Source organism: Dysidea avara, chromosome 1 (assembly GCF_963678975.1).
Source record: "Dysidea avara chromosome 1, odDysAvar1.4, whole genome shotgun sequence".
Taxonomy (NCBI): Eukaryota; Metazoa; Porifera; class Demospongiae; order Dictyoceratida; family Dysideidae; genus Dysidea; species Dysidea avara.
This window is the reverse complement of record NC_089272.1, coordinates 22,918,515-23,195,199: the sequence shown is the minus strand read 5'-3', so window position 1 is coordinate 23,195,199 and position 276,685 is coordinate 22,918,515. Positions and strand designations below refer to the sequence as shown.

At 36.9% G+C, this 276,685-nt stretch overlaps 9 protein-coding genes across 23 annotated transcripts; 1 reads left to right on the top strand and 8 right to left on the bottom strand.

Moving 5' to 3' along the window:
* Positions 1-7,883: 7,883 nt before the first annotated feature.
* LOC136249095 (uncharacterized) lies at positions 7,884-9,089 on the bottom strand. Of its 2 annotated transcripts, XR_010698047.1 has the most exons (5): positions 9,044-9,089; positions 8,875-8,976; positions 8,244-8,818; positions 8,084-8,135; positions 7,884-8,029 (listed from the first exon to the last, which is right to left on the bottom strand). XR_010698047.1 is itself a non-coding variant. In XM_066041023.1 (4 exons), exons 2-4 carry the CDS (start codon positions 8,487-8,489, stop codon positions 8,001-8,003), a joined length of 327 nt encoding a protein of 108 aa, XP_065897095.1. In that variant the 5' UTR covers positions 8,490-8,818; positions 8,875-9,027; the 3' UTR covers positions 7,884-8,000. The 2 variants fall into 2 exon arrangements, 1 of the variants encoding a protein (XP_065897095.1); XM_066041023.1 differs by lacking the exon at positions 9,044-9,089 and having other exon boundaries at positions 8,875-9,027.
* A 5,328-nt stretch (positions 9,090-14,417) lies between these two features.
* LOC136259719 (uncharacterized) lies at positions 14,418-36,072 on the bottom strand. 2 transcript variants are annotated; one of them, XM_066053234.1, is made up of 19 exons: positions 35,932-36,066; positions 35,637-35,885; positions 33,202-34,320; positions 32,244-32,634; positions 30,483-30,729; positions 29,203-29,451; positions 28,451-28,512; positions 27,594-27,791; positions 27,096-27,237; positions 26,905-27,050; positions 25,858-25,972; positions 23,081-23,252; positions 22,450-22,577; positions 19,784-19,905; positions 19,597-19,722; positions 19,236-19,438; positions 18,317-18,497; positions 16,399-16,508; positions 14,418-16,150 (listed from the first exon to the last, which is right to left on the bottom strand). In XM_066053234.1, the coding sequence occupies exons 2-19, from the start codon at positions 35,861-35,863 to the stop codon at positions 14,536-14,538; spliced, it is 5,553 nt and encodes a 1,850-aa protein (XP_065909306.1). In that variant the 5' UTR covers positions 35,864-35,885; positions 35,932-36,066; the 3' UTR covers positions 14,418-14,535. The 2 variants fall into 2 exon arrangements, 1 of the variants encoding a protein (XP_065909306.1); XR_010703345.1 differs by having other exon boundaries at positions 16,093-16,150; positions 16,399-16,471; positions 35,637-36,072.
* A 3,312-nt stretch (positions 36,073-39,384) lies between these two features.
* Positions 39,385-61,869, bottom strand: LOC136259840 (uncharacterized). 3 transcript variants are annotated; one of them, XM_066053394.1, is made up of 9 exons: positions 61,614-61,869; positions 54,871-55,604; positions 50,047-50,335; positions 45,463-47,588; positions 44,153-44,180; positions 41,843-42,160; positions 41,523-41,557; positions 41,355-41,433; positions 39,385-39,610 (listed from the first exon to the last, which is right to left on the bottom strand). In XM_066053394.1, the coding sequence occupies exons 2-9, from the start codon at positions 55,588-55,590 to the stop codon at positions 39,567-39,569; spliced, it is 3,639 nt and encodes a 1,212-aa protein (XP_065909466.1). In that variant the 5' UTR covers positions 55,591-55,604; positions 61,614-61,869; the 3' UTR covers positions 39,385-39,566. The 3 variants fall into 3 exon arrangements, 2 of the variants coding, with proteins under 2 accessions (XP_065909466.1, XP_065909476.1); XM_066053404.1 differs by lacking the exon at positions 61,614-61,869 and having other exon boundaries at positions 54,871-55,048; positions 55,300-55,532; XR_010703377.1 differs by lacking the exons at positions 39,385-39,610; positions 41,355-41,433; positions 41,523-41,557 and adding an exon at positions 43,908-44,096 and having other exon boundaries at positions 42,029-42,160.
* Positions 61,870-65,374: 3,505 nt separating this feature from the next.
* On the bottom strand, positions 65,375-113,672 carry LOC136259786 (uncharacterized). 4 transcript variants are annotated; one of them, XM_066053335.1, is made up of 12 exons: positions 113,420-113,672; positions 104,933-105,666; positions 99,356-99,641; positions 85,977-86,117; positions 85,375-85,697; positions 80,997-81,285; positions 76,168-78,287; positions 75,096-75,129; positions 74,633-74,944; positions 74,545-74,579; positions 72,757-72,835; positions 65,375-65,598 (listed from the first exon to the last, which is right to left on the bottom strand). In XM_066053335.1, the coding sequence occupies exons 2-12, from the start codon at positions 105,659-105,661 to the stop codon at positions 65,579-65,581; spliced, it is 4,368 nt and encodes a 1,455-aa protein (XP_065909407.1). In that variant the 5' UTR covers positions 105,662-105,666; positions 113,420-113,672; the 3' UTR covers positions 65,375-65,578. The 4 variants fall into 4 exon arrangements, with proteins under 4 accessions (XP_065909407.1, XP_065909398.1, XP_065909423.1 ...); XM_066053326.1 differs by having other exon boundaries at positions 85,375-86,117; XM_066053351.1 differs by lacking the exons at positions 99,356-99,641; positions 104,933-105,666; positions 113,420-113,672 and adding exons at positions 86,632-86,686; positions 90,978-91,122 and having other exon boundaries at positions 85,375-86,117.
* On the top strand, positions 106,931-107,713 carry LOC136269205 (uncharacterized). The gene has a single exon (XM_066064742.1). It carries the CDS (start codon positions 106,931-106,933, stop codon positions 107,711-107,713), a length of 783 nt encoding a protein of 260 aa, XP_065920814.1.
* A 4,352-nt stretch (positions 113,673-118,024) lies between the features above and the next one.
* On the bottom strand, positions 118,025-150,806 carry LOC136259856 (uncharacterized). The gene is made up of 9 exons (XM_066053415.1): positions 150,564-150,806; positions 133,946-134,686; positions 129,826-130,111; positions 125,189-127,308; positions 124,653-124,689; positions 124,199-124,507; positions 124,111-124,145; positions 121,531-121,609; positions 118,025-118,225 (listed from the first exon to the last, which is right to left on the bottom strand). Exons 2-9 carry the CDS (start codon positions 134,627-134,629, stop codon positions 118,206-118,208), a joined length of 3,570 nt encoding a protein of 1,189 aa, XP_065909487.1. The 5' UTR covers positions 134,630-134,686; positions 150,564-150,806; the 3' UTR covers positions 118,025-118,205.
* A 3,047-nt stretch (positions 150,807-153,853) lies between these two features.
* Positions 153,854-196,981, bottom strand: LOC136259811 (uncharacterized). Of its 4 annotated transcripts, XM_066053372.1 has the most exons (12): positions 196,843-196,981; positions 196,377-196,448; positions 189,248-189,984; positions 182,311-182,596; positions 166,713-167,449; positions 162,573-162,858; positions 158,551-160,670; positions 158,018-158,054; positions 157,561-157,872; positions 157,473-157,507; positions 156,132-156,210; positions 153,854-154,152 (listed from the first exon to the last, which is right to left on the bottom strand). In XM_066053372.1, exons 3-12 carry the CDS (start codon positions 189,971-189,973, stop codon positions 154,133-154,135), a joined length of 4,638 nt encoding a protein of 1,545 aa, XP_065909444.1. In that variant the 5' UTR covers positions 189,974-189,984; positions 196,377-196,448; positions 196,843-196,981; the 3' UTR covers positions 153,854-154,132. The 4 variants fall into 4 exon arrangements, with proteins under 4 accessions (XP_065909444.1, XP_065909436.1, XP_065909452.1 ...); XM_066053364.1 differs by lacking the exon at positions 196,377-196,448; XM_066053380.1 differs by lacking the exons at positions 182,311-182,596; positions 189,248-189,984; positions 196,377-196,448; positions 196,843-196,981 and adding an exon at positions 170,751-170,984.
* An 11,482-nt stretch (positions 196,982-208,463) lies between these two features.
* On the bottom strand, positions 208,464-246,366 carry LOC136259694 (uncharacterized). Of its 5 annotated transcripts, XM_066053203.1 has the most exons (9): positions 246,229-246,366; positions 241,497-242,206; positions 236,839-237,127; positions 216,983-219,078; positions 215,392-215,425; positions 213,512-213,823; positions 211,344-211,384; positions 210,070-210,148; positions 208,464-208,710 (listed from the first exon to the last, which is right to left on the bottom strand). In XM_066053203.1, exons 2-9 carry the CDS (start codon positions 242,196-242,198, stop codon positions 208,667-208,669), a joined length of 3,597 nt encoding a protein of 1,198 aa, XP_065909275.1. In that variant the 5' UTR covers positions 242,199-242,206; positions 246,229-246,366; the 3' UTR covers positions 208,464-208,666. The 5 variants fall into 5 exon arrangements, 3 of the variants coding, with proteins under 3 accessions (XP_065909275.1, XP_065909288.1, XP_065909283.1); XM_066053216.1 differs by lacking the exon at positions 213,512-213,823; XM_066053211.1 differs by lacking the exon at positions 246,229-246,366 and having other exon boundaries at positions 241,497-242,239.
* A 3,998-nt stretch (positions 246,367-250,364) lies between these two features.
* On the bottom strand, positions 250,365-258,491 carry LOC136249090 (uncharacterized). The gene is made up of 5 exons (XM_066041010.1): positions 258,234-258,491; positions 256,304-256,366; positions 254,074-254,285; positions 252,121-252,270; positions 250,365-250,761 (listed from the first exon to the last, which is right to left on the bottom strand). The coding sequence occupies exons 1-5, from the start codon at positions 258,238-258,240 to the stop codon at positions 250,612-250,614; spliced, it is 582 nt and encodes a 193-aa protein (XP_065897082.1). The 5' UTR covers positions 258,241-258,491; the 3' UTR covers positions 250,365-250,611.
* Positions 258,492-276,685: the final 18,194 nt, after the last annotated feature.

Sequence of the window (276,685 nt, the reverse complement as noted above, 5' to 3'; positions counted from 1 at the left end):
GCAATGGCAGATTGACGTAGAATATTAAATGTAAAGTTTGGCAATACTGTGTTTACACTACAATCAGTTAATAATAGGGGAGTATTAACTATTGCTACAATAGTACATATCCCAAACTGTCAAAAAACCTCAAAACATTGGTGATAATGCTTGTGCAATAAACGTACTGTGTACTGTATAGTAGGAAGGAGTAGGTGTGGCCCACGAAAAACATCACCCAAAAACCAGCCTCAACTTTCTCTTATGACGGTGAGGCAGTATTGGTTAGGTAAAACTAAATCCAAACAAGCTTTCAGATTGACCCGAAACACTTTCAACAAGTTGCTATGGAATTTAAAAATAAATATTAAATGGATTTTCCACTGGCTAACTGACTGACTGACTGAGTAACTGACCGATGCCTTCAGACAACTGTAACTCAATAACGACTGAGGCTATGGGCTTGATTTTTTCACTGTTTGACATCACTTCAGCTTGAGAGGTGCCTTTTGGCATACCACAGTACATGTATGCACAACGTATTCTTCATGGATTTACCAATGTCGGACAATTTCTGTTACAAAGGGAAGCCATCACATGCTACTGCCAAATCTACACTTTTCACTGCCATCAAAGATGAATGGGGCACAAGGGAGGACAGTATTTTTTCGTTGATTGCAGAGGGCTTTTCAAACCATTCTTGATTCGTAATGCTGTGCAACAGGTTGAACATAGCTGACAATGTAACGTAATAGATGCTTCACTTTTCAGATGATAATTGGTAGCAGGGGTGTACAACGCCTTTTCTTTTGATGTGGTAAGCATGGGTTCACCAGTCACAATAATTCTATTTTTTTACAAAAAAAACGTTAACAAACAAGTACACAAAAATTAGGAATTTTCAACTAAAGTAGGGACCATAGTACATCGATAAAAAGTACTGAAAAAAGCTTTAGTACACAATACTAAATCGTAGGAATATAACACTTCTTATTGTTTTACTATGATTTAATATTGTGCACTACTCCAGCTTGTTTCAGTACTTTTTTATCAATGTTCTATGGTCCCTGAAAATTCCTCCTTTTGTGTACATACTAACAAGAGCAAATAACTAAGAGTAAATAAACATACCCACTGGTGTTCGTTGTAGCTCTCTAGTTGGCAGGAAGCCGTCTATTATGATAAATACAAATATAATAATCAGTGCATATGTAATTGTAATTGTACTTGCATAGGTCAAACAATACTTGTAAAATTACTAAATTACCACGTCCCAGACCTACACAGAAGTCTTACGTGGTTATACAGGCCATCTGCAAAAACCATCTACCAAAAGCAAACCAGACAAGTTTGGTATGTAAATTGTTAACCCACAGCTATAGCCTTGCTTCTTTGGCGGAAACACTTCAAATTTTGTGCAGAAAAACCTTTCACAATATTAAATACCTACAATGTGTGCGCTACTGTTTTATCTTTGATCCTTCTTTATCGTGGCCATCTCTCATGGGTACAGCTTCCATCAAAACACGCACACCACAGTGCCCCAACATATTGGAATAAACGTGTAGTATAATGTAGCAAGCATGTGATTTAATGTTGGGATACACCTCGGGATATGCTGCTGCCTGTTCAACATTGCCACTACACACGTAAGGATTAGAGTGTTTGCTTTGGCTTGAAGGTGGTTTCTTTTCTGAGTTTAAAAACAGGTTGTATATGGTGCCTCTCTACAGACTCTATGGGTAGCTTTCCCAGAGCACTTTTCAGGCGTACAACTGAAAAACACCGTAGTATTGTGTATCTCGTCATCTAGAAAGTGGGCGAGACCCGTACTTATGCGAACTAAAAGTAAGAACAGCCCTGAGGCTTTGTTGAGAGAATTAGTGGAAAATAATACTGTAGACACACTATAAAACAGTTGAAAAGATACTTCTGTGGGTAATGTGTTGTTTAAAGCGGTTTGTTAAAAATCCGCATCCTTAGGAATGTTTAGCTGTGTATTTCGAGAATTGCAGAGGGGGGGGGGGGAGGGAGGGGGGGAATTACTAAATACGGTTATTCAATAAAAATTTACAAAAAGTACACAAACAAGTACAAGAAAAAAATAGGAATTTTCCATATGAGTAGGGACTGCAGCAATAAAAAGCACTGAAACAAGCCGCTGAGACAAAACACAACTGAATGATTACATTTTAATCCCTACTTTAATCCCAAATTTTTTCTTGCACTTGTATAATTGCACATCTTCAACCTAATGTTTTCATTAGAAATTGAAGTCTATACTAAGCTAAGTGTCTAACAAGTTTATCCATTAATGCAAACAAAATAGACATATGTGACTGGATTTGTGAAAAGGGGTCTTCCACACACACATCCAATATGCCAACTTTGACAACTCAAACCTTCAGACTGAAAGCTGCTATTAACTTAAAATATGATCAGTGGTAAGCTCCAACATTGCTTTGTGAATGGGATAATTTCAGGTTTATATGTTTATTAAACACTAAGTTATGACTTTTGAAGCTCATAGAAATGTATGTGTGTGGAAGACTCCTTTTCACAAATCTGGTCATGTATATTAGAAAATATGAACCGCTGAGCAAAAACTGCCGTTTTTGCAAAATTCTATTTTGCTATTAAAAAGCATTGAAATAAACTACGTATGCTACATAAAATTTTACTCACGTTTCAATAGCTTCGTTATATGCACTGAAACAAAGCTCAAATGAATAAAACCTACATGCCACCAGAATCCCCTGTTTGTTGGGAGTAAGAAAATCTTTATTTTTAATTCTTGCTCATACACAGTGCACAGTGTGTGAGTTATGGGTGCTTGTTTATGATGTGGTAGTAAAAAGTTTACCATCATTATTTACTTGTTGAAACAGCCTTCTTCTTTGTCTCCACGTAAATGTACAGGAAAAACACTATACCTTGATCGATGTGCTAGTTCATGGGGAACATACCAAGCCAAACCACATTTTTGTAGCTTGTTTCAGTCTTGAGTTAATTATGATCAATTAAATAAGTTCCTGCAATTTATTTGCCATACTGTGTTGTACAAATTGAGCCTATTCCTATTCCAACTGTCTAGCACTATAACTCGCAAAACTATTCATCACTAAAAGCTGAAACTTTGGTTGTCCACTCTTTTGTTACTATAGCTAACAGAGAAGCAATAAAAGAAAACGGCTGGTTTTGCTCAGCAGGTAACAATTATGAAACTGAAAAATTCATAAACCAACAAGGATCATGTGTCATCAAAAGTACCAAAGTACATACGCTGGCAAAGTTAAATATTGGGTTTATTTGATATAACCACAATACTTGTTGATCTTTCCAGCCATCTCTTTTTGATTTGTAGATTTATTCAGCAATCCCTATTCCTAAACTTTGGACATGTCTATAACCCAAAGTGTAATAATAGCACACTTTGACACTTTCCCATTCAAAGTACAACATAGTAAAGCAACACATTATAAATAAACATCCACATATAAGGAAGGACACACACATGCATACACAAACACATGTACATGTACACACAACAAATACAGGACAGAGAAAACATTTAAACATACCATGGATCCCACTGCCTGATGACGACGTCATCGATCCTATGATGGTGAAATTATATCCTTACAGTACATTATAGGTAAAGCTTATCAACTTACCACTGGTGGCACTACGTGTCACGGTGGGGGCTACATAGTAAAACAGTACATACGTATATTACCAAAAATGACAATTAATATTATAAGAAATTTGAACACAACTTAACTTTGAGCACAACTTTAAAAGCCATATTCTGTCTGTATTAACATGTAGAGATTAATCCCACTTAGTTGCTTCTGATTGAAATGTGGTTCAAAAAATTACATATAAAGAAGTTTGCTATATGGCACGGACACTATTTTGCTTAATCACAAAACACTGTAATTTTCACAAACTAACCTGCAGAACTAATTCACAGTGCTTTTGTTTCATTGTAATACTATGTAGTGAAGGCTGCAAGCTATTTCAATGGCTTTCAAGACATTGAAATAGCTCAGAACATTCCCTTCCAAATATCTGCCATACAATTTGCCATAGAAAAAGTGAGTTCTTTTCAATTAACCTTAACATGACACGCTTAAATTTCCTCTGAATTCCTTTTGCTATAGCTCATCTTAATCACTGTTCACTGCTCTTTCTAAATCTGGTTTAGAATCTGAGGTATCTATCATGTGTCGCAGGTTATTAAGCCCTTTATTGCATGCTCCCAAAACGCCCAACACAAAATTTATGGGGAAATTTGCTACACCGGGTCAGTTTAGACCATTTTTACGTGCCAAATTTCTGTGAAACGGACTTCTTTGGCATTATTGTACTTGCAGTGAGTTGCTCTACACGTATTAAGCTAGGAAAGTTACTAACAGACTTGAGGTAGGTGGTACACGATAATAAATTTAATTCTTAACGGTTCTTCAATCGAAATGCATTGGGCATGCCTGTTCCAGCTGGCATTTTTGCCATCAACAAAAGTGTAGCAAATGTCCGCAAACTTCTTGATATGCTTGTACCACAATACAATTAACTATCACACACACACACATTAGATTTAACTCACCAGTGGGATCAGGTGCACGGCTACTGCCGTCTGCACCAGTTCCTGTGGGCGATGGGGATCTGGACATTCCTATAAACAATATAATCACATTATAATATGTACGTAGTACTGTAGTAACCTCTAGATAGTCATGATGGTTCACAAAAGACTGACGAGTTGATGTGGGGTACCCTAAGGCCACTCCAAATAAATTCTCTGTTTCCCGTCCTGGAGTCAAGCATATTTGCATGTGGGCGGGTGGTCCATTTCCATTATTTCATTATAAGTTTGGCAGCTTTTAAAGCCATTATTTACCTGGCACAACCATGAAAGCTACACAAGAGCATGCTTAAGCTTGTTCCTTCCTTTTCAAGTTGCAAAAATAGTACAAACGTGAAGTTTGTGTCAACTCGATAGCACTGCTGACACGTGAGCTGACACTGTTTCAAGATGGCTTTTCTGAGCCTGTCAGTATGCAAGAATAACCAGAAAATAATGGAAGAATACGGAATAATGGGCTGACAGTAACCAGATGCGGGCGGTGGACGGGAAACAGAGAATTTATTTGGAGTCGCCTAAAGTATTCTTAATGTCTAAGGATTGTTGTTGATAACCAACACGTTCCAATTGTCACAACAAACAACAGTGACCTTTCACGTTTTCATAAACAACATGCATACATCAGCTAATTTTTCACTGATAGCTACAGTGCAGTCCGCTTAAGCTAATACAACATTCTTCTGAGCTTATAGTAGCCGAATGACACCGGCTGTGAGCTGCTATAAATGGCACTGAAGACACCTTGAATCATGCATTGACTACTATTTTATCTAGCCGTGAACTGAACATGCATGCACCTTCTAGCATGGTTCTACGCCGACCTTAACGATTGTGACATGAAGTGCGGCTAGTCCAGCGTTTGAGCCATGTCATATCGACAGTAGACTGACTACAAGACATAGAAGCCGGGTTTTGTTAAGCCATTCTGACCTTAAGGACTCCACATGCCGCGTACATACAACAGTAAAGATAGATACTCACCCACTGGCCACAGACTAGTCTAATACTTGGAAACGTCGCACTCAGCCGGATGAATTCACTCAACGTCAAACCTGGCGCGGTCCTTTCCAATACGCGTACGGTTGCTACCAATTACACTCAAAGTGGAATCAGCGACCTTACCGTGTTCTGGTGGCGGGTCGAGTCAAGGTGGCCAATTTATAGGGCTCAGATCAGCACGTGAGGTGCAAGATTACGCAATAAGGCTGCGCATGCGCAATTATATACGATGATCACGAAAACAGGGTTTAATGTAGCACCATGTAGTTGATTGTTATGTCATAGTGAGCATGCATGCTTTAATATGTGAATTAATGGTCAGGGTTCAATGCCTGATTCACTCATGACTTTTATTCTCATGCACGTTCGCTTTTGGTACTATAGCTAGAGTGGTGAGGGCAGTGGCTTCCATACAGTGACACTTACACACGAGTGAGACCGGCATGCATACTAGAATGTGCTTAAAAATATAATTATATTTACCCTTTCACCATAATTATAATAGCTAGCTATCTACATGCTTTCAACACTTAGCTAGGTACTCGTGGACACAGAGTTATGCTAGATTTACTCTATGCTATTAAATAAATTGTGTAGCTATGTAGATTCATTAGTTGCCAATTTATCTCACCTCTTCTTTACAGACTAAATTAATTAACTGTGTTTGTACTGTTTCTATGAGTTCTAGCTACACAAATAAAAAATCATGCAGACTATAGCTAGCAGTGCTATTTAGGATTGGCAAAACAAAAATCTTGCCAATTAATTTTATATATATTCGCTCAAAAATGGACACTATTGTACTTATTCACAGAAACAAGTCATACCATACTGATCTTCTCACTCCAGAAAACTAGGAAAATACAAATAAAGTTCAATTCATTTAAATGAATCCATCTAGCTAGGTAATTACCTCAGTTTATCAAACATCAAGTGGAAGAGATTAACCAGTCAATTCCAAACATCACCTGGCAGCATGGTTCATCCGATGACAATCCAGCGGACCTCCTCACTAAAGGACTCACTTTTGAGCAGTTTCATACCTCTTCATTGTGGTGGCATTGACAAAACTGGTTACTTGATGAAAGGAAGTGGCAAGAAAAAAGACCTATACATAAAGCATTGTTATCAAGTCTAGTCAGTAAATAGTTACAACATACAAATTGGCTAAATACCTGTGGGTAGTGATAGACGAACATTTAACTTGGAAGAAACATGCCAACAATAATAGCAAAACTGTCAAAGGTGAAGCAAAAGCCTTTCTACAATGAAATTTTTTCCACGTGGTGTTACATTAGTGCCACCTCTTATAACTTGCACATTTGCTGCAAAATGCTTGAACTAAATAATATATAGTTGCAATGCTGGCACTCTTAGCAGTTGAGACCAATCTTAGCAGTTGCAATGCTAACACTTGCAACTGTGAGAACCTTTCTTATAAACTGACACCACAAAACCATTTTCCAGTCTGTTGGAAGCTTCCCCTGACAAAGAGATGCACTAAATATTGAAGTTAAAGTTAATTTATGGTTGTGCCAGGTAAATAGTAGTTTGAAAGCTACCAATAAAGGAAATGCTGGAACAACTGCATGCATATCTGAGTCCACCTAACTACACCAACTGTTACGTATATACTGAACTAGCCTATGTAATTACAAGAACCATCCTACAGATGGAGATGTTCCTCATGTAGGTATAGCTGGGAACAACCTCAGTACACAGGTTTCACTGTATAACAGAAACAGCCTGAACACAAAACCATCGCAGAAATGTCAAATTAATCTACACTAGAGATGCAGCGATATGACCCATATCATATCATTTTAAAACAATATCACTGTATCGATACAAAGTCAAACTGTATCGATATAATCTATCGCATATTGTGGCTTAACATGTTTGACAATCAAATTATTGTACATTGTGGTTAAACTGCGTAATATGTAGTGCTTCTAAAAGAAAAATTACCTCACTTGTTTCTCTTTAAAAAAAAACAAAACAATAACATAGACCATTAGACTCCGCTTTGTATCGCGCAATATACTGCTGTATCGTGATACACCAGAGGCAATACATCGATACATCTACACACTGTATTGTTGCATCTCTAATCTACACACAGATCTACAGCATTCAATTATAATATTTCACCTGTCTAGGCTAAAAGTAAAAAAAAAAATTGTTTAAAAGCTTTTTCTCATTCCATATCTCCAATTTTGACTACCACCCTAACTTTATACCAGAAAATGTGTATAGCTATAGACAGAAATGAAATAACAGATGTTGTTGTTTTCACACAATGTAAGTAAAAATATTCACAAGCAATAGCACAATGAAAGTCATCCGTACGGAGGCTTGTTCTTGAAAATCTTTTTCACAAGTTTGGAGAGAAGATGAATGCATCTACAGTACACATACTCTTGACATACTAGTTAAAACTAAAAAACACTTACATACCTCTATTAGAACAGTTGTCAGCTGGTACCTGATCACTTTCGTGTACAGTCTTCTAAAAGGTAAACAAACATGCTAACACCAGCATTACAGAATTCACATAAACAATGGCTTGAATGAACATACTAACTCTGTAAACTGTCTATGCACAGTACAAGCATACCTGTCGTGTACCATAACACCCAAAAAGGGATACAACATTGGAATTTCCTGCTGTCTGTCTCATAATCCCTGGCAGACTACTACTAGAATATTCCTTGTATTGATCATGGCTCTCATAATCACTGACAGTTTTAGGGTTTCTAACCATAGTCCTGTCATTAGTCTGCAAGGAATAACTTGTATTGTTTATGTCAACATCTACAGCTTTCAATGGAGTCTTGGCTCTTGATGCACGTCTAGATACCATGTTTCCTCTAATAACATTTTGATGATGATCAAATGACCAGCATCATTATGCCATCTGTTTTGGCTGCTTGTTGGTTTAGTATGGCCCGTTCTGTTGTCTGCATCACCAAGTACTGGGGACATTCCCGTTGTACTTGTAAATGTATACTGAAGAAGTGGTGATTGTTGATGGTGATTAGGTGAAGAGTACACTTCAGCTTTGCTAAGAGAATCACGGACTAAATCATCAACATCTATACCAGTAGTAACAGCTACTCCTGGTTCTGCATTACTACATTCTGTGAAACAGTTATCAGCAGTTTTATAGAAATGAGCAACACTATGGAAGTTCTAATGGAAAAGGCAAATGCAATAAAAATGCATTCTAACAAAATGAACTCACTGACTTTCAAAACTTTGGCTGGTACCCATGGGATGGTAGCAGTTAATTGAGAGAGTGACATCATCAGTATTGTTGTAAGGAACACACAGCTAGCATTACTTGAGCACTGTTACAAAAAGACATGCATAGCATGAACACAATTACTGGAGAGATTACACAGACCATTGTGGTACCTGAAGGAGTTGACACTAGAGAAGTTTAGTAGAAATGCTTCATGCTAGAGTAAGACAAATTCTATGTTATTGTTCTCAAAAGAATAATCTGAATGAAGTTATCTAAAAATATACCACTTTAGCATGGGCGTTCAAAGGCGCCACTCGGTGTTTAACTCGCATATTGCCAGGGAAATATCATAGGAAAGTGGTTTGCCAATGACTTTGATGCCCAGCCAGTTCAAAGAAACGATACGCTTTGACTCGTTATATTGAGCGACATAGAGCTTTGCATTGTGGGATTCGTTTTTGTAGTAGTTGCTAAGCTTAGTACTAGTGTTGTTCTGGTATACTTTTACTAATACTTACTTAGGGAAAGTATAGCCTTTTTTCTGTTAGTAATTGCTTACTAATACTATACCACATGTTGGATGATTTACTAAAGAGATACTCAATACTTTAGTAAAGGGATGGTTAGATACTAAATACTTACTCTTTACTTATAATTGCTTCATCAAGACTTAGTAAGTATTTAGTGATTTGCTGACTCATTGACAAGTTTTCATTTATCAGTAATCAGCATGTTTTTTAAACTTATGAAAAAGTCTTTTCAAAGCCATTAGGCCCTTTATATCCTCTGGTATTACTTAACCCAATAGTCACTTTGCCCATGTTATTTGATCTATCAGCATTTAAGGACTAAGGAGAGCACAAAAATTGCTTAGTTCACTTTGCTAACTGGAACTGTTGGAGTTTATTGTAGGTGGAAGCTGTTAGTGAAATGGCAAAGCAGAGGTTACCTAGTAGCCTAGTTGTGACAAAGCTCTGGATATAAGTTTGTGTCAAGTTTTGGTGGATAAGGAGGAAGGGAAAGAACCTTGCAATCACAGGATTAAAGGAAAGTACCCTACAAATCTAAAGTCACATCTAAAATCCCATCACAAAAATGAGTTCTCAAAACTTGCTGAGCAAGAGGACAAAGAAAATCTCCAGAAACAACAAAATCAAGCACCTTCCTAGGAAATCCTAGTATGTCTTGCATGCAGCATTTCTACACTGACAGCAAGTTGAGTCCATAATTCCAAAAGTCTCCACAACCAAAAGGCAGAATAGTCCTCCATGGTAGCTACAACGTTCTAGTGACATTTATCTTTCAGAGCCTTGACTGAGCAGCAGCAAACTGCAGCAGTAACAGCAAGCAGCAAGTAGCTTTTATAATAAAATACAAGGAATTATATGATAGAAATAGCTATACTACACATCTACATATATTGAGAGCTACACTTACGATCTCTATAATTCTGCATGGTAGAACCAGGCAAAAATCTATGGATGAGTTGCCAATCTAATGCATATGTATTTACATAAGAAGTAAAGCCACACTGTCCTGTATAATATTGATATGCTGGAAGTTCAAACCAATTCTATAATAGCTAAGTATAGTTACTGAACTTTCTGTTTAACTACATCAGCAATCCATGCAAAGAATAGGAGGCATTATCTTGCACGAAGATTGTGGGAGAGGAATTGTTAAACTCCATAATAGTTATCTGTGAACCTGTTTTGAAGTCTGCATAGTGGGCTGCATAAACATTGAATACAAACTTTCCCTCCACCATGCAGGGAGTATAAGGAACAGGAAAATTACAATATACGTAGATGAGATGATTATAACGTTTATCAACTGTCTAAATGTATTGTTCCTGCTGCATTCATCAGGAGGTAGGTTGTTGTTTTTCCATTACTTCAATAACTTTATTGCTGATGAGTCAATTTTTGATAGGGTCTCATATAGCGAGTGGTAAGGATACATGGCCTTTAGTTGTGGTATGGATGGAGGGATTAATTCGTTGATGGATATCTGAAATAGTTAGTTGACAATTTTATAAAAGGTTACAAGTTCCATGTTATCTCTTCCTTGTGATAAAGACGGGAGATTAACTAACTTAACATTGCATGCAGTAACCCTTGCATTGTTTGTAATAAAACGGTCAGCTTAATGTTACACCATATCAAGCTGATGTACATGGCCAGCTTCCATTATAAAATAGCTCAGCACAGTACACTGGTACATAGCTTTAAAAACTGAAGTGCAGACTTTCTTGTGGGAATTACATGCAAAAGGAAAAGAGCAGCCTGCAGGGGTATGAGAGCTAGTTGGGTACAAAAGTGTTTAACATTAGTATGGCAGTCAAGATTTTAGTTTAGTGTTAATAGTATGGTAATTGAAATGATCTTAAAATGAAATTATTTCTAAATAAAAATTTATATATATATTATACACTTGTACATGTAGCTAGCTAGCAATGGGAAAAATATATGTTTCACACAAAGGGAAAAATAGTTTCACATCTACAATTTAGTTTCACATCTATCAGTTTCACACAAAGGGAAAAATATATGTGTCACATCTACAATTTTTCATTTACGAAATGAAACTGATAGCCAACATACATAGCAACAATGGCTAATAAATGGGAAACAACTGCAGCAACTCCACCTGTTCTCTACAATCAAGCACTTATAAAAACACTGTAAGGAATAATAAATCACTTACAGAATTTCCAACACTTTGGTACTTTTTAACATTTAGAACAGTGTACGTTGGTTGTGAAGTGGGTGAATTTGAAGCTACAACAGATGCCATCCACAGCATCTGGTTATGAGTATCAACTGGATATTTCTTAGAGAAACATTCAGCACTATTTCTTTCACAAGTTGTAGACAAGGCAACCTCTAACCAAGGTTCATATTTGATTCAATTAACAATCTATACATATAAAGATCTTGTTACCGTAGGGTAAGAAATTTTTGTGGGATACAAATTTTCATGGATTTTGCAGGTGTCTTATCTGCGAAAATTAAACATTAGCTCCTGTACTAGTTGTATGGAGATTGATGTTTAAACCACGAAAATTTATTCCATGAAAATTACATATTTTAGCAATCCACGAAAATTTAATACCATGAAAATTTCTTGCCCTATACAGTATGCATTTTACTGTGACAAACAATACCTGTTGTGTTTCACTGAATACACTAACCACCACCATTTTATATACGAACATCAATCAGGAACTTGCTAGCAAAACATTCAGGACTGTTTCTATCACAAGATGTAGACAATCTTCCAGAGTATTCTACCTACCTGTCCTTGGGATTCAAGGTGATGGCTACACTGATCATTTTTCTAATGGCTAGTTTGGTCTTAGTCACCATCAATACTACAAGAAGGTTACACAGGCCTCATAACATCTTTGTGGCTAATTTGATGATAACTGATATGATATTAGCAGTGCTGTTTTGTGTGATGTCTGCTATTATGACTATTGGCTATGCTATTGGGGTAGGAGATTTTATCAGTTGTAATGTGTACTATTTTCTCTTTCATCCGATAGTTGTGCTTCATTTTACAATGTTGATGATATCAGTTGACAAAGTAATTGCTATCAGATTTCCTTTCAAACACAAAAGAATTATGACAACCTCTGTCACTCGAAGCATATGTGTCATTTTATGGCCTTTATCAATGGCACTTACAGTTCATCTGCTTTTTAACAGTGATGATTATGTTGAAGTGTCTGAGTATGGTACCTGCACTTATGGCAATGCTTTCGTTGAAACTATAACAACTTATGCAACACCAGTCTTTATGGAAACAATTATAACAATGTCCCTCAATGTCTACTTAGCCATTAAAACTTATCAAGTTAACAAACAAATCCAAAAGGAAACCAGATTATCAGGTTCTACCAGTCAAGTTGAAGCTTTAAAACGAAAGCAGCACAAACTCAAGCACCACATTAAACCTACTGAGACATTACTGGTTATTTTATTTGGGAATTATTCTATTGGTGTGCTCTTCCTGACATTGTATATTCCAGGAGAAGTACTGATAAACTCCACAGCTTATCACAACATTATGGACTACATCATTGTTCCCAATGTCACTTATACGACATTTCTTCTTGACCCATTTGTGTATGGCTTGTATTTCAAACAAGTCCGTGGACCAATGATCAGGGTATCAAAGAGGCTATTGTGCATGTACTGTAGCTAGAGCTTTATGAAATAAAGCCTTTGCAACATACATATAAGCAGATAAAGTATAACAATTAAACACAAAGTTATATATCAGGCATGTAAAAGTTGTATATATTTTTATGTAATGTAAATGTGTTGTATTAATCTTAAATTAATTACCAGTATTATACTGTACATTATCCTTTTGCACAATGTACCACATGTTGATCTACTTGAATATGGGTTTTAATTATACTATAGCTATGTTTGAGTCGTAGGCCCTTACTTGTCTGAATTCCATCATTTTGTGTTGCGGTAATTGAATCATTTTAAATGTTGCAAAAATTTGTCAATAGCCATTTTGTAGTAAAAATAAATTCTAGCACTATTATATACATGATGTATAGGTCTCTATCTTTGCAGTTAGAAAGCTAAACTAAGTCATAAAGAGTTGCTTTAGTACTGTTGTAGATATATTATAATCCGGATTACCTCCTTAATCCAGAACTCAGTACCAGTACCTGCAAGGATACTGAAAAAGAGAATCGGAAATTTAACACTAAGAATGCATCCTCAAGTGTCAGATATCTAACAATGCTCTTATGTAACATCACAGATGCATTTGTGTGTGGTGAATAATTATTGACCGTAATGTATTACCTTGTGAGATCATCTACATCAATTATCTTGAAACTGGTGACAAGTTGGGGTACTTTCAATTCGAATTGATGACCAGTAATGGAGGTATTGTATGTGAAACAATTGTTTGCTTAGGATGCAGAAGAAAATTGTCAACATCAATGTCACTGCAAGAGATGGTTGTCCCAGTGGATGGTATATAGAGCTACTCACTTAGCTTCAGTTATCAAGGCAATGATTTAAGTATTAGTGTTTGTTCCTCTACCTTAAGCTTCTTCTCCATTAATGTAACTATATAGCGTGTGGGATATTAGCTAGCTCAGGCATTTCAAAAAATTTATGCCATGTTTACTACTAACAGGTATAGCTACAACATTACTCAGTAAAATAATTAAGTCAATTTGTAGGTAACTTATCACACACATTTGAGTGCAGGGAATAATTCTACTCATTACGTACCAGCATTTTGTACTCCAATTAGCAATTGCCTACTAATCACATATAGAGACCACCTTGTAGTGCACATCTATCCAACTGTGTCTGACCATAATAATTGACCACTCTAGTTGATGTACATAAAAGGCTTCATGTCAACAATTTTAATTTGCTACTCCCAAAATAAACACTTGTTAGTAACACTTCGAGGTTTCTATTGTCAGTTTATTTGATTAGCTATTTATTATTTCATTTAACTATATCATGAAATTTTATGAACACACACACACACACACACACACACACACACACACACACACACACACACACACACACACACACACACATATTAAAAATTATAGCTATAGTATTGAGCAACTCAATAATATGTTTGATCACTTTAGTCACAAAGCCAGTCATTGAAATACTCTTGCTGTAGCCAGTGCTGGTTTATGTACTGCAGCAAATTTTTTATCAGCTTCTGATACATCCTCGCAATCATTATCATCAGGTGATGCTGCAGAAGAGCCATCTGTTACTTCCAGTATATTGGTGGAATTCTTATTCTCAACAGATGAATTAGCTGCAGTGGAAAATTTAGCTGTTGTTTCAAAGCAATCATTTTCCAGTTCAGTAGCGTCTTCTAGTACGGGTTTAGTGTTCATTAACGTGCAACTAGCACAAGTTTTTAGTACACTTTTCTTTGTGCTTGAATAATCCTTTGACTTTGATGACAAAGTATAATCTGACTGTGACATTGGAAATTCACTGTGATATGGGTTTTTGCTCATCCTGCTCATTCTTTGACCAATTGTATGGATACTGATGGGCTGTATTTCTGAGTAACTACTACTTAATGAAGTTTCTGATGGATTTTTCATTACTTTTGTTTTGTTGGCTGATAATAAAATAGCCCTTTGCCACTTTTGTTTTGGATTTAGTGGTTGATCAGAGTTGGCAAGAAGTGATTGTTTTTGGGCTTGCAATACTACATCAGCCATATTTTGAGGTTTCTTACTAATTCGGAAAGAAACATATCTTGAAGCAAGTCGGAGAGCACGTTGCTTGACATTTTGAGAAACTTCTGGCTGTATCAGTTTAATGTTCTGATCTTTAGACACTTCACGAGCTACATTGACACGTTCTAGTAATTGTTTTTGTCTAAAGCGCAAATCTGCTGGTGTACTTGGTGTGGATGTAGTGCTAATAACTGCTGGAGAAACAGTTTCACATTGTTGGCTCCAAGAAGTTGACTTAGGTAAACTAGGATCAATTTTTGGCACCGTAGTAGAAGTACTAAGATTCTTTTGCATTGAATCACTCAGTCTGGTAGTTGTGACATTTGGTGTGTCAGGTTTCCAGATTACATGAAATTCATCATCATTGAGAAACTTACTCTGGAAACGTGATGTACGATGTTGAAGATGCAAATCTTTAGGTTTTCGAGAAAATCGCTGTCTTGTACTTCTTCTTTGTAGTTTATGATGTGTTTTGCTTCCAGCTTCAGTTCTATCTGTAGATGGTTTTCCTCTCACAAGTAATTCAAGATTAGAAGAATTCCCTGTTTCTGGTAAACTGAATGAGCTGGCTTGTTTCTTGAATAACTCATGATTGGTGTCTTGTCTACCTTGGGATCCAATAGAGTAGTCTTGTAACTTCTCAAGTTGCAAGTCTGAGCCATTATTATATGTAGTGGTAGGATATGGTTCTTCTTCTTCAACAGTAGGCAAAGATAGCTTACTATGTTGTTGTTTGGAGAAAATGATGCTAGTTGAGGTATTTGTCTTATTGTTACCATTAAATTGTTGACCTTGTGCTACAAGAGGAGCTGTGTTTTCTAATTCTATATCATCAAAGTATATTTCATCATCTTCATCAATGTCACTGTAATATTCATCTTGATCGCTATTAGTTGCACTACCAATTTCTGTCATTTGAATGTCAGACACCATCTGTTCACTCTCATTTTCTGTTTCTGTTGGAGATTCAAGTTTCAACCACTGGTCAAAACTAGATATTCTACTGTAAGACCTGGAAAGAGGCAACAGCATCAATGTATTTGTCTATTGTCTTTTATATTAATATGCAATTAAAATAGACACAGCATTATTTAACATATTAATTTACACATTACTCAGAAAAGTTTGCTTTGTATTTTCGGGACCTACAAGGAGGTTGAAAACTTGTATAGCAGGGAGTAACTTAGTGAACACCATTTCTATACAAACTCATTATAGTGACCAACTCAAACATATATTACTGACATGGCAATATCTTACTTAAAGAATATAGCCTGAAGTCGCCGAAGTGCAGGACCAAAGTCGGCATGTCTGATCCACATTGCTATCACTGCTAGTATGAGATAACCAACTGTCATCAACAGCAAAATCTGTTGACAAATTATACAACATCTACTATAGTAGTAGTACATTTACAACTATAAAATATACTTTATCTATTACAAATGCACATTAATTATACAAACTCATGAATTTGTAGTACACTTTATAAGATATACATATTACATGTATATGTGTATACTAGGGACATGTACAAAGGATCAAAGCCTATATAGTCAGAATCAGCGTTGAAACCGGGTCGGGTCATCCGGGTCACATTTTCTCCGGGTCATCCGGGTCTGACCCGGTTTACAATTTATCCGGGTCTGACCCGGATTGGATCACGTGAGAAACGAAATTGTTCGTTTGACGACGTGGAACTTATAAACGCTATCGCGTAGCTCTTTCGTGAGCCACGCCTATTTGTTAGTAAGTGCAGTATGTAGCATGAAACTGAGGGTATCTATGGTGAGGGGGGTAGCTATTGTCAGTAGGTGAAGACTTTTTTTTTTTTTGGTCTTTAACCTACAGCCTAGGCTGAAGTTGCAATATTTACTCAACACGAATCGAACGCTCAAAATGTAGACTCGTTCGCTCGCCCGAGACTAGCCGAAACACGTCTCGGCTTTAATTAATCCGGGTCAAATTCGGGTCAGTGGGTCATCCGAGTCAGCAGTAGTGACCCGGTTTCAACGTTGGTCAGAATCTTGACAACAAAACTGTTAGCAGAAAATTCTACACCAGGACAACTGACATTCTAGGCAAGCACCTAAATGAACCACACAACTTGGGATTTGGAATTGTCTCCGCATTCAACCTAACATGACTTTAATAAAAATAACCTTAAACGCAAACAGCTACAAAGATGTGATACAATGTGTCAAGGGTGACAAATGTGGGCTGTTCAATTCCTGTGTTATATGGATTCTCATGTGGGCACTCATAAACATTAGTTCAACATGCAACCACTCTCAATGAATGTATTTCTACACTATTCCAAGTTCACTTGATTTTTTGTACTTCAACTGCAGACAGATACTAAAACTCAGCAGCTAAGTCATCAGGAAATTACTGAAATTTACAGTGACTGCACTAATGCTTGTTGAGGAAGTTGGAGCAAGAGCAATAATCTGCATCTTGACTAGTACTGTTATCAGGCATAAGACTGTAAGCACACAACTACTACAAGCTGCTGTGTTTGTGAGCTTACTATATACTGCACTTCAATCCACTGGCAAAGTTACATAAAATTTGAACATTGCCTTTTTCATTTTTTTAAAAATCAATACACATGGTAGTGAGTAGTGCAGCCGCCAAGAAAGCTGGCACACCATACCATGTTGTGCATAGGCTCCATGGTCCCTTCTCAAAATTACACAATTTTTGTAATTGCCTTCCACTTTTGGTACCCCACACACCAAATCTAAACAAAATCATCTGATACAAAGATAGGATTAATTTCTTCATTTTTACATTTTTTTTGCTGGGGCTTCAGTAAGTTTTTCTTCATTTTTTGCATACTTTACAAAACCAGTATAAACACAAATTTGTACCTCAACTGCTGTGAAATTTGGCATACATTTAGAGGTGAATTCATGGATTGTTTTAATGGTCACAGAGTTGTGGATGATAATTTGCATCAGAAAGACAGATTTTTTTGTCACGCCTACATGGGAATGATTGATAAACTAATGCATCTACAAAGTTTAACGGCAAAAAATCATACATGCCTACTACACTTCAATTTACAATAGCTTGGACCATCTGCGAAATTCAAAAGTACTGATATGTGTAGCTTTTCCTAAACAGTTACAATGTCCTAGACTATATGCAAGTCTTTAGTTTACTGAACACTCACTGTTACATGCAGAGCGGGGTTGGTTTCATTGAAATTGAACTGTGTCAAGGTGTAGTCCCCAGTGGAGACATAACACTCCAGCTCATTTCCTGCACAGTTTGAGTCAAACTCCTTTAACAGTAGATAAGAAGTTGAGGAGAAACCATAGTAGTTAGGATTAACAAAGAACAACCAACGATACCTGTGTACAGATAGGTATGAACAGAACTAAATAAGTTTTCCTTACAAAAAGAATGTATACAAATAGTGCACATATATGTGACCCAGTTTCAAGTATTTGGTGTATTGTAGCTTACCAATGGTTGAAGCTACGTGTACCAAATTTTCACGTATACTCAGCAATATTTTTGGCATAGTTTCATTTGTAAGTGTGATATTAATGTTTTCTTAATATTGCAAAATAATGCACAAGCTGTCATTAATTCTAAAATGATCACAATAACCTTCAGATTGAGCTACCTTAATGAATATACCAGAGAGTGACACTTCAGTCACCCTACAGGTAATAAGGATCTGATTTATATATTATACTGCATGTGATCTGCTGAATAAAAACCCAGCTAGTTGGCATTTTCTTGAATTCATATTATGGTTTCTTAGCTACATGTCTAGAAGGATAAATTGATGATCTGTTAAAGTTTCAGCTTTATTATTGAATGCAATTCTATAGCAACTATATTGAAAATAAACTAAAAGCACATCAGAAGTCATGAGTACAACAATCTATGGAATTTGGATTTGTCTCATCTTCACCATGACTCAACAAATTCATGATGGTATAGTGTTACAAGCAAGCAAGAAGGCTATTAAAGCTTGGAAATGGTGAAGCCACATTTTACTCCAATGTAAACAAGCACATGTAACTAGAGTTTTTGTGTAAGCCATACATGTCATTCTAGAGTCTACACTATCAACTCACCAAGGAGGCATGGATTCACGGGGTATAAAGAAGCCACTAGTAAATCCAGCTACTGAACTAATCACTGGTGACAGGCGGAATGCTATACTGGGGAATGCACAGAGTACAAATATTAGTAGAGCAATCCATGTCTGGTTGAGAGCCATATTGACAACTAACACTTGTAGATAAACTTCGAAACTGTATGATGACACCATTATTACCTAAAATAGGGAATATCAATTACAAAGTTTGTTCATACACGCAAGTACACATGCACACACACTCGCACACATGCATGCACACACGTACACACACAAACACATGCACGCACGCACGCACACACACACGCACACACACACGCACACACATACACACACACCAGGAGGTACAATATTCCACCACAGAGAATTACTGGTATTAATCCTAGGAACACAAATCTAGCAAAACCCTGAATGACCAGATCAACAGAGTGTCCTATACCATCACTGTGTTCTAACTGGTACAGCTACATAGAGACAGAGTATATGTATCAATTGAAGTACTATAATTGTCTGGTCATAACTTACAGTGAGAGCCTGTGAGTAGTATTTGTGCATGATGGGGAACATGAAGAGAGCACTGGCCACTGAGTACACACAAAATCCTGACACTATCAGTAGAGCTGATGTTGTCTGAATATATACTGTACCTGTGAGAGGACAATGCATTATATAATCATAAAGCACAGTAGTGCTGATCAAGGACATTAGCACCTTTTCACAAAATCATATTGACTAGAAATCAACCTCAAAATAGCTTCATTGTGCCTTGGCAGTATTGGTTAGGTAGAATCAAGCCCAAAATTGTCTCCAGAATGGCTAAACATGCCTCAGATATGTAGGTTGCTATGGAATTTTAAAATCTTTTTATTCAGTGGAAATTTCTGCCGACAGACCGACTAACTACTGCCTTCAGACAAGTGTAACTTGATAACGGCTATGGCTACAAGCTTGATTTTTTTCACTATTCAACGTCACCTCAGCCCAACAGGCGCCTTTCGGCATACCGCAGTACATACAGCTTTGTCCTTTTTGAGTCCCATTTCTTTTTGCTGACAGCCCAAAGGGTCAATTCGTGGTAGCATGATGACTTCCCTACTTTGTAAACAGGAATTGTCCATAATTTCCATGGTGACTGGATTGATTGCAGAGGCACTTCTCCTACTGTTCTTCATTTGTAGTACTGTGTAATGGGCTGAACATAGTTGAAAGCGAAGTATAATGGCCACTAAATCAGTAATTGATAGTTGGGATGCATGTTTAGACAAAATATTAACTCTGGCACCATTCTTTCTTCTGATGCGGTTTATGAGTCTGATAGTACAAAATAAGTACACAAACAAGTATAAAGAAACATTAGGAACTTAAGTTCAATTGGGGATCACAGAAAAAGTATAAGGGAACAAGGGAGGTTGTCTATACACCTGCAGATATACTAGTGAACATTTAGTCCCTAATTCAGTCATGGGTATAGGGATTAAATGTCCACTAGCAGAGTTGGGGCAATTACTTTTTAAAAGTAACTCTTTACTACTTTAACTTGCAGCTAAAACTAATTAGTTACAGTTACATATTACCCATAAAACAAAGTAACTATAATAATATTACAATACTTTTGTGTCCACAGTCTTAAGCTGTCACATGTGCAACTACCACCATATCACATGATATGATTGTGTCGTTGGAATCTTGGCTATAATTGTATTTGAGAGAAAGAAGTTAGTCAATAAGCTTCATTCATTACTTCAAGGTGGGCTTTGTTACTTATTGTGGCTATCCATTGTGGCTAGGTGTTACTCAATGGATTCATAACAAGATTAGTGAGTTTGTTACTTGCTTAACATTAGACTCATTACAGTAACTTCATTACTTAGGTAATGCATCACATTTGTAAGTAAAGTATTACTAGCATAATTTGTTATATTACTTAGTTACCACAAGAAGTAATAATATTACGTAACGACACTGCACCCTAGTATATCTGCAGGTGTAAGCAACCTCCCCTGTTTCCCTACTTTTTTCTATGATCCTTAAAGTTTCTTATACTTGTGTAATTTATGTAAAGTGACAATTTCACACATGATGTCATGGCTTGTGAAATTAATGCTGGTTATCCTGAAATTTAAAAAAAAATTGTGTGGGATTCTATTATTAATTGTGGGCAAAATCATTCCTGTTTACATTCTATCTATTGTGCACATGTAGAAGCTGGTTCAATTCTAGATGTATAAAGAAATGGATATGTGCAGATAACAACTATTATAGGCTCCTCCCCATCTACTATTCGTGGTTAATGGATGTAAGTTTCTTCATCCCTCAATCCATAGCTTGAAAGTTTGTATTTCTGTATGAGGTAGTCAACCCAAATCTCACCAAAAATAAAAATAATAAATTACTGTCATGTAAATATGAGCTTTTTCTAAGGCAAAACATCTAGTAATCATGAACAGGCACAGCATTTAAATGATAATAATATGTAACCAGATCAGGGCCGCCCAGAGAAATTAAGGGGCCCAGGGCAAAGAGCTAAAGTGGGGCCACAAGAGCAAGGAGGTTTCCATTCTCACCCAAGCTGTAAGTTGAAGACCAAAAAAAAACAAACAAAAAAACAGGGCAACTGTGGGCGGCCCTGAGCCAGATTTTACAAAGCCAATCCAAATTACATCTGATTCAGGCAAAATCACATTAACACCACCAGTGGGTAGCTACGCTATGATACTATTGGTTTTAATTTTCAACATCATTTGAGGCTGGTTCATTAAGAGCCATCCTTTCTGCATGGTGTGGTAAGCTTGAATGACAATTTCTAGTCTTGATAAGGACTTGACTTGACGAGAATCAGTGGTGCACTGGTGGATGGTTTCTGGTCAAATGTTTCTATATTAATTCTGCTTTATATTAGCTACTGAGGAGACAGCACAGTCTTGTGACCTCATGTCAGGACTTCATTTGTGGCCTACCTCCATGTCTATCTGTTGCCCATGCCACCATCCATCCACCCTTTTGTGAGCACTCATGATTTCAGATTTTCTTATATGTTGGGAAACCCTACAAGCAGCTATGAGTACTGGGAATGCTCAGAAAGGTTATGTCTCTGTTCTCAAAACTTCTAATGTGCAATTTGGTTTTCCAAAATACGGTACATAATTATCTGCTCAACATATCATATTCATGCATTAGAAAACGCCACTAACCTAGTAGAAATCCATAAGATAAGAAGATCACAGGAAGGTAGGCTAGTTGTGGAATAGTAGTCCTCAGTGATGCCCTAGCCTCCAGTGTTGCCATACGAGTAAAGGTGGTACCTTGATTTTGAAATACTCTGTAATGACATAATGAAATAAAGGATCATTACAGGTAGAAAACTACATTATAGAAATAATTGTCAAATTTCAGTTTTGCTTACACGTATATGATTAAAGTGCATTGGAATTTGCAAACACATCAAGATGCCACTTACAGCTTCTTAAGTTTGTTCTTACATTTTTGCAAACACATACAAACACACATAACTATAATGATGCATGCATTTTGAACCCTATATAGCTGGTATTCCCCCTTCATGTTACACCTATGTGAGCACCTGTGGTATAGCAATTTTGGTTTAAAAAATATCAAGATATTTTTAGGCTGTTTCTTGTATTCCAGATGCTATAAAAGAATATATAATCTTAAGTTATAGTTTTACTAGCATATCTACTAAAGTTTATTGAGTTATTACCTGTAAAGTGCATTGTGCCAAAAAGACAGTTTAACCACACTTGAAGAAATGTTATATGACGTACTCTATACAATAATATACACTGTACCATATCAATCTAATACCTCCACTTCCCAAACATGGTGTATAAGAAGCCATCATCACTATCTGTGGTCTCTTCTTCCTCTCGTGACTGCTTAATAGCTTTAAATACTGCTTGTGGATCACCAGATTCTTCATAGTATTGTAATATAGCCTCCCTCATTGTACTGTTGCTCAACATGTCCATTATGACATCTGTAACAACAAAATGTGGATAATCATCCTGTGAATGCTATCCCACTAGGGACCTGTGAGAAGGCTTAAAGCCTGTGAGTACAGGGAGTCTGAAGCATGTCACTGAAACATGACGAATGCAGAAAAAAATTCCAGACCCAGTGGTGATTTGCTGGGGATCAAGTCTGGGATTTTTTTCTGCATTCTTCATGAGTACACAACTGCATGTGCTAGGGAATATTAGGTGCTTTAAATTTCAGTAGGGATCATAGAAATTAAAAAAAGGGATGATACAAGGGTACTTAACTTATCATAGTTTGTCAATAGCCACAACAGAAACACAGATTAAATGTCCACTAGTATAACTACACATGTAGGTGATGTCCCTTGTTTCATCACTTTTTATTTCTATGAATTTAAAACTCCTTGTACATGTATGTTTTACTTGATTTGCATAATATATGATTGGTGAACCTGTATGTACTGTATCAAACAGACAAATGGTACCAGACATGGCACAAAATCATTTTTTCAACTGGATACATGACCTGGATGCATGACCTGGTTATTGTTTATGGAATAGTAGCCATGTTGTTTTGTTTTCAGCAATGTTATAAATAAAGAACAGTACAAGAAGTGCCTCTGCAATCAATCCAGTCACTAAGGAAAGTTCCTGTTTTAAATATAGTGTATTTGAGCTAAAGAAACCATAAAGGTACTATCATAAATTAATATCTATGTATGCAGTATTGGAGAAAGATATGGGACACAAAGGAGGACAAAGGCGTGTCCATAATGCAAGCATTGTAGCTACTGTGGTAGGCAAAAAGGCATGTCTCAGGCCTAATAAGTTTGAATGGTGAAGCAATCTAGTTACATAGTGTTAACCGATGCTTGACTGAAAGCATCAGTCAGTCAGTCAGTCAATCAGTCAGTCAGTCAGTCAGTCAGTCAGTCAGTCAGTCAGTCAGTCAGTCAGTCAGTCAGTCAGTCAGTCAGTCAGTCAGTCAGTCAGTCAGTCAGTCAGTCAGTCAGTCAGTCAGTCAGTCAGTCAGTCAGTCAGCCAGCCAGCCAGCCAGCCAGTCAGTCAGTCAGTCAGCCAGCCAGCCAGTCAGTCAGTCAGTCAGTCAGTCAGTCAGTCAGTCAGTCAGTCAGTCAGTCTGTCTGCCAGTCAGTTGGTCAGCCAATCAGTCGGTCAGTCAGTCAGTCAGAAGAAAATTGACTTGATATATGCATGGCCAAAAACATTCTAATAACATGTAGTATTTTGACATGTTTTAACATGTCACGATGGTGAATGACTTTGATCTAATGTACATAGAAAATGTGAATCTTGACCACTTACCAGTATTTCTTCCAGGGCGATAGATTCCTCTACCTATATAGCATAGTAGCTGGAAACAGGAGCTGAGTCCATAGTTTTAGTGGTGATTTATAGATCAAGTCGCATATACTACCATACTTTTGTATGGGGTTTGCAATAATCTTTCACCATAAAATTCTTGGACACGCCACTAACCAATGCAGCAAATTGATCATTCTTTCATTTAACAAATAGACCACGCATATAGTCTATTCTATGGTGACTTGTCAGTTGCATGTAGTATCATTCTGAAGGCATATTTGAGCTTAATTATGCCTACACAGTACTTCCAAGCTGTTGTGAAAGAAAAGTGAGGCTGGTTTTTGTGTTGGCAGAAAAGTGCAAATTTTCACGGCTGTTACACAGTGTTACCATACTGTATTATAATATGTATCTGTAAATACAGCAAGGAGGTTGCGATAAGATTTAAGACCGTAAATAAGTAACTTCTTATGTAGCAATAAAACAAAAGGGTGACTCAATGCTATGGTATGTAGCAGTCATTGTCTACCCAGTAGCATGATTGTCCAATCAAGTGAAACCTAGGGCTGCAAAGTACAAGTCTAAAACACTTTTTGTCAAAATTTAGAAAACAACTGCCCTTTTAATTCAAGGCCACACAGCTTGTTTGTACATATTTTTTTCTGATATATACAGTTGAAGAATAAAGACAAGCCAACATCATGATGGAATACCCATCCAGCTTCCATGCACACAAATTCCAAGTTTTTACCTCACCAGGATTGAGGTAATAATAGACTAGTAAAACCAACCTTCAAAACTGGCAAGTCTGGTTTCCGCAGCAGGTTCTCTTGTGAACATTCAATGGCCATGGCTTTGTAAGAATGGTATTCAGTGAGCTTGTAAAGCCATGGAGAGCCAGCTAGTCTTATTCTTCAAGCAATTTGAGGGCAAAGAAGGGAACATATAGACTCCAAATCTGACCTTGGCCTTCATGCCCCACCCACTCCCCTTATGTCTACCAAATGTAACATTACTACCGCTTCCCACAACAAGGCATATTCTGGGCATTGGAAACTCATAGTGATAGCTAATAAACAGACAAATACCTGGAATAAATTTTCTTTACAAATACATAGCTTACATTTAGACACTAGGAAGTTAAATGACTGCAATAGCCATATCTATAAACAATGTTTTGCACAGATTTTGTCACAGAACCATTGTCTCAAATTAATAACTAAACTTAGGCCAAATTAAATCACTCCAGCACTGTGCATTACACATATACAGGTACTGTACCTGCAGGATTTTGATCCTCTAGTAGTGGTAGTACAAGTCCCTTCTCTAAGTACTGAGCCTTCAATGCTGTGATGAATACTTCATAAGCCTTGAAAGGACTACCATGATAAGCCACCTATATGGTATAAAATTCTAAAACAAATACACATAGACAAAGTCTCATATGCATGCACCTATAGGCCACTTTATGCATGCTCAATCTTTATGTACAGTTATACGAATACACATCAACTGACCAGATCTGAAGTGGGGCTGAAAACTAAGAAAAAAGTTATAGACTCCAATAGAATGTTTGAATACTCTAATAGAGCAGTCAAAATGTGTTCTAATTATTGTCACCCAGACTGACAATGAACCTATTAATTCTCAGTTTATAGCTTACCACAGTACTAGCACTTCACACACTGTCTATGTGCTGTTTGCACCGTTTATAAATGCTATATACGTAGTCCGGTACAGAGATACAGTACTGTAGACACCAGTTGTTACTTGTACATGGTTAATAAATGTGTTTTTAGCGGCACGCACAGTATACGTACATTATAGACCTATTTATTAAGCACAAATAGTTAAGTCACTGCTACAATCTCATGCTATGTAGAAAGGATGCAGAAGATCATCAGAACAAACCTGATTATATACACTACAATCAAAATTTCTTCAAAGTGTGTGTTTCACTGATTGTTGGTGTCCAAATCACATGATAACACTCTCCTAGCTAGTAGTCATTTATGCATGCACATGTTTAAACAGTGTTGCAAAATTGGTAAATAATTTCTCCAAAAATGACAAGCCTAATAACCAGTGATACACATAGTAACACTACTGAAATAGCCTTTGGAGATGGTATATGGCTACATAAGTTGAACAGATATTCTTTAGTTGATTGTTTCTTACAGGTCAACTTTCAGATATATCATAAAAGATAAAACTACAGCTGCATCTCACAAGTTCCTGCATCAGAGAAATTCTATACCTACCCCTTCAGTTTGTTCTAATACTATGCACACACATACACACATAATAATTATACATTGTAACACACACCTTTCCTTCACATAACATTATTAATCTAGTGAACATGTGAAAGATCTCCATACGAGGTTGATGGATGGTCATGATAACTGTTCGTTGTGAATCAGCTAATCTGTTCAAGTAGGTCAGTAGCTCATATGAAGAGGCTGAGTCCAGACCTACAATACACACAATGATTAATGGTACTAATAGAGCATATACACCTGAGGTAGGCTCATCGAGGAAGATGACACTTGGTAGTCTTAACAATTGCAGAGCTATAGTCAACCTCTTCTTCTGTCCACCACTCAGTCCTGGACCAACTGTACCACCAACTACAGTATCAGCTAGTTCTTGCAGACCAGTCTGGAATTAAAGGGTATCAACGACAGTTTTAAAAAGAGGAATACTGAATATATAAATTTAAATGACAAGCAGTTATTGTTTGTGACAATCTGATCTAGTCATATTTGTGGGAAAAACCACTACTCAGTATAAAGAGCTCCCAAAGAGAGTAACTATCTTGGGTGTTGAACTATGTAGGCAATACATATCTAACTGCATTTAGGAATTTCCTCACTTTACTAGTTTTGAGAAAAGGTGTCTGGTTTTCTCAGACCTGTTCATATAATGTTATTAAGTGCTAAGATACGCAATTACAAAATGTATATAATTGCATGTGTTTATTGAGAAAAAACAGATATCCTAACAGGCATACCTACCTCATTCATGACTTGTTCAATTCGTTCAAACTTCTCCCTCATAGAAAATGACAATCTCATCTGGGAAGCTAGTGTCAGGTTCTCCCTCACAGTTAGTTCCTCATAATAAGGCATTGCCAGTTGTAGTACATAACCAGTATTGGCTATATACCAGTCCCTAATATTATCCAGCCCATGTCCATTAATAAATATGTTGCCCTATGGAGCAGAGAAGATGTATATGAACATGTATGCAAAACATTGTACATTTAATTATGTATCATAACCTTCTGCATAGTAACCACATCTTGTGCTGTTAGCTTTCTTACAAAACAATTTTCAGTTAGAGAAAACCTTAGGCCAACGTATTTAAGTTTCATAGTTTTCTTTCTTTTTCCTTTTTAGCTTATCACAATTTAAATACTGTTTTTCAAAATATTTATATTAAAAACTCATGAGTTGATGAATGGGCATTGCATACTTAGTGTAAGGGACCATGAGTCACACACCACAGTACGTCGTACAGTTCCCACTTCTATATGTTAAGTGCCATCAAAATATGTAAATTTATAGATGCTGGTTACTGTCTTCTGGCCCTGTTTGATGGGCCATAAGTTGTGCGAAACATGCAATCGCATAATGACAAATGGCACAGTATGAATAGAGCTTTAACTAGGCCAGGACAACTATGTGATTATTAAGATGTTCTACCATGGCAACATTATCAGCAGTGGCAAAGCAAAAGTGTGTGATTTACAGTCCCGTATACTATAGTAAATGCAATGGTTGAACCAAATTACAGTAATTGCTTATATAAATAAATAATATATGTGTATATAGCTATATATAATTTTGATGCCATACTATTTTTCTTTTACCTTTGTGTTGCCATATTTCCTGTGACCCGTGAGTAGGTCCAGAAAAGTTGTCTTGCCTGAACCTGTAGCAAATAAGTGCGCACATGCAAGCACATCATGTAGACAGCACAATGGTGGGCATATAGATTATGTATAATGTAATAGTTATACTATAGGCAAGACTGCTTTGTCTGATATATACACATGAGCTTGAGTTCAGGGTTCAACGTTCGCATTACATTTACAAAACTAAATACGTACCATAATTGATTTCATGAAGCATGGCTATTATATAGAGATTACAAAGTAGCATTCGGTACTAGATTTTTTGAAATGGAGTCAAAATCCAATTGCTTTTTAACCACCAAAAGGCTTTTCTATTACAATTAATCCACTGCATACAGTAACGTGTAGATCAAGATACTCTAATAGTACAGTCAACCTAATAAAGCAGTCAGTTTATACTATCTGTATCTGTCTGTATGGTTTCCAATAATTCTACAACTGTGATTGCAAAATTCTGACTTCCTCGGCTTTAGTCTTCTGATAGGTCCCTAATAAAAAAGCAGTTATGGTGGCAGCTAAAAACAATGGGATTAATTGTTAAGACAGCATTATTGAATGTGTCACTGTTAATGACTAATGTGTTTTCTTCTACCTGCAGATAATTTACTCAAAAGATTTGGTCCAAAATAAGCTGTGTGCATATATGTACATGTAGGTACCATTCTCTCCTACACAAACACACACAATACACTTATATATACACTCACCAGATGGACCCATAATAGCAACAAGATGTCCAGGATTAAAATATAGTGAAATTCCTTTCAGTATCACTTTCACTTTTTCCTTGGATTTGGAAGTCATATTTCTATTTCCGCTGCAGTGTTCTCCAATAAGTTTTTGCACAACATCACCAACTGCTGGTACAGTCATTGATTCTTCATCAAACAACACAGAGGACACTCTACTACTGCTGCCAGTCTCTGACTCTATGTCCTTGTGGTAATCACTGTAGGCTGGAGGGGAGGTACATAGCAGTGATACAAATGTAAAGCATTTTCTTTACTACTTATGTAAATCCTACACAGTGTTATAATGTGTTACTGCATACTGACACCTTGGCAAAATGAAATGGGACACAAAGGAGGACAAGGCAAGTCCAAGATTCATACATTGTATGTACTGCGGTATGCTAAAAGGCACCTGTTGGTCTAAAGCACTGTAGAACTGTGAAAAAATCAAGCCAGTAGCCTTAGCCATTATTGAGTTATTGTATACTTGTCCTTAGACATTAGATAGTTAGTTGGTTATCGCAGTCTGTAGAAAATTGCATGAATAAAGAAATTTAAAAAAATATTTACAGCTATCTATTGGAAGCATTTTGGGTCACAATCAAGGCACTTTTGAGCTTGACTATACCTAACCAATACTGCCAAGGTATCATGAAGGTGTAGTAATGGGTGTAACGCTGGTTTCTGGTCAAATTTATTTTTGAAAGTGCAAACCTTCATGATCCCTAATATGTAGTACTACTGTACTGCATGATATGGTTCCCAATTAAATGTATGTGGAATTTCAATGATGTAAATCTCTAAGTAAGTACACTATACCTATGCTTCATTTCGCTTGTATTTAACTAAATAGCTAGTGCACTAAATCAGGAGCACATATGTGCCAAAGGGAATTCTATTCATAAATATCAAAATATAACAGTAATTAAACAAACGTGAATAGACTAATCCGGTGCCCTACAAAACTGTTTTGGCTATGTAGATACATCACTGAATGAATCAAGATACTATCATCCTTCTGCTAGGTAACCATGTCACACTATGGTGGGTACAGTGCAGTATGTATAGTTCTCAGGATAATGAAGACAAAAACCATCATAACAATTGTATTATAGGCTAGTAGTGTCTTAACTACTACGAAATATATTTTATGTAATGATTCAGTTACTTCCTATCTACAGTACATACATTACAATTTTCTTGATATTAGCCAGTTGTATAATATAAGCAACATGTACTTGTTATAAATCACTTACTTGCAACTCCATTAGTAACTTTAGGACCAATCGTTTCTTCTTCATTAGCAACATCACCTACCATCTTTCTTTCATCACCGCAATCATCACTATCACCATCAAAATTATTATTTTCGCTGTCAGTGCTGATAGATGGCAATACCATAGGCATGACATCATAATCTGATTTGTGTTTCTTGTGGTTGAAGGGTACACAATAATGAAGGTCCAAACAGGCAATAGAAATCTTGTCTACACATTCTGGAAACTGTAACAAATTTACATATAAAACGACAAAGTAAGTGATTAGAGTATCATAATTGTCATAATTCAGCAACAATATTTGTGATCAAGTCTACAAAAATAAGGCATGTGGGTACAAACCACACATCTCGTCACATAACAGATCATAGTAGCTACTAACTGGATAGAATAACTGCTTTATGTAATATTTATTATAAAGTCATTTAATTAATGTTATCGATTATTTGAAAAAGTAGTAAAAATTTAGCTATGTGTCCACATGTCCTATCTTCTCACGGTTGCATATTTTACCTGTGTCGTTGAATAGCTATACAACATCTTTACCATCTCTACACTTTTTACTATAATCTTTTTTGTGACTGCCAAACTAGCAAGCTGGTGCTAAAAACTACTAGGCTCCGAATTTAATTAATTCTTCTATTCTAAAATATTGTTTTAAGCTAACCCCTTTTGGTAAACGCCATTGGCTAAACCTTTTAAAATATGATGAACTACTAAAGATAGATATTTTCATACAATCTTTAGCAGATCCTCCCTTTGTCACAAAATTATCCAAATTTGTTTCTCCAGTGCCTTCAAGCATGTTAATTAACTATTGCTTTAGTGATGCCAACTTCTCTAACTTCCATAGACCCCATTGCGCACTAAGGCGTGACATTTTATTACATTATCGAAATGGTGCATCCGCCATTTTTCGAGGGAAAATGTATTCGTTCCATGTTAGAAATTTTTAAAAACGTAATGCAAAGTAATTGTACTGAAAACCAGAGGAGTGCTAGTTATTAGGTAAAAGTACATACCATACTTGTTGCATGGCAAGTTATCTCACTTAGGGAAGGTTTTTGCAATAGAATGCTCGATACTTTTGCCCTCATTTCCTTCCAAAATCCCCTGTATATCATCATGAATCTGAAGCCATAGTAACTTTTCGCTTGACCACGCTTTAGTGCACATGGAGTCTATAAATTCCTTGTTAAGGTCTAAGATGGTATGGTACACCTGTGAAACTGTAAAATAATACTGTGAGGTGATTCTTGATCTCACATACCATCAGACACTCTCACATAATTTGATGGTTATATTTTCATCATACCATATACATAAAATTTTTTGAGGGACGTAATTTTCACAGATTTCGTGATTGCTTAATTGGCTTTCCGTGAAATTTTCATCCTTGAAAATTAACAATTATCAAGGTTAGCTCTATGCTTTTCAATAGATAACCTCAGTGAAAAATGACTGATCCTCAAAAATAAAACCGTGAAAATCTTGAAAATCAAAAATTACATACCTCGAAAATTTGTACATACATGGTACATGTTACTTTCCATTGAGAAGGATCTCACTCATAAAGAAATTTCACTATATCTTCAACTGCACTTTACAGGTTGAGGTCTTTGTTTACTGTAACTACAATAGCTACATAGACTAATAGCTGTAATTATCAGGCCTCAGAGTAAAGCTCAGCTGTCTTTCAATGCCAACCCATAGCATGCATAGTTAACACAGTGTACTCACCTGATGAATGGCATTACTTGTTTCAGCATCTTCAACCTTTTGTAAGAACTGACTCTGTTTATGCAACAACATCCAATGCCATAACCAGAATACTCCTTTAATTATGAAACATATCAGTGTTACCATGCCAACAAACCAATAAACAAACACTGTAACTCCATCTTCCCAGAGAAATGACTCATCTTGCTCAAATCTAAGTTCTTCAGGACACATCTCATTACAATGAGTGAGGTAGCATGCCTCTCGGAATTGAACTGGATTTGTTGAATCAGCAGTATTTAACCAAATACCAATAGCATCACGTAGGGATACATTATACTCAATATCATCAGATGTGGCAGACAATCGTGTTAGTTTAAAATTGATCCAACGATCTTGTTCAATAGTGTGCCTGCATAATTCATTATATTTAATAATACATCTTACACTAGGGTATACTTCGGGTGATCAAATTGTACACTTGTGTGTATTAAGGACACAGAATTACTTATCTTAATGTCTGTCTTAACATCATGCAGTGTTAGCATTAGCATTTGGCTATAGGTTACTTGCCAACCAATTTCATCATTTGGCTGACAAAAATCCATTTGGTAAGGCAAATTTTTGAACTGCAGCTAACGTACAACAAAATAATCACTATTTTGCAAACATGCTTAACCAAATTCTGAATCTTATACTCTAGCAGAAACTCCTTAATTTGCTTCACACATTATAATTGGAATACTGCAACCCAGATTACTAACACATCATAATTATAAGTTGAACAGAAAAAATTTTTAGGTATATGAGTCCTTAAAAGGGAGTACATTGTTTGTTATTGTTTTGCTCAAAATGAAAATGTTCAATGCATGTCTTTATAAATAATATGTAAAAGCATTCATCCTGTTGTTTTCATCCACCACAATAAACAAAAGCCATCTCCTATTCAATTAATAATGTATGAATAATAGCAGCTCACCTTATCAAAAACACATTATTACCGAACTCTAAAGAGTTAGTACCAAATAATCCATCATCACCCCAGAGTGTTGACGTAGCTAGGTAGACATGTTGTAGACAACTAGTAACATAATAACTGAGGTGTGGTGATTGGTGTGATGTGATATCTAATGTGCTGTTCATAACTCCGCCATATTCTCCAATTATCCATAGGAAATTAAAGTTCAGCCCAACTGGTTCTGTTTCACCATTGTTTTCAAAATTAACTTCAAATGATGTCTCCTGAGCATTGAATGCTACAACACCATTAAGAGATTTTGACAGTATAAATGCATCGTATATACTAATTGCTACAAACGTGAGTACATTGTTTGAGTAATAATTGGAATTTGCAATTAGACAGTGTGCTGAAAGACAACAGGGAGTTCCTAATTCAATTGAATTACAAGGAGGATGATGAAGTAACAGAGAATACAAGGATGAAACATTGTCACCATTTGCTCTCTCTTGTTCCATAACATATTCTGTGATGTTGAAGTTTGCATCTCTTGAGACTTCAGATAAGTTAGTGTAGTCTGTGAACATGCTATAAATGTTATCGTGAAAATTTATGAACCAGGAAGAGTCAGATAAGACTTTAATGTTGGCATTTGGTAAGTATTCCTTTACCCATTTAGCATGATTCAGTACTCCAATACCACCAGCACTGGATCCTGCTAATAGTACAGTACCGGTTGCATTGGTAGGAATCGTTTCACAGATAACACTCTGAAATATCATGAACCCTTTGAATATGAATTGAATGCTATCTGTGGCATTAGGAGCAAACTCAAAATTAGTGATGTCACCAAATCTTGTTACATCATCATCTCCTAACCACAGGTCACTACTACAATATGGTACAAGGATGTGGTTATAGTGGTGGAAGTCTGGATTAGTGTCTTCATTGGTGGACAAGATGTCAGTTCCTTCAATATAATGGTATTCATCATCAGTTAAGTCTTTGATTGAGGTCATTAATGGTGAAACTGTGTTCCTTCGGTTGTTGTCTTTGTTCTCATTCCAAGCTCTTGTCAGATCAAAATCCTGTGTGATCACACCACCCCCATATCTAGCACGTGTCTCACGAGTGAAGTACCTATTGTATAATCAACATTTTTCATTTAAATAAAAGTGATTGTTTATAATATGTGGTAATGTAAAATGTGTTTCTTGTTAAACACACAAAACAGGTTCAACATAAAGGTGGATAGGTAATGACAACACACTTTGTTAGCTAAACATGGTAGATAAGCAGATAGCTAACATGACTGTCGTCATTGTTAATAATATCATCACCTGTGATTTAAAATGTGTAGTAATAGCAGGTGGATCCACAGATGACATGCAGTCATGTAGGAGACCTACACAGTTAGTTTGTTGTTGACTAAGTACAGGCTATACCACCCACTGTATGCACATTAAGGAAGTGGGCGTTGAGATAGCAGAACAAAATCATATTACATTGAGCTTCCGTACAAGCTCTAGTGATCATCTCAGTTCAGTTTCAACTAAATTTGTCTGTTACATACAGAGTATAGTACACAGAATGTGTCTACTTAAGCAGGCTGTAGCATGTATAGTAGAAAAATTGTAGAATGTGTCAGTTTTTAAAGCATGGTTACTAGTAACTATGTAACTATTGTGACTAGTTGCTATCGTAACTTATAATTAGTTACTTTTGGACAAGAGATGTAACTAATTATATTACTTAGTTACTTTAATAGTTATATAACTTAGTTACTGGCTACCTCCAACTCTGCATGGATTCATGCCTACAGGCAATATCACATATTTCATTAAGTGGGCATGGCTCACAAGGAAGATGACTTGCTGCAAGACTAGACTATGACTCACACAATAACTGTGCATGTATATAATCATGTGATTTGTGCACCAAATAATACTAATTACATGACTCCATGTAAGTATGCAGACAACAACAAACATGGATTTGTGCAAATACAGATTGCAATATGCCTAATGATAAGAGAATGTGGTCACGAAAGAAGCTGGGACTAGACTATGATGTATTAATATGCCTCCCATATCCATCAGACTAATTGAATTCATTTCACGCATGATCCAATCTGGGTCAGACCCAGATGTTCTATAAGACAGGGATGACCCGGACAAAACGTGACTCAGTTGATCCAACCAAGTCTCAACACTGCTCTAGGCATATGCCAAAGAAGCGACATACACTGCTAGTGACGTTTTAAAATGGAAAATTACTTTAGTTTAGTTTTGATTAAGTGATTTTAGTTTTAGTTTACATTTACTATGTAATTAAGTAACTGCAGTTTGCCCATTAGCTAACATTTATTAATTCATAGTTTTCAAAATATTTTAGTTATGGTTACACACACACACACACACAACACACAACACACAACACACACACAAAGTAGCTACCTCCTATTACAAGTCTCAGCAGAGTAGCAAGCACCTCCACCTTCAAGAAACACGAGCCAATCTGATGAAGAATCATTCCTGCGAATATAATACCCAGCTTGAGTAAAATCGTTGCACAACGCATCTGGGTTTTTGACATCATTCCACGTTAGTGCTTGCACATGAGACGGTGACATGCCAATGCAGATTAGTATCAGTAGATGAACGACCCCTACCAGCAGAGACATCTTCAAATGATTGGATCACTAGCTGTCGAGTAACTCAGTATGAAACCATCCAACACTGCATGACTCACTGTGGCAAAATAACTCTTAACCGACCCTGCTCTTTAACTGAAATATTACAAGTCTCGCAACAAGTCTTGTCTCGCAATCGAAGCGTCTACCTTTGTTTTTCCATCCCAAATCATATGATACTCAGTATGAATATAGTTAGAGAGGATACACTCACTTATGCACACGACCTTATATGGAACAATCCCAGCCGCCAACTCAAATGCGTGGGGACTGGGAACAAATGTTTTAAAAAGATCGAGATACTCTAATAGAGCATTCAATACAATAATTCTTTTAGAGCATGCAGTCAGTTACGGGTTTCAGCCATATATGCCACATCTAACCATCTTACAACTACTTGCATTGGTACAGTAGCTAATTTCAGTCAGAATTGCTTCCCGTTGCTTCCTCGATCAATTTCAAATTTCTTAGAGAGCTAGGGGATGTATGCAACCAAAATCCAGGTCCTAGTTTGGCATCACTAATTGCTTATGAACTTTGTACATGTATATAATATATCCACTGCCTCTTCATCCATAACATAATAATGGCCTGACCAGCTTTGTGTTTCACCACATTTAGCACCAATTTTTTTCTGCATTCTTCAACGTTTCAGCATAGATAATATATCAGTAAGGTATACATTATCTATGGTTTCAGTTACATGTTTCTGACTCCCTGTATTCACAGGCTTTAGCCTTCTCACAGGTCCCTAGTGGGATAGCATTTAATAATAAATTAATGTCTAACTCCACATACTGAGTTACTTTAGCATAACATTAAATTGGCACACTTGAAACAGCATGTATATATGCTATTATATTATTGTTTCAATGTGCCAGTTTAACACATGCCGTGCTACACATGTGAAACATTGGTACTAAATGTGCTGAAACACAGAACTGGTATATGCTGTGGTCCTGTGCATGAATAGGTGGGTGTATCCATTCACTGGACTGGACTACTGGACTGGATTACTGGACTCACATACAATTTGCTCAAACGTACTTTTTTGACCACAAGCATCTCTTTCAACTACTAAAAGTGATTACATAGGGTAGTATAACATCTCATCTTGAGTATTAGAGGCACATACGTACAGCTAACCATACATAGTCTTTTATTTTGAATTTATTTAAGCACAAGTGCTGAAGGTCTGTAGGACACCTGGTCCTACAGCCTGTTTAAAGATGCGTGTTTGAAAAAGTTAGGTGCTAGTTTTGGTGGTTTTTTTAATGGTATAACTTTGGTTTGAACTCTTGTCACAGTTACCGTATTTTTTTCAAATATGTGTAACCTTACTTTCTGTTTGAAAGTGTGCACAATGAGAAGCAATTCTTTGTAACACTACCCACTTGTTGCTATTTACAAAGAATATAAACCAAAGAACTGGCAAAGCTAGAGTGAACATGCGGACCGCTGAAAGGCTATAGGTGATTTCTATGTTACATAACATAATTGCATGGTAAAGTTATTATTGTGTGCTATTTTACAAGAAGGCTATAGAGAAGGCAGACGGGTGCATTAGTAATGTTAACAGTGCACAGTACTAGTGCTTGAAACATTACTAGCAGTAAGCAAATTATTTTCAATAACGAACTGTACTTAGGTTTTAGTGCAGTTTTTGTGATCAAAGTACAAGTTTTAGTACATGTTTTATGTTGGTGAATGGTATCAAATTCTAAACACTTTTTGCGGTTAAGTCTGGTGATAAAAGGCAAAACAAAACAAAAAAAAAACTTGAGTCCAGTAGTCCAGTCCAGTGAATGGATACACCCTGAATAGGCAGTGAATATATGCTGCATCATGCAATCCCCTCTCTTCTTGAAGGGTATTCCCTTCGGCGGTGAGCAGCAAGGACTGGTTACTCAGGCCATTCTTCCAGAGACCCAACATACAAACAACACACATCAACTCAAAGCATGTGTAGTACTGTGCTAAATTTACACACCAGACCAATGTACCATTTTGAGAATAGTGTGTGTGCTCTTTTAGCACTTCACACTTGCAAAAATAATGTGTCAGCAACTCATACTGCAGTGAGCACACATGAGCAGCAAGTGTGCTAAAAGTGAAGAGATTTTGTTTGCACTAAAACATTCAATATGCACATTTGTTTATTTAGTGTGTAGTTAGAGTAACTCATGCAGCACTATCAACCACCTTGCATGTCTATTTGGACGTGTACATGATATTTCCAAAAAGAGCAATGGGACTCAACCACCACAAAATCTATGCATAAATAATGATAGAATGTGGCTGTTGTAACTTTTAAAAGTTCCTAGTATCCAAAAACACAGGGTTCTATCGTCTTTTCTACAATTTCCATACATTGCCATTGTATGTTTATAGAACTATATATCCTTTAGTTATATGTATCTCTGGATCAGTACATCAAACAGTAATGTACAAGTATTGTGTAGCCCAAAACGCCAGCACAATACTCCAAATCTCAGTAGCTAATTTGAACATGCAATGCCTCCACCTCTCATCATTGGGTGTACAGTGGAAACTTGTCTAAGCCGGTTACCTTTGGACCAAGATTTCTTGGCCTTAATAGGCAGGTGGATGTGTATAAACTTTTCATGAGGAATTTAAAGCTGGTCTTTTTAAAGAGGTGAGCTTTCTATACAGGTGGCTGCTAAGACAGGTTCCACTGCACTAACTATGTGGTAAGTTTCATGCTTTTATCACAAAGTGTACAATTCACGTGAAGTAATTAATTAAACTGCTCTACAGTCTGTTAGATTTTAACATGTTTATATAATCTCTAGCCACACCATAGATAATATACCCCTACACTCGTGGTATATTATCTATGCCTACTACACATTGCATGACAACATAGACATTACATAATATGATCTTACTACATGTACTTTTTATGCACCAATAGTCGGTGTTTGCTGGTTTGCAAAACCCAGAACAAGCCATGTTACTAGTTGCTGTTCAGTTTGCTATTACTTTAATAGAAACAGAGTTCAAGATCCATAACTTATGCAATAGGGCAAGCACTGCTGCTAGTATCAGAGAGAAAAAAATGAACTCAACAACACACACATATCTCTACAAGTTTAAAAATTTCCTCAAAATCACCAATATTATTTTAGAAAGTGTACACAGGACAGTGTACGTACATGAAAAATGTGAGAAAAGGTTAAATTTTACTTGATAAATAAATTGTGCATCCCCACACATAGAAGCTAAGAGTATAGCTGTTTATCTGTAGTTTTGACAGGAACACATGTTGCTCAGATGTTCAGTGAATATTCCACACATGCAGTATGTGTCACAGTTTAGTAACTTCTGTGCTTTCAACATTTGCACATGGTATGAATATATACAGTTATGGTAAGCATGCAGTTTTAATCTTTTTGTATAGCAGCACGTTTACAATAATTACAGTAGTCAGTTTATTATAACATTTGCTGTAACTGCAGTACAGTTGCAAGATTGTTTTGTCATACTCTATATTTAATAGTAACCGTGAAATTCATATTAATATAACAAAGTTGAACATCATTTGAAAAAGTATGTAGTATGTACAATAAATGTGCATTATTCTATCCTATACAATAATGATACCAATCCTTATAATATGCCCCGTATTAGTCATAAATTATGAAGAGAATTCATTTGTTTTCAGTCTCCTTTTCTAGTCAGTTGAACTCTTTCCCGATTGATACAAAAACACATTTCCTTTAATACAAAATAAGTAATGTATTAACAAAGTAGTATATAATCTACTACAGACTAATTGCATGCACGTACAATACTGCTCAAATGTAAAATTGCACTAACTTATACTATTTTCTCATGTCATATGAGCACTTTATGGGTGAGTGAAGTCCCCCCCCCCCCCTCCCCCCCTGTGGACATGCATTCAAACATCATTCTTTCAATAGGCACAGGTTCATATGTTACAGAAAAGGTTACAGGTATATACAAAGAAAAATTAGGGGTTTTAAGTTTGATCAGGGATCATCACACAATACAATATTAGGGATCATGAAGGTTTGGACGTTCAACCTTCATGGCACCTTGGCAGTATTGGATAGACATAACCATGCCCAAAACTGCCCTCATTATGACCTGAAATGGTTCCAATAGGTTGCTACAATTTAAAAAAAAAAAAGAATTTATTCAGTGGAATTTTCTACTGACTGTCTGACTGACTGATATTCCTTCAGACAAGTGTAACTCAATAACGGCTAAGGCTACAGGCTTGATTTTTCATTGCTAAATCTTCAGCCCGACAGGTCATACACAGTATGTACAATGCATGCTTCATGGAATTGCCTGTGTCCTCATTGTGTCCCATTTAATACCTTTGCTGACAGCTCAAGGTATTGATTCATGGTAGCACCACACGATGGCTTCCCTAAATTTGTAACAGGATTTGTCTGAGGTTTCATTGTGGCAGAATTGAGGTTCTTCTTGTAGTTTTCTTTATTTGTAATGCTGTGTAACAGACTGAATACAGCTGAAAATGAAGTGTATTGTCCACTTTGTTATTTCAGTAAGTGATAGTTGGGGCATGCATTCAGACAAAAACAATAAGTCTAATGCCTTTCTTTCTCAATGCCGTATATGTGCTGGTTTACCACTCATAATTATGTTACAAAAAGTAAACAATCAAGTACTGTACCAGGAAAATTGAAATAAAAAGTAGTGAAACAAGGAAGGTGAAGATGGGCATTTACTCCTTAATTTAGTCTATGTCCACTTGTATCTTCAGGAGTACGTAGGTGATCTCCCTTGTTTCACTACTTTTTATTTCTTTGATCTCTAATCAAACTTATAAATTCCAGAAATAAAAAGTATAGCGAAGCAAAGGAGGTCCTAGTTGCACTCTTGTAGGACAAAGTTTTATTTGAGCGGTATCATAGTCTAGTTTTACATCCATTCCTCAAGTCCTGAATAACCCATAACTCAGCCTAGCTCATTTCTGTTTGCTTGTCTTTCATTTTGAAAACAACCCTGTACTGTCCCTGTCACTCCAGCCCACCAACATCCCTATCAGTACATGCCCGATACAGTCTAACTCATGAAAAACTATCAAAAATGACAGAAACTTAAAGCTAGGATGAAATTTACAGCACAGGTAACACCATGGGGGTGTAATACCACACCCAGCTATCCCCAGGTTGGCCACAGCTCTATCAAAGCCTCAGACTGTTTTGTATGGCTCACCAAGCTTGGAAAAAGCAGCCAGTAAAAACAGATCATTTAACTCTGGTTGATCACAATTTTTATAGCAGCATTTGATGGTGCTTTGTAATTTTGTGTTTATGGTGGAAAAACAAACCTGCTGCCATGGGTAATAATACCAGTTTTTCCACACAGTGTACTACCGTACAACCACAACATTTTAGTAAACACATCTACATCCACGACATTTCATTCAACATGGGTTTATTTATTATATACACACATACTCTACCTGTAGGTTCAGAAATGCTGTGAGAATAACTCTGAGCATGACCCATGCCAGGGGATACTTCAGTTGGAAGTGAAATAGACTATACACATGTATGAAAAATAGATATAAGCACTGAATCATGTACAGAAATAAGATACACAAAACAATGTCACTACATTCAAGTATTACCTTATGAAACTGTGAAGCAATATCACCGTCAAATCCTACAGGAAAGAGAAGAATACTTATTGTACAGAACAACAGTTTGATGAATATGTAGTAGAGGAGACTGAAGAACCTCAACTGCCATATCACATCTAATTTATATAATGGTCTGATAAGTAGGGCCCTAAAGTCATGAATTTTATAATAGTTGTGGAAAATTGCATGCTACATAAGTGCAAGATGAAGATGTACTTGTGTATATACGTACATATGTAACAGATTAGTGTTGTAAACAGTACATAATACTGGGCTAAACATGCGAAGTCATGGTACAATATATGTACCTTTAGAAAGCTTAACTACAGATGACTCCATTTCAATAGCTAGCATTTCAGCTGAAATGGTACAACGTGTCTTCATTACATCAAGCAATTGATAAAAACTATTCGTGTGTCCAGCTTTCAGATGCTGTGCAATATATTCCAATAATTTCATAATCTTCTCTGATTCTCGATTATATGATTCAATAAGGGATGCATCATCAACAGTGATAACTCTTCTTGCTATGAAGTGGGGTATTAGTGTGTGGACACTAAGAACTTTAGTTAATGTGGCATAATTGTCTGTAAACACTTTTTCCTCTATATATTCCTCCAATTTCCCTGTGAGAATGTACATTTCATAACACCCAAGTAGAGTAAAAGTTAATGCTAGGAGTTAATGAGCAACTAAAGATACTATCTGTTACACGTGCACCATCTGGCAGGTACCATTACAATTTGCTAAATGATTTACACAGTATAAAGTTACACACCCTTTAATTATTATAGAACTCACTCTGTAAAAGCCACAACTAATCTTATGTGAAATGTACACATGTAGTACAAAATTAATATGGTTGTGATGAAACTTAAAGAAGACACATATGGTGTGTTGTGCAGCTAAAGGAGCTGGTACACCACACCAGTGTGCTATTAACAGGAACAATCAAAATGTAATTTTCGTGCATACAATAGCTCTATGCATACCATATTATGTAGAATACTCTTGCCCTATGTGCAGAACCATTTCAGATACTACATTAATCATAATAACAATTTAAGGCATCGGGAACCAAGCATTACACATCACATCTTAAACTCATGCATGCTAGTGATGTTTCTTTTAAAGTATATAAGCTTTATGCCATCCTGCAATCAGTGAAATGATGTGAGCATGGTAACAGTTAACTAAACAGCAGAACTGCTCAACTACATATGTATACGCTAATAAACTATGTAATACTTGTACTATCATGTTGGTAAAATATAATGTGTTTGTGGGTAAGTAGTTAATGTCAAGAAGAATTAAAGTTATGAAAGATAAGGTACTCAAATAGAACACATGGGACAAACATGACTTTCCTATATATCTATAAAATGTGCTATTATAATTATGATTTGAAGCAACTACATGAGCAAATACAAACGTTTAAACACTAAAGTAAAAATGCCGCTGGCTGGATTCAAACATGTGGCCTAACTGCAGCAACTATACGTATGCAGGAACTCTAACTGTTTATCCTATAGTTTGTAATGGAATGCAGCTGGAGTTTTTCTCTACACTGTGTCCTTCAATACACTGTAGCAAATAAAAGAAAGCACATGGAAGCTTGCAATAAAATTTGTAAGTTATACGATAAGTACTATATTTTGCATGTGAACCATGTCAATATGTTTATAAGTTGATCAGTTAGCACTGTCATTCTAACAAATGAAAAAGTATGCCATGAAAAAGTACGCCAGGCACAAAAGTGCCAGTGAGAAGAAAAAAATGTCATAAGCAGGAATTTAATCCTGGACCCTTGGGTAACAGTTCTGTGCATTAACACCAGAGCTGTTTGACTGTGTTTTGACATAAATTATCTGTCAAGTTAACAGCATGATAAAGAAATAATCCGGACAGACAGACAGACAGACAGACAGTACAATTAAGTACCCAACAGCTAAGTTTCCTGCCACTTTAGATAATTTTTTAACTTGATGTTGACTGTATCGGGCAAGCTCCAATAGGGATGAAGGGAAGTGGAGGGCAAGAGGTCGTATACAAAATTAAAAAGGAATGCACATGGATGAATTAGGTCAAATTATGGACCATTCAGTTTTCAAAACTGGCTAAAATGAAATGAAATTTACAACACATGTCTTATTCAACACTACAGAGCTGTACAGCCACATACAGCCATCCCCAGGCTGGCCACAGCTCCATTAGGGCCTCAGATTGCTCGTATGGATTGTCACTGTGCAGCCAGCAAAAGCAGACCTGAAATATTTGAGTAGTTTTGTGCTGCTGTTGGTGAAAAATCATGTCATGGACAATAAAACCAGTTTTCCCAGACCCAGCAGGGGTTAGCACTGACCGCATGTGTACCTGGTTTTTAGAAGTACAAATGTAGTTTAACATCAACTTGTTTCTCAGATGTTTCATTGATTGATTGGATTGACTGATAAAAAAACTTGACCTCACAATTCTGCTTTTCATAGGAGGAATACAAGTATACACATTCAGCAAGGCACATTCAATCATAATCTATGATACTGCATGAACTGTACTTGAACACTATAAAAGTGTAATGCATGATGCACTTGATGTTTTAGCTAGAAAAGTTAGTTTACCTGAAAATCTTGACCGTGGTGACATGGCCTGCAGCAACAAAAATAAGAACACATATAATAAATCTATTATGGAGTACTGTATAGTAGAATATTTGGACTGTCTACCCAAAATATTTAAGGCTGGCTCACTATTCCTTCAAGACAACTTTGCAGTATTGGTTAGGCACAGTCACACCTAAATACTGTAAACCTTCAGAGTGACCCCAAATTAGCTAATTCCAATAAATTTCTGCAAGTGTTTTCTTTTTCTAATTTTCTACTAACTGCCTGACCGGCTGCCTGACTGATGCCTTCAGCCTATGGATAAGGCTTCTTTACTGTTCGATGTCACTTAGGCCTGAGAGATGCCTTTTTGCCAACCACATTATAGCAGAAGTTACAATGCATGCAATATAGACTTAGCTTTGTCCTCTTTTTTGTGTTCCGTTTCTTTCTTCACTACTGCATAGGTGTTGATTTGTGGTCACACATTATGACTTCTACTGTATCATGAGAATTGTCTGTAACTTCTGCAGCAAGTAAATCGACTGCTGAGACATTTCTTGTACTGTAGTCAGAACAGTCAAAACATAGCTCTATATAACAGTCAAAACATAGCTGAAAAATGAAGTGGAATGGCCATGCCACTTTTCAGAAATTGATAGTCAAGGTGTTCACTTAGTCATGCAGTTATAGCTATTCTATAATGTGTCTAGAACAATTCTTTCCTTTGTTGTAGTATGTGCTGGTTCACCAGCAATGAAAATTTTATTATAAAAATAATGAAGCAAGGGATATTGTACAGCTGCTATAATTCCTAAGTCATACAAGCAATCTATATGTATGGAAGCTCCATTGTATACGTGCAATACTGTATGTATACAGTGGAGCTTTCATTCAGTATCATAAGAGTGCACACACTAAACATACAGTAGATGCATAGTTTTGTATAACATAAAACTACTAGTGACATGGATACATACAGTATATCCAATACGTTAATACATTTAGCTAAACAGATTCTTAACAAAACCTCAGGTTTTAAACAAAACTATTTTTCTACAATACCTGCAAAAAACTTCTTTGGTAATGACAGAAGGCCAAATGCACACAATGACTAATAGAAGGACAACTAAAAATTACAGTATAGAATGGCCATTAGCCAATGAATAAATGAAGGAAAACATTAACAAGTAGTATGGTACAGATAAGGATATAATATTAAGTATAAAACTAACTCATCTTCCATTTCACAAATTATAAACATTTGATAAGAAATATGGAACATGCATGTGCACCCTTAGTATAATTATGTGCAATTCAATTATTACCAGTGATGCTTTTGTTATATCACACCATAACTTGTGTGAACAAGATTGTAGTTCTACAAAGCCGTGGTTTTCACAAATCAATCCATTAGGAAGTGGTATTTGTCCAGTCACATGATGTGAAGATAGATATATCAAACAAGACTTACTCTTACAGTAAAACGCACACTTGAAATCAGTACCAGTACTTTGTTGCATTTGCTGTAACATGTTGACTATGGTCTGCTGAACTTCGCAATGAATAGACCCAGATTTTACATTCTTTCTTACTTGAATTTCTAAGTGGGTAATTTTATCGTGCAACAAAACATACTGTCCAGCATTAGTACAAAACATAACAAAGTCTGCGTAAACACATCTCTTCCCTTCCAGTGAAACCTGGAGTTTCCAGTTATCAACTTTTTGAACCAATTGTACAATTAAACAACAAAACACTCCTCTTGGGAAAGTGCCAGAATTGAACTGTATCACAAATTCAACACCATCAAGTGGTGGCATAACATCAAACAGAGCGGTTTCATCCTTGTACGAATCTAGTACTGTCAACATCAAATAGTCACTACTGTTTGTAGGATAAGGTGTGACAATGTTAAAATATTTGAGCAATTCAAGGAAGAATTCAAGTTTAATACCTCCCAGAGAATCAGTAATGATTTGGTCAGTTTTAATTTTGTCTATCAAAGATTTACTAAGAATGCCTTTAGATTTCAGATTATTCAATGCTTTACGATCAACAATTCTTCCATCAAATGAAAAGCAAACAAAATTTGTCAAGTTCGTAAACAACCATTGTGGGTTAGAAATGACAAAATCTTTCATGCTTGGTACATTATGAAAGTAGAGCAGAATACCAAACATATGGTGAAACCTCAATGCAGCTTTAACTTGTACCTCAGCACTCTTCTTATCACATCCTGGAATAATTTCTTGAAAAAGTTCCACAACTTCTGAAATTGCAATGAAAGATTTGTTGCCTTTTCCACATATTCGTCTTATTTCTAATTCCAATAAGATCCAGCTGATTGGTACTTCATATACAGCCTTTTCATCTAGTATAGCTTTGATTTCAGAGCAAATTTGGTTTGCTATTGAATCTTGTGAATATTCTTGCTTTCCAGAGAGAGTATTATCTACTGCAAACAAAATTTTATTACAGTTCCAGATAGATACATTATCACTGGGCTCCAATTGTGAAACTATCTCTTCTAGTTGATCACTGACTGTATCAACATCTTTTTCATTTACTTGATCAAGATGAGTACCAACAAAACAAAGTCCTGGCTTACTATCTCTGCCTTTTTGCGAAACAGCCACATCTGGAAGCGGAACGTCTGTAATTATGGAGTCTTTCAAAAGTGCAACTAGACATTTTATTAAATCTTTGTTAGTATAATTCAAAGTATATGGTTCATAAGATTTGATACCATTTTTGTAATGATGCACTAATACTCGTTCATCAAATCCTTTAGCTCCCAATACATGAAGCATATTTAAGACAACAAACATAACAGTAGCTGAAGTATTAACAGCTGGTAACATGTTTATGAACTGTGGTTGACCACCAGTGTCCAGTAATGTGAGGATGTCCCATATTGGAAGGGGTTCTTCATAATCTTTTGTAAGATTAGGAGACTTTGAGCATAATCGCTTTTCAGTAAGGACAGGTTTGAATTTTGCTGTTTTGAAAGATGGATTATCCAACGATTCTGCTTGGGGTTTTTGAGGTTTTTCACTAAATTCTCTTACATCTTGTTGACAGGAGTTGAATTGTTCTGTGTTTACAATACTTTCCTCTTTTGTACTATCCACATGTTGCTCTGAGCAAAACGGTTGTGGTTTGAACACCAGTTTGTGGTGAAGACGTAGTTTAACTTGACGAAGTTCTTCAGCAGGATAAAGATCAACCCAATTGGTCCCTTGAATAATAGCCTTTCTTGATATCACAATTTGTTGAGTGTTACCAAGTTCTGTACTGTGTTGATCAGGTTTAAATTTTTTATTCTTAAGCAAACGAACAAAGCTTGTTTTCCCAGCCCCTGATGCTCCACAAAACAAGATTTTAGCATGTCGCACCTTCATAGTATAACCACCATTTTTAGCTTCATCAATTAGTTGCACCATTTGCTTATCTGTCAGCAAAACAATTAATTGTAAAACAGGTATTGTACACCAATATACCTTGTGCCTATTACAAGACCTTTTAACTGCTAGTAAGGATACATATCTATAGCTGAAAGCAATATGGTACACAATATGTACCATGAAATCAGCACTTGTACAGCCAGTTTACCAATATTGGAATAGAGATTGGGATAAGTATAATTCTAGGGAAATGGTAATAGGATGGGAGTGGGAACAACCAATGGAAAATGTCTGATAAAGGTCGTCATGTCAACATACTGGTTGGATTTTACACTGGATCCATTTCCATTAAATGATCAAAAACACTCTATTGGAGCAGGCAAGATTTTAAATTTATAGTTATCCCACACGCAAGGAGGATATATTGAGTCTGTGAGTTTAATGGACTAATTGGCATAGATTATATACACTAACTAACTTGTCATCACTGCATACTACTCCATTGAAACCATAAAACATTTTGAAAGATTCAACTACCAAAGAAGAGATTTACAAAGTATTCTATTTAATTATAACAGTGCTTTTATATAGATTTTGAGAAGCTACCGTACAGTGTAATAATTTGATGGAGGAAAATTTTGATGAATGGCAAGCATTTTGTAAAATTCGTTAAAGTTTTCCCCCATCAAAGTTTTACGCTGTACGGTATATACTTGTAGCCACAGGATGTAAGCAGCTAATGCTTATCAGTCTCCAATAAGAACATTATTAACAGTCATACAGCCTCCTAAGGCTGCAGTTGCAGCTTCCCAAACAAGAAAGTGGAAAATACAATAAGATGTGGTATGTACACATGCCAAAACAGCTAAACTGTGAAAAAAGGATATAGCTTTCCTGGATTAAAATGTTGGGAAATTGAAGATGGCAACCAAGAAATGGCTACAACTATGTCAATCAATTCAATATGCTGTATGTCATTACTAAAATTAATGCCATTTCTTGGCAACTACATTTGATTTCAAGTCCCCACTTGTTTACTATCACTTTTGCACCTTTTTCACAGCTTGACTGTTTTAGTAACATACAACAAATAATTTTAAGAAGCCGGCATGCTGCACTGTGAGTATATTGACAAAAAGAAACAAAACAAGATTTGTATCTCCATGCTGCCTTTACAAAACAAGACCATTTTTGCTGTGGAAACAGCCAACACCATCAGTAGTCCACATACCAAATTTGAGCAAAATTACTTCAAGGTATGAAACTTCAAAAATTGGCTAAATCTTTTTCTTACACTTATAACAGCTGCCATAAAATGCAAATGAGTTATCTGATTTCCTTTAGATTTGGCACACAGAAGGGGGTTTAAAGGCGCATCTTGGTACCAAGTTTGGCTGGATACAATAAACAGTCAAGGAGGGAGTTATTAGCGATCATTCACGAAAAATAATACCAACATGTTGTCACACCTACAGGATAAATTGCTTGTTGAAAATTGGTATGTGGCTAAGTTAACCTAAAGACCATAAAGATACAAAGCAAAAACCAACAGTGTGTAACAATTATGCAATCGAGATTTGCTAATAAAAAAGATTACTTGCCAGACAAACTACTCACTTGAGGGGAATAAGTTGAAAATTGGTGTATAGATGGATTAATTGTCTTAGAAAGACTCTTCAATGGTTTAGAAGAATTGAATTTAAAGCCACAGAGTTATAACATATGAAATCCAACTGGGTGTAGCAAGTGCGAGATCAAGATACTCTAATAGAGCAGTCAGCTAAAAAGTAAATTACTCTATTAAAGCATTCAACTATATCTTGTAGAGAATTTAAGCCACCCTGTATAGAGCTCAGATACAACAAATCACCCTGTAGAGAGTTCAACTATCTACGTTTATTCAGTTTTAAATATACAAATATTTAAGCAGACACAAAGCTATACACAGAAATTACTCTCTCTCTTGTTCAAAATTCCTCTACTAAAGAAACAATCAAAAAAAGGAAGTCCCAAAGTCAGCTTATGGCTGGCTTTGTAGCTTGCAATACAAAAAGAAGTGATATCTAAAACCAAAACAGCCAAGCTGTAAAAAAAAGGGTGTAGCCTCCTAAAAGGTCAGGGTAGAAAAAGTTGTGAAATCAAAAGTGGCAGCCAAGTAATAGCTGTGATGGTACGTAGGTTAATGACAAAATTTTAATAACAATTCAGGTGAATTTTGTGCTGAATCTTAGAGGAGGCAACACAAATTCACCTGAATTGACATTATTACATTTTTGTCATTAACCTATCATCACAGTTATTTCTTGGCCACCACTTTTGAGCTCACAACTTTTTCACCCTGGGGTCACATCCTTTTTCACACCTTGGCTGTTTTGGCATAGATTATATTAACATCATTTCTTGGCCACTGCCTGATTTCCCCACTTGTTTACTATCACTTTTGCACCTTTTTTCACAGCTTGACTGTTAGAGTAATATACAACAAATAACTTCTGTGATGATTACCTTCAATATCTACGAAGTACTTTTTGTTATCTTTTGTTGAAAAATGCTCCTTTTGAATAGCATACTTGCATATTTTGTAAGTAGCTCTTGAAATATTCCTACTTCCAGCACTAAAAAATTGTCCTTTCTGTGTAGAGCTATCTAGCTTTAACCCTATCTTTGCACCCTCAAATTTTGTTGGTCGAAGATATTCAAGGATTGACAGAACGTTGTCTTCACTAGTGTCACATAAATAGATTGCAAATCGATAGAATTTTGGCTTTGTTATTTCAGGATCCTCCTTTATCACCTACATAAATGATCACATAACAACTAATACTACAGTACAACCCACTAATAAGGAATGTGCATACATACAGTGCAGTCGACATACAACAGGTGTCATACAATGGTGCATCATACAACTTTATAAATTAAATTGTAAATCATACATACATAGTTGACTGGTTTAGCCGATGGAGTGCCACTGCTGGTTGGCTACAGTTAATTAAGACTGTATTTGTAGCACAGCGAATAGCAACAACTATTATAGTATGTAACACTTTGCTTGGGCAGATCAAAGGAATATTTGGGTATACATATCTGATATTACATGGTCAGGGAATTTTCTATATAATGCGGCATTATTTGTGACCTAATTTTATAAAACCATCGATATCCGCACAATTTTCAAAATGCATTTTATTTGTTCTTTGTTTTCTACAGGGACAGAGGAATGGACTAGCCAAGTTTCAGCTTTCTAGGTTAAGCAGCGTTGGAAATACAGCACTAGACAGCCGGACGAGCAAATAATTTGATATGTACAGAAGCTACTGGGAAAAGAATCTACAGGCGCTTACATAAACCATCATAACTTACTGATACAACGATGTACAGAATTGAATCTTGGCTCATTGTGTTCGCCATGAATTTGTGCATCCACCAAGGTATAGTTTTTTCCCCCAGGTATGCTTCTTAGTTCGAGAAGGAAGGCAAATTCACTGAAAAACGATTGTCGGTAAATTCTTTCGTCACTGCAATGTAAACAAACGTCTGTAACTTTGGAATCTTTTCATGTATGGAGATGAAACAAAGATTTTTGTACTTTCTATGGACAGGCAAACACAATGATGCCCAGGATTTATCCATTGGCGGCTTAATTCGCCCACCAGTGAGGCAATAAAAACCTGCATAATTTTTTTTCTGGAACTTGCATTTTTTACCCATAGTTTTTAAATACGTTTTATTACAAAAGTACTGTTGTGCATATATCAACGGTTTTCCAAAATTCGGTCACATTTTATAATGTCCTCTAGCTCATGAGGCAGCGGTACTGCCCAGTTTGTTTATAAAAGCTCAGACTGAAATCAATTATAAGAATAAATTAATGCTCATTTGACTATTATCACGAGTTGGAGTTTGACACAAGAAGCACTCAAATAGAGGCATTTCAGTATCCTTGCCATTCTACAAGTTACTTGAAGGTGAAAACTAAGTCTTATTGTGCATACATAAATGTTTCAGCACGTTTTCAAATAAGGACCATACCCACATTACAGATAACATGAGTTAACCATGTTACAACAAAGCTTACTCCTTTAGGCCTTTAGTATATGTTGTAATTAGTCTTAAACAACTTGATAGCAGTAAAACATTTGTACATTTCCCACAATTTGCAAAAGCTCAACTTTTCCATGATATCTTTAGGACTCATCCATTCATTATAACAAACGTAGCTGCAACGTTACCTGCTGCCTAGCCACAATCAAATATTTCAGGCATGTATCATACAGTACAGTAGTACTGTACATTAGGGATCATGGAGATTTGGATTTTCCTAGCCAAAAAAATTCACCCAAAAACCAGCTTCACGACTCCATCCTGGCACCTTGGCAGTATTGGTTAGGTACAACCCAAGAGTGCTTTCAGTACAATCCTAAAGGCTTCCAATAAATTGTTATGAAATTTTAAAGAAAATTTATTCAATGGAATTTTCTACTGACTGCCTGCCTGCCTGCCTGCCTCTGCCTGCCTGCCTGCCTGCCTCTGCCTGCCTGCCTTCAGGCAAGCGTAACTCAATAACAGCTAAGGCTATGGGCTTGATTTTTTTCACTGTTCGACACCGCTTCATCCCAAGACGTGCTTTTGGCACACCGCAGTACGTACAATGTACACATCATGGACTTACCTTTGTTCTCCTTTGTGTCTTTGCTGACAGCCCAAGATGTTGATTCGTGGTAGCACAATGCATGGCTTCCCTACAGTACATTTGTAAACAGGAATTGTTTGTATTTTTTGTGGTGACTGGATTGATTGCAGAGACAATTCTAACACTGTTCTTCGTTTGTAATGCTGTGTAATAGGCTGAAAATAGCTGAAAGTGAAGCGTAATGGCAGCTGCACTTTCGAGGCAGTAATTGAAAGTTGGGGGCACGCGAATCATCATATTTCCGTAGTGACTGGATTGTTGCAGAGGTACTTTTTCTACTGTTTTTCGTCTGTAACACTGTGTAACGAGCTGAACATAGCTGAAAGCAAAGCGTGGTGCACTTTCAAAGCAGTATTGATAGCTGGAGCACGCGCCATTCAGACAAAAACATTCATTCTGGTGCCATCCTTTCTTTTATGCAGTATGCGTGGGTTCACCAGTTATAATAATGTTATAAAAAAGTAAACAAACAAGTTTAAGGAAATAATAGGAATTTTAATTTCGATTAGGGATCATAGAAAGTAGGGAAACAAGGGAGGTCACCTACACCTGCAGATATACTATTGAACACTTAATCCCTAATTCAGTCTATATCCCAAGACCAAGACTGAATTAGGGATAATGTTCACTAGTATATCTGCAGGTGTAGATGACCTCTCTTGTTTCCCTACTTTTTTTCTATGATCTCTAATCGAACTAATTTTTCTTTAAACTTGTATAAAATGAATACAGCGGTTTCACTCGTATTGGCATGGGGTTAATCACTTGGCAGGATATTAGCCTGCAATAGAAGTGTTACATAATAGTTGTAACACGGGCACTCGTGGTCTGCCTGAATGTCCATCCTCAGCCCTCAGGCCTGCGGCCCTTGTGCTTCGGGTGGACATATCAGGCAGACCACTTGTGCCCATGTTACAACTATAATATGTACAGGTTAAGCCGAGTCCTCAAAAAGTTCAGTAATTCATGGCTGGAATTACACAAGTTGGCTAATTTGTAGTACTGCTTGACCTGCTAGAAGTATTTCAAAACGTAAACATTCAATGCCTGACACTTTGTTAATGACCAATCAAAGTTTTCAACACAAGTACACATTTCTTTAGGGAACCCATACAAGTACATAGTCCTATGCAATAAAGCCAAACCACACATTGACAACTTTACTGTCAACACTAATCACCGAAATGCTATTTTACTTGAAAAAAATCCACTTTTCTTTTAGCTTTTTTCAGGATGTAGCCCAATGATGAAGACTCTGTACCTATAAAATGCATAGTCATGAACCACGATAGTGAGTTCATAATAGGGATTGCCCATGTTTTTGGCAAAAACTCTAATAGAAGCACACCTAAAAACCACCTTGGAAAGCATCCTCCAACTCAAAGCAACCCGCTGGTGGTTCTTTACAATGAGTATAGGTCCACTAGTAAGTATCAAGTGAAAAGGAAACAGTATGTGTACTTCAGACAAAACTGGAATTTTCCATTTTGTTCATATTCTTCATATTATTATTATTATTCATATTATTCATAATATTATTTTGTTTCACTCATTTACAGCAAACGTTATCCAATTTTTCAGAATAAAAAGCAGCAATGGATCATTGTGCGTGTTTTTGATTTCGTTTTTGGATGGAAACAGCCCAAATCAGGCTGTTTCTTCTTGCCATAACGCCATTACGCATGAGTAGCCATACAAAATCACACTCAGAGTTATCGGTGTGTACTGCTTGTGCTAATACAATCTGTCCTTATTAAACTCAGTATAGGCCAGGAAGTGTAATCTGTGTTGAAGACTTTGTTGCAAGGTGGTTTTTCACTCCGTGATTATTGTACATGGACGGGCTATCCAAGATTAAACACTCACTGAATTTGACAGCTAATAAAGGCACCAGTAATGTAAATTGTAGCTTATATTAAGAGACTCTCATGATCATCCTGTATACACATTGCACTTTGATCAGTTTCATGTGTGTACTGAAACGTTGATGGCACTACTATGCAGAATGCAAAATTACACTATTCACAACAGTCTTCATTATCAATAAAATTAATCCATAATCCATCACTGGATTAATAAGAAGTACATAAACTAGATGAATAAACAATTGAAAATTTTAAGAGAGAGAATAGGGATTGCTGTAAAAAGCCACCAAACAAGAAGGGATCGCTGGGGTGGCAATGTAAACCACAAATCCCTATTTTGACTTGTTTCAAAATGACAAAGCATGTAACCAAAATTTCTGACAGAGTCAAAATAGGGATTTGTGGTTTACATTACCACCCCAACGATCCCTTCTTGTTTGGTGGCTCTTTTAGCTATCCCTATTCTCTCTTTTAAAATTTTCAATTGTTTATTCATCTTTTATAACACATACACTGTAAAACAATTTGGATGTGAGCCCATCGTACATATACATTATCTTATCTATTTGTACATTTTGTCATCTTTACTGTTTAAGAGAACAAAATCATCAAAAAAGGTTTATTATTAATTTGAATTATTTAGCTAGGTATAGCTGCAAATCCCAAAGCTCCCATAGCTGGCTTTGAATTATGCGTTTATTTGCTCACTTTGTTCTTTTTAAAGCTATAATGGTCTAATAACAACTATTATACAGTATATAGACACTGTACCTCATAATCTACACTTGGAAAAGCAGTGGTTACTGAGACATGTAAAGAATACTTGTTGCCAAACTGTTCCAACTCTTCCCAGAGTGATGCAACAGGTGTACCATAGTATTTTTCTCCCAAACAAAAGAAAAGTAGCTTTCCAGAATTTTCGGTGATTGGCACACGTGGCACATCATTTCTAAGGAGAGGAAACATGGTCATTTTAGCAGGGTCATCACTTTCTCTGAAGTGGTACTTGTCTAAATAAACAAAGTTATTAAATGATTTTATCACTGTACAGTAAGTATATTCATAGCCAGTGTGTTCCATGATTTTGGATCCATCTGGAAAGTTGCTATCTAAAGACAAACAATAATAAGCTCTACGGCAATGATATTGCTGAAGAAACATCAGCATTTGTGTTACAACATGATCTTGAATAGTACCAACATTTCGAAGTGATGAAGGTAGAACTTCAAGAATTGAACAATTCTGTTGCTTGAAAGTGGGTGGAAAACTAATAACATCTGAACAATGACCAGCTTCATTGATAATTACTACATAAAAATATTTGTTCAAACAATTGCAACTCAGTACAGCATCTAGATGTTCTTGTTTCCTACTAAACCTTCCATAATCTAGTATTAGGATGTTTCGTAGATCCTCGCGTTCCTTAAGAACACACAGATCCTGAAAACATACTGCAGCACTTTCCAGAGACTTTACATCAGCATTATCCATATCACACGTGCAGCCTATATAGCAAAAATATTACACAGTTGTAAATGCTGACAATATCACGATTGGTATGAATTACAAACATTCAAATACACATACAAATCAGTACTAGTTCAATAGAGGATATACCCAGTATGGTCAATTGTATTTTGGAGGTCCAGGTACAAGGTACATTGATTAACTAATTAATTGCCTCTACATTCCTTGCATGACAGCATTTCAAAGCTAAAGTATTAATACGATGATGTCAATTCAGCATTTTTGTACACTAGCAGCAGGATGGGTAGCCGGTGTATATATTGTAAGTGGAAAAGAAACGGGAGAAGACCCTAGAGGCAATATCTCAGGTAATGACTCATTAAGAGATGCTCTTAGAGCACATTTACTAACCAGCCTGCACCAAAATTCAGGCAATAGTGAACAGCACATGACAACTGTTGACCAGCCTGCCAGAATTTGCTACGCAAATGTACCAGGTTGTGTAAATGCACTAATCTGGTAATCTCAACAACTAACAACACACTGATGCTGAAGTCCCTCTGGTCAGTCATACACGCCAGTTGGTAATCCTGTTGTTACAGCTAGGAGAACCAAGCTGAGGATGCAGACTATGATACAGATAGGCATTAATTGGAATCACACCAACAACATGGGAGGCAGCAATTACATGTAGATGGCAGTGTTCATGTGCAACAAGAGGTCAACAATCCACAGAACTTTGACCCCAACATGCTAGATGATAAGAATGACAACACGTCTATCATGCAACAAGTAATTACAAATTATCTAGAGATCACTTCTGTCATACCCTGAGCAAAGTTAACAGGTCGGCAATGCATAAGGCACATGAGATCCACAGTAGCAAAACGGCTAGTAGTTGACCAATTCATGAAGGGACTACCTCAAATCTTGCTTCTCAAACAAGGGGACAGCAAAACTAAAGACTTGTGATCTGACCTCATTAAGTAAAATCTGCTAGAAGATGTTAATGCAATGAAAAATGTTTATGGCATGCTAGACATAGTCCAGTGATCATTAGTACTCCTTGGAAATGCAAACGAGTTATTGTCACAGATTAGAAGGACCAATAAACTGCAGCTTGCAGATAAATCACTGGGAAAGTATGACCCTCTCAAGCTAGCAGGAATTCATCAAATGTCTACAGAACAAGGTAAAATCTGATGCTTCATTAGCCCAATTAGTATCAGTTTCACAATGGTACTATAGTAACATGTCATGCACCCTACCATCTATTGTCCAATTGAAGGAGCCCTGTAAAGTTGGGGGCATTGGCAGGGTAACCTTAAAAGCTTAACATGAATACAGAGGCAGGGGTGTGGCAAGGACAAGGCAGATTTACTGACCACCAGTCCCATCAAAGAAATTCTAATTCAATTGTCACCTCCTTTGACAATATTAGCACCATTACATCTGGATTTTTCATATAATGCCACACACAGACTCACTCCAGTTATTAGCAGACTATAAATTATACCTTATTTATACATAATTGAGAGATTCTTACAAGGGATCCCTGGGTTCTCACCACAGTAAAGGGATACCATTTGCCTCTATAGCTGTGGTGAATCATTATGTTTTTGGTAGACCAGTTTGATACTGATGACTCCAATACTGTACAGCCAATACTTTGTGGTCAGCATTATATCTACCACTTACCATGAAATTGAAGGAACACAAACAGGAAGTCACCCATTGGTTTCCTATATGCTGAGAGGCATGCTTAACTAACAGTAAGCCCCACATTATTCCTGTTCTTGGGACATCAGAGCAGTCGTGGAGTTCACATCTAGCCACAGGTCATCTACTTTATCAACATTACAGCTAGCCAAGAAAACAGCCACATTATTGACCCTGGTTAATGCTGATAGATGTTCTGATCTACCTTACATCATGCTGGACTCTAGATGGTGTAGAATTCATGGTAACACATCTAACCGAGACAACATCTGCTAGCTATAGAATCCCAGGCCACTAAGTAAGGTGTTTTATTCTAGCTTCCCAGATAACAGCAAGGTGCATACTGTTTCTTTTCTGTGTCTCTACATCTAAAAGACAAGAAAACAAGTAAGAAGTTTGGGTAACCCAAAACCCTAATTCTATACCTTATGAAAGGGAAGTATGCACCTGCTACTAAAGAATATGAAGCCAAAGCAATGTTTATTAATGAAAATTAATAGCAACACTAAAGTAATTACAGTAGAAGACCTTCAAGTTTGAAACTATAATAGTTTGAAAATATAAAGCATGATTAAACAATAACGGTAACAAATAACAATAGTACACAACAATAACTTATTGTTTGGCTTAATGTACAATTAATAACCAATTTCATTTTTAAAATCATACAATATTGTAACTAAAATGATAATGCCTCATAATTACAACACTATTATTAGGGACCATTCAAACAAGGGATATATCAGCACTTGATTATTAATGTATAATCCTATATAATCCCATACAAACAACATTGCCTTATACTGTACTTGTCATAATCTCACAATTACAAACGTATGTATGTAGTTACAGGTACCAAGGTATAATGTACAATATACTAATGACCTGATGGTATCTTGTCTATATATAAGCTGCATGAATTTTTAGAAACAGACATGATACCACCATTCATACAAGATTTACATTTATCTGTTGATGTGTGTAACTACTGTGCCACTATTTGAGTTCCTTTTTTAGGTAACGACAATAGCGTGTTCAGTGTTTGGTGTGGCAAATGGCGTCAAAATACCCACAGCATTCCAGATTATACATTCCTATAATTATGTTGCAACCTAGAGCATTTATTAATTGTGATCGTCATGTCATCAACTAGAGCATCACTCACAGTTTTATCCTAGTTTGTTATCACATATCTTTCTTTGTGAATCATTGTCTCGTTCATGTAATAGTCTGATTAGAGTCTACAATAGAGTTAGGGTTATAATCACTACAGGTCTATAAATGGCTTGTCACAAGGAAATTCTTATCAAACAGTACGGTAGTACAGTTTAAGTACAAGGTGCAGAGGGAACACTCTCATGGGAACTCCAAAAGGCACATCCCATTGGTGACTTTGTTATTGTGGCATGGCCTCCAGCCTTGCAACTGTAGTCAGACAGGCTAGCAGTCAGACGAAAATTCGAGTTTCAGTGATTTTTTTAAAAATTCTATATCCATACGCAGCCGCCTGTGAGTGTTTGCCTGTTTTGATGCTGCATTTGATGTCAGATGGACTAATAAAATTCCATAAAGGTGACTTTCACTGTGTAAGATATTTCTTGGATGGTTTTTAAAGGAGCCGCTGCCAGTTTAGGCAGCACATGTTATTTTTGGGAGTCTTTCCCGGCTTTTATCTTCAATCATGTTAGTCTTCTTCCTTTTCCATGTAATGAAACCATATTGAGGCAAAAATTTTCCTATCATCACTTTCCTTGAGCGGCATATTTAGACACTGTAAACTTATTGAAGTGCTTATGCTCGGTAGATACCTGTAACTTCACGATAGGTTGAATGCCACGCATATTATTACAATATTGGTTGATTAATAATGATCAAACACTAAGACCATACCCCTTAATAATCTATCATGATGACACACCCCGTTATTATTGGCCTAGCTGTATTTATAAAATAGTGACACACCCCCTAGGTGAAAGGCTGACTCGAGATACTCTAATACAGCAGTCATCCTAATAGAACAGCCACACATGTATAGCTATATACTAAAAAAAAAAAAAACTAGTATATTAAAAATAATTAATTTAAAAATAAAGTAGGGATCCAAAAGTTGTGAAACAAGAGATGAATGGTGGCACCACAGCATAGCACAGTGGGAAAATCCCTACTTTGGGATTGAACAAAATGATTGTGATAACATGCCAATGTAGGGATTTTCCCACCAAGCTATGTTGTAATACCATCACTCATCTCTTGTTTCACTACTTTTTATTGCTAGGATCCCTAATTTATATAATTTTTAATATACTAGTAGATTTGTGCAGACTGCAATGAAAAAAATATGAATAATGAGCATGCACTATTTACAATCATAATTGGTAGTACAGTAGGACCTCGATTATCCAAATCTCGATTATCCGAACCCTCGATTATCCGAACAGTGTAAGTGACTGCTCTATTAGAGTATTTCGTCATTAGGTGAACGTTCTATTAGAGTAAGTGTATGTTCTATTAGAGTAGTTGAACAGAACTCTGTATATAAATGAATGGGCTTCATTTATCCGAACAAATTCACTTATCTGAACGCTTTTGTGATTTAACTGGCACACAGGTGTTCGGATAATGGAGGTCCTACTGTAGTTATATTATCCAGTAATCAAACGGAATGTTTCTTGTGGTTTGTTCAACTTGGAGCCATTACACAACAATGGTATAAATTAGGAACAGCATAAGGGACCATACACCACCTGTAAGTCACACATGTTTTGCACATCACAAACCACATAACCATACAACTACAGTAGTGACATCATCCACACTTGGTACACGTGACTAGTGCCTCAAGGGCTATCCAGTGGTACTATTGCCCGAGGGCAAGGATTTATAGTTGCTCTGCATGTTTATAAAAACGTCAAAAGTTACTGAAAGTCGTGTGGTGACACATTAAGTCACACTTCTAAAATATGAAGTGATTTCCAGTGCTTAGAACTCTATTTCAAGTAGTAGTGCTTCCCAGCCGAGTATTCAAAGATTCAGGTAGAGATCACAATTCCTAGTGCTGATAAAGACATTTCCTTTGTGACATAATAGAACACCTTCCATCAAACAGGTCAGAAGACAGTAACCAACATCCGTATTGAAGTGGGAACTATGTGACTTATTGTGGTGCACAAATTATGATCCCTTACATTACCTGGCAAAACCAGACCAAAATTATTAAAAACCAGTGTTGGACAGTTACTTTTAAAATGTAACTCGTTACATATTACATATTATTTACAACTGAACTATTTAGTTACAGTTACATATTACCCATATAATAAAGTAACTATAATAATATTACATGTTATATTACTTTGTGTCCACAGTCTTAAACTGTCACGTGTGAAACTACCACTTTATCACGTGACATGATTGTGTTGTTGGACAATATGCAAATCTTGGTTATAAGTAAGAAGCTGGTGAATAAGCTTCATTCAGTAGGGTTCGTTACTTTGTAGTGGCAAGGCGTTACTCAGTGGATTACTAATGAGATTAGTAACTTTGATCTGTTACTTAAAGCAAGAGTTTATAATATACAATATTAAGACTCTTATTATGAACTCTTGCTTAAAGTAATAATATTATGTAATATTAGACTCGTTACAGTAACTTCATTACTTAGGTAACGCATTACATTTGCAAGTAAAGTAACTTGAGTTATATTACCTGTTTTTATAGCATATTTCGTTATACTACTTAGTTACCAAAAAGGGTAATAATATTACGTAATGCGTTACCTCCAACACTGTTAAAAACAATATATCTACTTGTACTGGAAGTAAGTAAAACTATTATGCCTCACCTTCACCCTTGCTTGAATTTATAACCGATATCACAGCAAAATTCCATGCATCTCATAATCTGTACAGAGTCTTCCCGCTACTGCACCACTGACTTTTATTTCGTTGTGATGTAGCTAATGATATTAATAAGCTTCCAAATGTATTGAGTGATGCCAGATGTTTTAATATGGTCTAGCATGCAAGAGTGTGTAGCTACCAGGATGTGTACTTGTAAAGTTGTCAACATGTTAGTTAACACAAAATACATCCAGCATAGCTAGCTGCTAACCGGCCATCTGATACTTTGAATTGTTTACCTATATTGTTGATAAAAACTATCTAATTACACTTTACGCTGCTAAAAGGATAGTTTCACACCGGTGAACTTAAAGAATGTTCGAGAGAAGGTTAAATTTCTCAGTATCGCGACAGCTGGGAAGCAGCCCCGTACAAAAACAGAACATACGGCGAGGTTACACACTAGTACAATAACGATAATACACTTACAATTCAGTGGTATGAATCCGAGTTTGATTCTAGCTTCTCAATAGCTAGAGTGATCCGGATAAGACCCGGCCTCAGGCAGTGCCAGTCGAACCAACGGCACCGAGTCGTTGCGGTTCAAACTTGAGACGCTCGAACCCAGCAGGTATTATATACACTGTCTACTAGTCTCTCCAGTCAGCAGAAGGTAAAGAACAATTCTTGATGGCAGCGAATGATAAAACCGCAGAACCAAGACAATAAACAACGCCTGAGTACCCTAATCACGTGAACGAGTAAAGCCGGGAACACCCGCCCTTAATTACCAATATCTCAGTACTTCGTTAAATTTTGACAGTATCAGCCTAGTAGGCTGTTCCTTATTCTGTAAACACAGTAAGTGAGTCCTCAGTCACACCCCAGGAGTGGGCGTGGCAATTAAGGAAATGAAGAAAAAAGTCACTATAGGCAGTAGCTAACAAAAAATAGTAGAAAAAAACGTTAACGGATTTTATAAAAAGGGGCCACCAAGTGAGTCTACAAATGTACTACTCCAACGTTTCTACTTGACATATCATATTAGGCCTGGCTTAGGCTGGCTATTGTCCACGCAGTCAGTAAGGAATTGACCTGGCAACCCAGGGGTGTGTGTAGTAGCAGTATATCCTTGTGAAGAGTTGAAAATCAGAGATGTACTAATAAGACCATTGTATTAGCTTAAGGCATATTTAGTTGACTTCTTTTTTTTGTAATAGAGGGCATGCCAGAGGAATGTGTTGTATCTGACAGTGATTTTCACCAGTCAGTCCAAACATAATATACGAAATTAATTATATATGCAGGCATTAAACCTGGTGTGGTTTTATGAGGAAGCCAGTGAGAGGGACCACAAAGTGAGTTTCACCATTCCACCAATCTGGTACACACTTCTATTTCAATGAATCCAGACATACTCCAAGCTAGGCACTAGCAGAGTTAATTACTGGCTAGTTTCATGGAGTGTTCATTGGTAAGTTTCCAGCAATGGATTTTTAATACGTGAAAATGTTCTTGGCCACCCATTGAAATTTTGACTTTTCAGAGAGTTTCAAAATTTTCAGAGGATTTCCAAAATTGTTTCCATTGGGTTTTCACGATATCTCTTCCAGCAGTGTGTACCATGCAGTAGTTACAGTTACTGTGTTTTTTTTAAGTAACTATAATAGTGACTAAATGACTTACACATGCTTGTTTGTTTACTTTTGTGACAATGATAATTTCACTTTGTTACACAGCCCAAGTCATGGTGTACGGTATTAAAATGTGTCTAGCATGGCACAATAATTGCAGCTCAGAATGTTTGGTAAGCATGAATTCATGATTTTTAACTATTGTGATTTGTTTGTTTTATGGACAATTATAACTAGTTAGCATTACTTACAGTATAGTTACTTTATAAAAGTAATATTTTATTACATTTCTAGTTACTCCCAACTCTGTACCTAATATAATTCACTTACATTGTAGACCTAATAGTTCAGTCATTGGGGCAATTGCCTAACCCAGGAGTCTGAGGTCAGAGTTGTCAATTCTTTAGCATAATAGTAGTAAATTAGTTGGCTATACTTCAATGTGAAAAAGCCCATTCTCATGCAGGATACTAGCTATACTCAAACCTCTTAAATTCTTACACGTCATATAGACATGAGTTTAAACTGCAAATTACTATTTTTTGCTGTTACAACGCAATAATATGAGGATAATTGGGTTTGCTATGCACATATATAAAACTTCTTCTACCAGCATTTGACCTATAATGCATTCATAACAAGGAAGCAAGGATATCACACTTTTCTGCATGTGTTGGTACAGTATATGCACATTTTTAAGTTTACCGCTACTGGCTACAGTATAACACTCTACTTGCAGATGTTTATGCAATAATACATGTACATCATCTTCATTTTGAGCAAGTTAATAGGTACCTATATATTTTGAAAATTGCTAGATAATTGTTGGAAATTATGCACATTGAGATAAGCCATGTGCACTTCAATTTGATTAGTTACGTTTTACGGGTGAAAATATCAAGCGCATAGGGCCAGTATTATATATAAAACTAGTAATCGAAATTGGCACAAGAGTAGTGCAGAAATAACAAACAGAGTTTAAAGAATTTAAACAAGATTAATGTTATAGCAATATGTCACGTGCTGCACATTACAATACGCTGGTGAACACTATTTAGAACTAAACACATGTGTATACTCACACTCACATTTCAGTTTAGGGGAAGGTAGTTGTTTTCTGCTGTTCTCTCCCCACCCAGCCCTCTGTCCCTGATGATTAAGGGCTTATTCTCACTGTTAGCTGTGTCAATGATTATATAATACTACAATGAACTAACTGCATCTGTGTTCAGCACTATACATGCATACAAGCTACCCCATTATACATGCATGTGATGAATTTTTTTCCTTTCGGTATTTCTCCTGGTGCATCTGTTGACATCTACTCTGGTGATCACCCAATGTATTGGATGGCTAGTTCCTTGTGTATTATTGCTTAATCTGCTTCACATATATACTGTTGATTCCCAATAGGTTATACACTGGCAATGCGTATACAAGAAATTGTTGGTGTCATCATCAGGACAGATAGTTACCATAAGCAACAGTGTGTATATGTACCGGCAATGGTTATAATACCTGCAAGTGTTATATTGTGTACCAGCAGGTGTTATTGGGTTAGCAAGACCTGCTCTGCCTGCTGGAGGTGTTATCATGCCTGCAAGTGCTATGGGTGCGAGAGTCACCTGTATCAGCATTGTTCCAGCAAGAGTTGGTGAAGAGTCTTGTGTGCCAGCAAGAGTTGTTGTGCCAGTTGCTGTTATTTCAGCAAGAGTTGGTGTGTCAAAATGAATTCTCCATTCCTATAGCATGGAATGTGATCATGGAATGTGATGGCATGGAGTCCTACTTAGGTGTCCACCATTCCTAGTAAAACTTCTACTTTTTGGCCTCATTATCACCCAAGTCAAGAATCTAACTTGTAGGGAGGTTCTTGTGTGCATGTACCAGTGGACTAAAAGATTTGTAGGGTAATTTATGGTGGCAGGACTCCATGCACCTACCAAACTCCACTACAATTGGAGGATTGAGTGGCAACAGCCTTGTTTGAATTGGAAGTTTGAGTGGCCAAGCACCAACGTTGAAGTATGATAGGAGTTTGTCAACAAGAAGGTGAGCTAATAACATTAATGTACCAGTAAGGGGGGATGAAATAATGATAGCTTGCTGGCTTGCAACCTTAGTGAGTTTTGGGAAGATATTTACACCAGTAATTTGTAGGTGAATAGTACATACAGTAGTTGGATGCAGAAGCTAATGCTTAAGATAGTGATAGCTAGCCATTTTAGCTTAATTTTCTACTTATTAAAATCTTTTCAATTTGTAAAAAAGTGGGTTGGTCAAGCCTGTGAAACAACTAATTAAGCTGATATGTTGCCTAAATCACATACAAATTCCTGTGCCTAGAATGACTTGTTCAGCTACCGACAAATGCCGAGCTCCTATTATGAATCATATACTATAAAAATATTCTCTTGCCAGTTTAATAGAATAGCATCCATTCTCATCATGGCTCTCCACAAATACCTTTTTTTAGAATATGCTGTATGACTATCACATTACAAAACAATTTCTTATTTTCCAGGGCACAGCCTATATATATATATATATATATATATATATATATATATGTAGTATATACTTGAAAACCATGCAATGATTTACAAAAGACAAATATGTATTATATACCTGTATTTTTAATTTACTAGTGCAAATCTGTGGTACATTTCTGCTGTACATCGTACTTCAATATTGGAAGCATAACTGAAACGCACAGTAATATATTATGCAACTACTATAGTTAATCCCGTACAAAGGTTATTAATGCCGTATTACTGTAGTATCTATAGTGTGTAGAAAATAATCTGAATGTCAATTTCTTTAATCAGTAGAACTCCTTCCTGATTAAGAAAAAAAAAACAAATACATTAATTTGCATATGTAGTAGCTGAGACAATTAATGTTATTTACTTATTTATTAAGACTTTACAGCACACGTGCTGAAGGTCTGTAGGACTCCTGGTCCTACAGCATGTTTAAAGTTGCTACATAAAGTATGTTTGAAAAGGAGAAAAAATCCATGACTGGACCCAAACCTACAGCCATCCGATTAATGCTCAAACGCTTACAGGAGTCTGCTAGCAGTCAAGATGTCTTCTCCTTGTTAATTTCAAGTATTTGCATCCATAGGAAACCTTAGAGAGTGACTTTATTATCTCAATATGTGACCTAATTATAATCAGGGAAAACTATCGATGTACACACATGAGTAAATATTCCTTGGGAATACCAAAGCTGCAAATTTTGGTATTTTCACTATAGGTGCAGCTAGAATATAACTAGTGTTTAACTTACTTTAGTTCATAGCTATTAAGCTAGCTACTAGTATGATCCTGATTTTAAGCAAACAGTATCTGTAACACAAGCATGCACATAACCGTGCATGGTTGGTGTATGATGGGCAGGTAAATGGTACGTATATTAAATGAAAGGTTATATGGAGTCTCAGGCCTTAATAGGGGCCACTCAAAGTGATGGGAAACTGTCCAAGGTCAGTGGAATTTCAAGGTGACAGCTAGAGCATTCCACTGGTACGTGTCTCTCGATTCCACTTGTGAAAATCAGCAGCCTTAAAAATATGTTTTATGCGTTTTTAAAAAGATTACAATGCCCAGGTGTGACCATGGAGGCTGGGGTTAGGGAAATTAATATCATTAATAGGGAGTTGAGTCCATAATTCTTTAGTAGAGGCAAAAAGAAAATTTATATTATGTGGTATAAATGTGTAGTGTAAAATTTGGTCACATCATGATTTACACATTGTACAGTACCACTGTTATACTGCATGTGCTCAGTGTGTTGGAAATTATGCTACATGATTTCATGATTTTCCAAATCATACTAGTACAATTTAATTTTAAAATGAAGTAGGATTCCAGCAATAAAAAGTAGTAATCAAGATATGGGTCATTCCGTGTCAAATCAACACGGAATTTGGGGTCACCTCTCGGATTTTGACGAAACTTGGTGTGATCATAGTACCTGTGATGCTTACCACCTGTACAAAATTTTAGCCCCATACACTGCAATAGTTTCTGAATTATGACCACAAATATTTTGAATATTTCATAAAAAATCAATCTGCTTTGAGTTACAAAATTGGCTATAACCCTTTACTACATTAATATTTTTAAGCAAATTTTTCACAAATGAAAGAATATTGACCGATCTTTAAAATTATCAAACAATTATGGGATATCTAATTAATTAAGGTTAAGTGGTGCTTTGTTTAAAACTTTAATATTCAATATTTCAAAAAATGCTGCTTAAAATTCTTTGAATTTTTTCTGAGATAACAATTAGGTCATGGTCCATGTTTGATGAAATTTTGGTTGTGGGACCATGAGGGACTCAAGAGGTATAATTAAATATGTTGGGGTATGTAGTGGAATTTTGTAGCCTATAACTGCTGTATGGAGACCTATACCACCAATACTCGGATCTAACAAGACCACAGATTTGTTTTTATGCAGTGGAGGTATCTAGGTAAAGTATGACCTTTAATAGTGACCACCTGTATAGAAAGACCATGTTGCAGTTATTTTACACTGTTTACTTGAGCAAGTTTAATGAAGCTATCTAAATACCGTGTTAAACATGGTCCGTACTCAGAGTTGGGGGTAACGCATTACAAATGTAACGTGTTATGTAATAATATTACTTTTACAGTAACGAGTAATATAACTCGTTACATGACAAAGTAGCGAGTAACATGTAACGGATATTACATCCGGATATTGTAACGAATGTACGCATTACTTCCTTTTAAGGTGCATTGTATCCAGGCACATGATTTATTGCAGTTTGGGTCCAGACAAGACTGGAGATAACGTTATAGACATGGACAAAGAATGATAGTGTATGGGGAGTGGCCTTGAGGCCAAGATACAACAACAAAGTATGCATTTGTGGCTGAACTCGCTCATGTCACTTGTAGTTGTAGGCTGGTAGCTTGTATTAAGAAGGTTGGACTTACTTTATAGTTTGTAATGAACAAATGTAATATGTAATATTATTACTAGTTACAGCCCTCAGAGTAGAGTAGCCAGTAATATGTAACTCGTTACTTTTTTCAGTAAGTAATATGTAACTGTAGCGCACTACATCGCGTAAAAGTAACGAGTAATATGTAACTAGTTACATTTTTAGTGTAATGACCCCAACTCTGTCTGCACTATGTTCTTTGTGGTATTACACATTATTCATACGTGCTTAAAATGGAAATATGGTGGAATGCTTATGGTCAATAACAAAAGCATGTGACCACTTCATCATTTCCAGGCATTTGTCAAATCCCATAGCAGGACACTTTGGTCTATTGCAACACAACATGTAGTAAGTTATAATTTCATGAGCCTTTGGTACATTACTTCAAGGGTTCATGAAAGGTATCAAATGGCAAGCACTTTGTAAACAGTACTTAAGTTTGCACCACCCAAAATACACAACAGCATAAACACTGGGATGAGTCATCTCAGTGTTTATGTTGATGTTTGTACAGCACAAACATAAGGAAACACCTTGCTGTGTCTCCAGAATCTTTTATATACTAGTGTAAAGTTTTTACAATAAAAATATTGGCTGTTGTTATCTACTTAAACAAGTCCATGTTGAGTGTTTTATCAGTTTTACTGTGTGATAGAGTAGAGTAAGTGCTTGTTTCTCAAGACTTGTCACTGAGGTAGACTTCGTGAAACTACTTGGTATACAGTAGTACCATATAGCATAGTTTAAAGTATACGCTGCTAGTGCAATTGTACCATGCCGTGGAAGAAACAGTGCTGCAATCCTTTTCAAAAAGATGATCATGGCTGGTCAACTAAAAAGATGAATCTGAGACGTGTGACAAAATGGATGTGTGACAAAATTACATCAATTTCAGTTGGATTAATGATCTGTAATAACTGTAGAAAGCAGCTTTACAAGGTACCTTATCCTAGTACACAATTAGAATATCAGGTCTCTGATTATGATTCCACTGAACCTGAATGTGACTTGCCAGAGCCACTAGAACTTTCATCCATCAATCAGTGTTTAGAAGAGATTGGAGAAACTCCCATTGTAAAGGAAAAACTTAGCCAGCAAAAATATCCAAAGCATAAGCTTCAAAAGATCAGTGCTTCTATTAAAAGAACGGTATTTAAGGACAGAGAGGTTAGATACTCTGATGATGAAAGTGAAATAATTGGTCAGTTGAAGGATGAGTTTCACTCAACCAACCAGCGAAGCAAAAAGATGCAAATTCTTACGGTACTTCCAAAGAGTTGGACTATTCAGCAGATCCACACTGAATTTGGAGCTACATATTACATGGCCAGAAAAGCAAAACACCTTGTTAAAGAATCAGGAATTCTGGCTACCCCCAATCCTAAGTTAGGCCACCACATTGACCACCAAACTGCATTACAGGTTTTCCAGTTTTACGAAAGTGATGAAATTAGTAGATTAATGCCTGGCAAAAAGGATTTTGTTTCTGTGAAGCAAGGCGAACAAAGAGTTCAAGAACAAAAGCGATTAATTTTGAGCAATCTAAAAGAATTATACCGACTCTTCAAAGACAACTTCCCTACTGAAAAAGTAGGTTTCTCTAAATTTGCAGAACTTAGGCCCAAACACTGTGTTCTGGCTGGAGCAAGTGGGACACACTCTGTTTGTGTTTGCACTATTCATCAAAATGTGAAGTTAATGATAAATGGTGCAAGTTTACGTGGTCTCTCTAAAGATAGTGAGATACTGTTGGATACATATCACAGTTGCTTGGCCCAAATCATATGTAACCCGGCATTACCTAGATGCTACTTGGGTTGCTGCCAGTATTGTCCTGGTATCAGCAAGCTTAAGAACCATCTCCAGATACTCCTAGAAGAAAACATGATTGATGAGATTGTATACAAGCAGTGGGTATCAGTTGACAGGTCTACCCTTGAATCGATTTGCAATTCATCTGATGATTTTGTGGAATCATTTTGTGAAAAGCTTAATCTATTACTCTCTCATTCATTTATTGCAACACAGCAGGCTGTATTCTATAAAGATTGTAAATCTTGTATGAAAACTGGAGAAGTGCTTGTCACCGTTGATTTTGCTGAAAACTATGCTTTTGTTCTTCAGGATGCAGCTCAAGGGTTCCATTGGAACAATGCTCAAGCTACTGTTCATCCATTTGTCGTATACTATACTAATTCAGACAAATTATGCCATCTCAGCTATGTAGTCATATCTGATTGTATGCACCATGACACTGTAGCATTCCACCTCTTTCAGAAAAGCTTTATTACATTTTTGATGGCAAAACTTCCCTCTTCTCTCAAAAAGGTGACCTACTTTTCTGACGGTGCAGCTGCTCAATACAAAAACCGCAAGAATTTTATTAATTTATGCCATCATGAAATAGACTTTGGAATACCAGCTGAGTGGCACTTCTTTGCAACATCACATGGTAAAGGTGCTTGTGATGGAGTTGGTGGAACAGTGAAAAGACTGGCAGCAAAAGCTAGTTTGCAAAGACCCTATGACCAGCAGATAATGACACCTCGTCAATTATATGACTGGGCTTCTGAAAACATAAAGGCAACTTTCTTTGGATATTGCACAACAGAGGAGTATGAAACAGAACTGGTTGCTCTACGACAAAGATTTGAGCAAACTCGAACAATTCCTGGCACACGAAAAATGCATTCATTTATTCCACAGTCCACAGACACGGTTGAAACAAGGCAATATTCCACATCAACTGAATTTAAAGTTCAGAAAGTGACTGCAGGTGATGCTGTCTTATCTTTAGATCAAATACGAGGGTTTGTTACTTGTGTCTATGATCAGAAATGGTGGTTGGCTTGTGTGCTTGAGACTGACACAGAAGACCTAGAAGTTAAAGTAAGTTTTCTTCACCCTAATGGGCCAGCACACTCTTTCAGGTATCCTTGCATACCAGACATTCTTCGGGTAACTACCAGTGATGTTCTGACTATAGTTGATCCTAGGACAACCACAGGCAGAGTTTACACAATCACACAAAAGGAAAGCAAAACTGCTTCGGAGAAGTTACAGAGAATAATTTTAACCTAAGAAAATACATTGTACGTACTTTTTGCTTAATCAGCACAATATTTTGTAAATAATATACAGTATTATGGAAGCTTTGTAATTTGACATAGCATAACAAAATGACTCATATTAATGTTGACCCTGGGACTCAAACAAGAAATATACTGCATTAGAGAATTATCCTAAAACATACGTAAGTACTCAATGTATGGTCTTTCTATACAGGTGGTCACTATTAAAGGTCATACTTTACCTAGATACCTCCACTGCATAAAAACAAATCTGTGGTCTTGTTAGATCTGAGTATTGGTGGTATAAGTCTCCATACAGCAGTTATAGGCTACAAAATTCCACTACATACCCCAACATATTTAATTATAACTCTTGAGTCCCTCATGGTCCCACAACCAAAATTTCATCAAACATGGACCATGACCTAATTGTTATCTCAGAAAAAATTCAAAGAATTTTAAGCAGCATTTTTTGAAATATTGAATATTGAAGTTTCAAACAAAGCACCACTTAACCTTAATTAATTAGATATCCCATAATTGTTTGATAATTTTAAAGATCGGTCAATATTCTTTCATTTGTGAAAAATTTGCTTAAAAATAATAATGTAGTAAAGGGTTATAGCCAATTTTGTAACTCAAAGCAGATTGATTCTTTATGAAATATTCAAAATATTTGTTGTCATAATTCAGAAACTATGCAGTGTATGGGGCTAAATTTTTTTACAGGTGGTAAGCACGACAGGTACTATGATCACACCAAGTTTCGTTGAAATCCGAGAGGTGACCCAAAATTCTGTGTTGATTTGACACGGAATGACCCATATATGAATGATGGTAGTTAATACAACATAGCTATGTGGAAAAATCCCTACATAGGCATGTTACCACCATCTGTTCAATTTCAAAGTAGGGATTTTCCCCACATAGTTATGTCATTACATGTTTCTGTATTGACAAGCTTTAAGCCTTCCCAAAGTCCCTAGTGGGATAGCATTCACTGATTAGCTACCATCACTCAAATCTCCTGTTTCACTACATTTTAGTGCTGGAATCCTTATATTAACTGTACCAGTTTGGTAACAATTTGTTGTAGCATGTGTAACTATGTTATACACATGTGGCTGTGACTGCTTTATTAGAGTATCTCAATCACTACTTGCCTTGAATGAGCTTTGCAATAGAATAAGGGGCATGGATTTCCACGTCTAGTTTTCCACTACAAAAACACAGCTGATTGCAACTAGATCATATAAGGGTATTGTACTGATCATTGATGGCATGTTTTGATCATTTAGGGATGTGGTCAGACAATGCAATCGTTATATAAGTGCAGCTACTTGTATCAAGTCCACTTACAGTAGTTTAAGCACTTTAAATAGTCTAAAGCTCCTCTAAGGAAAGTTCCAATGTGGAAAATTAATACATCAGTACGGTTTCCTTGCAGGGGCTATAGCAAGCTACATATGTAGTTATGCCCACCCACCCTCCTCCCCCGTATTTCCTTCGCTCTGTTTCCTTGCATGCAACCATGTACTTAAAAATAAAAGGAAAGGCAAAGTGCAGAAAGCAAATACTTATCAAAACCAGAAAACGCACATCTCACCCATGAGTTTGTTATTGTGGCATGAAATGGTGGCCATGCGCTGCTTCATTTGGCCTCTAACCTTGCAACTGTGGTCAGGCTGGTGAGCAGGCAGACAGGTTTTCGCTGGTTTGCAAAAGCCAATATTTGGCTGTCTGTGAGTGTTTTCTTGTTTTTAATCACTAAGGTTATTCTGTAAAAGTGATTTTTGTCATATATGATGTTCTATATATAATAGTAGAATTTGGGTTTCACCCATCATTTTAGGGGGGGGAACAGGACTAATATTCAGAACACACAGTAACAATCTCAATTATGCAAAACTATTTTGCATAAATATCACACATATACTATACCTGCTGGTTCAGAAATGCTGTGATTGTAACTCTGAGAGTTTCCCTTGCCACTAGATTCATCAGTTGGTAGTGAAATAGACTGTATAATAGACAAGTACAAGGAAAAATTAGGAATTTTAATAAAAAAAGGGATCATTGAAATAAAAAGTAGTAAAACAAAGATATACTAGTAGACATTTACTCCATCTAGAAAGACTTTAATCTCAAATTCTTTTTATGCTGAATTAGGAATTAAATGTCCACTAGTATATCTTCAAGTCTAGGCTAACTTCCTTGTTTCGTTGCTTTTATTTCTACGATCCCTAAAAATTCCCATGTTTATTGTTTGTTTACTGCTTTTGTAACCTAATTCTGGCAAAGTGCATACCACATTAAAAGAGAGAATGGCGCCATGCTTAATGTTTCATCTGAGCACCTACTCCAAATATAAATTACATGAACCAACCACTACACTTGTTTTCAGCTATGTTCAGCCTATTACATGTACAGCATTACACACAGTATGAGAAGTGCCTATGCAAAATATGGACAAAGCCATTACAAACTACCATGAATTGACACCTTGTGTTGTTATCAAAAGTAAATAGGACACAAAGGAGGACAGAGGCATACCGCATTATTAGTATAGACACCTGGAGTGTCTATTTCTTACAATCCACTTGTGAGCCAGCTGAAAAATCCTGTTGCTCCTTGTAGCAGTACTGTCGACATCCTTTGACAAGTTATGGGTTTCAATAATTATAAATTAAGCCACTGCAATCTCATACATGACCCTATATTTACCCCTGGCTTTAATTTAAGACCCAGGATTTATTTGAGCCCGGCTGTAATAGAGATATATGTATACAGTAAGTCGATGATGCTTTCATTGTACTGTGGTATTTCAGACTAAAGTGTTGACATCTAACAGTGAAAAACTTACAAAGTCCATTGCCTTTTGCTTGTGTGAAGGCGTCAGTCAGTCAGTCAGTCAGTCAGTCAGTCAGTCAGTCAGTCAGTCAGTCAGTCAGTCAGTCAGTCAGTCAGTCAGTCAGTCAGTCAGTCAGTCAGTCAGTCAGTCAGTCAGTCAGTCAGTCAGTCAGTCAGTCAGTCAGTCAGTCAGTCAGTCAGTCAGTCAGTCAGTCAGTCAGTCAGTCAGTCAGTCAGTCAGTCAGTCAGTCAGTCAGTCAGTCAGTCAGTCAGTCAGTCAGTCAGTCAGTCAGTCAGTCAGTCAGTCAGTCAGTCAGTCAGTCAGTCAGTCAGTCAGTCAGTCAGTCAGTCAGTCAGTCAGTCAGTCAGTCAGTCAGTCAGTCAGTCAGTCAGTCAGTCAGTCAGTCAGTCAGTCAGTCAGTCAGTCAGTCAGTCAGTTATTCATCCAGTGTGTCAAGCAGTAGAAAATCCCACAGATTTTAAAATTAATATATATATATTAATAAATTCATAGCCACCTATTGGAAACATTTAGGGTCATACTAAGGCACCCTTGGGCTTGGTTATACCTAAAACCAATTGTGAGAAAGTGCAAACCTCTATTAAATTACTGTCTAATGTAATTTTTGCTGCAGAGACATTATTACAGTACATTTTGCTTTATTTTATTTATTTATTTTTTGCCCAAAAACAAATATAAAACTCTTCAAAAATGCCACACTACAGTAATATTCGAGGATACACTGCTAATCACGCTACCGTTACTTTTAACAACGTATTCTATACTTATGAACACTACATGGTGCTACTAATACTAGGTGATAACATACAGTATGTCACTTTAAAACAAATACTATCACTTAATCAAATATATATTACCTTAGATAGTCGTGATGTAACATCACCTTCACATCCTACACAGGGATAAGGCTATCAGAGAGTACCTTACTGTACCACATTACCATACCTTTAGCCTGTAAAGATGACTCCATGTCTTTAGCTAATGCTTCAACTGCAATGGTACAATGTGTCTTCATTACATCAAGTATTATGTAAAAACTTTCAGTGTATCCAGCTTTCAAAGGCCGTGCAATATAATCCAGTAACTTCATAATCTTCTCAGATTCTCGATTACATGATTTGATATCAGATGCATCATCAACAGTGATAACTCTCTTTGTTATGAAGTGTGGTATTAGTGTGTGGACATTGAGAACTCCAGTTAATTTGGAGTAATTTTCTGTAAACACCATTTCTTCTGGACATTCTTTCAACTGCCCTGATAGAATATATATAAAAGTCAAATCTATGTGCATAGCAAGTAATATCAGCTGGTGATACAATACTGTATGTAACAGATGCTTAGACATTTATAATAATATACAAATACACATGCACATGTATTATAATTTTAGAAATACAGATCTTACCTGGAAATCTAATTTGCAGCTTTATATTTCGTGTCTGTACAAAAAGAAGTTTAAGGCATAATGTAATATATTGGCAGCACAAAGTGTCACTGTTACTATGCTAAATATACTTCTGTTGTTTAGGGCTTAACTTCCAACAGTTTTCCAGAGTATCATTCAATAAAATAATATGGTACCACCAAAGTACAACATGGTTAGAGCTTTCTTATAACTGCTTGAGCATGAGTACAGTGACTCAGTACACTGGCAAGTAATAAACTGTTCAAGCAACACAAGCTATTGTGTAGATTCAAGCACACCTTGTGAGTCTCATTAAGTAGGATTGTACCAACACCAATATTATGTTGGTATCAGCACATACCAGTGCCAATATTATTATGAGTATTGGTATCAGTCAATTGCAAGTCTAGAATGCAGATATTTATAGTACAAGTACTATGAAAAGTTGTGCAAGTACAATTAAAAGCACTGCAACACTCCAAGTGACTTTGTGTCCAAGTGGTAAACATTTTGCATAGATTGGTGTGGGCTTAAATCTGATTGTTTGTTTTTTTTTTCAGTTTGTTTCTGAGAGTTTTTTGCACCAACACTTATTTGTTAGTCCTTTTTCATACTATGATATTTCACTGACAAACAGCCATATAGTGATCATGCTATGTATACTCCATTAATATGTTGTATCTCAAAATAATAAATTTATCAGTCATACTTTTAAAATGAATATTGGGTATTGGCATCAGATGTAAAATGTGGTATTGGTACAGCCTTATCATAAACATCAGAGTACACAACAGTATTATATACTCACAATAAACTCTACACACTCTAAAGTTTAATACGCATAGCAGGTACTCTATGTGGCTTTAAAATTCACATGCTCACTGTGTAGTTATAGTTAAATGGGAAGGTAAAATTTATCTCTTTATTTATTTTTAAAATTTATCCCTATAGAGCAAGCACTCCATAATAATAAGCAATGGGGAAGCATAGAACTTATGCATAAAACACCACCTAAATAACATCACATGTATGCAGACAGAGTGTGTATATTAGCACTAGCTACATCAATTACCAATGATGTTTTCGGGTGCATGGGCTTATACCACAGTTTGTGCAATTTTAATTCCATCCATCCATGATATTCACATTGCAATCCACGAGGAATAGGCATATTTATGTGATCTAAAGGTAGAGAAATCACACAAGGCTTGGTGTTACAGTAAAAGCCACATTTTAGATTGACAGTATTTTGTTGTTTGTTGACGTGCTGTAATGCACTGACTACAGTCTGCTGAACCTCAAAGTGAATACACTCAGAATCCATCGTGTTTTTTCTCACTTGAATTTCTAAGTGGGAAATTTTGTCATATAGCACAACGTACTGTCCAGAATTGGTACAAAATGTAACAAGGTTTGAGTAAACGCATCTCTTGCCTTCAAATGAAACTTGTAGTTTCCAACTACTTGCTTTCTGAACTAAACAAACAATCAAACAACAAAACAGTCCTCTTGGAAAAGTTCCTGAATGGAACTGAATTACAAATTCAACACCATCAACAGGAGGCATGGATTTAAATACATCACATTCTCCATCCTTGTAGGAATCCAAAACAGCCAACATCAAATAATCATTACTACCATTTGTGGGAAATGGTGTAATAATGTTCAAATACTCAAGCAATTCAAGAAAACACTGCAAGTCAATACCTCCAAGTGAATCTGTGTTGATTTTTTCAATCAAACTCTGGCTAAGAATACCCTTGGATTTTAGATTTGCTAAGTCTTTATAATCAACAACTGTCCCATCAAATGAGCAACAAACAAAATTAGTCAAGTTTGTAAACAGCCATTGTGGGTTAGATATCACAAAGTTGTTCATTCCAGGAACATCATGAAAGTAGAGCAGAATACCAAACATATGGTGAAACCTCAATGCAGCTCTAACTTGTATTTCAGCATTTTTCTTATCGCATTCCAGAATTATTCTTTGATACAATGCTACAACCTCTGAAACTGCAATGAAAGATTTCTTTTGTGTGTTACACATTAACCTGATTTCTAGTTCCAATATGATCCAGATGATTGGCACTTCATAAACAGCCTTTTCATCTAGTTTTCGTTTGACTTCAGAGCATATTTTACTTGCTATTGAATCTTGTGAATATTCTTGCTCTCCAGCAAGAGTGTTATCTACTGCAAACAAAATTTTGTCACAGTTCCAGATAGATACGTTATCACTGGGCTCCAATTGTGAAACTATCTCTTCTAGTTGGTCACTGACTGTATCAACATCTTTTTCGTTTACTTGATCAAGATGAGTACCAACAAAACAAAGTCCTGGCTTACTATCTCTGCCTTTTTGCAAAACAGCCACATCTGGAAGAGGAACATCTGTAATTATGGAGTCTTTCAAAAGTGCAACTAGACATTTTATTAAATCTCTGTTAGTGTAATTCCATGGATATGGTTCATAAGATTTGATACCATTCTTGTAATGATGCACTAATACTCGTTCATCAAATCCTTTAGCTCTCAATACATGAAGCATATTTAAGACAACAAACGTAACAGTAGCTGAAGTATTAACAGCTGGTAACATGTTTATGAATTGTGGTTGACCACCAGTGTCCAGTAACGTGAGAATGTCCCATACTGGAAGAGGCTTGTCAAAATCTTTTGCAAGATTAGGAGACTTTGAGTACAATCTTTTTTCTGTAACAGTATGTTTAGCAAAGTTGCCTGTTTTAAAAGATGGACTTTTAAGTAACTTCAACTGTGCTTGTGATGGTATTTCATTACCTGGATGTGATACTTGCTGATAGACTGCAGAGGGTCCTGTCTCAATAACATCTTTCCCACCTGTATTAACTGCGGGCTGCTCTGAACAAGAGGGTTGTGGTTCAAACACCAGTTTGTGGTGAAAACGTAGTTTAAGTTGATGAAGTTCTTCAATTGGATTAAGATCAATCCACTTTGTTCCTTGTATTGTAGCCTTTCTCGCTATCATAACTTGTTTGGTGTTACCAAGGCCTGTACTATGGTACTGATGTCTAAACTTTTCGTTTTTAAGAAAACGCACAAAACTTGTTTTTCCAGCTCCTGATGCTCCACAAAACAAGATTTTAGCATGTCTTACCTTCATGGTATACCCACCTTTCTTTGCTTCACTTATCAAATGCATCATTTGTTCATCTATGTATTTAACAACACAAAATAGCATAAGGTAGCTACTTGCACTTGTCATATTTTTCATAAAATACCCATGGCAATGCTTTAATTACACACACATACACATGTATGTTAAATCTTTTAGCTATTATAATGATAGTCGGTTTTCCATCAAAAATTTTATTTGGTGGAGTAATACAAGCTTGGGAAACTGAAGGAATTTGGGAAAGTTATGTACTTTTGTCAACTATATAAAAATTAACTTTTTTGATATAACAGTTTTTTCAATGGTTATGTCTGTCATGTTTGGTTGCTATTGATCATTTTCAGTAGTTCGATATGACTTAGCAGTTTGCTGTCATTGCTTGTTTTTCCAGACTATGCTAAGCCACAAAAAGCAATGTTTACCTACTATCTTTGTGGTGGAGCTTATCAGTGTGCTATGCATATGATTTCCTCAGCTGTCTGTTATTTGTCCAAATTCATTCTCTTAATATTATAATCTATGTAACATAATCGCATATTAAGTTCATGTATCTAATATCATGTGCTATCTTGGTGTCACTTTTTACTATTATTATTATTATGTATTGCTATGTACACTTACTAGCTTTGTGAAAATGTTATGTGCTTAGCATTATGGCAAAGTATGCAATGATGCAGTGGAAGGGTGGTGTGTTTAGCTAGGCAAATATACTATGCTGTATATATATGAGCACATGTTTGTAATGGAGTCCTGAATAAATAGTGGTATCACCATTACTCCCTGGGGTGTGCCCCATGTCAACCAACATGTGTATATATATATATTGTACTTTGCATGGGAGAATCAAATTAGTGTACTGTATTTTCTATAAAGTACTGTATTACCACCATGAGTGCAACATGGAAAAAATAGCACAAGGGTGTGGGCAAGAGACTAATACAGCACAAGGCAAAGCTGAGTGCTGTATTCAACTCTAGACCATGCCAGAGTGCTATTTTTATCATATTGCACAAGCATGGTGGTGCTTTAACTGGTTTAAAGTGCTTTCTCGATATCTTTGTTCAAAGAGTTCATTTTGTAGACTCAAACTGCATTGGTTTTCAGCCATCAGACTATTGGTAAGTGTCTATATAGTATAACTTTGGTTATAAAACAAACAAATATCTCCATTTTGGCTACTTGTAGTAATTTAAATGTTACGCACATGATCAACAGTGCTGTATTTTCTGTACGCAGTACTGTATTTTCTTTTCAGTGCTGTATGGAAATAATAGCACCCTTATTCGTTTGATCCTCGCCCACGCAAGTGCTTCAAGTGGCCATACAGTACAGTTATGTGGATAATGGTACAAATAGTTATGCAGAAACAATCCCACTCAGACAGCACAATTGATCACATGCATGACATTGTACGTCACTAACACTAGCCAAACTAATCCTATCAGTTTTCTCTACAACTACTATTTACTCATAATCTGATTGCTAAATATTGAAGCAGCAAAATGAGTACTCATTACACATTGGCAGATAAAAGTTTGGTAAATCTACCACACAGCCTATATTATATATACTAGTACACAAAAAAAATTAGGAATTTTCAACTATAGTATGTTCACGTTGAGCTGAATCCTGAAAAATAGCTAAAAATTAAAAGTGGATTTTTTCTCAAGAGAGTTAACATTTCAGCCAACCAGATGATTATTGGTAACAGCAAAGGTGTCAACAACAGACACGTACAGTTTGGCTCCATTACAAGTTTGGGAAAGGGCTGTAATAGACACTGTGCTTATATGGCTTCCCCATAGGAAATGTATTGTGAAAATTTTGATTGGCTATAAATATTATGGCAAACATTTGAACAAAAAGATTTTGAAATAGTTTTAGCGGGTCAAGCAGTACTACAAATGAGCCAAATTTCAAGATTGTGTGCAATTGCATCCATGAGTTATTAAATGTTTTTGAGGATTCAGCTCAACGTGAACATACTATAGAGTAGGGACCATAGCACATCAATAAAGCACTGAAACAAGCTGGAGTAGTGCATGATATTAAATTACAGTAAAACAATAAGAAGTGCTATACCCCTACTATGCATTTCCATTAATAGAAATGGTAATCGAACCTATCATAAAGTTACAGGTATCTACCAAGCATAAGTGCTTAAAATGTCTAAATGTGTGTTGCTCAAGGAAAGTGTTGATTAAAATCTCAATATGGTGTTTCATTGCATTGCATAAAGAGGGATGAGACTAGCCTGATTGAAAAGACAAGGCGTAGAGGGCACGCACTCATCGTAACCCCAAAAGTCACATTCCACCAGTGAGTTATTTTATTGTGGCATAAAATGGTGGCTGTGCCCTGCTTTGTTTGGCCTCCAGTCTTGCAACTGGTCAGGCAGGCAGGCAGACAAAAAATTGTGATTTTAAAAAAAAAATTCTATATCCAGCTGCCTGTAAGTGTTTCTTGGTTTAATGCTGCATTTGATGTTAGCTGGACTAATATTATTCCGTAAAGATGATTTTTGTCATGTAAGATGTTTCTAGGATGATTTTTGAAGTCAGCATTTTAGCAAATTTCCTTCAATTCACCAAATTTGCCAAACTTTAGTCACATCAAACTTGTGTCATTTGCAGTATAAAATATATAACGTAATTACTTGGGATATGGCTGGAGAGGTATAAACCTTGAGATTGCACCTTTAATGATACTGTATATTACTACTTGTATTAGTGAATGTACATCTGTACCTTCAATATCTGTGTAGTATTTTCTATCATTATGTTCTGTTAGATGCTCTCTTTGAATGGAATACTTGCAAATTTTGTAAATAGCCTTCGGAATTTTCTTGATACCTTTGCTACCAAATCTCCCTTCCTGAGTAGAGCTATCAAGTTTTAATACTGCCCTCCCACCTTCAAGTTTTGTAGACCGAAGATATTCAAGGATTGACAGAACATTATCCTCACTAGTGTCTGATAGGTAAATTGTAAGTCGATAGTATTTTGCTTTTGTTATTTCTGGGGACGTCCTTATCACCTATAAATAGTTGTAAAGATGGTGTCATATCACACGTACCCAATCATAGCTGTACATTAAGTTCTTAAAATCTGTAACAGTATAGCATTGTTAGAGACCATGCCCTCGGATCTTTGTGTTTTAAAAAACCTTGGCTTTTTGCCTCAGTTTTTAAATCCAAGAAGATCCTCATGCTCGGTCTCTATAACCAATAGTCAGTACATGTAGAGGAGGTCATGGTTGCCCAAATTTCTAACTAAGTAGAGTTTCTGTGTATGCTTTTAAAAGTGTGGTTAGAGTTGTGTCCATTTGAAAACTTATAAATACAGTACAGTCCAGAGGTAACGTTACAATCCCTCGTGAGTGCTCAAATCCAGGCCACGACTCGACACGACACACGACTGGAATACATCACGTGCGAAGGCATACGGTTACTGGAGCAGCTACCCGAGGGAGCTCGCCTATCGTGGCTACAGGTGGTGAGTTAGTTAGCACACACATGCTAAAGAAATTGCGGGTCGAAAATTGGCTACTTGAATGTCAACTGCTCGCGAGTATAACATTACCTCTGGGCAGTACTGTATGTATGTATGTACTGTATGTGTGTGTGTGTGTGTGTGCGTGCGTGCGTGCGTGCGTGCGTGCGTGCGTGTGTGTGTATGTATGTACATATATATATCAAGAACTTTGTGTGGGAGTATCAAAGCAAAAAAGTGTTCTATATTCGCCATACAAGCACAAGTGTTCTATATTGGGCAGTTATAGAACACTTTAATAGACCACAGTTCTATAGCAGGTAGTTATAGAACTACCAGGTCTATTTGTAGGCTGATAGCCTATACTTTGAGTGGGTAATCATTACTCATTCTGGCCAGTACAACCAATCAACCAAGCCAGTGTGGGCTGATAGCCTGACTGTGCTGGCTGACCAGTCAACCCAACCAGTACGAGCAAAACCACTGGATTTAATTTATAAACACACTTGAAGATTTCGATGATGGTTGCTTGTGGTCAGCAGCAGCAAACATTCTTACTATGTTTTGTTCACATAAACGGATGAGTCCTAGGAATATCACGGAAATAAGCTTATTATAGTACTACAATCGAAAACTTTTAGTGTTGAGAAGATGGACTAGACTTGCAAAACGACTAATGAAGGCACAGCACAGTGCAACACAGGTGAAACACAGGCGCAATGCCTATTCTACCAATGATAATACTACTCCATGAGTTTCTAATTGTTTTGTGTGTCTTGTGTGTACTTCAAGTTGACAGTTTTCTATGCCAGATAAAGCACTGCCTTTCGCTAGTGCTATACGGGAAATATAGCATGAAAAGAGTGGGCGAGAGACAAATATAGCACAAGGCGAAGTCAACTTGAGGTACACACAAAACACATGAAACAATTAGAAACTCACGGAGTAGTGTTATCATCGGTAGAATAAGTATTGCGTTTGTGTTGCACTGTGCTGCGCCTTCATTAGTTGTTTTGTGAGTCTGGTCCATCTTCTCAATACTAAAAGTTTTTGATTGTGGTACTTTAATAAGCATATTTCCGTGATATTCCTAGGACTCATCCGTTTATGTGAACAAAACATAGTAAGAACGTTTGCTGCTGCTGACTACAAGTAACCATCATCAAAATCTTCAGGTATGTCTATAAATTAAATCCAGTGGCTTTGCTCATACTGGTTGAGTTGACTGGTCAGCCAGTGCAGTCAGGCTATCAGCCTACACTGGCTTGGTTGATTGGTTGTACTGTCCAGAATGAGTGATGATTACTCACTCAAAGTAGGCTATCAGCCTACAAATATACCTGACAGTTCTACTAGTGTAAAAATAATTTAAAAATTTAAAACATGGGAAAAGAAATCACAGAAAAAAGTAAAGAAACAAGAGTCAAACAAGCCAGCATGTTAAACACAGAGATTTCTATTTGGACTCAATGGATATGGTAGAAACTAAGCAAAAAACAGCAATTTCTCCATAAATTAGGGGCAGATAAGTACTGAAAATGCTTATACATATTTATTTGAGTCCAAATAGAGATCTTTATGTTTAACATGCTGGCTTGTTTGACTCTTGTTTCTTTTTTCAGCAATCTCTATTCCCATGTTTTAATTTTTTAAATTACTTTTACACTAGTTTGTTTACTTTTCATGATAATAAGAGGTGCTGGTGGTGCTTGATACTAAACATGTATATCAAAGTCAGTCATGTACAGTATAGCTGTTATAAATAGTCAGTTAACATTATCAGAGTTAGCAAACACCAGCGTATTATTTCAATCCTTACTATTGAATGTACTTTGTACTGTATAGCTCTGACATATCCAACTATAGGCAGTATACAGCATGCTGTGGTCAACAATAGTATGGCATATTGATCAAGTAAAGCCCTTCATATTTAGGCTTTACTTGATCAATATGCAGTGGTCAACAATAGTGTTCTGTATTGGTCTATAATTGTCCAATACAGAACACTTTTTGCTTTGATCCTCCCACACAAAGTTCTTTATATATATATATAAATATGTACCACTTTCACACCTCAGATCAAAGGAAAGCCTGTACATATATATCACATATTGCATTGACTCAAAATGTTAACAAGATACATGCACTGCTACCAGTGTGTATATCTTGTTAACTTGAGACATTGCACACCTAATAGGAGTACACATTATATCCAGAAATCATCAGATTTCTTTGATGTTATATCTTACCTTATATAGGGAATCAAGCAAGCTGTGATTGTGGGATTGAATTCTACCAAACAACCTGATTCAATTTTAATACATCAACAGTAGTTTGGTTTATACTTTTGCAAATGTAACAATTAAAGTAACATAATTAACACTAGTCTCTTAAAATTGCTATATTAACAATAATAAAATCAGGGGCGGATCCAGGGGGCTTTGGGGGCTGAAGCCCTTCATATTTAGGCTTTACTTGATCAATATGCTGAGTATTATAATGAAATTTTGTCTTAGCATAATTATATGATCACTAATAATACAAATACTCATAAAACCACCTTATAAACATCTTTCCAAGGTGTTATCAGTGAATTTATGCTAAAGTTTATGCAACAAGGACCCGGATCAGCATTGGAGGTGTACAAAATTGAAATACTCTAATAGAGCAGTTAGCTAATTACTCTAACAGAACATTCACTGGAAACATGTAGTTGGTTCTGTTATGGAATTTTTCCAAATATGCTGCACCTATGCATACAGTGTAAAGCGTTTCATTCATTTACTTGTGTAGCTTATATGTATGGCAATACTTAATTCAGGTACACAATTTCCATTGAAAATGCTCTCAGATTCAATATTGTATTGTTCAAATTTCAAAACTTTCCACATTATTCTAACATACACCTATTCAGTGTTGTGCAATTGTGAGAGGGGTGTATCATGTACTTGGTTGTCTGTAACCTACCCAAACTTTTCCATTAGCAAAATGTTTCAGAGAGCCATACCTACAATCTAAAGGCAGTATATAAAATATCTACAGGCAGAAAATATTATGAATTTTATGTGGAAATGTCTCCAGATTGCAGTATTTTAGCATCTATTTTTCAAAATTTTCCTGGGGGGGCATGCCCCCAGACCCCCTAGTTTCAGCATGCAAAGCATGCTGGGAAGTGTGCTTCACACATCTCCACCCAATTAGTACCTTGAGTTAGCCCCCCCCCTTATATAAATCCTAGATCCACCCCTGAAAATCAAACTACTGTTTGATGCATTAAAATTCAATCTCACAATCATAGCTTACTTGGTTCCCTATATAAGAGAAGGGTATAGCAACTAAAGATTTTGTCAATTAGGTGAGTCTACATGCTAAAGTAGAACATATTACTTATACTACGGGAACTCGTGCTTTGTCCGTATATACGCACTCGGGCCTGCAACCCTCGTGCCTGTGCGCATATATCAGGCAAAACACTCGTGCCCGTGGTGTAACTATTACATATATTATACGTAGTTAACATGTCTCTTTATACAAGTTCCTGACTGTAGTGACAAGTGCATCATCTACATTACATTGCACTGCTAACATATACACACCACTGTAACACATGTAAATACAGTACATACATTCGTACCTCATAATCTACGCTTGGAAAAGCAGTAGTTACAGAGACATGTAAAGAATATTTTTTACCAAACTGTTTTAACTCCTCCCAAACTGACCTAATTGTACTGCCAAAATAATTTTCACTACGACAAAAGAACATTAGTTTTCCAGACATTTCAGTGTAAGATTCACGTGGCACATCATTTCTAAGAAGAGGAAATACATTCATTATAGTGGGATCGTCACTTTCTTTGAAGTAATATGTATCCAAATATGTTAGGTCTTCAACAGATCGGAGTATTGCACAGTAAGTATACTCACGGCAAGTACACTCCATGATTATGGATCCCACTGGAAAGTTCATGTCAAGAGATAAACAATAAAAGGCTCTGCGGCAATGGTATTGCTCAACAAATATCATTATTCGTGTTACAATATGATCAGATATACAATGAACATTCCGCAACACTTTAGAAGGAGCCTTTAAAACAGTGCAGTTCTGCTGGTTAAAGCAGGATGGAAACATTGCATCAACAGACTCTTGCCCGTTTTCACATAAAATTATAACATGGAAGTATTTCTTCAAACATTTGCAGCTAAGTATATCAGTTAAATTGTGCTGTCGCTCACTTCTAGCTAAACTTTCATAATCCAGTATCAAGATATTTCGCAGATCTTCACGCTCCTTGAGAATACACAAATCCTTAAAATCTCCTGTACTATCAAGATGAGGTTGTATGGGATTCTCCATAATCCCTAAGCTGGAGTACCCTATGTAAAACGAACACAACTTTTTTATGGAAAGCTTACATGCATACTAAATTAAAGAATCAACATGATTATTATGCAAAAAAAGTCCACCCAACTTATACCGGTGACTTTTTAGCACTAAGTGAGTACTGCACTAGGCCTATTAATCAACATCAAAGCATGACTTCATTCAGTTAATACACAAGTACATATACCAGGACACACATACTATTTATAGTATGATAGTGCTAAAACAGCTCAGCACACAGATTGCTACAATTATCAATTTGTTTCAGAAGAACTGAATACATAATTGTACGTATATGCATAATTAGCATAAAATTCACAGTAGGCACTAGGAATGATACTTGCATTCAAGCAATTTTAGTAAAACCTCTGTATATTTCTTGCACACGGCAATGTGTATATAAAGAAACAAGTGATTAACTTCTGACTGCACCTCAGTCTGGGAGCAAAATTCGGTGTGCAGTGCATCAAAGTATAAATAAGTAGTTAGCTCAGTATTCATACTCACTGTATGTGCATGAGAAAACAAACAAAGCAGTCTTCACCAATCAGGCTTTTCAATTCTATGAAACACAAGTAGAAGAGTAGTATGCCTTGGGTAAGATGGAATCTCAAGACACACAGTAGTGTGTCGTGCAGTCCAAGAAGCCAGCTTGCCACACCGTGAGTATATTTACAGAAAGAAAATGTGATTTTCACACCTTTGTAGCTCCATGACCCCTTATCCGATTGGAGCTAGTTTCACTATGGAGGTGCCCGCCAGGTAGGCCATGCCACATATCAAATTTAAAGGAAATCTCCCTAACCGTTTCTGAGATATGAGTGGCTAAAGTTACATTTTAATTTCTTCGGGTTTTTTCTTCGCCATAGGGGGGGGCTACAGGGGCTTCGATTTCTTTTTGCACACTTCGCAAAAATTGCTATAAAACACAAACTTGTAACTCCATTGTATCGATATTTGGCACAAGTAAAGAGCGTATAAAGGTACATTCGCGTACCAAGTTTGCTATGAATCTGATAAACATCCAAAGAGTTATGAGCATTTATTCACGTAAAAAAAGATGAAGCTTTTGTCATGGCTACAGGGTAAACCAAGTAGAGGAATAACTTAAAAATCCATGTGTACATAGGCTGATCATCGTATGAGTGCCTTTTGTTGGTTAGAACAGCAATAGACTTACAGCTACAAAGTTATAAAGCAAAAACCGAGCAAGTGTAAAATCACGGGATTGAGATACTCTAACAGAGCAGTCACTGGGGGGCAAAAAAAGGTGCATAAAAAATGTTGAAAAAAATTAACTGATCATGACCAGAGTTTGAACCAAGGACCTCCATACCTAATGCCTGCATCCATAACCACTGAACCACTGCTATCTTGGCTGATCACTTCACTTAATTTCTACCTTATAAATGAAAACTCTAGTTTAATTAATAAGTAAAACCTATCTACCAATAGAAAATTTAGGTTGTCCTAGAACATTCTATGTGTGTTCTATTAGATGATTTCAGCAAAAGCAAAAACGTGCGCTCTATTAGAGCATTAGCACCATACTATTGTTGCAACACTTTGAGGCTTAATCCAGTAGCTATTTCATCAAATCAGAGCCATTTTCATATTGATCAGTGGTTAATGGTAGTATTAACTTAGTTCACCCCCAGGCAGTCTGCGAGCAGACTAGTATGACTGACTCGCACAATCATTATCATCATAATCATCATAATAAGCTAGCAAAACTTGTGATACAACAGCCTGGAAATCATATACCAGTAAAAAGGTGCAGGATTTGGTTTTTGAAAATACAAAGAGTAGTGAAATCCACTCAAAAACAACCAAGCTGTAAAAAAAGAGTGTGTCCCTTAAAGCCTGGGTGGAAAAAAGTTGTGAAATCAAAAGTGGCAGCCAAGAAATGGCTGCAATGATATTAATGCTAAAAATTTTTAATAATGACTGTGTGCATTGTTAAATTTATTAGCATTAACATCATTGCAGCCATTTCTTGGCCGTCACCTTTGATTTCACAACTTTTTCCCCCAGGCTTTTAAGGGCCGCACTCTTTTTTTTACAGCTTGGTTGGTTTTGAGTGGATATCTTTACCTTAGCAATCCCTAATATCTGCATGGATAGCTACAAGCTTTTTTTACGTGCATTATTTTGAGGCAGAACAATGCCCCAATTGTGGGACATTTGATCACGAGGTAAGCTTTGTTTCGTAGTGCATGTAAATGAAATTAACAATTAATATAGCCATGGCTATTTTTGTATGTGAGCAAGTTAAACTTTAATTATCGTCATAGTGAGAATGTCTGAATTTCATCATTGTTATTCTACTATATTCAAACGCTGCCCCTGAGTACAGGTGAGGATTTGATCATAAATGATGCTGTGAATTTGATTTTGTACAGTCAAATTCTGTCAGGGGCTTTAGACAATTACATAAGGTACAGCACTGATTAATATAATTTATGGAATTGCCCTTATAGACTCCTTGCTCTCTACAGTAACTACAGATCAGTGCTGTACCTTATGTCTTCTGCCTCCTCATACTTCATAACGGACCCTGTCCTCATGGAATTATTTAATTAATCCCTGGAAGGGGAGGTGGGGATCAATACATTGTCATGCATCACAAATAATATAATGCTCATACATGTATAGTTCCGTAATTGAGTCAAATTCCTTACTAAAAATACACCCCGAGGGTTTAATGGGAAGCCAAATTTATTTATTTTATTTAACCAAAGGGTAAGGTAATTAAAAAGGCAAATGCCTATAGGAGTAACACCTACAAAAACACAAGATACAAAAACAACAACAAACATTACAAGCACATGCAATAGTACAATACAAAACAAATAGTTAAATACTGTAGCAAGAAAAAAAACTAAAGTGTTGTAAAAATTTATGCAACTCTTGTCTAAATGAGACCGATGAGGAAGAGAGAGAACATCATGTGAGACAGAATTCCATAAAAAGATACCATTAACAAAAAAAAGAAAACCTATAGAGTTTATTGATGACTGCTTACACTGTAATGAAAGGGAGTGAGATCTTGTACAAGAATTGGTAAGTGAAAAGTAGCTTGAAAAAGGTAAGGAAATATGGCAGTGATAAATATCATAAATTGTAACTATTGTGAGATACTTCCGACGAGTAGAAAGATATGGTGAGGCACAGAGTCAAAAGCCTTAGCAAAATCAATGGAAATACAGTGGGTACAAAAGACGACTATTTAGGTTAGATGCCCAATCATTAACGGCAGACAGCAGCAATGAGGTGGTGGAGTGCTTTTATGAAACCCAAACTGAGCATCACAAAGAACCTGATGAGACTCCAACAACTCATAAAATTTGTTGAAAATAATCCTCTCCAGCACTTTAATGATAACACAAGTTAAACTGATTGGTCGATAATTGCTAACAAGATGTTTATTACCTTTTTTTTAAAAACAGGGGTGATGTTTGCACGGACCCAATCAAGGGGAAGGACACCATCGGCTAATAACTTGTTAAATAAAGCAGCAAGAAGGATAGCAAGTTCTGCAGCATCCTTTTTCAGGATACGAGGACAAATGCCATCAGACCCACAAGCTTTGCTAGTATCCAATGCAGACAATTCAGCACATACATCACAAGGAGACACTGATAAATGATCAAAAGTAAACCCAGCAACCTTCTGTAAGAGACCAGCTTCCACATATAGGCCAGAAATATTTCTCTCTCATTTGGGATTGCACGCAGACAGGATCTGGTGGTCATTTTTCATTATTCATTATATTGCCGCTGAATGAGAATGTTCCCAAATGTCACCCATGCGTAGTCTCTGCTAAAACCTTCTAACAACTAATGCCTATGTTTCACTGCCCAGTCTGTTGAGCAGCAAGAGATGCTTTGAATGAATTAAATAATTCAGCTGTGCTGTAAAACGATTACCAAGATCATAACATGCACGTGCACACGTGATTATAATAATAATAGCAGCAATTTGAAGCCACTCGTGGGGTGAAGAAGCCGTGCAGGTGGGGGATACGATGACTGAGAAACAATCGATCGCGTTTGCTAAATATACTTTAATATGTGCGGAGGAAGTTCAGTACTAGTGCGGAGGCGCAAATGACTGCTGCACTTCCCAGGCTGCCGGTTTCACCTGCCTGTGAAACCGGAGGTTAAGTTTATCCAGAGAATGGGAACACTTAGCTAGTTACTTAAGTCCCAGTCCCTATATCATTTGTCAAGAATCAAGAGGTAAGCTTATAAGCTTACCTCTTGATTCAGCTCGACAAATGAGTAGGGACCGGAACTTAAGTAACTAAGTGTTCCCATTCTCCGGTAGTATATATTATCTATGTCCGGATAAACTTAACCTCGTCCTCAAACTTACTAGTCTCGCGTGGCCAGACCGCTTTTTTCCGTATATTGGGTGGGGAAAAAAGGGTCTGGTGCAACCGAGGGTGCAACTCCAATGGCTGTTTACTTCTGAGCCGTCCCAACATTCTGGGGACGCTAATTGAATAATATTGGTCACAAAGGAGGTGCCATGACGTCAGTAAAACTATGAATTATTCCTACACTCCTGCTCCGGTTGTCAGTCTTATTACACAATGAGGATTAACTTTCAAGACGCTATAAAAGAGACATCGGAGCAAATTAAGATTCGTTTAAAGGATAAGCAGATCTCTAGTTAACTTACTGACGTCATGGCACCTCCTTTGTGACCAATGTTATTCAATTAGCGTCCCCGGAATGTGGGGACGGCTCAGAAGTAAACAGGTCTGGTATTGGAGTTGCACCAGACCCTTTTTTCCCCACCCAATATACGGAAAAAAGCGGTCTGGCCACGCGAGACTACAAACTTACCGCCTGAGAATCTGAGCAGGTCCGTGGGATACGGTTTCTCTTCCGCGTCTCGTACTGCAGGAGAAGGTACCGGTCAAGACAATCAAACACTCAAATAAGAATGACGAGTCTCAACTTGATAAACAAAACAACACTGCGGTTAGGTACATCCCCAAAGAAATTCCCTGATCAAATTATTTAGTACGATTTGGCGGCGCCCGCCTTTTCTAATATTCTAATACAGCCATTCGGTGATGAAGAACATAGAAATTCATTATAGCAGCGAGTTGGTGTTTGCCATAATCAGTCTGGCCATAATTTAAATTTCTAAAACTTTGTGACATTATAGCTAGGACTGTCAGTGTAGCTACTTATAAATCATGTGCAAGACTTGCAAGTCTTCAAGCAAGATTCTTGCATGGAAAATGTCCCTTTTCTTACACGTTTCTTGCAAGTCACTTGCAACTGATTTCTCCCTGGGTATACCCACCAGGATCTTGCAAAGCAAGAATCTTGCACTGAAAATGTCCCTTTTCTTTGCAAGAATCTTGGAAACCTTACAAGATATCTTTCCCCGGGCAGCATCTATTTGAAGTAAAATAGGCAGGAACACAGTCAGGACCCAGGGGCGGATCTAGGATTTTTTGAAAGAGGGAGGCCAAGCTGGACAGGGACATAGGTAACTAGCCAGACATTAGAAGATACCAAGCCCTCTTCACAAGGCCCTAATAGTAAGATTAGCTATTTGGAATTATGATTACAAATATGTGCGAAGAACACTAGCATGCGAGCCTAGGAGGGTCTGGGGGCATACCCCCCCCAGAAAATTTTTGAAAATTAGGCCTCTACGGGTGAATCTGAGTGTTTTTAGCAGTTTTTCAGTGGAAAATTATGGAATTCAGTTAATGAGTCAAAACGCTTTTACTTTTCCATTAAATCAAGACTGATTGCAATAGCTATGCATTGAGTAGCTATCATGCATGCATGATAATCTTTTCATTTGTAGCTACCGAGCAATTATATAATTATAGCTAGCTATATACCAGAATGCATCAGCTCCTCTTCAACAGCTATCCTACTAATAAAAATAATGTTGTTGGATCTCACTGGAAGGTTGGAGTATAGATTATTTCACACATCAGTAAGTTGGAAGAATTGTGGAAGATGCTTACCCCAGCCTCAACACATCAACAGATTCAAGGCAGACTCTCTTTATGGAACGTATAGCTAGCTACAAATGATACCAGCACCATAACCCACAGCATGGGGTCATATCAGGAGGTAACAGATACAAATTTTACATTCATAGACAAAAGTGCTATAGCTCTTTTATAATACCAAAAGACTACAGTTTGTTAAATGGCTGAGTTGGTAACTACACTTGTGCATGTTATACTGAAGCTGATAACCCTAACCAATTAAACCCACTAACACTTTTTGAATCATATAATAAATAATATAAAAACCACACTAGTCACCTCTTATAGCCATAGTGGAAAACACTGCTAATCATCTGAATAAAACAAAACCCACAATTAAAACTTTTGTAACTAAAGATGCAACCCACAATCGAAGCCTTTTCTTGAAGAACTCTTGAGGAAAGGGAAGCTATACTCTCCTGGAACAGACCTGATCAATAGGTATAGTTACATAGACATTATAGTGATGCATGGTTCCTGAATTAAGTCTGCTTTTGATACACATAGAAGGTTTAGGGTTTTATTGGCCAAATACTAAACTTGGAAAGGAAGGGGAAGCTACAGGCCCCTTAGCCCCCCCAAATCTGCCCCTGGGACCACAAGCTCAGCTTTGTCTTTCTGAAGATTTACTACTTAAATCTATTCAGGATTGTAAGAAGATTCCATTGTAAGATTCTTGCAAGAAAGGGGACATTTTCAGTGCAAGTTTCTTGTAACCTTGCAACATTTTTTCACATTTCTTGCAAGAACAGTGCAAGGATCTTGCAAGTCTTGAAAGATATTTTTTCCTGGGTGATTTTCTTGCTGCTCTACTCAGCAAATTATTTCAACTTTCCCTTTTTACTGTGTCTTTACCCATGCAGGTTACAGCCAACATTGTACCAGTTTATAAAAAGGATGACAGTCATCTTTCATCTAACTACAGCCCAATTAGTTTGACATCTGTTGTGATTAAAGTAATGGTGAGAATAATACATCATCAACTTGTCAGTGTTAGAGTCTCACAGTCTTATAAGTGACTATATCAGCATGGTTTCCATAGTTATTGTTCCACTGTCAGTCTATTACTGTCAGCAGTACTTGTTCATGGTGGGCATGCAGCTTGCCTGGAAAGGCGTCACTCAGTTCACTGTATTTTTCTTGACCTAGTGAAAGCCTTTGACTCTGTGCCTGGCTCACTCCCAGTTATTATTAAAACTTAAATATTTCGGAATCAACTTGGGAATATAGAGTGATCTCTTTTGCATTGGCTGAAGTACTTCCTTACCATGCATGCGGTCTCAGAGGGTCATTATTAATGACTCATTTTCTGATTGTCTACCTGCATATGTATGGAGTGCCTCAGGGAATTGGGCCTCTGTTGTTTTTATATTGTACATTGATGATATCCACCAGTCTATTTCCCACAGCTCAGTATTACTGTTTGCAGATGATATAGCCCTCTACAAGGAAGTCATATCTATGTCTGACCAAGATACGCTTCAGGCTGATTTGTCACCAGTTTTTGAATGGTCTCATAAAATGGCAACTAAACTTCGGAGAGTGTTCAGTGTAGGGCTGCCAGATGAGTTTGTGTAATTCAATGGATCCTGTCTGCAAACAATGGTCCAATTTAAGTCATCTGACCTTTGCATAAATCAATTGGAGTGACTTTGAGGCAAACTACTTTAATATCTGCCAGGACACAACATCTTGCATCATCAATTTTCCTTCTCAGAGTATTTCCCTACAGTTAATCGTCATCAATCAAATCCATCAACTCTAGACATCTCTATATCCACCATTAATCTCTACTGTTTTTCGTTTTTCATCAACTCACCATGGGCCATTCCTTTAGAACAACATACCTGCCAAGATCTTACAGATAATTATAACCAATCCCAAACCATTCTGTGTTGCCCTCAGGCATGTGCAATTTTTTTATAAGTATCTATACAGTAACTAGTTACAGCTGTTAAAAATCATAAATTCACACTCTTAAAAACCAAATTTTGCACCATATTTGCTACAGCTAAATTAAGTAGATATAATGTTACATGATTCAGGCTGTGTTAGACTGAATAATAACTGAAACTGAGCTGGAATGGCCATATGCATGTAACTAATATTTAGGAAAGTGCATGAGTATGCCAGGGATGGATCTCGATTTTTAACAGGGGGTTTCCAATGGTAGTAGGACTCAGATGCAGGGGTCTGGGGAGACCTGGCAAGGTTTTAATTTTATAGTATTTGACACAAGAAAATAGCTCTATAATGCAGCACATGACAGTTTACCGTGCAATCTAATAAAACTTGATGTTTAAAACTGCTATATACATTAGTATTGGTCACTACTATATCATCTGATGCCATCACTTTCTGAGTGTTTCTTGGAACTTTGCAATGCAGAAATGTAATAATATCTTGACTATAGATTCTCTAGAATCTTAACAGTACTTACACTCTAGCTACATGTGGTAAGTAGCTATGAAATCCATTTGCACTCATTAAACCATGCACAGTTAAAAGATCAATGCCTTCCTATTATCCTATAATAGCTATAATCTAGTGAAAAACTTAGGTAAAATATGGGACTTAGTTTAGTTTAAATCTTCTTCCAATATAAATTACTGATAGAAGTCATAAATTAAAACATCTGCCTGCCAACATTGAATCAAACTACTAACCAAACCCAACATGATCAGAAATTGAACCATATACAATCTTCAGCATTATTATCAACTTTTGTCAAAATTAATGATAAGGGTTGCACAGAAGGGCCTGCAAATGTGCTCCCCAAAGCAGCAAAAGGACAAATTAACAAGAGTACAAGATACAAAAACCACATTCATATACAAAACATCACAAATAAAACAGTAAAATACAAAGCTACACTGAGGTATATGTGGACAGTTACAAGGGATGTAACTAGTTAGTATTACTTACGCACAGCATAGTAATTACATAACCAGTTACAAAAGTAACAAGTCCTTCCCAACTCTGTGCCTAATGTGTAGCATTTCTTCTTCACTTATATTGTAGAACTAATTGGCTAGCCATTAGGACAACTACCTGTTAACCCATGGCCATGTGTAGAAGTTTGTTAGTGGTGCGTAATAGCATAGTTTGTTAAATTACAGTAGTTGGCTATACTTCATTGTTTTAGGATACTATACTCAAACCTCTTAAATTCTTACACATCATATTATGTAGACATGACATGAGTTTAAACTGCAGGTTACTATTATGTTTTACTGTTAAGGCCACATAAAACTTATTAGTTTCTCATCCCCACCCGCATCATTGTTTTTCTTACCTCATCAAGGATTTTTTTGTACGACTGGTGGATAAGGGATGCCAATTAGCATCTTTTATAGCTGGTACCTTGATAGAGCAGTCTAAGAAAATTGCATTTTAGCTAGCTAATTCAGTTATCTAGTTAGTAAAAAATAAAATAAAAATCTGCCCTCCTGCACTGCTATTTTGAGTACAGGAGGATGAGAAACTAAAAATTAAGTTTATGTGGCCTAAAGTGCAACAATGTGAGGATCTTAGGATATTAACTTTAATTTGCTAAATAAAGTTTCTTCTTGTTGCCTTTTCAGTCCAGTATCTGACCTATAATGAATGCATTCATAACAAGGAAGCGATATATATGCACATGCAAAGTTAAAGAAGATTCACTATGCAAGAGATTGCTACTGTATTTTCAGGTACCATTTTAAAATCGTTATACAGTACAAGTAATGAATATAAATGCAAGGGAAATATTGCAATTGCAGATATAGATAAGGAATCTAAGACTATCTTTTAGAATGCAGAGTTGTCCATGTTACAGGAACTGAGCACATTAGTATTGCATTGTGATATTTATGCAAATGAGCAAATTTGATGCACCTATAGCAAAATTTTCACAAGACGATTGATATAATGAATATATCACGATAACAGATCAGTAGTTAGCTGTTGTACAATTGAGAATTTTGTGAACAAACTTGCTAATTTATACATTACATGTTTACACCTAAACATTGTTCCTTTCTTGTGAAAAGGCAAGAATATGGTTCATGAATTGAACTATTTAGTAGTCATTTAGTAGTGTTACATCCATCAAGATAGTGTAGAGGCTAATTATCACGATACAATTTGAAAATAAATATCACAATACTCGATGTTTTTTTACTATTTCCCAGCTCTAGATGCACCCATGTTGTCCTAAGTATCATGAAGTTCAATGGCAGCACTGCTTGTATGTTTTATTCCAGTAGGCTGGTTACAGGTTCCTCTCTCGTACATCCATACATAGTGATCAAACAAAATGCTTTATCTGAATATGAGTGAATAACAAAATGAAGGATACAAGCTGTATGTGTGATAATTGTGGTAAATAGTTAAAAATGACTATGTCATGTACATCTGCACGGACACAGTAATTATACATAATTATGATATCAGTGATTTTAGAAGTTTTGAATATATATTATGTATGTATATATTGTTTGATAGTACAAATCCATTCATGATCATCGATCACATTACTACAGATGAAAGTTCATGCATGCAGGCTAAGTGTCCCAGTTGCACTCAATCAGCCTTGAGTCTGAGTTACCACTGCTATATGTCACTTCTGACTTATACAATATACATCATCTTAATTTTAAAATCAGATTTTGCAGTTCTCCTTCGATTTCGTGAAATCCGTGAAATCTTGAGAAATTTGTTAAGATCTGTACTCCTTTTTCGTGAGTTAGTGACCCTTTGGTGCTGTATTAGCACCAAGACCCAGTGTATAAAATAACAAGGCAATGTTTAAAAATAAAAGGACCTATAAAACTGTATAGAAGCACTATACATAAAACACACCAACACTGCAGCTTATATACAGGCTAGTGTTGCACCGGTAATTGGTTCAATAATTGGTTTAATAATGGTATCGGGCAGATATTGACTACTAGGCGATTCATTGGTTTCAATTATATCAAAGCCGATGTAAATCTCCACTGCACTATGTAGTATAATGATGTGACATAAGTTATTTGGCATTTTAAATAAGATGGCTTATAGCGGTGACTATAAGCCATTCCCATAGTAAACTGTCAGGTTTAAGCCATGCCCAAAGTAAACTGAGGTTTTAGGTTTCTATTTAGTACTGGCCATCTGTATAGCAGTAGTAAAATGTACTTAAAACCTGTTTACCATGAGTAAATTTTACTTGTGGTATGCATCTAACTACATTTTAGCCTAGACTGACCGTACATCAATGGTTATATGCTACTAATATGAGCCATTTAACAATGATGAGAATGAGTATTAGTGTTGTTAGTGTATATCAGATCAGTTATCAGTATCAGCTAATTCTGTTGCTTAATATCGGTTATCGGAATAATCGGCTAATTTGGTTGTTGATGCAAGACTGATACAAGCTGAACTAGCTGCACACTTAAGTATACATGTGATAAAAAGAATTAAGCTATACTAGTTTAATAATACCCAGCATAATGTTGGCAATGCCCAGTTGAAAAATGCATGGGGAACAGTCATGCATAACGACTACTTCTTAAACGTTAAAGTTTCATAAATGGTGGACTACAGTATAATACATGTAGTGCAATTCACGCCTGACCAGCTTTTTAGATAAATAAGGTACACTTCTTGTATAGTTTGATCTCACCCATGCAATACTTCATAACTATGACTAGCTGATTATAGCCTGATTGGTATTGGCACCAAATTCACCTGAATTGTCATTGTTAAAATTTTTACCATTAACCTACCATCACAGCAATTTCTTGACTGCCACCTTGGATTTCACATCTTTTTTCACCATAGCCTTTTTGGGGGCCGCACCATTTTTTACAGCTTGGGTGTTTTTGATTAGATTGACCTTTTTCACAGTTTTCAGCCCCACTCAAAGAAGGAAAATTTTGGCGAGATATCATTCTGAGGGGGGGGATAAGCCCCCTACCCCCTTTCTGCCGCCTATGTCTATAGTTGAAAGCCACATGCTACACGATTATGTATCAAGAAATCAGCACTTGCACAGTTATTTTATCAATAATGTAATAGAGATTGGGATAAGTGTAATTCTAGGGAAACAGTAATGAAACAAGAGTGGGAACAACCAACGGAAAATTCCTGATAAAAATTGTCATACCAACATACAGGTTGGATTTTACACTAAAATGCAGCATTGTTGAATCCTTCTTCATTAAACAATCAAAACACTCTAATGGAGCAGTTAGATTTTATTTGTTTACAGTTATCCCACAAGGGACCTGAAGCTATATTGAAAGTCTGCAAATTTGATGGACTAACCGGCATAGATTACGATACATCTTAGCTCTAAGTAGGCATTTGCCTGTGCCCTAGATGCATTTCCCCTCATTTTGCCTGCATTTTACTCGTGTTCTGGGTGCATCTTACGCATCTGTATAAAATTGTGCTGTAGAGATAGTCTATGTACGTGTTGCAATGCAACTTTAGTCACAGTACAAATTGCAAGAGGATGCAACTTGTCCTTGATATGCACAAGTTCTGCTTATATCTTGCCCACATTTTGCTCACATTTTGCCATGTTTTGATCACGTTATAGATGTGGACAAATATTACCTTGGAGCTGAGCTGTAGCATACATAGACTAGCTAACTTGTCAACACTGCATACTACTCCACTGAAACCAAAAAACATTTTGATTCAATCACCAAAGAATAGATTTACAAAGTATTGTAGTTAATTATAACAGTGCTTTTCCATAGACTTTGTGAAGTTGCATACTTGCACCCAGACAATAAGAGTGGCAACGGCTACAAAATGCTTGTCAGGCTCCAATGAGAACATTATTAACAGTCATGAGGCCTCCTCATGAAGTTACTACAGCCCACCCCATCAAGAATGACTTCTTATCCTGAGGCTGCAATTGCAGCTTCCCAAACCAATATAAATAAAAAGAAGTAGTAAATACAAATAGAAGTGGTATTGTATGTACATATGCCAAAATAGCTAAAGTATGAAAAAAAGGATATAGCCATCCCGGATTAAAACAATGGGTAATAGCCAAGAAATAGTTACAATCATATCAATGTCAATCAATTTAATATGGTGTATGTCATTAGTAAAATTAACACCATTTCTTGGCCACTGCCTTTGATTTCTAAACTTATTTACTACCACTTTTGTCACAGCTTGACTGTTTTAGTAGCATACAATTTCTGTGATGATTACCTTCAATATCTACAAAGTACTTTTTGTTATCTTCTGAATAATGTTCCATTTGAATAGCATACTTGCATATTTTATAGGTAGCTCTTGAAATATTTTTACTTCCAGTGCTAACAAACTGTCCTTTCTGTGTAGAGCTATCTAGCTTCAACCCTATCCTTGTACCCACAAACTTTGTAGGTCGAAGATATTCAAGGACTGACAGAACCTTGTCTTCACTAGTGTCAGATAAATAGATTGCAAATCGATAGAATTTTGGCTTTGTTATTTCAGGATCCTCCTTTATCACCTACATAAATGATCACATAACAACCAATAACAATACAACCGGAACAACCCACATGTACATACTGTACATACATACAGTGTAGTCAACCTATGAGATATCTCATACAACAATTGGGGGGAGGGGGGATTATACCAACATACGACTTTATAAATTAAATATGTTAATAATTATGGTAAAATATATGATTTGTAGTTTAATCAAGTCATACATACACAAGTATCCAAAAAAATTGGAATTTTCAACTAGAATAGGGACCATAGCACATCAATAAAAAGTACTGAAACAAGCTGGAGTAGTGCATGATATTAAATCACAGTAAAGCAATAAGAAGTGTCATATCCCTACTGTGCTCAGTACACCATAATGGAAATGCACAGTAGGGATATAGCACTTCTTACAGTGATTTAATGTCATGCACTACTCCAGCTTGTTTCAGTACTTTTAATCAATGTGCTATCCCTACTCTGATTAGATGAAAATTCCAATTTTTTTTGTGTACTTGGTAGTTAACTTTTTTTGTAAATAGTATTATTATGACTGGTGAACCCACGTATACAACGAAAGAAATGGCCAGCTTTGTTAATTATCGTCTGAAAAGTGAAGCATCCATTAGGTTTCATTGTCAGCTATGTCAGACCTGTTACACAGCATTACGAATCTCAAGAACTGTTTGAAAAGCACCCCTACAATTCACGCATAACGCATCAAAAAAAACGAGTACGCCCAAGTTATATAAAATATTGTATGAAAAGTGAAGTATTCATTATGCTTCGTTGTCAACTATGTTCAACCTATTACACAACACTATGAATGAAGAACCGTTCGAAAAGCACCTCTGCAATCAAAGTAACCACTATGAAAAATACAGATGATTTTCCATTACAAAGGGAAGCCATCATATGCTAGCTACCACCAAATCAACACTCTTCACTGTCAGCAAAGATGAATGGGACACAAAGAAGGACAATGGTAAGTCCATGAAGAACGCATTGTACATGCTGCGGTATGCTAAAAGGCACCTCTCGGTAGGGACCCGCCAATTGTGCTCATAATTTTACCTATTATGCTATGCTGCACTGCTCAAATATTTACCTATTATGCTTAAATTATGCCCAATTATTTATGCCTCAGCTCTCATGCTCTGCTAATAATTTCCAGTTTATGGATAAATAACAAGTGGCTGAAGCACAAACTTATTTGTCAAAATGCGTATCACAGAAAAGATCAATATACTTTAATAGAACAGTCAGCTATGTGATTGTTCTATTCGAGTTACTGACTGTTCTATTAGAGTATATTGATCTTTTTGTGATAGCCATTTTGATAAGTAAGAATTCATACTATTACACAAATATTCTATAGCATTATGCTCAATGCTTTCAGGCACCTATTACGCTCATAATTATGCCAGCATAATCGGCAGGTCCCTACCTCTCGGGCCGAAGCAATATCGAACAGTGAAAAAATCAAGCACGTAGCCTTAGCCGTTATAGAGTTATGCTTGTCTGAAGGCATCAGTCAGTTACTCAATCAGTCAGTAGAAAATTCTGTTTAATAATTTTTTTAAATAAAATTCTGTAGCAACTTGCTGAAAGCGTTTCGGGTCAATCTGAAGACTTGCTTGGGCTTAGTTTTACCTAACCAGTACTGCCTCATTGTCGTCAGGGAAACGTGAGGCTGGTTTTTTGGGTGAAGTTTTTCATGGGCCACACCCACTCCTTTGTGGTCCCTATTATATATGATAGTTGACTGGTTTAGCTGTTGGAGTGCCACTGCTGGTTATGCTACAGTCAGCAGTTCATGACTGGAATCACACAAGTTGGCTCATTTGTATAACTACGTACCTAAAAGTATTTCAAAACCTAAACATTCAAATGTCTGACACCTTAATACGACCAATCAAAGTTTTCACTACTACACATTTCCTATAGGGAACCCATAAAAGTACATTGTCTTTTCCTGGATTTGCAATGAAGCACTAACCACACATTGACACTTTTACTGTCATCACTAATTAACTGGTTGGTTGAAATGCTATTTTACTAGAGAAAAATCATATCCATTTTTTCATTTTTAGCTTGTTTTAGGACTCAGCTCGATGATGAAGACTGCATGTACTGTGTACATATGTACATATAAACTGCATGTTTTATTACACGTGCACAGTAGCTCAATAAGACATGAGCCCATTGTACATGAAGCCTCAAACATCCCAGCTCATTATTGTACCTTCACAGCTGTTTATGACATGACATTCATTAGTAGAAACATAAGCCCAATACATGTCACTCTAATTGGTATGGCACTCATTTTCCAGTTAAATACCAATGTATTGCCAATGCTACAGGCATGCAATTATTGTGTTTTTAATTGCGGATCTATTGAGATGAAAGCAAGGGATCTAAGTAGCCAATGAAATTCAAGTATTTTATCTCTAAAGCATAGTATTTTCTGCATCATTTGGGGTTGCATTATACCTGACCATAATGGTCTAAATAAGGTAGACTTCAAACACAGGATTCTATGGAATTTAGAAACACTCAGATCCTGTAGTAGTGCCCTCTCTTTGCTTGGGCACTGCAACACAGGACCATTTGGGTTACTAAATTCTGTAGAGCCCTGTATCTTGAAGTCTAACTATCACATAGAACCTAATCCACCACCAGGAATAAAACTACCCTCTTCTCCATCTCAGTAGCCTTTATAGCTAACAGTTACAGAAGAATGATAAAGATACATGTGACCTGGCCCATTTGTGGAATCAATAGTCTAAGAGCATGGCAATGAGGTTGCTACACATTATGACCACAAATGTCAACAATTAATGTGTCATGTACATGTGTTCTTCACTCATTAAATCCAGTCTGTTAAGGTATTAGGTTTACATGAGACAGTGATATGGTAGATGGCTGCCAGCTGACATTGCTTATGCTGTCTACCTATACTTCTTTAACAAAGACCCACCTTTGATGTTGTTCAAGTCACTTAGCACAAAACAATTTTACTTTGGTATCTCACCACAATTCAAGCATTAATGATCACATGCAATCGCATTCAATGGACTCCATTTAACAGCAAGAGGAAAAAATGTAACAAAGGTGACTAAAGTCTTGGTGCTAGATCGAACTAGGGACTGACAGAATATTTGGATTAAGAGGTCGATGCACAAACACTACAGCTGTGTATCTGCAGTTTTGACAGTGCTCTACTATCTTCAACAGATCATAGATGAAAAGGCAGCACTTAGAAACTTATAAAATATGGGCTATTACTCACAGATGATGCACATTTCCATTGACACAAAACCTGCTTTGATACATTCAGCAGCTGGCAAGAAAAGTGTGTAAACTCAAATGGAATGCAGACAGTCAGATGGATGGCTTTTCAGCTTCATTTATATAGATCTCACCACATGGTGGACAGTGTTGGGACAGTTACTTTTTACAAGTAACTAGCTATAGTTACATATTACTTGCAACAGAACTATTTAGTTACAGTTACATATTACCCAAAAAATAAAGTAACTATAATTTTACATATTACATTACTTTGTGTCCACGGCCTTAAGCTGTCACATGTGAAACTACCACCTTATCACGTGACATGATTGCGTTGTTGGGTAGTGTGCAAATCTTGGTTATAAGTAAGAAGCTGGTGAATAAGCTTCATTCAGTAGGCTCCATTACTTCGTTGTGGCTAGACATTACTCAGTGGATTACTAACGAGATTAGTAACTTCGTTACTTGTAGTAATAATATTACATAATATTAGATTTGTTACAGTAACTATATTACTTAGGTAACGCGACCTGAGTTATATTACCTGTTTTTATAGTGTACAGTATTTCGTTAAATTACTTAGTTACCACAAAAGTAATAATATTACATAACACGTTACATAAGTAATGCGTTACTCTCAACACTGATGGTGGATAATAAAGCAGACTATAGTTATTTTGCATATATGGTTCCATATAATGCCTATCATGAAGCAGTGGGTGGCCAAGTTCATTACAATACTAAGGTGATTAGAAAGCCACTACTGATGATTTGTGGTTATAAGTACTGATTCATTTCACACCCATTTTCATAGTTGTTTGCAGGTGGCAGTTGACTCCAAGTCTGGATGGATGGAAAATCAAGAGCAAAAAGCCATTTTCTAAAGTTGGAATTGTTGTTCCTATCTCTGATAACTCCTTGCATAATTCAATCAACACAATACACTTGACCTGGACCAGGCTAGTTTGAAAAATATGTGATATGGCCAGAGAGGATTGATTATAACTAGTCTTCATTGATCTGACATTATGTCAGATCAAAGTCAAAGTTGATCTGACATTGTATGGTAATGCTTAGCAGCATGTGTAAGCATGCCAAATTGGGGCATACCCCCTGAAAAATAAAGGATTTTCAAAGCTTGGATGTGAGTATTTTGACACACAAAACTCCTTCAGAAGCCATGCACTGTTACATTGTTAAACCGCATACATAATAAATCTGTGATAATAACATTATGATGACTTGATATGAAATTATCCAATGCAATGATCTGTGACATGTATCTATATCAGTTATGGTTTTAATTGCAGGACATTTAAAACCCCTTTAGAAACCACTACAACAGTGTGTGAGGATGTGGTAGAATGGTGCAGATTGCACTTCATTGAAAGGTGAAGGTTTGATTCCCGAAGTCAGACAATTTTTTTCCTTGATTTTTTGAACCTTTTAAGTACACCTTTTAAAAGTTGTTTGACTGCTCTATATTAGAGTCACTGACTGTTCTATTAGAATATATCAATTTTTTAGCGGAAATCAGTCAGCTCTTCATGACCAGTTCAGTAGGTAATTGGGCTGTCTTCGAACTAATTGGTCAGTAAATGTCCGATGGCTGACCATTATAATCCACTATAGATATGGCCAAGTAACAGCTACAATGATATAATTATGTAATCACTTTGTGATAAGTCATCGCTGCAGCCATTTCTTGGTCGTCACCCTTTGATATAACACCCTGTCTCAAAATTAACCTATGTATTCTGATAGCAGCATTCTTTTGTCTGTTTTGAATTATACTATTTGTATGTTTTGTCATCTTTACTGGTTAAGAGGACAAAATCATCAAAAAGCATTATTTTTAAGTTGAATCATTTTGGTATAGTGCAAGCCTCAAAACTCCCATAGATGGTTTTGGAGCATGCATTTTACTTGCTCGTTTCGTTTTTCTTTTTAAAGCTAGCTACAGAGTATGATTGTCTAATAATAAAACTATTATACAATATATAGACACTCTACCTCATAAGCTACACTTGGAAAAGCAGTGGTCACTGAGACATGTAAAGAATACTTGTTGCCAAACTGTTCCAACTCCTCCCAGAGTGATGCAACAGGTATACCAAAGTATTTTTCTCCCCAACAAAAGAATAGTAGCTTTCCAGAGTTTTCAGTGAATGGCACACGTGGCACATCATTTCTAAGGAGAGGAAACATGGTCATTTTAGCAGGGTCATCACTTTCTCTGAAGTGGTACTTGTCTAAATAAATAAAATCATTAACTGATTTTATCACTGTACAGTAAGTATATTCACGACCAATGTGTTCCATGATTTTGGATCCATCTGGAAAGTTGTTATCTAAAGACAAACAATAATACGCTCTACGGCAACAATATTGCTGGAGAAACATCAGCATTTGTGTTACTACATGATCTTGAATAGTACCAACATTTCGAAGTAATGAAGGTGGAACTTCAAGAATTGAAAAATTCTGTTGCTTGAAGGTGGGTGGAAAACTAATAGAACCTGAATGATGACCAGTTTCATTGATAATTACTACATAAAAGTATTTGTTCAAACAATTGAAACTCAGTACAGCATCTAGATGTTCTTGTTTCCTACTAAATGTTCCATAATCTAGTATTAGAATGTTTCGTAGATCCTCACGTTCCTTAAGAATACACAGATCCTGAAAACATACTGCAGCACTTTTCAGAGACTTTGCATCAGCATTATCCATAGCACACATGCAGCCTATATAGCAAAAATATTACACAGTTATAAATGCTGACAATATCATGATTGGTATGAATTACAAACATTCAAATACACATATGAATCAGTACTAGTTCAATAGAGGATATACCCAGTGTGGTCAATTGTATTTTGGAGGTCCAGGTACAAGGGGTTACAAGGTACAGCGATTAACTAACTAATGGTATTGCCCCTACATTCCTTGCATGACAGCATTTCAAAGCTACTGTATAATTAATAGGATGATGTCACTTCAGCATTTTTGTATACTAGCAGCAGGACGCGTGGCCGGTGTATTGTCAGTGGAAAAGAAATGACCCATGGGAGAAGACCCTAGATGCAATATCTCAGGTAATGACTTATTAAGAGATGCTCTTAGGGCACATTTACTAACCAGCCTGCACCAAAAGTCGGACAATAGTGAACAGCACATGACAACTGGTGACCAGCCTGGGCCTCACCCTGAATTGGCTATGCAAATATGTACTAGCCTAGGTTGTGCAAATGCACCAATCTGGTAGTCTCAACAACTAACAACATGCTGATGCTGAAGTCCCACTGGTCAGTCATGCACGCCAGTTGGTAATCCTGTCATTACAACTAGGAGAACCAAGCTGAGGATGCAGACTATGATACAGATAGGCATTAATTGGAATCACACCAACAACATGGGCGGCAGCAATTACATGTAGATGGCAGTGTTCACGTGCAACAAGAGGTTAAAAAATCCACAGAACTTTGACCCCGACATGCTAGATGATAAGAATGACAACACGTCTATCATGCAACAAGTAATTACAAATTATCTAGAGATCACTTCTGTCATACCCTGAGCAAAGTTAACAGGTCGGCAATGCATAAGGCACATGAGATCCACAGTAGCAAAATGGCCAGTAGTTGACCAATTCATGAAGTACTACCTCAAATCTTGCTTCTCAAAACAGGAGGACAGCAAAACTAAAGGCTTGTGATCTGACCTCACTAAGTAAAATCTGCTACAAGATGTTAATGCAACAACAAAAATGTTTATGGTATAGTCCAGTGATCATTAGTACTCCTTGGAAATGCAAACGAGTTATTGTCACAGATTAGAAGGACCAATAAACTGCAGCTTGCAGATAAATCACTGGGAAAGTATTGTTGTATATGCATGTATGCAGATGTACGCATGCGCATGAGATGAATAGTCGTTAATTAGAGTAACCTCGTGAAGTCAGAGAGTGCTTGCTATTGTGTCAGTACACGACATAAATTGGCGACGAGGATGGCTCACGGCAGTTTGAAAGACTTTGACCCGTCCAAGGAGTCTATAGAAGATTTTAGAGAGCGATTCGATTTCTACTGCCTAGCTAACAACATTCGCGGGGAAAATGCTGATGCTGCTCGCCGCAAGAAGGCAATGTTTATAACGCTATTGGGACAAGCAACGTTCGCAAAGTTGAAAGTTTTGGCTAGCCCAACGCCTGTTTCAGAACTGACACTGGATGCCATTATGGAACATTTAGTCGCCCACTACCAGCCAAAAACCATAGAAATTGCCGAACGATATAAGTTCTTCAAGCGTCTTCAGAAGAAAGAGGAGACAGCGGTGGATTTTATTGCCGATTTACGAAGACTTGCTAAGACTTGTAATTTTGGGAATTATTTAGAAACAGCAATTAGAGACCAGTTTGTTTGTGGTCTTCGTGATAGAAAGTGCCAGAAGGAGTTATTGTGTAAGGAGGGTCTCACTGCGGACATAGCACTCCAGAGTGCAAGAGCTGCTGAAGTAGTTGCTCAGGAAGTGAAAACTATGCAGGAGCCTCCTGATGAGCTGACTAACCCTGAGATCAACCAGGTGGGTAGTAGTGATAAGTTCCATTGTTATCGTTGCGGTGGTAGAGGACACCTAGCTTCAGCATGTAAATACAAGACTGCTAAGTGCCATTTGTGCCTCAAAGTTGGCCATTTAGCTAAGGTTTGTCGTAACCCACGTCAGAGAGCCCAGAGTAGTAAGAAGGGGGATACAGCAAAGACCCCAAACTTAAGAGCAAGCACAGTGGCATGAATCTAGTAGAGGTAGATGGCATGGCTGACTTTAGTGATAGTGATAGTTCTAGTGACATGAACAACATTTTCCAAATAGGAAATCAGTCACAAGAGAAATTTTTAGTCACGGTAACCATTAATGGGGTCCCAATCGAGATGGAAGTAGACTCGGGAGCAGAACGTTTGACAGTTCCCACTCCAATCTTTAGTGCGAGTGTGTGTCAGCTCAGTCCATCATCGATTAATCTGCACCAGTACGATCATTCCCCACTGACAGTAGATGGTGAATCGTTTGTAGAAGTACAGTTGCACAGTCGTAAAATAGAAGCCTCTTTTATTGTGGTAGACATATCTGGAAAATATCCATTGTTTGGTAGAGACTGGCTGCGTAAGTTTGGCATCGACCTTGCATCCTTGATGCCACAGCTAGTGAATAACTCTTACAGCATCAACCAGTCAGAAACTGAAGAGTTGCTAGCTGAATTTTCCGATGTTTTTAGTGAAGAGCTTGGCTTATTGCGTGGGATTGAAGCCACTATTTCAGTAGATGAATCAGCTACACCACGTTTCCATAAGCACCGACCAGTACCTTTTGCAATCAAGGACAAGGTTGAGGAGACACTTAGGTCGCAGGTGGCTGAAGGGGAGCTGGTACCTGTTGAATCCAGTGAATGGGCCTCTCCCATAGTAGTAGTGCACAAACGAGATGGTGGTATTCGCATTTGTGGGGATTTTAAAGTCTCAATAAACCCAGTCATATGGTCACAGGTTTATCCACTGCCGACACCAGAGGAAATGTTCAGCACACTAGCAAATGGTGAAACCTACACTAAATTAGATTTAGCGAGAGCATATAAGCAGATGGCAGTTAAGAAAGAATGCCAGCACCTTTTAATCGTCAACACCCACATGGGCCTTTTTCAGTATACCAGGCTCCCTTTTGGAATTTCAACAGCCCCATCATTATGGCAAAAAGCCATGGCTCAAGTCCTCCAAGGGCTCCCGGGGGTGGTTTGTTATATTGACGACATTTTGGTGACAGGCCGGACACGAGCTGAACATAAGGAAAACTTGCACAAGGTTCTTGACAGACTTCGTCATTATGGCCTGCATGTAAAACGAGCGAAATATCAGTTTTTCCAGAAACGTCTAGAATTTTTAGGGCATTGTATTTCCAATGATGGAATCACACCAACTGAGGAGCGAGTCAGGAGCATCAAGAAGGCTCCCCCACCAGTCAACAAACAAGAGCTACAGTCATTTCTTGGAATGATGACGTACAATGCCAAGTTCCTTCCATCCCTATCACACACCCTCCACCCTCTCTATTTATTATTGAGGAAAAACAGTAAGTGGGCATGGAAAGCAAAACAGCAAAAGGCTTTCGAAGCTGCAAAACAGTTATTGTGTGAACCAAAAGTACTGGCTCATTATGATGTAAAAAAACCTCTCAAGATATATTGTGACGCCTCACCAAAAGGATTGGGTGCTTGCCTAGTGCATGTTATGCAGGATAGTTCAGAGCAGCCGGTAGCATATGCTTCTCGTAGTTTGCAGTCAGCTGAGCAAAAATATGCTCAGATTGAGCGTGAAGCCCTGGCAATCATATTTGCTGTGAAGCGGTTCCACCAATATGTGTATGGTCGTGATTTCACATTAGTTACCGACCATCGACCTTTATGCAAAATTTTGGGGCCTAAAGAAGGTATTCCACTGCTAGCAGCAGCCAGAATGCAGAGGTGGGCATTACTCTTAAGTGCCTATCAGTACAAGATTGAATTCATTTCAGGAAAATACAATACGTGTGCTGATTGTATGTCACGCATGCATAGCTGCAGTAAGCGTGATAGTGCTGAGAAGGTTCATGCCGTTATGGCCATTGATGAATTGCCTGTAACAGCTGCTCAAGTGGCCAAGGAGTCTAGCAAGGATAAACATCTTGCCACAGTTTTAACATCAGTACAACATGGAAGGTGGCCATCCAAGATATCAGAAGATCTTTTACCCTACTATCGTAAAACTAATGAATTATCAGTTACAGATGGGTGTTTAATGTGGGGAAAGCGAGTCATCATTCCTAAGTCCCTCCGCAAGATGTTGTTGACAGAGTTACATGTTAGCCACGTTGGAATGACTAAAATGAAATCACTGGCCAGAAGCTGCATCTGGTGGCCCAAGCTAGATGCACATATTGAACAGATGGCTCGTGAGTGTAACGAATGTGCTTTAGTAGCTGACAATCCAGCTAAGGCCCCCTTGCATCCCTGGCTTGTTCCCAAACAACCATGGGAGCGAATACACATAGATCATGCAAGCTGGGGGAAGCACACGTTACTTGTTGCAATAGACACTTTTTCAAAATGGCCAGAAGTTCATTTGGTGAGTTCTACTTCAGCACAGCAAACCATTGAGAAACTTAGGGTAATTTTCTCCACACATGGTTTGCCAATCACCATTGTTTCAGACAATGGACCACCATTCATGTCAGCTGAATTTAAGCAATTTATGGATGCCAATGGCATTAATCACCGTCGTGTACCACCATATCACCCATCATCAAATGGGGCAGCTGAGAACTTAGTTAAGTCAGTGAAGAGAGCTCTGCAGAAATCCTCAAGCAATGAGACCTTAGGAACTAAAATTTCACGCTTTCTAGTAAGCTATAGGAACACACCACATTCAGTTACAGGGAGGACTCCAGCTGAGATTTTACTTGGTAGATCACCACGTACTAGATTGTCATTAGTACATCCTTGCCTGTCAAATCGCTTGGATGTGATAGCAGAAGCAAAGGTTGGTAATGAACCACCGCGATCGTTTTCAGTTGACCAGCAAGTGTTTGTTCGTGATTTGCGTCCCAAAGCCACATCTAAATGGCACAAAGGCAAGGTTACAAAGCGTTTGGGAACACTTGCTTATGAAGTATCAGTAGATGGTCAGCTCTGCAAAGCCCATGTAGATCACATGCGTCCATGGCATGCTGAACAAAGCATAGATATCCAAGTACCTCCAGAACTTGAGTCTCAAAGTAGTGATGTTGATGTGTCACAAGGAAGCGGTCATGTTGTGGATGATGTGTCAGAAGTTCCTTTACATAGAGTACGAATTCCAAATAAGAGACTAATTGAGGAAATGAACTGACTGGATAAACTTTCAACTTATTAAATTACAAAATTGTTTTGTTTTTTTTCATTAGGACATTGTAATTTTTGTTTCTTCTTGATTATAATAGGAAATTTTTGCATGTTGTAGTAGGACCTTCCTTTTTTTTTAGTGGGGAGGAGTGTTGTATATGCATGTATGCAGATGTACGCATGCGCATGAGATGAATAGTCGTTAATTAGAGTAACCTCGTGAAGTCAGAGAGTGCTTGCTATTGTGTCAGTACACGACAAGTATGACCCTCTCAAGCTAGCAGGAATTCATCAAATGTCTACAGAACAAGGTAAAATCTGATGCTTCATTAGCCCAATTAGTATCAGTTTCACAATGGTACTATGGTAACATGTCATGCACCCTACCATCTATTGTCCAATTGAAGGAGCCCTGCTAAAAGTTGGGGGCATTGGCAGGGTAACCTTAAAAACTTAACATGAATACAGAGGCAGGGGTGTGGCAAGGACAAGGCAGATTTACTGACCACCAGTCCCATCAAAGAAATTCTAACTCAATTGTCACCTCCTTTGACAATATTAGCACCATTACATCTGGATTTTTCATATAATGCCACACACAGACTCACTCCAGTTATTAGCAGACTATAAATTATACCTTATTTATACATAATTGAGAGATTCTTACGAGGGATCCCTGGGTTCTCACCACAGTAAAGGGATACCATTTGCCTCTATAGCTGTGGTGAATCATTATGTTTTTGGTAGACCAGTTTGATACTGATGACTCCAGTACTGTACAACCAATACTTTTTGGTCAGCATTATATCTACCACTTACCATGAAATTGAAGGAACACAAACAGGAAGTGACCCATTGGTTTCCTATATGCTGAGAGGCATGTTTAACTAACAGTAAGCCCCACATTATTCCTGTTCGGACATTAGAGCAGTCGTGGAGTTCACAGCTAGCCACAGGTCATCTACTTTATCAACATTACAGCTAGCCAAGAAAGCAGCCACATTATTGGCCCTGGTTAATGCTGATAGATGTTCTGATCTACCTTATATCATGCTGGACTCTAGAATTCCTAGTGATACATCTCATCAAGACAACATCTGCTAGCTACAGTATAGACATCCAAGGCCACCAAGTAAGGTGGCTACCCAGATAACAGCGAGGCACATACTGTTTCTTTTCTGCACCTCTACATCTAAAAGCCAGGAAAACAAGGAAGAAGTTTGGGCAACCCAAAACTCTTTTTCTACACCTTATAAAAGAAGTATGCACCTTCTGCTAAAGAATATGAAGCCAAAGCAATGTTTATTAATGAAAATTAATAGCAACATTAAAGTAATTACAGTAGAAGACCTTCAAATTTGAAAATATATACTCCATGTATGCATGCATACTGGTAGTGTTTGAGGTCTCACTCCTAAAATTGTTGAGAAGTTGACATCTCTGAACATGTAGCTAGTTAGTTAATAACACAAAACATGATGGCCCGGTCGATACATCCAGCATAGCTAGCTGATACATATCAGGAAGTTTGGCTCAAAAACGGAAGTTTGAGGCCAGCTGCAGGGGATAAGTCTAATTATAACCAAAGCAATTTAGCAGCTGCAATTATTTTCACTTGTTATATTTCATTGATTAAAGACTTTACTGTTGCTATTTTTCCACTTTTGTAGGTTTTGAGAGATTTCTACTTAAAGGAGTCATCACAGACTGTCTATGGTGCGTATAGTGTATTCATGACAGGTGTACTGGAACATTAGAACTTTAGTACACATACAGAACTTCTTTAATAAAATCGTTTTAAAGCTCTGTATTAATTCTAAGGAGTTATTTATAGTTAAAGACTTGCTGTGCGTTACTACTCAGACATAGCCAGACGGAGTCCATGCCAAATCGAAGCAATAATCTCGCTCAGAATCACGCACATATTTAACCTCCAACTTTGCCATTGTTTTGACGAGTGATAGTTTACGCTATATGTGCTCACTATAGCTTGTTGGAATCGCTCAAAAATAAGCTAAAAGAATCTAGCAGTGAATCTGGGATAATCCAAGCATGTCACGAGATATGAATGAATTTATAAGAATAATCAAAATTCCCATTGGAAATGTATTGCAGATGATTGTGTTCTTTTATTGCGAAAATGATGAGTGGAGTTTTCGTGTACTCAGCTTCACTTGGTGCCATCCTGTTTGTCAAGAGTTGCTCTTTCTCATGGTACTTGCGAATCTGAAATTCGTCTTCTGAGTGAAAAGATATGTGAGTACAAAGTGTCAGTACAATAGAAACTGTGCAACTTATAGTGAACAAATCGGTGCAGCTGGACCAAATCTCCGCAAACTTCTTGATATGCCAGCTAATTGTTTGCCTATGTAGTTGATAAAAGCTATCTAATTACACTTTACGCTGCTAAAAGGATAGTTTCACACCGGTGAACTTAAAGAACGTTCGAGGGAATGTTAAATTTCTCAGTGCCGCGACAGCCCGGCAACCGTACGGGGGCCACACCATACGGAAGCAGCCCAATCCAAAAACAGAACATACGGTGAGGTTACACACTAGTACAATATATAGATCAACGACAATACACTTACAATTCAGTGGTATGAATCCGAGTTTGATTCTAGCTTCTCGGTAGCTACGATGACCCGGATAAGACCGGCCTCAGGCAGTGTCGAACCAGCGGCACCGAGTCGTTGTGGTTCAAATTCGAGATCGACGTTCGAACCCAGCAAGTATTATATGCACCGTCTACTAGTCTCTCCAGTCAGTAGAAGGCAAAGAACAATCCTTGATGGCAGCGAAGGATAAAACCGCAGAACCAAGACAAAATAAACAACGCGGTTATTGAGGTGAGTAAGCTTACCCTAATGAGAAAAGCCGACAGCGCACGCCCTTAAGCAATGAGCCAGCATCTCAGTTCCTTTTTTCAAAATTATTTTTTGCAGGATGACAGTATCAGCCAAGTCACACACACACACCACAGACTGGGTAATAAAAAGTTGTTGTAGTCAGTAGCCAACTTACTTTGCCTTGATTTACTAGAATTTGTGTCAAAGGCTAGGCTACTCCGATTGGTAACGAGATTGGTAATTATCGGTGGGTAATCGACGGTATTATCTATGCTGTAGCGAACGCTTGCAGCGAGTTCTTGCATGGAAAATAAGCGCTGCGCGTTTAATTAAGAGTCTGACTTCTAATAATAGCCCCGTAGATTATGAGTTACTATATTACGATAGTTTGGAGTTTGCCTGTATATAGACCGCGTGAAGTGGAAAATACTCAAGACGACTAGCTGTTTGGCTACTTGATTTCAGCAGGTAGAAGTCTAGTGCTGAATAGTCTGTGCCCGGATTATTGTGATACAACTACGACGAAGGAATAACGTGAGAGAACTGCTGACGATACTTTGTAGGACCACTGAGCATGGTGTGGTAGAGTTGGTGGGTGGTTGCAGGAATGGATGCCCCTACGTAGATGAACCGGTGTCATGTGTTTTGTGATGTACGAGTCAGTGCAAGAAATCTATCGGTTCAGTAGTATTGGTCATTATGAGTTGGAATTATCCTTTTCTGTGGCACGTGATGCTGCAGTCCCACAATCGATACGTGCATCGTAGCTAGACTAGTATGAAGTAGACTGATGTATTCTATATGCATACAGATAAGAGTTAATAACTGTAGCTAGCCATGCCATGCGCTTGAAAACAACAGTTTGATGAATGTATGTATGAACCCACACAGGTTGTTCATTGGAGTAGGTGTACAGGTAAATGAGCTTGCCCGGGCATCATTTTTGGGCTAGATATGCCCCTGGGCGAGCCTTTGTTTTAGCATCAGAGGCAGTGTCCAAAAGAGATGAAAAATGATGTTTGTAAAGCAGTTCGTCCCAATCATGTTGAAGATGTCTGCGGTCATCAGGGGGCATAGGATACCCAGCAGACCATTGGTCAAGAGGAGAGAAGATTCAAAAGTCAAGATGGAAGAAACTAGTTCAAAGGTACTATGAAGGGAAGAAAGATAACTGGGCAGACTTAAATAATAATAATGCTTTACAGAATAATGATTCTGAGGGTCTACCAGTGACCTGCACTGATAGCCTAACATACATTAAAAAATAACTATACACTAACATTTACATACTTAGTTACAAGTGGTTAAAATTGTTAGATGCAGGATTCTTGGAGGAACAGGGACAAAGGTAATGGAAACAACAGAGTGAATTGTCAAAGTTAGCTAGGAAATGATTCCATAAAAAAATTCTTCAATTTTTGTTTTATTACAGTTAGTGATTGTGTATGATCAATTATTGGCAAAGAGTTCCATAGTCTAGGTAGGCGAAAAAAAATAGGAGTTCATAGCTGCATTGGTATGGGCTGTCTTGTGGTGTAGTTTGATTCCAGAAGATCTAGTAGAACCAGTATTGAAGCTGACATAGTTCAGGATATTGAACTTATCTGTAGGAGTTTTAAGTGATTTGATGAAAAAGAGGATGTCAGATATTTCATAAATATACATCAATGGCAACATACCTAGTTGGGTCAATCTAGTCCTGTAGTCTGAAGTGTAATCAGAGAGTATGAATTTAGTAGCACGCCTTTGTACTTTCTCAATTAATTCTATGTCTTTCAACAAATAAGGTCTCCACAATGTGGAGCAGTATAGCAATTTAGATCTCACTAATGATATGTATAGGGATTTTCTAGCCTGAGGACAATGCGAATCCTTGAATACTCTGCATAGCAGTCCAAGTTACTTGTAGGCTTTAGAGGAAATCATTTCATAATGCTTTCTCCACGACAATGAGTTAGTGAAAATAATCCCTAGGTCTTTGCAACTGGGTGATTCATTGATTATATGGTCATTTATGATGTACTGAGAGTTGAATTTACGATGGAAGCTCATGAATACAAATTTAGAGAGGTTAAATGACAGATGATTGTTAATAGTCCAATTAAATAAAGAGTTGAGGTCTTCTTGAAGCTGCTGTATGTCCAGTATGAAAATGATTTGCAATCAATAACACTACGGATTCCCAGGCCTCCCGCTTTACCAGCAGGGAGATAGACTGAGCCCACGCAGAAGAACTGATGTTTATGTCGGTAACAGGCTGGAGGAAAGTGCGGATCAACTCATTAAACTTCTCTAAAAGTCCAGAAACCCTCCAGGATGGAGAAGTGCGCAGGAGATTTCAGACTGAAACAAATATTGGGCTGCAATTAGAGTATATCGATCCATACGTATTATGCACTTTGCCCATTTCTTGCAGGTTTTCACTGATAAAATGCAAATTATGGCATTTATATTTAGCATACTTGTTGCAGCCCAATATTTGTTTCTGAAATCTAGGTTTTTCAAAAAGCTGATGCAGGAATTTTACCCATGTATTTCTGAAATTTCACATTCTCCAAAAAAGGATGTAGGTGGTGGACCAGAAACATATTTACCAATTGGAGTGGCCTTATGCAAGAATGGAATACTGCATGAATCAGTACTGGGAGTCCACGAGATTGAAATACTCTGATAGAGCAGTCACCTAACTTATGTAATAAAACATTCAGAAGATTTGGTTCTGCTATGTAATTAATTCAACCTGTCTCCATTATCACATTAAATCCATATGTAAACAAGAGCATGAGTCTGTCTGAAATGCCTTAATTTATTGCTGTATGTGTTTACAGTAAGCTATCGTAATGATAGTCATTGTTATATTATTATAGGAATATCCTATTTGAGTGTACATGTATCACTAAAAATACTCTTAGATCCAATCTCAAAGCATTCAAATCTCCTGTGGGTGCATGCCCCCAGACCCCCCAGTATTGGCATGCTTTGCCTGCTTATATGCTTCACACACTAAGGTACAGTTATGATTTTAAAACACTTTGTAGCTTAGAGCCACTCCACATGACTTCCCCCCCTGCCCCTGACTGGTTATTCTCCTACGTATTTTTTACAGGTTCTTCTGTTATATATGCATCTACACATTTTGGTCAGGCAAGGGGCCTTACTGTATAACAAAATGATCCAGAGGGATTTATGTGGTAGCTGCAAGAAATAAAACTGACTATGTCATACATCTTCATGGACATCGTAATTATGATAGAAGATAAAGATAATTAAATTATTGTTTGATAGTACAGAGTCATGATCCTTGAGCATGTAAAGCAAAATGGCTCCAATTGTCCCGAATCAGCCTGTCAATCCTATGCATGTACATGATAATGATATCTATTTCATTTTTCTGCATAATAAAATTTGTGATGAATACTTTATTTAATTTATCAAGGTGTGTTAAGAGTGATAAGTATGCTTGAACAATGGCAATTAGCATACCTTGGATACTTTCAAAAACAAGTTTCCTGTGTGTGTAGGTACAGTATATGCACATTTTAAAGTTACCACAATTAGCTACAGTATAACACTCTACTTGCAGACATTTATGCTTTAATAATATACATGTACATCATCTTCATTTTGAGCAAGTTAATAGGTATCTATATAGCTATATAAGATAATTGTTGGAAATTCTGTGCATTGAGATATAGCCACTTCAACTTGATTAGTTAATTGTTTACAGGTGAAAATATCAAGAACATATAGGGACAGTATATAAATAACTAGTAATAAATATCAGCACAAGAGTAGTGCAGAAATAACAATGTACCAGTAAGGGGTTGATGAAATGGTGATAGCTTGCTGTCTTACGATCTTAGTGTGTTTTGGGAAGATATTTACACCAGTAATTTGTAGGTGAATACTACGTAGGTAAATGCAGAAGCTAATGCTTAAGATAGTGATAGCTATTTTAGCTTAATTTTCTACTTATTAAATCTTTTCAATTTGCAAAAACATGCCCTGTGAAACAACTAATTATTATTGATAAGCTGAAATGTTGCCTAAACCACATACAAACTCCAGCACCTAGAATGGCTTGTTCAGCTACCCACAAATGCTGGGCTCCAATTATGAATCAATATACTATTAAAATATTCTCTTGCCAGATTAATAGAATAGCATCCACTTTCATCATGGCTCTCCACAGATATCTTTTTTGGAATATGCTGTATAACTATCACATATAAAACAGTTTCTTATTTTCCAGGGCACAACCTATATAATTATGTATATAGTACTTTGAAAACCATGCAATGATTTACAAAAAAAGACAAATATATATATATATATATATATATGTATTTTTATTTTACTAGTGCAAATGTGTGGTACATTTCTGCTGACACTGTACTTCAATACTGGAAGCATAAAACACAGTAATATTATTATGCACCCACTATAGTTAATCCCATACAAAGGTTATTAAAGTCCGTATTACTGTAGTATCTATAGTGTGTAGAAAATAATCTGTATGTCAATTTCTTTAATCAGTAGAGCTCCTTCCTGATTAAGAAAAAAAACAAATACATTAATTTGCATATGTAGTACCTGAGACAATATGTTATTTATTAAGACTTTACAGCACAAGTTCTGAAGGTTTGTAGGACTCCTCGTCCTACAGCCTGTTTAAAGTTGTTACAGAAAGTATGTTTGAAAAGGGTAAAATTCCATGACTGGAACCAAACCTACAGCCATCCGATTAACACTCGAACGCTTACAGGAGTCTGCCAGCAGTCAAGATGTCTTCTCTGTGTTAATTTCAAGTATTTGCATCTATAGGAACCTTAGAGAGTGACTTTATTATCTCAATATGTGACCTAATTATAATCAGATTGAGAATTTGAAAATATGTGATTTTAATTATTGGGAAGACCAAAAGCTGCAAATTTTGATATTTTCACTGTGAATGCAGCTAAAATATAACTAGCGTTTATAACTTACTTTAGTTCATAGCTATTAAGCTAGCTACTAGTATGATTCTGAACCTTTTCACAACAGTATCTGCAACACAAGCATGCACATGACCATGCATGGTTGGTGCATGATGAGCAGGTAAATGGTATATATATTAAAATGAATAGCTGAAAAGGTTTTATGGAGTCTCAAGCCTTAATAGGGGGCCACTCAAAGTGATAGATGCATGTGGGAATCTGTCCAAGGTCAGTGGCATTTCAAGGTGACAGCTAGAGCATTCCACTGGTATGTGTCTCTCGATTCCACTTGTGAAAATCAGCAGCCTGAACAAAATGTTTTATGCACTTTTAAAAAGATTATAATGCATGCCCAGGTGTGACCATGGAGGCTGGGGGTAGGGGAATTAATATCATTAACAGGGAGTTGATTCCATAATTAGTAGAGGCAACTGAAAAGAAAATTTATATTATGTACAGTGGTGTAAATGTGTAGTGTAAAATTTGGTCACATAATGATTTGCACATTGTACAGTACCACTATTTACTGCATGTGCTCAGTGTGTTGGAAATTACACCACATTTTCCAATCATACTAGTAAAATTTAATTTACAAATGAAGTAGGGTTCCAGCAATAAAAAGTAGTAATCAAGATATATAAATGATGGTAGTTAATACAACACAAGTATATGAAAAATTTGGAATTTTCAACTAGAGTAGGGACCATAGCACATCGATAAAAAGTACTGAAACAAGTTGCAGGATATTAAATCACAGTAAAACAAAAAGAAGTGTTATATCCCTACTGTGCTCAAGATATCATAACGGAAATGCACATTAGGGATATATAAAACTTCTTATTGTTTTCAACTGTGATTTAATATCATGGACTACTGCAACTTGTTTCAATACTTTTTATCGATGTGCTATGGTCCCTACTCTAGTTGAAAATTCCAATTTTTTTCATATACAGTGTACTTGTTTGTTAACTTTTTTGTAAATAATCTTACTATGACTGGTGAACCCACGCATACCGCATCTGAAATGGCGCCGCGTGCCCCAGCTATATCAATTATCGTCTGAAAAGTGAAGTATCCATTACGCTTGGTTGTCAGCTATGTTCAACCCGTTACACAGCATTTCGAATCAATAACTTTTCCGGAAGTACCTCTACAATCTACGCATACCAAAAGAAATGGTGCCGCACCCCAATTTTATTAATTACCGTCTGAAAAGTGAAGTATTCATTACGCTTCGCTGTCGGCTATGGTTACACAGCAATACAAATCAAGAACTATTTGAATAGCACCTCTGCAATCAAAATAGTCACTATGAAAAATATGGACGATTTCCATTTAGAAGGGAAGCCATCATGTGCTCATGCCAAATCGACACCTTTCCCTGTCAGCAAAGATGAATTGGACACAAAGGAGGACACTGGTAAGTCCATGAAGAATGCATTGTACATACTGCGGTATGCCAAAAGGCACCTGTCAGGCCGAAGCAACGTTGAACAGTGAAAAAATCAAGCCAGTAGCCTTAGCCGTTATCGAGTTACGCTTGTCTGAAGGCATCAGTCAGTTATTTACTTACTTACTTACTCAGTCAGTAGAAAATTCTGTCAAATAAAAAAGAAGTTAAAATTCCGTAGCAACTTGTTGAAAGCGTTTCGGGTCGATCTGAATTGAAGCTTGTCTGCAGTTTGGGTTTAGTTTTACCTAACCAATACTGCCTCATCGTCGTCAGGGAAATTTGAGGCTGATTTTTCGGTGATGTTATTTTGTGGGCCACACCTACTCCTTTGTGGTCCCTACTATACAGTTACGTACTATCGTACTGTATGATAGCTATGTGGGAAAATCCCTACATAGGCATGTTACCACCATCTGTTCAATTTCACAGTAGGGATTGTTCTCACATAGTTATGTCATTACATGTTTCTGTATCGACAAGCTTAAAGCCTTCCCACAAGTCCCTAGTGGGATAGCATTCACTAATTAGCTACCAGCACTCAAATCTCCTGTTTCACTACATTTTAGTGCTGGAATCCTTAAATTAACTGTACCAGTTTGTTAACTTTTTGTTGTAGCATGCATAACTATGTTATACACACGTGGCTATGACTGCTTTATTAGAGTATCTCAATCACTACTTGCCTTGAATTAGCTTTGCAATAGAATAAGGGGCATGGATTTCCATGTCTATTTTTCCACTGTAAAAACACAGCTGATTGCAACTAGATCATATAAGGGTATTGTACTGATCATTGGTGGCATGTTTTGATCATTTAGGGATGTGGTCAAACAATGCAATCATTATAATAGTGCAGCTACTTGTATCAAGTCCACTTACAGTAGTGTAAGCACTTTAAATAGTCTAAAGCTCCTCTAAGGAAAGTGCCAATGTGGAAAATTAATGCATCAGTATGGTTTCCTTGCAGGGGCAGTAGCAAGCTACATATGTAGTTATGCCCACCCACCCTCCTCCCCCTAAATAAAGGTATCTCTCCGCTCTGTTTCCTTGCAGACAACCATGTGCTTAAAAATAAAAGGAAAGGCAAAGTGCAGAAGGAAAATATTTATCAAAACCAGAAAACGCACATCCCACCCATGAGTTTGTTATTGTGGCATGAAATGGTGCTTCATTAGGTTTTGGCTTTTTTTGCAAAAAGTCAATATTCAGCTGTCTGTGAGTGTTTTCTTGTTTTTAATCACTAAGGTTATTCTGTAAAAGTGATTTTTGTCATATATGATGTTCTATATATGATGGTTTTTAATAGTAGAATTTGGGTTTCATCCATCATTTTAGGAGGGGGAACAGGACTAATATTCAGAACACACAATAACAATCTCAATTACGCAAAACAATTTTGCATAAATATCACACATATACTATACCTGCTGGTTCAGAAATGCTGTGATTGTAACTCTGAGAGTTTCCCTTGCCACTAGATTCATCAGTTGGTAATGAAATAGACTGTATAATAGACAAGTACAAGGAAAAATTAGGAATTTTAATAAAATATAGGGATCGTTGAAATAAAAAGTAGTAAAACAAAGATATACTAGTGGACATTTACTCCCTAATTCAGTCTAGAAAGGTTTTAGGAATTAAATGTCCACAAGTATATCTTCAAGTCTAGGCTACCTCCCTTGTTTCACTGCTTTTTATTTCTACGATCCCTAAAACTTCCTATGTTTTATTTGTTTACTGCTTTTGTAACATAATTCTGGCACAGTGCATACCACAATAAAAGAAAGAATGGTGCCATGCTTAATGTTTTATCTGCGCACTTACCCCAAATATAAATGTGACCGGATTTCACATAACAAGGCTTCCACACACACAAAATCAAACTTACGGTTTTACCAGAAATGGATTGCTGGTCTAATACACTATCATATTTCACACTGTACTTCCTTCAGCACTGACAAGTCTGGTTTCTGTAGCAGCTTTCTTCCGACCCTGTCAAAGCCACGAGTGTGAGATTGGCACCATTAAATGGCCATGGCTTTGTGATAATGGTGTGTAGTGAGCTGGGACTTCACAGAGAGCTTGCCAATAGTGTTCTCAGTCAATTTGGAGTAATTTGAGGGCCATGGAGGGCCATGGAGAGCCCAAACTTGGCCTCTGGATTCCAATCGTCTTCTTACTTCATTTTATACCCGTATATTAAGACCACCGTCCACCCCCACCCTCCCACCCTATTACTACCACCTGTGATATTATTATCCACTCGAAAAAAGCTGCTCAAAACAGGGCAAATTTTGGGTATCAGAAATGTATACACCCACTCAGTGATAGCTAGTGAACAGATGAACAATTGGTGCAAATTTTGTTTGCACAGCTGTAGGCACTGGGAAGTTATTACACAATGATTCCTTAAAATCGCCATATCTCCTAACAAAGCTTTGTGCGTCGAAGCCTTGTTTTGTCAAATTCAGTCACAAATTACATGAACCAGCCACTACACTTTGTTTTCAGCTATGTTCAGGATATTAAACAGCAACACACAGTATGAGAAGTGCCTATGCAAAATACGGACAAAGCCATCATGAATTGACACCTTGTGCTATCATCAAAACACAAAGGAGGACAGAGGCATACCACATTATTAGTATAGACACCTGGAGTGTCTATTTCTTACAATCCACTTGTGAGCCAGCTGAAAAATCCTGTTGCTCCTTGTAGCAGTACTGTTGACATCCTTTGACAAATCGTGAGTTTCATTAGTTACAACTAAAGCCACTGCAATCTTATACATGACCCCCATATTTACCCCTGGCTTTAATTTAACCCTTTATTATCGAATGGCTAATATATTGCCATAACGAGTGCCCTTTATAAACGGAGCCATAACTCCTTTTTCCTAGGGGCTACGAAGCTGAAATTGCTACCAAACTGCTCAGAAGGACCGGGCGTTTTTAATGAAGTTTACCGTTCGGCGATAGGAAGAAGCATGGGCAAGTTATGGCACTTGGCAATATAAAATAGCGTATACAAAACAATAATACCTGTTTAAAACTCCATGTTCGCCTTCTCCCTGCTACTAGGAGGCTTTAGTTGGAGTTACTCCATTCCCCACGTGATAAGGATTCTAAAAATAAATAGTGTGATGTCATCGCGTTGATTAGTAAGATGGCGGCGCCCATCTTTCAATGCCATGGCGATACGGAGAAGATACGCTTTCTTCGCTTCATAGCGCGTGAGTTGTGTGTGTGATCTGTAAGTATTCTAGCTGTGTTGGTAGAAGAGAGAGTTGGCTATCAAACGGTATATAGCTTGATGGGTTAATTAATGGGTGGGGTCCACTCGTATCGCCCACATTTCACACAAGCCATAAAAGTTTTCACACTTGCGGTTTTATAAAAAAAACTTCGGTAATAAAGGGTTAAGACCCAGCATTTATTTGAGCCCGGCTGTAATACAGATATATGTATACAGTAAGTCAATGATGCGTTCATTGTATTGTGGTATTTCAGACTAAAGTGCATGACATCTAACAGTGAAAAACTTACAAAGCCCATGGCCTTTTGCCTGTGTGAAGGCATCAGTTAGTCAGTCAGTCAGTCACTCATCCAGTGTGTCGGACAGTAGAAAATCCCACAGATTTTTTAATTTTAAAATTTTAGATTTTAAGGCACTTTTGGGCTTGGCTATACCTATAACCAATTGTGAGAAAGTGCAAACCTCTATTAAATTACTTTCTAATGTATTTTTTGCTGCAGAGGCATAATTACAGTACATTTTGCTTTATTTATTTATATTTTAGCCCAAAAATAAATATAAAACTCTTCAAAAAATGCCACACTGCAGTAATATTTGAGGATACACTGCTAATCACACTACCGTTACTTTTAACAACATATCCTGTACTTATGAACACTACATGGTGCTACTAATACTAGGTGATGATAACATACAGTACAATGTATATCACTTTAAAACAAATACTATCACTTAATCAAATAAATTACCTTAGGTAGTTGTGATGTAACATCACCTTCACATCCTACACAGGGATACAGCTATCAGAGAGTACCTTACTGTACCACATTACCATACCTTTAGATGAATTAGTCTGTAAAGATGACTCCATGTCATTAGCTAATGCTTCAACTGCAATGGTACAATGTGTCTTCATTACATCAAAACTTTCAGTGTATCCAGCTTTCAAAGGCCGTGCAATATACTCCAGTAACTTCATATTCTTCTCTGATTCTCGATCAGGTGATTTGATATCAGATGCATCATCAACAGTGATAATTCTCTTTGTTATGAAGTGTGGTATTAGTGTGAGGAAATTGAGAACTCCAGTTAAATTGGAGTAATTTTCTGTAAACACCGTTTCTTCTGGACATTCTTTCAACTGCCCTGATGGAATATATATAAAAGTCAAATCTATGTGCATAGCAAGTAATATCAGCTGGTGATACAATACTGTATGTAACAGATGCTTAGACACTTATGTACAAATACACTTGCACATGTATTATAATTTTAGAAATGCATATCTTACCTGGAAATTTAATTTGCAGTTTTATATTATTCCGTGCCTGTACAAAAGAAATTCAACACATAACGTAATGTATACTTGTATACAGCACTAAGTGTCACTGTTACTGCACTATTGTCGTTGTTTAGGGCTTAACTTCAAACAGTTTTCTAGCTTGTTTTAAGTTGAATGGTGCCACTAAAGTATGACTGCATGCTTGTGAGCTAGAGTTTTCTTATAAATACCTGAGCATGAAATAATAATGTTCAAGTGTTGTGCTTAGCACAAGATATTGGATACTCAAACACAGCCAGTGAGTCTCTCATAAAGGTAGCATACATGGCAGTAGTCGATAGCTATGCTCATGATAAACTGTATATAAATTACATTAGTGATAATAAACAGGGCTTATATTTTAATTGCAAAATTATATTAACCTGGGTCAAAAATAAACAGTATAAACAGAGATTATACATTGTAGTATGGAAGTCATTGAGGAAATATGAAGGGCTGACAATATATTATGACCTAAGTCAACACATAAAGATGAAATACCATACCTGTGATATTTTTGAATTTTCACACCACAGCTTGTGTGATTTTAATTCAGTCAATCCATGATTTTCACAATGTAATCCACGAGGAAGAGATTTTTGACCAGTCATGTGATCTGATAATAGAAAAATTAAACAAGGCTTGGTTTTGCAGTAAAAACCACACTTCAGATCAACTTTATTACATGAATGTGTGCTGATTTGCTGTAGTGCAGTGATTATTGTTTGTTGGACATCAAAATGAATGGATTCAGAATTCTCTTCAAATTCTGACTGAGTTACTTGAATTTCTAAGTGTGAAACTTTGTCAAGCAATAAAATGTATTGTCCAAACTCGGCTGCACAGAAAGCAACAAAGTTGGAGTAAATGCATCTCTTTCCAGGCAGTTCAACCTGGAGTTTCCAACTCTTGACCTTTTGAACTAACTGAACAACTAAACAACAAAATACTCCTCTTGGCAAAGTACCAGAGTTAAATTGTATAACAAATTCAACACCATGAATAGGTGGCATAGATTTTAACAAATCAGATTCTTCATCCTTATAGGAATCTAATATTGCTAACATCAGATAATCTCTACTGTCGTTTGTAGGATATTGTGTGATGATATTCAAATATTTAAGCAATTCAAGGAAGGACTCAAGTTTAATGCCTCCCAGAGAATCTGTATTGATTTTGCCAATTAAAGATTTACTAAGAATGCCTTTAGATTTCAGATTATTCAAAGCCTTGTGATCAACAATTGTTTCATCAAACGAACAACAAACAAAATTTGTCAAGTTGGTAAATAGCCACTGTGGGTTGCAAATTACAAACTCATCCATGCCAGGAACTTCATGGAAATACAACAAAATGCCAAACATGTGATGAAATCTCAATGCAGCTTTAACTTGTAGTTCTGCAGTATCATCATCACAACCTGAGATCAATTTTTTGTACATTTTCACAACATCAGAAATGATCATGAAATGACTTTTTTGTCTGCCACATACAAGCCTAATTTCCATTTCTAATATCATCCAGGTTACTGGTACTTCATAGGTAGCTTTTTTATCCATAATGGTTTTGATCTCAGTGCGTATCCTATCTACTATTGTACCATCTAAAAATTCTTTCTTTCCAGCAACTGTATTGTCTACTGTAAACAATGCTTTTTTGTCATAGTTCCAAACTGATACACTACCACTGGGTTCTAGTTGTGCAATTAACTTTTCTACTTCTTTGTTAACTTTATCAACATCCTCTTCTTTAACCATGTCGAGGTGTGTTCCCACAAAACACAAATGAGACTTTTGATCTTCATTACTTTCTGAAGGTGGTATTGGTAGTACACCTGGAAGGGGAATATCTTTGACCATGGAATCATTCAGCAATGCAGTGAGACATTTTATCAAATCTTTGTTGGTGTAATTCAATGGATATGGTTCATAAGACTTGATACCATATCTATAATGGTGCACTTGTACTCGCTCATCAAATCCCTTAGCTCCCAGTACATGAAGCATATTTAAGACAACAAACGTAACAGTAGCTGAAGTATTAACAGCTGGTAACATGTTTATGAACTGTGGTTGACCACCAGTGTCCAGTAATGTGAGGATGTCCCATACTGGAAGTGGCTTTTTAAACTCACTTGTAAGATTGGGAGACTTTGAGTATAATCTTTCTTCTGTAATAATATGCTGTGGTATTTTTAATAGTGGTTTACAACTTTCTGGCTGTGCCTTTGGTAAATCAGTGAACCTACTATCTTTATGAAAAGCTGTTGGTGGTTTTGCAATGACAATGGTACTTTCATTGAGTTCCACATATTTTGAATCATGAGGCGTGGGTTTAGACAGCAACTTATAATGAATACGTAGTTTAAGTTGATGAAGTTCTTCAGCTGGATTAAGATCAACCCACTCTGTCCCTTGTATAGTAGCCTTTCTTGCTATCATGATTTGTTGAGTGTTGCCAAGTCCTGTACTATGGTACTGATCTCTAAACCTTTCATTTTTAAGCAAATGAACAAAGCTGGTTTTTCCAGCCCCTGATGCTCCACAAAACAAAATTTTGGCATGCCGTACCTTCATTGTATAGCCATCTTTTTTTGCTTCATTCATCAACTGTATTACTTGCTCATCTACAACAAAAACCATACAATAATGGGTCTACTTAGTTCAGTACAAAGTGTATCAGCAAATTTCACAAAGTATACTTATATGTGTAGTTACTATATCAATTTACTACATATTACAAGTACACAAAGTACTTATGCAGGTAGTGTTGTCAAGTACAGTATACAACAATTATAATGTACAAATATTATGTTAAAGCATTGGCACAAATGCTGGAAGATAAAGCATGAGGTGTGTGGCCAAGATAATAAAGCATGAAGCAAAGCTGAGTGCTTTATTAATACTAAGGCCAAGTGTATAGAATAAGCAAGGCGATGCAGGGGTGTATGCAGGAGTTTTGAAAAGGGGTTTCCATTGCAGTTACGTGCTGTTCTATTAGAGTGTTAACCCTTTATTATCGAATAGCTAATATATTGCCATAACGAGTGCCCTTTATAAACGGAGTCATAACTCCTTTTTCCTAGGGGCTACGAAGCTGAAATTGCTACCAAACTGCTCAGAAGAACCGGGCGTTTTTAATGAAGTTTACCGTTCGGCGATAGGAAGAAGCATGGGCAAGTTATGGCACTTGGCAATATAAAATAGCGTATACAAAACAATAATACCTGTTTAAAACTCCATGTTCGCCTTCTCCCTGCTACTAGGAGGCTTTAGTTGGAGTTACTCCATTCCCCACGTGATAAGGATTCTAAAAATAAATAGTGTGATGTCATCGCGTTGATTAGTAAGATGGCGGCGCCCATCTTTCAATGCCATGGCGATACGGAGAAGATACGCTTTCTTCGCTTCATAGCGCGTGAGTTGTGTGTGTGATCTGTAAGTATTCTAGCTGTGTTGGTAGAAGAGAGAGTTGGCTATCAAACGGTATATAGCTTGATGGGTTAATTAATGGGTGGGGTCCACTCGTATCGCCAACATTTCACACAAGCCATAAAAGTTTTCACACTTGCGGTTTTGTAAAAAAAACTTCGGTAATAAAGGGTTAATATTGCCTGACTGCTTTATTAGAGTATATGTTGCTATAATACTACATAGTGCTATGTACCATGAAGCCACCTACCTTCAAAGGCAAATTCCAGGGTACATATCTCATAAACCATGGCTTGCCATGGTACATTTAAGTTAAACCATGGCCTTGATATCTGGTGAGGGAACGTTGGTTTGTTTTTATAAGAATCCTGGCAGCATTCAATTGTGGGAGTTTATCATTGCTCACATGATGAAAACCATGAAGCCGATTTTCTATCTTACAGCACACAGACAGAGGTGATTCAACTCCTTACCACCCTATGAGTTGACAAATGAAAGTTCAAGGTGAGAACTAGTGTCATGGGTAATTTACAAGTGCTTCTCCGCGTGTTTGATTACGTACCACGCCCACTTTTCGTATATCACGAGGTAACCACTCTACAGCGAAGCTTACCCCTCTGGATGTTTAGAAAACTGTGTAAACAGTGTTTAAGTGATGTAGCAACTTCGAAACACTTGTAAAATCACTAAATTGAGTGTTTCCGGGATATCCGTAGGATTTGCCCGTTTATGTTAACAAACGTAGTCACAACGTTAGTTGTTGCTGTCCCATAATCAAATTTCACAAGTTGGTCTATGTAATGAATTCGGTGGTCAGTCTCGTATTGGTTTGGGTGATTAATCGCCCGCAGGCTGCTGCATCGGCATGGTACATATCAGTTGTATCACGTGCCCTCGTGATTTGCCTGATATGTACACCCACGCTCTTGGGCCTGACGGCCCTCGAGCTTGGGTGTACATATCAGGCAAATCACTCGGCTACATGATACAACTATTACAGTTTTATAGGTCCTGTAATTTTAAAGCATTGCAGGGGCATACCCAAGGGGGTTTCCAGGGGTTTCAAGAAATTCCTTAGGATTTTACACAGTGTTTGGAAAATGGAGAAAGTGGTACTTTAGGTTTCCAGAATTTTGGATTCATCTACACTTTACATCTCTTATCTTAGTTAAGCAATGGTGTCTCACATAATAACATGATCACTAGTACATAAAACACACTAACATCACAGCTTACATACAGGCAGAACTGGCTGTACACTTACAGTACATGTGATAAAAGTAATTATAGTGCATCCCTGTATTGTAGCTACACTATAACAAATGTTTTAGTTAGTATATTTATTAACACTAGTTTACTAATTGGTGATGCCCAGCTGAAACCTGGGGAGTGTTGACTTAGTTGCTGTCATGCATAACATCTACCTCTTAAGTGTAAACGTTTTATAAACTACAGTTCGTGGACTAAATAGTACAGTTCACACCTGAACTAAAACCATACCAGCATTTTAGATAAGGTACAATTCTTGTATATAGTTTGCGTGCAATATTCCATAATACATGTACTTCATAGCTATAGCTAGCTGATTAGCCTGATTGTAAGATTAGACAACAACTGAGAGTGGATGTATCTGCACTTGTATACTTAAATATAATATAGTTCAAGTAGCACTACATCACCTATATGGATTGCAGTTTAACAAAATTACATACCTTCAACAAATTTATAGTATCTTTTACCAGACTCTGTTACATATTGTTTTTGAATGTTGAATTTAGCTATTCTGTAGATAGCTTTAGAAATTTTTTTATCTCCATAGCTACCAAACCGTTTTTCTTTGGTAGTGCTATCCAGCTTTACTGTTACTCTACCACCCACAAGTTTTGTAGAACGAAGATGATCAAGGACAGAAAGAACATTATCATCACTAGTATCAGCCAAGTAGATCGCAAATCTGTAGAATTTCGGTCTTACCATTTCTGGGTAACTAATAGACACCTAAACATAATTGCAACAAATATTACAAACACATACAGTAAGTATGTAAGGCCACTGTTTAATTTTAATGATTTTCTGTTTTTCATCAGTGCCCGTACGTATTTCCATTGCCACATATATTTCCCCATTATTAACCATTATTTGTCTGAGTAGCAAAATATTGTGAGCATGTACAGTTCAGTTTTCAAGATTGTTGCACTCGTACAGTAGCTACCCCATGCAGTGCAGCCTTATTGATTTGAAAGATTTGTGAAATGAAACCATGTACAGTTCAGTTTTCAAGATTGTTACACTTGTACAGTAGCTACCCCATGTGGTGCAGTCTTATTGATTTGAAAGATTGGTGAAATGAAACCCTCTGACACTTATCATCTGCAGAATTTTACGAGTAAATTTAACTGACCTGTCACTTGAGTTCCAAGGACGACTATATATGTCCCTACATTTAAAGTGGACCAGAATCTTGTGGTTGTAAAGTTTTAGACCATATGCCCCAACTACTAGGGATGCAGAGACAGAGAGTTGAGGTATGATAATAAGCTGTGTTGTGGTAAGTTCTAGGATAATGGATAATGGTAATGACCTGCCCGCCTGCACAAATTTTCTGATGAAAAACAGAATATTACTAAACAGTGGGCCAGGCCTAAATAGTACCCCACTAAAAATTGTAATTAATTCTTACCACACAATAATAGGTATCTGCAAGTAACTCAGTTGAATATAATATATTTGGTTCAGCAGAGTAACACGAAGGTACTTATTTTGATCAGTATATATAACAAACCTATTTAAGAAGTGAAATCCACGAAGGTTGCGGCCTTCAAAAACCTGGATGAAAAAAGTTGTGAAATCAAAGGTGGTGGCCATGAAACAGCAGCAATGTTGTGGATGATAATAAATTTTAATAAATTTATTATCATCAACATTATTGCAACCATTTCATGGCCACCACCTTTGATTTCACAACCTTTTCATCCAGGTTATTTTAAGGCCGCACCTTTTTATACAGCTTAGCTGTTTTGCGTGGATTATTACATACTTTAAAAATAATCACCTTTGTTGCAAAAGTTTTAGAGCACTTGGCCAGAAAACAACTTTACATGAAACAGCTGCAAGGATCATTGACAGACAAGAATATGTGCTACTATAAGTTGTTTTCTTTGCTAAATGAGTTTCGGAGCTCAATAACTAACAGGTCATGTAATGAAGTTGAAACTATCAGCACATTTTGGGTAATTCCCACTTAAGTTTGAAAAATACATGTCAATATGTACCTGCTTATGTATATATTGTTAACTACATCACTTTAATTTGTTGATGTATAGTGGAACCACATGCATATGCAGGGGGATTCAATGTGTATTAGCTCTCCATGCATTTGATGTGATTCGATTGTAAATATGATTTTTTTTCCTTGGGCTAGATGAATGCCCTTGCCACCAGCACTGGGTGCCAAGTGCATAACACCAGCGTAAAACAAAACTATACAAGGGCATCAGCATTAAGCCTGTCCTGGGAATAGGCTGAATCGATGCTAGCCATTACAGGACAATGCACAGAAGATTCATACCTCCTCAAGCACATGACGGCACCCCTTAAGAGACAGAGAAGCAAAATAAACAGTGACTATAATTCATCTCTCACTTGTCAGCCAACATGGAAGCCAGCTTCTTGTACATTGTGGTAGCAGATGGCCCCATACCACCACAAGCAGAAAAGACATGCCCTCTCAACCTCCCTCACACTCTCATCATAAGCATACCTATTTTCTTGCTCATTGGTTACATATGCAGTCTCACCAATTTGAAGTTTACATGTACATACTGTAGGTATGTAGCTAAGCAATATTAGAACACTAAACTGTTATTATAGACCATGTGCAACCTAGGGAGTGGTCCTCTTATAAAATTATATGCACACAATAAGATTCAATTTGATGGCAAAAATGTATGCGCTCTGTGCTAGGAAAATTTATAAAATTTGATGCAAAGGAATTGCTACTATTTGATAAGTTACTAGGTAATACTGTAGCACTCAATATACAGTACTTACATGTGCTGTGGCAAGTTATTCTGCTTAACCCTTTCCAGACCAAATTAACAGGTGAAAAAATACGCGTGCTTGATGTATTGATGGATTCAACCTTGTATCTCCCAAATTGCGTGCTGGCTGTTAAAACGAACTTGTACTAACCTTGGCCAGGTCTTCAACGAATAACCAGACCAATGGAAAACCAGAACTCTCCTTGTAGTGTTAGACCTTCTTCTTTTCACGCTACAGTAAGTTTTTTGCATCCTTCTCTTTACGCGTTTGTTTCTCCTGAAGTGTTTACCCTATCAACAAAAACTAACTGCCATCTTGTCGAGTATGATGTGGTGAATCCATAATGTCCCAAGTCCGTGCACGCAAGTATACGGAAGTTATGGCCGTTATAAATTCGATTACGAGCAACGAGTTTGAAAACTGAATCGCCTTGTTGAAAACCGGTTTGTTTACCCTTCATCCAAACGCTTAAACCTATATATCCCCGATTCCCCATCCATCAAAGAATTCATTAAACTTTATCCCACCCCTGTACCTTGAAATGTGCGGAAGTTACATTCATTACTGTAATTGTGTGTAAAAACTGGGTCTTTTAGGCCCCTGATGGGCTGGAAAGGGGCCTAATATAACCCTTTCCAGCCCGTCAGGGGCCTAATATTAATTAATTACTTTAATCAAGAACAGTTATGTATGTGCAATACAATTGTCAATACTTTTGGCCCTAACCTTTCCCACAAAATATCATGAAATTTGAAGCTCTAACAACTTTATACTATATGAGACCCTGCCAGATATGAGTTGCATGGCCTATAGTAATAGCGTAGATTTGGGCAATATTTAGACTATGGCTTGTAAGGCTCTGATCACTGCCGCAATGGCAGCTTCCTGATCCAATTAGTGCTAAAATAACTCACTGGTAGGGTTCCTAGATGAATACAATCATCTTTATAATACAAGAATGCTTTCTTTACACTCTAGCAATGATTTCTGATGGCTGTTGTGACCGGAATCCAGCAAAGCACGTGACACGTGTGCCAAAAAAATTGTCACAGGTATCTACCCGTAGGTATCTATTGGATTTTAAATACCTAATTAACGACTAAACTTCAAAGCATACTATGTGTGCCATAGTCTAAACTAAAATTATGAGGTGCTTCAAAAACTAAAACTAAACCACAGAAATTTTCAAAACCTAAAACTTAAAAGAAATTTTGGTTCTAAAACTCCTGTAAACCAGGATACTAAAACTAACTAAACCGCCTGTAAATTGAAGGATCTTTGATATTGCAGACAGTATCAGAAATATGTGTGGAGGTTCAGTATACCCCACCCTGTAGAGTTGACAGATGGTATCGTTGTATTGCGTCTCATCCACTTTGTTTTGGAGTGCCCCATCTGCTGCAAGAACTGCTACCTCATTTCCTGCTATAGTCTCACAGTATTCTTGTTGAAGAATAATAATATTAAGAAGACAGTTATAAATACTACTTTTACCATCCATATAAGCACGAAAAGGTAGGCACATTGAAATGGAAGCTGTGTCTATGGACAGTGTCACATGCTTTCCCATGTACTTTGCACATGTGTATATTTCAAAACTTGCTGTTTGCAATTGAGGATTAGCCAATCACTGGAATCATCTTGCAGACTGTTTCAAAGTATACTAAGGATTACGTACACACAACATGTACATACATAATACATACACACATACATGAATAGGTACAAGCACATAAAGATAGTACATTTACATACACGGATACATGGTCACTGCATATACACATACGGTACCTTAATATCAATCGTTGCAGGGAAAGCCGTCGTTATAGAAACATGCAGTGAGTGCACATTACCAAACTCTTTTAACTCTTTCCAAACTGATTTTATACTGTTGTTATCAAAGTACATTTCACCAGGTGAAAAAATCATCAATTTTCCAGATTTCTCAGTAACTGGGGCACGTTCAACATCATTTTTAAGTAGAGGATAGACATTCATTACAGTTGGATCATCACTTTCTTTAAAATAATTAGTATCTAAATAAATGAAATCCCTGACTGCTTTTATTACTGAACAATAAGTATATTCAATGTCAGTATGTTCCATGATTTCAGATTTTTGTGGAAAGCTGGGGTCTAAGGATAAGCAGTAATATGCTCTGTGATAACAATACTGATTGATAAACGCCACTATTTGTGTTACAATGTGATCTGGAATAGTATGGACATTTCGAATAACTTCAGAAGGAATTTTGAGGATTGAGCAAATCTGTTCGTTAAAACTGGGTGGAAATCTTACAGCAACTGATTTGCAGCTGTTTTCAATTAAAATTACAACATAGAAATACTTTTTCAAGCAACTGCAACTAAGTATGGCATCTAGATCTCGCTGTTTTGAATGAAGACTACCATAGTCTACTATCAGAATGTTACGCAGATCTTCGTGCTCCTTTAAAAAGCACAACTCCTGAAACATTGCATTTTCTGAAGGTTTTGCTGGAGAAAAAAAACCTTTTTTCCATTGTGTAGCTACCTGCAATACAGTACATTTATATGTGTTAACACATATGTACACAAGTACACAGAAAAAATTGGAATTTTCAACTAGAGTAGGGACCATAGCACATCGATAAAAAGTACTGAAACAAGCTGGAGTAGTGCATGATATTAAATCACAGTAAAATATACACAGCAGTATGAATCAAGAACTGATTGTAAAGCACCTCTGCAATCAAAATAGCCACTATGAAAAATACAGATGATTTCTGTTACGAAGGAAAGCCATTACATGCTACCGCCAAATCGACACTGTTCGCTGTCAACAAAAATGAATGGAACACAAGGGAGGACACAGGTAAGTCCATGAAGAATGCATTGTATGCACTGCGGTATATGCCAAAAGGCACCTCTCAGGCAGGAAATTGAGGCAGTAAAAGGCACCTCGAAGTGATGTCGAACAGTGAAAAAATCAAGCCCGTAGCCTTAGCCATTATCGAGTTATGCTTGCCTGAATGCATCAGTCAGTCAGTTACTCAGTCAGTAGAAAATTCCAGTAAATAAATATTTTTAAAACTCCGTAGCAACTTGTTGAAAACGTTTCGGGTCGATCCGAAAGCTTGTTTGGGCTTTGTTTTACCTAACCAATACTGCCTCATCGTCGTCAGGGAAAATTGAGGCTGGTTTTTGGGTGATGTTATTTCATAGGCCACACCTACTCCTTTATGGTCCCTACTATACAGTACTATTGCACTGTATGATAGTCAAATAGAGACATCAGACAAATTAAGCATACTACAGTATTTCCATATTATGCATCCACAATGTAAAGAATAACCACAAAGCAACACAAATAATATATTCTAGAACAATCTAGAGTTTCCATTGAAAGATGTATGAAGCAATAAATTCAGTAAACCTTTCATTTATAAAGTAGGCATTAAATGAAGTGAGCAACTGACAGAGTGGCTAAGGGAGTATGGAGGTCTCTGATTCAAATTCTGGACATCTTTATAGGTATTTTTGTATATTTTTAACCATGGTGATTAGAGTATCTCAGCCCAAAGATTTTGCACTTTGCTTGGTATCATACAGTACAATAGTACCATATAGTAGGGACTACAAAGGAATAGGTGTGGCCCATGAAATAACATCACCCAAAAACCAGCCTCAATTTCCGTGACGATGATGAGGCAGTATTGGTTAGGTAAAAACTAAGCACAAACAAGCTTTCAGATTGACCCAAAATGCTTTCAACAAGTTGCTATGGAACTTTAGGCTATGGACTTGATTTTTTCGCTGTTTGATGTCGCTTCAGCCTGAGAGGTACCTTTTGGCATACCGCAGTACATACAATGCATTCTTCATGGATTTACCAGTGTCCTCCTTTGTGTCCCATTCATCTTTGCTGACAACAAAAAGTGTCAATTTGGTGGTAGCACGTGATGGCTTCCCTTCGTAATGGAATCTGTCCGTATTTTTCATAGTGGCTATTTTGTTAGCAGAGGTGCTTTTCGAACAGTTCTTGATCCGTACTGCTGAGTAACGGGTTGAACATAGCCAACAACGAAGCGTAATGAATACTTCACTTTTCAGATGATAATTGATATAACTGGGACACGTGGCACTATTTCTTTCAGTATGCTGGAATTGCAGAAGTGCTTTTAGAACAGTTCTTGATTCGAATTGCTGTGTAACAGGTTGAAGAACATAGCTGACAACGAAGCGAAATGGATACTTCACTTTACAGATGATAATCAAGACACACGGTAGTGTGTCGTGCGGCCCAAGAAGCCGGCGCGCCACACCGTGAGTATATTGACAGGAAGAACGAAAACGTCATTTTCACACCCTTGTATCTCGGTGATCACTTATCTGATTGGAACCAAATTTGTTACACAGTTGCCCGCCAGCCAAGGGAGTCTACATTCCGAATTTGAAGGAAATCGCTCCAGCCATTTCCGAGATACGAGCTGCCAAAGTTTCGTTTTTTTTTCTTCGTTTTTTTTTTTCTTCTTCTTCGTCTTTTCGCACACTTGCAAAAATTGCTATAACAAGCAAACGCGTACTCCGATCGCCTTGAAATTTGGCACACAGAAAGGGAGTCCACAGGCGAATCCTAGCATCAAATTTGGTACAAATCCGATGAATGGTTCAGGAGTTATGACCGATTATTCGCGTAAAACAAGATCGATTTGTTGTCACGCCTACAGGGTAAACCGCTTCATGGAATGAGTTGAAAATTGCTATGTAGATGGAGTAACCATCGTAGGAGTGCCTTTTGGTGGTTTGAAAGGAATCGAGATAAAGACCACGGAGATATGACACAAAACCCAACCTGTGTCACAATTACGCGATCGATTTTTATGAATAAAAAAGTATTAGTATTCACGCCTACTAGGCAAACCGCTTAGAGCAATGAGCTGAAAATCGGTGTATAGCTGGAATAATCTTCATAGAAAGTCCTTGCTGTAGTACAGAAGAATAGGATTACAAACCACTGAGTTATGATTCGAAAGCCAACTCCGTGTAGCAAATGCGAGATCGAGATACTCTAATAGAACAGTCACCCTAATAGAGCATTCGGCTAATTTATTTACTCCATTATAGAATTTTATTACATCACAAGTTATTCTGTAGGGAGTTCAGTTGCAAACAGTTAATCTTATAGACAGTTCAGCAAGAAGACAGTCACCATGTGGAGAGTTAAGCAAATATACCACTATAGAGATTCAGAACATTACAAGTCACACTGAAGAAAATTCAGCTATAAACAAGTCATGCACTGTGTAGAGAATTCAGCTACAATTAAGTCACTCTCTAGAGAATTCAGTTACACAGAATTCAGTTACACACAAGTCACTGTGGAGAGAGTTCAGCTACAAACAAATTACCCTTTAGAGTGATCAGCTACAAACAAAACACTTTGCAGGGTGTTCAACTGCAACAAATCAATTACCTTTAGAGCGATCAGCAATGAACAAATCAACACAAATCTACCTGTAGAGAGATCAGCTAGAAACAAACCACCCTGAAGAGAGTTCAGCTACAAAAAATCACCCTGTAGAGACATCAGCTAGAAACTAGACACAATGTAAGGAGTTCAGCTACAAGCAATCACCCTGTAGAGAGTTCAGCTAAAACAAATCAACCTGCAGAGAGATCAGCTACAAACAAATCACCTTATAGAGAGTTCAGCTACAAACAGATTACCTGTAGAGAGATCGGCTACAAACAAATCAACCTGCAGAGAGATCAGCTATATACACACAAATCAACTTGTAGAGAGATCAGCTACAAACAAATCACCCTGTAGAGAGATCAGCTAGAAACTACACACAATGTAAGGAGTTCAGCTACAAACAAATCACCCTGTAGAGAGATCAGCTACAAACTAGACACAAAGTAAAGAGTTCAGCTACAAGCAAATTACCCTGTAGAGAGTTCATCTACAAACAAATCAACCTGTAGAGCAATCAGCTAGAAACAAATCACCCTGAAGAGAGGTCAGCTACAAAAAATCACCCTGTAGAGAGATCAGCTAGAAACAAATCACCCTGAAGAGAGGTCAGCTACAAAAAAATCACCCTGTAGAGAGATCAGCTACAAACAAATTGCCCTGTAGAGAGATCGGCTACAAACAAATCAACCTGCAGAGAGATCAGCTACACACAAATCAACTTGTAGAGAGTTCAGCTACAAACAAATTACCCTGTAGAGAGATCGGCTACAAACAAATTAGCCTGTAGAGAGTTCAGCTAAAACAAATCAACCTGCAGAGAGATCAACTACAAACAAATCACCTTATAGAGAGTTCAGCTACAAACAAATTACCCTATAGAGAGATCGGCTACAAACAAATCAACCTGCAGAGAGATCAGCTACAAACAAATCACCTTATAGAGAGTTCAGCTACAAACAGATTACCTGTAGAGAGATCGGCTACAAACAAATCAACCTGCAGAGAGATCAGCTATATACACACAAATCAACTTGTAGAGAGATCAGCTACAAACAAATCACCCTGTAGAGAGATCAGCTAGAAACTACACACAATGTAAGGAGTTCAGCTACAAACAAATCACCCTGTAGAGAGATCAGCTACAAACTAGACACAAAGTAAGGAGTTCAGCTACAAGCAAATTACCCTGTAGAGAGTTCATCTACAAACAAATCAACCTGTAGAGCAATCAGCTAGAAACAAATCACCCTGAAGAGAGGTCAGCTACAAAAAATCACCCTGTAGAGAGATCAGCCAGAAACAAATTACCCTGAAGAGAGGTCAGCTACAAAAAAATCACCCTGTAGAAAGATCAGCTACAAACAAATTGCCCTGTAGAGAGATCGGCTACAAACAAATCAACCTGCAGAGAGATCAGCTACACACAAATCAACTTGTAGAGAGTTCAGCTACAAACAAATTACCCTGTAGAGAGATCGGCTACAAACAAATCAGCCTGTAGAGAGTTCAGCTAAAACAAATCAACCTGCAGAGAGATCAACTACAAACAAATCACCTTATAGAGAGTTCAGCTACAAACAAATTACCCTATAGAGAGATCGGCTACAAACAAATCAACCTGCAGAGAGATCAGCTACACACAAATCAACTTGTAGAGAGATCAATTACAAACAAATCACCCTGTAGAGAGATCAGCTAGAAACTACACACAATGTAAGGAGTTCAGCTACAAATAAATCACCTTATAGAGAGTTCAGCTACAAACAAATCACTCTGTAGAGAGATCAGCTAGAAACTGGACACAATGTAAGGAGTTCAGCTACAAGCAAATCGCCCTTTAGTGAGTTCAGATACAAACAAATCAACCTGCAGTGAGATCACCTACAAAAAAGCACCTTGTACAGAGTTCAGCTACAAACAAATTACCCTGTAGAGAGATCGGCTACAAACAAATCAACCAGTAGAAAGATCAGCTACACACAAATCAACTTGTAGAGAGATCAGCTACAAACAAATCACCCTGTAGAGAGATCAGCTAAAAACTAGTCACAATGTAAGGAGTTCAGCTACAAGTAAATCACCCTGTAGAGAGTTCAGCTAAAACAAATCAACCTGCAGAGAGATCAGCTACAAATAAATCACTTTATAGACAGTTCAGCTACAAACAAATTACCTTGTAGAGAGATCGGCTGCAAATTAATCAACCTGCAGAGAGATCAGCTACACACAAATCAACTTGTAGAGAGATCAGCTACAAACAAATCACCCTGTAGAGAGATCAGCTAAAAACTAGTCACAATGTAAGGAGTTCAGCTACAAGTAAATCACCCTGTAGAGAGTTCAGCTAAAACAAATCAACCTGCAGAGAGATCAGCTACAAATAAATCACTTTATAGACAGTTCAGCTACAAACAAATTACCTTGTAGAGAGATCGGCTGTGAATTAATCAACCTGCAGAGAGATCAGCTACACACAAATCAACTTGTAGAGAGATCAGCTACAAACAAATCACCCTGTAGAGAGATCAGCTAGAAACTAGATACAATGCAAGGAGTTCAGCTACAAGCAAAATCACCCTTTAGTGATTTCAGCTACAAACAAATCAACCTGCAGTGAGATCACCCACAAAAACGCACTTGTACAGAGTTCAGTTACAAACAAATCACCCTGTAGAGAGATCAGGTAGAAACAAATTACCCTGAAGAGAGGTCAGCTACAAAAAATCACCCTGTAGAGATATCAGCTAGAAACAAATCACCCTGAAGAGAGGTCAGCTACAAAAAATTACCTTGTAGAGAAATCAACTACAAACAAAACACTTTGCAGAGAGTTCAGCTACAAACAAATCAACCTTTAGAGCGATCAGCAACAAACAAATCAACCTGTAGAGAGATAAGCTAGAAACAAATCACCCTGTAGAGAGTTCAGCTAAAACAAATCAATCTGCAGAGAGATCAGCTACGTACAAATCACCTTATAGATAGTTCAGCTACAAACAAATTACCTTGTAGAGAGATCGGCTACAAACAAATCACCCTGCAGAGAGAACAGCTACACACATATCAACTTGTATAGAGATCAGCTACAAACAAATCACCCTGTAGAGAGATCAGCTACAAACTAGACACAAAGTAAGGAGTTCAGCTACAAGCAAATTACCCTGTAGAGAGTTCATCTACAAACAAATCAACCTGTAGAGCAATCATCTAGAAACAAATCACCCTGAAGAGAGGTCAGCTACAAAAAATCACCCTGTAGAGAGATCAGCTAGAAACAAATCACCCTGAAGAGAGGTCAGCTACAAAAAAATCACCCTGTAGAGAGATCAGCTACAAACAAATTGCCCTGTAGATAGATCGGCTACAAACAAATCAACCTGCAGAGAGATCAGCTACACACAAATCAACTTGTAGAGAGTTCAGCTACAAGCAAATCACCGTGTAGAGAGTTCAGCTACAAACAAACCAACCTGTAGAGCGATCAGCTAGAAACAAATCACCCTGAAGAGAGGTCAGCTACAAACAAATCACCTTTTAGACAGTTCAGCTACAAATAAATTACCTTGTAGAGAGATCGGCTACCAACAAATCAACCTGCAGAGAGATCAGCTACACACAATTCAACTTGTAGAGAGATCAGCTACAAACAAATCACACTGTAGAGAGATCAGCTAGAAACTAGACACAATGTAAGGAGTTCAGCTACAAGCAAATCACACTGTAGAGAGATCAGCTAGAAACTAGACACAATGTAAGGAGTTCAGCTACAAGCAAATCACCGTGTAGAGAGTTCAGCTACAAACAAACCAACCTGTAAAGCGATCAGCTAGAAACAAATCACCCTGAAGAGAGGTCAGCTACAAAAAATCACCCTGTAGAGATATCAGCTAGAAACAAATCACCCTGAAGAGAGGTCAGCTACAAAAAATCACCTTGTAGAGAGATCAACTACAAACAAAACATTTTGCAGAGAGTTAAGCTACAAACAAATCAACCTTTAGAGTGATCAGCAACAAACAAATCAACCTGTAGAGAGATCATCTAGAAACAAATCAACCTGCAGAGTGATCAGCTACAAACAAATCAGCTTGTAGAGAGATCAGTTACACACAAATCAACCTGTACAGAGATAAGCTAAAAACAAATCAGAGTTCAGCTAAAACAAATCAATCTGCAGAGAGATTAGCTACATACAAATCACCTTATAGATAGTTCAGCTACAAACAAATTACCTTGTAGAGAGATCGGCTACAAACAAATCAAACTGCAGAGAGATCAGCTACACACAAATCAACTTGTATAGAGATCAGCTACAAACAAATCACCCTGTAGAGAGATCAGCTAGAAACTACACACAATGTAAGGAGTTCAGCTACAAACAAATCACCCTGTAGAGAGATCAGCTACAAACTAGACACAAAGTAAGGAGTTCAGCTACAAGCAAGTTACCCTGTAGAGAGTTCATCTACAAGCAAATCAACCTGTAGAGAGTGCAGCTAGAAACAAATCACCCCGTAGAGAGATCAGCTGGACGAAGTCACCTTGTAGAGAGTTCAGCTACAAAGAAACCATCATGTAGACAGTTCGGCTACAAAAAATCACCCTGTAGAGAGTTCAGCTAGACGAAGTCACCTTATAGAGGGTTCAGCTACAAAGAAACCATCATGTAGAGAGTTCGACTACAAAGACACCACCATGTAGAGAGTTTAGCTGCAAACAAATCACCTGTAGAGAGTTCAGCTAGAAACAAAATACCCTGTAAAGAGACCAGCTAGAAGAGGTTACCTTGTAGAGAGTTCAGCTACAAAGAAACCATCCTGTATATAGTTCAGCTACATTTCAAGTCACCCAGTAGAGAGATCAGCTGCAAAAAAATATCCTGTGGGGAATAATGGGCATGTAATAAATATATGTATATAATTTGTATAATTACTAATAAAATCCAAAATAATTGAAGTACTAAAATTCTTCTTTAAGTTCTTTTCTTCTTCCTGTAGTAAAGAAAAAAGCGCATGGGTTAAAAAAGCCCCAAAGCCAGCCATAGACCGGCTTTGCAGTATACAAATACAAAAAGAAGTGATATCTAATCAAAAACAGCCAAGCTGTAAAAAAAGGTGCGGCCCCCAAAAAGGCCATGGTGAAAAAAGATGTGAAATCCAAGGTGGCGGCCAAGAAATGGCTGTGATGGTAGGTTAATGGTTACATTTTAATAACAACAATTCAGGTAAATTTGGTGCCAAGACCAAGCGGCACAAAATTCACCTGAATTGTCGTTATTAAAATGTAACCATTAACCTACCATCACAGCCATTTCTTGGCCGCCACCTTGGATTTCACATCTTTTTTCACCATGGCCTTTTTGGGGGCCGCACCTTTTTTTACAGCTTGGCTGTTTTTGATTAGATTGATATAGCTGGGACACACGGCACATTATGCGTGGGTTCATCAGTCATAATAATTTACAAGAAAAGTCAACAAACAAGTACACAAAAAGTTTGAAATTTTCAACTAGAATAGGGACCATAGCACATCGATAAAAAGCACTGAAACAAGTTGGAGTATACGTAGTCCATGATAGTAAAACAATAAGAGGTGTTATATCCCTACAATGCTCAAGATACTGTAACGGAAATGCACAGTAGGGATATAACACTTCTTATTGTTTTAACGTGATTTAGTATCATGGACTACTCCAACTTGTTTCAGTACTTTTTATCGATGTGCTATGGTCCCTACTCTAGTTGAAGTTTTTTTTGTGTACTTGTAATATGCAGTGCTATAATATGGCTATATGCATACATCAATTTTCAGTGTTGGGAGTAACGCGTTACATAAGTAACGTGCTACGTAATATTATTACTTTTGTGGTAACAAAGTAATATAACGAAATACGCTATAAAAACAGGTAATACAACTCAAGTTACTTCACTTACAAATGTAACGCGTTACCTAAGTAATATGGGTACTGTAACGAGTCTAATATTACATAATATTATTACTACAAGTAACGAAGTTACTAATCTCGTTAGTTATCCTCTGAGTAACGCCTAGCCACAATGAAGTAACGAAGCCTACTGAATGAAGCTTAATCACCAGCTTCTTACTTAAAACCACAATTTGCACATTGTCCAACAACGCATTTATGTCACATGATAAAGTGGTAGTTTCACACGTGACAGTTTAAGGCTGTGGACACAAAGTAATATAATATGTAATATTATTATAGTTACTTTATTTTATGGGTAATATGTAACTGTAACTAAATAGTTTAGTTGCAAGTAATATGTAATATGTAACTAGTTACTTTTACAAAGTAACTTGCCCAACACTGTCAATATTCATTTAGTCATACCCGTAACTGACAAAAGATCAAAAATGTCAAAACAATGTCCATTACACTATAAACATTTATTGGATATGCAGCAAACTTGATATGTATAGTGTGGTGAGTATACATACCCCTCTTGCTCTCACTTATCTGAAGATAGCATGGTGTATCAAGAATGACAGACAAGATGTAGTGTGGTACATCAGTAGACACTAGTACTTCAGGATATGATTTTTACACAATTTCTATACTCGTCATCAGTTTTAGTTGTGTCATCATTATGCATATGGCTATCTCAGTACACTCACAAGAGCACTAGCTATGTTACACGCAGTATATGAAAAGGAGTGAATGACTAACTACTTTATGTGTTATAGAAACAATTGATAATTCCACAGCAGCTACATGAAAATTAATGAGGATGGCATATTGGATGGTGCTGTTGTTTGCAATATCACTACTTGTGCTGCTGACACATATTTTTGTAGATCCCCAGATACTGCTTTCAAACAGCTTACAAGCTGATAATCCAAACATTATGCATAATTATATACAAACTTTTCAAATATTAATTTGATGTTTCGTTCAAAAGATGTATGCATATACCGGTATGTGGAACAGAGGTCTTGGTGACCCACAGTGCTTACATGGCAATACTCTCTGATTTCTGCAATTGAAAATTCACACTCCTTGCAGAGCAGTGAGTGCTTTTATGTATTCATTCACCTACTGAGGATACCATCTAACTATTCTTCAGTGATGTCTGCAGCAGCTGAGAACACAGTATGTACCAGTACTGTAGGCTTGTACTGACTAGCAGTTGTGTTTTGCGCCCTGTTCAACCCTGATAACCAGCTGCATCTAATCAGAAACACTAATTTTAAAGCTCTGAACACTCCCATAGTCTGTTGTTCAACAATACTGCTCTGCTTGAGGTGCTGTCAACGTCGAACTTCAATGCTGCGCAATCGCAATTATTCCTACTTATTCCTACTGGCCCCAATGAAAATGGCCGCCGGTCGGTTACCATAGTTTTAAAAAAGTGGGCGTGGTTTTGCAAAGCATCTATTAGGAGTTTTTGTTGTTAAAAGCCGTTTTTCCATAAACCTATTAGGGTCATTCCATGTCAAATCAACAAGGAATTTAGGGTCACCTCCGGATTTTGATGAAACTTAGTGTGTTTGTAATACCTGTGATGCGTATCACTCATGCAAATATTTAGCTCCATACACCCAATAGTTTCTGATTTATGACCACAAGTATTTTGAAAATTTCATAAAAAATTGGTCCATCTCTAAACAATTTGAGAATGATTTTACTGATTCTGCTAGCTAGTTTTCGCTATAGATCTGTGTATAACTATAGGCCACTGAGCTATCAAATTAACACTCACCCCAGCTAAGATTACAGTTATTGAACATTTTGAACCTGAAACCCCCTCTGAAAATTTCTAGATCCACCACTGAAATTACATTAACTCCAATACATAGGTAGTCTTTCAATACAGGTGATCACTAATACAGGCTGCACTGTACCTAGACACTTTCACTCTGGAAGACAAACTTGGCATGGCCTTGTGTAAGTGGTTATTGGAGTGCACACTCCCATACAGCAATAATAGACTTCAAAATCCCACTGCATACCAGAACATAATTCATTATATCTCTTGAGCCCATTGGGGTCCCACCCCAAAATTTTATTAAACATAGATCATGGTCAATCATTAGTCATAAAAAATTTCAAAGAATTTAAAGCAGCCTTTTTCGAAATACAGTATAAAGGATTAAAATTTTAAATAAAGTACTTTTGAACCATAATTAAGTAGATATCCCATAATTTAGGGATCACTGGATAGGTCAGTCAACAGTCTTCCATCAGTGAAAATTGTGTTTAAAAATATTTACACAGTGCAAAGTTACAGTTGATTTTGTAACTAGAAATGAACCAATTTTTCATGAAACATTCAAGTGGTCATAAATCAGAAACTATGGGATCATAGATAATATATGAACATGGATTGGAAACAGAGAAGGGTGGAAGCGCTGCTCGAAAACATTATGTTAATTGCATACCTCTGTTTAAAATTTCACGTGAGCCTCAATAGTCACAATACAAAACTAGCGAACAGTGGGGATCACTGGGAATCATTAGATATTTAGATTGTACTTCGTGTAAGCATTACGATGATGTACTCTGTTTTGTAAAATCACTTAGTTTTCAGTGCAAAACTGATGAAACACTTTCGCGCATAGTATGCTTGCACTAACCAGGTATGTATATTCTTCAACAAGACAGCTAGTGATTCCATACTTCATTACACCATTTATATGATTTAGTTAATCACAGAAAATGAGCATTTCGCATAATTCATTTTAACGGTGCTTAAACCGCTTCCACCCTCCTCTGGATTGGAAACGTCTATCCTAGTTACGGTGCGCCAATACATTGGAAAATTTATTGAAATGTACTGGGTGGCTGTTTGGTTTTCTCTCGCTCGTTTAAAGGCTAGTTTCAAGGCGTGGACATTCCTTTTACATTGTTTATTGTGTAACGTTTTGTACTGAACAAGAACACAGCTTGTCTGTGGACATTGGAGGGAATATCATTGGCGACAGGTGGATACTGGCAGGTACGCGTTAGCAAATATTTCAGAAGCATCTTTACCAGCTAATGTAACATAGCCTCAACCAAATAAATGTATGATAGACTGAAATGAATTTTTAGCCAAAGACTTGTCGACTTGGGTAAAACAATTGCCCAAAGTAGCGCCTGTTTTCTGTCGTTTTATCCAAACAATCTGAGTATACAGTGAAGCATTGGATATCTGGTTAGCTAAAGCCACTCTACCTGCTACAAGTGAAGTTAAGAACAGAAAACAAACGATGCTGCACTTTTTATTTCTTCAGGAAATTTTCCCAACCGTTATAAAACACTATACTTCACCTTTAACTTGTGCTGTTATTTGCTACTCACCAGTATCCATAACCAGTCCAGTCTCCACTTAGTGTAGATGCTTTGTAACCCAGCTGTAACCAACAAACACGTATTTGTAGCTTATAAGAAATGTAAAATGTTCCACCTGTAACGACTGTAAACTTTGGATGGTCTATGACATCACTACGCATATAATATGGGCGTTTCCAATCCATGATTCGTATATTATCTATGATGGGATGTATGGAGCTAAAAATTTTCATCAGTGTCCGAGAAGTGACCCTAAATTCCTCGTTGATTTGACATGGAATGACCCCTTAAAAACTGACAAAAATCAGAACTACAATCCCTCTTTTCTCAGGAATGGATTGAGCAAATTCATTCAAATTTATGGTACAGTATTACACAGGTCCCTAGTGGGATAGCACACAGAATGGTCTTCCCAGGTGAATTTAGTGTAATTCAGCAGCTGGTTCTTAACTTTTACATACAGAGATCTACTGTAGCTGATGGCAAACTAGAAAGCTGTTTCATAGTATGGAATAATCATGTCCTTGAAACTTTATATAACTGAAGCTGCAGATTCAATATTGCACGCATAGCACTTTGTGTGAGATGTATCCATTGTTTCAGATACTACATCTTTGATATGGCATTAGGTGTAACTGCATTAGGTGTAACTGCATCAGCACACATATAGGAATGTAATAGTGAAAGGATATCCACACAAAACAACCAAGCTGTGAAAAAAGATGCAGCCTTAAAAACCTGGGTGAAAAAAGTTGTGTAATCAAAAGTAGCAGCCAAGAATTGACTGTAATGACTAATAAATTTTAACAATTACACAGCCAGCCATTATTAAAATTTATCAGCATTAACATCATTGCAGTCATTTCTTGGCCGCCACTTTTGATTTCACAATTTTTTACCCAGGCTTTTTAAGGTTGCATTTTTTTCGCAGCTTGGCTGTTTTTGTGTGGACATCATTTCTTTTTGTAATTGCAAGTTTCAAAGCGAGCCTATGGTTGGCCTTGACACTTCCTTTTGACTCACCTTTGAGCTTTTTCCAGGAATTGGCGAAGACTATGTATTTATAAAGCACTGAAATAAGATGAATTTTGAAATTGCGAAGATAGCTGGGTAGATTTAATTCATGGGAGATGCCCTACCTTGAGTAAGTTTCCACAGCATTACTGTTCAAGCACTATCGAGTTACAGATATATAAAAATGGCATTTTCTTGGTTCCGTAAAATAAGTATGTCACCAGCTGTACTTGGCTCACAACACACTTGATATAGGCTATTTTCATAATCTTTGTAGTATTCTAATACAGCACACATTTTTCTGAGCACTTCATTACAACACATATAAAATGTTCCAGAATTTCCACGAGTTATCATTCTAGTGTACTAAACCAGAACTTTCATTTATAATGTAGAAATTAAGTAAGGTGAGCGACTGACAGCAGTGACAGAGTGGTAAGGGCTTGGGTATACAGGTGTGGAGGTCCCTGGTTTGAAACCTGAGAATACCTTTTGACGATTACTTCTCAGTGACTGTTTTATTGAAGTATCAATTGCATTTTTTCACATGCTTGGATTTGCTTTATATCTCCTAAGCTAAGATGCTCAGTCCTTTCAAACCACAAAAGGTTTGCACTATGATAGTAACTTCATGTACAAACCACTTTTCGAGTTATTCTGTCAAGCAAATCACCCTGTAGGCGTGACAACACATCACTTTTGCGATTTTCAAAAGTGCACATAATTCTGTTGCTCTTAGTGTGATCTCTACAAAAATTGGGTTGTAAATGTGCTGCATTATGCTCTTATTGCCCCACAAATTTGAAGTCAATCAACTGAAGCATGTGTAAGTTATAGCAAGTGGAGTGAAAAGAAGAAAAAGAAGGAGAAGATAAGACAAACTTTGAAGGAGCATATCTCAGTGATGGCTGGGTGGATTCAACTCAAATTTGGAATAAGAGGTGCCCTACCCCAAGGAAGTTTCAAGACTGGTCAATTTCTAATCAGGCACTATTGAGCTACGAATACATGAAAACAGTATTTTCTTGGTTCATGTAAAATACACACTTGATTGTCGCACATCCACACTAGCCACACGACACACTATTGTGTGTCCTGATAGTTTCAATAGATCCAGAGTTTGTACTCCCCATGGATGTACAGAGTATCTGTAACTGCTAGCAGTTCTGTTGGATGGGTACAATTTGTTCAATGAAATAAATTTCTCTAAAGAATTTTGTTCCCCCTCCATTATTCAATCTTGTAGTGCCCTTTACTAAATGTGACTAGGGTGGACTGGATAAAGCCAATCTGACCAAATATGGAGTGACACTTCTAAAATATAGAGTGATTTCCAGTGCTTAGAACTCTATTTCAAGTAGTAGTGCTTCCCAGCCGAGTATTCAAAGATTCAGGTAGAGATCACAATTCCTAGTGCTGATAAGGACATTTCCTTTGTGACATAATAGAACACCTTCCATCAAACAGGTCAGAAGACAGTAACCAACATCCGTATAGAAGTGGGAACTGTGTGACTTATTGTGGTGCACAACTTATGATCCCTTACATTACCTGGCAAAACCAGACCAAAATAGTTAAAAACCAGTGTTGGACAGTTACTTTTTAAATGTAACTTGTTACATGTTACATATTATTTACAACTGAACTATTTAGTTACAGTTACATATTACCCATATAATAAAGTAACTATAATAATATTACATATTATATTACTTTGTGTCCACAGCCTTAAGCTGTCACGTGTGAAACTACCACTTTATCACGTGACATGATTGTGTTGTTGGACAATATGTAAATCTTGGTTATAAGTAAGAAGCTGGTGAATACGCTTCATTCAGTAGGGTCCGTTACTTCGTAGTGGCTAGGCGTTACTCAGTGGATTACTAATGAGATTAGTAACTTCGATTCGTTACTTAAAGTAATAATATTACGTAATATTAGACTCGTTACAGTAACTTCATTACTTAGGTAATGCGTTACATTTGCAAGTAAAGTAACTTGAGTTATATTACCTATTTTTACAGCATATTTCGTTATACTACTTAGTTACCAAAAAGGGTAATAATAATTATTATGTAACGCGTTACCCCCAACACTGTTAAAAACAGTATATCTACTTGTACTGGAAGTAAGTAAAAACTATTATGCCTCACCTTCACCCTTGCTTGAATTTATAACCGATATCACAGTAAAATTCCATGCATCTCATAATCTGTACAGAGTCTTCCCGCTACTGTACCACTGACTTTTATTTCGTTGTGATGTAGCTAATGATATTAATAAACTTCCAAATGTATCGAAAGCATGGTGTCTATCTATCAGGATGCGTACTTGTAAAGTTGTCAACATGTTAGTTAACACAAAATACATCCAGCATAGCTAGCTGCTAACCGGCCATCTGATACTTTGAATTGTTTACCTATATTGTTGATAAAAACTATCTAATTACACTTTACGCTGCTTTCACACCGTTGATCATGAATTTAAAGAATGTTCGAGGGAATGTTAAATTTCTCAGTATCGCGACAGCTGGGCCACACCATATGGCAAGCACAGGGTGAAGCAGCCCCGTCTAAAAACAGAACATACACTGTACGGCGAGGTTACACACTAGTACAATATACGGATCACCGATAATACACTTACAATTCAGTGGTATGAATCCGAGTATGATTCCAGCTTCTCAATAGCTAGAGTGATCCGGATAAGACCCGGCCTCAGGCAGTGCCAGTCGAACCAGCGGAACCGAGTCGTTGCGGTTCAAAATTGAGACGCTCGAACCCAGCAAGTATTATATACACAGTCTCTCCAGTCAGCAGAAGGTAAAGAACAATCCTTGATGGCAGTGAATGATAAAACCGCAGAACCAAGACAATAAACAACGCAGTCAGAGGCGGGGTCAGAGGTGAGTACCACCCTAATCACATGAACGAGTAAAGCCGGGAGCGCCCGCCCTTAAGCAATGTCAGTACTTCGTTAAATTTTTATTTTTATTTTTACAGGATGACAGTATCAGCCAAGTATCCTTCTGTAAACATAGTAAGTGAGTCCTCAGTCACACCCCACAAGTGGGCGTAGCAAGGAAATGAAAAAAAAAGTTTATATACCCAGAGGCAGTAACAAAAAATAGTAGAATAAAAGGTTAACAGATTTTATAAAAAGGGGCCACCAAGTGAGTCTACAAATGTACTACTCCAACGTTTCTACTTCACACATCATATTAGGCCTGGCTTAGGCTGGCTATTGTCCATGCAGTCAGTAAGGAATTGACCTAGCAATCCAGGGGTGTGTGTGGTAGCTATATCCCTGTGAAGAGTTGAGATGTATATACTAATAAGACCATTGCATTAGCTTAAGGCATATCCAGTTGACTTCTTTTTTTTTGTAATAGAGGGTATGCCAGAGGAATGTGTTGTATCTGACAGTGATTTCACCAGTCAGTCCAAATATAATATACGAAATTAATTATATATGCAGGCATTAAACCTGGTGTGGTTTTATGAGGAAGCCAGTGAGAGGGATCACAAAGTGAGCTTCGCCATTCCACCAATCTGGTCCACACTTCTATTTCAATGAATCCAGACATACTCCAAGCTAGGCACTAGCAGAGTTAGGCTAGTTATAGTACATACTCCATAACAGTAACTAGTTACTCATTACTTCTATACCACGTACACTATTGGACAATTTCTTTCAAAAAAAATATCTAAAAAGTCAAAATGCATGCATGGCCCCAATAAATTTTTATTTTCATATATAGTATTTTCAGTGGAATATCCAATGAAAATAACCAATGAAAAACTATAATTTCATGGAGTATTCATTGGTAAGTTTCCAGCAATGGATTTTCACAGGTTTAGTATGCGAGAAAATTTTCTTGGCCATCCATTGAAATTTAGACTTTTCAGAGGGTTTTCAAAATTTTCAGAGGATTTTCAAAATTGTTTCCATTGGGTTTTCACGATAACTCTTCCAGTAGTGTGTAACATGCAGTTGTTACAGTTACTGTGTTTTTTTAAAGTAACTATTGTCACTAAATTACTTACATATGCTTGTTTGTTTACTTTTGTAACAAAGATAATTTCACTTTGTTACACAGCCCAAATCATGGTGTACGGTATTAAAATGTGTCTAGCATGGCACAATAATTGCAGCTCAGAATGTTTGGCTTAAGCATGATTTTTAACTATTGTGATTTGTTTGTTTTGTGGACAATTATAACTAGTTAGCATTACTTACAGTATAATTACTTTATAAAAGTAATACTGTATAATTTTTTTATTACATTTCTAGTTACTCCCAACTCTGTACCTAATATAATTCACTCATATTGTAGACCTAATAGTCCAGTCATTAGGGCAATTGCCTAACTCAGGAGTCTGAGGTCAGAGTTGTCAATTTTTAATTTGTTTAAATTAGTTGGCTATACTTCAATGTGAAAAATCCCATTCTCAGGATACTATACTCAAACCTCTTAAATTCTTACACGTCATATAGACATGAGTTTAAACTGCAAATTACTATTATTTTTTGCTGTTACAACACAATAATGTGAGGATAATTGGGTTTGCTATGCATATATTATATAAAACTTCTTCTACCAGCATTTGACCAATAATGTATTCATAACAAGGAAGCGATATATGTACACAAAATGATTATACAGGTAACGAATACAAAATGCATAGGAAATGTTGTAAGGAAATCTAAAACTATCTTTTAGAATGAAGTTGCAGGGTCTGAGCACATTGCTATATATTGCATTATGATATTAAATTTTAAGTCCAGTAGTAATCTCATAGAGCACAGATTTACATTGTGGATGGATGGCTGTGCCCTATATATACATCAGTTGAAACTAGGTCAACTAAAAATTATGGGCACATTTGATGCATCTGTGTGTTCTATCATGAAGTTCAATGGATTATTTTAGTAGCATAGCCATGCAGCACTACTTGTAAATATGTTTTATTCCAGTGCATGTAAGCAAAGTGGCCCCAGTTGTCCCCAATCAGCCTGTCAATCCTATGCATGCAGATGATAGTGATATATACCAATTTCATCTTTCTGCATAATAAAATTTGTGATGAATACTTTCTTTGATTTATCAAGGTTAAGAGTGATAAGTAAGTATGCTTGAACAGTGGCAATTAGCATACCTTGGCTATCACATTTTCCTCTGTGTGTAGGTACAGTATAATGTATATGCACATTTTAAAGTGTACCACTACTAGCTACAGTATAACACTCTACCTGCAGATATCTATACTTTAATAATATTAATACATGTACATCATCTTCATTTTGAGCAAGTTAATAGGTACCTATATAGCTTGAAAATTGCTAGATAAATGTTGGAAATTCTGCACAATGAGATAAGCCATGTGCACTTCAACTTGATTAGTTAAGTTTTACGGATGAAAATATCAAGCGCATAGGGCCAGTATACAAATAAAACTAGTAATAAAAATTAGCACAAGAATAGTGCAGAAATAACAATGTACCAATAAGGGAGGGATGAAATAATGATAGCCTGCTGGCTTGTAACCTTAGTGTGTTTCGGGAAGATATTTATACCAGTAATTTGTAGGTGAATAGTACATAGTTAGATGCAGAAGCTAATGCTCAAGATAGTGATAGCTATTTTAGCTTAATTTTCTACTTATTAAATCTTTCAATTTGTAAAAAAGTGGGTTGGCCAAACCTTTGAAACAACTAATTAAGCTGAAATGTTGCCTAAACCACATACAAACTCCAGTGCTTAGAATAACTTGATCAGCTACCGACAAATCCCGAGCTCCTATTATGAATCATATACTATAAAAATATTCTCTTACATGCCAGATTAATAGAATAGAATAGCATCCATTCTCATCATGGCTCTCCACAAATACCTTTTTTGGAATACGCTGTATGACTATCACATTACAAAACAATTTCTTATTTTCCAGGGCACAGCTTATATATATGTAGTATATACTTGAAAACCATACAATGCTTTACAAAAAAAGACAAATATATTATATACCTGTATTTTTAATTTACTAGTGCAAATGTGTGGTACATTTCTGCTGTACACTATACTTCAATATTGGAAGCATAAAACACACAGTAATATATTATGCAACTACTATGGTTAATCCCGTACATAGATTATTAATGTCCGTATTACTGTAGTATCTAGTGCGTAGAAAATAATCTGTATGTCAATTTCTTTAATCAGTAGAACTCCTTCCTGATTAAGAAAAAAAACAAATACATAATTTGCATATGTAGTACCTGAGACAATTAATGTTATTTACTTATTTATTAAGACTTTACAGCACACGTGCTGAAGGTCTGTAGGACTCCTGGTCCTACAGCATGTTTAAAGTTGTTACATAAAGTATGTTTGAAAAGGAGAAAAAATCCATGATTGAAACCCAAACCCACAGCCATCTGATTAACGCTCAAACGCTTACAGGAGTCTGCCAGCAGTCAAAATGTCTTCTCCTTGTTAATTTCAAGTATTTGCATCCATAGGAAACCTTAGAGAGTGACTTTATTATCTCAATATGTGACCTAAGTATAATCAGGGAAAACCATCGATGTACAGACATGAATAGATTGAGAAAATATGTGATTTTAATCCTTGGGAAGACCAAAAGCTGCAAATTTTGATATTTTCACTATAGATGCAGCTAAAATATAACTAGTGTTTAACTTACTTTAGTTCATAGCTATTAAGCTAACAATATCTGTAACACAAGCATGCACATGACCGTGCAAGGTTGGTGCATGATGGTCAGGTAAATGGTACGTATATTAAATGAAAGGTTATATGGAGTCTCAGGCCTTAATAGGGGCCACTCAAAGCAATAGGTACATGTGGGAAACTGTCCAAGGTCAGTGGCATTTCTAGGTGCCAGCTAGAGAATTCCACTGGTACATGTCTCCCAATTCCACTTGTGAAAATCAGCAGCCTGAACAAAATGTTTTATGTGCTTTTAAAAAGATAATAATGTCCAGGTGTGACCATGGAGGCTGGGGTTAGGGGAATTAATATCATTAACACGAAGTTGTTTCCATAATTTTTTAGTAGAGGAAAAAAGAAATTTTATATTATGTAGTGTAAATGTGTAGTGTAGCTATGTGGGAAAATCCCTACATAGGCATGTTACCACCATCTGTTCAATTTCAAAGTAGGGATTTTTCCCACATAGTTATGTCATTACATGTTTCTGTATTGACAAGCATTAAGCCTTCCCACAAGTCCCTATCGTGGGATAGCATTCACTGATTAATAGCTACCAGCACTCAAATCTCCTGTTTCACTACATTTTAGTGCTGGAATCTTTGTACCAGTTTGTTAACTTTGTGTTGTAGCGTGCGTAACTATGTAATACACACGTGGCTATGACAGCTTTATTAGAGTATCTCAATCACTACTTGCCTTGAATGAGCTTTGCAATAGAATAAGGGGCATGGATTTACATGTCTAGTTTTCCACTGCAAAAACACAGCTGATTGCAACTAGATCATTAAGGGTATTGTACTGATCATTGGTGGTATGTTTTGATTATTTAGGGATGTGGTCAGACAATGCAATCATTTTATAAGTGCAGCTACTTGTATCAAGTCCACTTACAGTAGTTTAAGCACTTTAAATAGTCTAAAGTTTCTCTAAGGATAGTGCCAATGTGGAAAATTAATGCATCAGTATGGTTTCCTTGCAGGGGAGGTAGCAAGCTACATGTGTAATCATGCCCACCACCCCCTCCCCCTAAATAAACGTATCTCTCCGCTTTGTTTCTTTGCATACAACCATGTGATTAAAAATAAAAGGAAAGGAAAAGTACAGAAGGCAGATACTTGCCAAAACCAGAAAACGCACATGCTACCTATGAGTTTGTTATTGTGGCATGAAATGGTGGTCATGCGCTGCTTCATTTGGCCTCTAGCCTTGCGACTGTGGTCAGGCTGGTGAGCAAGCAGGCAGACAGGTTTTGGCTTTTTTGCAAAAATTCAATATCTGGCAGTGTTTTCTTGTTTTTAATCACTAAGTAAAAGTGATTTTTGTCATGTATGATGTTCTATATATGATGGTTTTTAATAGTAGAATTTTGGGTTTCAGCCATCATTTTAGGGGGAGGAACAGGACTAATATCCAGAACACACAGTAACAATCTCAATTACGCAAAACAATTTTGCATAAATATCACACATATACTATACCTGCAGGTTCAGAAGTGCTGTGATTGTAACTCTGAGAGTTTCTCTTATCACTAGATTCATCAGTTGGTAGTGAAATAGACTGTATAATAGACAAGTACAAGGAAAAATTAGGAATTTTAATAAAATATAGGGATCATTGAAATAAAAAGTAGCAAAACAAAGATATACAAGTGGACATTTACTCCCTAATTCAGTCTAGAAAGACTTTAGGAATTAAATGTCCACTAGTATATCTTCAAGTCTAGGCTACCTCCCTTGTTTCACTACAGTTTATTTCTACGATCCCTAAAAATTCCTATGTTTTATTTGTTTACTGCTTTTGTAACATAATTCTGGCACAGTGCATACCACAATAAAAGAAAGAATGGCGCCATGCTTAATGTTTTATCTGAGCACCTACCCCAAATATAAATTACATGAACCAGCCACTACACTTTGTTTTCAGCTATGTTCAGGATATTAAACAGCAACACACAGTATGAGAAGTGCCTATGCAAAATACGGACAAAGCCATCATGAATTGACACCTTGTGCTGTCATCAAAAGTAAATAGGACACAAAGGAGGACAGAGGCATACCACATTATTAGTATAGACACCTGGAGTGTCTATTTCTTACAATCCACTTGTGAGCTAGCTGAAAAATCCTGTTGCTCCTTGTAGCAGTACTGTTGACATCCTTTGACAAATCGTGAGTTTCATTAGTTATAACTAAAGCCACTGCAATCTTATACATGACCCCCATATTTACCCCTGGCTTTAATTTAAGACCCAGCATTTATTTGAGCCCGGCTGTAATACAGATATATGTATACAGTAAGTCCATGATGCGTTCATTGTATTGTGGTATTTCAGACTAAAGTGCATGACATCTAACAGTGAAAAACTTACAAAGCCCATGGCCTTTTGCCTGTGTGAAGGCATCAGTTAGTCAGTCAGTCAGTCAATCATCCAGTGTGTCGGGCAGTAGAAAATCCCACAGATTTTTAATTTTAAAGTTTTAGATTTTAAGGCACTTTTGGGCTTGGCTATACCTATAACCAATTGTGAGAAAGTGCAAACCTCTATTAAATTACTGTCTAATGTATGTTTTGCTGCAGAGGCATAATTACAGTACATTTTGCTTTATTTATTTATATTTTAGCCCAAAAATAAATATAAAACTCTTCAAAAAATGCCACACTGCAGTAATATTTGAGGATACACTGCTAATCACACTACCGTTACTTTTAACAATGTATCCTGTACTTATGAACACTACATGGTGCTACTAATACTAGGTGATGATAACATATAGTATGTCACTTTAAAACAAATACTACCACTTAATCAAATAAATTACCTTAGGTAGTCGTGATGTAACATCACCTTCACATCCTACACAGGGATACAGCTATCAGAGAGTACCTTACTGTACCACATTACCATACCTTTAGATGAAGTAGTCTGTAAAGATGATTCCATGTCGTTAGCTAATGCTTCAACTGCAATGGTACAATGTGTCTTCATTACATCAAGCATTATATAAAAACTTTCAGTGTATCCAGCTTTCAAAGGCCGTGCAATATAATCCAGTAACTTCATAATCTTCTCAGATTCTCGATTACATGATTTGATATCAGATGCATCATCAACAGTGATAACTCTCTCTGTTATGAAGTGTGGTATTAGTGTGTGGACATTGAGAACTCCAGTTAATTTGGAGTAATTTTCTGTAAACACCGTTTCTTCTGGACATTGCCCTGATAGAATATATATAAAAGTCAAACCTATGTGTATAGCAAGTAATATCAGCTGGTGGTACAATACTGTATGTAACAGATGCTTAGACACTTATGTACAAATACACTTGCACGTGTATTATAATTTTAGAAATGCATATCTTACCTGGAAATTTAATTTGCAGTTTTATATTATTCCGTGCCTGTACAAAAGAAATTCAACACATAACGTAATGTATACTTGTATACAGCACTAAGTGTCACTGTTACTGCACTATTGTTGTTGTTTAGGGCTTAACTTCAAACAGTTTTCTAGCTTGTTTTAAGTTGAATGGTGCCACTAAAGTATGACTGCATGCTTGTGAGCTAGAGTTTTCTTATAAATACCTGAGCATGAAATAATAATGTTCAAGTGTTGTGCTTAGCACAAGATATTGGATACTCAAACACAGCCAGTGAGTCTCTCATAAAGGTAGCATACATGGCAGTAGTCGATAGCTATGCTCATGATAAACTGTATATAAATTACATTAGTGATAATAAACAGGGCTTATATTTTAATTGCAAAATTATATTAACCTGGGTCAATAAACAGTATAAACAGAGATTATACATTGTAGTATGGAAGTCATTGAGGAAATATGAAGGGCTGACAATATATTATGACCTAAGTCAACACATAAAGATGAAATACCATACCTGTGATATTTTTGAATTTTCACACCACAGCTTGTGTGATTTTAATTCAGTCAATCCATGATTTTCACAATGTAATCCACGAGGAAGAGATTTTTGACCAGTCATGTGATCTGATAATAGAAAAATTAAACAAGGCTTGGTTTTGCAGTAAAAACCACACTTCAGATCAACTTTATTACATGAATGTGTGCTGATTTGCTGTAGTGCAGTGATTATTGTTTGTTGGACATCAAAATGAATGGATTCAGAATTCTCTTCAAATTCTGACTGAGTTACTTGAATTTCTAAGTGTGAAACTTTGTCAAGCAATAAAATGTATTGTCCAGACTCGGCTGCACAGAAAGCAACAAAGTTGGAGTAAATGCATCTCTTTCCAGGCAGTTCAACCTGGAGTCTCCAACTCTTGACCTTTTGAACTAACTGAACAACTAAACAACAAAATACTCCTCTTGGCAAAGTACCAGAGTTAAATTGTATAACAAATTCAACACCATGAATAATTGGCATAGATTTTAACAAATCAGATTCTTCATCCTTGTAGGAATCTAATATTGCTAACATCAGATAATCTCTACTGTCGTTTGTAGGATATTGTGTGATGATATTCAAATATTTAAGCAATTCAAGGAAGGACTCAAGTTTAATGCCTCCCAGAGAATCTGTATTGATTTTGCCAATTAAAGATTTACTAAGAATGCCTTTAGATCTCAGATTATTCAAAGCCTTGTGATCAACAATTGTTCCATCAAACGAACAACAAACAAAATTTGTCAAGTTGGTAAATAGCCACTGTGGGTTGCAAATTACAAACTCATCCATGCCAGGAACTTCATGGAAATACAACAAAATGCCAAACATGTGATGAAATCTCAATGCAGCTTTAACTTGTAGTTCTGCAGTATCATCATCACAACCTGAGATCAATTTTTTGTACATTTTCACAACATCAGAAATGATCATGAAATGACTTTTTTGTCTGCCACATACAAGCCTAATTTCCATTTCTAATATCATCCAGGTTACCGGTACTTCATAGGTAGCTTTTTTATCCATAATGGTTTTGATCTCAGTGCGTATCCTATCTACTATTGTACCATCTAAAAATTCTTTCTTTCCAGCAACTGTATTGTCTACTGTAAACAATGCTTTGTTGTCATAGTTCCAAACTGATACACTACCACTGGGTTCTAGTTGTGCAATTAACTTTTCTACTTCTTTGTTAACTTTATCAACCTTCTCTTCTTTAACCATGTCGAGGTGTGTTCCCACAAAACACAAATGAGACTTTTGATCTTCATTACTTTCTGAAGGTGGTATTGGTAGTACACCTGGAAGGGGAATATCTTTGACCATGGAATCATTCAGCAATGCAGTGAGACATTTTATCAAATCTTTGTTGGTGTAATTCAATGGATATGGTTCATAAGACTTGATACCATATCTATAATGGTGCACTTGTACTCGCTCATCAAATCCTTTAGCTCCCAGTACATGAAGCATATTTAAGACAACAAACGTAACAGTAGCTGAAGTATTAACAGCTGGTAACATGTTTATGAACTGTGGTTGACCACCAGTGTCCAGTAATGTGAGGATGTCCCATACTGGAAGTGGCTTTTTAAACTCACTTGTAAGATTGGGAGACTTTGAGTATAATCTTTCTTCTGTAATAATATGCTGTGGTATTTTTAATGGTGGTTTACAACTTTCTGGCTGTGCCTTTGGTAAATCAGTGAACCTACTATCTTTATGAGAAGCTGTTGGTGGTTTTGCAATGACAACGGTACTTTCATTGAGTTCCACATATTTTGAATCATGAGGCGTGGGTTTAGACAGCAACTTATAATGAATACGTAGTTTAAGTTGATGAAGTTCTTCAGCTGGATTAAGATCAACCCACTCTGTCCCTTGTATAGTAGCCTTTCTTGCTATCATGATTTGTTGAGTGTTGCCAAGTCCTGTACTATGGTACTGATCTCTAAACTTCTCATTTTTAAGCAAACGAACAAAGCTGGTTTTTCCAGCCCCTGATGCTCCACAAAACAAAATTTTGGCATGCCGTACCTTCATTGTATAGCCATCTTTTTTTGCTTCATTCATCAACTGTATTACTTGCTCATCTACAACAAAAACCATAAATCTACTTAGTTCAGTACAAAGTGTATAAGCAAATTTCACAAAGTATACTTATATGTGTAGTTACTATATCAATTTACTACATATTACAAGTACACAAAGTACTTATGCAGGTAGTGTTGTCAAGTACAGTATACAACAATTATAATGTACAAATATTATGTTAAAGCATTGGCACAAATGCTGGAAGATAAAGCATGAGGTGTGTGGCCAAGATAATAAAGCATGAAGCAAAGCTGAGTGCTTTATTAATACCAAGGCCAAGTGTATAGAATAAGCAAGGCGATGCAGGGGTGTATGCAGGAGTTTTGAAAAGGGGTTTCCATTGCAGTTACGTGCTGTTCTATTAGAGTGTTAATATTGCCTGACTGCTTTATTAGAGTATATGTTGCTATAATACTACATAGTGCTATGTACCATGAAGCCACCTAACTTCAAAGGCAAATTCCAGGGTACATATCTCATAAACCATGGCTTGCCATGGTACATTTAAGTTAAACCATGGCCTTGATATCTGGTGAGGGAACGTTGGTTTGTTTTTATAAGAATCCTGGTAGCATTCAATTGTGGGAGTTTATCATTGCTCACATGATGAAAACCATGAAGCCGATTTTCCATCTTACAGTACACAGACAGAGGTGATTCAACTCCCTTACCACCCTATGAGTTGACAAATTAAAGTTCAAGGTGAGAACTAGTGTCATGGGTAATTTACAAGCGCTTCTCCGCGTGTTTGATTACGTACCACGCCCACTTTTCGTATATCACGAGGTAACTTACCCCTCTGGATGTTTAGAAAACCGTGTAAACAGTGTTTAAGTGATGTAGCAACTTCGAAACACTTGTAAAATCACTAAATTGAGTGTTTCCGGGATATCCGTAGGATTTGCCCGTTTATGTTAACAAACGTAGTCACAACGTTAGTTGTTGCTGTCCCATAATCAAATTTCACAAGTTGGTCTATGTAATGAATTCGGTGGTCGGTCTCGTATTGGTTTGGGTGATTAATCGCCCGCAGGCTGCTGCATCGGCATGGTACATATCAGTTGTATCACGTGCCCTCGTGATTTGCCTGATATGTACACCCACGCTCTTGGGCCTGACGGCCCTCGAGCTTGGGTGTACATATCAGGCAAATCACTCGGCTACATGATACAACTATTACTTATTACAGTTTTATAGGTCCTGTAATTTTAAAGCATTGCAGGGGCATACCCAAGGGGGTTTCCAGGGGTTTCAAGAAATTCCTTTGGATTTTACACAGTGTTTGTAAAATGGAGAAAGTGGTACTTTAGGTTTCCAGAATTTTGGATTCATCTACACTTTACATCTCTTATCTTAGTTAAGCAATGGTGTCTCACATAATAACATGATCACTAGTACATAAAACACACTAACATCACAGCTTACATACAGGCAGAACTGGCTGTACACTTACAGTACATGTGATAAAAGTAATTATAGTGCATGCCTGTATTGTAGCTACACTATAACAAATGTTTTAGTTAGTATATTTATTAACACTAGTTTACTAATTGGTGATGCCCAGTTGAAACCTGGGGAGTGTTGACTTAGTTGCTGTCATGCATAACATCTACCTCTTAAGTGTAAAAGTTTTATAAACTACAGTTCGTGGACTAAATAGTACAGTTCACACCTGAACTAAAACCATACCAGCATTTTAGATAAGGTACAATTCTTGTATATAGTTTGCGTGCAATATTCCATAATACATGTACTTCATAGCTATAGCTAGCTGATTAGCCTGATTGTAAGATTAGACAACAACTGAGAGTGGATGTATCTGCACTTGTATACTTAAATATAATATAGTTCAAGTAGCACTACATCACCTATATGGATTGCAGTTTAACAAAATTACATACCTTCAACAAATTTATAGTATCTTTTACCAGACTCTGTTACATATTGTTTTTGAATGTTGAATTTAGCTATTCTGTAGATAGCTTTAGAAATTTTTTTATCTCCATAGCTACCAAACCGTCTTTCTTTGGTAGTGCTATCCAGCTTTACTGTTACTCTACCACCCACAAGTTTTGTAGAACAAAGATGATCAAGGACAGAAAGAACATTATCATCACTAGTATCAGCCAAGTAGATCGCAAATCTGTAGAATTTCGGTCTTACCATTTCTGGGTAACTAATAGACACCTAAACACAATTGCAACAAATATTACAAACACATACAGTAAGTATGTAAGGCCACTGTTTAATTTTAATGATTTTCTGTTTTTCATCAGTGCCCGTACGTATTTCCATTGCCACATATATTTCCCCATTATTAACCATTATTTGTCTGAGTAGCAAAATATTGTGAGCATGTACAGTTCAGTTTTCAAGATTGTTGCACTCGTACAGTAGCTACCCCATGCAGTGCAGCCTTATTGATTTGAAAGATTTGTGAAATGAAACCATGTACAGTTCAGTTTTCAAGATTGTTACACTTGTACAGTAGCTACCCCATGTGGTGCAGCCTTATTGATTTGAAAGATTGGTGAAATGAAACTCTCTGACACTGATCATCTGCAGAATTTTACGAGTAAATTTAACTGACCTGTCACTTGAGTTCCAAGGACGACTATATATGTCCCTACATTTAAAGTGGACCAGAATCTTGTGGTTGTAAAGTTTTAGACCATATGCCCCAACTACTAGGGATGCAGAGACAGAGAGTTGAGGTATGATAATAAGCTGTGTTGTGGCAAGTTCTAGGATAATGGATAATGGTAATGACCTGCCTGCCTGCACAAATTTTCTGATGAAAAACAGAATATTACTAAACAGTGGGCCAGGCCTAAATAGTACCCCACTTAATATTGTAATTAATTCTTACCACACAATAATAGGTATCTGCAAGTAACTCAGTTGAATATAATATATTTGGTTCAGCAGAGTAACACGAAGGTACTTATTTTGATCAGTATATATAACAAACCTATTTAAGAAGTGAAATCCACGAAGGTTGCGGCCTTCAAAAACCTGGATGAAAAAAGTTGTGAAATCAAAGGTGGTGGCCATGAAACAGCAGCAATGTTGTGGATGATAATAAATTTTAATAAATTTATTATCATCAACATTATTGCAACCATTTCATGGCCACCACCTTTGATTTCACAACCTTTTCATCCAGGTTATTTTAAGGCCGCACCTTTTTATACAGCTTAGCTGTTTTGCGTGGATTATTACATACTTTAAAAATAATCACCTTTGTTGCAAAAGTTTTAGAGCACTTGGCCAGAAAACAACATTACATGAAACAGCTGCAAGGATCATTGACAGACAAGAATATGTGCTACTATAAGTTGTTTTCTTTGCTAAATGAGTTTCGGAGCTCAATAACTGACAGGTCATGTAATGAAGTTGAAACTATCAGCACATTTTGGGTAATTCCCACTTAAGTTTGAAAAATACATGTCAATATGCACCTGCTTATGTATATATTGTTAACTACATCACTTTAATTTGTTGATGTAAAGTGGAACCACATGCATATGCAGGGGGATTCAATGTGTATTAGCTCTCCATGCATTTGATGTGATTCGATTGTAAATATGATTTTTTTTCCTGGGCTAGATGAATGTCCTTGCCACCAGCACTGGGTGCCAAGTGCTGGGCAGCTGGATAACACCAGCGTAAAACAAAACTATACAAGGGCATCAGCATTAAGCCTGTCCTGGGAATAGGCTGAATCGATGCTAGCCATTACAGGACAATGCACAGAAGATTCATACCTCCTCAAGCACATGACGGCACCCCTTAAGAGACAGAGAAGCAAAATAAACAGTGACTATAATTCATCTCTCACTTGTCAGCCAACATGGAAGCCAGCTTCTTGTACATTGTGGTAGCAGATGGCCCCATACCACCACAAGCAGAAAAGACATGCCCTCTCAACCTCCCTCACACTCTCATCATAAGCATACCTATTTTCTTGCTCATTGGTTACACATGCAGTCTCACCAATTTGAAGTTTACATGTACATACTGTAGGTATGTAGCTAAGCAATATTAGAACACTAAATTGTTATTATAGACCATGTGCAACCTAGGGAGTGGTCCTCTTATAAAATTATATGCACACAATAAGATTCAATTTGATGGCAAAAATGTATGCGCTCTGTGCTAGGAAAATTTATAAAATTTTTGATGCAAAGGAATTGCTACTATTTGATAAGTTACTAGGTAATACTGTAGCACTCAATATACAGTACTTACATGTGCTGTGGCAAGTTATTCTGCTTAACCCTTTCCAGACCAAATTAACAGGTGAAAAAATACGCGTGCTTGATGTATTGATGGATTCAACCTTGTATCTCCCAAATTGCGTGCTGGCTGCTAAAACGAACTTGTACTAACCTTGGCCAGGTCTTCAACGAATAACCAGACCAATGGAAAACCAGAACTCTCCTTGTAGTGTTAGACCTTCTTCTTTTCACGGTACAGTAAGCTTTTTGCATCCTTCTCTTTACGCGTTTGTTTCTCCTGAAGTGTTTACCCTATCAACAAAAACTAACTGCCATCTTGTCGAGTATGATGTGGTGAATCCATAATGTCCCAAGTCCGTGCACGCAAGTATACAGAAGTTATGGCCGTTATAAATTCGATTACGAGCAACGAGTTTGAAAACTGAATCGCCTTGTTGAAAACCGCTTTGTTTACCCTTTTCCCCTTCATCCAAACGCTTAAACCTATATATCCCCGATTCCCCATCCATCAAAGAATTCATTAAACTTTATCCCACCTCTGTACCTTGAAATGTGCGGAAGTTACATTCATTAATGTAATTGTGTGTAAAAACCGGGTCTTTTAGGCCCCTAATGGGCTGGAAAGGGGCCTAATATAACCCTTTCCAGCCCGTCAGGGGCCTAATATTAATTAATTACTTTAATCAAGAACAGTTATGTATGTGCAATACAATTGTCAATACTTTTGGCCCTAACCTTTCCCACAAAATATCATGAAATTTGAAGCTCTAACAACTTTATACTATATGAGACCCTGCCAGATATGAGTTGCATGGCCTATAGTAATAGTGTAGATTTGGGCAATATTTAGACTATGGCTTGTAAGGCTCTGATCACTGCCGTAATGGCAGCTTCCTGATCCAATTAGTGCTAAAATAACTCACTGGTAGGGTTCCTAGATGAATACAATCATCTTTATAATACAAGAATGCTTTCTTTACACTCTAGCAATGATTTCTGATGGCTGTTGTGACCGGAATCCAGCAAAGCACGTGACACGTGTGACAAAAAAATTGTCACAGGTATCTACCCGTAGGTATCTATTGGATTTTAAATACCTAATTAACGACTAAACTTCAAAGCATACTATGTGTGCCATAGTCTAAACTAAAATTATGAGGTGCTTCAAAAACTAAAACTAAACCACAGAAATTTTCAAAACCTAAAACTTAAAAGAAATTTTGGTTCTAAAACTCCTGTAAACCAGGATACTAAAACTAACTAAACCGCCTGTAAATTGAAGGATCTTTGATATTGCAGACAGTATCAGAAATATGTGTGGAGGTTCAGTATACCCCACCCTGTAGAGTTGACAGATGGTATCGTTGTATTGCATCTCATCCACTTTGTTTTGGAGTGCCCCATCTGCTGCAAGAACTGCTACCTCATTTCCTGCTATAGTCTCACAGTACTCTTGTTGGAGAATAATAATATTAAGAAGACAGTTATAAATACTACTTTTACCATCCATATAAGCACGAAAAGGTAGGCACATTGAAATGGAAGCTGTGTCTATGGACAGTGTCACGTGCTTTCCCATGTACTTTGCACATGTGTATATTTCAAAACTTGCTGTTTGCAATTGAGGATTAGCCAATCACTGGAATCATCTTGCAGACTGTTTCAAAGTATACTAAGGATTACGTACACACAACATGTACATACATAATACATACACACATACATGAATAGGTACAAATACATAAAGATAGTACATTTACATACACGGATACATGGTCACTGCATATACACATACGGTACCTTAATGTCAATCGTTGCAGGGAAAGCCGTCGTTATAGAAACATGCAGTGAGTGCACATTACCAAACTCTTTTAACTCTTTCCAAACTGATTTTATACTGTTGTTATCAAAGTACATTTCACCAGGTGAAAAAATCATCAATTTTCCAGATTTCTCAGTAACTGGGGCACGTTCAACATCATTTTTAAGTAGAGGATAGACATTCATTACAGTTGGATCATCACTTTCTTTAAAATAATTAGTATCTAAATAAATGAAATCCCTGACTGCTTTTATTACTGAACAATAAGTATATTCAATGTCAGTATGTTCCATGATTTCAGATTTTTGTGGAAAGCTGGGGTCTAAGGATAAGCAGTAATATGCTCTGTGATAACAATACTGATTGATAAACACCACTATTTGTGTTACAATGTGATCTGGAATAGTATGGACATTTCGAATAACTTCAGAAGGAATTTTGAGGATTGAGCAAATCTGTTCGTTAAAACTGGGTGGAAATCTTACAGCAACTGATTTGCAGCTGTTTTCAATTAAAATTACAACATAGAAATACTTTTTCAAGCAACTGCAACTAAGTATGGCATCTAGATCTCGCTGTTTTGAATGAAGACTACCATAGTCTACTATCAGAATGTTACGCAGATCTTCGCGCTCCTTTAAAAAGCACAACTCCTGAAACATTGCATTTTCTGAAGGTTTTGCTGGTGAAAACCTTTTTTCCATTGTGTAGCTACCTGCAATACAGTACATTTATATGTGTTAGCACATATGTACACAAGTACACAGAAAAAATTGGAATTTTCAACTAGAGTAGGGACCATAGCACATCGATAAAAAGTACTGAAACAAGCTGGAGTAGTGCATGATATTAAATCACAGTAAAACATACACAGCAGTATGAATCAAGAACTGATTGTAAAGCACCTCTGCAATCAAAATAGCCACTATGAAAAATACAGATGATTTCTGTTACGAAGGGAAGCCATCACATGCTACCGCCAAATCGACACTGTTCGCTGTCAACAAAAATGAATGGAACACAAGGGAGGACACAGGTAAGTCCATGAAGAATGCATTGTACGCACTGCGGCATATGCCAAAAGGCACCTCTCAGGCCAGAAATTGAGGCAGTAAAAGGCACCTCGAAGTGATGTCGAACAGTGAAAAAATCAAGCCCGTAGCCTTAGCCATTATCGAGTTATGCTTGCCTGAATGCATCAGTCAGTCAGTTACTCAGTCAGTAGAAAATTCCAGTAAATAAATATTTTTAAAATTCCGTAGCAACTTGTTGAAAACGTTTCGGGTCGATCCGAAAGCTTGTTTGGGCTTTGTTTTACCTAACCAATACTGCCTCATCGTCGTCAGGGAAAATTGAGGCTGGTTTTTGGGTGATGTTATTTCATAGGCCACACCTACTCCTTTATGGTCCCTACTATACAGTACTATTGCACTGTATGATAGTCAAATAGAGACATCAGACAAATTAAGCATACTACAGTATTTCCATATTATGCAACAATGCATTCTTCATGGATTTACCAGTGTCCTCCTTTGTGTCCCATTCATCTTTGCTGACAACGAAAAGTGTTGATTTGGTGGTAGCACATGATGGCTTCCCTTCGTAATGGAATCTGTCCGTATTTTTCATAGTGGCTATTTTGTTAGCAGAGGTGCTTTTCGAACAGTTCTTGATCCGTACTGCTGAGTAACGGGTTGAACATAGCCAACAACGAAGCGTAATGAATACTTCACTTTTCAGATGATAATTGATATAACTGGGACACGCGGCACTATTTCTTTCAGTATGCGGGAATTGCAAAAGTGCTTTTAGAACAGTTCTTGATTCGAATTGCTGTGTAACACGTTGAAGAACATAGCTGACAACGAAGCGAAATGGATACTTCACTTTACAGATGATAATTGATATAGCTGGAACACACGGCACCATTATGCGTGGGTTCATCAGTCATAATAATTATTTACAAGAAAAGTCAACAAACAAGTACACAAAAAGTTTGAAATTTTCAACTAGAATAGGGACCATAGCACATTGATAAAAAGCACTGAAACAAGTTGGAGTATACATAGTCCGTGATAGTAAAACAATAAGAGGTGTTATATCCCTACAGTGCTCAAGATACTGTAACGGAAATGCACAGTAGGGATATAACACTTCTTATTGTTTTAACGTGATTTAGTATCATGGACTACTCCAACTTGTTTCAGTACTTTTTATCGATGTGCTATGGTCCCTACTCTAGTTGAAGTTTTTTTTGTGTACTTGTAATAGGCAGTGCTATAATATGGCTATATGTATACATCAATTTTCAGTGTTGGGAGTAACACGTTACATAAGTAACGCGCTACGTAATATTATTACTTTTGTGGTAACAAAGTAATATAACGAAATATGCTATAAAAACAGGTAATATAACTCAAGTTACTTCACTTACAAATGTAACGCGTTACCTAAGTAATATAGTTACTGTAACGAGTCTAATATTACATAATATTATTACTACAAGTAACGAAGTTACTAATCTCGTTAGTTATCCTCTGAGTAACGCCTAGCCACAATGAAGTAACGAAGCCTACTGAATGAAGCTTATTCACCAGCTTCTTACTTAAAACACGGATAAAGCCAATCTGACCAAATATGGAGTGACACTTCTAAAATATGGAGTGATTTTCAGTGCTTAGAACTCTATTTCAAGTAGTAGTGCTTCCCAGCCGAGTATTCAAAGATTCAGGTAGAGATCACAATTCCTAGTGCTGATAAGGACATTTCCTTTGTGACATAATAGAACACCTTCCATCAAACAGGTCAGAAGACAGTAACCAACATCCGTATAGAAGTGGGAACTGTGTGACTTATTGTGGTGCACAACTTATGATCCCTTACATTACCTGGCAAAACCAGACCAAAATTGTTAAAAACCAGTGTTGGACAGTTACTTTTTAAATGTAACTCGTTACATGTTACATATTATTTACAACTGAACTATTTAGTTACAGTTACATATTACCCATATAATAAAGTAACTATAATAATATTACATATTATATTACTTTGTGTCCACAGCCTTAAGCTGTCACGTGTGAAACTACCACTTTATCACGTGACATGATTGTGTTGTTGGACAATGTGTAAATCTTGGTTATAAGTAAGAAGCTGGTGAATAAGCTTCATTCAGTAGGGTTCGTTACTTCGTAGTGGCTAGGCGTTACTCAGTGGATTACTAATGAGATTAGTAACTTCGATTTGTTACTTAAAGTAATAATATTTCGTAATATTAGACTCGTTACAGTAACTTCATTACTTAGGTAATGCGTTACATTTGCAAGTAAAGTAACTTGAGTTATATTACATATTTTTACAGCATATTTCGTTACACTACTTAGTTACCAAAAAGGGTAATAATATTACGTAACGCGTTACCCCCAACACTGTTAAAAACAGTATATCTACTTGTACTGGAAGTAAGTAAAAACTATTATGCCTCACCTTCACCCTTGCTTGAATTTATAACCGATATCACAGTAAAATTCCATGCATCTCATAATCTGTACAGAGTCTTCCCGCTACTGTACCACTGACTTTTATTTCGTTGTGATGTAGCTAATGATATTAATAAGCTTCCAAATGTATCGAATGATGCCAGATGTTTTAATATGATCTAGCATGGTGTCTATCTATCAGGATGCGTACTTGTAAAGTTGTCAACATGTTAGTTAACACAAAATACATCCAGCATAGCTAGCTGCTAACCGGCCATCTGATACTTTGAATTGTTTACCTATATTGTTGATAAAAACTATCTAATTACACTTTACGCTGCTAAAAGGATAGTTTCACACCGTTGATCATGAATTTAAAGAATGTTCGAGGGAATGTTAAATTTCTCAGTATCGCGACAGCTGGGCCACACCATATGGCAAGCACAGGGTGAAGCAGCCCCGTCCAAAAACAGAACATACACTGTGCAGCGAGGTTACACACTAGTACAATATACGGATCACCGATAATACACTTACAATTCAGTGGTATGAATCCGAGTATGATTCCAGCTTCTCAATAGCTAGAGTGATCCGGATAAGATCCGGCCTCAGGCAGTGCCAGTCGAACCAGCGGAACCGAGTCGTTGCGGTTCAAACTTGAGACGCTCGAACCCAGCAAGTATTATATACACAGTCTCTCCAGTCAGCAGAAGGTAAAGAACAATCCTTGATGGCAGTGAATGATAAAACCGCAGAACCAAGACAATAACAGAGGTGAGTACCCTAATCACGTGAACGAGTAAAGCCTGGAGCGCCCGCCCTTAAGCAATGTCAGTACTTCGTTAAATTTTTATTTTTATTTTTACAGGATGATAGTATCAGCCAAGTATCCTTCTGTAAACATAGTAAGTGAGTCCTCAGTCACACCCCACAAGTGAGCGTAGCAAGGAAATGAAAAAAAAAGTTTATATACCCAGAGGCAGTAACAAAAAATAGTAGAATAAAAGGTTAACAGATTTTATAAAAAGGGGCCACCAAGTGAGTCTACAAATGTACTACTCCAACGTTTCTACTTCACACATCATATTAGGCCTGGCTTAGGCTGGCTATTGTCCATGCAGTCAGTAAGGAATTGACCTGGCAATCCAGGGGTGTGTGTAGTAGCTATATCCCTGTGAAGAGTTGAGATGTACTAATAAGACCATTGCATTAGCTTAAGGCATATCCAGTTGACTTCTTTTTTTTTGTAATAGAGGGTATGCCAGAGGAATGTGTTGTATCTGACAGTGATTTCACCAGTCAGTCCAAATTATAATATACGAAATTAATTATATATGCAGGCATTAAACCTGGTGTGGTTTTATGAGGAAGCCAGTGAGAGGGATCACAAAGTGAGCTTCGCCATTCCACCAATCTGGTCCACACTTCTATTTCAATGAATCCAGACATACTCCAAGCTAGGCACTAGCAGAGTTAGGCTAGTTATAGTACATACTCCATAACAGTAACTAGTTACTCATTACTTCTATACCACGTACACTATTGGACAATTTCTTTCAAAAAAAATATCTAAAAAGTCAAAATGCATGCATGGCCCCAATAAATTTTTATTTTCATATATAGTATTTTCAGTGGAATATCCAATGAAAATAACCAATGAAAAACTATAATTTCATGGAGTATTCATTGGTAAGTTTCCAGCAGTGGATTTTCACAGGTTTAGTATATGAGAAAATTTTCTTGGCCATCCATTGAAATTTAGACTTTTCAGAGGGTTTTCAAAATTTTCAGAGGATTTTCAAAATTGTTTCCATTGGGTTTTCACGATAAATCTTCCAGTAGTGTGTAACATGCAGTAGTTACAGTTACTGTGTTTTTTAAAAGTAACTATTGTGACTAAATTACTTACATATGCTTGTTTGTTTACTTTTGTAACAAAGATAATTTCACTTTGTTACACAGCCCAAATCATGGTGTACGGTATTAAAATGTGTCTAGCATGGCACAATAATTGCAGCTCAGAATGTTTGGCTTAAGCATGATTTTTAACTATTGTGATTTGTTTGTTTTGTGGACAATTATAACTAGTTAGCATTACTTACAGTATAATTACTTTATAAAAGTAATACTGCATAATTTTTTTATTACATTTCTAGTTACTCCCAACTCTGTACCTAATATAATTCACTCATATTGTAGACCTAATAGTCCAGTCATTAGGGCAATTGCCTAACCCAGGAGTCTGAGGTCAGAGTTATCAATTCTTAATTTGTTTAAATTAGTTGGCTATACTTCAATGTGAAAAAGCCCATTCTCAGGATACTATACTCAAACCTCTTAAATTCTTACACATCATATAGACACGAGTTTAAACTGCAAATTACTATTACTTTTTTGCTATTACAACACAATAATGTGAGGATAATTGGGTTTGCTATGCATATATTATATAAAACTTCTTCTACCAGCATTTGACCAATAATGCATTCATAACAAGGAAGCGATATATGTACACAAAATGATTATACAGGTAACGAATACAAAATGCATAGGAAATGTTGTAAGGAAATCTAAGACTATCTTTTAGAATGAAGTTGCAGGGTCTGAGCACATTGCTATATATTGCATTATGATATTAAATTTTAAGTCCAGTAGTAATCTCATAGAGCACAGAGTTACATTGTGGATGGATGGCTGTGCCCTATATATACATCAGTTGAAACTAGGTCAACTAAAAATTATGGGCACATTTGATGCATCTGTGTGTTCTATATATCATGAAGTTCAATGGATTATTTTAGTAGCATAGCCATGCAGCACTGCTTGTATATATGTTTTATTCCAGTGCATGTAAGCAAAGTGGCCCCAGTTGTCCCCAATCAGCCTGTCAATCCTATGCATGCAGATGATAGTGATATATACCAATTTCATCTTTCTGCATAATAAAATTTGTGATGAATACTTTCTTTGATTTATCAAGGTTAAGAGTGATAAGTGAGTATGCTTGAACAGTGGCAATTAGCATACCTTGGCTATCACACTTTCTTGTGTGTGTAGGTACAGTATAATGTATATGCATTTTAAACTAGCTACAGTATAACACTCTACCTGCATATATCTATACTTTAATAATATTAATACATGTACATTATCTTCATTTTGATTAAGTTAATAGGTACCTATATAGCTTGAAAATTGCTAGATAAATGTTGGAAATTCTGCACAATGAGATAAGCCATGTGCACTTCAACTTGATTAGTTAAGTTTTACGGGTGTAAATATCAAACGCATAGGGCCAGTATACAAATAAAACTAGTAATAAAAATTAGCACAAGAATAGTGCAGAAATAACAATGTACCAGTAAGGGGGGATGAAATAATGATAGCTTGCTGGCTTGTAACCTTAGTGTGTTTCGGGAAGATATTTATACCAGTAATTTGTAGGTGAATAGTACATAGTTAGATGCAGAAGCTAATGCTTAAGATAGTGATAGCTATTTTAGCTTAATTTTCTACTTATTAAATCTTTTAATTTGTAAAAAAGTGGGTTGGCCAAGCCTTTGAAACAACTAATTAAGCTGATATGTTACCTAAACCACATACAAACTCCAGTGCTTAGAATAACTTGCTCAGCTACCGACAAATCCCGAGCTCCTATTATGAATCATATACTATAAAAATATTCTCTTACATGCCACATTAATAGAATGGAATAGCATCCATTCTCATCATGGCTCTCCACAAATACCTTTTTTGTAATATGCTGTATGACTATCACATTACAAAACAATTTCTTATTTTCCAGGGCACAGCTTATATATATGTAGTATATACTTGAAAACCATACAATGATTTACAAAAAAAGACAAATATATTATATACCTGTATTTTTAATTTACTAGTGCAAATGTGTGGTACATTTCTGCTGTACACTGTACTTCAATATTGGAAGCATAAAACACACAGTAATATATTATGCAACTACTATGGTTAATCCCGTACATAGGTTATTAATGTCCATATTACTGTAGTATCTAGTGCGTAGAAAATAATCTGTATGTCAATTTCTTTAATCAGTAGAACTCCTTCCTGATTAAAAAAAAAAACAAATACATAATTTGCATATGTAGCACCTGAGACAATTAATGTTATTTACTTATTTATTAAGACTTTACAGCTCACATGCTGAAGGTCTGTAGGACTCCTGGTCCTACAGCATGTTTAAAGTTGTTACATAAAGTATGTTTGAAAAGGAGAAAAAATCCATGATTGAAACCCAAACCCACAGCCATCCGATTAACGCTCAAACGCTTACAGGAGTCTGCCAGCAGTCAAAATGTCTTCTCCTTGTTAATTTCAAGTATTTGCATCCATAGGAACCTTAGAGAGTGACTTTATTATCTCAATATGTGACCTAATTATAATCAGGGAAAACCATCGATGTACAGACATGAATAGATTGAGAAAATATGTGATTTTAATCCTTGGGAAGACCAAAAGCTGCAAATTTTGATATTTTCACTATAGATGCAGCTAAAATATAACTAGTGTTTAACTTACTTTAGTTCATAGCTATTAAGCTAACAGTATCTGTAACACAAGCATGCACATGACCGTGCAAGGTTGGTGCATGATGGTCAGGTAAATGGTACGTATATTAAATGAAAGGTTATATGGAGTCTCAGGCCTTAATGGGGGCCACTCAAAGCAATAGGTACATGTGGGAAACTGTCCAAGGTCAGTGGCATTTCTAGGTGCCAGCTAGAGAATTCCACTGGTACATGTCTCCCAATTCCACTTGTGAAAATCAGCAGCCTGAACAAAATGTTTTATGTGCTTTTAAAAAGATAATAATGTCCAGGTGTGACCATGGAGGCTGGGGTTAGGGGAATTAATATCATTAACACGAAGTTGTTTCCATAATTTTTTAGTAGAGGAAAAAAGAAATTTTATATTATGTAGTGTAAATGTGTAGTGTAGCTATGTGGGAAAATCCCTACATAGGCATGTTACCACTATCTGTTCAATTTCAAAGTAGGGATTTTTCCCACATAGTTATGTCATTACATGTTTCTGTATTGACAAGCATTAAGCCTTCCCACAAGTCCCTATTGTGGGATAGCATTCACTGATTAATAGCTACCAGCACTCAAATCTCCTGTTTCACTACATTTTAGTGCTGAAATCTTTGTACCAGTTTGTTAACTTTGTGTTGTAGCGTGCGTAACTATGTAATACACACGTGGCTATGACAGCTTTATTAGAGTATCTCAATCACTACTTGCCTTGAATGAGCTTTGCAATAGAATAAGGGGCATGGATTTCCATGTCTAGTTTTCCACTGCAAAAACACAGCTGATTGCAACTAGATCATTAAGGGTATTGTACTGATCATTGGTGGTATGTTTTGATTATTTAGGGATGTGGTCAGACAATGCAATCATTTTATAAGTGCAGCTACTTGTATCAAGTCCACTTACAGTAGTTTAAGCACTTTAAATAATCTAAAGTTTCTCTAAGGAAAGTGCCAATGTGGAAAATTAATGCATCAGTATGGTTTCCTTGCAGGGGAGGTAGCAAGCTACATGTGTAATCATGCCCACCACCCCCTCCCCCTAAATAAACGTATCTCTCCGCTTTGTTTCTTTGCATACAACCATGTGATTAAAAATAAAAGGAAAGGAAAAGTGCAGAAGGCAGATACTTGCCAAAACCAGAAAATGCACATGCCACCCATGAGTTTGTTATTGTGGCATGAAATGGTGGTCATGCGCTGCTTCATTTGGCCTCTAGCCTTGCGACTGTGGTCAGGCTGGTGAGCAAGCAGGCAGACAGGTTTTGGCTTTTTGCAAAAATTCAATATTTGGCAGTGTTTTCTTGTTTTTAATCACTAAGTAAAAGTGATTTTTGTCATGTATGATGTTCTATATGATGGTTTTTAATAGTAGAATTTTGGGTTTCAGTCATCATTTTAGGGGAGGAACAGGACTAATATCCAGAACACAGAGTAACAATCTCAATTACGCAAAACAATTTTGCATAAATATCACACATATACTATACCTGCTGGTTCAGAAGTGCTGTGATTGTAACTCTGAGAGTTTCTCTTATCACTAGATTCATCAGTTGGTAGTGAAATAGACTGTATAATAGACAAGTACAAGGAAAAATTAGAATTTTAATAAAATATAGGGATCATTGAAATAAAAAGTAGCAAAACAAAGATATACAAGTGGACATTTACTCCCTAATTCAGTCTAGAAAGACTTTAGGAATTAAATGTCCACAAGTATATCTTCAAGTCTAGGCTACCTCCCTTGTTTCACTACTGTTTATTTCTACGATCCCTAAAAATTCCTATGTTTTATTTGTTTACTGCTTTTGTAACATAATTCTGGCACAGTGCATACCACAATAAAAGAAAGAATGGTGCCATGCTTAATGTTTTATCTGAGCACCTACCCCAAATATAAATTACATGAACCAGCCACTACACTTTGTTTTCAGCTATGTTCAGGATATTAAACAGCAACACACAGTATGAGAAGTGCCTATGCAAAATACGGACAAAGCCATCATGAATTGACACCTTGTGCTATCATCAAAACACAAAGGAGGACAGAGGCATACCACATTATTAGTATAGACACCTGGAGTGTCTATTTCTTACAATCCACTTGTGAGCCAGCTGAAAAATCCTGTTGTTCCTCGTAGCAGTACTGTTGACATCCTTTGACAAATCGTGAGTTTCATTAGTTATAACTAAAGCCACTGCAATCTCATACATGACCCCCATATTTACCCCTGGCTTTAATTTAAGACCCAGCATTTATTTGAGCCCAGCTGTAATACAGATATATGTATACAGTAAGTCGATGATGCGTTCATTGTATTGTGGTATTTCAGACTAAAGTGCATGACATCTAATAGTAAAAAACTTACAAAGCCCATGGCCTTTTGCCTGTGTGAAGGCATCAGTTAGTCAGTCAGTCACTCACTCATCCAGTGTGTCGGACAGTAGAAAATCCCACAGATTTTTTAATTTCAAAATTTTAGATTTTAAGGCACTTTTGGGCTTGGCTATACCTATAACCAATTGTGAGAAAGTGCAAACCTCTATTAAATTACTGTCTAATGTATTTTTTGCTGCAGAGGCATAATTACAGTACATTTTGCTTTATTTATTTATATTTTAGCCCAAAAACAAATATAAAACTCTTCAAAAAATGCCACACTGCAGTAATATTTGAGGATACACTGCTAATCACACTACCATTACTTTTAACAACGTATCCTGTACTTATGAACACTACATGGTGCTACTAATACTAGGTGATGATAACATACAGTATGTCACTTTAAAACAAATACTATCACTTAATCAAATAAATTACCTTAGGTAGTTGAGATGTAACATCACCTTCACATCCTACACAGGGATACAGCTATCAGAGAGTACCTTACTGTACCACATTACCATACCTTTAGATGAAGTAGTCTGTAAAGATGACTCCATGTTGTTAGCTAATGCTTCAACTGCAATGGTACAATGTGTCTTCATTACATCAAGCATTATATAAAAACTTTCAGTGTATCCAGCTTTCAAAGGCCGTGCAATATAATCCAGTAACTTCATAATCTTCTCAGATTCTCGATTACATGATTTGATATCAGATGCATCATCAACAGTGATAACTCTCTCTGTTATGAAGTGTGGTATTAGTGTGTGGACATTGAGAACTTCAGTTAATTTGGAGTAATTTTCTGTAAACACCGTTTCTTCTGGACATTGCCCTGATAGAATATATATAAAAGTCAAATCTATGTGCATAGCAAGTAATATCAGCTGGTGGTACAATACTGTATGTAACAGATGCTTAGACACTTATGTACAAATACACTTGCACATGTATTATAATTTTAGAAATGCATATCTTACCTGGAAATTTAATTTGTAGTTTTATATTATTCCGTGCCTGTACAAAAGAAATTCAACACATAACGTAATGTATACTTGTATACAGCACTAAGTGTCACTGTTACTGCACTATTGTCGTTGTTTAGGGCTTAACTTCAAACAGTTTTCTAGCTTGTTTTAAGTTGAATGGTGCCACTAAAGTATGGCTGCATGCTTGTGAGCTAGAGCTTTCTTATAAATACCTGAGCATGAAATAATAATGTTCAAGTGTTGTGCTTAGCACAAGATATTGGATACTCAAACACAGCCAGTGAGTCTCTCATAAAGGTAGCATACATGGCAGTAGTCGATAGCTATGCTCATGATAAACTGTATATAAATTACATTAGTGATAATAAGCAGGGCTTATATTTTAATTGCAAAATTATATTAACCTGGGTCAATAAACAGTATAAACAGAGATTATACATTGTAGTATGGAAGTCATTGAGGAAATATGAAGGGCTGACAATATATTATGACCTAAGTCAACACATAAAGATGAAATACCATACCTGTGATATTTTTGAATTTTCACACCACAGCTTGTGTGATTTTAATTCAGTCAATCCATGATTTTCACAATGTAATCCACGAGGAAGAGATTTTTGACCAGTCATGTGATCTGATAATAGAAAAATTAAACAAGGCTTGGTTTTGCAGTAAAAACCACACTTCAGATCAACTTTATTACATGAATGTGTGCTGATTTGCTGTAGTGCAGTGATTATTGTTTGTTGGACATCAAAATGAATGGATTCAGAATTCTCTTCAAATTCTGACTGAGTTACTTGAATTTCTAAGTGTGAAACTTTGTCAAGCAATAAAATGTATTGTCCAGACTCGGTTGCACAGAAAGCAACAAAGTTGGAGTAAATGCATCTCTTTCCAGGCAGTTCAACCTGGAGTCTCCAACTCTTGACCTTTTGAACTAACTGAACAACTAAACAACAAAATACTCCTCTTGGCAAAGTACCAGAGTTAAATTGTATAACAAATTCAACACCATGAATAGGTGGCATAGATTTTAACAAATCAGATTCTTCATCCTTGTAGGAATCTAATATTGCTAACATCAGATAATCTCTACTGTCGTTTGTAGGATATTGTGTGATGATATTTAAATATTTAAGCAATTCAAGGAAAGACTCAAGTTTAATGCCTCCCAGAGAATCTGTATTGATTTTGCCAATTAAAGATTTACTAAGAATGCCTTTAGATTTCAGATTATTCAAAGCCTTGTGATCAACAATTGTTCCATCAAACGAACAACAAACAAAATTTGTCAAGTTGGTAAATAGCCACTGTGGGTTGCAAATTACAAACTCATCCATGCCAGGAACTTCATGGAAATACAACAAAATGCCAAACATGTGATGAAATCTCAATGCAGCTTTAACTTGTAGTTCTGCAGTATCATCATCACAACCTGAGATTAATTTTTTGTACATTTTCACAACATCAGAAATGATCATGAAATGACTTTTTTGTCTGCCACATACAAGCCTAATTTCCATTTCTAATATCATCCAGGTTACTGGTACTTCATAGGTAGCTTTTTTATCCATAATGGTTTTGATCTCAGTGCGTATCCTATCTACTATTGTACCATCTAAAAATTCTTTCTTTCCAGCAACTGTATTGTCTACTGCAAACAATGCTTTTTTGTCATAGTTCCAAACTGATACACTACCACTGGGTTCTAGTTGTGCAATTAACTTTTCTACTTCTTTGTTAACTTTATCAACCTTCTCTTCTTTAACCAGGTCAAGGTGTGTTCCCACAAAACACAAATGAGACTTATAATCTTCATCATTTTCTGAAGGTGGTACTGGTAGTACACCTGGGAGGGGAATATCTTTGACTATGGAATCATTCAGCAATGCAGTGAGACATTTTATCAAATCTTTGTTGGTATAATTCAATGGATACGGTTCATAAGATTTGATATCATTTTTGTAATGATGCACTAATACTCGCTCATCAAATCCTTTAGCTCCCAATACATGAAGCATATTTAAGACAACAAACGTAACAGTAGCTGAAGTATTAACAGCTGGTAACATGTTTATGAACTGTGGTTGACCACCAGTGTCCAGTAATGTGAGGATGTCCCATACTGGAAGAGGCTCTTCAAATTCTTTTGTGAGATTAGGAGACTTTGAGTATAATCTTTCTTCCACAATAACATGTGCTGGTGCTTTCATTGGTGGTTTGTGAACTTTTGGCTGTGCCAGAGGTAAATCAGTTGACCTGCTATCTTTTACAGAAGCTGCCAGTGGCTTTGCATCAATATCAGTTTCTTCATTACATTCCACACTTTTTGAATCATCAGATGTGGGTTTAGACAGCAATTTGTAATGAATACGTAATTTGAGTTGATGAAGTTCTTCAGTTGGATTAAGATCAACCCACTTAGTCCCTTGTATCGTAGCCTTTCTTGATATCATAATTTGTTGAGTGTTGCCAAGGCCTGTACTATGGTACTTATCCTTAAACTTTTCATTTTTGAGTGAGCGAACAAAGCTGGTTTTTCCAGCCCCTGATGCTCCACAAAATAAAATTTTGGCATGCCGTACCTTCATTGTATAGCCACCTTTTTTTGCTTCATCCATCAACTGTGCTACCTGTTCATCTGAATTTACACAAACAAGTATACAGTTATGAATCTTGAATCTAATGCAACAATAACAGTAGATAGCAAACAACATCTTGATGGATGCATGTGGTTCTTTTCTTAGGTTATAATTATAAAGATGCCACTAATGTTTATGTATAGCACTGGTAGTCTGGTACCTGCCTACATACAGGACTTTATTGTCCTCTATAGTTAACTAAGAAGCAAAGCATTAAACTTTGTAAATAAGATTAAGCATCAACTTTGTAATCCTTGCAATTAGGTTAGGTAATCCTAAGACTGCAGTACATGTTGCTGTCAGACCTTCAGTGCTGGTCACTGTAAAGCGCTAATAACAATAACAATAATGCAGCGTACTATATGTATGTATATTAGGTATCTAATCATCATTCACAATGCATATGTATGGCATTTGAACATAGTGTAGTATCCTACAGCACATGCATTTCCAATTTGAAAATTAATCAATTATATAATGTTAGAAGAGACTCATTCAAAGTTATTGTTTGTGCTAGGGTCTCAAATTGCCAGCTTACAGTGGATTTGCCAAAACGTAAGGTACTGCCCCCACTTATTTACAGTATTATGATATAAATAAAAACAAATATGTTGTGTGTTGACAGCAACAGTAGAGGAAGAATCTAGAGAGAATGACTCATAATCCAAATTCAGGGATGAAAAAATGGTGGAAAACTGGCTTAAACTATAATCAGGGTGTGAGCAACAGAAAAGAAACACCCAACTTCTTCAGCACCTTATAATAGGTGAGTGACTTGGCATGGATACAAGAATTGTTTGTCTTGAATATTGAGGCAAAAGCTTGTCATATGTCAATACACTGAGGTGAAAAGATTAAGTGTATAGATCTCATAATAGTGCATGGTCAGATTTGTTTCTTTTAGGCATGCACTTTTTACAGTTTTTGGCCAGGCATGTGGCTTACTGCTGTGAGTCTTGATAGTCTACCCAAGTCAGCTTAGGAGTATGCATACCATATAGCGAGATTTTTTGAGAGGAAAATAATTACTTAGGGGAAAGTTTTTGCTTCTTTGGGATCTTTTACCAACTTAAACAATGCCATTTAGAAATTTCAAAAGGGACTTTTTTGTGAATTGGAACCAATCCACAAAAAAGTGAACACTTACCCTCAGAAAAAACCTACTATACAGTAAATATAATATACAGGAAAGTGTATAAAGGTGTGGCTTAAAATCAGTGTTTATAAAGTTGTGAAGTCAAAAGTGGCATCCAAGAAATGGCTATTAATGCGAATCACATTACATGGTGAGGCTGTCATAATTAAAATTGATTGCTTACTGCAACTATTTTGGTTGCCACTTTTGATTATATGCACAACTTTTAAAACCACTGCTATAATGTGGCTGTTTTGTCATGGATTCACATTTGCTAGCAGCCACACTGAAAACTGGATGAGTACAGTAAATTGTAGTCACGTAAAACAACTGTTTGAATATGTACTGTATATGTATGCTTCAAAATACCTTCAATAAATTTATAGTATCTTTTGTCATCCTTTCCTACATATTGTTTTTGAATGTTGAATTTAGTAATTCTGTAGATAGCTTTAGAAATTTTCTGATCTCCATAGCTACCAAACCGTCTCTCCTGGGTTGTGCTATCCAGTTTTAGAGTTACTCTACCACCAACAAGTTTTGTAGAGCGAAGATGATCAAGGAGTAAAAGGACATTATCATTGCTAGTGTCAGCTAAGTAGATTGCAAATCGGTAGAATTTGGGTCTAACCATTTCAGGATAAACATTAGACACCTGCAAATAACCACAAAAAGCTGCATACTGTACATACCGTAAAGTCGGTTTGTTAAGCACATGAGCTTATAATTTTCAGAGAAAACTTTTTGTAAAAATCATACTATCTGTTAGGCGCATATGCTTAATAAATAATTGTGGTGAGTGTAACACGGAATCACTGTGTTGTGACAGTAGTAAATAGTTTGTGCCAGTCGCCACATCAATGTGTAATTATATTTGACTTCATTTCTGGGTGAAATCCTTCATGATAAACAAGATTATCACTATCCAGATGGTTGATTTGCTGTATACATAGCGAAAGGGAGACCTCAAGGGAGACGTAAGTGCTGGAGGAGACATTAATTTGTCAGTACTTTCAGCTTTTCTTGCCATTTCTTACTGTGTGTAGCTTTGTTGCCGCATTTGTCCATGTGCACTTATCATCCACGGTTAGTTACAAGAAATGTGTATGCGCTTAACAGATGCATGCACTTAACAACCCGACTCTACGGTATTCACAGTGCTACACTTATAGATGATTTACAAACCAATTGACCGTACTAAGACTATAATAGAAAATTCTACAGAGAATTTATAGAAATCTTTTTCATTTATAATTAATTGCAGATGTTTGCATGAGTGAAATTTATCATTACTCAGTGTGTTACAGTCTAGGTACTTGTATGTTTCTCAAATAACACAACATAGACTAAACAACTGAATGTATAGCCTCAGGAGTTAGCAGGCTTAGGTTATTCTCTCTGAACACATGGCCAGACAAAGCTACAATGTACTTTAGGACACCATGCATATATAGGATCTAAGGAAACTGGCTATCACCAATTTAATAAGATAAACAGTACTACAAAGACTGGAAACATAAAGATGATGTTCTAGGTTCTACATGTTAAAAACAAATCAGACCTTTACTTCATTAAAACACTTATATACAAATGCAAGGAGAATTTTAAGTTCAATTAGGGATCATGGCCGGAAAGAAAGTAGTAAAACAAGTCACCTATACCTGAAGATATATTAGTGTGCCAGACATTTAACCCCCATGGGTATAGACTGAATTAGGGATTGTCCACTAGTATATCTTCAGCTGTAGGCGACCTCCCTTGTTTCACTACTTTCTATTTTATGATCCCTAATCTAACTTAAATACTGCCTAATTTTCCTTGCGCATGTTTGTTTACTTTTTTGTAACATTATTATGACTGGTGAATATGTACATACTGCATCAAAAAAAAAAAGAAGGATTGGCACCAGACTTATTGCATTTGTCTGAACGCACGCTCAACCCAACAATCAATAATATTACTGAAAGGTGCCAAAAGTGGCCATTATATAGCTATATATGTTCTATATATGTTCAGCCTGTTACACAATGAAGAACTGCGTGAGAAGCACCTCTGCAATTAATCCAGTCACTACAAAAAATATGGACAATTTTCGTTACAAAAGTAGGGAAGTTGGATCATGTGCTACCGCAAACCAACACCTTGAGTGTCAACAAAGAGAAATGGGACACAAAAGAAGACAAGGTTAAGTCCACAACATGTGCATTGCACATACTGCGGTATGCCAAAAGGCACCTGTCAGGCTGAAGCAATGTCAAACAATAGCCGTTATCAAGTGATGTCATCAGTTAGGCAGTAGAAAATTCCTCTAAATAGTAAAAAAAGACATTTTGTATCAACCTATTGGAAGCATTTTGAGTTGTACTGAAGACACATTTGGGCTTGGTTATACCAAACCAATACTGTCAAGGCACCATGAAGGTATTGTGAGGCTGGTTTCTAGTCAACATTTTAGCTGTAATGCATCATTACATACTATCATACAGTACAGTATTAACTGTATATTAGGGAACATGGAGGTATGCACTTTTTCACACTACATACAGATTTGTTGAGTGAGGGTCATTCCATCTCAAATCAACAAGGAATTTAGGGTTACCTCTCGGATCTTGACGAAGCTTGGTGTGTTTGTAGTACCTGTAGTACTCATCACCCATACAAATTTTTATCCTATATACCACATGGTTTCTGATTTATGGCCACACATATTTTGAATATTTCATAAAACTGAGAAATCAGTCTGTCTGAAGTTACAAAATCAACTATAACTTTGTACTGTGTTAATAAATAATTTCACAAATTGAAGACAGTTGATTAACCTTTCAAATGATGCATAGATTATGGGTTGAAAAGTACTTAGTTGAAAACCTTAATTCTTAATTTTGGAAAACACTGTTTAAAATTCTTAGTGAATAATCATTGGGTCATTTGCTAAATTTTTGTGGTGGGACTACAATGGGTTCAAGAGATATAATTAAATATGCTGTGGTATACAGTGGAATTTTGCACTTGTACCCCTCTAATAACCACATGTAATGCCAAGTTTGTCTTACACAATGGAGGAGTACAAGCACAGTACAACTTCTTTTAGAGTGTATTGAAAGACCACCTTTATACTACTTAATTATTTCTTTAATGCTTTAGCTCCAATGCAGCCACCCTGTCTAGTAAGTCCAAAAGATGGTCTTAAGTAGACATCCCTGCATGTACCCAGAAACATGTAGGTGTTTTAAAATTTTTCCATCTTTTCAGATTTATTATAAATCAAGCATTTAACATCAAGTCAATAAATCAATTAAGTCAAGTTGCAGTGCGCTTGTACATAGGACCACTCCACACTTTTACGTAATGTGTGTGGCTGCGTAGGTACAAAAAGGACACTCTACATGAAGATAATATTGTCAATTTGATAACCTTGACACTTGATACTTGTTATGGTCCCATTTTAATGGCATACATACATTTGATTCCAGACACTTCTTTACTAACATTAAATTTATCATGGTCCCAGGAGGGGTAATTGGAAACAGTGGAAATGGAAACTGGAAACGAAAAGTGGAAATGGAACGGAAATGGTCGAATTGTCATATAAACGTACACTAGAGTAAAACCCTTGTATAGTGGCCACCACTTAAAGACCACCTTCTTATAAAGACCACCTTCTTATAAAGACCACCTCCATACAAAGACCACTTTGTAATTAGATCTCAAAGATGGGTAAAGTATACTAACCTGATGAGACCACTTCATGGTCACCTTTTATAAGACCACTTCTTTACAAAGACTACCTCTCCACACTGTAATAATACCTAGGTTCCAAACATCTATTTCAGGACTTATCAAAACAGCTAGGTCAACTAAAAAATACTACACTCTTAGGGTCATCGTCTCTTTCTCATTTTTTGTTAGGTTGTAGTGTGCTAGCCACATTTCACTTGCATGGACTAAGGACTTGACACATTCTGGTACAAACTAAGCGATAATGGTAGATGACTTAAGTGAAGTGTGAACCAAAATATGGGAGATGACAATGACCTCTTCTATGAGTCGTGAAATACATGTTTGAAGCTTATCAAATATTACCATGTGGTCTTTATAAAAGGTGATGACCATGAAGTGACCTTGCCTATCTTTAGAACCTATTACAATGTAGTCTTTGTATAGAAGTGGTCTTTGTGCAGAGGTGGTCTTTAAAAGTAACACTAAGTGAGGTTTTACCCTAGGACTATAAGAGCCATGCTGTTTTGATAAAGTCATGAAATAGATGCTTGAAATCTTAGAGCTATTATTACAATGTGAGAGGTGGTCTTTATAAGAGAGTGGTCTTTATAAGAGAGCGGTCTTTCAGTGGACCATGAAATTGTCTTATAAGGTCAGCTCAGTATCTTTGAGATCTAATTACAATGTGGTCTTTGTATGGAGGTGGTCTTAATAAGAAGGTAGTCTTTAAGAGGTGGCCACTAAACAAGGGTTTCACTCTAGGGTACATTTATGCGATAATTTGACCATTTCCGTTTTCCATTTCCACTTTCCGTTTCCGGTTTCCATTTCCACTGTTTCCAATTGCACTCTCAGGGTGACAGTAAGGTTTCCCTGTATGTATACTGTACTTGCAACTGAGTAATTACTAAAATTAATTTTAAAACTATTTTACATCTATGCGCACTTTGAAGATCAGTACAAGCAAGTCTTAAATTCACACAAATATTATACATGCAAAATTTATGGCATGGTTAACATATTTATCTGCTTTGCATGAATACAGGACTCTAATATTCCAGTAGGTGTGAAAAAAAATTTTTAAATGCTATAGCATTTATTTTCACTCATTGAGTTACATGCAAATAATTTACATGTACATGGAGCCCTTCTCCTACATGGGACCATGATAAATGCTCATTATTAGAGAAGCTATACCAGTGGTCCAAATGCATGTATACCAAGTATCCTAAGCGTTAAGGTGTCATTTTTGAGGAGTTCCACTGTATCAATGCACCAGTCTATTTAACTTACACAATGTAGTGTGGAGTGGGCCTATGCAAGTGCACTGTGATGGGGTTTGACTTAAAAAGTACTTTTGACAAGGAGGAAAAATGCTCACATGTTTTGGACATATCGTGGTTATATTTTGAAATCAGCCCACCTCATTAAATGAAATGAAGTCATTAAATAGAGTACGTAGCTTTAAACCTAAGCTATATTTAATATTGCATGTTATTGTTGTAATAATTATGTTTTGTTAATGCAGGGGACAGCTGAAAAATAGCTTTAGCTGATGCTGTCTCCCTGTTTAAATAACTTTTTAAAAAGTCCAACTGTTTATCAGATCAGTCAGACAGGATGGTTGCATTTGATCTATAATATTAATGTAACTAAAATTAACAGTAGTATAAAGGTAGTCCTTCAATACAGGTGGTCAGGTTGTATTCAGCAGGGGTATAGAACAGTACTGAAAAGTAGGGGGGAGGGGGAAAATAGTGTGGGGTGGCTGTAAGTTTAAAAAAAATTCATTAACTGTACCTTAGTGTGCTTTGTACACTAGCATACAAGGCATGCCAATACTAAGGGGATCTGGAGGCATGCCCCCCACAGGAAAATTTTGAGATTGAATCTTCAGTGTTAAATCTACATTTGGATACTCCTATACAATGGTGGTTGATATGGAGGGGCTGACCGGAGTATAGAGTCTCTGGCAGCAGGGCACCCCCCAGAAACTGTAGCCATTTTAGCTTTCACCAAGTCTCAAAGTTCATCAAAATTAATTTATAGCAATTTTATAGGTACAATTTAAAGCATTTTAACTAAACACCAACTTTAAGTCAAAACTATTTAAAACAGGCTATTTGCCAATTAAAAACTGTTTTGGCAATGTTGACTACAGGATTAATGAACATATAGCATTAGTACAAAACAGCCTATAGCCACCTGGAAACACTTGATACAGTGGTAAGACACCAACTCTTAAAGTAAGAGGTCCCATCCCAGGGAGAAACCAGTTGCAAGATTCTTGCAAGACTGCAAGTGGCTTGCAAGAAACTTGCAAGAAAACATTTTCTGTGCAAGAATCTTGCACTTGTCTTGCATGAATGCAAGACTTGCAAGAATCTTGCAAGAAAAGAGACATTTTCCATGCAATGATCTTGCTTGAAGACTTGCAAGTCTTGCACATGATATCTCCCTGGGATACCTAGTTCGATTCCCACTGTAGGCAACTTTTTTTCATTTTTTAAAGCTGCTTTTAGGAACACATTTTTATGAAGGCCTTGACTGCTTTATTAGGGTATTTGATCTAATAGAGTATATTGATCTTTATCACGGTTTTCAGCCCCACTCCAAGAAGGATAATTTTGGTGTGATATGAGGGGGGAGGGGGGCACCGTCTATGCAGTCCTATAATATTATGGCAATGACTATCATTAAGATACTCAGATACATTAGTAAAATTTAATGGTGAAGGCATTTCAGATAGACTCATGCCCTTAATTATGTATAGATATATGTGTTAATGAAGACATTCTTGCATAACCTTTAGCAAAAATCCCAGTAAATCAAGGCAAATTAAGTTGGCTAATGACTGCAATAGTTGCTTTACCTTGGCAATTGGACATTGAAATAAGTGAGGGGGGCACTGCCCCCTCTGCTCCTGTCCCTCTATTTCTCCACCCCTGCATTGTACTTAGACACCTCCATTATGTAGGACAAACTTGGCATGACCTGAGAGTAGTTACTGGAGGTGTACAATTCCATAAGTCAATATTAGTGTACAAGATTCCACTGTATACCACAACATATTTGTCATCCCACCACAAAAATTTTATCACACATAGACCATAACCCAATGATTATTCCCTAAAAATTCAAAGAATTTTAAACGGCAGTTCAATCAACAGTCTTCAAGTAATGAAAATATATTATTTTGAGAAAATATACTATTTTAAGAAAATAATGCAGTACAAATTAAAGTTACAATTGATTTTGTAACTCAAGATGGACCAAATTTTCATGAAATAGCTATTCAAAATATTTGTTGTCAAAAATCAGAAACCATATGGTGTATGGGGTTGTATGAGTGATGAGCACCACAGGCACTACAAACACACTAAGTTTCATCAAAACAGCCCTAAATTCTTTGTTGATTTGACATGGAATGACCCATGAGTATACAGTACAAGCACTCTCATTAACAAAAAATATTCATATGTAGATACAGGTGTATTATATTCATTAAGTCTTGTTGATGTACTATACTAGTATACATAATGTCATGGGTGCCAACATGACATATAATACACATGCATGTACATACCTTAAGATCAACAGTTGGGAAAGCAGTAGTTACAGAGACATGCAGTGAGTGTTTGTCACCAAATTGTTTCAACTCTTTCCAAACTGATGGTACACTGTTGTTATCAAAATACATTTCACCAGGTGAAAAAATCATCAGTTTTCCAGACTTCTCAGTAACTGGGGCACGTGGGACATCATTTGTAAGAAGTTGATATACATTCATTACAGTTGGATCATCACTTTCTCTGAAATATTGAGTATCTAAATAAATGAAATCCTTGACTGCTTTTATGACTGAACAATAAGTATATTCAACATCAGTATGTTCCATGATTTTGGATCCTTCTGGAAAGCTTGGGTCTAAGGATAAGCAGTAATATGCTCTACGACAGCGATATTGATTGAGAAACACCATTATCTGTGTTACGATGTGATCTGGAATAGTATGGACTTTTCGAATAACTTCAGAAGGAATTTTGATGATTGAGCAATTCTGTTGGTCAAAGCTGGGTGGAAATCTTACTGAAATTAATTTGTAGCTGTTTTCAATTAAAATTACAACATAGAAATACTTTTTCAAGCAACTGCAACTAAGTGTTGCATTTAAATCATGCTGTTTTGAATGAAGACTACCATAGTCTACTATCAAAATATTGCGAAGATCTTCACGTTCCTCGAGAAAGCATAACTCTTGAAACAACTGTGAATTTTCTAAAGGTTGTGCTGCTGAAGTTTTATTTTCCATTGTATAGCTACCTGCATTAAGTGTACAATATACAGTACATCAACAGTGTTATGGCAAATATCAAGAGTAAAAATGTAAAATGTGAGGAAAACTGATCCAAATTGCACATCAGTATATAGTTACAAGATGAGCAGTTTTAAAGGACTTCAAACCATTATAACTTGCCAAACAAGGATAGTGAGCACATGTGTGAAATTTACACCAGAGATGCATTGATTTATTACCTTTTAGAGCAATCCCAGCACTTCAGGCCACAGGTGGATCCAGACTTTTTACAAGGGGTTCTATTCTGCAATTGCAACTTGGTCCTAGCTGTAAACCAAAGACTAAAAAAGGTAACTATATTTGGTGACAATGGCTGTCCTATCTTATTAACAACTACATATATGGCTTGCTGCACTGCTTCTCTGAATACTGTGAGTGCTCTATTAGAGTATCTTGATCTTGATTGCACTATTAAATTATTGAGGCTCTTCCAAAAAGGGGGACTGGAACCCTTTGAACCTGCCCCTGCACTTGTAGTACAAAATCTGACAAGTTGGACGAGCAAAGTCATATCATGAGTATTCAAAGGGGACGAGGTTGGGGGATGGTGGGGTGCATGAGAAATATGCATAGACTTCAAAATGGAGGAGCACCACCAATTGAAGTTCAGACAGAGGGTTACAGAGCTTCACTAGCTCCTTATAGTGGCTGATATGCAGCAGAAAACATTTGGCAAACTGTAAAGGGGTGCACCACTAATTCTCATCAAGCTAGGTCCTTACCAAAGCAAGAAATCTCCATTTGTGCTTGCCACACCACCCACTCTTTTAAAACTGGCTTTGAGCAGAGTAATGTTGAGGCTTAAAAACATAGTGTAGCTACTCACGGTGGTGTTAAGTTTGACTTGCCCAATTGATGATTTGGATCAGTTTTGTTCACAAATAGCAGTAACCATGGATATTAGTGATAAATTATTGTGTGAAGTAACACAGATATATATATCTAATCCAAAACAGCCAAGCTGTAAAAAAAGTGTGCGGCCCTCAAAAAGGCTATGGTGAAAAAAGATGTGAAATCCAAGGTGGCGGCCAAGAAATGGCTGTGATGATAGGTTAATGGTAAAAATTTTAATAACAACAATTCAGATGAATTTTGGTGCCGCTTGGTCAATTGGCACAAAATTCACCTGAATTGTCGTTATTAAAATTTTTACCATTAACCTACCATCACAGCCATTTCTTGGCCGCCACCTTGGATTTCACATCTTTTTTCACCATAGCCTTTTTGAGGGCCGCACACTTTTTTTACGGCTTGGCTGTTTTGGATTAGATTTCACTTCTTTTTGTATTTGTATACCCCAAAGCCGGCTTATGGCCTGCTTTGGGACTTTTTAAACCTATCTTTTTTTCTTTACCACAGGAAGAAGAAAAGATGAAGCAGATGTACCTTAAATATTTCTGATTTTATCAGTAAACGTACAAATTATATATATAATACAAATATTTATTACAGAACTGTCCATGGTGGTTTCTTTGTAACTGAACACTCTTCAAGGTAACTTCTTCTAGCTGTTCTCTCTACAGGGTGATTTATTTGTAGCTGGATTCTGTACAGGTGATTTTTTTGCTGCTGAGCTCTTTACAGAATGGTTTCTTTGTAGCTGAACTCTGTACAAGGTAACTTCTTCTAACTGATCTCTCTACAGGGAGATTTGTTTGTAGCTGAACTCTCTACAGGTGATTTGTTTGCAGCTGAACTATCTAGATGATGGTTTCTTTGTAGCTGAACTCTCTACAAGGTAATTTCTTCTAGCTGAACTCTCTACATGGTGGTTTCTTTGTAGCTGAACTCTCTACAAAATAACTTCTTCTAACTGATCTTTCTACAGGGCAATTTGTTTGTGGCAGAATTTTCTACAGGATGATTTCTTTGCAGCTGAACTCTCTACATGGTGGTTTCTTTTTACTGTAGCTGAACTCTCTACAAGGTAATTTCTTCTAGCTGATCTCTCTACAGGGTGATTTGTTTGTAGCTGAATTCTATACAGAATGGTTTCTTTGTAGCTGAACTCTCTACAAGGTAACTTCTTCTAACTGAACTCTCTACAGGGAGATTTGTTTGCAGCTGAACTCTCTTCATGATGGTTTCTTTGTAGCTGAACTCTCTACAAGGTAACTTCTTCTAGCTGAACTCCCTACATGGTGGTTTCTTTGTAGCTGAACTCTCTACAGGTGATTTGTTTGCAGCTGAACTCTCCACATGATGGTTTCTTTAAATTTGTAGCTGAACTCTCTACAAGGTAACTTCTTCTAGCTGATCTCTCTACAGGGTGATTTGTTTGTAGCTGAACTATCTACAAGATAATTTCTTCTAGCTGATCTCTCTACAGGGTGATTTGTTTGTAGCTGAATTCTGTACAGGTGATTTGTTTGCAGCTGAGCTCTTTACAGAATGTTTTCTTTGTAGCTGAACTCTCTACAAGGTAACTTCTTCTAACTAAACTCTCTACTGGGAGATTTGTTTGCAGCTGAACTCTCTTCATGATGGTTTCTTTGTAGCTGAACTCTCTACAAGGTAACTTCTTCTAGCTGAACTCCCTACATGGTGGTTTCTTTGTAGCTGAACTCTCTACAAGGTGACTTCTTCTAGCTGATCTTTCTACAGGGTGATTTGTTTGTAGCTGAATTCTGTACAGGTGATTTGTTTGCAGCTGAGCTCTTTACAGAATGGTTTCTTTGTAGCTGAGCTCTCTACAAGGTAACTTCTTCTAGCTGATCTTTCTACAGGGTGATTTGTTTGTGGCTGAACTCTCTACAAGGAAACTTCTTCTACCTGATCTCTCTACAGGGAGATTGGTTTGTAACTGAACTCTCTACAGGTGATTTGTTTGCAGCTGAACTCTCCACATGATGGTTTCTTTGGAGCTGAACTCTCTACAAGGTGACTTCTTCTAGCTGATCTCTCTACAGGGTGATTTGTTTGTAGCTGAACTATCAACAAGGTAACTTCTTCTAGCTGATCTCTCTACAGGGTGATTTGTTTGTAGCTGAATTCTGTACAGGTGATTTGTTTGCAGTTGAGCTCTTTACAGAATGGTTTCTATGTAGCTGAACTCTGTACAAGGTAACTTCTTCTAGCTGATGTCTCTACAGGGTCACTAGTTTGTAAATGAATTCTCTACATGGTGGTTTCTTTGTAACTGAACTCTCTACGAGGTACCTTCTTCTAGCTGATCTTTCTATAGGGTGACTTGTTTGTAGTGGAATTCTGTACAGGTGATTTTTTTTGCAGCTGAGCTCTTTACAGAATGGTTTCTTTGTAGCTGAACTCTTTACAAGGTAACTTCTTCTAGCTGATGTCTCTACAGGGTCACTAGTTTGTAAACGAATTCTCTACATGGTGGTTTCTTTGTAACTGAACTCTCTACAAGGAAACTTCTCCTAGCTGATCTCTCTACAGGGAGATTTGTTTGTAGTGGAATTCTGTACAGGTGATTTTTTTTGCAGCTGAGCTCTTTACAGAATGGTTTCTTTGTAGCTGAACTCTTTACAAGGTAACTTCTTCTAGCTGATGTCTCTACAGGGTCACTAGTTTGTAAACGAATTCTCTACATGGTGGTTTCTTTGTAACTGAACTCTCTACAAGGAAACTTCTCCTAGCTGATCTCTCTACAGGGAGATTTGTTTGTAGCTGAACTCTCTACAGGTGATTCGTTTGCAGCTGAACTCTCTACATGATGGTTTCTTTGTAGCTGAACTCTCTACAAGTTAACTTCTTCTAGCTGATCTCTTTACAGGGTGATTTGTTTGTAGCTGAACTCTCCACATTGTGGTTTCTTTGTAGCTGAACTCTACAAGGTGATTTCTTCTAGCTGAATTATCTCTTTCTATAGTTGCATGAATTCCCTACAAGGTAACTTCTTCTTGCTGATCTCTCTACAGGGTGAATTGTTTGTGGCTGATCTCTCTACAAGGTGACTTGTTTGTAGCTGATCTCTATACAGGTTACTTGTTTCTAGCTGATCTCTTGAATTCTCTTCAGGGTGACTGCTCTATTAGGATCACTGCTCTATTAGGATGACTGCTCTATTAGAGTATCTCGATCTCGCACTTGCTACACCAAGTTGGATTTCGTGTTATAACTCCGTGGCTTTAAGTCTGATTCTTCTCCACCATTGAAGAGCCTTTCTAAGATGATAACTCCATGTGTACAGCGATTTTCAAAGCATTACCCCAAACGGTTTACCTGGTAGGCGTGGCAAGCAGTCGTTTTTTTATTAGCTAATCTCGATTGCGTAATTGTTACACACTGTTGGTTTTTTCGTTGTATCTTCCTGGTTTTTAGCTCGATTTCTTTCAAACCACAAAAGGTTTGAGGTTCAATAGTTAACCTATTCACCCACCGATTTTCAGCTTCTTCCCATACGCGGTTTACCCTGTAGGCGTGACAACATATGTGACTGGGCCTGCGAAAATAGGGCATGTGGGCACATGATTTTTGCCTACTTTTTCAAACGTTCATCACTCATAACTTTTTGTACCATTATGCTATATCAATGCAATTTACAGCTCTTAGTAAACATGTAATTGACTTTAAGATGCAAGTTACAGAATGCAAATATTCTGTTCCAATACTGAGATATGTTCTGTAGAGTGACAGGGTATAGTTTGTGCCCACATGCCCTGTTTTCGCAGGCCCGGTCACATATTGGTGTTATTTTTCGTGAATAATCGCTCATAACTCTTTGCCTGTTTATCGTATTCCAGCCAAAGTTGGTACAGAGATGCGCCTTTATACCCCCCTTCTGTGTGCCAAATTTCAAGGTGATCGGATATGGCGTTCGCGTTTTATAGCAGTTTTTGTAAGTGTGCGAAAAGAGGAAGAAAAATAAGAAGAAAAAAAAAACGAAGAAACTAAGCCAATTTTTGAAGTCGCATATCTCGGGAACGCTTGAAGCGATTTCGCTCAAATTTGGAATGTGGAGTGCTGAAGGTGGAGGGAGTGTCCACAGCAAAAATCGTCTTGTTTCATCAAGGCAGCACAGAGCTACGGAGGTGCGAAAATTACGTTTTCTTTCTTCCTGTCAATATACTCACGGGTGTTACGCACCGGCTTCTTGGGCCGCACGACACACTACCGTGTGTCTTGATTCATTGGGAAATGGCAGTAAATGCAATGATTCTTTGTTTGCCAATTTTTCACGTTATTCAACCAAGTATTCAAAAGCAAGATGAAAGAAGTTGTACACAATCACTGGACTGGACTGCTAGACTGGACTACTGAACTCAGTTTTTTTTTGTTTTTTTCATTTTAGCACATATTTGGGCAACTGGTTGTAGCTATTGCTACATTGAATGTAAAATATGCAGGTGAACCTGTCTACTTGGCACTGTCTGTTATCTTAGGATTGTGTGCAATTCTCTCTCTTGGCAAAATCTCTATTGTACGACTACCATTTGTCTTATCATGAAGTACAAACCATACAGTACATGTGTATGTAGTGTTGTAGTAACCATGTATCCTACAAGTTATAGTTATGGAGTCAGCTAAAATAAGTGGTGACAGTTAACCGTCTTGCTATTCCATAGCTGATACAAAGGTTCTATAGTTTTTGAACAACAGCAAAAACAAGCAAAATCATTTGCACAAGATTTCAACCAATCAAATTGATTCATTTTGAACTTTAAACTATAATTACCGCATGTGACTTCTGTTTTAGATTTGTTGATGTGCAAGAACTATTAGAACCTCTGTACATAGCTGAAGCTGGGCAATGTTGACAAGTCTGGCAAGATCACACCTTTCTTTTGTTTGTGTGTGGGACTGTGGGTTTTTTTATGTGTGGGGGAGTGGTCTAACTACTTGAGACTATAGCATACGTACAACCAGTTGCCCAAATATTTGGTAAAAAGGGAAAAACTTGAGTCCAGTCCACCATTTCAGTGATTGTATACAACCGATGAAAGATTTTACATAGGAAACATTTCTGATGTGAACAAGACAAAATCACATTTAAATGCTTCATTTGTTTGTCAGTAATTTTTTTAGGTCAGAGGGTCAATAGAAGGCTGTAGCTATGCGTATGTGACCCGGTTTGCGAAAAGGGGTCTTATAGCCTTTCCAAGTTGTCAAGTTTGACTAATCATAACTCCTCAGGTTTTCAACTGATCACCTACATATTACACCAAGCCATTGTGCTATGTTAGTGGTATAAGGGGATCAATTTGCAGGGTGATACCACATTCACAAGTCACGTTACAGGTTGTCAAGTACATGCAATTGAAAAGGCTATAAGACCATATATATAAAGGAAGATGTTCAATTAGTTGGCCACTTGTATAAGCTAGGATACTAGCTGTACATGTAGTCACTGAAGAGCCCATGAAGGGTTAAAATTTACAACTAATCTATACCATACCTGTGTTATTTGTTGTGGGGGTAATTCAAAGTATCCAAGGCAAGGGTCATATCCTTCTGTATCCCCAGGCCCCTACAAAAGGCAGACAGATATACTAGCAACATTTACGAAATCCCCTACTAGACTATTTGGAAATTAACAACAGTTTCAATAATAGCTAAGTAGTATAAGTGCTTGGTCAATTGAAAGTATTGCAGCTAAGTTATGGCTGATGTTTGTGCCATGAGGCCTTAATATTACTTGGATTGCATACGAAAAAAGACGCAGAATATAAAGGGAGGGGCTGCATACAATAGTAGCATGTATTATACTAGAGTAGGGATTATGACAATAGCTGAGAGATCTTTAATTGTTTTGTGCTGACTGTGATCGATCCCTACAAATTTGCGTTTTCCTACGCTTTTCATAAATTTTACACGCCCTAGCAACACGCCACTCATGACTCAGTTCCAGGTAAATTACTTACAAACAGTGTGACAAATCCGGCACTTGCAAGTCGTGTTCCCTCTACTTGTAACTATAGCGAGTCAATATCTGAGTCAATATCTGCTTTCTTTAAGTTTAGTTCAGATGATTCTCGGAAATTCGAAGAGCAGACGACAAGCCTTGACCACCAACAAAGGAATGCGGTTTTAGCAAGAATTTTCCCTAGGACGCACGCCGCATTATTTTTGAGCTGTGCAGCCTCACAGCCTCAGTACATTCATTTTATGATCTTGGCCGGAGTGGGGCTTAAAACAGATCGGTCATAATTAATAAGAAGGTGATTCATTTTGCGAGATTTACATATAGATTTACCATATAAAGATAATTGTTTTCACTTTGCAGCATAATAATTTAAATGATCTAAAGGTGGTCACGTGACTAAAAATCTACTGCAAATAGGATGCTGCCTCAGTTCTTTTTATTGTTTCTGATGATTCTCACACAGACTGACCTTAAGATAAAATGAGCAAGTCCTAGCTAATATATTATATTACTGAGCCAAACTGTGTATAAGCTGTTTTTGTTGTAATTAATTTCTATTCTTTCTTGTGTTTTTTTTTTATTTATTATTTTTATTTGTAACTATTTATACAGGGAAGACAACATCAGCCAAAAGAGGTAGCTGTGTTTTGTTTGTATTTGTCCCTTCCGTTTGGGCGTCTGGATTCAGTGGAATGGAATGGTGGACTGGAATGGTGGACTGGAATGGTGGAATGGACTGGAATGGTGGAATGGAATGGAACGGTACTTAGGTAATTTCAATTAGTGGTCACCTATTTTAAAAGACCACCTTCTAACAAAGACTACCTCTTTACAAAGACCACCTCTTTACGAAGGCCATTTCACTTTAATATCTGAATTGTTGTTTTAGAGCCCTATAAGACAGTCTTATTGATGAATTGTGTGCCACATGTTATGTCCCCTAGCAAACCCAGTGATATCTGATTTATGATACAATACAGTAATAGCTATATACCCCATACAAAAAAACAGCTTGGTTATACAAAAAAATATGTGTCCACGAAACTAAAAGCAACTGGCAACTAAAGAAGCTAATATCTAGAAATGAATGTCAATATATACTGGCAACTAAGAATAATCTTGGTCCTTTATCATTGACTTGTGCAGTCTGAATGTATTAATTCCCTGTAAATCTAATTGGCTAGTAAATTGGTACCTTTCTCAATAGTCCGGTGTTGTAGAGGAGAAAAAAGGCAGCTAGTTCTAAGTCCTTGAATTAGGTTAGGTAATCCTAAGCCTACAGCACATGGTGCTGTCAGACCTTCAGTGCTGGTCACTGTAAAGTGCTAATAATAATAAATTACTAGCCAATTAGAGTTACAGGGAATTAATTAGGAATGCAGCAAGACTGTACAAGTGAATGATGATGGACCAAATTTTTATAAATTATAGCAAGTTATTTGTTAGTATTTCTTGGCCTCACCCAAATAATAGCTCCTTTAGTAGTCAGCTACTTTTAGTCTGATGGGGATGTCACTTCATACAGCCAAACTGTTTTTTGCATGGGGTATATTGCTGTATTACAAATCAGATATCACTCTGATTTTTCTAGGCATGTGGAGCACAACGATCAGACCATTTTATGAGGATACACTCTAAAACAACAAGGTAGCAGCACTTTAAACATTAAAGTAAAATGGTCTTTATAAAGAGGTGGCCTTTGTTAGAAGGTGGTCTTTATAAAGAGGTGACCACCAATTGAAATTACCAAAGTACCATTCCATTCCACCATTCCATTCCAGTCCACCATTCCAGTCCATTCCACCATTCCATTCCAGTCCATTCCACCATTCCAGTCCACCATTCCATTCCACTGAATCCAGACACCCCTTCCGTTTTTAGTTTTGTATCTTCTAGGGAAACACCCTTGTACAGGCTCTGCCTTTTGGTGTCACCCTGTCTCTTTTGACAAATCAGATAAATAATAATAATAGCTAATAATAACTGTCTATTGTGAGCCCTGTCTATTGTGAGCCTGGTCTATTGCGCTTACAAAATTAGTGCAGTGTTAACTGTAAATATCCAAAAAGTACTCATGTGGCCAACACTCCCATTCCAGCTATAAAGGACTTGATGTGCTATATGATTGTGATTATGATTACTGAAAACACGGTTACAAACTGATATGTTCAGGTAAGGAAAACACATAGATAAGAGTCAGTTATAATTTATCTAAAAATACTTGTAGAGATTGGGATTCTATTGTGTCAGTTGGTAAATTGTTCTAATCGCGGATAGATTTGGGATAATAACTAAATTTATAATGATCTGTTCTAGCAAACGGAATCTCAAAATGGAAGGGGTGGTGGTGGCGGGTGGGATATGTGGTGTTAGTGAAGTAATTTGGGACTGTTAAGACTGATGAGGAGTAAACAATGTTGTAGAAGAGTTTTAATCTAGTCACATATCGTCGGTGTTGAAGTGATGGCCATTGTAGATCTACTAACATAGATGTAACACTACCGTTATATCGGTAGTCTGACTTGACCCAACGAGCAGCACGTCGTTGTACCATTTCTATACTTTGTATCTCCTTCTGCAAGTAGGGGTCCCATACTGCCGATCCATACTCCAACAGTGGTCTCACTATACTGGTGTAACCTAAACATTTAGTTTCTGCAGAACATCTGTAAAGGTTACGTTTAACAAAGTTTAGCATCCTTGTTGATTTAGAGATAACTTGATTGATATGTGGCGAAAACGACATTTTTGAGTCAAAGAGAATTCCTAAATAAGGGTGTTGGGTAACTTGCTACAAAAAGTGATTTCTGATAGTATAGTTGAAAGTAGAGGAAGATGTTAGTCTACTACAGGTAAGTACCACATACTTGAAAGTGTTTAATTCCATTAACCAAGTTTCAGTCCACTTTATTATAAGGTTGAGGTCATGTTGTAATAATAACTGATCTTGCTGACTATTGATAGTTCGATATAATATGCAATCATCTGCAAAAAGTTCCAGATGGGATGAGATGCCACACTTGATGTCATTAATGTAGAGCATAAGCATCAATGGGCCAAGAACAGTTCCTTGGGGAGCACCTGACTGAACTTGCACAAAATTTGAATCATGTCCATTCACAACAACATGCTGTGTTCGCTGAGTCAGCCAAATCTTTATCCAATCATAAATTGTACCTTGAATTCCATAGTGAGAAAGTTTGTTTAAGAGTCTACAATGCGGAACTGTATCAAATACTTTCCTAAAGTCGATGAAAATCATATCTACTTGGGAAGTATTATCCATGGCCAATTGTATGTCTTCAAGAACTGATATGAGCTGAGCCTCACACGAATGACCTGCTCTAAAACCAAATATTGCTCGTCAATTAATATGTTGTTGGTGTTCAGGTGCTCTGCAATGTGGTGATACATAATATGTTCTAATATCTTGCAACAAACTGAAGTTAGTGAAATTGGCCGGTGATTGTTGGTGTTGCTTCTGTCCCCCTTTTTAAACACAGGCGTTATGTTGTCTTTTAGCCAATCATTTGGTATATGTCTAGATGTTAGGGACTGGATAAAGATAACAGTTAGAATTGGAGTAATCTCTTTTGCACAAAATTTTAGAATCCTGGTAGGAATGTTGTCAGGACCAGATGCCTTACTTGGATCTAGAGTTTTGAGGAGGTTTTGTACACCATCACATGAAACTGCAATATCTGGTATTATAGGATGTGGAGTGCTGTTGCAGTTTGGTATATCAGTGGTATTCTCTTGAGTAAATACAGACTGAAATTTGTTGTTTAGAACAGTAGTTTTTTCTTTAGAGCCGTTGACAGTATTACCATTTTCATTTAAAGGAAGTATACCATGTTGGTCTTTATGAATATTCTTTATGTATTTCCAGAAATTCTTGTGATTTGTCTTTTCATTTTTGTTGAATAGGTTAGTTTGATGTTTGGTATGAACATTTCAAATACAGTTTGTGATTTTATTTCTTAGAATACGGTAGTCATTCCAAGCCTTTTAAATTTGAAGAGATTTAGCTTTGCGACATAGATGAGTTTGACGGTTCATTAATCTTTTTATAGAAGGGGTAATCCACAGAAGGTTGTTTCTAGATTGTGATGGTTTTTGAGGGATATGTGAAGTAATTGCATTGTTTATAGCTTGTTTAAAGTTGTTCCAATTACTTTCAACATCGTTGGAGTAGGGATTGCTTGTAAGAAATTGCAGCTGGAAGTCTAATATATCTGATTTAACACCCTCCATATTTCCTTTGTGGTACAGATAGGTGAGATGGTCTATTTTATCAGACAGAGGCTTATTTGGTAATTCAAAGCAATAGAGAATTGCATCATGGTCAGAAATTCCTGCTACATTTGATATGAGACTAGGATGAGAACACAATAGCAAGTCCAGTATATTGTTACCTCGAGTAGGTGCACTAATAAGTTGTTCTAGACTATGACCATTGATAGTATCTACAAAAAGTTCGTTAGTGTCAGGGCCATACGATGGGCTGGGGTTGATGTAGGCATAGCCATCCTGCCATGAGATGTCTGGGAAATTGAAATCACCACCAACTAGCAAACATGGAGAGTTTTCAGAATCTTCGGTGTGCAGTTGTGATAAACAATTCTTTAAACTTATAATTGAACTACAAGAGGTGTCAGGGGGCCTGCATGTACAGAGAACATATATGCAATGGCTTTTGGTTATGAATGTGGAGTTTCCCCCAAATCATTTCGGCATCAGACTCATAAGAAGTAAGAGTTGTTACTTCAGACAATTGTAAAGAGTTTTTAAACCCGATAAATATACCGCCACCACCAATAGCTGCACTACAAGATGTAGAAGTGGTAAGAAATACACTAATTGTAGGACAATAGGATTGTTGCAGTTGATGAAATGAATGCTGATTTGGGTAGAATTTACTCATGGGGATGGAAATGGAATAGCTATCAATTTTAAGCCTGATAATTGTTGTTTGCTTTGTGTGTCACTTAAAAAGGATGTTGATATGCACCCACCATTGTTCATGGATACCCTTTCCATTACAGAAGTAGATGTACTAAAAATTCTGGGGATTCATTTTGACCGCAAACCTATATGATATCAGTTGGCTGTTCGTTCTCGCTAATGACTGGGTGCTATTTATCGTGTTAAAAATTATCTTGGTCACTAAAGATTCAGAAAATGGCTGAGAGGTTGCAATTGTGTGGTACTACCTTTTTGTCACTGGCCTCTCGTTGTTCTGCCAACTTTATTGAAAGAAAGAAGTACTACTGAAGGATGGTCTTCCCTTCATCATTTACTCCAGCGACATGTTACTAACTGTTAACTATTGTATATCATGTACTTGTACACAGCTATCATATATGTGTGCACTGTATTTGACACCGTACAAAATGTGACTTAGATCACCCTAAACTACGCTGTCCAGTGTAACTACTATGGAATTTGGTCAAATACCCTACTAGAGCAGTCAGGTTCGACACCCGGCTGGGAATTACTACTGCTACTGTTGTTTCCTTGAAAACAAAATTTTACCCCCATTGTTCCAACCACCCAGCTGTTAAACCAGGAACATAAAGTATAATATAATATAATCAGGGCATGGCTAAAGAGCAGCCTACTTGGCTGATGCTGTCATCTCTGTAGAAACAACAAAAACTAAAGAAGCACTAGAAAAGAAACCCGTTCCTAATAGTATTTTATACTAAAAACAAAAAAGCATGCCAGCCTAGTTACAGTGGAGATCACACCACTGACCTCTTACTTTGAGAGTTGGTATCTTACCACTGTACCAAGTGTTTCTAGGTGTCTATTTTGTGCTGCTTATAAATCATTAACCCTGTAGTCAACAGGTAAAAATTTTCTGTTTTAAATACTCAAAAGTTTTGACTTGGCTAAACGTTGGTTGGCCAGATTTAGTTAAAATGCTTCAACTGATTAGTACCTATAAATTATTCTGGTGAACTTCAAGACATTATGAAAGCTAAAATGGCTACAGCTTCAGGGGGCCGTGCCCTCCAGATGCCAGAGATTCTATACTCTGGCCACTCTCCCCTCACATCAACTACTTCCTCCATTACTGTTGATGAATTTTACATCTCTATAGTTCAATTTGGGGGATATACTCATCCTTCAATTAACGCACAGGAAATTTTTCAGTATGGTGTACCAGTATTAGTGTCAAAACAGTATGGTATATATTTTATAGAATACAGTATAATTTTTCGTGAAAGTGATGTGAGTGAAGCCAGGTGCTGAAGTTGTACAATTACAGTATTGTTGATACAAGGGATGAAACATAATTTAAACCTGCACGCTGATTAATCTTTGATAGGGCGAAGTAATTAATATTAAGAATTCCTTTAATAGTTATGATCAAAAGAAATTGGAACTAAAAGTAGCAACAAGGTTCTGTAGGGTGAAAGGATCATTTATACTAAGTCCCAACTTCTGGAATGGATGTATATATTCATAAATTCAACACTACTGTGGACGTGATAACTATTTGAATCATGGTCATTGTTCTGAGGATGCCTTCAATCACATTTCTGCCTGTGTTAATACATTGCATGTGCTAACAAAAGGTAATAGTAGGGGGAGACTATCCTACTCAAGTATAGCCTAAGTGTGCTCCACGAAGTGTTTCAGTAAAACACTGCTTTCTTTAAGTTATCCCTTCAACTTGACATTGAATACAGGAAAACTCCTAGACAATTTGCAGTCTATGCAAATGTTTTAGGAGCCGCACAGCCTGGGATCCATCTGAAGCTGCATACTAAATGTATTCCTACAGTAGCTAAATATAATAGGCTGCACAGAAGCCTGACCATGGCATCAAAATGTTTAATGCAACTATAGATTACATTGCAACTTCATGCCACACATTTGTAGAAGTAGATGCTCTACCCCACTATGGTGCTACTAAAACTAATTTAATTCTAGCTTAATGGTTGGGTCAACAACAAGAATATCAAATGCCGTGTGTCATATATGACTGCCTCGCATCATCCTGTTTCCCCACCACTGAATCATATCCATGATCCAAATTGATCACCTGATCACTGGAATTCTCAATCATCATGAACACTCAACAGCCTGTGTAAAGTAATAATTTGGATTATTTGTATAGGTAATGTATGCATACAAAAAATTGAAATATTATAGTTTTGCAGAAGTTATGATATCTTATCACACAGGTTCCTATTGTATATAACAGATCTGCAAGAATCTCATATGATTTTTACAGTAGGATGCATTAAACACAATGAGTGAAATGATAATAAATCATATCTTTTATAAGAGTGTTTGCTTTGTACTAATGACAAAGCCCTTGTGTCATCACATTCCCCGAGACATTAAGAGGTTTCATGTCAATCCTCGGAAACAGAAAAATATGAGAATTTGTGCACCTCTGGAGGCTGTACGCAAACTGCTTAAACTGGCTGTAATTTCTTTTAAATTATCATTATTATTATCATTAAAGTACCTGGTAAAGGCAGAGCCTGTATACCAGAAGGCCTTATAAAGGCCTAGGATGTTTATATTAACTGCACTAAGTATGTTTGAAAAGTAGGAGAAAGAAGAAAAAATCCATGACTGGGCCTGGGCAGCCTCGAACCTGCAGCCATCCGATTAATGCTCGAATGCTTACAGGAGTCTGCCAGGTGGTCAGGATATTTTCTTCTTACTATTTTCATGTATTTGTATCCATAGGAACCCTAGAGAGTGACTTATTATCTCTAAGTACCCCAAGTGGAACCAAATGGACATTGTTTTATTATCATTAAAGTACTTAAAAGTGTACCTTTTACATTACAACACAAACAAGCCAAGACTCAAGACTTACTATTGACTGTTACTTGGATTTGTATTAATTGCTATGTGGGTGCTTCTCAGTCAGTGATGGACAGGTAGTTCATCCACCAGCTATATACAGTGAAATAGTATTGTCTAGAATAGTGGTTTATTTCTTTCGAGCAACTCTCACCCAGTCCCAGTAACCTGGGTGAAAATTATTTCAGCAAAATAAATGTGTAGACAACTTTTTACCCAGGCCACTACTTGAGACCAGGGGTTTCTTCAAGACTAGCTAGTATTCAAAACAATACTGTATGTTGGTTATAAAGACAATGCAAAGCTAGATTATGACTCAGCCAAGCTTACAAAGGCCCATGTAAGGCATTTGTAGTCCTCAGTATTTTTATTGGAAATTCTATACTGGAAAGTCCATGTTTAAGGTTTGCATGAGCCAGTACATTTGCCAGTCTATATCATGTTTTATTCACATCCCTTCAGGCCATAACAAAAAAGTAATCTTATGTTTCACAGATGCGGCAGGTCAGTATTTTGGCAAATAAATGTAAATCATGTGATTGCTCTAAAAGAGTGTTAATTTAATTGGAGACTCTTAATATCATGCAAGCAGCCATAACTATAGTAGCAAAAGGAAATGGAACTCCCTCAGAAGAACTTTAGTACTCTAATAGAGCAGTCATTAATACTCTAATAATACAGTCAGTTGGAATTGACACATTTTATTTATTTTTGACTTGCCGGGTCACTGCTAGAGGAAAACAGTCCATGAAACATATGATTAATTTGGTATGGCCTTACAGTAGCAGTACATGGTCACATAACAGAGAAAATAACTGCTATATAGCAGAATGACATACTAACACATTATAATCCACTTGAGTGATGCATGCATAACATACACTTTACCATAAGATGTAGCTGACAGCATCATGCAGAGTGAGATGGTTATTCATTATTGCATCATGTCCCACCCACTGAAATGATATGCTAACTCTAACAATGACAAAGGAAGCACAATACACTACATTATTGCATCAAAGGGTTCTTCACTCAAAAACTAATCAACAAAGTTCAGATAATGATTCAAGCCCAAGTAAATTTTCTAATTACTAAATAAGCTTCCAAAGCATGATATAAAATAATGTCCATTTCTTCCTAATCCAAATTTGTGATATTTAAGTTCTGTCAAGAGCAAAATGTCTTAACAAGACAGGGAACAAGGATTAGTTTGGTAACAGAAATGCCTCTTACAGATATAACAGTTGACCTCTCTATACCAACAGTATATGGTATGATCATGGGTCATAGTTTCAAATCATCCCAGGCGCAGACAACAAACCTGTCAACCCACAAATCTTGGTTAGTTTCAATAAAGATGCAGTGTCATTATATTGACCAAATTTAGACTGTGACACATATAGTGGACCTTAAGAAACACGTGATTGAGTATAGGCATGTGATACTTTGAACTAGGAGTGAGACAAGGAGACTTCGACTTGTAACGAGACAGAGCTAAGATGAGTGAAACAGAGAAAACTCCTCTTGTTGGTAACCAGCCGCCTCCACATACATACTCTTACAACCACAGAAATGCATACCTTTTAACAACATACAATCATCATACGCACAATCAGTCAGTTAATAAATCTGATAATAAAGTAGAGAAGAAATCCTGTGCCATTAACAAATCCTCAGGAAGACTGGTCCACCATTGTGTTGTCTTGAAACAAAAGTATCTCTGAAAGATGGCAACTAAGTGGCTGAACAAAATTATGTTCTTGTCCCATGTGAAGGTGTCTGCCCAAACAAAACAAAGCACACAAGCTATGGGGATGTAGACACTATATGGTAAACACTATATGGTAAACACTAAGGCACACCTGTGTTATACTAATACTCAATTCTTGTTGCTGAACCAGAAGCTTGGATGGAAGCCAGTTCAGTGATAATAGTGATGGCTTACATGATCACACTTATGAAGATCTAGGTCTATAAGTAAAACTGCAATTAACGGACATAATTATTATTGACAAAAAAGATGGTGACATTATAGCATTTCTCATGAACATTATAGGTGGTCTTTTGAACACTGCTCAAAGTATAATGCTCAGATTATAAGTCCGTTCTAAGAATGAACCCTTTCCAGGAAATTCTGTCTATGCCACAAAATGTGCCTGTACTTTAGCTTGCTGCTGAAAAAATTTAAATAGAAACATGCATCACACATTGTAGCCAATGTGGTTCTCAACGAAGAGCATGACACTTTTATTTATATAAATTATTTATGTAAAGTAGTATTCTATACCTGCAGTGGCATACTTTAAAAGTATTAACATGCATCAACTAGCTGTCAGAAAACTAAACTATATTTTACATCACATCAGTATATTGTATCATCAGTGTGTTTATGCAATCTAAATTAAAATATGTGTGCCTGGTACATGCATGTATATTGAAATAATTTGGTTAGTTTAACTCACAGCACTTGGCTATGCCGTTCTTCTATACTGGACCATATGACCAATATATGTTGTTGTGTATAAGCAAGTAAAAGCAAAATTAGAAATTTTAAGTTTAATAAGGAATCAAAGGAAGAGAAAGTAATGCAACAAGGGAGGTTGAAGTATACTAGTGGACATTTAATCTTTAATTCAGTCTACCATGACTGAATTAGGCAGACGGTTGCATTAGACAAACAACAGTGTACTGTATAATACACTGTGAATAAGGTGGGATATAATGTGGTATTTCCAGTGGCTTATTGAATACAAATAAGCCATAATATAAATCCTGCATTATACTCATCTTATATTTTAGTATAAACTATTGCATATATGGTTTCAGTTTATTTACCACATTACCTGAAAAAGCTTATAATATTATCTAATATAATGCCCACACTATACCATCACATATGTGGTTTCAGTATGTTTTAAAAGCCTTACATGAGATTGTTAGTATACTACAGGTTATACCAAGCTTTTTTGTATTCAATAAGCCACTGGAAATACCATTTTATATCCGTCATTTTTCACAGTGACAGTTTTTGTAAGTTGACTGCCTGGTATGGAGAGGTGGTAGACATATATATATCACTGTAAACTCTAAGTCATGTACAAAAATGAGGCATGTGAGCACATGAAATTTGCATACATTTTAAAACTTCAATAGTATGTAACTTTTTATGTCATTAAACTATGGCCATGCACTTTTCAGGAGCTATTAATTAAAACTTTAGTTGGCTTTATAATGCAAATGACAGAATGTTAATGTGTGATCCCAGTACTGAGATATCACCTGTTATGTGATGGGTTGTAGCCTGTGCCCACATGCCCTATATTCACAGGCCCGGTCACATATAATTGAGTATGTAATGTGCTAATTAGAATTATGCAAAAACTGCAGTTAACATACAAGTATCACTATTGCATGGTGTACATGGAATGGTGAAATATGATCTTATAAGTGATTGTAACTTTAGATTAGACTATCTTTATAAGCATCAATGTGCTCTTTGGAGCGAAAGCATTAATTTTGTGCCAAGTTAGTGGATTTTGAATTGTACATAGGCAATTTGTAAGTCAATAATTGGGTATAAAGGTCACCAAAGGTCAAATCTGAGGTGGCTCCCAATGCCAAAATGACCTTTATATACACTCAAACTATGTGAAAAGTTTCATGCTTTTTTTGTATTTAGTTACTATCTGCAGCTATGTTATGCATAAACAAAAGTTAATGATGTGTGGCAACATGTTCACTGATCAAAATACTGTAACTTCTGCTCATCTCTTGATGCTACATATGTGCTTTAACACTATAATTTTAATTGATACTTTAAATGATGAATATAGCTTAAAATGTAAAATGTGTATAGTGCATAAATACATACAAAAATTCCAATAGCTAAAGATACTTTCCTATACAAATACAAATCCTTACAGTGCATGTACCCCGTATAAAGTCATATGTAAGAAATTTGTCAGTGTTGTATATATTCAGTTTCTCTTCTAGTCAGTAGACATCTTTTTTGATTGATATGGAAAGTCGTTTCCTTTGCAAAGTAAACAAGTAATATGTACATATAAATCACATTACACAGGAGTGTACACAAAAGCATTCAAATTGTTTAACCTAAAACTACAGATATACATGCAGCTCAGTATGCTTTAATTGTATTTCTTTCAAGTTCACATGCTACACAATTCTTTAGGAGGTTTGATAAGTTACTTAATAGCTGTATTCAGCCACCAAAAGAACAAACAAATTATTGATGAATCATGGAAAACAGTGACACCAGTGGAGACGAGAAACTGATTATTAAGTGTATGTGGCTTTATTTACAACTTTTACGTATGTATAAAACTAATTACCATGATAAATCAACAAATGTGATTATATTGTAGAAAGGAGAGATTACAGAATTTCATAAAAGAAATCCATAGGCATAGCAGAAGGGGGAATAAAAACCATCTGCTTTTGTTTTATAAAGGGCCTAACCCCTTCATTTTTTAAAGATCGGATATTCTAATAGAGCAGTCATATACACAAACAAAGCACTTATATGCATTTTCAAATTTCAGTCAAAATCATCACTAAATTAAAATAATTATGTATATCAACTATGACAAAACGTTCCACTGCTATATACACAACATTTAATCTGGGTTAGTGTGATTGTTGAGTCCCAGGGTGTATGTTCAGTATGTCTACACTGTTTACAACCAAACCTGATATTGTAGTGAAGTTGAACATGTACCACTCATGAATTTTACTACTTCTACACAGTTGAGACAAGTAGCTGGTACTACACAAAAGCCTTAAAAACATCACAGTTCACTTTGTGGCCACACTTAACTATCAAACACATAAATGCCAAATAATGTTTGCTTGGCCTATGCCGCCTATCCCACATCTTTGTGCATATACTATAAGCACTAATGCACTGTGAGGATTAGTATCAGCTATGATCAAATCAAAACTGATTAATTGGTTGGTGGCCAATACTCGCCAGATTCTAATTTTTTACCTAATCATCAGAGCAACACTGATTTTGATCACATATATGTATAAGCAAGCTACACATGCACCATGGATACACTATATGTAAGAGCCAAGCAGTTTGTGTAGAGTGCAATTAGCAGTCAATAATTATCCCTTTCATTGCACTAGTCTAAGAGTTCTGATTGGGAGAAAGCACTGCTTAACAAGTTATTACCAATATGTAAGCCACACACACTGAAGATTGTAAATTTTTTACAATGCTTGCACTAAATGGAAAACGTAAATTTTTACTGTGATGATGTAGCTAGGAGTTGACAAATTGCAGAAAAGAATAATAAAGTAGAACCTGTATAATCTTGACCATAACTTTTGTAAGTAATGCAATCACACACTTCAATAATATAAATACCTGCAGGTTCAGAAATACTGTGTGAGAAACTCTGTGAATGGCCATTTCCAGTAGATGCTTCAGTTGGCATTGAAATAGACTGCATATTTACATGCATACATACATAAGAAAGATGAGCATTAAACAACATAAATGCACAAGTATCAGGAAAAATTAGGAATTTTAAGTTCAATTAGGGATCATAGAAAAAAAGTAGGGAAACAAGGGAGGTCACCTACACCTGCAGATATACTAGTAAACATTTAATCCTATTTCGGCCATGGGCGCAGACTAAAGTAGGGATTAAATGTTCACTAGTATATCTGCAGATGTAGGCGACCTTCCTTGTTCCCTACTTTTTTCTATGATCTGACCCTAATCGAACTTAAAATTCTTTGTTTACTTTTTTGTAACATTATTATGACTGGTGAAGCCATGCATACCACATCAAAGAAAAGGATGTCGCCAGAGTTAATGTTTTCATCTGAATATGCATCCCATCTATCAATTACTGACTTGAAAGTGAAGTGGTTATTATACTTCGCTTTAAGTTATGTTCAGTCTGTTACACAGTGCTACAAATGAAAAACAGTAGGAGAAGCACCTCAGCAATAAATCCATGCATGCAGTCACTATGAAAAATGTAGACGATTCTCATGCCCCAACTATCAACTACCGATTCGGAAGTGAAGTGGCTATTACGCTTCGCTTTCACCTATTTTCAGCTTGTTATGCAGCATTACAAACGAAGAACAGTATCAAAAGTGCTTCTGCAATCAATTCAGCCACCACGGAAAATACAGATGATTCCCATTTACAAATGTAGAGAACGTGAATTGACACCTTGGGCAGTCAGCAAAAAGAAATGGGACACAAAAGAGGACAAAGATAAGTCCATGATGCGTGCATTGTACATACTGCAGTATACCAAAAGGCATGTCTCAGGACAAAGCAATGTCTAACAGTGAAAAAATCAAGCCCATGCCTTAGTAGTTTTTGAGTTACGCTTGCTTGAAGGCATCAGGCAGGCAGGAATGCTGTTAGTCAGTAGATAATTCCATTGAATAATGAAAATTTATAACAATCTATTGGAAGGCACTTTTGGATTTGGTTATACGTAACCATTACTGTCAAGGCACCAGGATGATATTGTGAAGCTAGTTTTTAGGTGATTTTATGGTCAGAAAGACCCAAACCTCCACGATCCCTATAATATACAGTATTACCGTACTGTATGATAAATGGTTACACATACTGTATTGTAAGGTTTACAATTTTCACAGGTTATTTATTACCTTGCAGAACCGTGATGTGCTTAGTCTATCACCTTCAACCTCTACATATAAAGAGATTCAAACTAAATCCAATACAGCAAGTTGTGTAGTATACAATATAGTTATGGAATTAAAATATTTCTGCAGCCAATAGAAAACAACTGCCTGAAGGAAATTCTGCCTGAAAAGTAAGTTTAAAAATAAAAGCAGTGTTGTATAAAGTAAATGCAAGCACATTAACACGATGAAGATTTCAATAACATTAATGTTTTAAACCAACAAATATTTTCAAAGTTACTTTACTTTTATACACAATTTCAACCCAAGCCCCAAGACTGCCTTTTATTTTTGGAATGTTCATGGTTGATATTCCCTCATTTCAACTTGATATTCAGTAGATTTTTTTAATTCCACAAGTGTAGGAATTATATGTATTAAATTTATAATGATCCCTATTAGCATGTAAAATTCTTTATTTTCTCTACACTTGTTTAATTCATCATTATAGTAAACCTTTATAATACCACATAAAAAGGAAAATAGTATGCTTCTGTATTAAATATTATGTAGCTGTTCACATAGTTTTTAACTATGCTCTGCCCATTCTGATTGACAGTCTTACATGCATGGAGAAATGATATATGAAGCTACTGTATACTATATAGCTAGCCTAGAATCAATCTGCTTACTTCAATTGTTGGAGGCGTGGTGAAAAATTATGGACAGTTTCCATTTCATGCTTGTGTAATATATGCACACAAATTCATTGACATGCTACTGCAAATTGACACCTTGTGCTATGAAATTGTACACAAGGAGGACAAAGGTAAGATGTACTAAACATACTGTGGTATATCAAAAGGCACTTGTGTGACAGAAGCAATGAACAAATCAAGCCCATAGCCTTAGCCATTATTGAGTTACAATTGTGTGAAGGCATATAAGTCAGTCAGTAGAAAATTCCACTATATAATTTTTTGTAGCAATTTTATGGAAGCATTTCAGGTGGCAGTCAAACTTTTTGGGTTTGATTATACCACACCAATTCTGCCATAAAGGTATTGTGAGGCTGGTTTCTGGTCAATGCTTTTCATGGGAAGTACAAACCTTAACGAACCAGTTACACAGTTCTACCATACTGCACAGAACCCATGGAAAAGAAATTTGTGACATTAATAAATAGGTTTATTTATTTATTTATTTTTTATTTGTTTAACCATAAGGGTAAGGGTAATTACAAAAGGCAAATGCCGATAGGAGTAACACCTACAAAAACACAAGACACAAAAACAGAGAGCAACAAACATTACAAGGACACTAGTACAATACAGAACAAATAACTAAATACTGTAGCAAGAAAAAAACAAACTAAAGTGTTGCAAAAATTTATGCAACTCTCGTCTAAAGTGAGACCGATGAGGAAGAGAGAGAATATCATGTGAGACTGAATTCCATAAAAAGATACCATTAACAAAAAAAGAAAACATATAAGAGTTTATTGATGACTGCTTACACTGTAACAAAAGGGAGTGAGATCTTGTACAAGAACTGGTAAATGAAAAGGAGCTTGAAAAGGTAAGGGGTCATCCATTATTTTCAGCCTTTACGTAAGAGTACAAAGAGTACGCTAGGGGGGAGGGGTTAAATCACATGTACGTTTATAAAATGATGAATAATCATCGTGTATATACTGTACATAGTATCAACATTTATACAGTATGCTTTGTGAAGGAGGGAGGGAGTTAGAAAAAAGAGTACTCTTTGTACGCTTGCATAAAGACTGAAAATTATGGATGGTCCCTAAGGAAATGTGGCAGTGATAAATATCATAAATGGTAACTATTGTAAGATACTTCCGATGAATAGAAAGAGATGGCCAGTGAAGCTCGTGACTAAATGACTTTGACCATGTGTGACTATGACAGTTGTACCTGCTGCCACACACCCAACGAGTCCCACGATTTTGGATTTTCTCCAGAGCAGAAATGTTTTTCTGAGTGTGAGGATTACAAATGGTACTTGCATAAGGTTTCCACATCCATACTTTGAATTTAACCTGGCACAAAAGAACCTCCACAGAGTGGCACTTTGTAATGCTGATAAGTATCTGACCTACACTGTACATGTAGTATAATAACAACACATACTGGCAGAGAGTGTATGCTTTACAGAGCCACGTTACTATATACCTTTAGTACGTAAAAATGACTCCATATCATAAGCTAGATTTTGATTTGCTATAGTACCATGTGTCTTCATTATATCAAGCATTAAATAAAAACCATCAGTGTATCCAGCTTTCAGATGGCGTGCAATATAATGCAGTAACTTCATAATCTTCTCTGATTCTCTATTGCATGATCTGATATCAGATTCATCATCAATAGTGATAATTCTCTTTACTATGAAGTGGGGTAACAGTGTGTTGACACTGAGAATTTTAGACAGTTTGTCATAATTATCTGTAAACACTGTTTCTTCAAAACATTGCTTCAATTGCCCTATAGATATCATATATAGTGTATTTAATTTTAAAATGAGGAAAGTACTTCAATGTAGGAATTTTGGTAACACAAAACAAACATTTAATATCATTGTAGCTGTACCATAGCTTTTTTCCTTGTAATTATAATTTTCTTCATGCCAAAGTAGGGATTTTCCACATAAAGCTACAGTACAGCTACAATTACTGTATGTCTCTTGTTTCACTAGTTTTAGCAAATGGTCCCCTAGCTACTTCAATTTTTACATTAAAAGTTTTCAAAAACACTGGTTTGCCTAATATTATCTAGTAACAGTTATTAGAATACCATAAAATTTTTACCTATGTGACTATTGTATTAGAATTATTAGAGTATCTTGACCTCTAGCCTTGCTGTTTACAACACCTGGATATCGAAGTGTAAGTTCTTCAATTATAGTGGAATCTCAATTATCCGAACCCCTTGGGACCAGGGGTGGTCTATATCTCTGAAATTGTGTATATATAACCTTAAAATAGCATAAAAACATTTTTAAAATATCAATATTATCAACTACCCTAACAGAACAGTCACTACTCTAATAGAGCAGTCATTTCCGTAGTTTAGTTAACTGAGAAACCAGGTCCAAATAACTGAGGTTCCATGTTAATCTATCCAATGTGATGCAATGTCTAGTTATGACATTTGGTTTTTTGTAGTGAAACTGAATGTTAAAAGAGTTAGTATGACAGGCTGTAGGACCAGGTGTCCTACAGACCTTCAGCACTTGTGCTGTAAAGCCTTAATAAATAAATATAAATAAAAGTGCAGCTTCTACTCACTTGCAATAGTAACAAAGTGCTTCACATAATTTTGTACAATTTATGTAATAGTACATACCACTTCTACAAGGGATTTACTGATATATACAGCTGAAGCCCAAAGGTTACAGGCTAAGAGTGCATTTATCAGCGAATCCCAAGCAGTAGTGGTATAAGTGATATATGTCACTCTAGTGTGCTCCATATATCACTCAGGTATGCATAATCATTTTAATATGTGAAAAAACTAACAAGCACTCACCCTGTTTGTTTTATACACTAGTACTGTTACTACATTCAGCTTTGTTAAAACGCTAATACTAAATCCCACAATGCAAAGTTGTGTGTCACTTAATATAACAAGTCAAATCTTAGAACTATTTGGACATCAAAGACATGAGCAAACAACTTTCTATGATATTGCCCAGTTTTAAATTATACAGTATATACGGTACAGTATTTCTATGATGATTTTAATGGAGTTATACAAATAGCAGTATCTCTAAATTAACCAAGAGGTACATTACAAAACATAAATCTTGTAGGCCATTGCAGAATATCTTAAAATTTCAAATTTCCATCTCTGCTATCTATGTATACTAACAGTTTATAAACTTATTTTGCTTATTTGACAAGTTTCCAGCATAAATCTTTTCTATTAATCTCTGTGTAAATCTTAAATCTTGTAAATCCTGTAAATCTCATAGGTAATTTTTCACTCATTGCAGACCCCTCAAAATTAATGCATGTATGCATTATAGTGTGCTTGTGATGCAACTTTAATACCTGGAAATTTAATTTGCAGTGATACTCTTCTTTCCTATATAAGAAAGAGATACATAAATATAACTAAGAATGATGGTAGGGATCACAAAGAATCAGTATACACTTTGGAATTTGATCAGTACAACTGTACTGAAAGATTGACTGCACTGATGTTGAATGAAAAGTTGTTCTATCCAAAACGATCTTCATTTTCAATAAAACATGTATAAGTCCTACAAATCTATAATGGATTAATAAAAACTACATAAACAAAAACATTGGAAATTTCAAAAGGAGAATAGGGATCACTGAAAAAAGCCATGAAAAAGGAAGGGTTGTAATGTAAATCATAAATCCCTATTTGACTCTCGGTCGTGAAATGTTAATTGCAAATGATGCTCCATTCATCTTTTTAGTTAATTGAGTTACACTGTAAAATAGGGACATGTTTGTGGTTTATAGTACTATCCAGGCCAGTGATCCATTCTTGTTCATCTTGATAGTAGAGATCACAAAAGTTTAAAATTTCTTTCAAATTGTTGACCCTCATCATAACAACTTCGTAACATACAGTCAAGCCCAACCATGTCATGAATGTACCTACAGAGACAAATTAAACTCAAAGCACAGAAACAAAACGAGTGCTTTAATAACACCTAAAAATTAAACTGCTTTTACTATAGAATTGTGGAATAATATTTTTGTTATTCATCCTTACTTTAGCACTCATTATGACCATTAAAAAGCCAGGGTTATAGCAGAACCAAAGGTGGAAGCAAACTGCAAGCATGTACATTCTTACACTGTACTGTCATCATCAACACTGCATGGCATCATTGCAACCACTCTTGGTGCCACCTTTGATTTCACAACTTTTACACTGGCTTCCTTTAAGAATGCACTCTTTATCTATATTTCAGCATGGGGATCACTTTTACATGTCTTATTGTCTACATGCACAATAGTGTTATTCAAGATATAGCATCTTTCACTTTTTATTAATAGTTTTGAGTAGTCACATAGCTATTTTGCACTTTAATATAGCAGTCAGAAGCTCCTGGTTATAGCCCCTTAAAAGTTCCTAGAAACCTTCTTTATTACACTATACATAATTTCTATTTGTAAAGACAAAGCTTTTATTCATAAGTTAGACATAAAAGTGGAAAACGTACAGTAGTGACACAGTGGTAGAACCTTTAGCTTGGGAGTTTAGATGTGGCAGTGATATTTTTCAATGTTATTTCTGTATGTTCTTTTTTTCTGAGGGATTATAAAGTATTTTGATCTTATGTAACACATATTTTGTTTTGCTTTATATTTCCATAGTTTACACTCCTATTTCAAACCCTCCCCTTTGTACAATGGGCTCCCATGCTTTACCTAATGTATTACAAGTATATGTGTTCAGTGTTCTGCCCTTAGGCCAACCACATAACGTTAGCAAATACAGTAATGGTGGTCATATGTGTCTAAAACATTAATTTGAATTTGTGCCTGTTTTGAACCTGAATTTGTATATTCAACCCTGTTGCAACTCAGAACCAAACTAGCAAGCTACATATACAAGAACCTGCAAAGTTACTATGTCTTACTCATTATCAACCATACTCACCATTGATGGTTTTGAACTTTGACACCACAGCCTGTGTGACTCAAGTTCCACCCATCCATGATTTTCACAAGGCAATCCAGGAGGTAAAGATATTTTTCCGTGTGCATAATCTGAATTTAAATAAAGCAAACATGGTTTGCTCTTACAGTAAAAACCACACTTCAAATCATTGGCATTTTGCTGTGTGTTGATATGCTGTAACGCAGTAAATACGATCTGCCGAACATTGAAATGAATGCACTTAGTATCTGCCATGTTCATGTTTTTTCTGACTTGAATTTCTAAGTGGGTAATCTTGTCATGCAGCACAATGTATTGTCCCAAATTAGTACAGAACATGGCAAAGTTTGAGAATACACATTTCTTTCCTTCAAGCGAAACCTGTAGCTTCCATTTCTTAGCTTTTTTAACCAATTGAGCAATCAAACAGCAAAATACTCCTCTTGGTAATGTGCCAGAATTAAACTGTATCACAAATTCAACACCATCAAGAGGTGGCATAGATTTAAAAAAATCAGATTCTTCATCCTTATAGGAATCCAAAATTGCCAACATTAGATAATCACTACTATCATTTGTAGGATATGGTGTAATAATGTTCAAATACTTAAGTAATTCAAGGAAAATTCCAAGTTCAATGCCTTGAAGGGAATCTGTATTGATTTTTGCTATCAAAGATTTGCTTAGGATACCATTTGATTTTAGATTAGTCAAGTCTTTGTAATCAACAATTGTTCCATCAAATGAACAGCAAACAAAATTTGTCAAGTTGGTTAGCAGCCATTGTGGGTCAGATATTACAAGATTATTCATGCCAGGAACTTCATGAAAATACAGTAGAATACCAAACATATGGTGAAACTTCATTGCAGCTCTAACTTGTATCTCAGCAGTCTGTTTATCGCATCCTGGAATTATTTTTTCATACAATGCCTCAACTTCTGATATCATGATGAAAGATTTCTCATTCATTCTGCATATTAACCTTATTTCTAGCTCCAATAATATCCAGGTGATAGGCACTTCATACACAGCTTTTTTATCTAGTAGGGCCTTAATTTCAAAACGTATTTGATTTACTATTGATGCTTGTGAGTGTTCGTGCTTACCAGAGAGGGTATTGTCTACCACAAATACAACTTTATTATTATAGTTCCAAACAGATGCACTATCACTAGGCTCCAACTGTACAATTATTTTTTCTAGATGATTGTTGACAGTACCGATGTCTTCTTCTTTAACTTTATCAAGATGTGTACCAACAAAACAAAGTCCCGGTTTACTATCTTTTCCTTTCTGTGAAATAGCCACATCTGGAAGAGGAACATCTTTAATTAAGGAGTCTTTCAAAAGTGCAACTAGACATTTTATTAAATCTTTGTTAGTATAATTTAACGGATAAGATTCATAAGATCTGATTCCATTTTTAAAATGATGTACTTGTACTCGCTCATCAAATCCTTTAGCTCCCAATACGTGAAGCATATTTAAGACAACAAACGTAACAGTAGCTGAAGTATTAACAGCTGGTAACATGTTTATAAACTCTGGTTGACCGCCAGTGTCCAGTAATGTAAGTATGTCCCATACTGGAAGAGGCTCTTCAAACTCTCTTGTAAGATTGGAAGACTTTGAGCATAATTTTTCTTCTGTAACAATGCGGTCTGGTATTTTCAAAGGTGGTGTGCAAACTTTTGGCTGTGCATGAGGTAACCTACTATCTTCTTGAGACATTTCCAAGGGCTTTGAATAGACATCATTTTCTTCATCATGTTCCACGTTTTTTAAATGATGAGGAGTGGGTTTAGACAGCAATTTATGATGAATACGTAATTTGAGTTGACTAAGTTCTTCGGTTGGATTAAGATCAACCCACTTAGTCCCTTGTATTGTAGCCTTTCTTGATATCATAATTTGTTGAGTGTCACCAAGTCCTGTGCTATCATGTTTAGATTCAAACTCCTCATTTTTTAGTAAGCGTACAAAGCTAGTTTTACCAGCTCCCGATGCTCCACAAAATAAGACTTTTGCATGCCGTACCTTCATAGTGTAGCCACCTTTTTTAGCTTCATTTATCAATTGAATTATTTGATCATCTAAATAAAATAAATACACAGCTAGGGATAAAATCACAGAATGAAATTAAAATTTAATGAAATTAAAAAATAATGAAACAAGGGAGGTCACCTACGCCTGCAGCTACTGCATTCTAGTAACCATTACTGAAGTAGGGATTAACAACCACTAGGATAGCTACAGGTGTAGCTAATTTTGATACTTTCATTTTATTGATCCCTATATAGTCAAATATGAGATTACTAATTATTCCTCATGCTTGATTGATTACTTTTTTGTGACATAATTTATGACTGGTGAACTCATGCATACCACATCAAAAGAAAAATGGCACCAGACATCAATTTAATGTCTAAACACACACCCGAGTGTTAATTATTGCAAAAGGAAGTGGCCACTCTGCTTCATTTCACCCATTACACAGCATTACAAACAAAGAACAGTATGAGAAGTGCCCTTGCAATTAGCTCAGTCATTATGGAGATTCTCGTTATAATAAATCTGATAGTCAGTACAAGAGGCCATGTATGTGCTACCCATGAATCATCACACCTACATGGTAGTGGAGAATGAAATGGAATAGGTAACTCATAGTAAGCTTATACTTAGGAGTAACTATTGATGAAAGGCTGACATGGAATGAACATATCCTTGCCATTACTAACAAGCTAGACAAGTCAATGCCTTTCTGTGCCAAAACTTTCATCAGTGTCCTCCTCATGTCAAATGTAACTTGTATAAATCTATGGTCCACCCTATCATTGAATTTGCTTCACCTGTCTGGGACCCACACACCTTTTTAATGTAAAGTATTCAGAGATTTGCAGCAAGATTTTGTTTCAATAATTATTCTCGGACAAACAATGTTACTTCTATATTAAACAAACTGAACATATTTTCACTTAAGGACAGAAGATTTCATAGCAAGAGTACTATGATGCATAAAATAATAAATAATCTTATTGACATATCCACCTGCTACTTTGTATCTACTTACCATTCAACGAGAAAAAGATACTTCACTCAACTACCCACAAGAATTGACTCTTTTAACACTGTAATTAAAATTTGGAACACTTTACCCTTTTCTGTAACTAACTCCCCAGCCTTTGATCACTTTTGTATTCATTTAGATAAGTGTGTACAATGTAATACACCTGTGCATTATAATCTGCATTGATTGCTGCACAGTAATTAATATAATAATAATACAAAGAAGGACAAAGGTATGTCTATGATGCATGCACTATATCAGCTGCAGTAGGCAAAAAGCACATCTTGGGCCTAAGCGATGTTGAACAGTGAAGAAATAAAGCCCATAGTATTAATCATAGTGGAATGGATTAGTTAGTTATTCAGCTATCAAGCCCAAACGTGCCTACAAAGTGACCCAAAATACTTTCAACAAATTCTATGGATTTAAAGTTTATCTTGTAAACAATGTTTGATTTTTTATAACTCCATGGATATTACTCCAATTTGTTTCAAATTACAAATGGTTTGAGCTACACTCCACATATCAATTTTCATTTTATCAGAGCAGTCAGTCAAATACTCTAATAGAACAGTCACTACATATAAACTATTGAGAATCGTCCATACCAGAAATTGCTGAGTGCAAAAAAACTAGGATCTGCACAGCACTATCCCATGTGGGCACACTGAGCCTCCTAAAGATATTCTTTAGGCTCATAATACTGTTACTTATCCCTATACAGTACAACTCTTGATCAATGTAGTCCACTTAGAAAGCAGTATGATTCAGATATTTGTGCTACTCTACATCAAAAATTTTTAGCCCTGAGCCTTAGCTTTAGCTTCCAGGGGCTATGCATAGCTCATACCCCTGCTCCATATACCTACTACTCTGATGCACCCCCTTTCCAAACCCTGAATCTGCCCCTGTTTATTCCCAACAGCGGTTTACCTACTGTACAGGCATGAAAATAAAATTATTTTTTTTGTTAATAACTCCACAACTGTATTGTAAACTTTGTTCCAAAATTCACCTTTATTACCTCTTTTTGCGTGTGCCGAATTTCAAGGCAGTTGGACAATGTGTTTGTACATCATGTCATTTTTTTAGTGTGATTAAAGAATAAGAAAAATTACGACAGAAACCAAAACATATGCCAAATTCTGACATTATTCAAATAATTTCCTATTATGCAGGTTGCACATTCTCAGTTTCATATTATCGTTATTATTATTATTATTATTACTAGGACCACGTCACATACAACCAAGTACATATACCAACGTTGCAACCTACCCATTGGGCAAGTATAAACAGTGCCATAGGCAGCACTCAGAGCAGTGTGTGTGTACCAGTGGAAATGATACATATGCAAACGTACACAGGCAAGGGAGTTTAACTGGCATCAGAAAACCACAATACTAAAACACAACCTACACAAAAACCAAACTATATTGAAAGTAGCAATATATTGTAGGTGTGACGTGTCTGAAGATGACTCAGCAGTGAAGTGAGGTTATGCAGAACAAGGGACATGGTGAAGGCACAATTAGCAATTGATCCCAATCAAGCCAATATGGCACAACAGACTCTGTTGTAACTAGAGGCCACTGGTGATGTGCCAGTATATCAGCGGTGTGGCATTGGCACAGTGATCACAGTCTATAATATTATGTATACAGCCATGCACAACATACAGGAGATAGTTACACATTGTTGTATATGCAGCACTGTATTGGCTTCTTGTTTAGCTATTACAGACTCACAGTAGAGTAGTAGTTAAGCCAAGTGGAAAATAATTCCAGCTGCTAGCAAGCCAGATGAAGGATGAAGATGTATAATACAACTACTGGTACAAGTATTACATTACTCATTACCTTGCTGTTCCAGCTGGTTGTTTACAAGCGCATCAGCTGGTATCCCAACTGGTTATCAGCTGGTTGTTCACTGCATGAAGCCTGGAGTGCATATCCTGCATACAAAATACACAGTTACAAACATTTAAACATACTTGTAATGTTGTTGTTTACGTGAAAGGTGGCCTCTGGCTCTGCTGTAGTCACTCCGTGGACGTTTACTAATCTTCTCCTTCGAACAATCTGTAATTAAACAAGGGTGCGGTGCCGGGAGTTATATAGAATTACACGTACGGTAAAGTCATCAGCACGAACAGGCGTACTTATTATACGGTTGTGCCTTCATTCACAGGCGAATCTATCCCCGCTTAGTTCACGTCTCTAGGCCTCGTAGTTTGCTCAAACATTATTTATTATTCATTTATTTATTCATTCATTATTAATGACGTAATTTTAACCACATTTTGTATTATTCTTAGTACTTGGTTGTATAATTATTATTATTATTATTATTACTAGGCCCAGGGCAAATACAACCAAGTACAATCACAACCTACTAATGGGGCATGTACAAACAGTGCATGGCCAACACAATGTGTGCAGATAATGTAGAAAAGATGCACAGGAAATGATACATATGCATACGTACACAGTCAAGGGAGTTTAACTGGCATCAGAAACCACAATACTAAAACACAACTGATACAAAAATCAAGTTAAGTTAGCTATATTGAAAGTTTATATTATAGATGTGACGTGTCTCTGAAAATGACTCAGCAGTGAAGTGAGGCTATGCAGAACAAGGGACATGGTGATGGCATAATTAGCAAATGATCCCAATCAAGCCAATATGACACAACAGACTCTATTGTAACTAGAGCCTCTAGAGGCCACTGGTGATGTGCCAGTATATCAGTGGTGTGGCATTGGCACTAGTTGGCACAGTGATCAGTCTATAATATTATGTATGCACAACATACAGGAGATAGTTACACATTGTTGTATATGCAGCAATGCATCTTCTTGTTTATTACTGACTCCGGCACAGTAGAGTAGCTAGTAGTTAAGCCAGGCGGAAAATAATTCCAGCCACTAGCAAGCCAGATGAAAGATGAAGATGTATAATACAACTACAAGTATTACATTACTCATTACCTTGTTGTTCACGAGTGCATCAGCTGGTTGTTTACGAGCAAATCTGCTGGTATTCCAGCTGGACATCAGCTGGTTGTTCACTGGAGCGCATATCCTGCATACAAAATACACAGTTACAAACATTTAAACTTACTTGTAAACTTGTTGTTTACGTGTAAAGTGGCCTCTGGCTCTCCTGCTATCGCTCCGCAGATGTTTAATAATCTTCTCCTTCGCACCATCTGTAATTAAGCAAGGGCATGGTGCTGGGCATTATATAGAATTACACGTACGGTCAAGTCATCAGCACGAACAGAGGCGTACTTATTATACGGTTGTGCCTTCATTCACAGGTGAATCTATCTCCACTTAGTTCATGTCTCTAGGCCTTGTAGTTTTCTCAAACATTATTTATTATTTATTTATTTATTTATTTATTTATTCATTCATTCATTATTATTTATTATGTAATTTTAACCGCATTTCGTATTATTCTTAGTACTTGGTTGTATAATTATTATTATTTTTTAACAACTTGTGCAATTGTGACTGGCAAAGTTTGCTAATGCAGTACACTCCTTCACTGGTGAGACATCAGTATCCTGTAGGATACTAGCCTGCACTGTCTAAAATTCTTTTAGGATGCATAAGCATTATGAGTTACATCATATCAGTAATATCCTTGGTCCCCAGGTCCACTGCGTTTATGTCAACTCACCCTGGGGATGATACACAAGGTGACAATTCCTCCATATATTCCCAGACACTGCCTGACCAGAGCATAGCATTAATACCCAACTCTATTTTTCTCTCTTGAGATTAAGTATCAGTATAAATGATTACTGGTATTTCCTACCTTAAAATACTGTGTATATCATAATTTGCTTTATTTTCGTGCAAAAAATTAAAATTTCGTGTAAAAATATTTTTGTATGATTTACATGAATGACTGCTCTATTAGAGTAGTTTAATCTTATGTAAAACTTTTTGTGTAAGAAATTTTCGTACAAGTTTTGCATGCGAAAATTATTTTAAAATGAAAGAAAAGAGAATTACGGTATGTAAACATTAAAACTGAATGTTGTTCACACTTAATATTAAGGAAAAATCTGAAATCTAATGTTTGATATCTCTATTTTCTACTTTAAAATTTTCACACCAAAATAATCACAAAACAAAACTGACACAAATAGCACAGTGTAGCATGCAGAACATGCTCTGTCTGGGGAGTCTGGAAGCATGCCCCTACAGGAATAGTTAGAAAATTTAGCCTGCTGAGACTGAATTTGGCAACATTTTGACTGAAATTTATCATCAGTCTCTATATAGCAGTGATTATACTAAAGCTCTCATAAAATTATAAATATCTTAAGGCCAGACCTTGGTCCTTCGAAATACAACCGTAAACTATACTGAAGCATTAATGCTGCACCCTCTGTATACAAGCACAAGGAAAAATTAGTAGGGATCATTGAAATAAAAGCAATGAAGCAAGGAAAGTCACCTACACATGTAGCTATACTAGTACACATTTAATTACTTCAGTCATGTAAAGCTTGTCAATAGTACAATGAAACCTATCTTAGCAGCCACCTGTAAAGAAAGGCTACCTTGCCAACTTTAAATTTCCTCAGTTAGACATTTATTTATACACTAAAACAATCACCTGCATATTAAAGCCAAGAAATTTGACCCAAAGGTGACTGACTTAATTAGAGTGTCAGAATAGTGGCAGGTGCATGGAACAATGAAGCAATACTGCACAATTTATTGTGTTACATCTCTCGAAAACAAGGTGGAGATGTTCTGTGTGTTATTACCATCCACTGTCAAGATGATAATTGCTTTAAACTGGCAAAGAAAGTGCTGTTGGAGTTTTACCATCAACTGTGACCAGATTTTACAAAACCAATTAAAATTGTACAATGGGCAAAATCAAATTAGCGGCACCAATATAAGTATATCTACACTACAAGATAATTTAAGCCAAAAGATGCAGTTGGTTTTGAGAGATGACTGTTCTGGGTGGTGAGGCAAGCACAAATGGAAATTTCTGGAACCAGCCAGACAAGAATCAGCGGTACATAATTGTATACCTATGCTTGTATGTATCATACAGTATGGTAGTACTGTATGTTTGGGACCATGGAAGTTTGGGCAAAAATATCAGCCTCACTTTTCCTTCCTAACAGCTTGGCAGTATAACTAAGTTCATAAATGTCTTCAGAGCAACCCCCAAACCCTTCCAACAAATTTCTATAAAAATTGTATAGCTGAAAGTAACTGACCCCCTGCCTCCAGCCAAGCATAATTCAACTAGCTATGGGCTTAATTTCTTCACTACTCAACACTACTTTGGCCCAAGATGTGCCTTTTATGCCAACCGCAGCAGCTACAATACATGCATCATGGACCTATATACTTTGTCCTCTTTCTGTCTCATTTCTTTCTCTACTACTTGATTAGTGGTAATGCATCATGGCTTCAGTGCCTTAATTAATTTCCGTGGATTGATTATGGGGGAATTTCTCATAATACAGTACCGCCCAGAGGTAACGTTACAATCCCTCGCAAGTACTCAAATCCAGGCCACGACTCGACACGACGCATGACTGGAATACATCACATGTAAAGGCATGCGGTTACTGGAGCAGCCACCCGAGGGAGCTTGCGTGTCGTGGCTACATGTGGTGAGTTAGTTAGCACACACATGCCAAAGAAATCGTGGGTCGAACATTGGCTACACGAGTGTCAACTGCTCGCGAGTGTAACGTTACCTCTGGGCAGTACTGTAGCTGAAATTGAAGTGGAATGGCCACTTCACATTTCAGTAATTTGTAGTTGGGGTGTACATTCAGTCATAATTTCCACAGTGACTGGATTAATTGCAGAGGTGCTTCTCGTACTGATCTTCATTTTAACACCGGGGTGTAATGGCCACCACACATTTCAGTAATTGATAGTTGGGAGGCACTTTCAGCCGTGCAATTAATATTTATGTGTCTGGTGTCATTCTTTCCTTTGATGCAGTATGTGATGGTTCACCAGTAATGAATTATGTTATTACAAAAAAGTGAGGACATTGGTAAGTCCATGAAGAATGCATTGTACGTACTGCGGTATGCCAAAAGGAACCTGTCGGGCCGAAGTGACATCAAACAGTGAAAAAAATCAAGCCCGTAGCCTTAGCCATTATCAAGTTACGCTTGTTTGAAGTATAGATAGTACAGGGATTCGCAACAGTGACGTCATTTCCATAGGAACTAATAGTTTTATGTACGGACAATCCTCGTTACGGGTTTGATGGGTCTTGGTTACGGGCTCAGAATCAGCCTTGCTTCACGAAATATAGCCTTCATACAAATCTTCAGTCATTGGGGACTTAGTTGCTTTAAAAAATTCTCGTACCTTGTAACAATCTTTAGTAATAGCGCCACAAAAATGATTGGTGCCACTCCTGAGCAACCATAGCAAAGAAGTTTCGGCTGCAAACCGCCGTGATTTAATAACACTCACTTAATCTAATAATGAATAAGAAACTGTCAAGGTAAATTCAAGAAGAAATAAAGTATAGTTGGTGAGATATCGCCACTCAAAGTCCCTACCCGTAACGAGGGTTGTCTGTAATGACGTCACTGTTGCGAATCCCTACTATGTCTGAAGGCATCAGTCAGTCAGTCAGTTATTTACTTACTCAGTCAGTAGAAAATTCCGTTAAGTAAATTCATATGAAGAAGTTTGCGGACATTTGCTATACTTTTGTCCATGGCAAAAATGCCAGCTGGAACAGGCATGTCCAATACATTTTGATTGAAAAAAACCATTAAAAATTAAATTAATTATCGTGTACCACCTACCTCAAGTCTGTTTAGCAACTTTCCGAATTTGATACATGTAGAGAAACTCTCTGCAAGTACAATGATACCAAAAGAAGTCCAATTCACGGAAATTTAGGCACGTCAAAATGGCCTAAACCGATCGGGAGTAGCAAATTTCCCCATACATTTTGTATTGGGTGTTTCGGAGGCCTGCAATAAAAGGCGTAATAACCCGCGACACGTGGTAGATACCTCAGAGTCTGAACCAGATTTGGAAAGAGCAGTGAATAGCGATTAAGATGAGCTATAGCAGAAGGAAATCAGAGGAAATTTAAGCGTGTCATTTTAAGGTTGAAAATCACTTATTTTTTTCTATGGGGAATTGAATGGAGGATATTTGGAAGGGAACGCTATGAGGTATTTCGATGTCTTGACAACCATTAACCTTCACTTCATTAGTGTTACAATGAAACAAAAGCATTGCAAATTAGTTCTGCAGGTTAGTTTGTGAAAATTACTAACAGTGTTCTGTGATTAAGTCAAATTATGTCCATTCCATGTAAAAACTTCTTCATATGATTGTTAAAATTCCGTAGCAACTTGTTGAAAGTGTTTCAGGTCGATCTGAAAGCTTGTTTAGGCTTAGTTTCACCTAACCAATACTGCCTGATCGTCGTTAGGGGAAATTGAGGCTATTTTTTGGGTGATATTATTTCGTGGGCCATACCTACTCCTTTGTGGTCCCTACTATACACTACTATCAGACCACAGCAAGTTAAAATACTTGAGTTTCATTGGCTACTTACAGGTATCTAAATCCTGTAGATCCCTTGTTTATGTCTCAATAGATCCCTGTCTCTGGGACAACGCAAAACATGGCAATTACGCACCTGTAACATTGGCAACAGATGGGCAGGATAGTAAGTGCCGTTAAAAGTTACAGGGGGCTTGTTCTACTCACGAATGCTGCATTTCTCATGTTACAAGCAGCTGGGAAGGTATAACAAGCAGCCAGGAAGATACATGAACAAGCTGTGGTCTAAATTAGTTAGACATCGAAACACAGGGTTCTAAGGAGTTTAGAGACCCTCAGGCCCTGTAGTCATATATGTTCCGCTTCCAAAAATGGAAGGAAATGGTGGACTTATTTTCATCCACATTTGGAAGGTACTCCTGTACAATTTCATTCCAAAAATGGATGGAAATAACACAATTTTTCTGTATAGTGAGCAAAACGAGTAATAATCATCCAGGTTTGGATTTGAAGTCTTGTAGCAGTGCCCTCACTTTGCTTGTGCACCGCAACACAGGACCTTTTGGGTTTCTAAATTCTGTAGAACCCTGCGTTTCGATGTCTAACTAATTATATAAACATCCACTAGAATAGCTGCAGGTATATAGGTGACCTTTCTAATTTTTTTTGTTACTTTCATTTCATTGATCCCTAGATTGCTAAATGTTCCTCATGTTTGTTTGATTACTTTTGTGTAACATAATTTATGACTAGTGAATTCATGCATACCACATCAAAGGAAAAAATGACACCAGACAACAGTTTAATGCCTAAACACACACCAGAATATTAATTGTTACAAAAGGAAGTAGCCACTCTGCTTCATTTTTAGCCAAGTTCCACCCATAACACAGCATTACAAACAAAGAACGGTATGAGAAGTGCCCCTGCAATCAGCCCAGTTACTATGGAGATTCTTGTTATGATAAATGTGATAGAACAAGAGGCCATGTATAGAACACCTATCCTGCCCTGTGAATAAATGAAAAGACAAAGTTATGCCTAAGATACATGCACTATAGAGTTAGTTACTTAATCCAAAACAGCCAAGCTGTAAAGAGGGTGCAAAAACCCAGGGTGAAAAAAGATGTGAAATCCAAGTTGGCAGCCAAGAAATGGCTGTGATGGTGAGTAAATGACAAAAAAATAAATAATGAAAATTCAGGTGAATTTTTTGTTGAGTCCTAGTGAAACATGGAGGAGGCAGTACATTTCACCTGAATTGTTGCTATTAACATTTTTGCCATTTACTTACCATCACAGTCATTTCTTGGCCACCAACTTGGATTTCACATCTTTTTTCACCTTGGCTTTTTGGGGGCCGCACCCTTTTTTACAGCTTGGATTAAATATCACTTCTTTTTGCATTTGTATTCTCCAAAGCAAGCCATTGCCAGCTTTGGGGTAGTCTTTTTTCTTTACTCCAAGGAGAAATGATATGTAAAGGATTAATTTTAACATGCATTTTTGTTTGTAGAAATTTTTATATAATGAATTTTTCTCAACAGGCCAACAGTATGTAACTAACCAACTTGTTTACAATTTGGACAGTTAATTAATCCTTATTACAAATTACTATGTAACTAGTTATATTATTATAATTACTTTAATCCACTACTTAACTTAGTTACAAAGTAGCTGAACTTTCTACCGAGTTACTTGTTTGTAGCTGAATTCTCTACCGCATGACTAGCTTATAGCTGAATTTCTACATGGTGATTTGTTTGTAGCTGATTCTCCACAGGGTGATTCATTTGTAGCTGGGTGACTTGTTTGTAGCTGAACTCTCTAAAGGTAACTTGTTTGTACCTAAATGCTCTACTGGGTGAAATTTTTGTAGATGAACTCTCTACTGGGTGATTTGTTTGTAGCTAAACTCTTCACAGGGTGATTTGTTTGTACAGTGCTGGAACTCATAAAGCTCCATAATTTTCAAGTTTAATATCTCATATTCTGATGTAGATATCAGCATTCTGTTTTATGTACAATATATCCTATAGCGGAAGGGGTGACACGCCCACTTTGGGTATAGCATGCAAACACATTTTGAGTAATTTCTGCATAACCAGTTATGGTATATGGTTGAAATTTTACACACACATTACCTCTTATATTATACGGCAACTTTTCACAGAAAATTTTACCTCCAAACTTAATTACAGGTGTACAGTCAACGAATCTTGTGTTGTTTAACACGTATTCTTCTATGAGACATTTCTCCCAAAGTAATAACAGCAATCTCCCATGTTGCATGTCAGTAGAAGCTGAACAGACTATACTAAAATCTCACAGAAGCATTAAGCATTATCTTCTAAACAGTTATTGTAGTGGTCCTTCAGATTTCACTTTCTTTCCTGTGACTAACGCATGTGATAATCATTTCCCGTACGTTTCTAAACAAAAACGCATTCTACATCCATCCGACATCTTGCTTTGTTCAAATCATGTGATCTTGTATATCAGTCGATTCGTTATGATGTAACGATTCTTTTAATATTTATTTCAGCTTTGTACGACGAACAAGGAAAGAGTTACAGCTGCAAATATAGCTGGAATGCTAGAAAACTGTTTATATTGATCCTTACCTTTCTTCACAATGGTTTGGGAACTTAATTATGTATACCTCTGTATTCGCCTCGAAGTGATGAACAGAATGGCAGTAGTTGGGATCATTTATCGTTAACACAACTCAAGTTATAGCAGTTTGTTTAAAGACATGCATATTTTAACACGTTTTTTTGTGGACATTTATGAGTGCCAGCACTATAGCCGATCTCTCTACATGGTATAGCTGAATTCTCCACAAGGTGATCTGTTTATAGCTGAATTCTCCACAAGGTGATCTGTTTATAGCTGAACTCTCTACAGAGTGACTTTTTTTTTGTAGCTGAACTCTCTACTGGGTGTCTTGTTCATAGCTGGACTGTATACTGGGTGACTTATTTGTAGCTGAACTTTCAACAGGGCGATTTGTTTGTAGATGAATTCTCTACAGTGTGACTTTTTTTTGTAGCTGTATTCTCTAAATCTAGAAGGCGGTTTGTTTGTAGCTGAATTCTCCAAAGGGTGATTTGTTGCTAGCTGAACTCTCCGCAGTGAGACTCTTTTTGCAGCTGAACTCTCTACTGGGTGACTTGTTTGTATCTGAACTCTCTACAGGTGATTTGTTTGTAGCTGAATGCTCTGCTTGATGACTTGCTTTTAAGTGAACTTTCTACAGGATCGTTTGTTATAGCTGAACTCTTCACTAGGTGTCTTGCTCATAGCTGAACTCTCTACTGTGTGGCTTATTAGTTGATGACTCTCTAGAGAGTGATTTGTTTCTCTACTGGGTGACCTGCTTGTAGCTGAATTCTCTACTGGGTGACTTGTTCGTAGCTGAACTATCTACAGGTGACTTGTTTGTAGCTGAATTCTCTATCGAATGACCAGCTTGTAGCTGAGGCAGGGGCGGATTTAGGGAGGGGGCTAAGGGGGATGTAGCCCCCCCCTCCTTTCTAGTACCTGGTCAATAAAACCCTAAATCTTGTATGTGTATCAAAAGCAGACTTATTTCAGGAACTATGCATCACTACCAACACAAATAATGTCTATGTAACTACACCTATTGTTCAACTCTGTTCCAGGAGAATATAGCTTCCTTTTCCTCAAGAGCTCTTCAAAAACAAGTTTCGATTCTGGGTTGCATCTCCAGTTACAAAAGTTTTAATTGTGGGTTTTGTTTTATTCAGATGATTGGCAGTGTTTTCCACTATGGCTATGGCTATAAGAGGTGATTATAGTAGTGCTGAAACGATTATTCGGTTATTTGACTAATCGGTCGGCATAACACTATTCGATTCATTAAGACATTATTCAAATATTTGTTAGCACTTTGCACGCTGTGATCAGTAGTCTCGCGTGACCAGACCCACTCTTCGCGTGGCGCTTATCGATTGATAATTATAAGCGCCTAGCTGCGAGAGGGTCTGGTATAGTTCGAATAGCAAAGTTGTTCTGACACCCTGAGCTTTTTCAGGGTGATAATGAAACACCTGGTTAACTTTCATCACGCCACGTCATTTTGTGGGTTGTTAACAAATTCCTTTCTCTGTTGACAATTCCGCTATATGACGTGGCGTGATGAAAGTTAACCAGGTGTTTCATTATCACCCTGAAAAAGCTCAGGGTGTCAGAACAACTTTGCTATTCGAACTATACCAGACCCTCTTGCAGCTAGGCGCTTATAATTATCAATCGATAAGCGCCGTGCGAAGAGTGGGTCTGGCCACGCGAGACTATGTGATCAGATGGATAAAGCCAGTCTTGAAACTTTAGGTTCTGAAAAAGTGGCATATTTATGCTGTAAAGATTCTGTTTTAGAAGAAATAGAAATAGCTCTCAGGCTTTACCTTACTCCTTAACAAAGGTTTCAGCACTTATTGAACAGAAATACATGCTTAAAGAATAATCGAATATTCAGTCGTTTTGTTCACAACTATTTGAATAGTAAAAATTGCTATTCGTTTCAGCACTAGATTATAGTGTGGTTTCTTTTATATTTTAAAATGAATTATATGAGTCAAAAAGTGCTAGTTGGTTTAATCGGTTAGATTTATCAGCTTCAGTATAATAATAAAATTATGTAGCTAGCTACCAACTCAGCCATTTAGCAAACTGTAGTCTTTTGATCATTTGCAGTTTCATAAGGCAGCTATACCATATTCACTTTTGTCTTTGAATGTAAAATCTGTATCAGTTACCTTCTGATATGACCTCATGCTGTGGGTTATGGTGCTGGCATTTGTAGCTAGCCTATAGATCAGGCTTCATAACCCGGCAGATATAATAAGTTGACTATCACAACAACAAATTCAGAAAGCTCATAAATGCAAAATAGTTGCACTTTGCTAAGGATTGCCAGTGGACTAGCTAATAACTATTAGTACCCTTCACTGAATTCTGCTTTTCAGTACACTGTATTGGTGTTACGGCTAACAAAGTGACGAAAGTGTCACTAGGCTAAGGAGCATGTGTACTAATAATAGTGATGTTTAATACCACTACTACTTAGCTATACATGTTTCTGCCTCACAGATTTAGCTGATTAGAGCATGGCTAAGAGGAGCTGATGCATTATGGTATATAGCTAGCTATATCTAAATGCTTGGTAGATACAATTGAAAAGATTATACAGAGGTGTAGCTACAATGTAGTAGGTGAGGCAGTTGCCTCACTAAATATTGGTGACTGAAGTCACTGAAGTCAGAGCTCCATTGGACCTTTTAGATGCATTGAAAGCTTGCATTAACAAAGCTTTTATGCTATTTAGTTCAATTTGTAGGTGTCCACCCACAGGCAACTCTAGGGGGTTAGCTATACTGAGGTTTTCAGAAACTGGTAAAGCAAAACAACTCAAATAGAGCACTCACCCTAACTATTAGAACAGTCAAGCAAACTTTTAACATAACAGTTTTGTAATTAAATAGCTCTCACAATCAAACTCAACCTTCCCAAAGTAATGTGCATTCATTGAAATTACGATAATAGTAGGATTAAAATTGCATCCAGATTCAATCTTGTAACTCTTAATTTTCAAAAATTTCCTGGGGCATGCCCCCAGATCCCTAGCTAGAGTATGCTATGCACGATGCTATGCATGCCAATTATGCTTATAAAATAAGAGTGCATGGTAAGTATAAAGCATTGCAAGGCCTGCCACACCTATTTTAAATTTCTAGCTACGCCCCTGTTGTCATTCATGCATGATAGCTATACTCAATGCATATTGCAATCAGTCTTGATTTAATGGAAAAGTAAAATTTGAATGATATATAATAAACTGAAAATCCATTATTTTCCACTGAAAAACTGGTAAAAATACTCTCAGATTCACCTTTAGAGAGCCTAATTTCAAAACTTTCCTGGGGGGGCATGCCCACAGACTACCCCCCTAGGTTGGAATGCACTAATGTAATCACTATTCCAATTTCCAAATAGCTAATTTGACCATGGATACTACATGAATCTTACAACTAGGGCCTTGTGAGAAGGTTTGGTGTCTAGCTATAGCTACCTACAGTATGTCCCTGTCCAGCTTAGCCCCCCATTCAAAAAATCCTAGATCCACCCCTGTGAGGGGTAACTTGTTTGTAGCTGAATTCTCTACTAGGTGACTGAATTCTTTAATGGAAGACTTGTTTGTAGCTAAACTCTTTCCAGGTGACTTTTTGTAGCTGAACTCTCAACTTTATAGCTGAACTCTCTACAGGCAACTTGTTGGTAGCTGAACTCTCTATAGGGGGGTTTTTTTGTAGCTGAAGCCTGTGATTTATTTGTAGCTGAACTCTCTACTGTATATATGATTTGTTTGTAGGTGAACTCTCTCACAGGGTGATTTGCTTGTAAGTGAACTCTTTACTGGGTGACTTGTTGGTATGTGAACTCTCTACTGGGTGACTTGAACTATCTACAGGTGACTTGTTTCTGGCTGAATTCTCTACCAAGTGACTTGTTTGTAGCTGAATTCTCTACCGAATGACTAGGTTGTAACTGAACTCACCTGAACCCTCTACTAGGTGACCTGTTTGCAGGTGAACTCTACAGGTGACTTCTTTCTGGCTGATCTCTCTACAAGGTGGCTTGTTTGTAGCTGAACTATCCACAGGTTAATTTGTTTGTAGCTGAGCTCTCTGCAGGGTGACTTTTTTGTAGCTGAACTCAATATTGGCTGACTTGTTTGTAGCTGAATTCTCTATCAGGTCTAGCTTGTAGCTAAATTAACTCTCTGCAGAGTAACTTGTTTGTAGCTAAACTCTCCACAGGACGATTTGTTGTAGCTGAGCTCTCTACTGTGTGACTTGTTTGTGGCTGAACTCTCTACAAGTGACTTGTTTCTAGCTGATCTCTTATAGGGTGGCTTTTTGTAGTTGAACTCTCCACAGAGTGATTTGCTTGTACAGGTAGCTGATCTCTCTGCAGGGTGGTCTTTTGTAGCTGAATATTCCACAGGGTGATTTGTTTGTAGCTGATCTCTCTACAGGGTGGCCTTTTGTAGCTGAATAGGAGTATTTCCACAGGGTGACTTGTTGCATAGTTGAACTCTCTATACACAGTGACTTGTTACTGAATGCTCTAATAGAATAACTCACTAATGATGCTGTATGCTCTAATAGGGTGACTATACTATTAGAGTATCTCAACCGTGCACTTGCTACACAGCATTGGACTTTGTTTGTAACTCAATGGCTTTTACTCCAATTCTTCTACACTAGTAAAAGGGGTTTCTATGATAATTACTCCATCTACATACCAGTTTTCAGCTCACTCTTCTTAACGGTTGCCTGGTAGGCATGAAAATTAATTAATAGCTTTTTATTCACGAAACTCAATTGCATAATTGTATCACAAGTAGGGTTTTGTGTCAGATCTCTATGATCTTTATCTCGATTCCTTTCAAACAAAAAGGCACTCCTATGATGGTTACACCATCTACATACAGGTGTAGTAATTTTCAACTCATTCCTCCAAGGAGTTTACCCTGTGGGCATGACAGAAGTTCGACCTTATTTTAAGCAAATAATTGGTCACAACTCCATGAAATTTCATCAGATTCCTACCAATCTTGGTACAGAAATTCACTTTATTGAGCTGCTTAAGTGTACCAAAGTTCAGCCTGATTGGATTACGCATTTGCATTTTATGGTGGATTTTGCAAAGTGTGCTAAATGAAGAAGAAAACAAAGAAATTAACATGAAACTTTGGCTGCTTGTATCTCAAAAATGGTTGGAACAATTTTCTTCGAATTTGGTATGTAGACTCCCTTTCCTGGTGAGCACTTCTGTAGCAAATTTGGTTTCAATCAGATAAGAGTGTATAGAGCTACATATGCATGAAAGTCACATTTTCATTCTTCCTGTCAATAAACTCACGAGTCACAGTGTTGCGTGCTGGCTTCTTGGGCTGCACCTACTATGTGTCTTGATTAAGTAAACTTTTAAATCCATGGAATTTTTGAAAGCATTTTGGGTCACTTTGTAGGCACATGGTTATGCCTAACTAATACTGCATGAAGGTTTCATGAGGCTGGTTTTTGGTGATATTTTCGGTAATAAAAGTGCAAATCTTCATAATCCAATTATACTGTAATAGCTTACTCTTACTATATTGTATGATTTAAAGGATTGGCCTCCAAAAGTCAGGATGGAAAGGTTGTGAAATCAAAGGGAATGGCCGCAGTGATGTTAATGTTTTAATTCTGTCATCACTAAATGAATGGCAGACTATTCACACACTGATTTTTGATCTGTTTTCATCAGCTGCAGCAGTTTGGCCTGCAGGTGTGACAAACAGTTGATATTTTTCTTACAAATTTTAATTGCATTATGTTTGATTCCATGGATATTGCTCTAACTTTGTTTCAAATTACAAATGGTTTGAGCTATTCTCTACATATCAGGATCCACCTTATTCCTGACAGCAGTTTACCTATAGGCATGACAATAAAATAGTTTTTATGTGAATAATTATTGACAATAAGTCCACAACTATATCATAAACCTTGTTCCAAAATTCACCTTTGGACCTCTTTTAGTGTGTGCCAAATTCCATTGAACTATGTGTTTGTATACTATGTCATTTTGTAAGTGTGTTAAAAGAAGAATAAGAAAAATTGGAACAGAAAGCAAAAATATTAGACAAACTCTGATGGCTAACTTGGGATTTCCTGGGTGATTATATATACTTGTTGACAGTTCTGGTTTCATATTTTTTAAGCAACTGTGATCAGCAAAGTCTGCTAACACAGTGTACTCCTTTACCAGTGAGATATCAGCATATATGCAACCTCCTGCAGGATACTAACCTGGGATAAGTAAACAATATGAGTCACATATATCAGCAAGAGTAAATAATAGAGCTCTCTATTATTTACTCTTGATGTCCTTGTATACAAGTTGTGTTCAAGACTTTTTCAGCCATGGGAACACCAATTAAATGCATGTCCGTTTATCTCTGTATGTGCTCTATTATATAAAGTCAGTCAGTTTTCTTTCAAATTCTTCTTCATGTTTAAACTACTTTTCTCTTTGAATAAATTTGCTTAGACACCACAAGTGTACTCCTGTATGTTAAGCTAATTCAGATCTACTAATTAAGTATATAGCAAATAGAAATAGATAGCATGAAACCTGCACGATGGTACTAGCACGCAATATGTACATACCTTCCATAACTTCAAAATGCTTTTTTCCATCTTTATCTGTATACAGCTTTCGAATACGAGTTTTGCATACTTTATAAGTTCCTTTTGCAATATTTATGCTTCCATATCCACTAAATTCTCCTTCTTTTGTTGATTTGTCAAGTTTTATTGACCATATTGAGCCTTGAAATCTTGTACGTTGTAAGTGTGCTAGAACAGTACAAACTGTACTCTCACAGCAATCCAATAAATAGACTGAAAATCGATAAAATCCTGGTTTTGTCACTCGTACTGGGTATAGCTGCACTACCTGTATATACAGAATAAGATATAAAATTTCTATTATAATAAATATTTTGACAACTCTCTGTAAGTACTGTAGGTGTCTTAACCTACTGTATTACAAAATCAAGCATTTATAATATTTATACAGTATCAAGAATTCATGTAAAAATCAACTAATAATCATTCAGTTCAATTGTTTTATGTAAGATGTCAATGCAATACTATAATGCTTTAACAAAGCTTTGCATTTGTGTGTGCGTGTGTGTCAGTCTTTTTAACATTACGTCAGTCAGTGCCTTTGCAGTGACCCCTGAGCAATTAGTTAGCTAACGTACACTGACAATCACAAGCCAGCACAAAGTAATTGAAATAAACAGTAACTGTGGAAGCAGATCTAGATATCAACTTTATTAATTTAAGTTCTACTAGTAACCAAAATTAATTTTTGATTTGTAACAACAACAGACTATTCTATAAAGTTGCATCCAGTGATGAAATTTCCTCTTCATGGAAAACACGATGGTGCAAGTTAACTGTATGTATTAGTTCGTATATTATGATAAGCATCTGTAAATTACTTTCCCTGTTATTGCTGTACAATCCATCGTTTTTGTTGTTACTATTTTAGTGCTGTACCTTTGCTGCTAATGCCAACACTCATTTGACATTTCTTTGACTCAGTGCTGTAGTCCCCCCACTTTTAATGGTCAAAACTTTTAACAAGAGATTGTGAAACACTAATAGAGCAGTCAAACAAACTAATAGAATAATCACACACAGTAAAAATATAGACTAAAATACAATCCAAGAGCTTCTTAAAGTTTTTTGGGGGCACCCCAGAGCCCAGACCCGCTATAATGATGGCATCCACACAAGTTGCAAACTTCAACTTCACTGTGTATTTTTCATTGCCAAAGTTTGCCCTCTTACTCTTTGGCCTGCTCCACCACCCCTACTTTGACTATCTAATTAAAAGAACAACAATAAAAGGAAAATGAGGGATTTCTGCAGATCTAGTCACAATTGATTTTAAAGCACAGCATTATTTTACTCTGGTCTTTTTATAGAGCTATTTGAATGGCTGGTTTAATAATACAATCAACATCAACAACAGTGAGCCAGTGGCTCACAATTTCCCTAAGGACTCAATTTTAGATAATAGATCAAGACACACAGTAGTGTGTCGTGCGGCCCAAGAAGTCGGCGCGCCACACCGTGAGTATATTAACAGGAAGAAAGAAAACGCAATTTTCACACCTATGTAGCTCTGTGATCCCTTATCTGATTGGAACCAAATTTGCTAGAGACGTGCCGCCCAGTTAGGGGAATCTACATACCAAATTTGAAGAAATTCGCTCCAGTCATTTCCGAGATACGAGCGAACAAAATTTCGTTTTAATTTCTTCGTTTTTTTCTTCTTCATCTTCATTTCGCACACTTCACAAAATTCGCCATAAAACACGAATGCGTGCTTGGATTGGGCTGAAATTTGGCACACTGAAGGGCTCATTAAGGCGGATCTCCGTACCAACTTTGGTAGAAATCCGATGAATATTCACGGAGTTATGACCAATTATTTTCGTAAAATAAGGTCAAAGGTCTGTCACGCCTACAGGGTAAATCCCTTGGAGGAATCAGTTGAAAATTGATATGTAGATGGAGCAACCATCGTAGGAGTGCCTTTTTGTGGTTTGAAAGGAATTGGGATAAAGACCATGGAGATATGACACAAAACCCAACCTGTGTCAAAATTACGCGATCGATTTTTATGAATAAAAAACTATTAGTTTTCGTGTCTATCAGGCAAGCCGCTTAGAGCAACGAGTTGAAAATCAGTATGTAGCTGGAATAATCATCATAGAAAGTCCTTGCAGTAGTACAGAAGAATCGGATTACAAATCACTGAGTTATGATTCGAAAAGCAACTACGTGCAGCAAATCGAGATAGAGATACTCTAATAGAACAGTCACCCTCATAAAGCATTCAGCTGCATTTATAATTTACTCAGTTATATTACATTGCAAGTTATTCTGTAGGGGATTCAGCTACAAACAAGTCACCCTGTAGTCAGATCAGCTAGAAGAAGGTACCTAATAGAGAGTTCAGCTACAAAGAAGCCATCATGTAGAGAGTTCAGCTCAAATAAATCACCCTGTAGAGAATTCAGCTACAAACAAATTGCCCTATAGTCAGATCAGCTAAAAGAAGGTACCTAATAGAGAGTTCAACTACAAAGAAGCCATCATGTAGAGAGTTCAGCTCAAATAAATCACCCTGTAGAGAATTCAGCTACAAACAAATTTCCCTGTAGAGAGATCAGCTAGAAGAAGTTACCTTGTAGAGAGTTCAGTTACAAAGAAACAATCATGCAAAGAGTTTAGCTGCAAACAAATCACCCAGTAGAAAGTTCCGCTATGAACAGATCACACTGTAGAGAGTTCAGTTAGAAACAAGTCATCCTGTAGATAGATCAGCTAGAAGAAGTCACTTTGTAGAGAGTTCAGCTACAAAGAAACCACCATGTAAGAGAGTTCATCTGCAAACAAATCACCTGTAGAGAGTTCAGCTATGTAGTTGTCGTGTGTCATGTTTTTGCTGTATGTTTTATTTTGTACTTGTAACTGTATGTATGTATGTATGTCTTTGTAAGGGGAGCACGTTTGCAGGCTTTGCCTTTTGTGTGACCCTTGTCTTTTGACAAAAATCAATAATCTAATCTAATCTAGCTAGGAACAAGTCACCCTGTACAGAGATCAGCTAGAAACAAGTCACCCTGTAGAGAGTTCAGCTACAAAGAAGCTACCATATAGAGAGTTCAGCTGCAAACAAATCGCCTTGTAGAGAATTCAGCTACAAACAAATTACTCTGTAGAAAGATCAGCTAGAAGAAGTTACCTTGTAGAGAGTTCAGCTACAAACAAATCACCCTGTAGAGAGTTCAGCTAGAAACAAGTCACCCTGTAGAGAGATCAGCTAGAAACAAGCCACCCGTAGAGAGTTCAGCTAGAAGAAGTTACATTGTAGAGAGTTCAGCCACAAAGAAACTACCATGTAGAGAGTTCAGCTGCAAACAAATCGCCCTGTAGAGAATTCAGCTACAAACAAATTACCCTGTAGAAAGATCAGCTAGAAGAAGTTACCTTGTAGAGAGTTCAGCTACAAACAAATCACCCTGTAGAGAGTTCAGCTACAAACAAATCACCCTGTAGAGAGATCAACTAGAAACAAGCCACCCGTAGAGCTCAGCTAGAAGAAGTTACATTGTAGAGAGTTCAGCTACAAAGAAACTACCATGTAGAGAGTTCAGCTGCAAACAAATCGCCCTGTAGAGAATTCAGCTACAAACAAATTACCCTGTAGAAAGATCAGCTAGAAGAAGTTACCTTGTAGAGAGTTCAGCTACAAACAAATCACCCTGTAGAGAGTTCAGCTAGAAACAAGTCACCCTGTAGAGAGATCAGCTAGAAACTAGCCACCCGTAGAGAGTTCAGCTACATTGTAGAGAGTTCAGCTACAAAGAAACTACCATGTAGAGAGTTCAGCTGCAAACAAATCGCCCTGTAGAGAATTCAGCTACAAACAAATCACCCTGTAGAAAGATCAGCTAGAAGAAGTTACCTTGTAGAGAGTTCAGCTACAAACAAATCACCCTGTAGAGAGTTCAGATAGAAACAAGTCACCCTGTAGAGAGATCAGCTAGAAACAAGCCACCCGTAGAGAGTTCAGCCAGAAGAAGTTACATTGTAGAGAGTTCAGCAGTTTAGCTGCAAACAAATCGCCCTGTAGAGAATTCAGCTACAAACAAATCACCCTGTAGAAAGATCAGCTAGAAGAAGTTACCTTGTAGAGAGTTCAGCTACAAACAAGTCATCTGGTAGAGAGATCAGCTAGAAGGATCACCTTGCAGATAGGTCAGCTACAAAGAAATCACCCTGCTTCATCTTTTCTTCTTCCTGTAGTAAAGAAAAAAATGATAGGCTAAAAAGCCCTAAAGCCGGCCATAAGCCGGCTTTGGGGTATACAAATACAAAAAGAAGTGAAATCTAATCCAAAACAGCCAAGCTGTAAAAAAAGAGTGCGGCCCTGAGAAAGGCTATGGTGAAAAAAGATGTGAAATCCAAGGTGGCGGCCAAGAAATGGCTGTGATGGTAGGTTAATGGTAAAAATTTTAATAACAACAATTCAGGTGAATTTGGTGCCACTTCACCTTGGATTTCACATCTTTTTTCACCATAGCCTTTCTCAGGGCCGCACTCTTTTTTTACAGCTTGGCTGTTTTGGATTAGATCCCATTATTTTGGCATAACAGTTAATTTATGATCCATCTAACCTTTAATTTTTTATAAGTAATAATCAACAAGTTGGAGACACTATTTAGTATTCACCTACGTACCTCACATCTTACAGTTGGAAATGCAGAGGTTACACTGACATGTAACTTATGCATATCACCAAACTGTTGAAGTTGTTTCCAAAGGTCCTTTACACTTTTCTCAAAAAACGATTCCCCCTGTACAAAGAACATCAATTTTCCTGACATTTCACTGGTAACTGTCTCATGTGGTTCATTATTGGTAAGAACAGGGAACACATTCACTTTGCAAGGGTCACTGACATCCCAAGAAAAATAGCTTCTCAAGTTTAAAAAATCTTGGACTGATTTTATGTTTGAACAGTAGACATGTTCTCTACCAGTATAATCCATAACTTTGTCTACATCCAGGACACCATCATTTGTGGACAAGTAATAGTATGCTCTTCTAACACCATATTTCAGTTGATTTCTGATAAACATTATTATTCTGGTTACTATGTGATCTGAAACTTGACAAGTTCTTTGGTGTGACAATATAGGAGCATAAAGAGTTGTACAAATCTGCTGGTTGAAGTAACTAGGTATTTCAAAGCTGCATACACTCCTCTGACTTTCAGGAACTATAAATATTACACAGAAATACATTTCCAAAAACTTGCATTTCAGAATGGAATTTACATCTCTCTGCTTTCCTTTCAGGCTTTCATAATCAACCATTAAAACATTATTAAAAGTGTTTTGCTCATCCAGAGCATGCAGAATTTCCAGCTGGCTTTCCATCAACAATCCTATAAAACAGAAATCAGTATTCAGTCTAGCTGGTGACCTAAAAGAACAGGGTTAACTAGTTGTGAAATCAAAATAGGTAGACAAGTAACAGCTACGATAATGTATTGATATCAATAAATCATTAACAATGACATTGCTGATGCTGCTTTCATCACTAAGAATAGTCCTGGAATCATAATCAAACTGTATGATCAAGTGATTAATTTGTACTAAATCAAGTAATCAAAAGTCCTTGCAAGACTGATTAAGCACTAACCTGTAAACAAACTAAAAATCTTCAAGAATCCTGGCTAAGCTAAATTGGGTCACTTTTAGATGAAACCAAGCAACCAAAGTATGCTTCTATTGATAAATTAATTTTGATCACAATTAAAATGGTTCCATTGCACTTGCTTATAGTAATAGTTATTGCCCTTGTATCCTGTACCTTTTCCAGCTGGAATGCTTTGGTGTTGGTAACTTGCAGATTGTGGTATAGGCATTTAGTTTTACATAAATGTCATATTTGAGATGTCTGCCTACATAGAAAGTATGAAGCTATATATGCCAGCATTGGGAATTAATTTTCTTTGTATTGTTTTTTTCTCTTTGCAGATGGCAAAAAAATCTTTTATTCTTGTACCAAATTTAGTATTTTCAGTACAACCAAAATTGCAGTTGGGTGTAAATTTTTCCTAAATTTGCAAACATAGTAAATATAGCTACATGGATTTGTTACTAGTACTTACTACATGTACTGTACCTCAAAAATCAGTGAAACCTCTACTATTGAAACTTTTGGGCCATGCTTTACATATTTGTATGCACAACACATACAATGTTTTAATAATTTCCATTGATAGATGTATGAAACCAAAGTAGACATTGTAAGGTAGACATTAAGTGAGGCAAGCAAATGACAGCATAATTAAGGGTTTGAAATTTAAGTGTGGAGGTCTACACGACAAGCTAGCTACACATTGTGTCTTAACCAACAGTGTGCATGGCATACCAGGTTTCTTGGCTACCTTCCAATAATCACACAAAATTCCAAAGTGCTGCCAACTAGGGATGGGAAATTGATCATGATTATTCCTCAATGCTTTGATTCAGTGGACACTTTCCGCTAAGTTACATTTCAAGAAATCAAAATCTGGCAAAATTTAAAATCCATAGGCTGTTCAAATCCACAAAAATTCTTATGCTACATCTCTAGTTAGTGATGGGCTGCAGATTTCTGTTTCATGACGAGCTGAGACAGCACCAGGTGTCAATTTGCAGTAATGGCCTCCCTACATTGTAATGCGAGTTTTCCATTGTGACTGGATTGATTGCAGAGGTCTTTCTTGTAGTATTCTTTGCCTGTAATGCTAAGTAACAGGCTGAACATAACTGAAAATGAAGCATATTGACCACTTCGCTATTTCAGTAATTGATAGATTTAGGCAATAACAATAAGCCTGGCACCATTGTTTCTTTTAATACAGTATGCACGGTCATAACAATGTTACAAAAAAGTAAACAAACAAGTATAAGGAAACATTAGGAATTTTTAAGTTCGATTATTGATGACAGAAATAAACAAGGGAGGTTACCTATACACCTGAAGACATACTGTACTAGTGGACCTAATTCAGTCAAGGGTATACTGAAGTATAGGGATTAAATGTCCATTAGTATAACTTCAGGTATAGGTGACCTCCCCCTTGCACTACTTCTATTTCTATGATCCCTAATCGAACTTAATTTTTCCGTGTATATCTAATGATCGTGACTGCATACAATAAAATCGGAGATTAAACACATCATTTTTTTTGAGAAAACTGACTTTGATCTTCAAATGTGGCCACATGAAATTAAGGATAATAAACAGTAAGTCCAAGAGAAAGGATTAAAATTAACTCAATACTTATTGAACAGCTTTCTAAGCCTGTAAGTAGTTCATAAGATTAGTTATCTAAACATGTTTAAAATGTGCATAAGCTTTCATTTTTACTCTATGCAGTCACAATTGTAACTTAAGAATAAATAAAACATGTTATTGACTTCACCAAATTGTTTCTTGTAGCAATATCTTCAGGCAGATTTTAACTATTTATAGCTGAATAGGAGATAAAATTTAAGGTAAAAATGACCAATTTCAGCAGAAAAATGGTCGTTAAAGTCACTAAAGGTCAAATTTTACATGACCCCGAAGTGACCCACTGTACCAAGTTTCCATGCTTATAGGTATCAAAAGCACAATTATTGTTGCACAAATCTGCTGAAAGAATCCTGTGAACAAAAATTCATCCAGGGGCTAAAAAGGGGGATAGTTGTGGTCCAAAATCTGAGTATTGGGTAGTTATAAATGGTGATTGTAAAAGTCAGATTGAAATACGGGGGATTTATTACTTCTTGCAACATTGGAGAGTAAAAAGCGTAGAGCGTGGTATGATTTCTTACATGTTAACTAGCCACAAACATGTATAGTCCACTCCAATTATGGTGGTTGTTTACTGTTATCATTCCTAATATGGACTACAGAACAACATTCTTTGGTCAATTAAAGAAGCCATATGATGTTTTACGTTTTTTGAATTTTGTCTTTTGTGTTGCAAGAAGTAATAAATCCCCTGTAGCATGCTGCACCACAACAAAGTGTAAAATCAAAACTACATATTATGTGCTGTGTGTGCATCCTAATTCTCTTTTACAGTCTACTGCAGGGATTTGAAGATCCAATCTTGAAACAGCCATTTTCTCCATTTGTGGTCTGTTATCTTGCCACCCAATTTACAGTAATAGTTTTAATTTTCTGTACTACAGTCCACTGTTGAAATATGAAATCACCTCAAAAATCAACAATCATGGCAACAATCGCAACAATGTAGAGTACAATATATATACTTCAAACACAAAAGCAAATTTTGCTTAGTTTGAAGTACGTATATGACTTACCTAGGGCTAGTTGTAAAAAATAATTTTTAGGCATTATTTCACCCAGACAATGTGAAGTCTCAAATTCTTTCCAGACTAACAGCATATAGACAGACTATGCATCCAACCTTATCACAACACTGTGAAGAAGAGTTGGCTTTTCTTGTCTTGGCCAGTACAAGGCAGCTTCAATTCAAAAATTCGCACTTCATTTCCTAAAGAAAGCATCATTGTGCCGACAATCCAGCAAATCATTTGCTGTGTTCTTTTAAACTACAATAACTCTTGACATAAGATCTGGCTAAGTAGCAAGTTTCGTCCAGTCCTTTTTGTGGAGCATGGATTAGAAAATAAATTTTGCATCTCATGAGATACTAAATGAAAAACAACAATCATGCTTCCAATTTCATATTAGCACATGATGAGATCAGTGTTACGATGAACATTCCACAATGGTAGGGGGGACAATTTGTAAAAGTCGATTTCAGATTGCGGACCCTATATGCATTTGTTGCGGGTAACTCAAGGTAACCAAAGCCAGGTTCATCTCCTTCTGTACAAGTCATTTACATGCTATGACACAGCTATATGTTTACCATAATGCTTTGAATCTACTTGGATTGCATAGACCTTATTCACTGGATTAATTTCATAGCACTTATAACTCGTTGCGAAGGAGTTGTCCGCCAATATTCGCCATTTGTAGTACCAAAACCATAGTAACATCACAATTCTCCGCCAAATTTGCCATTTGCAGTGCCATAACTATCCGGGTAACATGATAGCAACGGCCGTTGTGCTCGCCCAGTTTTAGAACTCAAAATGGCGTCCGAAAAGCCATCACCATGGTAAATAGGGACTCTTGTATGGCTTCACGTGACATCAGAGGGCGCTTACTGTTCTAAATGAATAAGGTCTGAACGAAAAAATAAAGGGAGGGGCAGCAATTAACATTCATGTACATGTGTTTGACTGACTCCATGGAGTAGGAATTTAATTACGTAAATGGCATAGGTCTATGAGTAACAATTGTTTATTGCTGACTGTGCAAAAATTCATACACTTTTAAAATAAAACTGTACGCCTTAGCAACACGCGATTCATGACTACTGAGTAAACTTACCAACCGTGGTAAATTCACTATATTATAGTGACCACCAGTTGCTCAGTGAAGTAAGCCTTCTCCTACTTGTGTTTATTTCCTTTAAAGTCTAGTTCGGATGATTTATTGTTTAAAGAGAAGACGACAAATTAATCCTTGGCCACCAACAAAGCAATGCGGTTTTAGCTAGAACAGTCAGGCTACCAACTATTTCAGGGGCGCGCGTATTACTAGCTAATTGATGTTATTTTCTAGCTATACAGTATATTCGTTATGCAGATATTTGTTTATTTATTTGTACAATTAAGACTCAGAATTGAGTATAGCGTACATGTACAGATACAACTGCTTACAGACTGAAGAACAGCCTAGTCAATTTGCTGATGCTGTCATCCCTGTAAAATAATTAAAATACATAGATGATTATCTAAAAGTGCTTTAAAATGGTGAGCTAACAATTTCTACTGGGAGGGATTCCATGGTCCTATGGTGAATGGGAAAAAGGAGTGCAACTAACTACTGTAGCTGGTTGATTTAGACACGACTAAGTTACTGTGGTGAGATTAATTTTTAAACTAGTTCAATTGTGGGCTACTCGGCATCCTTAATTCAACTGATGCACAGGAAATAGCTAGGTTCTGACAACATTGATTTATTCATTATTTATTTATTTACTTATTTTTGTTGTATGCGTACATCACTAAATTGAGTAAATTGGTCAGTTGTGAGGTCAGTTGCACACTGAAGGTGCGCTAGCATCCGCATCGGTGACATGGACCACATCAGAAGGTGAGATGAACACATTAAATCAGATTTAAAATTAACAGTAAAGACAAAGCATTCTGATTAGATTTTTTTTTTGATTTGATTATGACTTTACGGTACTGCATACAGGTGTATGATAATTACAATCAATGGTATTGGGGATACAGTCTGTTAGCTCATATAGCTAGACATTTTATGATTTTCTGATGTGGTCACAAGGGATGAGTTCGTGATAGGTAGCTATATAGTTCCAAAGTCCTGCTATTCAATTTGAATGATAATGAGAATGGTCTGCATGGGGTGACCAGTTTCAGACAAGCTCCACACATAGTGTCACATTTAGTGTCCTTGATGCAATGGTGGCACAAAGATTTTATGAGAAACATTAATATATAAGGCCACATAATAGTTTCTCATCCCTGCCTGCTCACTGTTTTTTTTACCTCATCAAGGATTTTTTGCACCACTGGTGGCTAAGGGAGGCCAATTAGCACCTTTTGTAGTTGGTACCTTGCTAGAGCAGTCTAAGAAAATTGTGTTTTGAGTCGGCATTTTAGCTAGCTAACTCAGCTATCTAGTTAGTAAAAAGAATATAAAAATCTGCCCTCCCGCACTGCTATTTTAAGTACGCAACTGCAAATAACTTAATAATATAACTGGTTGTGTCCCATGTGTGTATTAGCATAACTTGCTGAATTGTTGCTGTTTGCTATAGCAGGTTCAACTTTTATGAAAATAAGGTGGGGCATGTGATGTGGCAATTATGCGAGCACAATTTTGGAAATCACAGGTAGGTATATATAAACCTTTAGCATTAAACATGAATTTTCCATGAACAACACACACTGTGAAAAGGGTGGGATATAATGTGGTATTTCCAGTGGCTTATTGAATACAAATAAGTCATAATAAAAATCCTGTATTATACTCATCTTATATTTTAGTATAATCATACTATACTATTGCATATATGGTTTCAGTTTATTTACCACATTACCTGAAAAAGTTTATATCTAATATAATGCCCACACTATACCATCACATATGTGGTTTCAGTATATTTTAAAAGCCTTTACATGAGATTGTTAGTACACTACAGGTTATACCAAGCTTTTTTGTATTCAATAAGCCACTGGAAATACCATCTTATATCCCACAGTGACAGACAGTTACATGAAAAAATAATTCACAACCCATTACCATTCATAAAACACCTATGATACTTTCACAATCTACCAGTAGATCAGGCAGCTTGGGTAGATACTAGAGGATAGCAAACTTCAGGACAAGTGTCTTGCACAGCTGGCACACCACATTCACATATTGTTGAAACACCATCTGGAGAGCTCTGAAGAAACAGAGCACACTTGCATGTCTGAACTGATTCACAACCTTTAACAGAAGAGCCTAGAGAACCTATTCCAGCAGCTACCACTTCTTCAAGACCTGTCACATGCTCACAAACAGGCAGTCATTCATCCCCTTAATCATTTACAATATTGAAGAGGGGAGATGTGACATGAACTATAAACAGATATAATGTATGTAGTAGTGTATGCGTGCTTGTAATAATAGTTACTGTATGTTGTGCATCAGGTAGAATAAGATCAGTCACATGATTGTCTATGCCATATTCTACTAAAAAGAAGCATCAAAGCTGGCTTATATATGACCTGCTTTGGAGTATACAAATGCAAAAAGAAGTGATATCTAATCCAAAACAGCCAAGCTGTAAAAGAAGGGTGCAGCCCCCAAAAAAGCCACGGTGAAAAAAAAAAGTGAAATACAAGTTGGCAGCCAAGAAATAGCTGTAATGATGGTAGGTAAATGTTAAAAATTTTAATTATGACAATTCAGGTGAATTGATCTATTTGTGCTGCCTTTTCCAAGTTTCACTAGGACTCAGCAACAAATTCACCTGAATTGTTGTTATTAAAATATTTACCATTTATCTACCATCACAGCCATTTCTTGGCTACCAACTTGGATTTCGCATCTTTTTACTGTGGCTTTTTGGGAGCTGCACCCTTTTTACAGCTTGGCTGTTTTGGATTAGTTACTCCATGTATATAGCTACTTTATGTGGAGCATCTTTTAAAAAAGAAACACTGAACTCAACAGATAGAAGATAGCATGGAAGAAGAATGCTCTTTGTCGTAGCAGTACGGTGTCACTAGTAAAATAAGGGTACCATCCAAATCTACCGTACATTATAGGTGATTACAACATGGGCAGTTAACTAAAAAGCCACTGTTAAGGTAGAAGTTAGTGTTCCTGCATCAGCTGGCATCCCAGTTTATTACAAGTCTTGGTAAATCGTGTTGTGCAGGCAATGGTGCAACTTGTCACAGATTTGGTAATATTACAGCAGAGAGGATCTTTTCCAGGATGAAGGTGTGTTCAACACATACGTGACCGGATCTTGGAAAACCTACCTTTTGGGCACAAGCAAACTTTATGGGAAAACTCAATTGAAAATTTCAACAAATTTTTCAATATAAATTTTTTTGCATATTTGGATAAAGCAACTATTAAACTTTCTTGCTGTGAAGTTTCACACCCATAGCTTCTTTTTCTTAGGAGATATGGATGATTATATCAGACCATGTAGTAATTTCACATGCGTGGGACAACAATTAACTTACAAATGGTGTGATTTGTTCAGGTGCTGGAATGGCTAAAACTTAGCCTTAGACAATCATACATGGGATTTAATTGCAGAAATTTACCAAGAATATATCATTAAACTATCAGAAATGTCTGTTAAAGTATTCTAGATGGTAAAAACGGAATTATTGGTAAACAAAGTGATTTGTCACCATTTGTCACCCTTAATCACTCACAGAACTCAATACATTACCATGAAAGTTAGTTTGTAATGTACAGGAGAGAAAATTGGCCATATCTCAGGAATGCTTAGATATTAAACTGAAATTTTGACACAAGATAGATGAGTACTCAGTACCTTATTTAAGCTATAAAACAGAAAATTGACCACTGTGCCAAAAAGGTAGGTTTTCCAAGATCAGGTCAGTGTTGCACTCTATTTCACAAGAGACAGATCTCAATTATTTTGGAGAGGCTATAGAAGGATACAAAGAAGAAACGCCCCTGTCTACCAAGGATACATATATGTATTAAAAAACAGTAAACTTTATAAACCACAATTTGAATGTTATGACTAACATTTGTCTCATGCTAGTGTAATGTTCATGTCTTTTGAGATATAATCAGCCAAAGGCTATATATAAATAATATATGTAGCTAAAGTCTTTGAGCAGGCTGTAGGACCAGGTGTCCTACAGACCTTCAGCACTTGTGCTGTAAAGCATTAATAAATATAGCACATTTACCAACAACATTGTAACAAAAGTTGTAAGTTACAGCTAGTATTATGAGTTAGTTGAATTTCACAACAGTCTGAAGCAATGTGTTTCATGTGTATGTTTATCAGAGTTAATTGTGCATGCATTATTCAAATAAACAATGATATTTTGCTACATTACATTTAGTTTGAAATTTATACTACTTGTAAAAAACACTAGCTATCATTGCAATGACTGTGTAAAGAAATTGCTGTGTGTAACTGCTACAGTACAGTTGGATTACAAATCATGTACAATAGTGCACAGTACTGGATTAAAGGTGATTGTTGGGGTGATCCCTCCTGTACCATGCCCAGTAAAAAACTTGGAGCGGAATTCCCACTGCCAGGCAAATCACCACCAGAATAACAGCAGCAATCATCAAAGGATTTGGGTTTTGATTTCTGGAGCTCTTTAAGATAGCCTGTAATAAGATGACACATAAACATACAAAGAGTATACATAACTGCAACTATACACTCAAATTCAAACAGAGTTTACTATGCTGTACAGATGTGAGAATAATAATGAGTTGTACATTGAGATATGTGAAGGAGTCCTAAGCAACAACGTTGATCCTAAGCTATAGAGTAAATCTTACAATGTGCCTTAAGTAACCACAACTCATACATACAAAATCTCCACAATCATTTATATCTAGTCAAATTCTTTACTCATGCACTAGTGGGTACTTTTTGAATTCCTATACAAATTAAACCTGTACTCCATACAACTCATTGTTACTCATAGCCTTTGCTGCCTAATACTGATCCCTGAATCATACATATGTATCTCTCAGCATCAATGGTTTCTACAGTTGAGTGTTTATTGTTCCAGCTGTATTAGCTGGTGCATGTGAAAACAAACGCCTGAAGAATAAGTCCCAGGTGCAATTACCCAAAGGTTATACAGAGCTTTCCCAAGCAAAATAAAGTAGAGCAGTGAAACTGTCAATTTCTACCAACATCACAGTCAGTTTGTTAATTATATACATTCCTTTTACCACATCAATAGAATATTGTGTAAAGTAGAGTGGTGCTGTACTGCTCTATGGAAGCCCCTGCTATATTTGAGCTGGAACAGCTGACCTTCAATAAACCAGAAGACGGCTGCCAAGGCAAATTGCCCATACCTGCAGATACACTAGTGGACAATTGATCTCTAATTCAGTCATGGGAATAGAATATAGTAGGATTAAATGTCCACTAGCATGTCTATAGCTGTAGACAAACTCTCTTGTTTCACTACTTTTAGTACTGTGGCCATACCTGAGCAAGAACAAGTTAATCTAATAAAGCGCTCACCCCAACACAACAGTCAAATATATTGTAATCTATTATTCCTGAGGATTTGCTTGCACTAACTCCAATCACCTGAAGGTAACTCAGTATTCTAAGTAGATGTGACCATGCCAAAGGCCTGTGCATACAATTACCAATTTCTACCAGTTGTTATTAACCAATGCTTTTTGAAGAAATGCTGTCATCCCACTAAACGACAAGTGCATTTAAAGTTTTAAATACTTCATAGACATAGGAGGCATTTAGGTAGGAGAGGCCAAGGCTCAATTGAGACACTCTCAGTGTTACCCCAAAATTCTTAAAACAATTTTCCATGTCATACCATCACATCTCCTGATTCACTACTTAATAATGCATGGATCTATACTGCATTGATTGTATCACACACACACACACGCACGCACACACACACACACACACATAATACCTACACAGTCACACGTACACATGTACTCACCCCCAAACAAACATAAAGGACTCACCGCACAAGTTAAGCAGCAAACAACCAAGGATATTGGCCAACAAACAAAAAATGCCACAGCTGACCAGATCAACAGTATTATAAATTTGCTAGTATAATCTGATGGAGTATATAATGGTCTCTCCACCTCAGTATCAGTTACAGCTATTGGCTGTAATAAACACAAAGTATGAACAATAACACAAAAACCAATATCTTTACCACTAGCTTGCATGGCAAGTCAACGTTGAAACCGGGTCACTACTGCTGACCCGGATGACCCACTGACCCGGATGTGACCTGAATTGACCCGGATTGACCCGGATTAATTAAAGCCGAGACGTGTTTCGGCTAGTCTCGGGAGAGCGAACGAGTCTACATTTTGAGCGTTTGATTCGTGTTGAGTAAATATTGCAACTTCAGCCTAGCTATAGGTTGAAGACCAAAAAAAAAAAAAAAAAGGTCTTCACCTACTGACAATAGCTACCCCTCACCATAGATACCCTCAGTTCCGTGCTACATACTGCACTTACTAACAAATAGGCGTGGCTGAGCATATGTTGGTAATGCGATAAATGGGCATGGCTCACGAAAGAGCTACGCGATAGCGTTTATAAGTTCCACGTCGTCAAACGAACAATTTCGTTTCTCACGTGATCCAATCCGGGTCAGACCCGGATAAATTGTAAACCGGGTCAGACCCGGATGACCCGGAGAAAATGTGACCCGAATGACCCGACCCGGTTTCAACGCTGTGGCAAGTATCATTTGCATCTTACACTGTATCAGCCATTACAATGCTTTCTGCTCACTACAAAGAGCTGAACTACAAGATTCCATCTAAAATATGTGAATATTGCTACACTGCATTCTAGGTAATTTGAAAACAAACACTATAACATCACATGTGGGTAAATCAGAGAGATCTTGGCATACATTCCATCTAGTAGTTCATCAAAATGCATAGTATTCCAACAGTAGGAGCATCCATTCAAGTGTTTCTATTGCCTGGGTTGTGTAATATAATGCCATATCACCATAGCAACCAGGTAATGTCTCTCGTATAGTAATCAATTCTGTTTCCTCCAGTGTAGTACTATGGAGTCTACTTTTTTACAGTGTATAATGCATCAGTCTCTTTAATTAAAAATTAAAATACAGATACATTGGAAGTTTTGTTCTACATACACATACAGTACAACAACAGTAGATATAAACACAGAAATTGATGTTGTATGTATTTTATACTTGATGAGAACAGGTCTAATATATATTTGACATGTCTAAAACACTGAACAGACTGGAAAATTAACTTGCAAATGGACTGGGGTATACTTATGGATTTACCTCAGTGTAGCAGCCCAAAATCCTGCTACACACAACAAACATCTTACACACATGGATCAGTTGGAATATATGGGAAACTATGAGATATAATATCTGTGGCATGTACTAATCCTACTGTCACCTGTAAAACTGAAGATCAGGTGTCAAACTAATTGCAGCAATTAACCTATATCGACACATCGTCCAAGTAAAAAACACTTCAACAGTCTTGAAGCTTGTGTCTTGTCATGTCTACATACATACATGAAGAGCACAAAAAAGAACCAAATTCAAGAGTAAGGGCTTAATATCAGCTCAAACATGCTTCAAGATGTGTTTTAGGGCTTGCTTCAGGCTGTAGTTGTGTTCAATATTCTTTCTACAGCTATGCCATGAGTTATTATAACTAATAGATATTTTCGGGTATGTTCTCTCAGTCCATTTGTTAGTCTGTTTTGTTTGTAGACATGCCCTTTTAAAAATAATCTATCAAGAAATTAACCTACACACACACGCACACACACACATGCACACACACACATGTGCACAATCACACACACACGTGCACAATCACACATACACACACACACACAATCACACATACACACACACACACACAACACAACATACAACACAATGCACATTTTACCTGTGTCATAATCATATGCTTCTCCTTGATACCAGCATATTGGGGATGATAAGTCAATGAATACTGTTGATACCCTACTCCAGTGTAATTTGGAGGTACTCCAGTATTGTGAGGTACTCCAGTATTGTAGCCTGTACTATCGGTAGTAGGGGTAATATTGTAACCTGGATTACTAGGAGGTGGAACACTGGTGTAATCCAGAGGAGGTCCATCTACATAAGAAACACGAAATGCAATCAATAATGCTATAGACAAAACAACTTGTATTTTGAGACTTATGAAGTAAAACAACATTGTTGCAAGATGTGTAGATACAGGTACATGTATTAAGGGATCTACAGTACATTACAGTATTCTAACGTATGTTACTACAACATACATTTAAAGGCGGAAGTGCTTTATTTTCCACTAATACTGTGCTGTATTTCCCCATGTAGCACAACCTCCTAGTAATCCAGGTTACAATATTACCCCTACTACCGATAGTACAGGCTACAATACTGGAGTACCTCACAATACTGGAGTACCTCCAAATTACACTGGAGTAGGGTATCAACAGTATTCATTGACTTATCATCCCCAATATGCTGGTATCAAGGAGAAGCATATGATTATGACACAGGTAAAATGTGCATTGTGTTGTATGTTGTGTTGTGTGTGTGTGTGTGTGTATGTGTGATTGTGCACGTGTGTGTGTGTGATTGTGCACGTGTGTGTGTGTGTGATTGTGCACACGTGTGTGTGTGAACTTGGCCCAACCATAGCTGCATCCCACAGCGACACTGGAATGACCACTATACTATATACCACTACTAACAAAGCTGTCATACAACATTATACCATACAACATAATAATGGCTACACACAAATATTTGCAATTCCAGTACAATAATCGTACCACTCAATCTCACTAAAACTGTCTACCATTTTAAGTCCAGTGAATTCTTGGCTAGATTCAGTGCCCACTCCATATTGATGCCTTCAAGCCTGCTGCATTGTTGGCCACACCTCAGGCCACACCTCAGGCCACACTCATGAAGATACGAACAATGATTAGATAGTGTATGTGCAAACTACCCATTGCTTAAACAGCTACCTTTCCTCTGTCATCCTCCTGGCCTGTCCCGACTCCCAGCATGGAATTCTGGATTTCAACTGGTATGTTAGCTTGGCATTGACCGCTACAAAATAACTTTCTGCTAATCACAAGTTTTCTCACAGTCATCATGATGTTACAGGTTGTGATAAACTGTATTAATCACTTACCTTCTTCTTCTGGTACATTAAACCAGTAGTAAAAGCACTGTATATACTCATGCAATATGGAAAATATAGCATGGTCTCGAGCCAAATATAGCACTCGGCTTTACCTTGCACTATATTTGTCTCTTGACCACACCCTCATGCTATATAATATTCATTCCTCATCGTAATGCTCCAGTATTTTGAAAACTTTAGAAAACATAGTCTAATAATGAAGGCGAAACTAATATCTAAGCACTACGCTAACCTAAGGCTGTAGTGTGTCATTTACAGCGATCACTTATTAACAGCAAAACACTTTGCATGACATCATCTAACTGGAAAAGTGTTGTTACAAACTCAAGACCCTATCAGTTAGGCCATGATAGAAGACAGTTAGCAAACAGATGTACACCATAGCACATGTAATAATTTCATGCATTACACCATAGCACATGTAATAATTTCTTGGATACCAAACAAGGCATGAAATGTGGTTGCACATTTTACTCTATAGTAGGGTTGAGCGATACTACCGTTTTAGCGATATATCGCGATATTTTGAAAGTATCGATATCGCGATATTTTGTTATTAACTATCGTGATACCATGCCTGTACATTACTGTCATTGAAAATCCATTTGTTATGCAGTACTAGGCTAAGAATCCTTGTAAATGATTAAGTCCACCCATCTGGTTTCCCCTGCAGAGAGGTGTGAACACCATAACAACCTCAAAGTATGTGTTACAATAACTGTTACTGTAAACAATGATGATAGTGGCTAGTTTGCTATCACCTATAAGGACTTCCTGCAGGAATGCTGAGCAATATACTATGTAGCACCAGCTATGATTGACTTATTTGTAAGTATCGTGAACTATTCAGTATCGTGAATAGTGGCTTTAGTATCGATCGTGATACTAAAATGGCAGTATCGCTCAGCCCTACTCTATAGCAGATACAGTACATTCACACTTTCATACATACCAGGAGTTACATCAGTGTTAGGAGGCGGCAACAGTGGTGCATTTTCACCTTTCTCTGTCAAGGCTATATACAATGAAGAAAAATATAGCAATCTGAGCCAAGTGTTCATTGTACTGTATGCAGCTGGGGTAGGCCTAGGACATGACTCACTTTAATTACTGTATTTCCTCGTATAAAAGCCACATTCAATTAAACACCAGTCTCGATTAAAAGCTAGGGAATTTCCAGCACCTTTGGAAAATAAATGCCTGGTCTCAAATAGAGGCCTGGGCTATTACTTGAGTCTACTGTTATTGGGTTTAATTGTTTCCCTTGTTGCTGCTGCTTCTTCATACTGAGTTTAGAGCTTTCTGAGGGATGAAGGCACTACGAGTAATCATTTGAGTAGTCTGGACGAGTCTGAGTGCATGCAAATATGTATGATATAACTATTTTCCAATCATTTCAAGCCTTGCCTTACACTTGTTTATAGTCAACACACTGTACCACTGTTTTCTATGCTTACCATTACAGTTGGTGTCTATTATTTATGCTACCACCACCCGAATTCAATTAAACGCCAGGCTTTGGTCAGACCAATTGAAAAAAAAAGCCTGGCCTCAAATAAAGGCCCTATTCATTTACAGGCTGAGCCATAGCAAAGACTGTATTTCATTGTACTCCTTGATTAACCAGTTACCCCCTTTATCCCCATTTTCAGGAGAAGAACAACCAGGTCAAAAATGCTGGAAAGGAAATAAAAGCCAGGCTTTTATATGAGGAAATACGGTACATATGACTGCTTGATATTTTATGCAAGACACAGAAATTGTCGCAGTATGTGTGTAACCACCACTGTTTGAGTTCAGCAATAGCGTGTTCTTTTAAGAAGTGTGTTTGATAATTGAGTTGTTCTGATCGGTGTTAATAGCTTTTGTTGGTACTTATTGGCACCGACGGTCAGTGTCAATAGCCACTGCTTTCAAGTTGTATGAAGGTACGTACATTACTTGCAATTAGGTGTCTCAACACTGCAGTAGTGAAGCAGATAACATGGTAATCTTAAAAGGCTTCCCAAAGACTTGATTATGATAATTGGAAAGGCAGCACAATGCTGATTACATCCAATGAAAAAAAAGTAAAGGTAAAAAAAGGATTATGGGAAGCAATGTATCTGGTTAAAGTACGTGCATTAATTACAAAGTCTTGGCATTGTAATAAATGATACCAGATGCTTTATTAATGTGGTCTAGCATGCAAGAATGTCTGGCTACCAGGATGTGTACTTGTAAAGTTGGTACTGAACATGCAGTACACAAAATTCATTCAGCTAGCTATACCTATTCAGTCATCGCCAGGATACTTTTTTGTCAAAATATATAGTTGAAAGAACTACCCATTAAGATGGTTTACACTAAAAAGAGCACTGAATGAAGGATAGTTTCACACTAGTGAACTTAAGGAATATTAACTGAACACTCAAATATCTGGGACTGAGCCGTTGTTGGCCCAGCCTTGCAGCATCAATAAAGTATACACTTAACAAAAGCTATAGTGTGGATACACACAATCAGACAATGCAACTTGGAGAATGCTTTGATATTTGCAACTTATGCAGGGTTTCTATCCTGGCAAAAGACCTGTACGTAGCTATACAGGTGTTTTATTGTAAGAAGATAATAGAATAAGTCTCCTTTGACAAATTAAATGCTTTAATTGTAGGTTCCATGTCAGGCATGCATTGCTAAAGTAGATTCTAAAGTGGACAAGCACCCCTCAGGAATGATGTAAACTCTAATAACTCGCGTCTCCAGCCTCACAGCTCGGTCATTAATTGCATCCGGCGTGGCTAAAAAATTTACAAATTGGTTTCATTTAATATTACATCATTCCTTCGGGGTTGTTTATCCACTTAATAACCTTGGCATTGCATGTCTTATCTTACACTTACAATTCATTGGTATGGCTTACTAGCTTCTCACTAGCTAATCTGAGACTAGCCTCAGTGCCGGAGAACCCCAGCTAGTCGCTCTTCCAAACTTATCAGTGACACTTCGAGCCCAGCCGCTGAAGTAGCAATTGTAGACCTACCACTTGTCAGTAGCGAGTGAAGAACAATCCTTGAGAACAACTATGATGGATTACGATTCGTGATCGACACTTAAGATACGTGTCCCCTATAAATCACGTGAACGAGCAATGCCGCAGCGTCCGCCCCTTAGCATAATATGTATGATTGATTGATTTGTAACTAAACATCAAACTCCAGTAAAACAATGTACAATAACTATTAGCTATACAAGTATATTATAAATATATAATACGCATGGACGGGGAAAATGAGGGTAAAACCGGGACAGGGACGGGGACGGCCAACAAGAGTAAAACCGGGACGGGGACAGCCAAGGGTATAGAGACCACTGTTGGAGTAAGCGATTTTCTCTACCGTAAAGGGATTGAATCTTGGATTGGATATAATTTATGTATGGCTAAGACAAAATATCAAGTAGCCTTTGAGGTAATTTCATCTTTAAACTGCCACTTAAGGGTTTGAGAGATTTTGACATCCTTAGCTAGTGCATGGCTTAGCTAAGAAAAAATCAATTAGCTTTCTCGGGTAACCTTTGAACTGCCATATAAGGTTAGAGAGATTTTGACGTCTTCAGCTAGCTATATAAACCCAGACCTCACACTAAGACACTCCTGAGTGGTTTTTCAAATGGATTGTGAAGTGGAAGATCAGTCAAATCATTTCGTGCCCAGATTGTAATCATCGTCTTTGTGCATACATCTTTGGCATACATGCTCCCCCGGGAAGCCTGCACAGTATACTTTCTAGTGATTTGAATGTAGCTCTGGGCAGGCTTTGAAGTTGTAGATCACTTGGAGAATTCTGAACACTTTGGATGCTAATCCTCCCATCCAACCTAAAGGATCGAAGGATAGTGTTTCTTTATGATCTAGGCTTAGATGAAGCACAGTGGGAAGTCAAGAAAAAGAAGCTTAGGCAAGTGGAATTATTTAGCTCAATCCGCCGTGCATGCTGAAAATTAGTTTACTCATATGCTAGGCAATATATAGTTCATAATATTGTAGTGGGGGAGAGTGTCGAACTGAAATACTTCCATGGAACACACTGTGTTAAGTTACACCTGAGTCTGTTCAAAGAATAAAGACTTGACCTTATCAGCACCAATTAATGCTAATCAACCATTCTCTATCACCAGTGGAGGTAGTTTTCTGTTTATATCCACAGGTATTTTCTGCATACAATGAGCCTGCCAGAATGGAGCTGAACTATCATGCTGGAATTTCTGTCCACACATTAGCTCAGTTAGCTCTTGCTTTTCATACATCAGTCCAGTGCTTTAATGCTGATTATGCAGATATCATTACAACAGTGCTGCTAATTGTAGTTTGTATGGATGAACACCTAGACCTGGCCAATATTGAATTGGACAATGAAGCTGCTACAAAAATGCTGCATACGATTTCCTTTCTTTGAAAGAAGCCAATGATAAAATGGTTGATCTTTCTTCCTCCTCAGAGGATCTTTATCAGTCTGAGATGGATGAAGTTAAACTTCATGTTTGACTCCTTGGATTGATGGACCATAATTATTTCCCATCCCAGGCCATGTCATGCATGGGTTATTGTGGAACTGAATTTCCCAGCACGCGAAAGGCACAATATATTATCACTGATTGAATTGATGCTACTGCTGCCTGTACAGCAAACAGAAGGGATCAGTATTATGAATGCAAAGGTAAATCAAAAGTTTTGTCATGCTTGTTTACCAATAAAAGTCCATGGGTAATTCTGAGTGATCAGCATAAAATCAACCGGCCTCAAAGAAATCAATAACTTGTCATTGTCACTTATCATTATGATCATTGTTATTAGCTTTGTGGTGCACCATCAATACCGGAGGACATTGTGTCTCTATCAAGATATTGTGGCATGGACGTCCCTACTATTATGATGGTATGAAGTCAACAAAACAACAGTGATTTGTAAAATATTCCTCTAACACAGCCACAAAGTTGAAAATTTTCAACTGGTTCATATGTTAATCAGTTACCTTTTGTAGAGAATAACTCTATGTTTTGCATGCCACATATTGCTATACAGCTACATCTATGATTTTTCTTAGCATTTCCTTTATTATACTGTAGGTACTGAGCTGCATTTTTAATTCATGATTTTGGTGTCTTGTATAGCTAATCCTATATTTTCAGTGTTTATCATGTCATCATTTGTCTTATCAGTATAGCTAGTTAGTGGCAATCTTATATATTACTAAGTATAACTATATTATCCTGCATGCTGGAAGTATATCAGCCTCCCTGGCCACTGAGCCATGTTTAATTTAAACATCATCATGAATGTGATAAAGAAATGAAATTAAGTGTATATATACAGTGGCGTAGCTACCATTGTGGCAACCGAGGCAAAAATGCTCAACAACAGGCTGAGCAGGCCTGAGTTTTGGCACCCCGGATTTTCTACTCAAACGTTACTAGACAGCATTATTACTGTACCACAGTAGCTGAAAAGAGGTCCAGCACCATGTCACCATAGGCTCCAGCCCTGCTTAGTACTACAGCCATAGATTCTATTTAGTGTGGCTTGAATTTGTAAAAGATTGAGATACTCCAATCATAGATCTATGCTCTAATAGAGCAGTCATGATAAAGCATTCAATACAAATTATAGCCACTGTTCTCATTACACTGCTTGATCATTTACATTTATGTTAATTGTCTTTACATTACTTTTCAAAAGCTCCAATGAGTCAACTGCACTGATGGCATTACATTGAGTTAATTTATCATGCATATCATGCATTAGCAGTTACAATAAAAAAATTGCCTCAACGTGCCATTTCAAAGTATATATTTTCAAAACTTTCTTGAGAGACTCCCTAGCTTGACATGCTTAGCAAATGCAGTTGAGCATCACATGAAAGAGATAATTATCTCTGACTTAAACATCACATCAGATCAATAAAAAGTAGTGTGCATGTCTATGACATCTGTTGCAGTCCATGGATGGCCTGACCACTAAAAATATCTCCGGAGTAAGTTATATTGCATGCAATTGAACTAGTCTAATAATTGAAGCATGGTATACTGTATAGCATTAACTATGCTGGAGCATTACTTATTACATGTAGAAAAATGCTCAGAGTCTTCTGAAATAGTTTTCTCCATCCAACCAGATAGTCAACCTGCAAATGCTGTACCGCCCATAGCTGATTGAAAGTATTTGTGAATCAGTTGAATCAGAAGCAGACCCTCTTAATTTGGTCGACATGCAGTGTATAAACTTTGCCTCAGTATATATTTTTTCCTGGCTACGCCACTGTAGATATATATTTGCAGAATGTTGGACAGCGAGTATAGCTATAAAATAATGCAATGTGCACAAAATCAATATGCAAAATAAAATTTACTTGAAAATTCATGTGTATGGATCCTCTGTCAACATGACCACATGCATATCTGACCAACTTGGGTCAGCTGTGGGCATGGCAAGGAAAGCAAACACACTATGTATAAAACCAAAAATTACAGCTATAGCTAACACACAAACTTTTTAAAAAAATTATTGTTTAGTTATTAAGGCTTTACAGCACAAGTTTGTAGGACACCTGGTCCTACAGCCTATTAGCTTCATTGGCTTCATGATCACGATAATGTTTATAATACAGCGGAATATAATGCCGTGCCAATTTTGCTGTCCAGCTTGAAGACTAATCGGCTCTTCTTTCTAATTATACATTGCCAGCTCGATCGCCAGTATTTATAATGGGAAGCTAGGGATATAACTTCGGTGATACTTGCTGTCCCCGTCCCGGTTTTACTCCTGTTGGTCATCCCCGTCCCGGTTTTACCCTTATTTTCCCCGTCCCCGTCAGTCCCGGTTTTACCCCTGTTGTCCCCGTCCCCGTCCTGGTTTTACCCCACCCCATTGCATTGCCGACTGCCCATATACTGATTATGCACACCACATATTTAGATGCAACTGGTATAAAATTACTTTAGACACATGTACACTTTCAGTTTCTGCCGGAGTACTCCTTGCAGTTGCATGCAAATACAATTTGAATTCTTGCTGGGTATCCAATACTGTAGAGTTTTGTAGTATGTGATCTTTAAAATGTGATCAGGACCATATAACAGATAGTTAAGGTATAATGGCCAGGCCAGCTATTGATACACAAAGAAGGTATAGAGTTATTAAATTAAGTGTAGTGGTCTGACTGGCCTGACAGTGTGCTACAAGCCTTAATGATTAATTTCAAAAGTTAATATTGTAGTAGCTTATAGAAAAGTATGCATTTCTATTAAGTTAAACGCTTTGTTCCAGTGGGCCAAGAAGTAGCAAATGAAATTCAATCCTACTAAATGCGATGAGTGCTCGAAAATATCAAACAAGTCTAAGTTACCTAACCTAGCTACGTAGCTTACAATGTCATTATTATAGACAATACTGTACTATCAAACAAGTTGAACATGCCAACTACTTTGGAGTCACTATAGACCAAAAACTGAACCGGCATGAGCACATTTAACAATATTGTCAAGAAGGGAGAGTCTGTTCATGGTTTTTTACAATTGAAAAAAGCTGTCCAATCGCTGTGGAGGCATCATGCTATCAAACCTAGCTACTCATATGACCAGTCTTAGAGTATGTATCAGTGCATGCATATGGTCATCACACTATCAGGTAGATACAGTATTGATAAATTAGAGATGGCACAAAGACACTGAATCAGCAAGATTTGTACTAAACAAGAAGATGGATTTAGTTTCTTCTTGGGATGGCCTAGTTTGTAAGTAGAAGGACAGACACAAAACTAGTCTTGCTTTCCTACAATATTGACTTCGATGATAATAACTCATACCAGTAACATGTCATTATACACATGGTCACTTTATAGCTTTACACAAGAGTGCACATGGAAGCATACAATCATCATCAATCAGACCCTGGAACACGCTAGCTACCAAGAGTACATAATATGGGAGAGAGTGTCTAACTTGAATGCATTCACCAAACACCCTCGGTAAAGTAACAGCTCAGCCTTTTGTGAGAACAAAGGCTTTGCCCTCATCAACATAAATCAACACCAGTCAACAGTTCCCTATTTCCATTGAAGGTGATGATTTGATGAAAGGTGAACTTTGGGTGAACTTACCCAGGGTTTTTGTACAGGCCATACTGAGAATTAGATACTCTCCCCCAGTGGCGTAGCTACCATTGAGGCAACCGAGGCAGCTGCCTCGGTAAAAAATGCTCAACAATTCAGGCTGAGCAGGCTCAGTTGAGTTTTGATTCCCCGATTTCTCTACTCAAATAGAGAGTATTTAATACTGTACCACACAGATAGAATCTATGGCTGTAGTACTAAGCAGGGCTGGGGCGCACAGTGACATGGTCTGGCATTACCTGGACTACTTTTCAGCTACTTGAATTTCAGAATTTGTATGAAAAATATCGAGATACTCTAATAGAGCAGTCATCATAATATACTCTAATAGAGCATTCAGTATAGACTATAGCCACTGTTCCCATTACACTGCATGCTTGGTCTAAATCATTTACATTTACATTTCAAAAGTTCCAGTGAGTCAACTGCATGGCATTGCACTGAGCTAATTGATCATGCACATCATGCATTTACAATCAAAAAATAGCCATTTCAAAGCATATATTTTCAAAATTTTCCTTGAAAGAGCATGCTCCCAGACTCCCTAGTTTGACATGCTTAGCACATGCAGTTGAGCATCATATGAAAGAGGTAATCTCTGACTTAAATATCACACCAGATCAATAAAAGTTATAGTGTGCATGACTATAACCTCTGTTGCAGTCCATGAATGGCTTGACCACTCAAAATATCTCTAGAGTAAGTCAATTTTTTTGCATTGAGTACAATTAAGCTAGCATGATATACATATGTAACATTAACTAAGCTGGAGCTTATAGCATTAACTAAGCTGGAGCTTATGACATGCAGAAAACGCTCAGAGTATTCTAAACCAGTTTCTTCCATCCATCCCTGTAAATGCTGTACCACCCATGCTTGAAAATGTTTGTAATCAGTTAAGTCAGACTCTCTCAATTAGGTCAATGTATAAACTTTGCCTCAGTAAAATTTTTTTTCCTGGCTATGCCACTGTCCCCATATAACTATCATGTACTCTTGACACTACCAATATAATGTGGTTAATCAAGAATCAGTAAACAAACTTTAAGACAAATTGTATACATACACATGCACACTTGTAATTAGCTAATTAAACAACTAATGTACACAGTCATGTAATTTAGATATGTGTGATAGTACTCCACTCGGGAGGTACGTATACGCATATGAAATATATATATATATATCTATCTATCTATCTGCCTATCTATCTACTGTATTTATCTATCTATCAATAAAACAGTTTCTGAGGTAGTATACGTGTTAAAGGTTAAAGAGGGCATATGTATGCTGTGATATACAAAATGCGCAGGACCTGATTTGATCAGTTGAGGTACAGCTCTAGAACCAGATCATGAAGTAGACATCTATAAACAAGATAATTCAATTCTAGATAAAGGTTCATTGATTTATTGATTGGATGATTGGTAACTGTGATAGGTGGCTTGTTGCTGATAATATCCCAGGGAGCTGAAACATCACAGTAAAAACTGTGAAAAAGGGTGCACCCTACAAAAATACCAGGGCAAAAAAAGTTGTGAAATCAAAGGTAGCAGCCAAGAAATGGCTGCAATGATGTCAGTGCTAATGCCAATCATTTTCATTTTCAGTGTTTTTCACATCATCATTAATATGATTGGCATGCATTAGTGATGTAATTATTCTATACAATTAGCAAAGAGACAGATGGAGGAGGCAATGTTAGTATCTATTAAATGTATAGCAAAAATATAGGGTACCCAAAACATAAGGGGTCCAAGGACGGTGCCCTGAAGAACTCCAGACAAGACTTTATTTATGCTAGATGTGTACCCTTTAACTGAAAATCTTTGTGTTCTAAGGGTAAGCCGGTAAGGTGGTATATAATCCATTTATGAATGTTAGACTGTTAAACAGTAGTAAATCAACTACACCGTACAAACACACTGCTATACACCAAACTTGTGATTACAGAACATATCCTACTTAAAGGAATCTGATGACTAACACTATTCACTTGTAAAACTGTTTAATCATAGTTCTATATAGTATATAAATACATCCAAAATGATAAAAATTAGTGAAATAGGAAATATAAATAATGCTTTACAACATAGCTCTGTGGGGAATCCCTACCACATTGGCATTAATAGCAATCTTTTTTTTTTTTTTTCCAATTCCAAACTATATATGTTGTAATACCATATATCTTGCTTCACTACTTTACCATTAATTTTGTTCATTTAAAACATTTACTTTCAGTTTTTTGTTATACCTAGTACAGTAGCTATAGCTATAATCTACATGTGTGATTGTTTTAGTAGAATATTGAACATGTCTGTTGTATTAGGGTGACTGCTTTATTAGAGTATCTTGAGTAGGCCTCTGGTCTACATGATATTTCAAGGGATGTGGTTATCATGCCTTATTTTCAGATGCTATATATATATATATATATATATATATATATATATACATACGTTAGCGGTTTGAGAAAAATTGTCACTCGAAATTCTACTCAATGGCAATACTGAATCTGCTACACTTATATCAAGAGTTCATAATATTATATAATATTGAACTCTAGCTTATATGTTTGAAGGATTTACCCTATGATACCAACCCTGATTCCCCTGGTTTATGAGCCCAAAACCTTCTTGATGCAGTCAGTGGCCACACTGCACTATCTGCTTAAGGCTGCCTTCATACATATATCTCACTAGCCTAATGAACGTGTTACTTTCTGGTAAAGCTTGTCCATTGCCAGCCTCTTGGTTGTGCAGTGCCCTTTTAACAACATTTCTTAAAAGGAATGGAGGTGTTCATCCCATTGCATGCAGTTGGTGAGATACTCAGTCATCTTGCTAGTCATCTGGGCTGTCAATTTGCTCAAACTTTTCTTCCCAATGTTTTCCTGCCTCATGGTCAAGTGGGGGTTGGTGGACTTGAGGCAGCTATCCATGCTGTCCATTACTCTCTTTCCCATCTTAATTGGCAGTGATGAATCACTAGTCCTTCTCAAAATAGACGTGAAGGATACTTTTAATGAATGTAACCGCACAGCTTTTCCTGAGCATGTCTCTGAGGATTTTTATGGATTACCCCCTTGGGCTGAACTGTGGTTTGGTCACAGACATATTCTTGCTTCCATAGGTGTCAACAGGGGATCCTCTAGGTCCCTTACTACCTAATTGCTTTGGTTTAGGTTTATTTTCTTGGTTCCAATGAAACATGTATTGTACTCAGGGCCGCCCAGAGAAATTAAGGGGCCCAGGGCAAAGAGTTAAAGTGGGGCCCTTGACCCAAGTTGTAAAGTGAAGACCAAAAAAAAAAAAAAAAAAAAAAAAGGTCACAACCTGCTGGCAATGACAATAACTACTCATCACCAACCATATCTCCTTATCTATAAGCTTGCTACACTGCTACTCTGAAGAATACTGTGACTGCTCTATTAGAGTATTTAGATCTGACTGCTCTATTAGAGTATATCGATCTTTTAAACAGGTATTTAGGGGGCCCTTCATGGGGCCTCCTGGGGCCCCTTTCAGGCTGGGGCCCGGGGCAAAATGCCCCAGTCGCCCCCCCCCCCCCCTGTGGGCGGCCCTGATTGTACTTAGACCATCATGGCACATTTGTAGGAATTATGATAGTGTCATAATTTGACAATTACATGACATTGACTACAAGGGTAGTCTCAGGGTTACAAAGTTATTTAAAAGTAATAATAACTGGAGCCCTAGTGATTGATTGATTGATTTATAAATTACCGTCTGATAATCAACAACTATATCGTTCTTCCTTACCAGAGCACTGAACATACAATACCAACAAATACACATATAGCTAGCTAACAAGTACAAAACTTAACACACTAGTACAAATACATGGACACAAATACAAAACAAAACAAATGCAACAACTTTAAAGTAAATTAGAAAGATGACCGGGTCCTGCAATGAAAATGCCTCTGTGAAAATTTTAACAATGGTATTGTAGTGACTGACATCATAATGAACTTATAAGATTTCTGTATGTATGCGAGCATGTATGTATCACGTGTTCTGTACCTATAAATACCGGTATGTTCGCCTTTGTATAGTTAGTTGGCTTATAGTGTTGTACAGTGTTAATTGTCATATGTAGAGTAGTTTATCAACGCTTATTAATATTCATTTTCACCTTCGTTGCTATTACATCCTACAGCATCTAGGCAGATTAGCAAAGAAATTAGAGCATGCTCTAGTGTTATGATGGTGATGCCTACCAAACAGAATAGGTGGTTGCATAATTATACCGCTTTCCATGAAACTGGCGATACATCAAGCATAAAGAACAGGGGCGTACCGAGGGGGGTTTCCAGGGGTTTCAGGAAATCCCTTTGGATTTTACACACTGCTTGAAACATCAAAAAATTGAAACTTTTAATAGGTTTCCAGAATCTGGAATCTATCATGGAACAGAACATATTTTATTTATCTTTGTTAAAAAATAGTTTCTAACATGATAGCAACACTTATAGCATTCTTTTTTGAATTATGATTTTGGTGGAAAGATCGAGATACTCTAATAGAGCAGTCAGGTAATACAAACTACTCTAATACAACAGTCACTTAGCTGTAGTGGAAACCCCTTTTCAAAATTCCTGCGTACGCCCCTGAAGAACGATACTGCCCAGCAAGACAAAAAAAATTGTAGCTCAGTACTTATATGACTAAATAATTATATCAATAGTTCAACAGATTGACTACAACCCATGAAGCTGAAGCCTGAGCATTAAATATCACAGGAGATGGAAACACGAGCTGCCTGCTGAAGTATACAACGTATTGTACTCTTCGGTAGATGGCACACATTGTTAAGTCTTGTAATGGTCATGGAATGAAATGGCCTAGACAGCCAACTTCAATTGTCACAAGATCAACTGAAAATCCAGCATGTTGAAGGTCACGGCAGCAGTAATTAATGACCTTCTTTATGACCAGTTCTTGCAGCCAAAAGGTGATGTTGAGTATTAGTGACCACAGAGAGTTCTAATAGCATGATGGAATCTGTGGTAGAGGAGCTCACCTAATATCGAACGGGCTCCAATATCGGATGCTATTTCTTGTAAACTACAGTGAATATTCAAACATTCTGCACATCTCCAGGTAGGCCAATGCTTCATAAACTTGTGTACCAAGTTTCAGATCTCTCGGGTTCTTGGTCTCGGTACAGCATCCTTTTGAAAATAATAGCTACGTAAAATCGGAAAAAAACGCTCAATTCAAGGACAGCCATTGTTTGCAGATCACACTTGCATTAAATCAATAGTCCCATACCTTCAGATTGTAGGGCTACTCATGTACTTTCTAAATATGTATGGCTTATTTCATTTAAAGTATTGTACTGATGAGTTATAGACCAGAGAAAAGAGGCTGTCACTGGAGCAATAATCGCCCTAGCTACTTTTGCTCAAAATCAGAAAAAATGGTTTGAAAATGCATGCAAGGTGGATAATTGTTTTCGATTATGTACTGAAAGTTGTTAAACACTAGTTCCTGCAAATCCAACACTATAAAGACATAAAATACTGCAGACTTGACTGCACAAATAGCAAAATCTTTAATATGGCTGTCAAACACTCTAACATAAAAAGTCAATCATTTCAGCTGAAAGCCTAAAATTCTAAAACAAAAAGTACACTGTTAAAATGAAGAGTAACCACAACTCTCAAGGAGTTCCCAGTGTAGGGAGGATTTAACACCCCTGGAGAGTAACCATTACTCTAAAGGACTAAACTGGGGAGTAACACATACTCTGAAGGTGGTGTCACTTACTCTTCAGAGTAATGGTTATTCTCTTCAGAGTGTTGGTTACTCTCCATGGGGTGTTAAATCCTCCCTACACTGGGAACTCTTCAGAGTGATGGTTACTCTTTATTTTTAACAGTGTATGTAGAACCACATTTTAAGCATATCAGCATTATGTAGAATTGATTTACACCACCTTTTTGCAAAAAATTGGTGACTGTTATATTAGGGTATTTGACTGCTCTATTAGAGGGTTTTGGTATTCCTGTAATACTTTAAGTCTGGAGGACAGTGAATTTATTGGAAAAGTTGTTTGACAACTTGTAAATGAAAAAAAAAAAAAAAAAAAAAAAAAATTTTTGCGGTTCGCGTGTGGATGATTCCTTTTCGCTCCGTACGTCCTCTTCATTTGGGGCTTGTTTTTAGACTTCAAGTGTCTGCTATTGCTCCCACTGGATATTACAAGGTCTCCCGCGTAGTGAGTACGCATTTCCTGAAGTGGAGTATCCTGAAGCAACCCCTGAAGCGACCCAGTTGTGGTACCGTGGCTGTGCTTCTTCCTTAACGGTACACTTAACAGGCCAGTCGGTTTTATCCATTTAATTGCAGTCAACTTTGACGCATTTTTCTTTTTCATTGGCAGGTGGGCTTTAATTAGAGTTTTCTAGTCCTAATACACTGAAATGGCTGATAATGCTGGAAGCAAGAAGAGAAAAGCTGGACTTGATGATTCACCAGATAAGTGCCACTATGTGTTAAATAAGCAATTAGATGTATGTGGGAAATGTAACAAGAAATGTGAGGAAGATGACGATGCCATACAATGTGATTTATGTCGTATGTGGGTACATACTAATTGTGATAATGTTTCTCAAGAACAGTACAAAGCAATTAACACTCTATCTGAAATCAACAACTGTGTGTACTACTGCAATATTAATGATTGTCTAACTCGTCTCAAAAGTATCATTAATGATTGGATGATCCACCAGGCTGGGCTACCCCAACCAGATCTAACTGTCTCAACCTTATCAGCAGATCTTGAGCAACTGGCTTCAGCACACTGCAAAATCGAAAAGGCTGTGTCCGATTTGTCTAATAAAATAGAAACCTTGCAGTTGCAGGAGACAAAGCTGGTTGACCAAATCCAAACAACGTCAAATGCCCTTGATAGACATACAGCCAATCCTACTCAACAAGTGCCTGATCGCAAATCCAATGTTGTTTTGTATGGTATCGATGAATGCTCTTCAAGAACATCTAGACACGAAAGACAACAGAATGATGTTAAAGCCGTTTTAGAAACCCTTAGTAGTATAAAGGTTCAGATAAACCCTGATCACGTAATCGACTGTTTTCGTCTTGGGAAATTCAAACAGAATCAATCTAGGCCACGGCCCATCTTAATTAAACTCCAACGTACCATGGACGTAAATACAATTTTAGCGAACAAAAGTTCCTTACCTTCCCCATTGATTATCAAACCTGATATGTCACCACAAGAAAGAGCAATAGAGTCAGTTTTACTAAAGGAAAGATGGTCCCTAATCAAGGCTGGTCATAACCGTAAACAAATCAAACATAGCAACAATCGTATTTTTGTCAACAACCAACTTCATGGAGAAGTTATTAATGCAGTTTTTAAATACTCTTCATCTACAGCTTCGAATTCGTCAGCTCAACCAATGGACATAACACACACGAAACAACCGCGCTCACAGGAGCAGTCTTCCTGATGACTGCTCAGCTACAAGTAGTTACAATGCTTCAAATTTCCAAAATCCCAATCATACTAAACTAAAAATCTTGAGTCTAAATTGTTGTAGTTTACGCAGTTCCGGAAAAAGAGCTCATTTCCAAGCCTTAATTGAAGAACACAACCCTCATATTATTTGTGGCTGTGAATCACATCTTGATAGTTCTTATTACAATGCTGAAATTTTTCCTCCTACATATACTGTATTAAGAAAGGATCGAGTAGAGGGTGCTGGAGGTGTATTCTTATGCGTTAAGGAAGGCCTAGATGTATCTGAAGAACCTGAATTGGATGTAAATGCTGAAATCATTTGGGCAAAAGTGACTCCTTCTAAAAGGGCCCCCATTTATGTTTGCTCATTTTATCGTCCACCAGACCTGTCCATTGACCCCATACTGCAATTGGGATTATCTTTGAACACTCTTACACGTAGGTTTACTGAACTACCTAATGTAATAGTAATGGGTGATTTCAACCTTCCAGGTATTAATTGGTTAGATGGAAGTGGTCAGGTTACCTCTAATCCTAGCTATGGAGTAGAACTAAATAATGTATTTCTTGATCAAATTAATGATATTGGCCTTAATCAATTTGTCAATACTCCGACTAGAAACAACAACATACTTGATCTTGTACTTTCTACCTCATCTACCATTTTGGACTTAACTACTGCACCAGGAATGTCGGATCATGAGGCCGTTGTCTTCCATCATAATATAGATAACACAAATATTAATACTAAATCTGAACACAAAGTTGCTTTATACCACCGAGCTAATCTTGAGAATATTAAAAGAGACCTACTTGAATTTCAAACTCATTTTCTTGGGAATGATCCTTACTGTAAAACCGTCGAACAAAACTGGACTGATCTAAAAGGTGTAATCAATGACAGTGTTGCAAAGCACGTGCCATACAAAACTATACGTTCCAACTCCAAATTACCATGGATAAACAGAGAAATAAAGAGGGATATGAAGAGACGTAAACAATTATACAACATAGCTAAAAGAACCAAATCTAGTAATGACTGGAATGCCTATCGCAAGATTAAAAACTCTATAAATAGCAAGATTAAAGTAGCACACAATAATTATTTTAATAGAATGTTTGACAACTCATTTAATGGAAATCGTAGACAATTTTGGAAGTATATTAGAGCAAAACGTAAGGACTACCATAATATCTCCACCCTAATTGTAGATGGTGAATCTATCTCAGATACAAAGAGTAAAGCCAATGCATTAAACAACTATTTTGAGTCAGTCTTCACTAAAGAAAACTTATCTAATATCCCTTCCATGAATGGTTGCAACAACCCTGTGAATGCTCTGCCTACTATGCCAAGTATTACATTTTCAGTGGCTGGTATCCAACATCAATTATCCCTATTAGATACCAACAAAGCCAGTGGGCCAGACAACATTCATCCATATATCTTGAAGAATTGTGCAAACGAAATATCTCCTATACTGCAAGTTATATTCACTCAATCACTAGACACAGGTATACAACCTTCCGATTGGCTCATGGCCAATGTATGTCCAGTTTTCAAGAAAGGAAACCGTACTAGTACCGCAAACTACCGACCAATATCATTGACTTCTGTATGCTCCAAAACTATGGAACATATTATATATCATTCCATAATGAATCATTTAAACTCAAATAGCATTCTCATTGATACCCAGCACGGCTTCAGATCCCAGCACTCTTGTGTTACCCAACTTATTTCACTGATAGAAGACTTGTCACATGCTCTAGACCAACAGAAACAAACCGATGTCATTCTCCTTGACTTTGCTAAAGCGTTTGATAGTGTCCCACATCAAAGACTATTAGTTAAATTAAGACACTATGGTATCAACGATCACATCTGTCAGTGGGTCAATACTTGGCTGACCAGAAGGTCACAGCAAGTAGCTTTGGACGGTACTTTTTCTGACTCGATAGCTGTTCACTCAGGAGTCCCTCAAGGGACGGTTCTCGGCCCTTTGATGTTTCTTCTATACATTAATGATATAACAGAACATGTAAATTCGCCACTACGGTTATTTGCTGATGACTGTTTACTTTACAGAATTATCACCACCAAGGAGGATGCCATTCAACTTCAGCATGATCTTGATCAACTACACGAATGGGCAACTAAGTGGCAATTAAGATTCAATGTAACCAAATGTACTATTATGCGGTTTACCAGATCATTATCACCAATCATTTTCAACTACAAGCTAAACAATCACAACTTGGGTACATCAAACCAACACTCCTACCTTGGTGTTATATTGGATAACAAACTATCATGGTCTCCACATATTAGTAATATAGCTGCTAAGGCCAATAGAACATTAAACTTCTTGAAACGCAATCTGAGTTGCTGCTCGTCTAACATCAAAGCAACAGCCTACCTTACGATAGTACGGCCGTCAATGGAATACGCTGCAGTCATCTGGGACCCATACCACCATAACAATATTCAACAGCTAGAGAAAGTACAGCGTAGGGCAGCTAGATGGGTCCTAAATGATTTCAATCGATTCAGTTCAGTCACAGCTATGTTACAGCATCTTTCTTGGCCAAGCCTTCAGCTGAGACGTAAAATATCCAGATTACAAGCACTTTTTAAAATTATACATCAAGATTATTCACTGTCAATTCCTCCTCATTTTATTTCAATGACAAGATCCACCAGACTATATCACCCACATCGTTTTATTCTACCAAATTCATCTACCTATTCATACCAACAGAGCTTTTTCTCCAGATCAATTAAGGATTGGAACAACTTACCATCTTCCATCATTGAGAGCAACAATATTGACTCTTTTTCAGCGGAACTGCAAACATTGTATGGAACCCAATAACTGTAATCTTTGTAACTACGTAGCTAAATTCATTTTATGATTGCTTTTTTTTTTCCTGAGCATATCAGCTGTGCTGTCTGCTCAGTAACAATAATAATAATAATAAAAAATGATTAATTGTAGCTATGCAATTATCCACTTTATAAAATATTTTCAAAGCATTGATTACAATTTCGACTATTCGAGTTAGGGCGATTATTGCTCCAGTGACAGCCTCTTTTCTTTGGTCTATAACTCATCAGTACAATACTTTAAATGAAATAAACCATACATATTTAGAAAGTAAATGAGTAGCCCTACGATCTGAAGCTATGCAATTTTTGATTTGATGCAAGTGTGATCTGCAAGCAATGGCTGTCCTTGAATTGAGCGTTTTTTCCGATTTTACGTATAATTCGGACTTGTCTTCAAAACTGAGACTGCTGTACCGAGACCAAGAACCCGAGAGATCTGAAACTTGGCCCGGTACACAAGTTGATGAAGCATTGACCTACTTGGAGATGTTTGAATGTTCATTGTAGTTTAGGAGAAATGGCGTCCGATATTGGAGCCCGTCCGATAAAAGGTGAGCTCCTCTAACCAGCACGAAATCAGGTCTGAGTAATGTGATATGAGGCGAAATAGCTAGTACTTGGGCCAGTTGGGAGACTAACATGCACTAGCCTTTTTTTTTCCCGGCCTGCTGTGTAGCCAGGAAGACTGATCAGCATAAAGCTTATAACAAGGTAGCTAGTAAATCCTTCTTAAGAGAGAAAACCATCAATTATGAAGTGATGAAAGTACATAAATTACAGAAAGTGTGATAGTCCTCGGTCACATGCGACCACGTGTATGGTCCTACGGAAGAACCTGCGTGGGCATGGAAAGGGTGTGAATATAAAAATAAAATAAAAAGAAGCTATATAAATTAACTAATACTAGTCACATCCAGCCACTCTTTATTATTCCTAGCCAAAAATATCCTCTCAGAGGCTAGAATACTTTGGTAGGCAGCATCATCTAAACATTTCCTTACAGTAGATTTGGGGATAGTTATGGTAGGGTTGGAAAATTTGATGAAGTTCCGGCAGGTAGTTTCTAATGGAGGCTGGTTGGTAATGGCCAAGTGCTGAAATTTCGATAGTTTCATAATAACTGGAGATACTTAATCTGTCAAATTCTGCCAATAATTGTAAATATTCAACTTTCGATTGCTTTCTATTCCGTGCTGATTCCAAATGATGGGCAGAGTCTAGTGGACAGGTCAATTCCAATATAGCAACAGAATGGACTTGCGAATTGTACACAACAATATCAGGGCGATATGGAGTTATCAGAATCGAAGTTGGAATGGTAGCTTGAGGAGCTTCACAGGCTCGATGGTTATTCAAGTCAGCAAACACTTATAGATGGACAGTCAGCAAAAGCATTAGTAAGCATAGTGGCTAGAGCAGAAAGCACCTGGTTATGACGATAGGTGTAACGCTGCTGATTTAATGCAACAGGGCAACCTTTCAAGATATGAGCTGTTGTGGGTCGGGAGGAATCGCATAATAAACACTTTGAATCACATTGTATTGACCACCTCCGCAGATTTATAGCAGTGGGGAGTGTATCAGAAGCGGCTCGTAAGAGAAATGATAGTTGGCCAAGATGAAACCCAGCCAGTAGCCTATTCCAAGTCTTGCAGTTCTTGTTTTGGCACTTTACTTTCACGTTCTACTGAATGAGTCAGTTGACACCACAAAACGCACAAATACAGTGCACACAGTACTACAGATTGCACCAATCTTTAAAAATTTCGTGACGCATGCGTGTGTGCGCACACAAGATTAAAAACATTTTGTTTCACGCCGGAACAGGTTGCTGATGTCCGGGACTAAGATTCCTAATGTAAGCAACTTGTTCCGTGAAACAAAACATCTTCATTCTTGTGTGCGCATACACGCAATTTTTAAAGATTCATATCTGCAGTACTGTACTGCGGTTTTCCAAGTTCTTGCAATGGAAAGCGTCATGCGCTAATAATGTGTCAGTATGCGCAGTTCTTTAAAAACTCCTGTAATATTCTGTGGCTGTCGAGTTGTATGCGTAGGCATCCTTGAAGTCCTGTGAGTCAGTAGTTGTCACTGAAAATCCACTGTTGAACAGCTGCGCACGTACATGCTTGTATAGCGCATGACGCTTTGCATTGCAAGAACTTGGAAAACCGTTGTACTGCTGATTGCACGAATCTTTAAAAATTGCGTGACGTATGCGTGTAGCTATGCGCACACGAGAACTAAACACGTTTTGTTTCACGGAACAAGTTGCTTACGTTAGGAATCTTAGTCCCCGACATCAGCAACCTATTCCGTGAAACAAAATGTTTTTAAATCTTGTGTGCGCACACACGCATGCGTCACGCAATTTTTAAAGATTCGTGCAATCAGCAGTACTGCGGTTTTCCATGTCCTTGCAATGCAAAGCGTCATGCGCTAATATTGTGTCAGTATGCGCAGTTCTTTGAATACACCTGTAATGTTCTGTGGCTGTCGAGTTGTATGCGTAGGCATGCCTAAAGTCCTATGAGTCGGTAATCGTCACTGAAAATCCGCTGTTGAACAACTGCGCACCACATGCTTGTATAGCGCATGACGCTTTGCATTGCAAGAACTTGGAAAACCGCAGTACAGTACTGCGGTTTTCCAAGTTCTTGCAATGGAAAGCGTCATGCGCTAATAATGTGTCAGTATGCGCAGTTCTTTAAAAACTCCTGTAATATTCTGTGGCTGTCGAGTTGTATGCGTAGGCATCCTTGAAGTCTTATGAGTCAGT

Coding starts and splice junctions, on each gene's coding strand:
- LOC136249095 (XM_066041023.1), bottom strand. CDS start 8,489: ATGGTATCTAGACGTGCATCAAGAGCCAAGACTCCATTGAAAGCTGTA. Junction 8,136..8,243: donor GGTGTTATGGTACACGACAG/GTATGCTTGTAC, acceptor TTTACCTTTTAG/AAGACTGTACACGAAAGTGA. Junction 8,030..8,083: donor TGACAACTGTTCTAATAGAG/GTATGTAAGTGT, acceptor TGTGTACTGTAG/ATGCATTCATCTTCTCTCCA.
- LOC136259719 (XM_066053234.1), bottom strand. CDS start 35,863: ATGTCTCTGCTGGTAGGGGTCGTTCATCTACTGATACTAATCTGCATT. Junction 23,253..25,857: donor AGAGGATCAAAATCCTGCAG/GTACAGTACCTG, acceptor TTGTTGTTACAG/ATGTCATAATGGACATGTTG. Junction 16,151..16,398: donor CTTCAGGCTATATTCTTTAA/GTAAGATATTGC, acceptor GCCTCTTTCCAG/GTCTTACAGTAGAATATCTA.
- LOC136259840 (XM_066053394.1), bottom strand. CDS start 55,590: ATGGATAATGCTGATGTAAAGTCTCTGGAAAGTGCTGCAGTATGTTTT. Junction 47,589..50,046: donor GTACTTCGTAGATATTGAAG/GTAATCATCACA, acceptor TTTTGCTGACAG/ATAAGCAAATGGTGCAACTA. Junction 41,558..41,842: donor TGTAGTTAAGCTTTCTAAAG/GTACATATATTG, acceptor TCTTTCCTGTAG/GATTTGACGGTGATATTGCT.
- LOC136259786 (XM_066053326.1), bottom strand. CDS start 105,661: ATGTGTGCTATGGATAATGCTGATGCAAAGTCTCTGAAAAGTGCTGCA. Junction 86,118..99,355: donor GTACTTTGTAGATATTGAAG/GTAATCATCACA, acceptor CGTTTTACATAG/GGTACTCCAGCTTAGGGATT. Junction 74,945..75,095: donor GCTGCAAATTAGATTTCCAG/GTAAGATCTGTA, acceptor ATATTCTATCAG/GGCAGTTGAAAGAATGTCCA.
- LOC136269205 (XM_066064742.1), top strand. CDS start 106,931: ATGGCTCACGGCAGTTTGAAAGACTTTGACCCGTCCAAGGAGTCTATA.
- LOC136259856 (XM_066053415.1), bottom strand. CDS start 134,629: ATGTTTCAGGAGTTGTGCTTTTTAAAGGAGCACGAAGATCTGCGTAAC. Junction 127,309..129,825: donor ATACTATAAATTTGTTGAAG/GTATGTAATTTT, acceptor TTTTTGTTGTAG/ATGAGCAAGTAATACAGTTG. Junction 124,690..125,188: donor AAAATTCAAAAATATCACAG/GTATGGTATTTC, acceptor TCTTTTGTACAG/GCACGGAATAATATAAAACT.
- LOC136259811 (XM_066053372.1), bottom strand. CDS start 189,973: ATGGAAAATAAAACTTCAGCAGCACAACCTTTAGAAAATTCACAGTTG. Junction 162,859..166,712: donor CTGCAACGATTGACATTAAG/GTACCGTATGTG, acceptor AATTGTGTTTAG/GTGTCTATTAGTTACCCAGA. Junction 157,508..157,560: donor ACAGACTACTTCATCTAAAG/GTATGGTAATGT, acceptor ATCCCTGTGTAG/GATGTGAAGGTGATGTTACA.
- LOC136259694 (XM_066053203.1), bottom strand. CDS start 242,198: ATGGAAAGCCAGCTGGAAATTCTGCATGCTCTGGATGAGCAAAACACT. Junction 237,128..241,496: donor TTCCAACTGTAAGATGTGAG/GTACGTAGGTGA, acceptor CTGTATATACAG/GTAGTGCAGCTATACCCAGT. Junction 211,385..213,511: donor GTCATTTTTACGTACTAAAG/GTATATAGTAAC, acceptor CTTTATATGTAG/AGGTTGAAGGTGATAGACTA.
- LOC136249090 (XM_066041010.1), bottom strand. Junction 254,286..256,303: donor TAACACTGATGTAACTCCTG/GTATGTATGAAA, acceptor TTTCTTATGTAG/ATGGACCTCCTCTGGATTAC. Junction 252,271..254,073: donor AGCATATGATTATGACACAG/GTAAAATGTGCA, acceptor TGTTTATTACAG/CCAATAGCTGTAACTGATAC.